The sequence below is a fragment of the Schistocerca nitens genome, chromosome 4 (genome assembly GCF_023898315.1).
Source record: "Schistocerca nitens isolate TAMUIC-IGC-003100 chromosome 4, iqSchNite1.1, whole genome shotgun sequence".
NCBI classification, from domain to species: domain Eukaryota; kingdom Metazoa; phylum Arthropoda; class Insecta; order Orthoptera; family Acrididae; genus Schistocerca; species Schistocerca nitens.
In genome coordinates, this window is record NC_064617.1 from 958,923,568 (window position 1) to 959,211,925 (window position 288,358).

At 41.8% G+C, this 288,358-nt stretch overlaps 1 protein-coding gene across 4 annotated transcripts; it reads right to left on the reverse strand.

Annotated features, from left to right (window-relative positions):
• Positions 1-25,475: 25,475 nt before the first annotated feature.
• On the reverse strand, positions 25,476-179,741 carry LOC126253638 (atrophin-1). 4 transcript variants are annotated; one of them, XM_049955125.1, is made up of 10 exons: positions 179,713-179,741; positions 178,595-178,680; positions 178,085-178,225; positions 175,216-175,411; positions 155,628-155,743; positions 141,076-141,135; positions 137,282-137,459; positions 99,183-99,349; positions 56,161-56,568; positions 25,476-29,715 (listed from the first exon to the last, which is right to left on the reverse strand). In XM_049955125.1, the coding sequence occupies exons 3-10, from the start codon at positions 178,127-178,129 to the stop codon at positions 28,663-28,665; spliced, it is 2,223 nt and encodes a 740-aa protein (XP_049811082.1). In that variant the 5' UTR covers positions 178,130-178,225; positions 178,595-178,680; positions 179,713-179,741; the 3' UTR covers positions 25,476-28,662. The 4 variants fall into 4 exon arrangements, with proteins under 4 accessions (XP_049811082.1, XP_049811083.1, XP_049811084.1 ...); XM_049955126.1 differs by lacking the exon at positions 178,595-178,680 and adding an exon at positions 179,296-179,434 and having other exon boundaries at positions 99,183-99,337; positions 179,613-179,719; XM_049955127.1 differs by lacking the exon at positions 178,085-178,225 and adding an exon at positions 179,296-179,434 and having other exon boundaries at positions 179,613-179,719.
• Between the last annotated feature and the right edge of the window lie 108,617 nt (positions 179,742-288,358).

A 288,358-nucleotide genomic window follows, 5' to 3' on the forward strand; every position in this document is an offset into this window, starting at 1 on the left:
CTAAGTTGAAACCAATTTTAGGTACGCTGCAATTATGGCCGACCCCACAAAATTCATCCTTGTCGTGAGCTAACTTGACCACTGCTATGCTGGAGAGGTACAAGATGTGATCGTGGCACCACTGCATGAAAATTCATATGAAAAGCTCAAATCTGAATTGATAGAGAGAGGAACTGTGTTGCATGAAGTGTGGATCAGACAGATACTGACAGGAAAACATCAGTGATTGTAAGCTGTCACAAGCAGTAAAGTAAGCACTGTCGTCGTGCAAGACAATGTATTGTGTACACTGTGGAGCAGTAGATTACCCCCGCAGATTAAGGCAGTAGTGGCATTAAAAACTGACGTGTCATTGGATGCAGTGGCAGAGTTGGCAGACCATATACAGGAAGCTCACACACCTGCCCAAAATTGCATGGTCGCAGCACAAAGCAGCAGTACAACAGCTTCAGGTACACCACACACACTGATTAGGACTCACCCGCATCAAAAATAGGCATGTTATACACACCGGTTGGCACACTGTCGTTGCAAGGCAGTGCCAGAAACAACAGAGGCAGAGGGCATTACTGCAGACATTTGAGGAGCTGGTCTTCGAGCAATGCTGCATCTTCAAAAGGTGAGCAGCCTGTGTGTTGGAACAACTGCAGATTTGGTGAGTATGTGTGAAAATGTGTCACTGTGCTTCCACCCAAATGCTGGCAGCAGTTGATCGTAGGCGCAACTGACTGCCTGTCACCATCTGGTCACCTGTTCATCAGCGACAGAGGTTCTGGCCTGAAATTTCTCATAAACACTGTTTCAGACATCGATATCCTGCCAGGGTATTTGTTGCACCACTGTAGGCCACCAACTGCCAATAATATAACCATTGTGACCTGTGGAACCCAGTGACTGGAGCTGAACTTAGATCTGTGTTGTTGGTTCACATAGAATGTCACTGTTGCAGACGTCACAGAAGCGATCTTCGGTCCAGTCTCCTGGCAAATTACAACCTCTTTCCGGATTTGGCAAACACCTGATTGGTGGACAGCATTACTGGTCTAACTGTTACTGGTTTTCATTACACAACCATCCACAATGCAAAACAACCATCCACAATGCAAAGCTTGTTGTAGGCACCTGAGAGTGAATTTGCCTTGCTGTTAAAGCAGTTCCGAGTTTGACCAGACCACTCGGTGCACATAAACAGATTCCACACAATACAGTGGATCACATTAAGACTATGGATGGAGCACCAGCATCGTAGTGACCTAGATGTTTAACGCCATGAATTTGACACCCTGCTGGAAGAGGGCATTATTATACCATCGAACAGTCAATGGTCCTCTGCCTTACATCTGGTGCCAAAAAAAAGTAGGCCTGGCACCCATATGGAGATTATCAAGCACTGAACACAAGAACAGTGCTGGACCAGTACCCTGTTCTGTTGACTAAGAGAATAAAACTATACATTACATGGTGCGAAGATATTCACCGTCTTAGACTGTACTATAGTCTATACTCAGATACCTGTGATTAAAAAGGACATTCCAAAGACCAAAATTATGACACCATTTGTCCTGTTTGAGAGTATGTATAAGACCTTCGGATTACAAAACGTAGTACAGGCATGTCAGAGATTCATTGACTCTGTTTTTTCAAGACCTCCCATTCTGTTTTGCATAGTTGTATGACCTGCTTGTGTTCTCGGAGACTGAGGAACAACACTGACACCAACTACAGGAGGTGTTCAAGTGTTTGGAGCATCATGGAGTCATGTTAAATGTCGCCAAGTGTGTTTTCGGACAATCTGAAATAACTCTTGGTACATAGAATCTCAGCTTCAAGCTCTCTATCTCTGAGAAAGAAGGTTGACGTGATTTTGCAGTTACCGAGGCCACTCACAGTCAAGGAAATGCATCGATTCCTGGTATGCTAAATTTTTATCATCCCTCCTGCCTCACTCAGCAGAATTGCGGGAACCATTGACTGTGGCACTTAGTCCTGAGACGAAAGGCAACTCCCCAGTGCAGTGGACTGAAGCTGTGTGTTCCACATTTGAGGCCACAAAACAGAGCATAGCTGATGTAGCACTTCTAGCTCATCCTAAGCTCAAAGCACCTCTTGCATTAGTGGTGGATGCAAGACAGACAGATATTGGTGCAGCGCTACAGCAATGGTCAGATGGTTCGTGGCAACCATTGGCATACTTTTCTCAAAAATTGTCATCTCAAAGAAAGTGGATAACTTGTGTGATCCAGGAGTACATCCCACTTTTTGATTCATCTCCCAACATTTTGTGTTTGGGAATGGAAAAGGTCTGTCGAGAATGGACAAGGACATGTTTACAATGCCAAAGGTGTAAAGCAACACCATGTACATGCCTCGATCAGCGACTTTCCATGTATAACTGTACGTTTCGACCTTGTACATCTGGATGCTATAGGACCACTTCCTCCATTTAACCCTAGGACTCACTCTGCTAAAATTTCCTTAGTACTCCATCTGGGGTCATACATGACCCCAATCAATATATAATTGACTGTGTGTACTAATCATTCAGAGAACAACGTACTGTCGTTTAATACTGTTTGTTTACATTTTATTTATTATTTAGACACATTTCACAGCTTTTTTAACAGGTATGTACGTAGTAGAATTAAATTACATATGACAGAGTAATTACATATCAGAAGTTACAATATTACTCTAAGTCATAATTTGTTTCACTCATAAATGTTTCACAATGGCTTGAAATTTACAGAAAATGTGATGAACAACTCAACAGGAAACATAATTCTAACCCGATCCCTGCTTACCGGTACTGCACTTTCATCTTCTCCACTGTCATCATTTTCAGCAAGAATATCATTTTCTTCTAATTCATGTAAACAAATTTCATCACTTTGGTCTACCTGTGTCTTCGGCGTCACTACCTCCTGAATCACTACTGCTACGAAATAAGTCTTCCGTAGCTTGTTCTACACTATAGCCAGGAGCAAAACGTATTCCATCCATGCTGAAATTACACTGCAACAACAAACGTACAAACGAACGTCCCGTTTGAGGTTAGTTCTGAGTAACACCTGAATAACACCTGAATTCAGTGTTACCAACTCAAAATACCTAAGAAAGAGATTGTTTGTTGATAATCTATACATTCTATGAATGTTACATATAATCTATCTGGGGTCATAATTGACCCCAACAGTAGTTTTTTGTTAATTATTGACTTAAATGTTGCGTCAAGCGCTCTAAAAATTTTTGTGAGAGAACTACAATACTGTGTGGTAAAAGTCATAAAATTCTGGATTTTTACAAGAAATAGAAATATTATTTTATCCATAGTAAAGATGATTGGGGTCACCTATGACCCCAGAGTGAGTCCTAGGGTTAATGGGCAATGCTACCTTTTCACCATGATCAATTGTTTTACCTGGAGATCAGAGGCAGTGCCAGTTGATAATATTATCACTGAAACAGCCTCTACCTTTGCGTCGGCTTGGCTAGTGAGGTTTGGGTGCCCACAGCTTGCCACCACCAATTGTGGACGGCAGCTTGAGTCAGACGTCTTCATACAGCTTGCCAAGTTTTGCGGTATGTCCACCACAAGACCACCAGTTACCATCGCTCTAGCATTGGCATGGTTGAACGAATACTGGCATCGTTCTTTGAAGGCGGCCCTCGTGTGCCATAAAAACACATGGACTTCGGCTCTTCCACTGGTTCTACTTGGCTCTTCCACTGGTTCTACTTGGCCTATGAACAACTTATAAACCTGACATCAATTCTTCAGTCACAGAGTTGGTCTACAGGGAGACATTGTGTCTGCCTGGAAAATTTGTCAACACCAATACACTGCAAACTTCCTCCCAAGACCAGTCATATTTCTTAAATCACCTGTGGAACCATGTTGCACAGCTCCATCTTCCAAAGGCTTGTAATCTCCCCCCTCCTTCCTAACTCCAGTTATTGTCCATAATAAGCGAAGTCTTTTACGAAAAATTTGAGAGGAGTGAAGATTACACCCAACTTTCTAGTTTACTTAGCTTTTCGTGTAGAGTCAGATCCAGTTCTTCTTGTCTAGGGGTCTGATTCTTGAAGATGAAGATCTCACATTTTAGTTCCTTATGATTGAATTGATCTAAATAAATTTGAAGATTGTTGTTGCAGAATTTTTGTTGTTACGTTAATATATTTTGTCACATTTTAGTATACTACAGTCTTTTGAATTTTCACATTGACAAAGCCAAAATTACATTGTTCGCCTAAAATACAAAAATACATCCAATCACACCAGAGGCATGCTTACTACTACTACTACTACTTTCCTTCTGCAGTAATAACCATATTCCAAAGAGTTTACAATTTTTCTTGACAAATTAATTTCGATTATTTCATCAATGAATCCAGAAATAAATGTTGTAAACAGTACTAGATTGTATAATTAATAATAGAAAGTTTAAGTGTGCCACATAGTTTGCAATTTCAAATGTTTTTAAAAAAAATCAGCTGTACATTCAGAGCTAGTACTTATCCTTTTCATAAATTTGAGCTTGAAATATGACATATTGTGTATAAAATTGTACAAAAGTTTTCAGAAAAACATCCGAGATAATACTGACCTGTCCAAAATTAACTACTGTTAAGGAAAAGTAACGCTAGAGGAGGATGCCTCATTACAGGCTTTACGTCATGGCATACCGTTTTGTTACATGCATCAGGACCTGGATCATTGCACACACATCATGCTCCATACTGGTGGCGTAAAACCACCCTTACAACCTCCATACACTGACACATACCTTGGGAAGTATGGCACACAATGGGCAGCTTGGTGAACGGCAAGTCGACAAGAATTTCTCGAAACAGAGTCAAACCCCTGTAGATTTTTCAAGAGGCATCACCGTCCAGTACCCAAAAGAAACATCAGCACTTTCCTGACCAAGACGCCCAGCCACAACCATTACTGCTGCAGCAGCCACCCGTTGCCATGACATCCAACACGGGTGACCCACTTTGGACTCTGTGTTTGTCCACAGTGCAATAGGAATTTATGTTTTAAATGTTTATATGAAGATTACCATCTAAATGCACATCTTGTAATGAAAAATACATTTTCGACTCCATTGCACAGTCAGTACCATCTGTTGTTTTTTAACTGATAAGTCAGCATTTTCAAATGTTTGAAGATTATTATAGATAAATAAATATAATAAACTTCACATTCATGAAAATTCTGAGGGGGAAAAGAATTATATAAAGAAAAATGAGAACAGTGAAAGAGTTCATAAGGTGAGCAAAATGTGATTAATAGAAATTTTTAAAAATTATATTTAAACCAATTAATTGAATAAGAATAACGATAAAAGTCATTTTGATACAGATTTTAAAAAATTTTAAGCAGCTGATGAGGTTTGAGCCTGCAAGCTTCTGCATGTGAGGCCCTAAACCCAGCTGTTACACTTTGCAACGTAATCTACACTACAATACTTTTTATAGCTGCTGAGTGTCAAATGAGATTCCAAATTTTTTTTTTTCATCGATTACTTGCAAATGAGAGCCCACCAGAATGAATGGCTGCAAATTGTGATACATGGGACGTTAAACTATATCACCATACAGCTGGTTTCAAAAAGTTGAGCACAAACTTCTCCTTGTCAGTATCCTACCAATGAAACAACGTCTACGACCCTCATTACCATTTACTTACTTCTGTTGATGATTCTCCATCTGAGATAACATTGTATCCTACCTACTAGTAAGTCCTCATTCCAGTAACAAATTTTATTTGATACCTCATATGGTCATACTTTTGATGATAACCTTTTTGGGTGCCGTTTGTTTCACACGACACACAAAATTCACTATATTTTACTGCATTTAAAAACCTATGTATTGTCAAGGATATGAGCTCCGAGTATTTCTCGCATGTACCACTAGGCGTCAGCAACTACTGTGGCTCTTTTCAGTGCGCTCTCACACCAGGGGTGGTAGGCAACCATTGTTTACTGAGACTCTGCGCTGAAAGTACAAAAAAAAATGATGCCGAGGTGTTGTAAGTATTTGTTTTTAGTGTTGTAAACATTTCTGATAGGTCTGATACTAATGTTATATTGTTGTTAATAGATTGTTGAAATAATGTATATGTTTTATACCATCCGTGCTATAGTTCAGACTGATTTACAGAGTAATTTTCGTATGTGTGTCGAATATGACACACCGGACTTTCATCTTGTAAAATGATCACAATGTTCAGAATTATTTTCTGGGTGTTTTCTATCAACTGTGATGTTACTATCAGTGTTGAATGTTAAAAGGTGAAGTAACAGCATAAAATAATAATAATAGTAAAAGTAATAATAGAGTTTTAGTAGATACTAACATAAATAAATATTCTTGATTTAGTGTCAAGAATTGGAGAAGCCATTCGAATTGTATGGAAATTTGTCAGAACTCGAAGAATTGTCAAGTAATGAAGAAGATGATATGATTTTTGTAGCACCAGCACGATACTGTGGAAGATTTGTCTTCGTCTGAAGTGTCAAGTGAGGCTGACACAGAAGACAGCCCAGCACAACAAAGAAGTGTGCCTCCATGGTGCCATACAGATGTATTTGAGCCATTGTCTCCTGCCCCAGCATTTGAAGTAGGCTTTTGGAAAGGCAAAGGCATTCAACCTCAAGAATATTTTCTGAAGTATGTTCCACCAGAGATGTTTGAGCTTATGGCCAAATGTACCAACCACATGTCATTTACTCGCTCTAGAAAATCTTTGAGCACTTCAGCAGAAGAAATAAAAATATTTTTTGGAATAAGTATGAAGATGTTTTATCTTGGTTATCCCAGGGTTATGTATTGCTCTGTGGGTACCAGAGTTCAGGGCATAGTAGAAAAAATGTCAAGAAAGCGTTTCTTCTCGTTAAGAAGCAACTTGAAAGTTGTAATTGACAGTGATGTTCCAGATAGTGTTCGCTCTAGTGACAAGTTCTGGAAGATACGTGCCTTATTGGATACTGTGTGAGCAGGTTGTTTGAACAATCCCGGGACACAAAAAGTGTCTGTTGATGAACAGATTGTGCCCTTCTGGGGTCAAAATGTATGAGGCAATACATCCGTGGCAAACCAAACCCATGTGGTCTAAAAAACTTCGTTTGCACGTCACCTGATGGTTTGTCTTTATTTTTTATTTATTTATTTATGATTTTTTTTAATGAAGGGAAAGGTGACACTATCCTGGAAGAATATGATGCATTAAATATTGGTGGCAAAGTGGTAATGAGGCTGACAGCAACATTACCTCCAGGTTCCATTATTTACATGGACTGTTTTTTTTTCGTCAATTCAGTTGCTAGACTGCCTCCATTCAGAGCGATATTGTCAGGCATCTGGCACAATACAAAGTAACAGAATTCCAAGTGAAAGCAAAATGGTATCAGATGCAGAAATTAGGAAGAGAGGTCATGGTTCCATTGTTCAGTCAGTGTGCGGAGATGGACAGATCAGTATTGTGAAATGGTTTGATAATAAACCAGTACTCCTTGTATCTTCTGTAGAAGGAAAACTACCTGTGACACAGTGCAAGTGTTGGTCAAAGCAGGACAGAAAGTACATTTACGTCGATAGACCTCTTGTTGTTGTTGTGGTCTTCAGTCCTGAGACTGGTTTGATGCAGCTCTCCATGCTACTCTATCCTGTGCAAGCTTCTTCATCTCCCAGTACCTACTGCAACCTACATCCTTCTGAATCTGCTTAGTGTATTGATCTCTTGGTCTCCCTCTACGATTTTTACCCTCCACGCTGCCCTCCAATGCTAAATTTGTGATCCCTTGATGCCTCAAAACATGTCCTACCAACCGATCCCTTCTTCTAGTCAAGTTGTGCCACAAACTTCTCTTCTCCCCAATCCTATTCAATACCTCCTCATTAGTTACGTGATCTACCCACCTTATCTTTAGCATTCTTCTGTAGCACCACATTTCGAAAGCTTCTATTCTCTTCTTGTCCAAACTAGTTATCGTCCATGTCTCACTTCCATACATGGCTACACTCCATACAAATACTTTCAGAAACGACTTCCTGACACCTAAATCTATACTCGATTTTAACAAATTTCTCTTCTTGAGAAACGCTTTCCTTGCCATTGCCAGTCTACATTTTATATCCTCTCTACTTCGACCATCATCGGTTATTTTACTCCCTAAATAGCAAAACTCCTTTACTACTTTAAGTGTCTCATTTCCTAATCTAATTCCCTCAGCATCACCCGATTTAATTTGACTACATTCCATTATCCTCGTTTTGCTTTTGTTGATGTTCATCTTATATCCTCCTGTCAAGACACTGTCCATTCCGTTCAACTGCTCTTCCAAGTCCTTTGCTGTCTCTGACAGAATTACAATGTCATCGGCGAACCTCAAAGTTTTTACTTCTTCTCCATGAATTTTAATACCTACTCCGAATTTTTCTTTTGTTTCCTTTACTGCTTGCTCAATATACAGATTGAATAACATCGGGGAGAGGCTACAACCCTGTCTCACTCCTTTCCCAACCACTGCTTCCCTTTCATGCCCCTCGACTCTTATAACTGCCCTCTGGTTTCTGTACAAATTGTAAATAGCCTTTCGCTCCCTGTATTTTACCCCTGCCACCTTCAGAATTTGAAAGAGAGTATTCCAGTCAACATTGTCAAAAGCTTTCTCTAAGTCTACAAATGCTAGAAACGTAGGTTTGCCTTTTCTTAATCTTTCTTCCAAGATAAGTCGTAAGGTCAGTATTGCCTCACGTGTTCCAACATTCCTACGGAATCCAAACTGATCTTCCCCGAGGTCAGCTTCTACCCGTTTTTCCATTCGTCTGTAAAGAATTCGCGTTAGTATTTTGCAGCTGTGACTTATTAAACTGATAGTTCGGTAATTTTCACATCTGTCAACACCTGCTTTCTTTGGGATTGGAATTATTATATTCTTCTTGAAGTCTGAGGGTATTTCGCCTGTCTCATACATCGTGCTCACCAGATAGTAGAGTTTTGTCATGACTGGCTCTCCCGAGGCCATCAGTAGTTCTAGTGGAATGTTGTCTACTCCCGGGGCCTTGTTTCGACTCAGGTCTTTCAGTGCTCTGTCAAACTCTGCACGCAGTATCTTATCTCCCATTTCTCTTCATCTACATCCTCTTCCATTTCCATAATATTGTCCTCAAGTACATCTCCCTTGTATAAACCCTCTATATACTCCTTCCACCTTTCTACCTTCCCTTCTTTGCTTAGAACTGGGTTTCCATCTGAGCTCTTGATATTCATACAAGTGGTTCTCTTCTCTCCAAAGGTCTCTTTAATTTTCCTGTAGGCAGTATCTATCTTACCCCTAGTGAGACAAGCCTCTACATCCTTACATTTGTCCTCTAGCCATCCCTGCTTAGCCATTTTGCACTTCCTGTCGATCTCATTTTTGAGACGTTTGTATTCCTTTTTGCCTGCTTCATTTACTGCATTTTTATATTTTCTCCTTTCATCAATTAAATTCAATATTTCTTCTGTTACCCAAGGATTTCTATTAGCCCTCGTCTTTTTACCTACTTGATCGTCTGCTGCCTTCACCACTTCATCCCTCAGAGCTACCCATTCTTCTTCTACTGTATTTCTTTCCCCCATTCCTGTCAATTGTTCCCTTATGCTCTCCCTGAAACTCTCTACAACCTCTGGTTCTTTCAGTTTATCCAGGTCCCATCTCCTTAAATTCCCACCTTTTTGCAGTTTCTTCAGTTTCAATCTGCAGTTCATAACCAATAGATTGTGGTCAGAATCCACATCTGCCCCAGGAAATGTCTTACAATTTAAAACCTGATTCCTAAATCTCTGTCTTACCATTATATAATCTATCTGAAACCTGTCAGTATCTCCTGGCTTCTTCCATGTATACAGCCTCCTTTCATGATTCTTGAACCAAGTGTTAGCTATGATTAAGTTATGCTCTGTGCAAAATTCTACAAGGCGGCTTCCTCTTTCATTCCTTCCCCCCAATCCATATTCACCTACTATGTTTCCTTCTCTCCCTTTTCCTACTGACGAATTCCAGTCACCCATGACTATTAAATTTTCGTCTCCCTTCACTACCTGAATAATTTCTTTTATCTCGTCATACATTTCATCTATTTCTTCATCATCTGCAGAGCTAGTTGGCATATAAACGTGTACTAGTGTAGTAGGCATGGGCTTTGTGTCTATCTTGGCCACAATAATGCGTTCACTATGCTGTTTGTAGTAGCTAACCCGCACTCCTATTTTTTTATTCATTATTAAACCTACTCCTGCATTACCCCTATTTGATTTTGTATTTATAACCCTGCAATCACCTGACCAAAAGTCTTGTTCCTCCTGCCACCGAACTTCACTAATTCCCACTATATCTAACTTTAACCTATCCATTTCCCTTTTTAAATTTTCTAACCTACCTGCCCGATTAAGTGATCTGACATTCCACGCTCCGATCCGTAGAACGCCAGTTTTCTTTCTCCTGATAACGACGTCCTCTTGAGTAGTCCCCGCCCGGAGATCCAAATGGGGGACTATTTTACCTCCGGAATATTTTACCCAAGAGGACGCCATCATCATTTAATCATACAGTAGAGCTGCATGTCCTCGGGAAAAATTACGGCTGTAGTTTCCCCTTGCTTTCAGCCGTTCGCAGTACCAGCACAGCAAGGCCGTTTTGGTTAATGTTACAAGGCCAGATCAGTCAATCATCCAGACTGTTGCCCCTGCAACTACTGAAAAGGCTGCTGCCCCTCTTCAGAAACCACGTGTTTGTCTGGCCTCTCAACAGATACCCCTCCGTTGTGATTGCACCTACGGTACGGCCATCTGTATCGCTGAGGCACGCAAGCCTCCCCACCAACGGCAAGGTCCATGGTTCATGGGGGGACCTCTTATCATTAGAAATTACAATGAGGAAATGGGCGGTGTGGATCTGTTAAGACCATATCATTGCTGCAAACAGCAAAGACATGAAAATGTACAATACTGCATTTTTTTTTACTTTGCCCGTGCTGTTTCATGGGTGGAATACAAGAGGGACTGCGCAGCTCTGAATTTGAAGAGCAAAAATATTATGGAATATCTCAAATTCAATACTGAGATATCAGAATGGTTGCTGCAGGAAAAGGGTCACATAATATGTAAGAATCAGCAGAAGAAGATGAAGAAACAGTGGACAACCCTCCAAGCAAAAGGAAGAAAATTCCAACACCACATCCAAGCACGCTGAAGAGGACAGCGGGAGCAATGCATATGTCAGAGATCCTACGTGATGATAAAACTCTCAGATGCAGAATGCCTGGATGTAAAAGTGTGAGGGCGAGGGTGTTCTGAACTCATTGTAATGTCCATTTGTGTCTTGTAAAGGACAAAAGTTGCTTAAAGCCTATCATATGATGTAAATAATTCCTTTTTACAATATAATTTTCATGAGAATCTATAAAAAAATTGTTTATTCTCTCTCTCTTCCCCCCCCCCCCCCCCAAAAATGTGTTTAAATCCAAAGACCAATATCGCTGTATCTACTTTCAAGTCATACCATAAAAATAATTGAATTAATTGTATATAGTGACATATTTAATTTTGGAACTTGTGTACCTTCGAGACCAGTGTACCATACATGACACATCAAATTTTGAAAAAAATTCTGAAAAAATAACATTCCCATTAATATGTGTATCAAGTGTTTAAGCATCACAAAAAAATTCAGAAAATACGTGTATTTCTGCAGAGGATAAACGTTGCCATGACAGTAAGTCACATACTTCCTGGAGATCAAGAAATACTGAACCACTTGATTACCTTGGTCCATGGGTTTCAGGATGCCATGTGAGAACAGTGCAAGTTTGGTTTTGCATGAGTGATGTTTTTTAAATCCATACTGGTTGGTACGAAGGAGGTCTTATGTTCAAGATACCTTATTGTGTTTTGAGCTCAAAATATGTTAAAAGATTCTACAACAGGTGAACACCAGTGACATTGGGCGGTAGTTTTATTTATTATTTCTGCTACCTTTCTAATAGATGGAAGTGACCTGTGCTTTCTTCCAACTAGTGGGCACAGTTTTTTGCCTGATGGATCTGCCTTACTTATTTATTCCCCCACCTTCAGTCTTCTGACTGGTTTGGTGCAACCCACTATAACTAAACCCACTATAACTATCTCCTGGGCCAACTACTTCATCTCAGAGTAGCAGTTGCATCCAATATCCTACATTATTTGTTAGATATATTCCAGTCTCTGTCTTCCCCTACATTTTTTGTCCACTACAACTACTACTAATAGCACGCAAGTTAATCCCCATTATCTTGTTCCTTCTTCTTGGTAGTGTTTCCTGGTTTCACATGTTGTAAAAAATTGGCCAAACCCAATAGTTGGAAGGGGGCATTTTTTTGGTTGAAGTTGACAAATCTCACCCATACAATAGTTAGTGTATTTGGGGGAGGGGGGGGGGGGCGAAGGGACCAAGACCTGGGAGTATGGAGTGTTTTTAATATTTTGGAAGATGAATGGCGACTTCTAAGTACTCATAGAAAAAGTTCTTGTCCGACCTTGTTAAAAACCTGTGTACAGAGATGTACAAAAGAGTTTCTTAAAAGTATTTAAATTCAAAATACAAGTACCTGAATATTTTTTACTATTTCAAATGTAAGTACAAAATGGTTTTAAATAAAAGTATTTAAATACAAAATACGTATTTTCAAGATAACTCTATTCAAATAAAATACCTCTAGTCAGTGAACATTTTACATTCCATTCATGTCACTGATTTTTACACAAATAGTTGTTCAAATATATCATCTTTCACGTTATGCTAATGTGGCCTCATTATTAAAAAAAAAAAAAAAAAAAACCATTAGTAGTTCAAGAGGAGCGAACTTGGTACGCAAGTACTATATGTAAGGAAAAAAATTTTGAAGTTGCATATCTGTTCAAAGGATCTAAACTATTGTCATTATCTTTTAAATATTCTAGTGTTTCCATATGTAATGTAGTGTTGCCACTGTCATTGGCTACAGGAGAAGTAGAGTCCTCAACAAACGTAAGATTCAACCTTTTTTTATCAGAATATTGCAAGCTCTTCTTATCTTCCGCACTTTTGAAACAAACAGTCATTGAAAATATTCCCTGCTAGCCTTGGGCACCCATTTCAATTTGAAAGAAGTGTAAGATACCGATGCCGACGTTCCATCCATTGCGTTTGGTTCCTCTAATTTATAGAATCTCCAAAATGCCAACTAAGACTCTCTTTAATAACTTCTAACAGCACACCATAGTACATAGGTTTGCCCATTTTTAGTCTACCTAGTGTTCTTTGCATTCTCATTAGTTGTGCAATAAGATGTCCATAACATACTGAAGCACCAAAGAAACTGGTACAGGCATGTGAATTCAAATACAGAAATATGTAAACAGGCATAATACGACACTGCAGTTGGCAACACCTACAACAAGTGCCTGGTAGAGTTTTTAGATCGGTTACTGCTGCAATGGCAGGTTATCAAGATTTAAGTGAGTTTGAACATGGTGTTATAGTCAGCGCACAAGCTATGGGACACACCATCTCCGAGGTAGCGATGCAGTGGGGATTTTCCCATATGACTATTTCATGAGTGTATCGTGAATATCATGAATCTGGTAAAACATTAAATCTGCGACACCGCTGCAGCCGGAAAAAGACTGGGTCCAAGGACGACTGAAGAGAATCATTCAAAGTGATAGAAGTGGAACTCTTCCACAAATTGTTGCGGATTTCAATACTGGGCCATCAACACGTGTCAGTGTGTGAACCATTCAACATGGGCTTTCGGAGCCGAAGGTCCACTTGTGTACCCTTTAATGACTGCATGAGACAAAGCTTTACGCCTCGCCTGGGTCCATCAATACCGACATTGGACTGTTGATGAATGTTGTTGCCTGGTCGGACGAGTCTCATTTGAAATTGTATTGAGTGGATGGATGTGTGCAGGTATGGAGACATCTTCATGAATCCATGGACCCTGCATGTCAGCAGGGGAATGTTCCAGTTGGTGGAGGCTCTGTAATGGTGTGGGCATGTGCAGTTGGTGTGATATGGGACACCAGATATGACTCTGACAGGAGAGACATATGTAAGCACCCTGTCTGATCATCTGCATCCATTCATGTCCATCATTCCGATGGACGTGGACAATTCCAGGAGGATAATGTGACACCCCACATGTCCAGAACTGCTACATAGTGGCTCCAGGTACACTCTTCTGAGTTCAAACACTTCTGCTGGCCACCAGACTCCCCAGACATGAACATTATTGAGCATATCTGGGATGCCTTGCAATGCGCTGTTCAGAAGAGGGCTCCAACTCGTACTTTTTTGGATTTATGGACAGCCCTGCAGGATTCATTTGTGTTGATTCCCTCTGGCACTACTTCAGACATTAGCCAAACTTCAGACATTATTCGAGTCCATGCCACATTGTGTTGTGCCACTTCTGCGTGCTCATGGTGGCCCTACATGATATTAGGCAGATGTAACAGTTTCTTTGGCTCGTCAGTGTAGGTATCTTTTTTCCTCTTCTAAACTTCTGATGCCATTAGCTATAGGTTTTGAGCAGCTTATGTACTCACTAACAAATTCTATTTTAATTTCTGTAAAAGTTGCTAATTTAAGTTTCCTTGGAGTTTAATTTAAAATATGTTTGACTGAGAGCAGATCTTGAAGTAGAATTATAGTATGACTTCCATTGTGTTGGACATTGAAAAATAGGAAATTTCCAGTTGATTCTAAAAAGACTTCACAAGCTCTAGGAGACCTTGAACAAAGTGCTTGACAATTTGAGATGGCTGCATCATAAACTGATTTGTAAGTATCTCCCTCCTGCAGTTAGTTTTTTTGGCATTATCAGATAATTTTGGTACATTTTACACTAAACAAATTATAATGGTAAACATATAATGTGTTCTCAAGTTCTGCTGCCTTTTCTAATGGTTCTTTTCATGGCAGTACTCATTTATAGGTATACCTTTGGTGCTTAATGCGAGTCTTTATTCATTGAGGAACTACAATTGTTTAAACAAATGGCTCATTTAATGAATGAAAACTACAAGTAGAAAATAAAAGAATTCAAGAGAAGGATTTTGCGGTTTCCAATATCTATATTTCAAGTATTTCAAATAATATAAAAATAGGTATTTTGTATTTGCATTCCAGATATACACACATATTTCATATAACTCATATCTCTGCATTTTATTTATTTTTGAGAAACACCTGACTACATATACTTTTTTCCTTTCCCTGAGTGCTAGGAGGGACCACAATTCCCCGTTGCCCCTGGGTATGGACACAATTGCTCAGAGTTCAGTGTTCTGTGTGTGGCCCTTTGGAATTTCATAAAGCAAATTTGTGATCAAATTTTTTTTTAGTCAAACTTTCTTCATATGTTGTTCTTAAATTAGAATTAAAATTTAATTATCATGCCAGCTTTATTTTTCAGTCTTTATAGAGTTTCATAAAAATTAGTCACCCTAGAGTCAAAACCAGTTCATAATTAACACATGATAAAGAAATCAGTCAAATTTGCACCCAGATGGGGTAAAACTAACTAACTGCAGACTCCCACCCAATCCATTATAGCAAAAGGTAATAAAACTCATCCAAGAAAAAGGTAATAAGAGACCAAATAATTTTTTTTTTACTACAGCATGACCTGAAAGAAATTTTGTGTGTGAGATCACAGAATCCAACATAAAACAGACATGCAGGCATGGGAAGAATTCCTCGGAAAGGTCACACAAAAAGCTGGAAAACTGACTGGAAAAATAACACTGCTCACCCATGGTGGGACTCAGAATGTGAAAATGCACTAGAAAGATGTAAACAAGATTTCCAGGAACACAACATTAAAAAAATCCCCTGATGACCTATATTGTTTTTAACTAGTCCAGAAAACAGGTGGCAAAGCTCATTAGGCAAACTAAGAGAAAGTTCATGAAGGAGCAACTGGACACTCTAGAGGAAAATTTCCGCAACAACAGCACAAAAGAGTTCTAAGGGACTATTGCAAGGGAGGTCTGTGGGTACACACCTCAAAACTTCTGCTTCAGAAAATGAGATGGAAAACTCACATTAAATAATCTGGAGATTTGTCAAGGACTGACAGAATGAGATTTTCACTCTGCAGCGGAGTGTGCGCTGATATGAAACTTCCTGGCAGATTAAAACTGTGTGCCGGACCAAGACTCGAACTCGGGACCTTCGCCTTTCACGGGCAAGTGCTCTTCCAATTGAGCTACCCAAGCACGACCCACGCCCCGTCCTCACAGCTTTACTTCTTTTGGGTAGCTCAGTTAGTAGAGCACTTGCCCACGAAAGGCAAAGGTCCTGAGTTCGAGTCTCGGTCCGGCACACAGTTTTAATCTGCCAGAAAGTTTCAAGGACTGCCACATTATTCTCTGATCTCCTTAACTGCCCTGAATCTCCACTCACCAAGAATCATTCCCACCAGCCAACACTTGTGTGTAAAATAAATATATGTGTGTGCTAAACAATTAGACCGTGTGCAAAAACAATGACAGTGTATGCTCCATACGTACCTGTCTATTCTTCAAGAACTGTGAACTGTGTGGTGGTTTTTTATTGGTTGTAGATGTTCAACAGTAAATTATTGTAGCAGTATGTGGAGGTTTGCCTGCTAACTATTAATGAGGCTTATCAAAAGTTAAACAATAGTGCACTGGCCATATAACTGTATAATTGTGTAATATTGGGGGGGGGGGGGTTGTGAAAAGTGAAAGTAAAAGATAGTGAAACACAACTGTGCATCTGTCGGCTACATTATTTACAGTAGTCAGTGTCCACATTACAAACTCCATTTTTCAGCCAATGTAGCAACACAATAGGTCGACACCAAGGACAACAAACAAAATAAAATTAAGCAGGTGGAACTGCTATACATTCAAACAAAGATCTGACACTACAACACAGTAATCAAGCCCAAAATACTGTATTCGAGTGAGACACTAACATTCCATATGAAAAGTGACATGGAAAATATACTGAAAAAAGAATGTAAAATCATGAGAAACATTCTCGGCCCAGAACTGACAGAAGAGGGATACAAATTACACTACAGGGAGAACCACAGAGAAGATGTCAAACCTAGCAGCAGATGACAGAAAAAGAAGGTTGATGTTTTATGGGCACATCAGGAGGCTACCACCAACAAGATTCAATGACAGAATTCTGACGTACATACAAGGGGTCAAGACAACAATACCGTTGATCACACAAGTCAAACTTGACATAGAAAAAGCACAAATTGATCCAATAGTTCAAGACATAAACGTATACAGAGACAATATATACAAATGGAATGTTAGGTCAGAGAATGCGGTCACAAAGAAACCAGGGACAAAGAGGACTGAGTACAGAAAGAGATGTTATGGAGTAAAAATGTGAGCATTGTGGAAGATCAGAAAGAATGCACAAATGAGGCAGAATGCTATGCATCGTCCCCACAGGGTGAAAATGCGAATAATAATAATAAAATAATAATACTCTTGCCTAATGCCATGTGATTGGCCTGGCCTGTACCCAAAATTTTCTTCTTTAATTGTTTTTGTAAAAACTTTAAAGGTGGCCATTGTACTTTTGCCAAGTTCAAACTGGAGGTAAGACATTTTGGGACCAACTGGAACGTCTAAGAAGAAAGTTTGTCCATTTCCTTTTAAACTTGTTTTTGCTTTATCTAATACCAACTCTTGCTCTTCTGATCAAATGAAACTATTAGCTTCCAGAGGCATTTTCAACTTTCAAACATCTGTGATGTATACTTGTGCAGACTGGAGTGACAATTTGTACCAAGACCAGGATTCAAACTTGTCTCTCCTGCCCACTAGGCAGATGCACTAACAACTACCCTACCGTGGTACAGTGGCTTTGAATGACTGGATCCTGATGCCGTTTTGTTCGATGCCTAGGTGCTATTCCAATACAGTTGGAGAGCCTAGCAGGATGCTGTTCAAGTTTAGTGGGAATACCAAACGGGCTGAGGTGGGAATGGGAATTTGGATTGAGGAGGGATGTGTGCTATGGCAGTTCAGTGCAGTCGCTGTGCCAGGGTTGTATAGAAGTTAGTGCATTTGCCTACTGAGCAGAAGACTAGTGTTCAAATCCCAGCTGTGGTACAAATTTTCACTCATCGCTGCAGTCTGCATATATACATCTTCCTCTTCTGTTATTTACTATTAAGTCAATAACCTGTGTGACACTAATACTGCAGTTAACTTTGAACATGTATTTTGTTTTATGCATCGTCCGGCTAAATACCTCATCTGTTAAAATTACCACCTACCTGTCACTGGGCCTTACACAGAAAACTGTCTGAGTTTTTTGTTCTACTCCACAGCCTTACTAGATTTGATACTTGATAAAACATAACTATAAAACACTCTTGCATTATTACCATAGTGACTTCCACAAGGCTGCCATCAGCTACAGCAAGGCCTGTTGCCTGATGCCATGTGCTCACCGGTGACTACAGCATAACCTCATCCCTAATGTCTGGCAGAGAAACATCCATTATTATTATTATTGTTTATCATCAAGCAACTGTGAAGATTTGCATGCAAATTGGAGTATAGGGTGTACTACACTACTGTTCTCACTTCTGCAAATGGCACCAGGCCCCAGGGTTTTATGGAGAAGCACACACAAAAAGTAGCTGTCTAATGGATGTCCTTTATTTACACCTAGCCATTCATTGATCAGCAGATACTCATCCTTGAATTGCTTTTGATGCAAATTTAGCATGCATGTTTGTCTGAGCATAGCTGTGTAGTTGGCATAGTTCAAAATGGGACAGACAGGTAGTTTTTGGTGAGTTGGGCACTTTATCCACAAGTTGTTGTTCTTAAAATATATACATTTGACACATACAAGTTGAAACTTTTGGGGGATGTACTAATGAACAAAAAACTAGGAGATATGCCATACTGCATCTGCAAAATATATTATTGCACAGATTAGATCAATTTCACAGTCTAGTTTCTTGAGGAAATGTACCATAGTGCTGATACTGTGGACAGTTTTGTGACCGTGCAGAATCTGAAGATACTGATGACATCGATGATGATCCCACAATTGCAGAATTTAATAAATGAGGTGGGACATGGCGTAACGTACCACATGACTTGCAGTATCATTCACTTACAAAACAAGAACATTTACTTGTTCATCCTACTAAGTACACAAATGGATTTCTTTAGGCTAATACTTACAGTTGCCATACTTCACAGTATAGCTGATGAGATGGATGACACCACTGAATATATTTCTGAATTAAAATACAGATGATAGGTATTTTGTTACATATCAGTCCACTTACAAAACTACTGGAAGAAAGATCCTCTGTTTCAAAATAGATGAAAAGTGATTATGAAGATGCAGATATATCATCATCTGACACATTACTTTTGCTAAAATAACCTGTACTAGATTATTTGAAACAGAATGTGACAAATGTGTCAACATGATGATGTCTACCTTTTGACAAATTCTTTGGAGATGGAGATGCGGACAGTTTTATAATGGAATGCACTGGGATGCTTCACAATAGGACGGAAAATCACATGCTGAAAGGACGTTGAGGAAAAGCTGAATGTTGGGTATCATATTTACATGGACAATTATTACAGCAGCTTTGCAGTAGCTAAAACCTTATTTAATCTCAAATGGATTGCTCTGACAGAGTAAGGTTAAATACACTCCTGGAAATGGAAAAAAGAACACATTGACACCGGTGTGTCAGACCCACCATACTTGCTCCGGACACTGCGAGAGGGCTGTACAAGCAATGATCACACGCACGGCACAGCGGACACACCAGGAACCGGGGTGTTGGCCGTCGAATGGCGCTAGCTGCGCAGCATTTGTGCACCGCCGCCGTCAGTGTCAGCCAGTTTGCCGTGGCATACGGAGCTCCATCGCAGTCTTTAACACTGGTAGCATGCCGCGACAGCGTGGACGTGAACCGTATGTGCAGTTGACGGACTTTGAGCGAGGGCGTATAGTGGGCATGCGGGAGGCCGGGTGGACGTACCGCCGAATTGCTCAACACGTGGGGCGTGAGGTCTCCACAGTACATCGATGTTGTCGCCAGTGGTCGGCGGAAGGTGCACATGCCCGTCGACCTGGGACCGGACCGCAGCGACGCCCGGATGCACGCCAAGACCGTAGGATCCTATGCAGTGCCGTAGGGGACCGCACCGCCACTTCCCAGCAAATTAGGGACACTGTTGCTCCTGGGGTATCGGCGAGGACCATTCGCAACCGTCTCCATGAAGCTGGGCTACGGTCCCGCACACCGTTAGGCCGTCTTCCGCTCAAGCCCCAACATCGTGCAGCCCGCCTCCAGTGGTGTCGCGACAGGCGTGAATGGAGGGACGAATGGAGACGTGTCGTCTTCAGCGATGAGAGTCGCTTCTGCCTTGGTGCCAATGATGGTCGTATGCGTGTTTGGCGTCGTGCAGGTGAGCGCCACAATCAGGACTGCATATGACCGAGGCACACAGGGCCAACACCCGGCATCATGGTGTGGGGAGCAATCTCCTACACTGGCCGTACACCACTGGTGATCGTCGAGGGGACACTGAATAGTGCACGGTACATCCAAACCGTCATCGAACCCATCGTTCTACCATTCCTAGACCGGCAAGGGAACTTGCTGTTCCAACAGGACAATGCACGTCCGCATGTATCCCGTGCCACCCAATGTGCTCTAGAAGGTGTAAGTCAACTACCCTGGCCAGCAAGATCTCCGGATCTGTCCCCCATTGAGCATGTTTGGGACTGGATGAAGCGTTGTCTCACGCGGTCTGCACATCCAGCACGAACGCTGGTCCAACTGAGGCGCCAGGTGGAAATGGCATGGCAAGCCGTTCCACAGGACTACATCCAGCATCTCTACGATCGTCTCCATGGGAGAATAGCAGCCTGCATTGCTGTGAAAGGTGGATATACACTATACTAGTGCCGACATTGTGCATGCTCTGTTGCCTGTGTCTATGTGCCTGTGGTTCTGTCAGTGTGATCATGTGATGTATCTGACCCCAGGAATGTGTCAATAAAAGACCCCTTAAGAACATAACTTGGAAAATGAAATACAAAAACTTGCTATATGCAAGACACAGTTGTTGGAAAATTGAAAGATAGATGAGAGGTTAGTTACATTTCCACAGAATTTCATGATCTTATGGCACAATTGCCAAATTCAAGTTTGCGAACAATCTCAAAACTGCTACCAATTGTCAAATACAACAAAGATGTCAGACTGAGGACCAGATACTATCATAATATTTATGTGAACAGAAAACAGATTGCTGGCTTAAAGAGCTGTTCTTCCTTGTAACTGACATGCTACTTTTCAAATGGCATTATCTGTACTACAAATACTCAGGTAAAGTTATGCTGTGTGAATATAGAATGAAAATAAAGGGACTACTTCCTTCAATGGTAATTTGAAAAAATATGAGAGATAATACAACATAAACTGACCAAAAGTGGGAACCAATTGAAGGGAAAAAAGCATGTCATGAAGAAGAGCAGAGTGGTATGCCAAACGGGGTGGGGGTGGGACAAAATGTACTGACAACATTTGAGCTTGACTCTCCAGACAATACATAGTTATTTAAACTGCTATACAATTATAAATTATTAATGAGCATTTAGTTTCATAATGGATACTTATACTAACACTAAATGTGTAAAACTGTCGTGTCTTGAACATGCTTCTCCAATACTGCTAGCCAAATTTTCATGGTGGTTTTAGCATGTGCATAACTTGGAGCACTGTATAGGCTTTAACTCATCAAAATCTAACCACAGAAAAGACATATATCATAATTGTAAGTTTTATCCATACTAATAATATAAATGCAAAAGTAACTGACTGTTACATTTTGACAACAAATCTGCTGAACCGATTTCATTTAAATTTGGTAGGGAGATAGCTTGAACCCTGAAGAACAACATAGGCTACTTTAGACAGTGTGTAATGCAAAGATACTTGTTGCTTTTAAGAATATTACATGAATTGGGGAAAATATTTACTCTTTGAAAAAGCTACTTATTCTTTGAGTTTTTATCTTTAACATATATGTGAAAATGCTTTTATTAATTGATATGTGCTATGCAATATGATTCAAGGTAATGAAGACAATGCTTATACTATTTTCAGTGTGTGTAATCTGTACTTCCACACTATTTGTTGCATAAGGTAAGATGCATGTTGTATAGTATTAGGACAGCTCAGGTTGGGGGAGGGGGCAGTTATGCTTACACAAACAGGCATGAGGACATAACAAAACTGCTGATATTTGAGTGCAGTTGTGACAGCTAGTTGTTAACATTTGCAGAGATCTGTCTCTTTCCCCTAAACACATAACATCTGAATTTCTTTTGCTTGATGGTTTGTGTCTTGAGTAAAATGTTTTCTCCAATACAAATCTCTTTTAAACCAGCAGCCCAATTGTGCACCAGTCTCTTCCAATAATTTACCTCAGACACGAGCAACAGTAATATTTCTCTCTCACACAAATCACTACTTATCCCCACCCATCCTAAAAACAGCTCACTACAGTGTGTTTAAAATTAGTTGCAACATTTGACAGTTCAGTGCAGAGCACTAGTGGAGGTAACTGCAGTTGCCAGCGTGCACTGGGCGCGTCGGCAGGTGGTGATAATACCAGGCCTACCTGGCAAGCTAGCTTGACTGCACGAAATGCAAGTCGCACAAGTCGGCTGATCTGCAGTCTTTATCAAACGATTTTAAAGACACTACTCACTAATAAAGTTTGATTGTCACACATTTTATAGCTTCGTTCATCAGCTTCATGACGAACTGCCTATCATTGCATTAATTGTCATGGTTATTGTGATATTTCAATATAAGGTCAACTACTACAAGACATTCTTAAAATTTGCAGTGGAAAGTAGGGGTCGCAATGAATTAGTGTTTGGTGTATGTTACGTCATATGTTGCTTTGCTGCGTATAAAATGTAGATAATGTATTAAATTGTCGTTCTAACATGGAGTGATCTCTCTCTCCCACTCCAGAAAATGAAATGTGTATGTGTAAAGCGCTCCGTGGCAAACTCGTGCATCAGTGAAAAAGCCAGAGTAAAATACTTGTAAATCTCTTTTATCTCATAAACGGTCTAAGAGATCAAAACAAGATTTTGGCAAATAACAGCACACAAAGAGAAGAGTATTTTCCATAGGATTAATATGCGAAACATCCACATCTACTGTGATATTCAAGCAGCTGCAATTTCCCATGAAGTAATGGGGTTTTTAAGGTCCAGCAATAGCTTGTGAAATGAGAATTGCTGTGGGTTTTGCAACAACATAGTTAATAAGTTACAATTTTATTTATATACTGACAATGAACTTTTTCATGAACTATTCACCAGTCTTGCTAGTTTAATAATACACAATTTCAGCATTCTTTCTCAATTTCAACTGCATTAGAATGTTAGCGAGACGAATATTTTTAAACTTTGTCGTGTTTTGGCGAAAGAAACATATTTTAACATGACAACAAGTGAAGTTACGTAGTCCTCAAAACTCACCACAGTCCTTCATGAATCCATGCCTCAACTACCTTCATGGTATGGCTGACAACTTGAGCATAGTCCTGTGGTGTAACATTTGCAATGGTTTCTCTTGTCAGCATTTCAACCTTAGTGAGTGTAAACAACTACTTGTTCTCTGTCACATTACTTTTCAACTAGGCTTACACTTTCTCAGTCAGATTTAAATGAACACGTTAAGTTTTCGTCGACTTTGTAGCGTGGAGTTTTTGGCTTGTACAGCACTACAAGTTCCAGTAACTTGGCCTTATAAATGCTACGTTCAACTTTTATCTCGTAGAACATATCTTTGTACCCAGAGGAAACTACCTGCGGTCTTCCATTGCACCGTTGGAGCTTTATCCATCACAACAGAATGGTATGACTTATTGACCATTACTATTGCCGAATTTACAGCAATATTTTGCAGCAGAACATTATCTTCACAGCCAGTGAACATATTCTTGGACAAAAATTTTATTGCGGGGGTATTCAGACGTACTGGACTGTCGTTATTGGTGCAATGTAAACACAAAACGCTTTTTCACAATAGCTGCAGAAAATTTCAATGTCATAAAACTCTATTTCACAACGAGAGCTGAAGAACGTAGTTGCATCCAATGTTTGACATATCGTAGTAGTTTATGCATGGTGTGGCAACTGCGGCACTTCACCAAGCGAAATGTGGTAGGGAAAGTTGTCTCGCCATTAGTGTTACCTGGACAATCGCGTCACGTCCCCTCTGGCGAGCCAAACGTCGAAAGTCACAACTAATTTTAAATGCACTGTAAGTAATTAAACTTCCAGCAATACAGTAGCATTGTTTCAGAACAAACGTTTTTACCTGTTAGCATAAGGCTCACTAATACAAACAACAGTCAGTTATAACAGTGAGATCATAGACACAAGATTTGATGAGCTTCATTTACTATATTCTGAAAAAGCTTTTTCACTTATCCCCATGTTTGGTGCTGGTTTGTTCATAGAGTTCTATAAAATCCCTTTCTTCATGTGAAACAAGGACTAAACTGATCAGCGACATTTCATGCCTGATCCTTTACAATCTCATTGATTAAATGGGAAAGCAGTGTTTCCTTCTTCATACTGAATTACCAAATATCATTTTTACACATCAAATACCTTCCAGACATACAATATTGACCCTCAAGCCTTCAAAGCAAGGGTCATGTATATTACCACTGTTTGGAGTACTTTTATTGGTTGTATATATATATATATATATATATATATATATATATATATATATATATATATATATATATATATATATATAACAGAGGGAAACATTCCACGTGGAAAAAATATATCTAAAAAGAAAGATGATGAGACTTACCAAACAAAAGCGCTGGCAGGTCGATAGACACACAAACAAACACAAATATACACACAAAATTCAAGCTTTCGCAACAAACTGTTGCCTCATCAGGAAAGAGGGAAGGAGAGGGAAAGACGAAAGGATGTGGGTTTTAAGGGAGAGGGTAAGGAGTCATTCCAATCCCGGGAGCGGAAAGACTTACCTTAGGGGGAAAAAAGGACAGGTATACACTCGCGCGCACACACACACATATCCATCCACACATACAGACACAAGCAGACATATAATTATTTGCAATTTTCTTCACTGATATTTGATCTTCCAAAAATATATTTAACCAGATTTTATAGTCACAGCTATAGTATCCTCCAATCTTTTCTACATTTCCAAGAGATTAATTACAAGAGTGTCATTTCCATTAACATCACCACTGAAATTAAGCAGGATATCATTCAGAAGTCAAACACACTACAGCTAAAAACAAAAACATAGTTTTTTCCCTGTGAGCTTTATTTTACCATCAGTTTACACATATAAATAACCATATATTTTACATATAGTACAATGAAAAAAATTAGTTTTATTTCTTACAGAAACAAGTATTACACATTCTGATCAATCAGCTGCTACATTACTTGCAACTGTAATTTAACATCTCAAATTTTGAGGTACAACTGGAGGTATGCTTAAAAAAATAAATAAACAATCACAGACAATTTAGTACCATGACAATGTCTGCATTATGAGCTCTTTTATTGTGCTCTATGTTTTTACTATGCAAAGAGCATGAATTTATTGCACACATTTGTACTATAAATGACACAGACATGGCATTTTATACTCAATACATTCAGCTGAACATTTTGCGACAATTATCGTAAGGTACTACTAAATTGCTCCAACATGCTTAGTGACTCACAGGCACTAGTTAGGTTTATCACTTTCATTAATATCCATTTGTTGTATACTTTCACAGATGAAATTTTCAACAATCTTCATAAATGATTTAAGCTCTTTTCTTAGCCAAATTCCACACACCTAACAACAGCACCATTACTGGAAGGCTGGGAAGCTGGCTCAAAATTTTTTCTGTCATGGGCTTCACAGATTTGACTTTTTACATCACAAAATTTTATTTATTCTACTATACATAGTAACATCAATGACAACATTTCAGGACACATACAATATACTTTACACAGGTACTCGTAATGACAATACTCACACATACACAATGACAAAAACATGTTGATTCACTCACACTTTGCAGTTCAGATTTTAAATAAGTTAACCTTAACATTAACTCTGTCTTAGCATTTAGGCTTTTCATAACATACAAAAGGCACTAGTTTTAATCCATCTAGTTATTTCTTCTTTTATAGGATACTCACAGCCTTACTTAAGGTAAGATAGGGCTGAGAAGATCATAGTAGTGATTTAACTTTAATAATGTACAGTTATTAAGAGGCAATAGCCTCATAAGCTTAATGTGGGTAGTGAAACACTATTTTGGTAGGGAATAAGATGAAAAACAAAGTTAAAATTTCAACAGTGCTGTCTCTATGATCACCTCAGCCCTGATCAAGTTCTTATGATGTGTATCAGAACACACATCATTATTGTCAGCACAACAATGGCAATATTGCATGACTAGGTATCATTAAAATAATCCTGAGAATTCCTGTCCCATCATAATAATTTAGGCCGAAAAGTAATGTGAGGAGCCAAATATTTCTAATACAAAAGCTTAATGTGTAAATTGGATGTCATATTGCAGAAGCACAATGCTGCACACTTTTCTCTGAAACTTTTGGCACCTATATACATTACTATTAAACTTTTGGCACCAGTCTACCACTGTCCATCACATAAAATATTTAGATGATCTAAGTATTCTTACATAACAGTAATAAAATCATTTTTATAAAACAATTTAATTTTTTACAGTTTGCTTTGCTTTTTTTCCATTTCAGTAAGTCTGTCACAGGTGCACTGTTAATAGCCAACTAACTTAATTGCCATTAGTGTTAGTGCCAATTAAAATCATGCTAAAACTGAGTCAGAACTGGGGAAACTGAATAATTGTAGTTAAAACTGAGGACAGCAGTACTGTGAAGGAAATAACGATTATTCATTTAAACTTCACCTTAGACTTAGTATTAGGCTGGAGGCACAAAATGTGCAGATGCCGTAAACGAATTTGTTAATTTCAACAGTATATCAATAGGAACTTCCAGAACCTGCTGAATATTATCTTGAAATATGCAAATATAATAAATATAAAGAATAATTTGGCAATGACATTTGAGCAATGCTGGATGTTTTCTCCTTAAAGAAAGGGAAAAATCTGCGAACACAGAACACATGCTTTCAGTCATGAGCAAATTATATGCACACCAGTCTCTATACGCAAGGGCAGCTCAACATAAACCAAAATTACACTAAAATATTTTTCACATTTCTCTCACTGTGTAACTCAAAACTGCTTTGTGTTCACATGCTGCCACCGAGACAAATACAAGACTATTAGCATTTGACACACAAGCTCTTACTAGTTTCAACAACGCAGCTCCTCAAGATTCTGAGTACGATCTCTACACTTCTCACATTATAAACAAATCTTTATGCTACACTAACACTGTCTTAGACCCAACGTCAGTCAATAAATCACATAATAATGTAACACTGATAATTGTTCTGTTACTCTGCTTTCATTTTTAAACAGATATTAGCGAAAATATTAGTTTAATGTTTTGGACTCTAATGTAATTGGTTATTGTTTTCCAGTCTTTGAATGTAGTTTCCCAGTGGAAGCACATATTTTCAAAAGAAAAACGACTTAGCAGAATACGTGGTGTCTTGCATGTCACTATTGTCTGTATGTGACATATGTCTTGTATATTACAGTGAGCTTGGGAAACTATAGGGACAACATCTCAAGGCCAGATAACATTACTCAACAAAAATTGTTTGGCATACAATATGTTTCACTTTCCAGAAGATTAACTTGCAAATTTCTATTGCAAGTTAAACACATTCAGGCAACATATTTTATTTTAAAAAAGCTATTTTAATTAAACTGTTTGTATATCCTCTTATAATTTAAATATAAATCTACTTCCACATGTACACACAATGCCTTTACATTCTACATATATACATACGTACAATTATGTATATACATATACATTTACATTAATATAATATATTATTATATCTTGAATATTAACTACATATATTCATTTTTGCTGGCACTATCCAGCTGAACACAGTTCTGGCCACCAACACACACCACACACAGGCACACAAATATAACAGAATGAACAATTTTGCTATCACTTGTTTGTTTCAAATAAAGTTCTCTTCTCTTTGAAATTTTCCAAACATACTACTAAACAACAATCACCCAGAGAAATACATACATAAGTAAACTTATCAAACAAACACACAATTATCAAAACTAATATGCTAATTCATGTGCCTTGCTGTACAGTATCACTTTTACTGGTTGCTCATAGTGCTGAAGAGCACAGTAGCTCAGTGATGTTAATTCACTGAGCTTCAGCAAATTCACCTTCTATGACTTTATAGCAATATCCCCAGTAATCTTATTCCTTAAGCTATATACTAATCTATATTATCCACGACAGGATCCTATATTAGAAATTGTTCACAGAAAAGGCAACTAATATTTATATCCTAGACTGTAAGAGCTTGTAGTTCACGGCAGACTTCATGAGTTGAGTCTGCTGCCACCGCTGCAGCAGCTGTAATTACAGTTGTCTCAGATTCACAAGGTGACGAAGCCCGGACAGCAGTGCACGAGGGTGGTAATGATACAACTGCTGGACCATCACCTCCAGCTCTATCATCAGGGCTCGATGAATTTGCTGGAGCAGGTAAACGAGCTGTGGCTGCTCCCGCCACCGTTGCTGCTGGTTTTGGACCACCTCCTCCCCCGGCATAACGTCCACCATTATTCGGACCAGACTTGCGAGGTCCGTAGCGGCGTGGACCATCAGTGCCAGATGCTGACGTAGTTGACTGGAAGTATGTTGTCGCTGGACGAGGAGGCGCACCCTGGAACTGGTTTGAAGGGGTAGGAACAGGCTGAGGGAAGGGAGCCCGGGAACGAATGAGAGGTGAATATGGCAAGGGTGGTGGAGTATGAGCAGAGGGTGGGGACTGAGCCCGGCGATGTGCAGATGAACTTGCACCTGGCCCACGCCTACCAGCTGGAAACCCATACCGGGGTCCAGGTGGCCCAGCTCCTGCTGCAACACTGTTTGGGCGTATTGGTGTAGATGGTAGTGACGGAGGTTCTCGACGATACTGGGGGCGGCGCATACGGGGTTGCCTATAGGGTACAGGTGGGGCTGGCTGTGTACGTTGTTGCTGATGGTGGTGAGGATGGTTAAAGAAGACAGGTGTTCCATACATCACATGTGCTGAAGGGGTTGGTAACTGTCGAAACTGTGGGCCTAAACTACTATCATCACATGTCTGAAGAGGCACTACTGGTTGTGGCTGCTGCTGCTGCTGTTGTTGTTGCTGTTGCTGCTGATGGTGATTGTGGTGGTGGTGGTGCTGTTGCTGCAGTTTGAGTAAAGATACCACAGGGGGGGCTGAAGCAGGAGCTGGAGGCATGGGTGGGCAAGAGCCATCCTGTGAATGGGTCCCACTACAGTCACTATCGCGCTGCACACATCTTGTTTGGCCCACTTCAGATCGGCTGGAGCTGGAAGAACTATCCTACGAAATCCGGGCAGCTCATTACACTACTCTGAATATCACAATTTTCAAATGAGTATAAAGAAATGGATGTATATGGGCATTTTAAAGTAATCAAATTATCACAAACAAAAAAATTGCAATGTCTGCAATACACAACACTACATTAAGAAATAATGCACATTAAATAACAATGAAAATAACAATGAAAATTACACATACACATTACATATATATATAAATCATTACATTAGTAAATATAATAGAGGGAAACATTCCACGTGGGAAAAATATATCTAAAAACAAAGATGATGTAACTTACCAAACGAAAGCGTTGGTATGTTGATAGACACACAAATAAACACACACACACACACACACACACACACACACACACACACACACACACACACACACACAAAATTCAAGCTTTCGCAACCCATGGTTGCTTAATCAGGAAAGAGGGAAGGAGAGGGAAAGACGAAAGGATGTGGGTTTTAAGGGAGAGGGTAAGGAGTCACTCCAATCCCGGGAGCGGAAAGACTTACCTTAGGGGGAAAAAAAGGACACACACACACACACACACACACACACACAATCTGCACATATACAGACACAAGCAGACATTTGTAAAGGCAAAGGGTTTGGACAGAGATGTCAGTCGAGGCAGAAGTACAGAGGCAAAGATGATGTTGAATGACAGGTGAGGTATGAACAGCAGCAACTTGAAACTAGCGGAGGTTGAGGCCTGGTGGGTAACGGGAAGAGAGGATACACTGAAGGGTAAGTTCCCATCTCCGGAGTTGTGGGAAGTATCCAGATAACCCGGACGGTGTAACACTGTGCCAAGATGTGCTGGCTGTGCACCAAGGCATGTTTAGCCACAGGGGGATCCTCATTACCAACAAACACCATCTGCCCTTGTCCAATCATGCGAATGGACAGCTTGTTGCTGGTCATTTCCACATAGAAAGCTTCACAGTGTAGGCAGGTCAGTTGATAAATCACGTGGGTGCTTTCACACGTGGCTCTGCCTTTGATCATGTACAACCTTCCGGGTTACAGGACCAGATTAGGTGGCGGTAGGAAGGTGCATGGGACAGGTTTTACACTGGGGGCGGTTACAAGGGTAGGAGCCAGAGGGTAGGGAAGGTGGTTTGGGGATTTCATAGGGATGAACCAAGAGGTTACGAAGGTTAGGTGGACAGCGGAAGGACACTCTTGGTGGAGTGGGGAGGATTTCATGAAGGATGGATCTCATTTCAGGGCAGGATTTGAGCAAGTCATATCCCTGCTGGAGAGCCACATTCAGAGTCTGATCCAGTCCGATACTTTCCGGGCCGTTCATACCTCACCTGTCATCAACAACATCTTTGCCTCTGTAGTTCTGCCTCGACTGACATCTCTGCCCAAACTCTTTGCCTTTACAAATGTCTGCTTGTGTCTGTATATGTGCAGGTGTGTGCGTGTGCACGCGCGCGCCCCCACAGGTATACACGAAGTGTATACCTGTCGTTTTTTCCCCCCTAAGGTAAGTCTTTCCGCTTCCGGGATTGGACTGACTCCTTACCCTCTCCCTTAAAACCCACATCCTTTCGTCTTTCCCTCTCCTTCCCTCTTTCCTGATTAAGCAACCGTGGGTTGCGAAAGCTTGAATTTTGTGTGTGTATCAACATACCAACGCTTTCATTTGGTAAGTTACATCATCTTTGTTTTTAGATATACATTACATTAGGAACTTGACAGGTAAACAAACCATGACTATAAAAACATACTAATTTCTGAAGGAATTTACACTGGAAGAAGAATAATATTTTACAAGCAGAAATGGGGGACAGGTGTTTCTAGAAAGCTTACTACATAATGCAAGCTTTTGAAAGGTTTAAATATTATGGAAACAAACTATTTTAGATTAATAAAATATCTAACCATTCAGTTTACACATTGTGAAAATAATGACTCCAAATTTATGTACAATTTATAATGATAAATGTTAATGAAGCAATAGACTGCAACCAAAACACGCCTACTACACTTAAAGAAAAAAAGAGGTGCCACTACAGGAAGATTTTGCCAGACTGAACACTGTATGTCTTGTGATTGATGAGCATATCGAAAGACTGAAAGACAAAGAAGCGTGTGCACGTTATTCAGGGGGGAGGGGGCAGGGGCAATATAAATAAGCACAAGAAAGTAACAAGTATAGCAAGGATAAAAGTAATTATGGAGGTAGGATAAGATGTGACCCATACTGATGTGAAGAGACTGGAAAAGGAGGGAGGCAGAAAATTAACAAATCTAACAATGAAAGAGGCAATTCATAAACACTCTCTCTCTCTCTCTCTCTCTCTCTCTCTCTCTCTCTCTCTCTCTCTCTGTGTGTGTGTGTGTGTGTGTGTGTGTGTGTGTGTGTGTGTGTGTGTGTGTGTGCGCGCGCGCGCGCGCGTGTGCTCATCAGCAATATGCTGGAAGCTGTACACAGAAACTTATCAAGCAAGAAGTAAGATGGAAGTTCACTTATTACATCCAATGAGTGTACAAGTACTTGGGTACAAATTTCTGCACCACACTTGTTTTCCAGCTTTGCCCCTGACAGCACTACCTTTATGCAGCAGATTCTTCAAATGAAAGAAAAGAAAATTTGCACAAAGCTTTGTGTAAGGGTATGGCACCTTCAGTGTTGTTTCTGGTTAACTGTGGACCAACAACAGGCAGCAATGTAAGTCTGTCGATTTTCATATTGTAGGAACCCAACAAATGGATAAAGCTCTATGGACTTTCCTCAGATGAGTTAAGCAAGCACTTGTTTGTGATATGCAATGGCAACTTTCCTATGCAGGAGGGACTTACACTGAAAGCATTTCAAAGTAATACAGACGTAATAGATTGAGTATAAGGGTTCTTTTATGACTTGCAATGATGAAGCAAGGTTTCATCACTAGTAATCACTATTCTAGCCTTCCGACAGTTCGTTACTAGTTTGTGTGTCTGCATAAAAACCTCTATAGTGAGTCATCAACACCTCTGCCAATGTATCCTTCACTATTCAGTGAACTTTCCTTATCAGGAGTTCATCAACAATGCTAGCCATTATACTGCTGACAAGTCAATTTGAAGAACAAAACTGCTATGCACCATATAAGAACGTCTTCACTGTGTCAGCTGCAACTTTTCTTCTGCATACAGAAATCTGCCACTAAAACTTCAAAATGAAAATAATTCACCTTCAAACTACACTAGTATTGAAAATAGCTTTTGCTTGATTTGTCTCTGTCAGGTAAAACTTTAACCATTGCCACAGTACTGTACAGTATAGAAGGTAAGTGGAAGAAATGACACTTTTATTCAGAGACAATAATTACACTGCAGCCACCGCAATTTATGATGGTTCCCTGAACATTACAAAAGACATATTTCTCAATAGGGTGCTCTGCAATGTGCGCTCATGCTGGCTATGAAGTTAGTAAGGAGCTATTGTGGTATGGCATTCCATTCTTCCACCAGCACAATTGACAACTGCTGGATGATCGTTGGTGCACGAGTATATTATGCAGATTGACTCCCAAATGCATCTTACACATGCCTAATGGGATTTAGCCCTTTATAGGTTTGTGGCGATTTTTCGACATCACGTAGGGCACATTTTCTCACAGATTTAAGTTGTGATTTAGTCCTTATGGTTCCAGCACATCAGTGAGAACGTTTTGTGGTTGGAAAAATAGCCACAATGCAGTTCACTAAGTTCTCAACAGATGGCAGGGGCACATTTGCTTGTGGTTGAAAAATCGACCACATAATGCTGCCAACCGCATCAGAGGCATTTATCACCTTTGTTACTTTAGAGGCAAGCATATTGTTGTTGTTACATGCATTTTACCCATTGTAGTCATCCTCTGAAGTGCTATCTTTGGAAAAACATCAATAGTGCCTTGAAATCTAAAGTTAGTAATCTTCAAATAAACGATCTGCAATTACACTGTTGAGCAAGCTATTCTGCTGAAATACAGGGCTGTCTGCTTTTGTAAACTGTGACCCAGGAAGGTGTAGTCATTTTCATACGTGCTTATTGATAAGTGAAATGTTGAAAGAACATCACAGAACTTGACATGCAGCCAGTAACTTTACTGCTGAGATGTTATTTTCAAGTTGTATGCACATTTGGCATGCTGCAGTACAGAGTTGGACATCCTACATTTTCTTCTGCTTGGCATCAAGACGATTTGCTTTAGAGTAATTCTTATTTACTAAATATCTATCGTAGCTGTTTGTACTATGTACTATAAGAGCATTCAATGTTTTTTATGGTTATTATTTTCTTTTGAGGTCAATAATGGGTACATCAGCGTAATTTCTTTTGTAGTGAAATGGCTAGACAAAGACTGAATGAAGCAGAGATACTGCACATTCTTGAAGATTCATGTTCTGATGTTTCTTCAGATGATTCTGAGTATGGGGGTGAGACAAATGCAGAAGATTCACAGATTCATCCTGAACCCAGGGCCAGTCAGTGCCTCCCTGATAGTTCATCCTGTGCAGGGTGGCAGTTTGACAGAGGAATTAGACTTCAATGACAGTACCTGTGATGAACATGAAGAACCTGCGGTTATTACTCAGCCTCCACATTCCTTGACAAGTTCTGCAACTCATTCAGATAGTGACTCAGAGACTGATGGCACAGCAGTAACACAGGGGCAATATCAGTTCACTAAATATGGAAGTGAACCAAGAAAATTGAGTGGCAGTGTTTATAGTGAATATTTTGGGCCAAATGTTCCAGTAAATTTAAGTTCCCCATCTGAGATATTTTCACTGTTCCCCCCCCGACACTTTTTCCAATTTCATAGTTGCTCAGTCCAACATGTATGCTATTCAGAGAACAGCAGCTCTTAGTCTGAACTTAGAGGAGCTGAAAACCTTTATTGGTATACTAATTATAATGGGATTCCATTCTCTTCTGAGCATCCGCCAGTATTGGTCAACTGACCAAAACTTTCATGTACCAAGAATTGCAAATGTAATGTCAATGAAACCATTTCTAAAAATTGTTCGTTATTTGCATCTGAATGACAATGAAAAGATGGCCAGTAAAGGCACTCCAAGCTGTGACAAACTTTATAAAGTAAGACCACTCTTGAGTCACGTGAATGAAGTTTTCAGAGCATCATTCAGTCCAAATTGATTCCTTTCAGTAGATGAAAGTATGGTAGCATTCAAAGGCAGGACCTCTCTCAACCAGTACATGCCACTCAAACTAATAAAGCATGGCTACAAAGTTTTTGCTTTATGCTGCTCTGTAACAGGATACGTGTTGAACATTCAGATTTATGAAGGAAAGACTTATGAACATGATACACCCTTGCGTGAAAAAGTTGTATTGTCACTTTCATCATCGTTCCAACATCATGGATAATGTTTGTTTTAGGATCGTTTTTTTTCCTCCAGCTTCCGTCTCCTATCTAAATTTTTGCAGAAAGTTATTTTTGAGTTTGGGACGATTTTATCTTCGAGGAGGTATTTCCCAAAGGGAAGTCTTTCAACCAATGTTAGGAGATGTGTAACAAAATGGAAAGACAGGGTACTAAATCAGTCATTGTTGCAAGCAGTATGCACAGTCCTACAGAATTTGTTACACGTCGTGACAAGAAGGGGAGGAAGCAAATGATCCCTTGCCCTCGAGCCATTGCTGATTTACAACTGCTATATGGGTGGTGTAGACAGATTTGACCAGCATCACGCATTCTACACTGTAGCAGAGAAGTCGAGACAGGGATGAATGAAAATTTTTTGTTAGTTTATAGATGCAGCAATAGTGAATGCCTATGTTCTGCACAAAGAAACCAGCAAACTAGCCATGCACAGCAAACAGCAGTTATATTTAACATTCCAGAGCATACTGATTAATGAAGTAATAGGTAGTTCTTGTTCCAAATCAAGGTTGGCAACTATACCACACCCAAGAGTCCTTATTAGTAAGAATAAATCACACATCACTTCCAAGGTCAGCTTGTCTCCCACTACTGCAGCACTCATGTCTATGAAAGGTACTTCAAGGAGGTGCACAATGTGCATTACCCAAGCCAAACCGAAAAGAAGTTCCTGCAAGGTAGCACTTTACAAGTAATGCTTTGCACCATTTCACAGTATGAAATGACTGAGTGTTATTGGATGCACTTTGCTTAGTCATCAAAATAATTTTGAAAGGTAGATTTTGTTCAAAGTTTTTGTTTTAATGTTAAACCCAGGAATAAAATTGTTTACCTCCTTCAAGAGATGACATTTTATTAATATGAGTTAAATATATGAGTCTAAAGACATTCAGGCAGTGATTGTGACCTTAAATGGTTTGTGGTTGATTTTTTTGCCGAGCAAAAAATTCGTAAAAATTCAATTTTTGTTTGTCAGTGTACAAAGCGATATTTTCCTGTTTCCATGTGTAAATAGAAACTTAGTAATATTAATACTGCTGCTGTGAAGGAAAAAATTGCTGTGCCCTATTATATATATGGGGGGGGGGGGGGGCAGTGCACACACAGGGAAGGAGTACAGTGTCACAACGACCAATGAGAGTGCCTTGTTCGAAGGTCTGGATGACACCATGCCTATGCAACTTTAAGCCTTCCCACACTATGACACCTTGACCCCCAAAACTATCATGTTTGACAATGTTCCTGGGTGCATTACATGTTCCCATCTCTTGCCATATGAGGGTACATTCAAAATCTAGGCAAACAATCTCCTCTCTCATCCAAGCAAATCACGTGACAACTCCTTGCTGGTTTGGCCCCTATGCTATGCACCATTGCATATCTGAACACTGTACACTCACTGTTCTCCTTCCCCATGTGCACCTTTTCTGGGATGCAACTGGACCCGACATCATTTTATTAATGACAATGCACAAATGCATCGCACGGTGCAGGTGGAGCAGCTCTGAGAGGATATTTGGCGAATGGACTGGCCTGCCCGATTCCCAACTTAAATCCCATCGAGCATGTGTGGGATGCATTGGGCGAAACTTATTTCAACACGTTCGCATGCATAAACGACCATCCAGCAGTTTGTCAACTGTGTTGGTGGAGCAGTTTGTCAACTGTGTTGGTGGAGGAATGGAATGCCCTACCAAATGATCTCTTTACCAACCTCGTGGCCAGTACGAGAGCATATTCCACAACATTCACTGGCATCTGTGATCAACATACACCCAATTAAGAGCCACTAAAGCACAATTACTGAACATGGTTTTCCAAAATGCCTTCACCAAAGAGGACGAAGTAAATATTCCAGAATCCATATCAAGAACAACTACCAAGATGAGCAAATATCCTCAGTGTAGCAAAGCATATTGGTCACTTAATAAAGGCAATGCCTCCAATCCAGATTTTACATCAGTTAAAAGTTCCCATCAGAGTCTGCTGATACAATAGCTCCATACTTAGTTATCATGTAGAACCAGTTGCTAGTCAAAAGATCTGTATTTAAAGGCTGGAAAGTTGCACAAGTCACACCAACACTCAAGAAAGGAAAACTGATATGGGTCTGTAATCCAGTGGATTACTCTAACATTGATTTGCAGTAGGATTTAGTAACATCTACTGTGTTCGAACATTATGAATTATCTACAAGAACAATATTTCTTGACAAATAGCCACCACAGTTCAGACAATATCATTCTTGTGGAACAAAATTAGCCCTTTTTCTCATGATGTAATGAGTGCTATTGACAGAAGCGCTGTGTCGGCGATAGCTACACAAACAAAAGCTACAGAGCTTTGCTAGCTTTCAGAATGAACTTCCTTTTTCAAGCGTGTAGGAGAATCGTGCGCGTGTGCGCAGACAGCTGGGCACATGATTTCACAGACTAAGGCGTGCGATAGACACACACAACTAGCTGACAAGAATTGGGTGAGGTACTGTGGCAGGCGACAGTGTGTATGCACACAATATTGGAAAGGAGGTGTGTGGGGGTGGGGTGGGGTGTGGTGGTGGGGGGGGGGGGGGGCAGTGAATTACGTTAGGTTTAAGCCAGGGAGGTTACAGGAGTCATACTGTAAGGATAGCTCCCCTCTGCACAGCTCAGAAAAGCTGCTGCTGGTGGGGAGGATCCAGAAGACTGGTTGTGAAGCAGTCACTGAAATCTCTTATCTTGTAGTCTGCTGCGTGTTGTGTGTCTGGGTGGTCCACCATGTTTTTGGTAACAGTTTGGCAGTGGCCCTAGTAGGTGGCTCTAGTTGATAGCTGGTTGGTTGTCATACCAAAGTAAAATGCTGTGCAGTGGTTGCAGCAGAGCTGGTATATAACATGTCTGTGCAGGTACTGTTTGGTGGGTCTGATGTGGACCGAGGTATGGATGGAGCCATCTGAGAGGAGTAAGGTGGCACAATGTGTGGGGAAGACCACATGCAGTGAATGGTAGAACAGGTGTTGAGGTCGTGGAGGAAAGAGGATAAGGTGTATTATAAAGATGTCATCAATAACCTGAACCAGACCAGGCTTTTGGGGTTTTGGGAAGCTAGGAATGTTCTAGAGGGAACATTCCAACCCTCTCCCTGCCTCCCACTTCTCTCCATCCCTCACCCGACTGCACCCTGGCCATAACCTCACCCCAGCACTTTCACTGTGGACCAGGAAACAGCTGGCAATCAACTGAGCACAATGTAAAGAGGCAGGGTGTGCGTGTGTGTGCGCGCATGTGCATGTGCATGTTTCTCCTACAAGGGTGAAAAAGGGAAGTTCCATCTGAAAGATAGCAAAGCTCTGTACCTTTTGTTTGTGTCTTATCAATGATGTAGAGCTTCTGCCTTTGGGTGATTGGTCTCCTTTATTCCTCAATTTCAAACATATTTCTTTTCCATTGAAGTTATTTGTGTTTTTAATTTCTATGACTACTCTGCACATGACTACTCTGCACATCCTAGTATAGTAATGATTGGATTTGAATAAAACCACATTGCCTCAAGACCAAATTTGACACTACTACTCCTGTCCCAGTGCAGAATCTTATAATGCCAATTTATCCATGTTTCCTGGATTGAAGTTACTCTTGTCCTCCTTAATCAGTGTCAACGCTATCTTTAGTACCTATTTACATTTAGCTGCATATGCAAGGGATTTTATGTGCTATTACTATGGCATCTAGTATATACACATCCTTCCCAATGTTCAAATATTCATGCACCTTCCTTGCTGGTTTATACACTGTTTCAATACTGCGTCATCTCAGCAGGCTGGTGATGACATCTGTGACTTATTACAAATGGGAGTAAAACTTTCTCTTTCATTCTTTTTCACTAGGATCTCCAGACCTTTTAACATGCATTTATCTCTCTATTAGAGTCGAGTTTCTTTTGAAACTTCGGGGATTAATAACAATACGGAAAGGATACGTTTACTCACCACAGTAGTTAGTAGAGTTCTGACGGGACCTTTATCAGAAGTAGGAAAAACACACACACACACACACACACACACACACACACACACACACACACACACTATCATTTCCTGACTGTAACTGCACCTTAGGTTAGCTGTGACCTAGCTGGAGTGCGTACTGGAGTTAGGTGATGAGGCACAGAGAAGGGGGAAAGGATTTTGTTCATGTGTTGAGAGGATAGTATATGTGCATAGTACTGGAGTGGGAGCAGGGGAGGAACTACACAGGTGGAGGGCAGGCACTAGTGAAACTTAGGCCGGGGGGGGAGGGGGGGGCAGGGGGGTACGGGAATGAAGTATATGTTGCAGAGGGTGTCCTCATCTGCACATTTCAGAAAACCTGGTGTGGGTGGGATGAAACTAGATGACACAGGTTGTGAAGCAGTCATCAAAGTGAAGCACACTGAGTTGGGCAGAATGCTCAGCAACTAGGTGGTCCTGGTGTCTGACAGTTTTGCAGTGGAGATTTAAATGGACAGACAGCTTGTTATTCATCATCCTCACACAGGATACAGAACAGTGGTTGCAGCTTATATGGGGTAGGAGATTCCTGTGGCAGGACTGAAGTAGGTAGTATGGGACACATCTTTCGTCTAGCTCTACTGCAGAAGGATAATGCACAGATTAGGTGGGTTGCTTAATACCACTGTGGAAGAGGTGTGGAGGATAGTGGGATGTTATTTCTCATTTCAGTGCACAATGAGAGGTAGTTGAAATCCTGTCAGAGAACGAGGTTCAGTTCCTCCAATCCTGGGTGGTACTGAGTCATGAGATGAGTGCTCCTTTGTGGTTGGACAATGGGTATGTGGTGTATGGTAAGTGATCTGTGTATGCAAGGTACAGGAGGTATGTTTCTAGACAAGATTGGGAGGTTAATTTCTGTCTGTTAAGGCTTCAATGAGACTCTTAGCATATTTGGAGGGGGACTGCTTCCCACTGCAGATTCGATGACCACAGGTGGTTGGCCTGTATGGAAAAGACTGCTCAGTATGGAATGGGTGACAGTTGTCAAAGTCGAGGTATTGTTGGTATAGTTAACGTCACAATAAATGGCAGTCAAGTTTAGCCTTGTTCTGTACATCTACATCACTCATTATCCGACAACCACGAGCTTTCAGTAGTGTTCTTACCACTTTGCTATGGATGTTTTATACAATGTGAGCATGAAACATGATCGTAATGAGTTGTTTAGTGAATTTTTATTCCATTTGTTGCGAGTTGCCACTGCTGATCATGGTGGTAAGCAATAAGTCCTGTATAAACAAGTGAGAGACATAATTTGCAGGACTCACACTTTCCTCGAGTGCAGGCACATGTATGCCATAACTTGAAACAGGCAACAAGCAATCGCCGTCCACGTATTGAATTGTGCTAACTGCAATCATTCCTGAATCTGAGTATAGTAGATTGGACTTTTTAATGTCCCCACAGCAAATACCCACCCTCTACCACGCACCAATTAATCATTTTCAATCAAACCATCCACATTCATTCACTTTGGAAAAGTTATCTGAGCTGATTTTCTCGTAATATATGCGGCAACAGCTCGTCGATGCTAAAGTATTTTCTAGTGCGTTTATTCTTTGAAATAACAGAGATGCATATTTGCATTCTCCATGGTTGTTAGAATGGTAACTATGACAGCTTCTGGAGTATCTGTTGAGGGATTAACGTGTTTCTGAGAGATACATATTCTGCTTTTCTTCTCGCTAAAGCAAGCCAATTAACATTTGTGCCACTAGCGGTTTGTTTGAAGAGAAAGAGACTGTAAATGGAAAATATAAGACATGGAAGCACCGGAGATCTGGACATGTAATGGAGATGGATTTAATACACAATTTCCTTCATAGATAAGGTTTGTGACTTTTTTGCTCTGGAGTGAATGAACGAATGAGTTTTTTCTGAATCATTTGATGATCACGTTGGCCCTGTAATTAGTGGGGAAGTTTCAGCTGTGTCGAAGAGAGCCTGCAATCACTGAGTCTGTGTTAAATCGTCCAAAAAGGCTTCGTACACATCTGGAATTTGCAATCTTTCGTAAAAGGAACAAATTGTCCAAACGATTGATTGTCCCGACTGAATGCAGTGTTTAACAGTAATAATAAATGTAAAGATCTCTTACAGCAAGCCAGCCGCTGATTACCAAGATGAAGGACTCCACGAAAGATTCTATTTGGCTGATTTCACGTAATGAAATTGTATTAAAAACTGTACATAGATAAAGGAGAGAAAGAGAGAGTGAATGAAAATAGAGATAATACTAATAATCCTCCATTAGTCTAACTTTTTGCCTGTCTTATCACGGATCAGCCAAGAAATGGGAGGCCCTTACTTTACTGTATAGATTTGTGTGTGAAGGTGAAGGGATCTTAAAGGCAACAGATACACGTCTATACAGACAAGACATTACACAAAGAGTTAGCAGCTAGCTGCATTCATCATCTATTCTTAGATGAAGAGATGGCAACTTATTATCCAAACATTTAAAAATGTTAAAATGGCCAATCCGTGACAGGACACGTTTTTGGACGTTGCTAAAATAATTTTGTTCTCTGTTTCATGTCAACTACGACGAGCTAACCTAACTGACGCTTGGAAAAGAGAGGAAAGACTCGCAGGTGATATAATTGGATCTACAAATAATGCCGAAAGACAGCACGCTGGGCACAGACAAAAGGCCAGATCTATATTTTTATTATTAAAGCTTGCTAGTACAGTTGAAGTATACGCTTTTCTGTTTAGTATTATTTGATATTTGAACATTGATTAATTGTGTTCATGTTAGATATAGGAAGTGTTTTGATTGACCTGTCCCAGTTGCATTTATCTGTATATGTACATTAAGAAAGTAGACACAGAAGTACTCTTGTGTGAAGGGAGTTACATATAGTGACAGTAGAAGGGAGTTATATATAGTGATAGTAGAACATTTATATGGTTTTAACTAGGGCAACGTTTAGGATGAGTCAAGCAGAGCAATGCAACATGCATCAGCCTTCAGCTGTTAGCACTGATAATAATGAAGCAGTAAGAAGTGTTGTAGGACCGATGGCTACAGATTGCGCAACAGAACGCCCTGTAGACACGGCTGCAGGTGTAACAGCAAGTTCGCAGCAGGGATTAGATCCATTGGTAATTATCATGAGACAGATGCAGATGATAACAGAGAGCATGAATACTTTGAAAACCGACATTAATGCGAAATTAGCTTCAGTTACTGAAGGGCAGGAAAATCTGAAAACCGATATTAAAGCACAATTAGTGACAGTCACTCAAACTCAAGAAGAGATGAAATTAGTCCAGACTGAGATTAAGCAGCAGTTACAAGACAGTTTTTCCGAATTAGAGCAGCGGATAGAGGCGAAGACCAAGGAACTCAAAGATCAGGCCGAAGAGACGGAACGAAAATTAACTGCACAAATAGAATTGGTGAAAGCACAATTTGAGGAATCTACTCACCGCATACGTGTCAAAATTAAGGAGTATGTGGCTATTAAGATAGATACTGTACGGGAACAAGTGGAAATGGTTCCGCAATTAGTACAAAAGCAAGACGCCATGTCATGTGCAATTGCGCAACTTCCTGAACTGGCACATACACAGACTAACCTAAAGGAAAGCGTTGACCATCTGACAGAGTGTCAAGACGTTTTAGGCCACCAAATTAACGTATTAATGGGTAAATTATCCGAAATCACATTAGAAAACAAAAGGCTAATGTGTGAAAACGTTGAGCAAAATGTTAAGGTAGCATTCCAGAGTTTATCTGGCAAACAGGAAGAGAATTTGTTTGTGAAAGGACTTCAGGAGGTGCGACAGCAGTTAGGTGCTGATTTGGAGCACTGGAAACAAACAATAGAAAAGTCGATGCGCGCTTCACAACAAACATCAGAACAAATGAATACAGGGCAACAGCAGAAGTTGGCAGCGACTATAGAGCCAGTTACTGCCCATTTGCACACAATACCGACTTGTGCAAGTAATTCAAACATTAAATTGCCACAAGCTGGTTGTTCGCGTGAATTCTTATCTAACGGAGATTACAAAAGCCTGTGCCATGCCGAAAAAAAAAAGAAATGATAAAGCATCGGCAATTCCAGATTTTTAACCCTGACAAAAGGGGGGGGGGGGTCCATCCAATCGTTTTTATTCGAAGTTTCGGAGGAATGCTACCCAGAAATTGGTCGGAGTGGCAGAAGATCAGTTTTGTTATAGGATATATACAAGGTTCGGGGGCTATCTGGGCCTCGGACATGACTTCTGCTTGGCCGACATATGACGATTTTGAGAGGGCGTTTTTAGCAAAGTTCTGGTCGGAAGGGGTACAGGAACGCCTAAGGCAGGAGGTGCTCTACTCAGAGCCTTTCTCCTTTTTGAAAGGAAGCCTTAGAAGGTATTTCGAAAAATATATAAATAAAACGAGATACTGGGACAGACCTATGCCCTTGCCAGACATAATAAACATACTTAAGGCAAGACTACCAACTAGCATCCGGAATCAATTGATTTACGGCAACGACAAAGACTTGGAGTCGTTCCTCACGACGTTAGACCATATAGATATTATCTAAGAGAACAACCAGAAAGCCCGTAATAACAGATTTCAATACAGGGAGATAGAACCTCCACCAAACGATAGGCAAGGTGGAAGTATGGGTTATACCAATGGCGATCAATCGACACTTAAAATGAATGAACAGAAATCGTTAAATAATGGAGGAACCCCTCAAAATCTCAATAGTAATCCCGGCAATGGTCTTGCGAGGGGCTATTCAAGGAACAACAGGAATGGGAAAAGATACGACCCCGTGTGGGGGAACGAAAGAAATTTCAGACCCCAAGCTTGGAATAATAACAATAATAGAAAGTGGAATCAACTGGGAGGAATGAATTCAAATAGCCAACATCAGTGGGGACGGACATCTACGAATCAACCGGTAATCACCGAAGTGACGGATGATGTCAACCAGCAGACAATTCAAAATCCAACAAACTTTTAAGGACCCACTCGTGCCCCGGAGGAGCGGTCAACAATTGGTTGAGGGCAACAGGATATGTGTACCCATGCTAACGTATAATGATGGACGATTACTGGCAGATGAACTGACCGAGGACTTAGAACCACAAGATGAGGATAAGGAACAGGTGGCAGTAGCCAAAGTGCAAGTGATTATGGAAACCGTACCTATAGTGGCCGTTTTAGACACAGCTGCAACCACAAATGTTATTTCGGAGGCACTATTCAACAGGATCAGAAATATAAGATGAGTACCAGTATTTCCAGTTCAAAATTGCAGAATAATAGGCGCCGTTGGGGCTCAATCGGCTAATGTAAAGGTGCAGTCACTACTTGGTGTGGAATTCAGAAATGTAGCAATATTAAGCACATTCCTTGTTGTGAAAAATTTGGTGGTAGATTGCATTATCGGAGTCGACAGCGTATGTCAATACGAATGCAGAATAGATTTTAAAACAGGAAAAATTTGGTTGAATGTTAATAAACAAGAAATTGAGTTGGAGTTGTTGGAGAAAAAAAAAAGCCTTACGAGAAAATATAATTGTGGGATCAGTGTGCAAGTAATCAGGACGGCCCAAAATTCTAAAGAGCACGTAATTAATGAGTTCCAAGTCAAAGAAGATTTCGGTCAATTAGTGTCTGAAAAGTTAAATGAATCAGACTGCATTATCGAAGATCAGAAGAAGCAGCTCAATGAATTATTATTAACGTATGAAAACGTTTTTGATGAAAGGCCAGGAGTTATTAAGGGATACATATGCCATCTCTACGTTAAGCCGCATGAAACGTATTGTAGAACTTTCTATCCTGTTCCCTGGAGGTTAAAGGCTCAAGTTCAAAAGGAAATAGATCGCATGTTGAAATGGGGTTTGATCGAACCCTCTACAAGCCCATACTGCTCCCCATTGTTAGTCGTGCCAAAAGCAAATGGGACTGTTAGACTGGTACTCGATGCCAGAGAAATAAATAAAACCATAATTCCAGTGAGAACACATACGGAAAACAGAGACGAACTTATACAATGGTTCCAGGATGTCAAATATTTGACGAGCATTGATTTGCGGAGCTCTTATTGGCAAGTCAAGCTGGATGAGTCATCAAGGAAGTGTACGGCTTTCATTCATTCCGGAAGAAGTTACCAATTCACCGCAGTTCCTTTCGGACTCAACATTAGTGCTGGAAATTTATAGCAGCTCTAGATTATGCACTAGGCCCAGAACTCAGGAGGAGGATAACAGTGTTTGTTGACGATTTGCTTATTGCATCGAAAACTTGGGAGGAGCATATTTCCTTACTGAACCGAGTGTTGGACGTGTTCAAAACCATGGGAATAACTGCTAACCTACAGAAATCCCATTTTGCAGTAAACAGAATCAAGTTCCTCGGGCATATAATTGACGCAAAGGGAATTTTACCAACCAAGGAGAAGCTAATTGCGATTAGTAAGTTTCCAACACCCAGGAACAGGAGGCAATTAAAAGGGTTTATGGGCCTTGCCTCATTTTTAAGGAGATTCATAACAAATCAGGCGATGAACGCAGCAGCTCTAAATAGTCTATTGAAGAAGGATGTGCCCTGGCTCTGGACATTAGAATGTCAAGAAGCATTCAAAGAGATGAAGAAGCAATTAGTAAATGCACCGCTTTTGTACCATCCGGACATGCAAGAAGAATTTTACTTGTCAAGAGATTCTTCGAATGTGGGTATTGGAGCGTGCCTTTTCCAAGTACGCAAGATAAATGGACAACTCACCTTCTGTCCTATTGCGTTTGCTAGTCGTGTTTTGTCCAACTGTGACCGAACTTACACGACGACAGAATTAGAGGCTCTTGCGGTCATCTGGGGGTTTAAAAAATTTCATTATTATCTGTATGGGTCAAAGACTATCGTATATTGCGATCATCAATCATTAACGTTTTTACAAACGTGTAAACTGTTACACCCCAGACTGGCTAGATGGACTCTCACTCTGCAACAATACCAATTTAAGATCGTGCATGTCTCAGGACAGAAAACATTATTGCTGATGCTCTATCAAGGTCACCACAGGATTTGACCAAAGAGATTGAAGTAATTAATAACTCAGAATTCCCTGTATTGCTGCTGCAGGAAAATCCATATAAGATGTACTACGTCAATTTGTGTGCGCATATGGCACAGTTACAGAAAAGAGATGCTCAATGGGGGAAGTGTCATTCAAAGGTTACAACAGCAACCTTCGGATCAGATGGCAAATTGTTACAAGCTGGTAAATGGCGTATTATTTTTCTGCTGTGGAAGGCCAAACAAAGTCCGTTTGTGTGTTTGTATACCTGAGGCGCAAATAGAGAAACTCTTATGGTTCACCCATTTAACCTGGGGACATTTTAGTGTGACAAAATGTGCAGACAAGGTAAGTGTGTACTGTTATTTTCCCAACATAAAGCGCAGAGTGCATGAGGTCTTGAAGAAATGCATAATCTTTCAAAAAGCAAAGCCGGATTCAAAAGGGAGTAAGCACCCATTATGCTCTATATTAGTCCGAGAACCAAAAGAATTAATTTCGTGCGATCTGTGTGGACCGTTACCTACTTCAAGAGGAGGTGTTAGATATGTGTTGGCATTTCTCGATGTGTGTACGAAATATGTAAAGCTATACCCGATAAAGGCAGCTACAGCCAAAGTAATTGTATTAAGATTGACAAGGGATTATCTTCCACGTGTTGGTATACCTAAGGCGATAATAACATACAATGCTAAGATATTCACGGGACTCCGATGGAAACAGGCTTTGTCTCAAGTCGGTGTGAAACACATACTAACATCATTTTACCACCCACAAGGCAATTTGGTTGAGAGAATTTTTAGAGAGTTCAATCGATTTATGAGGACCTATTGCCACAATAAGCAGACTGCGTGGGCAAATTATGTGGAAGAATTTGAGCAGATATACAACAACATGCCCCACTCCACTGGATACACACCTCATGAATTGATGTTCGAGGAAAAGAAGAAAACTTCTGGACTGAACATATGCCCAAAACTCAGGAAACTGAGATGCCTTGGGAAGAAAAAATAAGACAAGCCATCATAAATATGACGCAAAAGGCTGATCAGAGAAAACAACAATATGACAAATTAATCAAGAGGGTACAGGCGTACCACGTCGGAGAGAAGGTACTAGTCAAAAGACATACCAAATCATCCTTAATAAAGAAGAGTATAAAGAAATGGGAGTTGTTATATACTGGCCCATACATCATTCTACAAATTCCGAACCCTGGGGCTTATCTGTTAGCATACCCGGGATCTAACAAAATTAAAGGGTTATTTTCCCATAACGACTTGAAAAAATTTAATGAAGATTAGAAGATAGGGAGGAATGGTGTTGCGAGTGACAGAGATGAACGCTCGTAAAAACATAACAATAAACTGTGTGTGTTTAATGTTAGAAAACTTTAAACTGAAATAATTAATCAGTGACACAGATTGTAGAAATAGTGACTAACTATTACTATCGAGTGCTGCAAAGAAGATAGTGGAGATAGGCTTCAACTGCGTTTGGGTAAACATAGAACTTTAGCATTGCTAATGTCATCAAGAATTATAAAGGATCTGAATGACCTTCAAGAAGAAAGAAATGTTTCCCAAAAATGACGCTGCATAATCAAAAGAGGTTCCCAGTGAATGTTCATATATAATTTCAAGTGCACGCTTAGATGTGTAAACGTGTGAAGTGAAGTTTTGCGGTTAAGTAGTGAATCATGAGTGACTGTTAACGCCGCACAGATAATTTAGATAATTTCCCGCGCAAAACAATTGACGTCAGCGCGAGAGTTAGAATCGATATAGACGACACAGATATGCTTTGTAAGAGACTCGCATCAAACGCGAGGAGAAACTGATTGATCTTGAACTTCAAAAAGAAGTGTCATAATTAGAGGTCAAGAATTCTTGATTTATTGTTGAATGTCAAAAGAAATTAATATTCATAGAATTAGTAGTTATTTAATCGGTCTTGTTCAGTTTGGAATTTTGTTTGAAAATCCATTTCCATGTATGTGCATGTATGAATGCTGGATGAATCAGAGAATAAATGAAAGAAGTGAATCCACATTCCTCACTACTAATAACTTTTACATTACAGCAATCAAGCGGAGAAATATATGTATTTAGAATAAAATTTTTATGAGTATAGATAAATGATGACTATTCAAGGAAATGATGGTTATGTCTTTGTATAAAATGAACCACACTTTCCATTATTCGATGATTTGAATCCAAAATCTACTGCAAATTGCACGAATCCTTTAAATTATGAAGAATAAATCATTGACAGAAAATGTGTCAGAATTTTTGGACTTACAAGCACAAGTGGTGATGCGAAGTCCAAAAGAAAATTCAAACTAGAGTAAATATTATGTTGTTTTCAGCAACAGCATTAGTCAATGGATAAATGGAAACCTTAAGTCAATGGCTAAATTCCTTGCAGTACATCGTAAGAAAAAGGATGCATGAAGCCATAGGGATTTTGTTTTCAAAAAGGAGAATCTTGGACGGTGCAACCTAACCAGTTCTTTTACAGGAAGAGTTTCCCTTTCGGTCATTGCTAATTCTTTTGGAATGAATGTTGCATGTGAAATCTGGTATCCCTGTCCCTTCTACTCTTCCCATTGTGGGCCGCGTAGAAGACCAACTACAAATGTGGACGTCGGGGACATGCAAGATCCGGGGGAGTTTCAGCACCGCAAGATATTGTCCTGGGAACAAGACTGTAAAAAAAACTCGAGTTATTGATTGTAAAATTTTTTTTAGCTAGAGGCACAAATCACTCTTCTCCAAATCATTATATAAATCGATCCCTATCTTTCCTTTAGAGATCAATTTCAAAATTATTGTTTCCTCTTCTGTAGGCTTTCCTATCTTCTATGCACCGTAGGCTGGGGGTCTAGGCTTAAGAGGTTTTCCAAGGTTTCCCTGCTTAAGAAAGTTCCCGAATGGGTAGACCCTGATAATAGTTTCATGAAAGAGCATCTTCCTTGGTTGTGCACAGCAGACATAACACCTTGATGCATGTAAAAGCAATACAGCCGCAGTACCTCTCTCATCATTTCTTCTGTGTTCAATGTTTCTTTTCTTCGTCTGTCTTAAACATAATTATTTTTTTTCAGTCGTTAGGACTGACACTCATCACTTCCGGGTTACCCATACTAATAGATAGCTCGTGAAGTGTGTTCGGTAAATCAAAATTAGGCTCACGAACTTCGCTCGCTGCGAGGGGCATTGTAATGTCCCCACAGCAAATACCTTCTATCACGCACCAGTTAATAATTTTCAATCAAACCATCCACATTCATTCACTTTGGAAAAGTTATCTGAGCTGATTTTCTCGTAATATATGCGGCGAAAGCTCGTCGACGCCAAAGTATTTTCTAGTGCGTTTATTCCTTGAAATAACAGAGATGCATATTTGCATTCTCCATGGTTGTTAGAGTGGTAACTATGACAGCTTCTGGAGCATCTGTTGAGGGATTAACGTGTTTCTGAGAGATACATATTCTGCTTTTCTTCTCGCTAAAGCAAGCCAATTAACATTTGTGCCACTAGCGGTTTGTTTGAAGAGAAAGAGACTGTAAACAGAAAATAATTAAGATGTGGAATCACCGGAGATCTGGACATGTAATGGAGATGGATTTAATACACAATTTCCTTCATAAATAAGGTTTGCGACTTTTTTATTCTGGAGTGAATGAACGAATGAGTTTTTTCTGAATCATTTGATGATCACATTGGCCCTGTAATTAGTGGGGAAGTTTCAGCTGTGTCGAAGAGAGCCTGCAATCACTGAGTCTGTGTTAAATCGTCCAAAAAGGGGAACAAATTGTCCAAACAATTGATTCTCCCAACTGAATGCAGTGTTTAACTGTAATAATAAATGTAAAGAGCTCTTACAGCAAGCCAGCCGCTGATTACCAAGACGAAGGACTCCACCAAAGATTCTATTTGGCGGATTTCACGTAATGAAATATTATATTAAAAACTGTACATAGATAAAGGAGAGAAATAGAGAGAGAGCGAATGAAAATAGAGATAATACTAACTAGGGGGGTGGAGAGGGTGTGTGTGTGTGTGTGTGTGTGTGTGTGTGTGTGTGTGTGTGTGGAGAGAGAGAGAGAGAGAGAGAGAGAGAGAGAGAGAGGAGGGGGAGGGGGGAGCAGAGAGAGAGGAGGGGGAGGGGGGAGCAGAGAGAGAGGAGGGGGAGGGGGGAGCAGAGAGAGAGGAGGGGGAGGGGGGAGCAGAGAGAGAGGAGGGGGAGGGGGGAGCAGAGAGAGAGGAGGGGGAGGGGGGAGCAGAGAGAGAGGAGGGGGAGGGGGGAGCAGAGAGAGAGGAGGGGGAGGGGGGAGCAGAGAGAGAGGAGGGGGAGGGGGGAGCAGAGAGAGAGGAGGGGGAGGGGGGAGCAGAGAGAGAGGAGGGGGAGGGGGGAGCAGAGAGAGAGGAGGGGGAGGGGGGAGCAGAGAGAGAGGAGGGGGAGGGGGGAGCAGAGAGAGAGGAGGGGGAGGGGGGAGCAGAGAGAGAGGAGGGGGAGGGGGGAGCAGAGAGAGAGGAGGGGGAGGGGGGAGCAGAGAGAGAGGAGGGGGAGGGGGGAGCAGAGAGAGAGGAGGGGGAGGGGGGAGCAGAGAGAGAGGAGGGGGAGGGGGGAGCAGAGAGAGAGAGAGGAGGGGGAGGGGGAGCAGAGAGGGTGGAGGGGGAGCAGAGAGGGTGGAGGGGGAGCAGAGAGAGGAGGGGGAGGGGGAGCAGAGAGAGGAGGGGGAGGGGGAGCAGAAGAGAGGAGGGGGAGGGGGGAGAAGAGAGGAGGGCAGGGGGGAGCAGAGAGGAGGGGGAGGGGGGAGCAGAGAGGAGGGGGAGGAGGGGGGAGCGGGGGGAGCAGAGAGGGGGGAGGGGGGAGAGAGGGGGAGGGGAGAGAGGGGGGAGGGGGAGAGAGGGGGGAGGGGGAGAGAGGGGGGAGGGGGAGAGAGGGGGGAGGGGGAGAGAGGGGGGAGGGGGAGAGAGGGGGGAGGGGGAGAGAGGGGGGAGGGGGAGAGAGGGGGAGGGGGAGAGAGGGGGAGGGGGAGAGAGGGGGAGGGAGAGGGGGAGGGGGAGGGGGAGAGAGGGGGAGGGGGAGAGAGGGGGAGGGGGAGAGAGGGGGAGGGGGAGAGAGGGGGAGGGGGAGAGAGGGGGAGGGGGAGAGAGGGGGAGGGGGAGAGAGGGGGAGGGGGAGAGAGGGGGAGGGGGAGAGAGGGGGAGGGGGAGAGAGGGGGAGGGGGAGAGAGGGGGAGGGGGAGAGAGGGGGAGGGGGAGAGAGGGGGAGGGGGAGAGAGGGGGAGGGGGAGATAGGGAGGAGGGGGAGATAGGGAGGAGGGGGAGATAGGGAGGAGGGGGAGATAGGGAGGAGGGGGAGATAGGGAGGAGGGGGGAGAGAGGGGGGAGGGGGAGAGAGGGGGAGGGGGGAGAGAGGGGGGAGGGGGGAGAGAGACGGAGGGAGGGGGGCAGATAAGGTAAGATTTTGACTTCCACAATACATTGTCATTGATGTTGGTTGTATGTCTGCACACCAGTCTGGTACCTAAATATTTTTCCTTGCAGCTCATGGTGTATAGCAAGATGTCTTAAATACTTAAAAGTGGCAGAACATTATGCATACAAGGTTTTCATACCAAAATGAGATCCACAAGAATCCTACAGGTTTGTTATTCTTCTCGAAGGCTCCATGTGCCAATAGTGATGAACAAATGGAAACTATAGAAAGAGTCAACTGAAAAATCCTTCTCTATTCTCTTTTAAAATCCCAAAGTTCCAAAACAAGAGTCACTAGGGTACAGAAAGTGTTAGATTTGTCAAGTAAAAAGTGAAATACGTTTACACATGGCAGTTTTTGACACACTTTTACAGGAAAACTTGAATGATCAGCAATACATAAAAAAAAAATTAATCCGCTGAGTTACAGATCCATATCATTGACTTCAATTTGCACTAGGATTTTGGAACACGTGTTCCAACAATACAAAATACCTAAAGGAAACAATCTACTGACACACACCAGCACAGATTCAAAAAATTGTTAAACACAATTGGCTCTTTATTAACATGAAGTAATGAATGCTACCGATGGGGGATCTCAAGATGATTCCACACTTCTAGAATTCCAGAAGGCTTTTGACACAGTGCCTCTCAAGTGACTTCTACTAAAAGAGCGAGCCTATGAAGTTGTGTGTCCGCTGTGCAACTGGATTCTTGATACCCTGTCAGATGCCACAGTTAATTGTGGCCATCTCATGAAACAAGCAAAATTTTGGGTTCCCAAAGGAACTGTTTTAGACCTTCTGCTGTTCTTAACCTACATGAATTATTTAGGAGGCAATCTGAGCAGCCTGCTTAGACTGTTTGCAAATGATGCTATCATTTACTGTCTGGAATCATCAGAAAACCGAAACAAATTGCAAACTGATCTGTGGTGTAAAAAGTGGCAACCAACCATTAACCGTAAAATGCGAGAGAACCACAACATGAGTAATTAAGAAACTTTCCCAACAATTTGGTTACACAATTTCTCACACAAACTTAACGCCTAGGGATTGCATGTATGACAAATTAAATTGAAACTGTCATACACAAAATGTTTTTGGGAAGGCAAACCAAAAACTGTTTAATTGACACATCACTTAGAAGGTGGAACAAATTTACTAAGGAAACTGCCCACATTACAACTGTCCACCCCATTCTGGACTACTGCCTTATCAGACAGTATTCACAGAGGACACTGAAGGAAGGTCCTGTCACAGATAGTATAAGCCAGCTGGGGTGTCAATCATTAAAACATTTGCTTTTTGGATGCAGCAAGATCTTTTCACAAAGTATTAATCACCAGCTTTCTCCTATAAATCCAAAAATATTTTGCTGACTCCCAATAACAGAGAGAAATGACAATGGAAAAAAAAGCTTGAAAGGTTAAACAGGAGGTCAGGAAATGGTTATATTCGCAATGCCCAACAAGGAGGAGGGAAAAATCTTTTCTGGAAGATGATTAATTTAGCAACACCAAAATGCTGTACATGGACGACATTTTTAAGTTTCTTATACAAAATGCACTCGTTAAAATGATGGTTTGTGGATGTTAGGCAGCAGTATTTTCAAGCTCATTTTTTAAATTTTATCCAAAAGCTTTCCAAAACAAAACTGTCTGCAGTACAAAAAACTAACTCCTTCCTATTATATGAAACTTTAGGGGGAAAATGATTAAATCTAGCAAGATAGCATCACAGAGTGTACTAATCTGATGAAAAGATTCTGATGCACTCTTTATGTAACAATAACTTCTACAAACAAGGCCCCCGGAGTAGACAACATTCCATTGGAACTACTGACGGCCTTGGGAGAGCCAGTCCTGACAAAACTCTACCATCTGGTGAGCAAGATGTATGAAACAGGCGAAATACCCTCAGACCTCAAGAAGAATATAATAATTCCAATCCCAAAGAAAGCAGGTGTTGACAGATGTGAGAATTACTGAGCAATCAGTTTAATAAGCCACAGCTGCAAAATACTAACACGAATTCTTTACACACGAATGGAAAAACTAGTAGAAGCCGACCTCGGGGAAGATCAGTTTGGATTCCGTAGAAATGTTGGAACACGTGAGGCAATACTAACCTTACGACTTATCTTAGAAGAACGATTAAGGAAAGGCAAACCTACGTTTCTAGTGTTTGTAGACTTAGAGAAAGCTTTTGACAATGTTGACTGGAATACTCTCTTTCAAATTCTAAAGGTGGCAGGGGTAAAATACAGGGAGCGAAAGGCTATTTACAATTTGTACACAAACCAGATGGCAGTTATAAGAGTCGAGGGACATGAAAGGGAAGCAGTGGTTGGGAAGGGAGTAAGACAGGGTTGTAGCCTCTCCCCGATGTTATTCAATCTGTATATTGAGCAAGCAGTAAAGGAAACAAAAGAAAAATTCGGAGTAGGTATTAAAATTCATGGAGAAGAAGTAAAAACTTTGAGGTTCGCCGATGACATTGTAATTCTGTCAGAGACAGCAAAGGACTTGGAAGAGCAGTTGAACGGAATGGATGGTGTCTTGAAGGGAGGATATAAGATGAACATCAACAAAAGCAAAACTAGGACAATGGAATGTAGTCGAATTAAGTCGGGTGATGTTGAGGGTATTAGATTAGGAAATGAGACACTTAAAGTAGTAAAGGAGTTTTGCTATTTGGGGAGCAAAATAACTGATGATGGTCGAAGTAGAGAGGATATAAAATGTAGACTGGCAATGGCAAGGAAAGCGTTTCTGAAGAAGAGAAATTTGTTAACATCGAGTATAGATTTAAGTGTCAGGAAGTCTTTTCTGAAAGTATTTGTATGGAGTGTAGCCGTGTATGGAAGTGAAACATGGACGATAAATAGTTTGGACAAGAAGAGAATAGAAGCTTTCGAAATGTGGTGCTACAGAAGAATGCTGAAGATTAGATGGGTAGATCACATAACTAATGAGGAGGTACTGAATAGGATTGGGGAGAAGAGGAGTTTGTGGCACAACTTGACCAGAAGAAGTGATCGGTTGGTAGGACATGTTCTGAGGCATCAAGGGATCACCAATTTAGTATTGGAGGGCAGCGTGGAGGGTAAAAATCGTAGGGGGAGACCAAGAGATGCATACACTAAGCAGATTCAGAAGGATGTAGGTTGCAGTAGGTACTGAGAGATGAAGAAGCTTGCACAGGATAGAGTAGCATGGAGAGCTGCATCAAACCAGTCTCAGGACTGAAGACCACAACAACAACAACTTCTACAACATTCACAAATAAATGCTACAGCTCAGTAGAACTTATAACAAAGAACTTCTGTAAGTAAATACTGAACAGCACTTGATGCACTTTGTTTGTTCACAAATTATTGCAGTAACAAAATGGTTGGAAAATTGGCACAAGCGATTTATCCTTTAATTCTGACCTCATGCTCACCGAGTTCAAACATTTTGCAGCCCTCGAGAGAAAGTCTTCCACAACTTTTTTTAAAAAAGAAAACATATACCAACATGACAAAAAGTAATATTACGTTGCACTTCGTTGTTTGTAGCTCAATGGCTCTTGATCTGTCTTATGATAGATAGAAGGGGACTATTGGTCACTTGGTGTGGAATGACCCGAAACTATTACACAATTATTGCTGGTATACCATATCAGAACCCCCCCCCCCCTCGCTTCTTTAAGATTTATTTTTGCCCTGTCAGAATAATCCTTCAGAGTCCACTGAACTATTTTCTTCATAGTGGAAGGGAAAGTAGATAATTTCTTTTGTTTCAGGTACACTACACGAGAGCCATTTTCCTGTACACACCATTTTCTGCCCAATTTGCCACAAAAAGCAATAACATTTTGCATTTGTGAAGGTATTCCTCTTGGCAGTTGATTTTGACATTTACACATATATAATAATATCATGTGAAATACTGAGTCTGTCATCTGATTATATAAGATGTTACATATCTTCATGGCATCAGCTCACTGATTCTGTTCTCAAAATGTGTAATAGTTTTGCTTACTTATTTAATAAGGTGTTAATACTTCTGGTGTCTATCTTCTGTTGTGGCCTTTCAGCCTGTTTGATGCAGTTCTCCACAACAGTCTATTCTGTGCAAGCCTTTTCATCTGTGCATGGTTACTGCAACCTGTTTACTGCTGTCAAGTTTGTTTCCCTCTGCAATTTTTACCACTACACTTCTGATAAAGATAATGTATTTGTCCTACTGGAGTCACATCTCAATACTTGGCAAAAATTTCTTTTAGTCATAGAAGGAGGAAAAAAAGCATCTGCAACCTCTGTTTAACACTTTTGGTTGCTTTTTCATCCATTCCCTACAAAAGGATAATATATTTTATATTTTGTAAGCAAATAAGCCTTTCTTGTAGTATACTGGAGAGAAAAAAGAACTATTAGAACTAACTACCTAAAGACATATAAAGAATATCATACAACAAAATGAAATCAGGCCTCACCTCTGGAGAGTGATTGCTTGAAGACTCTGTGACAGGCTGAGTTTCAAAGAGAAAACCATCTGGAGTAGTTGCAAACAGTGCAGCTGTTGCATATGGGTGAGCAGCAGGATGCACTGGTGTCACACTGTAATAAAGCTCAGGAGCCGAAGGATCAGCTGCTGTTGGTGCTGTGTGTGCAGAAGGCATTGGTCCGTAATAGTGGGCGGCAGCCGGAGCTGCTGCAAGATGCACCGTTGTTGCAGGAGGAACAGCAGTATGGGCAGTTGCAGGTTGTGGCTGACATGGAGTGGTTGGAGGACCACCGCCACTGCCACCACTTCCAGCTGGGACAGAACCTGCCGCTGGCCCTGTGCCTGGTGATGCAGTAGATGCTGGCCCCGCATAAACAAACTGATGTGAACTTTGAGCCTGTCACAAAACAAAACGTCGTATTCATCAATGATGTACAGTAATTATAGTGATGTTAACGCAAACAGAAAAATTGTTGCACACATGCCCTTTTACATACCCATATCCGGTTCCAACCTCCTATACACAGTTTAAAGAATTGGCATCTCTCATACTGTACTTCAAATTTTCTATACTAAAATTAGGTTAATGAATTAAGTAAACAAATTATGTCACCTGAGATGTCTACTTATTTTCAACTCCCACCCTCTCCTGGCTACTTTCCCTAAATCTTCATCTTCCCAGTCTAATTTGTACCTCTTAACCTAAAATTCCAATGCCTAGAAGGTCAGGATTAGTTTCAGTTGTTATATTGTGCAAAAAAACAAATTAGCCTAACATGTCCTTTGTTTAACATCATCAATCTCCTTTAAAATACACCACTTTCTATCTTATGAGGTCCATTCAAATGAAACCTGGTCAGTGCATCTACTGTTGCCTTACACGTAGGGTGGCACCATGTAACTGCAGGTATTGTAGTGCCATGTATTGGTACAGAGACGGACGCGTTCACACCGTTTGATGTTGCATAGCACCAGTGTGGTTTCACGCCAAAGAGAAGGTGGTTACACAAGTTATCATCCACACGAACATGCAGGGGAGTAAGCAGGAACGAGGAGTGATTTGATTTTTGGCAACGGAGGGAGTTAGAAGTCCTGAAATGTATAGACAGATGAAGGCTGTGTACGGTGAGTAGAGTCTAGTCGTTCAAATGTTGTGGAATGGCACAAACAATTCCTTCAGGGGTGAGAGTCACTGAAAGAAGATGCTTGTCCTGAACAGGCTCATCATGTCATCACACTGGAAATGGTTGCGGAAGTGAATGCTTTAGTCTTGGACAACAGCAGAATCACCATGGATGAGATCCATTGTTTACTTGATATTGGTGTGGGCGACACTTGAACTTGCGAAAAATCTGTGTGCAGTGGGTTCCCCACCAACTGACTGCCAAACATATTGTCACAGGTGATGAAACATGGTGTTACTATTTTGAACCATTAAGCAAGTGTCAGAGCAAGCAGTGGAAACATGCGACTTCACCACTTCCAAAAAAATCAAAGGCCGTGCACACCAGTCCTGGTAAGGTCATGAAGTCATTTTTTGACTACAAGGGCCCATTGCTGGGGAACCACCATCAATGTCCAGCATTATCAAGCCATTTTACAGAATCTTAGACAAGCCATCAAGTCGAAACGCTAAGGTATGTTGACCAATGGTGTTATCCTCCTGCACGATAATACCCGCCCGCACACTGCCAATGCGGTGAAGACTACATTGCAGCAGTTTCAGTGGGAAACTGCTGTATCATCCACCATACTGTCACGACCTTTCACCATGTGACTCTTGTGTTTGGACCTGCAAAATGAGCTATTTGCGGACATCAAGTCACGACGGACGATGAAGTGTGTGACTGGGTCCAGGCCTGGATCCAACATCAGCCTAATAGCTTCTTCAAGGATGAAATCGACCGGCTAGTGTCGCACTGGGATAAATGTGCCAACAGTTTTGGCGACTAGTTTTGAGTATCTCTACTGTGTATAACAACATTTTTGAGTTAGTAAAATTGTTACTGTTAGTTTACACTAGTGAGCGCATTTCATTTATATGCTCCTTATATAATTACTTTAAAGAGATTAAACATTAAGATCATCAGTCTCTTATTCATCTCCAGGACATAAATTGTGTAACCCATCTGCCTACGTCTAGAGTAAATCTCATGTGCATGTGTGACAAGGTTTTAATGTTTGTGCAGCATGTATCTGAGGTGGGACAGGGGTACCAGCTCAGTAGTTGCATACTGGGATGTGGGAAACTAGCTAAAAACCTCATTCAGGCTGGCTGACTGGCTCAACAGACTTCATCATCAATCTACGAGGCAGATTAGATCCCGGTTGGGATTGCCTGCCATGTCTTGAAAAACGTGCATTTTACCTACTTTTAAGTTCTCAGCTCCTACCTATTTATGCCATCTTTTATACTATCAGCGTCTACTTAGCCTCATCTATTTCCATTGTGACTTATCTATCTTGATTACCTCTGTTCCCATGGGAGCACTGTCCACTCTTATCACTTCTTGCTGCCTTTCCATCCACCAATGTGACCAATCTCTCTGTGATTATTTAAATGTGTTCTGTATTTTCTAAACAACTAAGTTTTCTTCCCTCAAATCCTTCTCATAAAAAAAAAGTAAGTATTCAGCAACGAGCACTAAAGATATAAATTTTTGGCAAGTCAAAATAGTGTGCTGGATCAGATCGCAGAAGAAACCAATGCTTTGCCACTGAAGCCATCATAGCATGCCACATGAACTGAAGATTCACTTGCCAGTATTGCTCTTCTGTCTTTCGAAGTTCTATCATGTCTGTGGATACTAAAGCCATTATATTTAGGTTATTCCTATCAATTCTATCGATCAATATTTCATCATCATTGGCCACAATTCCTCAATGGGCACATTGAGTGCATTTTTCCATCCATAAAGCAATTTCAGTTTTCACAATAATTAATGCAATTTTTCTTTTAATATAGCAAGAATTAGTGCACATTATCTGAAACAATCTTAAGTTCTATATAGGAACGTTTCTTATTACAAAAAAATACAGAACAGTAATCTAGCTTTTGTAAATAATAGTTCCTTCCTCAGTGTAAAGGGGGAGTGATGGACTGGGGAAGGTTAAAATGATAGGGCATATCACTCACACTCCAGGATGAGAGGAACCGACCTACTTTTGAGAATAAGGAGAGAGAAGTCAGCAGTACTGATATTTCATCTCGTGTAGGTAAATAATGCCCAGCAATTATGAGTATCTCGAGTAAATTTTTCTTTCAGTACAACAAATTTTATAGTAGTTTCCAATTTACTGCAAAAAAATTCCTAGGAGGTTCTCTTCAAGGTTTTTGGAAGTCACATTTTGTGGTGGTTTGGCATTTTACAATATTTTCTATGACCATCTTTGAAACTACTTAACAACATGCCAAGAGACAGCAATCTTGTTCGCCAGACCTCTCTTCCCTGACCAATTAAGAAGCTAAAGCTTTAAGACCCTTTTTATATACTACGTTAAAGCGAGGGCTGAATTTTTTTCTTTCTTTGTTTCAACTTTAAGATGGTCAAATCTACCCACAGACATTCAATTTTAAGTACTCTGTTCAATGAGAATCTGCATGTCCACAATGCAATTGTCAATGCTGAAGCATTAGTTTTGCAGTTGTAATGAGACAGGGAATGTTGTACTGGATATCACCACCTATTTGGTAGCACAAATTTCTTCATCCTACCAACAGTGCTAAAGAGATTTTTGAACAGAGGAAAGAAAGGAATATGTGAGAAGTAGTCAGCACACTAAGTCAAGGCGTAGTTGCATCTACACACGACAATTTGAGCTTCACACACGTTTCTAACCACTAGACTAAATGGGACCGATCTGTGCACATGCCTAAATGTGAACAGAACCAAGGCACACTCAAATGTATGAAGAGAAGTTTAGGGACCCATACCCAAGTCAACATTCAGGAGTGCCACACACAAGTGTGCTTGTAAATAATAAAACCCATGTCCATGTATGTTGTGTGCACACGATGTGGTGTTTCATTAGTTCTAAAATATTCTTTGGCACATGTGCAGTCAGTATGTTAGTTGCACCAATGTTCTGTGCGAAAAGAAATCGAACACTATTATTGCTACTACACCTGTAGATATTGGAGCTATGAGCATTAACATAAATCAAACTTTTTACTTGGATTAAGGAGTACAGGTACAGTCACAATCACACTCCTTCAATCAAAGAACTGCAAGACAATTACCCAGACGGGTATTGACACTATTTAAGAACAGGCAGTGAAACATTTTATACATGATTGGACACTGTTGAGGATGAAACCAACTGGAATGACACAGTTATGATCAGAAGCATTTTCAAGAGGATCATCATACAGCTAATCTTGGATTTTTAAAAATGGGTCACTTCATCTAAAATTTAAAATTTTCCATGTCAATTTCTGCATCATTGCCGTCTAATATAATTCAAGACAAATGCAAAGCACTTTACAATGTTCTATATTCAGAGGCCATGAAAGACAAAAGTATTAGTTATTGCATTAATAATTTTTACTTATGAAGTTTCTGACAACTGCCACGAAGAAACTAACACAGACTTCCAAATGCATTTTTAATGGCATCACTGCTTAAAAATGAGAATAAATGCTTGCAACTATTTGGTCATATAATTACCGAACTGACTGTAGAGTGCATTAAATGAAGTAGAGCTTTGATCTGTAATAGAAGTGTGAGGCCTCACAAATGTAAAAAGAGATGAAGGGTTGTGTTTTTAGCAAATCTCACTCTAGCACTGAACTGCACATATTACTTCTACACCTAAAGAGCCAAAGAAACTGGTATACCAGCCTAATATTGTATAGGGCCCCAGCGAGCATACGGAAGTGCCGCAACACGCCGTGGCATGGACTCTACTAATGTCTGAAGTAGTGCTGCAGAGAACTGACACCACAAATCCTGCAAGGCTGTCCATAAATCTGTAAGTTTACGAGAGGGTGGAGATTCTTCTCAACAGCACGTTGTAAAGCATCCCAGACACGCTCAATAATGTTCATGTTTGGGGAGTTTGGCAGCCAGCGGAAGTGTTTAAAACTCATGAGTGTTCCTGGAGCCATTCTGTAGCAATTCTGGATGTGTGTGGTGTCACATTGTCCTGCTGGAATTGCCCGAGTCCGTTGGAATGCAAATGCACATGAATGGATGCAGGTGATCAGACAAGACGCTTATGTATGTTTGTCCTGTCAGAGCCATATCTAGACATACCCGGGGTTCCATATCACTCCAACTGCATTCACACCACACCACTGCAGAGCCTCCACCAGCTTGAGCAGTCACCTGCTGACAAGAAGAGTCCACGGATTCATGAGGCTGTCTCCATACCAATAAACGCCAAACTACTCGATACAATCTGAAATGAGACTCATCCAACAAGGCAACATGTTCCCAGTCATCAACAGTCCAATGTCAGTGTTGACAGCCCCAATAGTGATGTAACACTTTGTGTCATGCAGTCATCAAGAGTACATGAGTGGAACTTCAATTCCGAAAGCCAATATCGATGATCTTTCGTTGAATGGTTCACATACAGACACTTGTTGATGGCCCAGCATTGAAATCTGGAGCAATTTGCGGAAGGGTTGCAGTTCTGTCATGTTGAACAATTCTCTTCACTCGTGGTTGGTCCCATTCTTGCAGGATCTTTTTCCAGCTGCAGGGATGGCAGAGGTTTGATGTTTTACCAGATTCTTGACATTCGCAGTACACTCATGAAATGGTCATACACGAAAATTCCCGTTTCATCACTACTGGGAGCTGCTGTTTCCCATCGCTCGTGCATCGACTACAACACCATGTTCAAACTCACTTAAATTTTGACAACCTGTCATTGTAGCAGCAGTAACCGATCTAACAACTGCGCCAGACACTTGTCTTATATAGGTACTGCCGACCACAGCACTGTATTCTGGCTGTTTACGTACAGGGGATAGGCAAAATAATGTGTATAGTGGTAGTAACGGGGTGGTTGTGTTCGATGGTCAACAATGCAGGTAAGGCACGTGTCAGGTGGACTGTGCATGTTCAGTATGGACTAGGCATCGGTGCAGATTGTTTAAGAGTAGTGCACACTTCGTATTTGCATTCAGAGGCCAATGTCGACGTGCAATGAAAGACCTGACAGAGTTCAAATGAGGAGAGACTGTGGGGGCCCGATTAGCTGGAGCATCAGTAACTAAGTCAGCCAACTTATTGAATGTTTAAAAAGTAACCATTTCAACAGTCATGACAGCCTACACATAACATGGAAAGACATCAGCATGTAAACATAATAGTGGACGCAAATCAAAACTAAATGACAGATCATTGCACACTAACAAGAATTGTGTCAAAACAACAACAAAACTATGGTAGCTAAAGCGACTAGAGAGATCAATAGCCATCTTCGAGACCCCATATCTATCAACACTGTCCGCCAAGCCTCCATAAAACCAATATTCAGTGATGAGCTGCTATACCGAAACCATTTGTGACGACAACTAATGCAAAGAATGTAAAACATGGTGTCAGGAGCATAAATCCTGGACGGCTGATCAGTGGAAACACATCATATGACCCGACGAGTCAACATTTTCTTTATTTCCAACATTGGGCTGAGTCTATATTTGGAGAATGCCAAAAGAAGCCTACTATCCTGGTTGCTTGATTCCAATCCTGGTTGCTTGATTCCAACGGTTAAGCATTGAGGTGGAAGTTTATAGTGTGGGCAGCCATGTGATATTCTGCTGGTCTCATCATTACTCTCAAAGATTGTGTTACAGCCAACCATTACATAAACATTTTACGTGATCAGGTGAATTCCACGATTCAAATGTTGTTCCCCAACAATGATGCCATATTTCAAGATGATAATGCACCCATTCACACAGTCACGAAAGTACAATTGTGATATGAGGAGATTGCAACTGAACTGCAGTGTTTTTCCTGGCCAGCACAGTCCCCATGCTAAAACATTATTGAAACCTTGTGGGCAGTATTGGCGTGCAGACTCTGGAGCAGACATCCACCTCCCTCGTCAGTACAGGAGTTGGAAGAGGTTCTGATCAAAGAGTGGTATAACATTCCACTGGAGACTATACAATCATTATATGCCAGTATTCTAAGAAGAGTAGCAGCTGTATTATGGAGAAATGGGTGTCCAACCCCTTATTAATAAACCTTTACCAAGTTGGTACAGGTTTTCACATTATCTTGCCTATCCCCTGTATCTCTGCATTTGAATACACATTGTCATAGCAGTTTCTTTGGCACTTTAGTGCATATGGTACACCCATTGTAATTTCTCAGCCATGTTAATTCCAACAGCTCCATGTCCATTCGAATCATCTTTTCTGTTCTGCTGCAAGCGCTGGTGCACTTTCTCATATCAGGGGTAACTGATATATTACTTTTCTGTTTAGACCTTTTTTGGCGGTTCTGGCAATGTCATATGTACATGTTCTGTTTCTTTTTGATCTCCCTATAAAACGAGAAAAATTACACCAATTTCCTTTTGTTTGCTTGAATTCCTAAAACAAAATAAATGGATGGACATTTCCTAAAGATTTGAAGACAAGTGGCAATTCATAAACTGTGGAGAAGCATTAGTTCGGAAACACACACACATTGCACCATCACCTCATTCTAGTGCCCTTTATTTCAATTACTATCATTTCTACAGATTCTTTCCACTCACTTAAAAATGATCGTTACAAGTTCATATTTACTGATTAAGGGAAATGAGGAGGAAGGCCTACTGGAAGAATTTGTGAGTACATAATTCTTTCATACATTAAGGATGGGACAGTTAAATCTGCAGAATAATGAAGAAGCTGTAGAGTATTTTTTTGTCATGATAATCTATCACTGAAAGGAAACATTTTATAAACTAATTCTCAACGAAAAACGATTCTGAATTTTTCTTTCATCAATCAACTTTAACATCAAAAAGATAAATGATGACATTTTGGTTATCTGTAAATTGCACTTTTTTATGTAGAGAAAGTAAAGAATACACAAGGCGGCACAGCAGTTGACAGGGAAGAGTCAGACTATATTACATGAGGCTGACTACTGAATATGAGCACTGGAGTTTCCTAGCTTACAGTCTGTTGTATTAAGAAATACAACAGTTGGTGGAAAAGGTAAATTAGAAGCTTGTATCAGAAGGAAGGGTACCCTACCAGGAAGCCATGTTACATGCTGGGATAGCCTAATGTGCGTGTCATTATACAAGATACTGTATGGTACTAGTTATGTATAACGTTGTTCAAATACTATACTGGAGGTTCTACTGCTGCAGAGTACACTCTAATTACCTACTCTAAATGTATAAAAATACACGAGTTTACTTTTAAGGTTGTCATTCAGTGTGTTGACAACTGTACCTCACCAAACTCAATACTGTCTTCTTAGTGAACTCCATCATCATTCTCATAATCAACATCAAGTTTTATCCATTCCCACAGAAGCATCCATCAGGGTGTATATGTGGACAAAGAAAAAAAATTCCCAGATTTTTCCCGGATATCCCATTGAAAAAATATACTTTTCCCCGGGCGAAAATACACTTTTACCGTGCTAAGTGACAGCGGTTTTCTGTAGATTTTTCCTTTGGAACTGCAAAACTTATCACTCCTGTTAATGGTTTACATTTTATAAACTAGCGTAGAACTTCTTTGGGGGAGGGGGGGGGGGGGGGGGGGGGGGAACGGGATAGAATTTTGGAAAGACTTTTGATGAAAACAGAGGAGAGAAGTTTTGGAAAGACCTTAGATGTGCAGCAACATATACGCTGCATATTTTCGTGTAACAAAATTATAAATTGAATTGCACCAAACACAGCACGTTAGTGTCCGGAGCGTTGAAATAGAGATTGCGGTGTCCTTTTGTAAGCCAGTCATATCTCATGCCACGTGATCTTGCCAGCTGATGACAGCACATATTCAGAGCATATGACACATGTTATAGTCAGCCAATGGCAAATTCACTGTTACGTAGTGTGAACAAAGAGGAAAAGTTAATGGTTTACATTAATATACATGTTATAGCTACAAGAAAAGTAAGCTTTCACATATAATATTGCCCTCTAAGATTAATAAGCTACAAGAGAAACTAAGCTTTCACATGTCATATTGATCTATTTTGTGTGTGAGTTATACTTTAAAATACATCACACAAATGTGCCAGTAAATTTAAAATAATGACATAAATGTCTGGTCACCTGGGCTCGAAAATCTTAAGTGGCTAGTCCACAAAGTGTTTGGTTTTAAACGCTCTGTGATTCAAGAAATTCATCCCACCTTCTCACACGTAACATAAATCATCTTGCATAAAAAGCAATTTACTTTGAAAGTAATGCTTTCGAACCACCATTCGCAATACTATCCCGAGACTGCTAGAAATAGATTCGATTTAGCAGTTGCCAGAGAGTGCCAGGAAACGGGCATTAATGCGCATGTGCAGCTGCAGTGGTGTAGGAAGCTCGCATGTTCGAATGTACAAATAAAGCACTACGAGAGCTTACATTACGCCATAAAAGAAACAGGACATCAGAGGATACTCCAAAAGCATCAGAATTTCGTAAAGCATACTAAAATGCATAATTTGGCTTGAAGTGCACATTGATTTTTTCCAGATTCACAATGAAGTAGGTCCCACCTGATATCAAGTTTTTCAGTGTGGTTTTTGGGAAGTAAATTCTCTTCGAGTACCAGTACTGCACTATCTCATATTTGGTTCTTTATTATGGCATAGTGCCATACGTGGTAGAAGACTAAAAATGCACTTGAAATTCAGCGAACAGCTGGAACTAGCCAATACTGTGGAAAGAAACACTTCATTTCAAATAAATTGATTACCTCAGTGGAAAGTTTAATAAAGCCAAATTTCTTTAGCGAACTGACAAAAATAACTTCATTATTCTGCAAGGCGATTAATGCTCGACTGCTAATAATTTTGAAATAAAATAAAATCAGAATATTGAAAGTAATAATATATTTTTGCCCTTCGTAATTATGTGAATATATTATAATTCACTTGATAGCTCCCAGTCGCAGAAATCTGTTTTGTTTTCATTTGACGTGTTAGCTGCAAACAAAGAGGAAACAGCGAAATCACTTAACACAAACAGGGGTCAGGTGGAGACTAACACCCCCCCCCCCCCACAACAACTCTGCACATACATTTTTCTCGTTAGCATCTGGCTGCTTGCTGCCGATACAACTAACAGCCACATTTCAAGTAGGGGGAAGCAGGAGAAGGAACTGCTCGTACACGAGTCAACTGCACATGCGCAAGAGCTCGCTGGCAACTGGTCAAACGAACCTAATGTAAACAGTTGTGACATCACACTAATAGAAAACAGTTTATTGTTACGAAGTATAACATAGTGTGAAAACTAAGGCCTTCGACATATTTTTACTGTTTGCAGACGTTTGTGCGTGCACGGTGTATTGTTGTAAATGACGCATTTCCTTTGCCACTGAAACTTTATTTTTTCTCTCGTTTATATTTTACTGTTGCAGTATCATTCTCCAGTAGCAGGATATAGTAACATTCTTGGCTAGAGAATCAATTCTTACCAGTCAAACTTACAAAAATTTAATGAAAAAATTCCTAGAATTCCGAAAAATTCCCAGGTTTTTCCCAGTTTTCTCCCGGATGAAAAAAATCTCAGGTTTTTCCTGGGTTTTCCAGTTGTCCCGGGTCGTATACACCCTGATCCATATTTATCATAAGCTTCGGTATTTAAACTGTTATTTACAAAATCTTTCGAGCTTACTTTCCACATATTATTTGTTCTTTATAGATATTGCCACAAGCTGTGGTTTAAATAATGTAACACAGTGGTTAGTAGGACTGGCTGACATGCTACAGGTTGCCAGTTCAAACCCAACTACTAGCATTCATTTGTTATTTGGTGCTGCTTATTTGTGGTAGGTTCTTGAAATATCTTATGTTTGTATATTCTGGATTATTCAATGTTTGTATAAATAGCTGCAGTCTCCATCCAGAAGGTCAGTTTCATTCTAGCTATATTTTGGTGTTCATAATAAACATACTTTCTGTGCTAATTGTCGCACTTCACTGATGAGCACGCTTTAAGACTTGGACTGGTTACAATGCAACACTGTTTGTTGGAGATGGTGTGTACTTCAAAACTTCTACAGGCTGTGGCTCCAATTAGGTAACCTAAAAGCTACCCTCTAGACAGACAGAAATCAGAATACTACATTGTTTCAAACATTGATATAGTAAGGAGATAATCACTTTCAAACCAGCAGTAAGTCAGCTACACGAGGCATCCATCAGTATTTTCGAAAGACGCTGGTCAGGACCTGACAAAATGGCTGAAAGGATTCGACCAAATCACTAAATGCAACAGATGGGACGATGTGATGTTTGGAAAATGTATACTATTACATGGACAATATAGCCCAGCAATGATTTGAGAACAACAAAAAGATGCTCAACAGCTGGGAAAAATTCCAAGCCAAACTAAAGATGTCACAAGAACAGAATAAGCCAAGTGGTGACAGCACATTGAGGAAATGCAACAGGAAATCCCTGATGAAAGAGAGATGATCAGTTCCCGAATGTGGTCATTTTGGCAGTTGTGGATTACCACCATAATCTCATTTCTCTCACAAGCTCTGTTGTAAGAGAAGAGAGACAGAATTTTATGGCAGCCAAGACTGCTGCATCAAATACACGAGAGACAGTGGCCATTAACATTGACCCCATATGTCAGGAGGCAATAGAGAATTTGAATAAAATATTTACTGATCTCCACCCCCAGCCTAAAGAGTGTGTGTGTGTGTGTGGGGGGGGGGGGGGGGGGGGACTGGCTTATGCTATTACAACTAAATGGCAACCCAGTACCCAACTGATGCAGATACAGTCAACTCTTCCACCAAGTAAAACACCCAGCAGAAGAGCACACATTTGGAGACTGGAGGAAAACACAGTGGCCTGTTTTCACTGTTGATGCCCATGACACTTCGTGTACCAAGCAGAGAAACAAGACGAGCATTTGACAACTATTATGCCACAAGATTTCAACCATCACAACAGACCTGTTCATATCACTCTGAACTGCAGATGACTAGTCAACCTGTAGGCTGAAGCTCATAGCCGTTCCCTGGATGAGGTCACTCCCAAACACACCACAGCCATTCTCCATTGCCATATATCTGTCAAATTCATGAAAACTGGGGTGACTATCCATCTTGGTGAGGTCAACACAGATGAAAATCCTCAATGGATGACAGTTATGAAGATGGCAAGAAATCTCATCGATGTCCAACCAGTCTGGGCTACAGTCAACTCGGGGGCTTCTGTTACTGAAATGACAAATGCTTATCAATGCCAATTGCAGAAGACTATATTCTGCAATATCAAAATGATCAGAAAATAAGTTCAACCAACAGGAATGTGTACTGCAAGAATACCTAGCAATGAAAGAACACAGCCTTTCATGTTGTTGTTGTTGTTGTTGTTGTGGTCTTCAGTCCTGAGACTGGTTTGATGCAGCTCTCCATGCTACTCTATCCTGTGCAAGCTTCTTCATCTCCCAGTACCTACTGCAACCTACATCCTTCTGAATCTGCTTAGTGTATTCATCTCTTGGCCTCCCCCTACGATTTTTACCCTCCACGCTGCCCTCCAATACTAAATTGGTGATCCCTTGATGCCTCACAACATTTCCTACCAACCGATCCCTTCTTCTGGTCAAGTTGTGCCACAAACTCCTCTTCTCCCCAATCCTATTCAGTACCTCCTCATTAGTTATGTGATCTACCCATCTAATCTTCAGCATTCTTCTGTAGCACCACATTTCGAAAGCTTCTATTCTCTTTTTGTGTAAAATATTTATTGTCCCCGTTTGACTTCCATACATGGCTACACTCCATACAAATACTTTCAGAAATGACTTCCTGACACTTAAATCTATACTCGATGTTAACAAATTTCTCTTCTCCAGAAATGCTTTCCTTGCCATTGCCAGTCTACATTTTATATCCTCTCTACTTCGACCATCATCAGTTATTTTGCTCCCCAAATAGCAAAACTCCTTTACTACTTTAAGTGTCTCATTTCCTAATCTAATACCCTCAACACCACCCGACTTAATTCGACTACATTCCATTATCCTCGTTTTGCTTTTGTTGAAGTTCATCTTATATCCTCCCTTCAAGACACCATCCATTCCGTTCAACTGCTCTTCCAAGTCCTTTGCTGTCTCTGACAGAATTACAATGTCATCAGCAAACCTCAAAGTTTTTATTTCTTCTCCATGGATTTTAATACCTACTCCGAATTTTTCTTTTGTTTCCTTTACTGCTTGCTCAATATACAGATTGAATAACATCGGGGAGAGGCTACAACCCTGTCTTACTCCCTTCCCAACCACTGCTTCCCTTTCATGTCCCTCGACTCTTATAACTGCCATCTGGTTTCTGTATAAATTGTAAATAGCCTTTCGCTCCCTGTATTTTACCCCTGCCACCTTTAGAATTTGAAAGAGAGTATTCCAGTTAACATTGTCAAAAGCTTTCTCTAAGTCTACAAATGCTAGAAACGTAGGTTTGCCTTTCCTTAATCTTTTTTCTAAGATAAGTCGTAAGGTCAGTATTGCCTCACGTGTTCCAGTATTTCTACGGAATCCAAACTGATCTTCCCCGAGGTCGGCTTCTACCAGTTTTTCCATTCGTCTGTAAAGAATTCACGTCAGTATTTTGCAGCCGTGGCTTATTAAACTGATAGTTTGGTAATTTTCACATCTGTCAATACCTGCTTTCTTTGGGATTGGAATTAAAACATTCTTCTTGAAGTCTGAGGGTATTTCGCCTGTTTCATACATCTTGCTCCCAAGGCCGCCAGTAGTTCCAATGGAATGTTGTCTACTCCGGGGGCCTTGTTTCGATTCAGGTCTTTCAGTGCTCTGTCAAACTCTTCAGGCAGTATCGTATCTCCCATTTCATCTTCATCTACATCCTCTTCCATTTCCATAATATTGTCCTCAAGTACATCGCCCTTGTATAGTCCCTCTATATACTCCTTCCACCTATCTGCTTTCCCTTCTTTGCTTAGAACTGGGTTTCCATCTGAGCTCTTGATGTTCATACAAGTGGTTCTCTTCTCTCCAAAGGTCTCTTTAATTTTCCTGTAGGCAGTATCTATCTTACCCCTAGTAAGATAAGCCTCTACATCCTTACATTTGTCCTCTAGCCATCCCTGCTTAGCCATTTTGCACTTCCTGTCGATCTCATTTTTGAGACGTTTGTATTCCTTTTTGCCTGCTTCATTTACTGCATTTTTATATTTTCTCCTTTCATCAATTAAATTCAATATTTCTTCTGTTACCCAAGGATTTCTACTAGCCCTCGTCTTTTTACCTATTTGATCCTCTGCTGCCTTCACTACTTCATCCCTCAAAGCTACCCATTCTTCTTCTAATGTATTTCTTCCCCCCATTCCTGTCAATTGTTCCCTTATGCTCTCCCTGAAACTCTGTACAACCTCTGGTTCTTTCAGTTTATCCAGCTCCCATCTCCTTAAATTCCCACCTTTTTGCAGTTTCTTCAGTTTTAATCTACAGGTCATAACCAATAGATTGTGGTCAGAGTCCACATCTGTCCCTGGAAATGTGTTACAATTTAAAACCTGGTTCCTAAATCTCTGTCTTACCATTATATAATCTGATACCTTTTAGTATCTCCAGGGTTCTTCCATGTATACAACCTTCTTTCATGATCCTTAAACCAAGTGTTAGCTATGACTAAGTTGTGCAAAATTCTACCAGGCGGCTTCCTCTTTCATTTCTTAGCCCCAATCCATATTCACCTACTACGTTTCCTTCTCTCCCTTTTCCTACACTCGAATTCCAGTCCCCCATGACTATTAAATTTTCGTCTCCCTTCACTATCTGAATAATTTCTTTTATTTCATCATACATATCTTCAATTTCTTTGTCATCTGCAGAGCTAGTTGGCATATAAACTTGTACTACTGTAGTAGGTGTGGGCTTCGTATCTAACTTGGCCACAATAATGCGTTCTCTAAGCTGTTTGTAGTAGCTTACCCTCGTTTTCCTATTGATTATTAAACCTACTCCTGCATTACCCCTATTTGACTGTGTTTATAACCCTGTAGTCACCTGACCAGAAGTCTTGTTCCTCCTGCCACCGAACTTCACTAATTCCCACTATATCTAACTTTAACCTATCCATTTCCCTTTTCAAATTTTCTAACCTACCTGCCCGATTAAGGGACCTGACATTCCATGCTCCGATCCGTAGAACGCCAGTTCTCTTTCTCCTGATAACGACATCCTCTTGAGTAGTCCCCGCCCGGAGATCCGAATGGGGGACTATTTTACCTCCAGAATATTTTACCCAAGAGGACGCCATCATCATTTAATCATACAGTAAAGCTGCATGCCCTCGGGAAAAATTACAGCCGTAGTTTCCCCTTGCTTTCAGCCGTTCGCAGTACCAGCACAGCAAGGCCGTTTTGGTTGTTGTTACAAGGCCAGATCAGTCAATCATCCAAACTGTTGCCCTTGCAACTACTGAAAAGGCTGCTGCCCCTCTTCAGGAACCACACGTTTGTCTGGCCTCTCAACAGATACCCCTCTGTTGTGGTTGTACCTACGGTACGGCTATCTGTATCACTGAGGCACGCAAGCCTCCCCACCAACGGCAAGGTCCATGGTTAATGGGGGGAGCCTTTCATATCTGGTGTTTTAATAGAATGTAGACATGATGTTATTCTTAGATGGGACTTCTTGCAGGGATCACAAGCAATCTGACTGTGGAAGATCAGAACTCTTGACTGATGAAAAGCTACACACACACACACACACACACACACACACACACACACACACACACACACACACAGAGCTTTGGGCGACTGTCATTATAGGCATATCCTGCGGTCACCAACAAGAGAAGTTCCAGTAATTCAGCAAGATGCTCAATATTGTACCTTACACAACACTTATTCCAATCTTTTGGTACTTCGTCAACCTCTAGCCCTCTTCTAACTTTAATTTTCTTCTCTTGCATTCTGCCTAATTTCTCCATGTTTTCCTCTGTTTAATGTACTTCATGTCTTGTTCACAATTTTGCAAGTTATTTCTGTCGGCATACATGTTCATTTCAATAAAATTAGATAAATTAAAATTTATTTCAATCATTCAGCAGAAAAGATTTAAAATTGAATTTAAAAGCTTTCTTCTATAGTTTATATTAAATGGGACCAATATTAACCTTCATCATGACACTGAAACAGTTACCAACAAATAATATACTATGACCTATTTATACAAGTTTGTCTGTGAAGATGATGTAATCCTATAAAATATTTATATCTGCAAAAAGCAAATTGAGTCATCTCAAACACATTCAATTATTTAAATCTCCATATAACTAATCTTGGAAGCTTTTACGCTTAAGCTCAATGTTTCAACATAACCACAAAATAAAAACTGAAGTGGTTATCTCAGGAATAAAGTAAATAAACTGCCCCTACCCTATTAGCAGTTTTCTAAATTATTATAAAGATGACTACATTATACTATTTTTTCTTCACAGTGGATACCACAGCAATTAATTTATTAAACTAAACTGGCATTTTCTTCTACTGAAGTAATAATTTTATTAGTTCACAACTAATATCAGTCTTCTAGGGAGTTCTCAAACGATTTTATGCTTCTGTACAAAATGGACTGTTATAATACTCCATGAATAGGAAAGTAATGATATGAACAGAAATAATTTTATACTCCAGTAAAATTTATTTCCAATAAGTCCACATTCATATCATGACATTTCTATCTAGGAGATAATATATTCAATTTTATAAACAACCATAAAATCACTTAAGAATGACCTAGAAGGCTGAAACCACTTGTGAACTCAGAAAAATTATTTCAACAAAAGAAGAAAATGCCACCTTCTCTTAATGACTGCATCTATTTTAGCTACACAATGCAGTAAACTTAAGTTGATATACAGACCATTAAACAATATATGCAATGTGGATGCTGCAAAAGCTTCAGTGGATAATTAACAACAAAACAAACAAGAACTTTGAATGACACATATCTAATAAAAGTAAATAAATGACTAATCAGCAGACTCTTCACACCATGACTGAGTACACTTAATGACTGTCATTCAGTAATAATAAATTTATGAACTGCCATTTATATAAAGACTGAATAGGTTTCTAAGTAAATATAATGCACTCTGCAACAAAATTAAAGTTTTACAATCTTTAGAGTCAATATAATAGCAGCCAACAACAAAATAACACAAATGAGTGACCATGTCAGGCAATCAAAAGTCAGATCCATTTAAGGGAGAAAAAAAAAGGAACACAAATGCGCAGCACAGCAACAGAGATGCACATGCTGTCTGACAAGCAAGCAGGCAAATCTGCTGTCAGAGTGACGCAAGAGAGCAACACTGAGTGTAATGACCAACAAGTGAGCTAATTACAGATGAAAGAGGGATAACTCCCACCTGAGGTCGATCCGCAGACACTCAGTAGAGTCGCTCGAGAACTGGAGGTGGGGGCAGGGGAGGCATGTACGGCATGGAGGACAGCACCCCATCGGGCGCCAACCCCACACCACACTGTCAGGCATACGACAGCTGTCATTTTTCTCCTAGACAGAGATTTCTCATCTCTGTCATCTAAGCAACTGCTTAAATTTCAACACAGCAGTGTTCAATTTGCCAGTAGCAGCCATCTATGGACACTTGATATAATATTACCACATTACAGGGAAATTACCTTAATTTACAGTGACACACACACACATACACACGCACGCACGCACACGCACGCGCGCGCACACACACACACACACACACACACACACACACACACACACACACACACACAATGATCAATCAACCTACCTAGTTCTACATAGTGCATTCTGTCACTGCCTACAGCAGCAATCCAATTAGTCAGTGTTGCTATAGTTCTATAGTATAGCAAAACATTACAATAATGCTTCCACTGTGACTACAGGGGTGGTGACATGTCAAGTGGCAGGATGTGGCATTTCGTGAAGTTCTTCCCAGAGCTATGCTCCACACCATACAATCCACTAGATCACTAAACGTTTTGCTGTTAACCACATTTAAATCTAAGTTTAAAATTCAAGACACCCAGAATAGCAGCTGACTGTGAGATTAAGGCACCAGTTTTACAGGGTAAAATGAAGTATCCCATAAGAAAACATATCAAGTCTTCATACTTTTCATTAACACTGAGTCTGAGCTCTAGCAGGCAAAACTGGACATTTTAATCTTACACGGCGAGTCAAAAGGAACTTTACAACTTTGGAACAATATAGAAATTTATTGAGTAACTTTTAGACTGCTGATGTGTTATTTTATAACAACAACCTGAAGTTTCAAATAAAAGTGTCAAGAGTCATTTTGGTTTTATATGACTACCATTTGTGATGCAGCAAACATCTCACTGGTAATCAATTTCTCCCCACACTCATTGTGGCATATCAGGCTTAACTTGTGCAAAGGCAGCGTAGACTTGATTTTTTCAGGTCAGCTACACAGTACTCGTCAAAAAGTCTTTTGTGGAATGCCAGTCTTACGAGACATATGTTGTGTTGATTTCTGTGGAATGGAAGCAAATCTCTTCCTAACCTGTTGGACAATCATCAACATGAGGGTGACCTGTGATTTATCATGTCACAGTGAACAACCACTCAACAAAGTTCTTGTGCCAAGAGTATAAATTATAGGCTTACTTAGAGGTTCTTAAGCTATTTGGTGCGAAGTTTACACCGGAACGTAGTTGCAGAGATCATTTCATGAATCCAAAATTCACAACGAGCACACTCCACACCAGTAAAAGTGGCCATTTTAACTGTACACGACACTGGTGCTTATGGTGGAAGAACGGGGTACTGACGAACTACGTGTCTCAAACTTGAGGTTGTGTGCTATAAAATAATGCATCTACCGATTGTGTAAGTTCTCAATAAATTTCTGTACCATTCAAAAGCCGTAAAGCCCTTTTTGACTAATCCTGTTTTTAAGGTAGAAAGTTCACAGTACAGCAGTAACCTTTTGACCAACAATGAAATTAGACGTTCTAACTTAAAGTTATGTGCATTACTAGACTTTTGAATTAAAATTAACTTGTATAAAGAGCTTTTTATACCACTTTTTCTGAAAAAGAGGAAAATTTATCGAGGGTACATTTACACAGTTTTTCAAAGCTAACATGATTATTTTACACAAAAATATTTAATAACGAAGCAAACAGCTTTTCTTCTCTACAGTAATCATGTATGAAAATCTTTCTCTGCTTTGTATACTTCAAAGTATGTGAATTTACACAGTGCAACTTTACACCAACTACACTAGTAAATACACTGACAGATTGTACCTCACAGCCAGTTTTCCAGTCTGCTTCTTACCTCTTTAGAGATCACTACACATTTTTTTCCAAAAAAATTATTTCCAGTCAGTCATCCAGATGTACACTGTCGTGGTTTGGGATCTATTCTCTTAACAAGGTGAGCTTGCTTCGTTGCCATAAACTGTGAAGTAGTTTGACAATTTCCATTGCCTAAGCAGGTTCTGACACCTCTCTACCTATACGATCAATAAAGATGACCACCTGAGCAGTGTCTCTCATCCTTACCATATACATATTTTGTTTATCCTTCCCAAACAGCACTATGACATTCCATTTAAACCTAAAAGTTTGTTCACCTCCAAGTTTTGAATCTTCTACAGCACAACGTAACTGAAGTTGAGTTTTGAAGTTCAGGCAACAGCAATTTTGACCAACTCTCTCTTGAAAGTCAAATTGGTGTAAAATTTATCTGTAAAATAAAAGTAACCCTTTACAATGCCTTCAACACATTCACTGTGTCAGACCTTGATATGTAGAGAGATTCTCAGAGGGTGTGTATACATACTGGAAATTACTGTGCATGGTTTTCATATGAGGTCTCGATGTGCACTGGGTCAAAGCCAGTTTCCCCCGTTTCTTTCTTTGCTAATGAATTATTTGTATAAAATTTTCTTAGAACAAAGATTAAATGCCAACAGAATTCTGGGACCTGTGTCCTTACATACAAAGTACTACACTTTTACACACGTGACTCTTGATGACCAGAAACACTCATTTTCACAAGGGTACCACTATCCCACACTTTGATAAGAGTATGTAGCAGAAGCAGAATCAGTGCTTTGTATTTTCTTTATGTTCTGTTTGGCATGCAGATTAGTTTGCTCCTTCATTTTTTCATCACAGAATCTGTAAAAAATTTAAAAAGAAAGCTCTAGATGTACTACTCTACCTCCCTACCTCCCTACCTACCTCCTTACCTCCCTACCTACCTCCCTACCTACCTACCTACCTCTCTACCTCACCTCACCACACACTTAACTGTCCAGATTGTACTACTAATACAGCAGTAAGTGGCACATCATCTGTCATCTATCATTCCTCTGATTTAGTATGTCACAAAGTTTCCAGCCTTTTCTTTGCTCTTTTGGCTCTTCAGGCAAGAGAGCTAGAGGAATAACATCACTGCTTGTTCCTGAAGGGTTTTCACAACCACTTTCCTTTTCAGAGTCCTACCACAGAAATCCCATTTTTGTTCCAAATAATTCATAACTGGCCTCTCCAAAATTTCTTCAAGTAAACAATCCTTATCACTTAAGAGCCATCTACACCACAATCCTCTGAAAAATCAATTTCACTATTCTCAAAATCACAAGGCAACCCAGGAACAAACTCTGTCAAACAATCTTGAGACAACTAAGCATTTTGCTGAAATACGCTGTTTTGAAAATCCTCAAAAAGAAACTTTTCTCCAGCATGTCCACACCACATAGCAATCAATATCTTAAAGTGCCTGCAGAAAATCCCAACTGCACAGGAATCAAAAATATTAATAGGGACAAAGAGGGAGATAGCGAAAGCACCCTAAAAATTATAGGTGATGGATTTTCAGGCAGGCCAACTGCAACTGTACTTTTTAGAATGTGTGCCACAAACTGTTGATATCTCATGCTTATTAGCAAGCACTGCATTGTGGGATCTCACAGTTGTTCATAACACACTTCTGCCCTAAGCTGGCTGCTTTTGGAGATTGTATAGGCTGTAACCATTTCACTTCATATATTTATCAGCATTTTACATAATTACTAACAAATGTAACCAGCCTCGTATCTCCAGGGTACGGACCCTATGCTAGATGCCTAGGAATGACACTGATGGGGAAAGGAAATTTAAACATACAACACTAATAACTGATTGAATTTGTTCTCAGAATGACAATGTAAATACTGTGAAACCTTGCACAGAGAGCATAATTCACTCCGGAATCTTACTCTTAGTGCAACACACTCATTAAGCGAAAGAAGTTATCCCATATAAATTAATCTAAAATACGATAATGTGTTCCATGCAGAAAAAGTACTAAAAGTTTTATCTTATTCATGCCATTTATTCAAAGAAAATTACACACACAGGATTATGTACTTTGCTATTCACAATACATAACTAATTCTTTTTTGCTAGGAAGCTATCTATAGTCATTTGTTTCTGCCAACAGTTCAACACTTGGTGAAAATGTGATACAGCATTGTTGTCAAATAAATATGTAACGCACGTAGCCACTGCTTTATTGGGGGGGGGGGACGATGCAACAAATTCCCGTACTTTCAGCATTTCTCTTATTGTGCCAGAAGATTTTTGCTTTGCTGCCACCACCACCACCACCACCACCACCACCTCCCCCTCCTCCAAACTCCTCTCCACAACTTTCAGCTGTGAAACACCCTGCAACTCCATACGCTCTTCAGTGGTCATTTCTTGGCTGTGATCTTCCAAAAGCTCATCGGTATCTGGTTATCCACGTCTAGACCTATACTCTTGGCCAAAGACACAATCTCATTGACTGCATGATCCACAGGTACTAATTCAAATGCCTCCGAGACTCATTTGACAATGCACTCTGGCAAAAGCTTCTTCCAAGGAGGAGTGAGTTCTCTCGTTAACCTCTTCCCACACCTTTTCAATTATCTTGACCCAGGCAACAATGTTTAAGTGATATTTGAATAACACTCAGATAGAGAGAATGGTAGCTTCAGTCAATTCAAAGCACTGCTCGGAGAGTGCTTTAGTGTAGAGCTTCTTATAGTTAGAAATAATCTGCTCGTCCATATATGCTGGACTAACAGTAGTGTTGGGAGGCAGAAATTGGATCTTGATGAATTGAAATTCAAGGAGATGGTCTTGTAGGCCTGGAGAATGGGCAGGAGTATTGTCCATAACAAACGAGACATGAAGTGGCAGATTCATCTCAAATATTTTTTCACTGAAGGACAAAACACTTCAATCACAAAAAAGGCCACGTGTTACATGAGCCTTGTTGTTGGACCTCCACATCACATTTAACCTGCTCTTCTGGATTTTATGCTTCTTGAAGGCTCGTGGAGTTTCTGAATGGCAGACAAGCAGCAGTTTAATTTTCAAATGGCCACTTGCATTGACACACAATATCAGAGTGAGATGGTCTTTCATTGACTGTGACTAGGCAATGCATTCTCCTCCACTGTTACAAGATACGCATCAGCATCTAAAGGTACGCTTCGGCATCTTTTCTGGAATAGGCCAATCTCATCACAATGAAAAACCTATTGTGGCAGATACCCCCCAAAATCTACAATCATCTTTAAGGTGTTTATGAAGTTCTCCGCTGTCTTTGAGTCAGAGCTGGATTGTTTGCCATGCCTCACAATGCTGTGGATGTAGGTTCTTCTCAAACTTCTTGAACCACCCACGTCTTCCCTTAAACACTTCTTTGGCCGCTGATGATCCTGGCATCGTCTTAACGTGGTCGGCAAAAATCATTCTCGCCTTCTCACAAATTATTTTTGTGTTGATAGTATTGCCTTGCAATTGCTTTTCATTTATCCATATAAGGAGCAACCTTTTAACACTGTCCAGAATACAAAACTGCTGTTAAGATACTCTTGTCACTCGTTCTGAAGCATCTACCTCCTCAACCTTGTCCTTGTTATTGAGGATAGTGCAAAACGTCGATGCAGACCGACTGCATGTGTGTGCGAAATCAGCACCGCTCACACCATGTTCACAGTCTCCACATTGTTGACGTTTCACCCACTGCTTGCGAACTGCTGGTAAATCGTCGCCTTTCGCTTAACAAGCTATGTTTTGCATAATGAGTCATTTTTTTTAGTTTGTTTGGCTCCTTATGCGAATTGCACATTACAGGAGGTGCTTGTTAAGCAAGGTTACACCGTACACAACAAAAGAATCATCACAAACGTATAATTTTTTAAGACTCTACTGAAAGCCCAGTTTCCAAATACTTTTTCTGCTGACTAGTAAAATTTTTAGTTTAACAGATTTGCCATTCCATAATTCCCCGAAGAATTACAGAGAAAAAACAACTGGAACTTCAAACAAGCAACATTTTTTTTTTTTTCATTATTTAAATTCTCAATTTTTCCTATATACACCCACACACCTGAGATATAGAATATAATCTGTAACAAAAGTTTTGTTTTAACTTTATTCGTCTGCTATGGACTCCACAGAAGACAAGACAATGAGAGGACTTCAAACTGCTCCAGTTTTTTAGTGCTGAACTTTATCATAAGAGATGGCAAATGGGAAGTAATGAGAGAAAAGTAATGGAGAGAGAAAAAACTGAGAACAAGAACAGGTACAAGAAATAGCATACTTTGTTACATTTTGGTTTAATATACAAAATACTCGACAAATGGAAGAAAAGATGTCAGACAGTGAAAGTGAGTAGATTTCTTAATTGGTACAGAAACAATGTATTTCTTAAAGCCAAAGGCTTCCACAATATGGAACACTGTGGATAGACATTCAAATTAATAAAAAGTGTATGACACGTGAGAAAAACCAAGAATATTAAATAAGATATTGGTGAAAATCTATTAATCACTGTTCAAGTAATTTCATGTTAATACAACACAGAAAAGCAACGTTTTTAATTCTTATCATCTCAGATTTCTTTCAAATCTGGTGCATCCAATGATGCAGATAAGAGGTGGAAAACTACCAATTTGCAGAGGTTACAGGGCAGCTAAGTCTGTAAGCTGTGTGAAATATACATGCATCTATCTCAACATGAATGACTATAGCTCTCTCTCTCTAATCCAGGCAATAGTAATGAAACTTATATCAGTGAAAACCCAACAAGTAGAGATTTACATTGTTTTATACAAATGGCAGGTTTCTGAACATTTTCACATGCAATGTCAGTGACCTTGACCTTTCACCTTTAACATCTCTAAACACCGCACCATCAATTTTTAAAAATCTATGTTGTACTGTTCTAATATGTTACTATAAACATGGCAAATATCAAGGTGTCACACTAATTGCATCATTTCTAAAAATTTATTTTATCAGCATCAGCACACTATTAAAATAGAGGTATTATATTTACAATTACAAGTCTTAAGTGATGTACAAAAATATGGTTTATACCATTGTAGTGAGAATACGAATTATTTACAATGTAACTTCAATGAAAAGGCAATAAAAAGTGATAACAACTCATCTCTCAAGTCTCCAATTAAATTGTTCACATTCACCAGATCTAATGCAGGGGGATAGGGAGTCCTCCAAGTTGGTGTCAGTGGATCCAGTCCTGTGAGAATGTCACATCTTCCGATAACACAAGTGTGTGGTTTGGCAGGAAACACAAATGATGCAAGGCCATCCATGTAGATACAAAAAGCAGCCTGTACTACACCTGTCTCTTTGTAAGTTTGTGAAACGTACGCTACTCACCAATGGCTATCATACATTAAGGCAACCAATTCATTTAAGTCTGCTAACAACATTTTATTCACCACAGCAGTCACTGACTCTTCTCTGCTCACTAGGGTCTTCACTATACCTTTGTTAACAGCTATTGCACAATGAAGATTACGTACCTGAAACATTGCTTCAGCTTGGCAATGTACTGATCATGATAAGCCAATATATAATGGAGAACACATGAAGGAACATTATCTTTGCACCACTGATACAACTTTCATGATGTCAAAATATGGTTCTCATGAGGTCAACTGAGGCTGGCAAATGTGATTAATCTCTCTATAGTCCCCAAAACCCCTTCACAAGATCATTTACCATGTTCTTTAACAAAAGAAATGCCACTCTACTTTAACATCAATTTCTCCCTGACAGTAGGGCAGATTCATGAAATTCTTCCTGTTTTTGTATTGGGTAGCACATCCACCCAGAAAGTGGTAAATGTGCTTTGGAGCTGGAATGTGGCATTTTAAAAAATTCTCTCTCTCTCTCTCTCTCTCTCTCTCTCTCTCTCTCTCTCTCTCTCTCTCACACACACACACACACACACACACACACACACACACACCAGCACTGAGAACAACACAATGCTTTGGCTGCAACTCAAAGTTTTGGGAATCCAACAGTGCTGATTTACTCTAATTCCATTTTTTCACAGTCACAGTCTTTTCTTCCTGGTATCTCACAGGTCACATTAAGATCACAGTAAAAATAACGCACACATTGAACTCTTTCTCACACAAGGTCTTACCTGTTATAATCATTATAGCAGACAATCACTACTGTTAGGAACACAATCCTCAGCAAAGCATTCTGGGAGTCAAATTCACATACATCATCTGGCTGTGTGTTAACCCTACATAAACATGCACTTAAAAAGCACACAAATTCAAGAAACAGGAACAGAAATATTCAGACATGAAGTGTTCGTCTCATTTTGAAAACAGAAACACCGGATTCTCTGTTCCGCTTATCGATGTTACTGCCAACCCACCAAAGCAGGTCTTCCCTATAGCAGTTAATACCAGTCACATCAACTACAAGTCCCCTTAGATGCCTCTTGTGTGCCAGCTAGATCAGTAAACATGTTTTTAAAGTAAGACAAGGACTTCACAGTTCTCCTTATACTCTAGCACTTTGGAAGTAGTCAAAATTTGTATTTGGTCACACATACTACCCAAACTGCGACACTTACAGGGTGACAATTATTGAACTAAATGGGAAAAAAAAAAGATTTAAATTAGTTACAAACTATGGCATGCACACTTCTTATTCAACATGTAAACGACATTACAGATATTCAGATTTGGGTTATAACCTGTTCGATATGCCTGCCATTATTAGCAATGATGTGGCGGAGACAAATAATCAAATTCTGCATGGCTTGCTGAAGTGTCAGGATATTGATGCTGTCAATCTCCTGACAGGCAGTTTTCAGCCCAGCAATGGTTTTGGTGTTACTGCTGTACACCTCATCTTTAATAGTCACACAAAAGTCACACAGGTTCAGATCTGGAGAATATGGTGGCCAACTGAGGCTCATGCCAGTAGTCTCTGGGTACCTCAGAGGCAGTATGCGGTCCCCGAAGTACTCCTCCACGACATCACTCTCCTGCTCCGATGGGGTCAAGCATGAACCACACCTTGTCAAAATCAAGGTCACTTTGGATAATGGGGATGAAATCATCTTCCAAAACCCTCACATACCATTTGGTAGTCACTGTACCATCAAGAAACAACATTCTTCTTCTCCTTCTTATATTTATTATTATTATTATTATTATTATTATTTCTTTCCTTTCTCAGACCTTAGATCTGGTTCGAAATGAAAGTGACGCGGACCTTGATCAAGTGTGACTTCCTTTTAACTGTACGGTATATGTTACATTGCGTTTAGGAACTTTCGGGTAATTGAACATGTATCAATAATTACGGATTTCTGTAGTTTTATATATATGTTTGGATGTAGCTGTATTGCGTTGATGTACTGGTGGATATTGTGTGGTATGACTCCTGTAGTTGATAGTATAATTGGTATAATGTCAACTTTATCCTGATGCCACATGTCCTTGACTTCCTCAGCCAGTTGGATGTATTTTTCAATTTTTCTCCTGTTTTCTTTTGTATATTTGTTGTATTGGGTATGGATATTTCGATTAGTTGTGTTAATTTCTTCCTTTTATTGGTGAGTATGATGTCAGGTTTGTTATGTGGCGTTGTTTTATCTGTTATAATGGTTCTGTTCCAGTATAATTTGTATTCATCATTCTCCTGTACATTTTGTGGTGCATACTTGTATGTGGGAACGTGTTGTTTTATAAGTTTATGTTGTAAGGCAAGCTGTTTCCCATGGAGGCCCGGGAAAAGAATAGGCCTCCGGTATGTTCTGCCAGTCGTAAAAGGCGATGAAAAGAACAAACCACTAATAGGGCTAACCCCCCTTTTAGTGTGACGAGTTGGTTCAGGACAGAACTAAAGAAGCCTCGGACAAGCGCCGTCATGGTCGGGGACGACGCTTGAACCCTATGCCCGCCCACAATGGTAATGACACTGCTAGCCAACTGGAAAATGATTTAAATCCAAATAGAGGTGTTTTGCAGGATATGCTTCCTACAACCACCCTAGAAGGAAAACAAAGGCAGAGGATGAGATGGTCAGATGAAGTTAATCGACACCTCATGTTCTGTTATTACCAAGCAACAAACCTAGGAACCAACACAACTGGATACAGATCACAAGTATACACAACATTTATTATTATTATTATTATTATTATTATTATTTCTTTACTTTCTCAGACGTTAAGTCTGGTTAAGAATGGAAAGTGACGCGGACCTTGATCAAGCGTCACTTCCTATTAACTGTACGGTATGTGTTATATTGCATTTAGGAACTTTCGGGTAATTGAACATGTATCAATAATTACGGATTTCTGTAGTTGTATATATATATGTTTGGATGTAGCTGTATTGCATTGATGTACTGATGGATATTGTGTGGTATGACTCCTGTAGTTGATAGTATAATTGGTATGATGTTAACTTTATCCTGATGCCACATGTCTTTGACTTCCTCAGCCAGTTGGATGTATTTTTCAATTTTTTCTCCTGTTTTCTTTTGTATATTTGTTGTATTGGGTATGGATATTTCGATTAGTTGTGTTAATTTCTTCTTTTTATTGGTGAGTATGATGTCAGGTTTGTTATGTGGCGTTGTTTTATCTGTTATAATGGTTCTGTTCGAGTATAATTTGTATTCATCATTCTCCAGTACATTTTGGGGTGCATACTTGTATGTAGGAACTTGTTGTTTTAAAAGTTTATGTTGTAAGGCAAGCTGTTGATGTATTATTTTTGCGTCATTGTCATGTCTTCTGGGGTATTCTATATTTGCTAGTATTGTATTATTATTATTATTATTATTATTATTATTATTATTATTATTATTATTCTTTCCTTTCTCAGACGTTATGTCTGGTTAAAAATGGAAAGTGACGCGGACCTTGATCAAGCCTGACTTCCTTTTAACTGTACAGTATGTGTTACACTGCATTTAGGAACTTTTGGGTAATTGAACATGAATCAATAATTACAGATTTCTGTAGTTGTATATATACATTTGGATGTAGCTGTATTGCGTTGATGTACTGCTGGATATTGTGAGGTACGACTCCTGTAGGCGATAGTATAATTGGTATAATGTCAACTTTATCCTGATGCCACATGTCCTTGACTTACTCAGCCAGTTGGATGTATTTTTCAATTTTTTCTCCTGTTTTCTTCTGTATATCTGTTGTATTGGGTACAGGTATTTCGATTAGTTGTGTTAATTTCTTCTTTTTATTGGTGAGTATGATGTCAGGTTTGTTATGTGGTGTTGTTTTATCTGTTATAATGGTTCTGTTCCAGTATAATTTTTATTCATCATTCTCCAGTACATTTTGTGGTGCATATTTGTATGTGTGAATGTGTTGTTTTATTAGTTTATGTTGTATGGCAAGTTGTTGATGTATTATTTTTGCTACATTGTCATGTCTTCTGGTGTATTCTGTATTTGCTAGTATTGTATATCCACTTGTGATGTGATATACTGTTTCTGTTTGTTGTTTGCAACGTCTGCATTTATCTGTTGTGATATTGGGATCTTTAATAATATGCTTGCTGTAATATCTGGTGTTTATTGTTTGATCCTGTATTGCAATCATGAATCCTTCTGTCTCACTGTATATATTGCCTTTTCCTAGCCATGTGTTGGATGCGTCTTGATCGATGTGTGGCTGTGTTAGATGACATGGGTGCTTGCCATGTAGTGTTTTCTTTTTCTAATTTACTTTCTTTGTATCTGTTGATGTTATGTGCTCTAAAGGGTTTTAGAAAGGTTATGAAGTTGCAATGGTGTAACCAATGTACTTATATGAGTGATTGCTTTGTGTATTTTGCTAGTTTCTGCTCATTCTATAAAGAATTTTCTTAAATTGTCTACCTGTCTATAATGTATGTTTTTTATGTCGATAAATCTCCTTCCTCCTTCCTTTCTGCTTAATGTGAATCTTTCTGTTGCTGAATGTATGTGATGTATTCTATATTTGTGGCACTGTGATCGTGTAAGTGTATTGAGTGCTTCTAGGTCTGCGTTACTCCATTTCACTACTCCAAATGAGTAGGTCAATATTGGTATAGCATAAGTATTCATAGCTTTTGTATTTTTTCTTGCTGTCAATTCTGTTTTCAGTATTTTTGTTAGTCTTTGTCTATATTTTTCTTTTAGTTCTTCTTTAATATTTGTATTTTCTATTCCTATTTTTCGCCTATATCCCAGATATTTATAGGCATCTGTTTTTTCCAACACTTCCATGCAGTCGCTGTGGTTATCCAATAAGTAATCTTCTTGTTTAGTGTGTTTTCCCTTAATTATGCTATTTTTCTTACATTTGTCTGTTCCGAAAGCCATATTTATTGCTGCCAGTAGTTTTAGATCATCCATATATAGCAAATGTGTGATTTTTGTTGGTATGTTCCAGAAATATTATATCCATATTTTATTATTTAGCATGCTGGATAGTGGGTTCAGAGCAAGGCAGAACCAGAATGGACTTAATGAGTCTCCTTGATATATTCCACACTTAATCTGTATTGGCTGTGATGTGATGTTATTTGAATTTGTTTGGATATTAAGAATGGTTTTCCAATTTTTCATTACTATGTATAGGAACTGTATCAATTTAGGATCTACTTTGTATATTTCCAATATCTGTAGTAACCATGAATGGGGCACACTATCAAAAGCTTTTTGGTAATCAATGTATGCATAGTGTAGCGACCTATTATTATTATTATTATTATTATTATTATTATTATTATTACTGATGAACCCATCCATATCAACATGGCCTTCGTCACTAAACCAAACCATAATGTGCATATTAATTCCCATCATTCCCATTAGTCAACCATGCAGTTTGAATGTCCTAATGCAAACCGTTCAGAAGTTATCATGATTTTATTTCATACAGGGTCAAAAATTGTCACCCTTTATCTTTCGGCCAGGCTACGATTTCTCTAACTTTTTTCAAACCCTTCTTTTCCGGATGTGCCACACAAGTCTGCTCCAAAACTGAAGCAACAGTTTCCAGTTTTTGCTTTGGGCATACTTTCCCATACTGATATCTCTCCTAATACTAGAATTTAAAGAATCCAGTGACAAATCAGGCGCTATTTTATATTCACTTACATCTAAAGTAACTAACACAGATGAGGAAACGCATGCAGGAGTTGTTGAGTTTTGTGATAATTGCTTTCTACCTTTGCTGCAAACTTTTTCATCTCGCACTACATTAGGACGTTTTTCTACCATCCACTCCTAAAGATACCTTGAATTCTTCTGTGCTCTTGTATGTTTTCTTCTTTAAATGGATTGTAACAATACAATTTTAACTTTAAATACATTTCTTTATTGGCTGCTGTTCTGGAAAAACTGGACACACAACTGCTTAGTACATTGTTAGTGTAGTGATGTAAACAAAATAAATTTTTGGGTATGATGCCTTTGGTGTGCCAACTTGATATTTATCATTGAAAAAATACATAAACAAACTCTGAAGGTGGGAGGAGGCGGAGGAGAGTAACGTTTAACTTCTTGTCGACAACGAGGTCATTAGAGATGGAGCACAAACCCTGATTAGGGAAGGATGGGAAAGGAAAACAGCCATGCCCTTTCAAAGGAATCATCCCGGCATTTCCCTTAAGTGATTTAGGGAAATCACAGAAAACCTAAATATGGATGGAAGGACGCAGGTCTGAACAGTCGTCCTCCCGAATCTGAAGGTTAGATGTTATGAGATATTCAAGATCACAAGTCAACTCTTAGGAACTCTGTGTTATGTTACATATCGCTTAAAGCTCTACTCATTAGTTTTTCAACTATTTACGTCTAGCTTTTCAACTATTTAAGACTAACTGTTATACCTGGATTACAACCAGAATTTTTTATGTAGCAACAGGCATGTTTAAATTTCACACAATTCCCAAACTTTGCAAACCTGCACATCTCTGTGCAATTTTCATATGCCTCTACATATTCATAGTTTACCATCTCTTGTCTAGATCACTGACTGCAGCAAATCTGAAGAAATTGAGTGGGTTGAGTTGATTGGTGCATTGAATTGACACTGAATTACCCGTTCATAAACCACATACCTGCAAGATATACCAGACAAGGACTGGGTTCCCTACATCTAATGAAAAATGACATTTGAAGATGCTGTTAATGTTTCCACAATTATCTGCTGAACATTCGTCAGTAAAACCCAGTAGTTAAGATGTAGTGATGTCGATGTAGCACTATTTATCCAAACACAAAATATTTATCAAGTTTCAATCGTAGTTTTACCTATTTATACCAGTTGATTGATCAATAATGGAAAATGTTTGTTGCCCAAGATGAACATGGCATTAAGTTCATGGACCATACTACTTCATAGTATACAGGGTTCCCTCCTAGGAGTCATCAGGCACATTTTCTTTCACGTTTTGGTACGAAACAATACTGCTCACTGTGTCTTTCATGTCATACCCAGTGTCACTGGAAAGCAATGGTTTGTGTTATTTACAAGCAAAATGAGTTGTAACGTGAAATATTATTTTCCCATTCATTCAATAGTGTGTTCCCAAATTAGTCTAGTGCGATATTCACTTTATTGGCATGTATTAACAGGGACAGTAAAACAAAAAGAATAACCATCACACTGGCCCTTGCTGACTGCTACTTCATGTGTATGAGGTAACAGGCGAGTTGTGGCGCCCTGAAAATATTATAAGTTCGGAGTTGGTATGGTCGCACAGGCTGCTCGGCAAGCTGGGGCTCATCAGCAACAGCTTGGTGCCGAACATTAGCCGGAGCAAGAGGGGTAGCCCCAGCGCGTGGTCCAGGCCAACCGCGTGGCTGGGAATTCCATGTTGACACTGTGTCAAGGACTGTGCTGTGTGTCAAAGGAGATTTGTATGCTGGGAGTGCCAAAGGCGGTGGACTCTGTGAAACCATAATGGCAGACATTTCACAGTTCATGTAGAAATTAATAACAGCCAGAGGAATCATGATACCTTAAAAAGAAACATGTACATTACCATTATTTGCACGACAATTCTGACAGTGTAACCAGGTTTCCAATATCTTTCTTAGTTTAAAGTTTAGTATCTGACTGTAAATTAAGCAAGTAACACCCAGCAACAAATTTCCAAAATCTAAATGGTTCATCCGATTTTGTCAATTGACATGTCTTTAGAAAGCTATTAGTGTAAACCTAAATTGGTATACATTACAGACATGTAACTTGAATAGTACAAGAGTTATTGGAGGTCAAAGTGGTCGATTACTATTTATCGCTTCAGGCCGTCAGTACTCTACAGTTACACGAAAAAACGGTAACAGTATGCTTATAAATATATATTTATTCGTCTATGCCTTTGTTTATATCCAATATATACTATATATACTATTCATCACCCCCCCCCCCCCCCCATGAACCATGGGCCTTGCCGTTGGTGGGGAGGCTTGCGTGCCTCAGTGATACAGATAGCCGTACCGTAAGTGCAACCACACTGGAGCGGTATCTGCTGCGAGGCCAGACAAATGTGTGGTTCCTCAGGGTGTATACGGGTACAAGGAAAAAAAAATCCCCGATTATTCCCGAATTTCCCGTTTAAAAAATACGCTTTTTCCCGGGCGAAAATACACTTTTTCTGTGCTAAGTGACAGTAGGTTTTCTGCAGAGTTTCCCTCGGAACTGTAAAACTTATCAATTCTTTGAATGGTTAAGGTTTTATACAATCGCGTAGAACTTCTCGGAAAAAAAGAAAAGACGGGCAGAGAAGCTTTGGAGAGAATTTTTTTAAAAAAAAAAGAGACCTTTGATTTGCAGCAACATATACGTTCCATATTTTTGTATTACGAAAGTATAAATTCGAATTGCACCAAACACAGCGCGTTAGTTTGCGGAGCGTTGAAACTGAGGTTGCGATGTCCTTTTGTAAGCGAGTCATATCTCAAGCCACGAGATCTAGTCAGCTGATGGCAGCAGCTATTCAGAGCATAGGACACGTGTTATAGTCAGCCAACAGCAAGATTACTTGTTACATAGCGCGAACACGCAAGAGGAAAAGTTAACGGTTTACATTAATGTACACAGTACCGTACATCTACAAGAAAAGCTAAGCTTTCACATATAATATTAGTCTCCAAGATTAACACACTACAACAGAAGCTAAGCTTTCACATGTAATATTGATCTTTTTTGCGTGTGTTATACTTTAAGATACATCACACAAATGTGCCAGTAAATTTAAAATTATGACATAAATGTCTCGGCTCGAAATTCTTGTAAGTGGCTGGTCCTCAAACTGTTCAGTTTCGAACGCTCTGTGATTTAGATATCCATCCCACTTTCTCACACGTAACATAATTCATCTTGTGTAAGAAGAAATTTACTTTGAAAGTAATGCTTTTCTAACCACCGTTCGCAATACTATCCGAAGACTGTTAGAAATAGATTTGATTTACCAGTTTCCAGAGAGTGCCAGAAAACAGGCATTATTGTGCGTGTGCAACTGCAGTGGTGTAGGAACCCCATATGTTCGTTTGTATAAAGCACTAAAAGAGCTTACATTACACCATAAAAGAAACAGGTACTCCAAAGAGCATCGGAATTCCGTAAACCATACTAAAATGCATAATTCGGCTTGAAGTGCGAATTGGCTTTTTTCCAGATTCACAATGAAGTAGGTCCCATCTGATATTAAACTTTTCAGTGTGATTTTTGGGATGTAAATTTTCTTGGAGTACCAGTACTCTATGATCTCATTTTTGGTTCTTTATTATGGCATAATGCCATATATGGCAGAAGATGATAACGTGCACTTGAAATTCAGCGAAAAGTTGGAACTAGCCAATACTGTAGAATGAAACACTTCGTTTCAAATAAAATGATTGCCTCAGCAGAAAGATTAATAAAGCTAAATTTCTTTAGCAAACTTGCAAAAATAATTTCACTGTTCTGCAAGGCGATTAATGCTTGACTGCTACTAACTTGGAAATAAAATCAGAAAACTGAAATTAATAATATATTTTTGCCCTCCGTAATTATGTGAATGTATTTTAATTCATCTGATAGCTCCCGGTCACAGAAATCCTTTTTTTTTTTTTTTTTGAGCTGTACACGAAGAGAAGCAGCTAAATCACTTAACGTAAACACGTGTCACGTGGAGGTTAACCCCCTCCCCACTACAACTCTGTGCAAGCGTGAATCTGGCAGCTAGGGCGCGTGACAAAAATTTTTCTCATTTGCATCTGGCTGCTTGCTGCTGCTACCGATACAACTAACAGCCAAACTTCAAGTAGCAGGAGAAGGTACTGCTTATACGCGAGTCAAATGCGCATGCGCAACAGACCGCTGGCAATTGGTCAAACGAACCTAATGTGAACTTTTATTTAGTAAGTCTATGATGTGAACAGTTGTGACGTCATGCTCATAGCAAACAGTTTATTGTTACGAAGAATTACAGTCTGCGCCCTACGGCCTTTGACATATTTTTGCTATTTGCAAACATTTGTGCGTGCATGGTTTTTTGTTGTTGTAAACTGCACATTTCCTTTGTCACTAAAGTTTTATTTTTTCCCCCTCTCGTTTATATTTTATTGCTGCAGTATCATTCTCCAGCAGCAGGGTACAATAACATTCTTTGCTAGAGAATCAATTCTACAACCCAAAATTTTAAAAAAAAATTAACTGAAAGCTAAAACAATGAAAAATTCCCGCAATTTCGAAAAATTCCCGGGTTTTTCCCGGTTTCCTCCTGGATGAAAAAATTCCCGGGTCGTATACACCCTGTTCCTGAAGAGAGGCAGCAGCCTTTTCAGTAGTTTATTGACTGATCTGGCCTTTTAACACTAACAAAAACGGCCTTGCTGTGCTGGTACTGCAAACAGCTGAAAGCAAGGGTAAACTACAGCCGTAGTTTTTCCCAAGTGCACGCAGCTTTACTGTATGGTTAAATGACGATGGTGTCCTCTTGGGTAAAATATTCCGGAGGTAAAATAGTGCGCAATTTGGATCTCTGGACGGGGACTACTCAGGAGGACACTTATTAGGAGAAAGAAAACTGGCATTCTATGGATTGGAGCACGGAATGTCAGAGCCCTTAATTGGGCAGGTAGGTTAGAAAGTTTAAAAAGGGAAATGGATAAGTTGAAGTTAGAATTAGTGGGAATTAGTGAAGTTCGGTGGCAGGAGGAACAAGACTTCTGGTCAGGTGAATACAGGGTTATAAACACAAAATCAAATAGGGGTAATGCAGGAGTAGCTTTAATAATGAATAGGAAAATAGGAGTGCAGGTACGCTACTACTAACAGCGTAGTGAACGCATTATCATGGCCAAGATAGATACGAAACAACTCCTACCATAGTAGTACAAGTTTATATGCCAACTAGCTCCGCAGTTAATGAAGAAATTGATGAAATATATGATGAGGTAAAAGAAATTATTCAGACAGTGAAGGGAGACGAAAATTTAATAGTCATGGGTGACTGGAATTCGAGTGCAGGAAAAGGGAGAGAAGGAAACGTAGTAGGTGAATATGGATTGGGGGTAGGAAATGAAAGAGGAAGCCGTCTGTTAGAATTATGCACAGAGCGTAACTTAATCATAGCTAACACTTGGTCCAAGAATCATAAAAGAAGGTTGAATACATGGAAGTAATCTGGAGATACTGGAAGGTCTCAGATAAGAGTATATAATGGTAAGACAGAGATTCAGGAACCAGGTTTTAAATTGTAAGACATTTGCAGGGGCAGATGTGGACTCTGACCACAATCTATTGGTTATGAACTGTAGATTAAAACTGAAGAAACTGCGAATTTGAGGAGATGGGACCTGGATAAACTGAAAGACCCACAGGTTGTAGAGAACTTCAAAGAGAGAGCACTGGGGGAACGATTGACAAGACTGGGGGAAAGAAATACAGTAGAAGAGGAATGGGTAGCTTTGAGAGATGAAAGAGTGAAGGTAGCAGAGGATCAAGAAGGTAAAAAGATGAGGGCTAGTAGAAATCCTTGGGTAACAGAAGAGAAACTGAATTTAATTGATGAAAGGAGAAAATATAAAAATGCACTAAATGAAGCAGGCAAAAAGGAATACAAACGTCTCGAAAATGAGATCGGCAGGAAGTGCTAAATGGCTAAGCAGGGATGGCTAGAGGACAAATGTAAGGATGTAGAGGCTTATCTCAGTAGGGGTAAGATAGATACTGCCTACAGGAAAATTAAAGAGACCTTTGGAGAAGGGAGTATCACTTGCATGAATATCAAGAGCTCAGATGGAAACCAAGTTCAAAGCAAAGAAGGGAAAGCAGAAAGGTGGAAGGAGTATGTAGAGGGTCTATACAAGGGCAATGTTCTCGAGGACAATATTATGGAAATGGAAGATGATGTAGATGAAATAGGAGATACAATACCGCGTGAAGAGTTTGACAGAGTGCTGAAAGACGCAAGTCGAAACAAGGTGCCAGGAGTAGACAACATTCCATTCGGATTACTGACAGCCTTGGGAGAGCCAGGCCTAACGAAATTCTACCATCTAGTGAGCAAGATGTACGAGACCGACGAAATACCCTCGACTTCAAGAACAATATAATAATTCCAGATATGAAAATTACCGAACTAATAGTTTAATAAGCCACGGCTGCAAAATACTAAAACGAATTCTTTACAGACGAATGGAAAAAATGCTAGAAGCCGACCTCAGGGAAGATCAGTTTGGATTCCGTAGAAATGTTGGAACACCTGAGGTAATACTGACCCTACGACTTACCTTAGAAAATAGATTAATGAAAGGCAAACCTACGTTTCTAGCATTTGTAGACTTAGAGAAAGCTTTTGACAATGTTGACTGGAATACTCTCTTTCAAATTCTGAAGGTGGGAGGGGTCAAATACAGGGAGCGAAAGGCTATTTACAATTTGTACACAAACCAGATGGCAGTTATAGGAGTCGAGGGGCATGAAAGGGAAGCAGTGGTTGGGAAGGGAGTGAGACAGGGTTGTAGCCTCTCCCCGATGTTATTCAATCTGTATATTGAGCAAGCAGTGAAGGAAACAAAAGAAAAATTCGGAGTAAGAATTAAAATCCATGGAGAAGAAATAAATACTTTGAGGTTCGCCAATGACATTGTAATTCTGTCGGAGACAGCAAAGGACTTGGAAGAGCAGTTTAACAGAATGGTCGGTGTCTTGAAAGGAGGGTATAAGATGAACATCAACAAAAGCAAAATGAGGATAATGGAATGTAGTCGAATTAAGTAGGGTGATGCTGAGGGAATTAGATTAGGAAATGAGACAAAGTAGTAAAGGAGTTTTGCTATTTGGGGAGCGAAATAACTGATGATGGTTGAAGTAGAGAGGATACAAAATGTACAAGCAATGGCAAGGAAAGCGTTTCTGAAGAGGAGAAATTTGTTAAAATCGAGTATAGATTTAAGTGTCAGGAAGTCTTTTCTGAAAGTATTTGTATGGAGTGTAGCCATGTATGGAAGTCAAACGGGGACAATAAATATTTTACACAAAAAGAGAATAGAAGCTTTCGAAATGTGGTGCTACAGAAGAATGCTGAAGATTAGATGGGTAGATCACATAACTAATGAGGAGGTATTGAACAGAATTGGGGAGAAGAGGAGTCTGTGGCACAATTTGACGAGAAGAAGGGACCGGTTGGTAGGACATGTTCTCAGGCATCAAGGGATCACAAATTTAGTATTGGAGGGCAGTGTGGAGGGTAAAAATCGTAGAGGGAGACCAAGAGATGAATACACTAAGCAGATTCAGAAGGATGTAGGTTGCAGCAGGTACTGGGAGATGATGAAACTTGCACAGGATAGGGTAGCATGGAGAGCTGCATCAAACCAGTCTCTGGACTGAAGACCATAACAACAACAACAACAACAATATTCATGAAGAAATTGTTAAAATATGTACTGTGTTTTAGAAAGTACAGACATTAGGCTACTGGCCTACTTTTGCTTCTGTTCCTTTGATACGTGTTTATTTAATAATGTGTGTTAGAGCATTTTTATGGTCCAGCTGTAGGAATATTTATTTAATTTCAAGTTATTTAAATGGAAATCCAGTATTTGGTATGTGTTTCAATATGTCTGTGAGTGTGTGTTGGCTTGGAGACATGGCAGGAGCACTCTATCCAATCACAGCACTTGTTACTACAGTAGGTGACTACTGAAGTCAATGGAGGGACTGTAGGGGTGGGGGAGGAGCATCGGGTCGCACAAGATTTTGGGGGGGGGGGGGGGGGTGTCTAGATGGGAAGGCGCATCGGATGGTCGCAGGAAATACTTGGAGAGTGTTGGGCAGTTTGTGCGTGGTCGTGGGAGATTGATATATTTCGTAGTGCCGACTTGTGCACTTGTGAGATTTCCGTGGCTTCTGCAAAGATGATGTAGTATGCGTTTAGAAGTGAATATCTTGCGAGCTATGTTGTTGCTCATAACTAATTACGTGAAGTAGGAATCTATTGTTTCTTTGTTATTCAACTTATGTTTTATTTAATTGCTGGATCATCGACACCAAGAAGTGTTTTGCAATAATAAAAGGCATTCTTAAAAGGTACTTCTGCTATTGTACTCATCATTTAAAGTCGTCAAAAATAGTACCTGCAGATTTTATTTAATTTGCAATCTTTCATTTATAAACTTCTATGTTACATTCAAAATTCGCAATTGCTGAGTGCTGGGAACCTTCAACCATTGAATTCATGTGTATATTTATATTGTATACTGTAGGCTAAGCAGTATTTGGCTTGTAATGCGCAACTACGTATTCCAGCCCCTGGACAATGAAACCAGCCAAACCTTTTAATATTTCAACTCTGAGGGTATGTAGTCGAGGGCAACCACTTTTTAAGCCCGCATGTGGCAGCATTGAAGAGCCAATGCTGGAGTAAAGATTATTCTGTGTGTTTTACTGTCCCCGGTAATGCATACTGTTCAAAAAGTATCACACTAGACTAATTTGAGACCACTGTACAAACTGATCATGTAAACTCCCATTTAAAAATAATTTTTCTTGTAAATGGAAAAAAACAATGCTTTCCATCGACATTGAGCATCTCATGAAAGACATGATGAGCTACACATTACAAAAATTAATTGCAAATTCCTGCTGAAACACCAGAGAACATGCAGCTGATCACTTAAGAGGGACACCCAGAATACGTGTTCTGAATGATTCATTAATAAAAATTAAAAACCGTGTACCTTTTAAATGTTTTTGTTCTCACTGTTATACAGAACGTCAAGAGTGCAATAAAAATGTGGAGACAGAAATAAACACAGCACTTTTACAACTCTCCCTACTTTCTGACTTTCATATCTTAATGTACTGTTCCTCCTCAACAACTATGTCAGTGCCCTCTGACATGAGAAGCAGCTTATCTAGACCAATTTGAAGTGACAGTTAACAGTACACTACTGCAACTTTGGATGTGTGATATGATATTCAGTTATGAAGACAGCATGATGGTCACATACTTATAGAGTTTGGACTAACATTTATTCCGTACTAATTACCTAAAGGTGAGGTAACATGTTTCTTCTATCCCTACATCATATACTCTTCACATCGCAGAATACAACAAAGACACAATTTCAACAAAGGAAAAACCCAGAGCTATTCTCTTAAAACCACTGGCACTGAAATTGGAGATATGTTACACTTTGCAGTTCTGAGAAATATTTAATACTTTGGCAACCAAACCTGAGTATTACTCACGTTACGACACTGTTTCAAAGGAATGTGCCCAATTATATCTCAGGCCGCAATTTTCACAACATGCTGGGCACCTATCACTCAAAAACTAGACAAAATTTTATACAAGACCAATGCCCAGATGTCTCACTACCCGTCCCTTGAAAGGTACTGCCTTCTGCTGTCAATTACTAGAATTACTTTGAAAGATGCAGTAGCAAACACAACAGCTGCAGTTTTGAGACTGACCGAACCATTGCATGCTTGCATCGTTTCATGAAGCGATTACTTGTTAGTTTTCCAGTTTGCTGTAATTATGCTATAAATGTGTCGCATTTGTTGAGTGGGCAAGAAATTTTAGAAGCACTAGAGGCAGAATTCAATGATCCTAGACTGAACACAAAAATGTCAGCGTGTAAACAGTCTGAAGATTATTCCTATTAAGTTAAGCTGCAGTCTGCTACAGTTTTCTGTTCCAAGTATTGCTGCAACAGATTCTGCTGCTGCAATTACAATTCAGTTCTGTTCTATTTATCAAATTCTCTTCTTTTTTACAAATGAATCTCCTGATGGAGCAGCATCCAACACAGGTTTCTATAATTTGTTCAGAGATGAGACAATTTATTGGCAAAACAATCACAACTGATACAAGTTGATATTGCTTTTGTTGTAACATCTCTCTCTGCATGCCAGAATGTTCCAAACCTTTCCAAAGAAAAGCCAGCTACAGGTGAAACTGGCCGGCCGGTGTGGCCGTGCGGTTAAAGGCGCTTCAGTCTGGAACCGCGTAACCGCTACGGTCGCAGGTTCAAATCCTGCCTCGGGCATGGATGTGTGTGATGTCCTTAGGTTAGTTAGGTTTAATTAGTTCTAAGTTCTAGGCGACTGATGACCTCAGAAGTTAAGTCGCATAGTGCTCAGAGCCATTTTACAGGTGAAACTGTGCCAGTAACATTTTAAAAAAACTGACAAAAATGGCAATTTTCTGGACCTGAAGTGTTAACCAAATGTACACTATATATATAATGATTATGAAACATCTATGTCTGCTCATCTTCACATGTGTAATAGTGTAAGTCATTATGAATACATCAGTAGGAGAAGTTATTTAAAATCTCTTAATTTCTGCTTCGCAGTACACAGTTTTTTTTTTTTTTACACTAAGTCCAAATATGCAGTTTTTTTATAGTCATATAAATTACAAGGTCTCATGACAAAAAGATGAGAAAGAAATCCAATACTGTTTAGAACTTTACTTGTTACCAGCTTTACTGGTGTATCTGACAAACAGCAGAACAAACGATAATTCTGAAAAAGACTGTAAAAATAGAAAATCATTTTTACCTAATTTTATTTTCAGTATCTTAAATTATGAGGAAGGCATTAAATACTTTGAAATGGAAAAGTGACTAATTTTTAAAAATAAATGCTGTAAGTTGAAACATGAATATGTACCCATTCTTCCAGATGGATCTGAACGTTTTTCATCACCACCTGCAACACTGTCAGAGGATTTAAACCACTTCCTGTCAAATTCATTCTATTAGGGCTTCAATTGTTCAGATGATCCTGCTAACTTAACTCTTCTGAGAACACTGTAAGACTGACATTCAGTTCTGGTTAATAGGTCCCCATGCAACATCCTCGTTTTCAGATCTCAAGTCTTTGTAATGAACAGTTAACAACATTCTGCTCACTCCTACTGTGTGGGAGGATATTTCCTCCTGCTGATCAAAGACTCCCCATGAAGTGTGCAGATTGCTATGCAATTGTACTGAACTGGTCAGGTGTACAACTAAGCCAAAGATGTTTGGTAGCCACATACACACTATACTGCAAACCAACTTATTTCGATTCATTCCACACCATAAATACTCCTAGGAAACGTCAGTTATGATTAAGCACTGATTCATCATGCAATTATTTGCTGACATGGAAAAGTAAATATGTGAAAAAAGACTTCTGCTTTAAAAAGAAAGGGAGACGGGAGGACGAAGGTCTGGGTTTAATGCTGCCATAATTTTTAGATCATTGGAGACTAAGCACTAAGTCAGATTGGAGAAGAAAGCACACCATGTTCGTTTTAAAAGATATCACCTCAGCAATTGCTTTAAATGATTTAGGATAACCATGAAAGACCAGAATCTGGCTGGATGGTTTCACAAGGATTTCAACTGCTGTCATCCTGAACAGGAGTCCAGTGCCTTGCCACCTCCCTCACAGAAAACAGGGTGGGGTGGGAGTTTGAAAACTATCAATCTGTCTGGCTTAAATATTATTCCTTTCCTGAAATGCTAATTTTACTGTCAATGATCTTTTGTCCAATCGCTTTCTAACATGTAATGTCAAAATCTCACATCATTCAAACAAAATGGATGATTTATGAATGGTTCATATCATCTGTTTCTTTTCTTTTTGCCTCTTCCTCAAACTTCTAATCTTTTAACTGAATCTTATGTACACTGTATTCTCATCATCACGATTCAAAGCAGCTGGTATTTTCAAAGTTGATACTATCATACTAAATAATTCTGTAAAGAAGCACAACTTAAGAGCTTTTGTTGCCAGATATTTATTCTCTACGACATATGTACTGCTTCTTTGTCTCACCTTTATTGTTTTTTTTCCATATTTGATACCACCTTAAACAGACAACTAACTGCCACAAAACCACATTAAAAGAGGCACATGACAATCTGTGACTACATAATACTGCTTTCTTCATCAGTATTGTGTTCATTAAAAAAACAGAAGAACATTGTCGTAATGGAAGCTACACATAACACTCACCGCAAGAGTTGGATACTGGAACTGCTGCGACATGTAGATGGGCTGAGCCGTGCATGGGTAAAAAATAGGATACGTGGCTGGGGGCGAGTGTGCTGCTGCCGCCGCTGCAGCAGCAGCTGCTGCTGCCTGGGGCACATATGCTGCGGCGGCTGTTGCTGGAACACAGACTGCTTTACTTCACTAATGTGTTCTAACACTATGCTATGATTACTTTTTTCTTTAAGTCACAACAAAAGCACTTCTGAGAAACCAACTAGTCATTACATAATATGATCAAAAATAAACCACAGGCCCTGTATATCAGAAATATATTACATTAAAAGTTATGGTGTTAAAATATTTGTATGGTACTGTTAAGTACTGGGTGGGATAAAATAATGGAGGTAGCAAAAGGTAACCACTTCCTGCACATTAGAGCTACTGAGTGATTGACAGGCACGTAAACAAAACTAAAATTACTGCTGGTTTCCAAACTATTTTCTTCTTCTAGAATATCTGACTGTAAAATACACATACAAAATAGTTAACAGGCAAGTAAACTAGATTGAAAACGTTAGTGACGTTGCAGGTAATATTCTCCTTCAGAGTAAACCGACTAACAACAACACACATGCTCAAAGCAATTTTGTCCAAATTGAGATCATCATAGCTAGTAGCTAAAATGGGGTGAGGGTTTGTGTCAGGTGGAATGGGTGAGAGGAACGAGGTGGTTTTGGGAGTGGGCAGTGAATGGAGGCTGACACCAAGTGAGCTTTTCAGCCCATTCTTTCACTTCAGGATTTGCCACACCGTTCTTCCCCAACCTGTGCCCAGACTGCACACCACTGCTAGATCCATATCCTGTTCCCTTGCTGCCTACGCATACCTTTTCTCAACCTTCCTTCCCACCATCCTTGCCTTCCTCACCAACCTCCTTATGTGTCTCACCCACTCAAATTGTCAATTTGACAGAACCCCAGTAATCTGCAGTGTGGAACAACATAGTTGGCCAGCACAACACAGCTGAGAATGGGTATATATTTTTGTTAGCCAACTATGAAGGACGATACTTTCTAAAGGTCAGCAATGGTTGCAGTGTTGTTTATGTGCTGATTGACCCCTAGATACCTGAACTATATGGCGAGTGGTTGAGTTCATTGTTATTTGAAGTTGAAGTATCTTAATCAAGGTAATTGCTGCACAACCATTACAAAATCTAAATCATTTTCTTTGTTGGAAAATAGGAATGCTAATATTTCCCGAAAGTGACTCACAACTAATATCAGTATTAGTTCAAGGTAAAAACTAGTGTATACAGTAATCCACAAATACAACTTTGGTAAAAATCATTAATATATTGAAAAAAATGGCTCTGAGCACTATGGGACTCAACTGCTGAGGTCATTAGTCCCCTACAACTTAGAACTAGTTAAACCTAACTAACCTAAGGACATCACAAACATCCATGCCCGAGGCAGGATTCGAACCTGCGACCGTAGCGGTCTTGCGGTTCCAGACTGCAGCGCCTTTAACCGCACGGCCACTTCGGCCGGCCAATATATTGAAGTGAATTTTATTATTTACTAGCTATATCCGCCGAACTTTGTTCCGCCTCTGAAAATCTTTATAGTACGATTAAATTCTTTTAGAGGAACAAAGGAGAGCATAAGAACTTCTTTGTTCCACTAAATGAATTTGATCGTACGATATATTTCCGTACGATAAAAATCGATGCGTGTGCGCTAGGCCTAAATGTCAGTTTAGCGAATGACGCGTGCTACCTAGTTAAACTTCTCTGTCTAGTTATGTCGATTCAAACAGGGATATTTGAGTCGTTGCTTTTGGTATGTTTTCTTCAATTACCTATCTATCGAATAGTGAAAGACTATCACCGGTAGACACCTGGCGGGGATAACTGATCACGTGATCAGTTATCGAAAGGAGTTGAACATTATTAAATTACTAAAATCGCTATTAAAAAATAGGGGTTGGTGGCAGAAGGGTCAAAACTTAGAGTTGCGTGTACCTTGTAATACCACATCATAAAAAAATAAAAATTTCTGTCCAAAAAATTAGAATTTTTTTTTTGGAGTGGACCACCCTTATCACTTAGGGGTACGAAAAATATATTACAACCAATTCTCAGACGTATCGAATATACATGTAAAATTTCATCAGAATCGATCGAGCCATTTCGGATGAGTATGGCAACTAACACTGTTACACAAGAATTTTATATATAAGGATATACAATTACAAAAAATATCTAATATGAATTTAACTACTAAAAAACATTCAGAAGAAAACCAAAACAAATGAACTATGTATTCCTCAAGTATATGTGAGCACTAACACTAAGCGTCAAGCACATCATAATATTAAGAAAGGTTGCACAATGTTACCAGCAGCTAACACTGATCTTGCTGTATAATTTTACGAACAAAGTACGGTCTACATCACATACTGTCCAGCATCTTGGGAAAATGGTTTGAGTACCCAATTTGGTATGTCAAGGATACATATATCATGAATTGTAGTTTATCTCTCTTGTTTGAGTTGTGCCCAAAAAGCATTTAGGTATGAACGCAACGACAGGGCCAAAATTTCAGACATTTCTTTCAGATACGGAAAGAGACTTAGTTCATACTGACTCAAGTTATGAGTGTGAATGTTCAGTTTAACAATGAATTAAAATTTTATACATTTATCCTGAATGAAATTCATTGCGTGTCTGCAGCTTTAAGGTGACCTCATTTACTTTTTCAAATATACAATGTGCGTTCCATAAGTAATGCGACCAAATTCATAAAAAATCATTTATTGAATTTATTCGTACAAATAATCAAAAATTTTCAAAATAGCACCCTCTTACGTCGATACACTTTTGGAGGCGGTGTTTCCATGCCTGGAAGGTATCCTGGAATGCCTTTTTCCAGAATGTCCTTTAGAGTTGATGTAACATGTGCCTGGATGCTTTCAATCATGTCCCAATGTTTTCTTTTCATGACTCCATTTAACCGAGGAAACAAAAAAAAAAGTCAGGAGGAGCCAGGTCAGGACTTTAGGGAGGCTGGGGAACCAATGGGGTCCTTGTCCTGGCAAGGAAGTCATTGACAATGAAGGCGCTGTGACTTGGCACGTTGTCATGGTGAACTTACCACGTGTCCTTGATGTCGCTTTGGCAGCGCGAGACCCTCCTTTTCAGTCTTTTGAGCACTTCCAAGTAGAAAGCTGAGTTCACTGTAGTCCCGGTAGGTACGAATTCGCGGTGGACAATGCCTCTGACGTCAAAGAAGACAATGAGCATGGTTTTGATCCTGGACTTACTCATGCGTGCCTTCTTGGGACGGGGCAACGATGGGGTGTGCCACTCTGAACTCTGCCTTTTTGTCTCAGGGTCGTACTCAAAAAGCCACGACTCATCACTAGTGGTAACAGAGTTTAAAAAATGAGGATCATTTTCACACATTTCCAACATTTCTTGGCACCGAAGCACTCGCATGTGCTTGTCTCCGTTGGTCAACACTTTTGGGACGAGTTTGGCACACACCTTCCTCATGTTCAAATCTTCAGTCACAATGCGGAAAACGGTTGTTTTTGACATGTTTAGAGTTTGTGCTGTCAATTGAAGGCTCAGCCGTCTGTTAGAGTTCAAACAATCGCACACACGCGTTACATTTTCGTCGAATCGTGCAGTTGATGGCCGTCCACTGCGAGGTTCGTCTGATCTCCTCTCGGCCCTCCATGAACGAATTGTGCCATCGGAAAACTTGTGATTTGGACAAGCAATCAGTCCCAAAGGCATGCTGAAGTAATGGAAACTTTTTGGTGGCGGACTTCCCAGGTTTAATGCAAAATTTGATAGTGTACCATTGCTATACAGAATGATCCATTGTACCATGTTACATAAACTCAAAATGGGGTTGACAAAAATGCATGTCCTGACTCTCCAGCAGCTCGCAGCCGAATGAGACGTAAAGCATTTTGAAGCTAACACCCCCGTCCACTTATCCCAGCCAGTTACAACACGCTGTGGTGTACCGTTGCGTCAGAAAAAAATTGGTCGCATTACTTATGGAACACACTCTGTATCTGCAAGACGGGCAACTTCAAGACAACATGCTCCAATTCAGTTACAAAAGCTTTAGCATATCGGCCATATAAACTACTGACTTATCAAAAAGTTCACAAATCCTTTCCTTCTGATAGCCATCTCACCTCAATGTGTACGAAAAAACATACAAATTCATTGCAATTTACTAGACAGAGCTTGCAGTAAAATGACCTTTCAAAGAATGTGTTTTATCGTATCACCATAATCACACAGAGCAAATATTCATGTAACCCAAATTTTATAGCAACAAGGTGCTGCTTATGGATACTGTAGTTGGTACCACAAGGTACAGTACTGTGGATTTTATACAGGCTTTAAATCTGCAATACTGACCAAATCAATCATGTATGTAGTTTAATCTGTTGCTCATGTAAGTAAATTTGCTTACAGATTATACATTTTCTATATTTTAAAGATCTCTCATTTCCCTTCATAAATAAGTCTCTTCTGTGTCAGCGGTGAAATCTCTGGCAAACAGATTCATTGCCTAACCTCTCCATTTGGGGGGGGGAGGGGGACGGGGAGGGAGAGAGGGGGCGAGAGGGGGGGGGAGGGAGAGAGAGGGGGGGAGGTTTTAATGCTATTCATCATGATTCCTCTCCTGTACAGGCATCTATCTCCGGACAGCAATTGTGCCTAATAATTAATTATTTGTTGCAAATATTCCACTGTGTCTTTTCCTACACTTTTAATCCTCTCCTAAGTACTGTGAAGTTACTCCTTGAGTCAAGGACATATCCTACACACCATGAGCTGCAATTGAAATGTTTTATCCAAACCATCATTCAGGTGTATAACCTACGGCCAGTGGCATCTGATACAGAGAAACAAACAACTGCACATATGTTTCTCCGACAGAGCAACTGTATATATAATAGCAAAAAAAAGTCTACTAACATTATGTATATCTCTGTCAATGACATGTATTTTAGTTATAAATTCTTTTGATGACCATCATGATGTGTGTGTTCTTTAACAAATATAAAAGCTGCGCAACACTAAGCACTCAAAATTTTTACTCCTTTATGTCTTAACGTATGTCTTATCTTCCTTTTCTGGTTTTCACACAGTCCACAGTTCACTTTTGTACAATGCTGTGCCCCAAACAAACATTCTTAGAATGTGTTTCCTCAAATTAAGGCTGATGACTGATACTAGACAGCAATGGAAGCAATAAAATGCTACACTGCTTTGGTAGAAAGTAAAAGGTCAGATAGTGCAAGCAGGAAAGTGATAGAAAGAGAAACAGAGTAAAGTCCAAGTTGCAGAACGGATCAGAGATTTTTTAAGAACACCACAATGCTTTACTGTCTGGCAAGGGGATAATGAAAGAGAAACAGGACAAAGGAGTTATCAGAACTTGAAATGGAATAACCACCTATTACCTGTGAAGAGACAGAAAATGACTTTCAGTAACTGAGAGGAGGCAAACCAGCCAGACTAGATGAACTGACTGTAGACAGGAACAAGCCAGCAGGCATCCAAAGAATACAATGAATACATCGAATGCTGGGAGTCAATTGGAAGGAAAAAGTACCAGATGACAAAGAAGGGGATTATAATACCAAAGTTCACGAAAGGAAAAAAGAGGAACTGTTCTAACTATAGAGGAATCTTAAGACATTAAGATCATCATAAAAAAAATCAGTTTGAAGAGGAACAATATGGATTCAGTAGAACAACAGGCCTCATATTTGCACTGAGGTAATGGGAAAGCAAGTGAAGTTCTCATAAGTGTATTCCTGGATATGGAAAATGCATATGACAGTGTGCCAAAGTGGAAGTATCTGGGAGTGCTCAGAAAAACTAATGAGAAACGTGCAAATGCTATGTGAAGGCTGCAGAAGTTGTGTACAAGTGGGTAACGGCAGATTATATTGGTTCAGGACAGAGGAACCCAGCAGTGTACTACAGCTTCCCCAATAATTTTTTAATTGCACTTATGGACATGATTATAAAAGAAATCAAGGTGACAGGAAATGGTGATCTCAATGCTTTAGCCTTTGCTAATGATGTAGCCATCCGGAGAGACACACAGACCTACAGGTACAGGGAACATTAGATGAATGGAATATGAAGTTTTAAAAGTACCCACTGACAGTAAGCAAATGTAAAACTGTAGCAACGATTACGATCAGGACATGTGTAACTGAACAGAATGATTAGTGTCCTGAAAGGAGGATATAAGATGAACATCAACTAAAGCCAAAAACGCTAACGGAATGTCGTCAAATTAAATCGGGTGATGCTGAGGGAATTAGGTTAGAAAACGAGACGAGTTTTGCTATTTTGGCAGCAATGTAACATGATGGTTGGAGTAGAGAAGATATAAAATGTAGACTGGTGATGTTAAGAAAAGTGTTTCTGAAGAAGACAAACTAGTTAACACTGACTATAGATTTAAGAGACAAAAAGTTTTTTCTGAAATTATTTGTGCAGAGTGTAGTGATGTATGGAAGCAAGACATGGTCAATAAACAGTTTAGACAAGAACAGAATGCAGTGCTACAGAAGAAAGATGAATATTAAATGGGTATCTCATAACTAATGAGGTGGTACTGAATAGAATGAGAGAGGAACATTTGTGGCATAACCTGACTAAAAGAAGGTATCAGTTGACAGGACACATTCCAAGGCATCAATAGATCACACATTTAGTAGAAGGTATCAGTTGACAGGACACATTCCAAGGCATCAATAGATCACCCATCACCCATTTAGTATTTGTGGGGGGGAGGGGGGGGGGGAGAGAGAGAGAGAGAGAGAGAGAGAGAGAGAGAGAGAGAGAGAGAGAGATATGAATACAGCAAGGAAATTGAGAAGTACTCAGGTTGCATTCGTTATTTGGAGATGATGAGGCTTGCACAGGATACCGTAGCATCGGGAACCTGCATCGCACTGAAGACCACAATCCCATCAACAGTAGATTGTGCAAGAGCTTATCTGTTATGGTTTTAGGGCACAAAACTGCCACGGTCATTAGCACCTGGTCTGTGACTTAGGAAAAGGTAAAAAAAACCAGAAACTAGCAGCAATGGGGGGCGAAACTCAAAAAAAGGGGGGAACAAAAAACTGAAGGAAAGCTTAAAAAACCACTATAGAAGGGAGGGTTGTTTGTCCCCAAAAAGAGCTTCAAATGACTGACATCATCTCACTGACACTAATAAACTCGAGAAAGCGATCGGCTGAGTGCGTGTCATCTGCTAAAATGGAAGATATATCAGGCGACAGCTGTAGACAGGTGCGTAACGGAGTAAAATAGGGGCACTCAAGTAAAAGGTGTCTCACCATCCACAGTTGAGAGCAGTGGGGACAAAGCGGGGGAGCGGGGGAGGATCGCCACTTGAAAGATGTCGATGGCTAAAAAAAGACAGTGCCCTATCCGGAGTCTAGTTAAAATTACCTCCTCCAGACGACGAGTTCGGGAGGAAGAGGTCCAAGCACAGGTAAGAACTTTCACATCCCGAAATTTATTATTGGGAAGTGTCGACAATGTGCGTGCCATAAAAAGAGTAACATGACGACATAAAATACTCCGTAAATCGGCGAAGGGAACCATGCGAACAGCAGGATGAAGAAGAGAGACTGCAGCCTTGGCCGCTATATCGGCTGCCTCATTTCCACAGATACCAACATGTCCTGGGATCCAGAGGAATGTCACAGAGACGCCCCCCAAGTGGAGCAAGTGGAGGCACTAAACGTAATCCACAGTGGTGGATGTGGTGTCACCGCCAGACACCACACTTGCTAGGTGGTAGCCTTTAAATCGGCCGCGGTCCGTTAGTATACGTCGGACCCGCGTGTCGCCACTGTCAGTGATTGCAGACCGAGCGCCGCCACACGGCAGGTCTAGAGAGACTTCCTAGCACTCGCCCCAGTTGTACAGCCGACTTTGCTAGCGACTGTTCACTGACAAATTACGCTCTCATTTGCCGAGACGATATTTAGCATAGCCTTCATCTACGTCATTTGCTACGACCTAGCAAGGCGCCATTATCATTTGCTATTTATCTTGTGATGCATGTACCGTCAGACCGATGTTCACCAATTATGGATTAAAGTTAAGTATTCCAGAAGCTATGTACCTATTTTGCTAGTCTTTATTCCTTTAACTGTTACAGACCTCACGCCAGCCTGCGTGAGCTGAAACGCATGCCTTTCGGCTTCCTCTCATAGTGGCTTGGCTGTCTTGCCAAGTCACAACAGTGGACAGAGTCGAGACGCCGAAGAATAGACAGCTGAGCAGAGGAGTAAACTATGCTTCCATAGTCCAATTTCTAGTGCACTAAGGTGTGATAGAGGCGGAGAAGGACCACTTGGTCCTCTCCCCAGGAGGTACCATTCAGGACACAGAGGGTGTTGAGGGATCGCAGACAGCAAGCAGAAAGATAGGAGACGTGGGAGGACCAGCACAGTTTTCTGTCAAACATAAGACCCAAGAATTTAGCGACGTCCGCGAACGGAAGGTTGACAGGGCTTAGATGTAAGGAAAGCGGAAGAAACTCCATACGATACCAAAAATTGACACAAACTGTCTTACTGGGAGAAAAGTGAAAGCCGGTTTTGATGCTGCAAGAGTGGAGGCGATTGAGACATCCTTGAAGACACCATTCAAGAATGCTGGTCCGTTGAGAGCTGTAGTAGATCACAAAATCGTCCACAAAGAGGGAGCCCGAGACATCGGGAAGGAGACAATCTATAATTGGATTTATGGCAATGGCAAACAGTACAACACTTAGCACAGAGCCCTGGGGTACCCCGTTTTCTTGAGAGAAAGTACGGGAGAAAGTAGTGTTCACCCGCACTTTAAAAGTGTGCTCTACCATAGATTCACGAAGAAAAAGGGGCAGCCGACCTCGAAAGTCCCAAGAGAACAGTGTGCGGAGGATGCCTGTCCTCCAGCAGGTATCGTATGCTCTCTCCAGATCAAAAAATATTGCTACTGTTTGGCGTTTCCTGAGAAAATTATTCATGATATAAGTGGAGAGAGCAACAAGATGGTCAACAGCAGAACGATGCTTTCGGAAACCGCATTGGGCAGGTGTTTAAAGGCTTCAGGACTCCAGCCACTAGGCTAAACGGCAATTCACCATACGCTCCAAACCCTTACATACGCTACTCGTGAGAGAAATGGGGCGATAGCTAGAGGGTAGATATTTGTCCTTTCCAGGTTTCAGAACACGAACGACGATAGCTTCCCGCCATCATCTGGGAAAAGTACTGTCGGTCCGAATTCAATTATAAAGGTGAAGGAGGTAGCACAGACTATTGTATGATAAATGCAGCAACATTTGGATGTGGATACCATCTGGTCCTGGGGTGGAAGAGCGAGAAGAAGAGAATGCGTGTTGGAGTTCCCGCATGGAGAAAACAGTATTATAGCTTTCGTGATTTTGAGAGGAGAAAGCAAGAGGTCGCACTTCTGCTGCACGTTTCTTCGGGAGAAAATCTGGTGGGTAAATTGAAGAGCTCAAAATCTCAGCAAAGTGTACACCCAATGAGTTAGAAATTGTGACAGGTATCATGCGCGACAGTGAGACCAGAGACCGTGTAGAAACTAGGCGCACCAGATAACCGTCGAATCTGACTCCAAACTTCCGAGGAGGGAGTGAAGGTGTTAAATGAGCCAGTAAAGAAGTCCCAGCTAGCCTTCTTGCTATCGCGGATAATGCGACAGCATCGCACACTGGACACAGTTGGCCGAAGTAGGATGGTGGCGGAAAATGCGAAGAGCACGCCACCGTTCATGTATTGTGTCACAGCACGCCTTGTCCACCAAGGAACTGGGGGGTGCCGGGGCATATCAGAGGGGCGAGGTATTGAACATTTCACAGCTGTAAGAATAACTTCTGTAATATGAGTGACCTCATCGTCGACACTAGGAAAGTGACAGTCATCGAATGTCGCTAGAGATGATAAAAGTGTCCAATCGGCTTGGGCAAAATTCCAGCGTCTCGGGCGCATATATGGCAGTTTTGGCTGCATCTAAGGACACACGCAAAGTGGTCACTCAAGTTTGTATCAGCAAGAACAAACCATTCAAAACGCCGAGCTAGCGGAACAGTACCAACCGAAACGTCCAAATGAGAGAAATTTGTCATGGAGGAAGACAAAAATGTAGGGTCCCCAGTGTTGAGGCAAACAAGATCCACTTGGTGGAAGACATCTATCAATAGTGAGCCGCGTGGACAAGGACGCAGAGATCCCCAAAGTGGGTGGTGGGCATTGAAGTCCCCAACCAGCAAATAGGGGAGCGGAAGCTGACCAAGAAGATGAAGGAGATCAGCTCTAGTCATTGGTGTGGACGATGGAATGTATACAGTACAAGAGAGAAGGTGTATCCAGAAAGGAAAAGACGGACAGCAACAGCTTGGAAGGAACTGTTTAAGGGGTTTGGGTGATAAGGGACAGTATCATGGAGAAGAATCATGAGTCCTCCATGTGCTGGAGTGCCATCAACAGAGGGGAGATCAAATCAGACTGACTGAGAATGAGGGAAAACAAAGTGATCGTGGGGACGCAGCTTTGTTTCCTGAAGACAGAAAATGACCGGCGAGTAGGATCTTAAGAGGATCGACAATTCATCCTGATTGGCTCAAATACCGCGGATATTCCAATGGATAATGGACATAGGGTGGACAGAAAAGGGAAGAATGCGGTCAAGGTTGCCCTCAACGACTGCTCAGAGCCGGCGGCTGACAGTGTGGAACGGCATTCAGCCAAAGGCAGAAGATCCTGATCCACAGGTTGTTCGGGAGCAGCTCCTGCCACCAGTGATCGACTGGTTGATCGGCTGCCAGCAGTGCGCCTTGGCGACACAGAAGACGGCCGAGGGCAGTTACCGCCAGGTGGTGTTGTAGATGAGACACACTGTGGCGGAGAAGGAGAGGAACTGGGTTTCTTATTAGCCTTCTTGGAAACAGGGCATTGAGATGAGGGTGGAATCTATGGTTGTGAAGTCGGGGTACGTAAAAAATCTTCACAAGTAAGCTCTTTTTTTGGAAGTCTGGGTGTCTGATTTTGGGGCTTGTGATTTAGCAGAACCCGATGAAGGGTGAGCCATAGAGTGAGCAGGTGATAGTGGGGAGGTTGAACAGATGATATTTGCACTGGCCAATCTGACGACCGTGGCACTAAAGGTGAGATCACATGTATGTGTGGCTGCCTCCTTTGTAGGCTAAGGAGAGGCAAGGACAGTGCTGTATTTACCTGCGTGAGGCACAGTGGGCTTTCGACTGGTGAATAACTTTCGAGCTGCATAGTTCGACACCTTTTCCTTCACTCTGATTTCCTGAATGAGCCGTTCGTCTATGAAAATGGGGCAATCTCTGAAGGAAGCTGCGTGGTCACCCATACAGTTGATGCAACAAGGGGATGGAGGTGGACATGCATCCTCATGGGCATCCTTGCCACACTTAACGCATTTGGCCGGATTGGAACATGACTGGCTGGTATGATCTGAACCACTGACACCGATAGTAACACGTAGGGTTTGGGATGTAAGGGCGAATGGAAATTATCTCATAGCCTGCTTTTATGTTCGATGGAAGTTGAACTGCCAAATGTCAAGAAGACAGTACGGGTTGGAACCAAGTCCTTGTCAACCCTTTTCATGACTTGATGAAGAGCCGTTACGCCCTGGTTAGACAGGTAGTTGTGAATTTCCTCATCGGACCATCCATCGAGGGAGTGTGTATAAACCACGCCACATGATGAATTTGAAGTGCGGTGCACTTCCACCCAGACAAGGAAGGTGCGTAGCAGTGAAGTATGCAGCAATTTTTGTGCCTGGAGGGCACTGACAGATTAACAACAAGGTGCCATTTCATAATCGGGAACAAGACTTTACAGGACCTGCAACTGCGTCAGCAGCTTTCTGAATAATGAAAGGGTTGACTGTGGAGAAGTCTTGACCTTCATCCGACCGAGAAACAACAAGGAACTGCGGCACTGATGGAAGAATTGTCCGTAGCTGAGACTCATTTAACTTTCGCTTGTGAGCAGACATAGTAGATAATGAGGAAACCATTGCGGAAGTATCCCCCACGATCACCAGCATCTCCAATAGCGCGCTCCTTCCTTGTGGGGGGCCTCTCTGAGGGCACTCCCGCCTTAGGTGATGGTTCACATCTCAGGTCACACCTCCCGAGAAACAGACGGAGGGACGAATCGGCACTTTCGGAAGTTACCAGCTCGGGTAATCACCCCTTCATGGGCCTGGCCGTTACCAGGGAGTACGTACGTGTCCTACCTGTCTACCCAGGGTGGGGAATTACACGTTACCCCGTCACCGGCTACACGTGGGTCGCCTTTAGACACGCACAGGGAGGAAAAAAAAAAGAAAGGGAGGAACAAAGAAAAGAAAAGGAAAGGAAAAGAAAGAAGAGAGGTTTCAAGTGCCACAGCGGAGAAGAGGTTAAAGAGAAGAGGTACGGAAAAGAGAAGGAACAAACGAAGGACAAAGGAAGGACAGAGACTTGCCACCAGAGAAAGTGAAGACGAGAGACTGTTTTACAGTTTCAAACATCCGTCTCCGGACGTAGGCACTAAACATACTCCCACAGGGGGAGAAAGAGAAGGGAAGAGACGGAGGTGGGGGGGGGGGGCGGAAGATTGGGGTGGGGGCGGATGATGAGGGGGGGGAAGACGAGGGGGGGGGGCAGAAGATGTGAAAAAGGAAGGTATGCAGCCCGGAAAGGAAAGAGAGCCACACTAGCTCGGGGTCCCGTGCTCACTACGCACGTATCTTACAAAAGAGTTGTGGACCCCCTGGAGGGAGAGCTTATTCCACAAGCAGCAGATGACATACCCAAGATTATCATAATTCACCTTCTGGTCTTTAATATTATTATATGTCTTTTGGATTTAAAAACTTAGCCCAGATGTGGCAACCATTTCTTGACCAAGTTTTGTGTGGGCTACATTTCTGTTTTGCTTACACTGATGATAAATTGAGTTTTCCTGAAACAGCAAGCGAATGTGCAGAGCATTTGAGACAGGTGTCCTGTGGATGCAATGACTGGTGTAACCATAAATACCAGGAAGTGTGTGCTAGGACAAAACTAAGTAGTCTTTTTGGGATATTTGGTTGCATCAGGAACTTCTCCATTTATGATAGCATTTACACAGAACGTGCCACTTCCTAAATTGTTACCACCGACACCTGCCACAGAAGGGAAACTGTAAGGACCTCTTATGGCAGCACTGTCAGGCACCAAAGCTTAAGGTGAAGTGAGTGTTGCTTTATCACTGGAAATGCAACAGGCTCCCAAAACAGGTAAAGAAAATATAAGTCAATGCAACACTTTTAGTGCATATGACAGAGCGGGCAGTTTACAAAGCCATCAGGCACCTCTTGGCATCATTGGAGACAGGATTTCACTATATTCACCAACCATAAACTGCAACCATTTTTTTGCAGCAGTGCTTCAAGTGCAATTCTCAGGGACTGTACAAACAGAATTTATTAAGCAACTAGAAGAGAACCTGGCATTGCTCAGGTATTTATTTACAGTTGTGAGTCCACGCCCATACCACGCAGTACCTGGTCTTGTCTTCAATGCTCATGACACCTAATCACCTGAAATGTGAGTCACTTGCCTTCAGTGGTATATGCTCACACTGTGTGCAAAATGTATCACCAATACAGTAAGTAGTAAAGGATTAATAAATTACGTCATACCTCGTGCATTACTTTTACTGCATCAATTGTGGTAAAGTAGTAAGCACTAAACATTTTTCCTATCATCTGCTGCAGGAATTTTATTAAGATTTGAAATTATGTGTAAAGTTTATTGCAAGTTGCTATGCACTCTCATTCTCAAATACTGGATGAATAAAGTCTGGGAATTCGGGCACTGCAGGCTATGCTTTTTCACCCAAACCCCACTCCTTTGATAGGTAGGTGGTTCTTACTCCCACAGCAATTTTTGCCTGGCAGTACGGTGTATGTGTACCAAGTTTAGTTGAAATCGGTCCAGTGGCTTAGGAGTAGATGTGGAGGCCTGACAGTTCACAAAATTTCACCAATCTTTTAACACTGGTATCTATCTGCGAGAATGGTGGGATCTCCTGCGAGACCGAAGGCTGCCCTAATATCAGTATACAGGACACAGGTAGCCACAATGTGCTGAACTGAAAGTGGCACACCACAAACTTCACAGAATGGTGGATCCTCTCATCAGAGGAGGAAAGGGCTACGCCCGATGCACAGGCTGGTAAACAAAACCTCCTTCCAGCGGTAAGGCTGACATGAAGTCCATCAAGCCTTTGTGGTCGATTTGAGCGACCGCAGTTTGTTGTCTGTGACCTGCAACCATTCAGTCTCCCACTGACGCATGATGCATCTGTCAGAAAATGAGATAATGGCGTGCAACGGGATGGGGCACTGATGGACAGCACTACCCCAACATGCTTTCTTGGCAACTTTGCCAGCCATGTTGTTACCCTGTATCCCAATGTGGCCAGGTACCCAGCAAAAGATCACCACCTAGCCACTGTGCTGGAGCTGCTGTAAGGAGTCATGGATGAACTGAATCAGCAGGTCAACAGAATACATTTGGTGAAGTGCTTGCAGTGCACTAAGAGTTGGAACAGACAAGAAAAACCGTATGGTAATGTCTTGTGAACCCTCTCCAGTGCCATCAAAATGCCACATAACTCGGCATCATAATTTGTAAGTTGTTCTGGAAGACGCATTTTAAAAACCCTATCAAGTAAAACAGCAGAACAACCAAGAGCCTTTTCCTGCTGGGATCCATCTGTATAAATAATGATAAAAACTATGGTGTGTGTACTTAAAATAGACGAAAACAAAGTTGTAGAAACCAAATCTGGAGTACAACTTTTCTTGTGCTGTGTCAAGCTTAAAATCACTTCGGGCCTCTGAAGACACCAAGGCGGCAGTGTGTTCCATCCCTGGGTATGTATTTTCATGACCGAGAAATCCAGATCCTTGAGACAGTCTGTAGCACGTATACCAAATGGCTTGGTTGCTTGGGGCCGATTCCTGAACAGTCGTTCGAATGTGGGTTGGATCACTAAACTAAATGCCAAAGACTGAGGTGAGGCTGAGATTTTCAGTGCCTTTCGAGCCAAAAGGATACGTCACTGAATCCAAAGTGTTGGTTCACGAGCCTCTGCACCAGACTCTGAACTGGGCTGGTCCAAAAGGCTCTAGTCGATATTTGAATGCCCTCATGGTAGACAGCATCTAACATCCGGAGGTAAGAAGGACGGGGTGATCCATAGACAACACTTCCACAGTCTAAGTATGATTGAACAAATGCCCTATAAAACTGCAGGAGGCGGGACCTGTCTGCTCCCCATGTTTTTCCACCAAGGCATTTCAAAATGTTCAATGACTGGAAGCCCTTTCCTCGTAGGTCTTTCAGGTGTGGGAGCTATGTTAATTTCAAGTCAAATAATAAACCCAAAAATCGCACAATGTCTTGAAAATGTAAAATACAGTCCCCCATTGTAAGCACTGGTTGGTTAAAATGCCAACGAGCACAGTTAAAATTGACACAGAGCCTTCTCAGGTGAGAACCGAAAACCAGTTGTCTCGGCAAAGGTTTCCAGCCTCCTAATGGCCATCTGTAGCCGCCTTGTCATCGTCTTAAAATCAGAGGAAGAGTAGAAGATTGCAAAGTCATCCACAAACAAAGAGCATTTGACATGGTACCTGACTTTCAAGAAAATGCCATTGATAGCGATGGCAAACAAAGTGATACTGAGGACACTGCCTTGGGGCACACCATTCTCCTCAACATAGCAATTAGACATGGCATCGCAAATGTGATAACGAAAACATCGGTCCTTGAGAAAGGATTGGACCAGAAGCGACAGGCATCCATGTAGTTCCCGTTCGTGAAGTTGGTGAAGGATATCGTACCTCCAAGTAGTGCCATATGCTTTTTCGAAGTCAAAAAAACACACAAACGAAATGGTTTCGGCATAAGGAAGACTCCTATATCGCCGTCTCCAGTACAATTAAGTTGTCAAGAGTGGAACGGTAGTGCCTGAAACCGCACTGGAAGCAGCTCAGGTGACTTTGTGACTCGAGCAGCCAGATGAGGTGGAAGGGTGACACTCCGGTAACTGTTAGGGGAGCTACAGTCCTTGCCGGGTTTCCAGAATGGAATTAATATTGCCTCCTTCTAAGCCATGGGGTACTGATCAAACCAGATCTGATTGAAACGAGAGAGGAACTGACCTTTCACTTCAGGGCACAGATGACGAAGCATGGCATAATGGATCTCATCAGGCCCTGGAGCAGTGTCTCAGTCTGCAGACAAAGCTGATTCCAGTTCCCACATGGAGAATGGAAGGTTGTATACTTCCTCACTACGCGAGAAGAAATTTAGCGTCCTCATCTCTGCAGTCCGACGGAATACCTGAACAGCAGGAGCTTGTTTGGATGACGTCTTAACAGTAAAGAAGTGTTCAGCTAAAACGAGCCCTGTCTTCTAGCATGTCGATTAAGACCCCATTATTTGACAAAGCTGTAAGGGGATGTGTACTACCCTTGCCTGAAATCAGTCTTACTGATTCCCAAACTCGCACAGCAGAAGTGGACCGATTAATGGAAGTCATGAGTTCCCTCCAGTAAGCCCTCTTCCGTCCTTTGATCACTCGTGTTGCATGTGCTCTCGCAGACCTGAAGGCATGAAGATTGTCTGTGGTTGGACAGTGTTTAAAGTTCTGCAGAGCTGTCCGTCTGGCCCTGATCGCCTTTCGACAGTCGTCATTCCACCAAGGTACAGGCAGTTGTCTGAGGTGGTTGTTCTACCTGGGGATGGACTCTGCGGCAGCCCTTTGGATCTCATGAGTGATATGGGCCACCGCCACTGTGCACAATCCGTTTGTTCAAAAATAGCCTGTGGACTGTACTGTAACCAACTTGCCCTTTGTATTATCCACCTGCGTGGTCTCCTGTTGGCTACCATGCTAGTCGGCAGATGGATCCACACTGGGAAGTGGTCACTAGAATGTAAATCTGGAGCCACTTATCACTGAACGGAGACTGCAATAGCTGGGGAACAAAAACAAAAGTCAACAGCTGAAAAAGACCCTGTAGCTGTGGAAAAGCGAGTCATCTGACTGGCAGTCAGAAGGCAGATGTTCTCAGAATGGATGAGTCACTATCATCTGACCCCTGGAGCAAGTAGTAGCTGAGCCACCGAGCCACACAGTGGACTGTGGACATTTAAGTCCCCCACAAGGACAAATGGGTGTGGGAGTGCCTGGAAGAGGCCTGCCAGTGCATCTGCATCCAAAGCATCATTGAGGGGGGAGGGGAATCAGCACGTACAAAGAACACTGTGATAGTAAAGGGTGCGAGAATTTTCACAGCAATTGCTTGCATGGTCATGGTAAGAGTGGCAGGAGAGGAGTGGCATCTATCATCAAGCTAAATAGCGTGGAAGCTCCGTAATGCAGGTGTGTGTGATTTTAAGATGCGTTTGTTGTAAGCAGATGCAGAGAGGTTTAGCCTGGACTAGCAGCTGCATTTCTTCCAAATGCGAGCAATATCCATTCAACACAGAAGTCCCTGTGGAAGCCATTGGTTGGCGATGGTTGTTCTTTTCTTTCTCCCATGGAGGCGGTGATTTACCGGGGAGGTCAGGGGGTACGTTAGCCGGTGTCGTGCTCTATGGTTCCTCTGATTGGAAGTCCATATCCTCAAGAGCATAGTCTCCATCAGAAAGTCAGAGAGCTCGTCGATTGGAAGGTTTAACTACCACTTTCTTAGACTTCCTTGAACTACTTTTTGTAGTATGTTTTTCTTTACTAACTGCAGGCGGTGGCTGCCTGGGTTGTGGGGATGGCTTAATTGGCTTCTGATGTTGGGGAGTGGTGTGTGACTTAGGTGTTAAGCCTACTGCTGATGGCTTCCGAAGGACATCAGTTGCAAGTGGAGCGTTTCCACCACATGTACATCAACAAGTGCATGTGCTCGTACTTTAATCTGTGGTCAGAGTTTGTGTGGAGGCATCACACTTAGTGATTGGTGTCTTAAGGGCTGATGCAAAAGAAGTAGCAAAAACTGGTGGTTGCATGGCTTTGAAAGCCTTTTTTGCTTCACCATAGGGTATGCGTCTCTTTACTTTCAACTCTTGAATTTTCCTTTACTCGCTGTAAACCCCACACTTTCTGCTCCACACTGGGTGATCCCCAGAGCAGTTTACAGATTTCGGAGGAAGTGTACGAGAAGTCCATGACTCTTGAGCTGAGCCTCCACAATTGCCACACGTACCCTTCCCATTACATACCATAGTGGTATGGCGAAATCTTTGACATTTATAGCATCGCTTGGGGTTAGGAACAAACTGTGTACCTTAATGCAGATATAGCCTGCAAGGATATGTTCCGGTAATTCTGGAGTAGTAAACGTTAGAATAAATGTTGTCGATTTTTCCAATTTGCCATTGATTCTCCTCATACAATTCTGCATCTTCATGATGCCCACATTCTTCCATTCTTCGCATAATTCTGCGGGGTCCACCTCCATTATATCGGAACACGTAAGTTAAGGGTGTTACGCAACTCTGCCTCGACTGGGTAGTCACCTAAGGCCTTACATCCCAGAAACTCAGAGATTTGGTTGGAAGTAGCAATTTCAACTAAAAGTGTCCCATTACGAAGTCATTTGACACTTTTGATTCTGAGGCTTCTTTTCGGGAGGACTGACCAACCAAGCTCTCTTTGAGGAGTGGGTGTAGGTGCTGCCTGACGGTACACCTGTCCCGTCAGGAGATGTAGTTTAATGAAACAGTTCCATACGGATCCCACAAGACGCTAGGGAAACAACCGTCGACCCAGGCAGAGCCTTGCATGCCTGAGCAAGCCTTATACAACTGGGGGACAGCAGGTGCCCCAGAGGTTGCATGCTAAAGACTGTTTTACCTTAACAGCCATTCACCTCTTCAGCACGTAGCACACTTTGAGGATGAGAGTTTTTGTTATAGAGGGGTGTACCTTCCTCGCAGTCCAGGCAGTGAAGCTAAGACCCCATTCTCCGAAACACACAACATTCCACTACTGCACCACACGGTGGTCGCTGAAGTATGACCGGAGCTTATGGTGACAGGACTAGTGATGCTTACCAGTCTCCAGCTCAGGAAACCCGGGGTCGCCACGCCTGTACTCAGCAAAGGAATGCTGAGCCCCTGAGGGGTTTCTCAACTGAGTTACTGAAGTCATTATTAGAGCAACTTAGTATTCTGCAAGGGTTTTTTCGTGTGCATTACATAAATAGCTATCACACATCAAAGGTTTCCTTCCACATTAAAGACCATTTCTTCAATTTAGCCAGAACTATGCCATTACTCAAAGGAACTAACTTTATCATAGCACACCAGGAAGGCCCCAACATTCTACTGACCATAACTTACCTGCAGACAGTACAAGTACTTTGGTGACAGTGTGAGTTCCAATATTTCAGTATTAATGGTGATACTTTAAAGGAGTAATGAGTTTGGTCTAAAATTTAAATTCTCATTTTGAAGCTTGGAAAAATGAAATTGGAATACCTCGCTTTGTCAGGATACAACTTTCCAACACGATCTAATGGTAATCAACAGACCTGACCTCTGAGTATTCCACACTAAAATTAATATCAGTGACTGAGGCAACTGATTACTGAAGTACAAATTCCAACTAAAACAAGAAGATAAATTGAGATGCTCACTAAACAGATGAAGACACAGTATTGTCATATCTCAAGGAAGAATTCAAAATGTTTATCTTTAGGCATGAGCATTTGGAGCAACTCACCAAGTACTACATAATTTTACATAGTGGATGAGTGAGTAATACACACTGCCTTTAGAAAATGATTACTCTATATTAAACTAAAAATACAGCAAAGGACTGTATATGAAGAGACACTGGATGAAACACATTTGGCTGTCAGAAGGGCAATGCATGAAGCTTTCAATGACTACCTTAGAAGAATCTTTCTTGAGATCTCTCACAAATCCACACAAACTCTGGTCATATGTAACAGTTTTCAGTAGTTACAAAGTTAGTGTCCACATACTAATGGACGACACAGGAAATGAAATTGAGGATAGCAAAACAAAAGCACAAATGGTGAACTCAATTTTCAAGTTTTTCTTTACAAAAGAAGATAAAAGTGAACTGCTCAGTTTCTCACACAACTGCAAAGATAAGTGATTCGGATATTAGTATTGATGGCACTGAGAAACAGCTGAAATCTCTAGAATTAAACAATATTACACTGGTCACAGGGATTAATGCCAGATTTTATACAGAATTCACAGCTGATTTAGATCCCCTTTTAACCATAATATACCACAGATCCCTCACACTAAAAACTGTGCCCAGTGGTCAAAATCGAGCCCAGATCACATTCACTTCAAAAAAGTGTAGCAGGCAAAAATGGCAATAACTATGAATCAGTAGCATCGTCACTAATTTTCAATGCCAGAATGAAACAGCAGTGCTGCTATGGATGTTTCAGAAGTGCCATGGAAGCCAGTGAATGCAGAGCTGACCAAAACATAGTTATGTAAGATTCAGCAATACCAGCTGCCTGTTTCCCCACTGCAGACCGGGAACCATTGCCCACAATGTTGACAACACAACAGAAAGGCAGAGTTACATTCGCGATAGCAGGCCAGCTGTTACACCTTCTGGCTGCCACCTTGCTTTGGTGGACAGGTTTGGAAACAAGTATGTACCTAACCCTCATAAATATCCATAATTTTTAGCCAAACACATCTCACTCTGGCAACACCATCTAGGGGAGGACTATGCCAGGAGATGAAGTGATAGTTCTCCAAGAAGCTACAACAGGATTAACTTCACCACCAATGAACCTGCTACCTGTTCTAAGCCCACTCCTGTGGATTTGGCAACTTCCAGCTGATAAGCCACCTTAAGGCTCACTTTGGTTGCAGCCAGCCTTCTGCCCCAGAGGGCAGACATTTGTGACTGTGGAAGTGCAACCAGCCATTCCACCACCTGCACTTGTGCAGGCAAACTGATGCTGTAAGACTCAGCTCGCAAGAGCAGATGCCACCATGAGGACTGTCTTCCTCTACAAAAATCATGATGGGCTTCTATGTCTGCCAATGGGCCCTGCCCTGAGCTGCAGAGTCATGTCAAGATTGTACACCCGTGGACATCATACAACTGCATTCCAGCCCAGCTGTCAAACAATTGGTGGCTCTTAATGAGATTTTCTTGAGCCAGTATCTGTCAACATCCTGACAACAATCCATAGTCTCAGCTCCACTCTGCCCTGAGCCTCTACATTTTAGTATCAAAGGCATCGCCTCAATGGAGATCAGAAGCTGGACCCAGCATCATATCGCACCTGCAGCAATTTACATGGGGAGTCTCTGTGGTATGAGTTGACAAAACATTTTCTTTTTTCTTTTTTATTTCTGACAGTCTTTTGTTGTGCCTACCTGCAACAGAGCATCTCCACTATATGTCGAGCAGCAACTTTCCTTTTCATAATATTGTTTTTTCTTCTCCAATTTTTGAGTGCACAGGAGACAAGTTCATGGTGAGACTCGTCGCACCTCAAGATTAACATTTATGAAACCTGACGAACCGACTGACTTGTCAGAAATCCAAGGCAATGTTAAGGAGTACTATTTGCAACCAGTAAGGTGCTCGCAGTGCAACTTATTAGGACACAACGAACATTGTACTGGGTAGGTATCAGTTGGGTGTTTCACGTGCCACTGTTATGGCCACATTGCTAGGCAGTTTAACAAGTCAAAGTTGCTCATGATTAGATATAAGGTGTAAGTAGTTTTCTACGATTATGAGTGGTTATTGTCCTGGTGTTATTGTTTTGGTGTACTTTGTTGTGTTTTCGAGATATATGTTCCAACAGACAAAATATGGGATGCAGAGTGTCTCCGCACAGCAGATGATTCTGTCATCATCAAATCAGGTAGCGCAATTATCAGTGGAAAAAGAGATGTGAAAGGCGAACTGTCGCTATGAAGGAAGGTAGGGCATTACTCAATTTGTCTACTCCATTGGTGGATCCAGCCACCATGAGTCTCATTATTTGTTTTTCTGGCAAACAAACTGAAGATTTACTGTCCTTTCCGGATGGTCTGGAGGCAGCAACAAAGAATGGGTTTTGATCTGATGATAAGCTATCACACAATGCTAAGTTATGATTGGTAGATGAAGAAAAAACATTTGTGACATTATAATGAACAGATGACCAGTGCACTAACATTTTAGAAATTAGAACAAGGCCTCCAGCAACACTACACCCCCGAAAGTTTTTCCCAGAGCAGTTGTGTGATATGTCACAGAAGCCCAATGAGTCTGTTGGGGGTTTCAGTGATACAATAAAGAAAGTCAATGGGCCTAAGGAGAAGTGATAACAAGATATCCTAAGATAGAAGAGCATAGGGAACTAGACACTTTCCTGGGAGGTCGCCATACAATATGTCAGCTACCCTGAAGGGCCTATACACAGCTATTAGAATAGCTATTGAGCAGGAGGAAATAGGTTTAACAACAAAGGTGCACAATATGTGATGTATTTTATCTAATGATGTAAGCTGTTACAGGAGTGGGTGTGCAGGAGACATCCAGAGGCAGTGCCATCATCCACAATGTGAGAAATGCAATATGGTTGGGCACCAGCAATGGGATTGTAGAAGCATGGGATGGAATGGACAGCAACAGAATATTCAGGCATCAAATGCAAATGGGAACCACAGGTCTTCTGGATGGTGGTGTTATGTTTCAATGCTGCAGAAACATATGCATAGGCACAGCATGGTGCAGTAAGAATTTGAAAGGGTTGGAGGCATAAATCTTTACTGACATTGGTGCACACGTCAGAGGCAAGCCTGAACCTCATAGGTCAGAAACAATTAAACCCACTGCACTACAGTTTGAGTGGGGTGGGAGATGTGAAGTCACTTAGTTAAGCAGCATGAAGTTTTCACGTTGGTACGGAATGATTTCAAGAGTGCATGGAAGAGGTGACTTTGGTAAGTGACAGTTACAGTGCAATCCTGGGACTACACTTTCTATTCAAGCATCTTGCCAAAATTGATCATCAGCAACATACGGTGCAACAAGGGTCAATGCTCCAACTGGTGGAAGCTGTCATCAGTGAAATGCAGTTGCAAGATTCATCTCTCTTAAGAGACAAACCAGTAAAAACATGGACAGAAATCATTACAACTTCATTTGGTTGATATAGTGATAGGAGGCACAGGGTGGCTACTTTGGGTAAGTGTGGTGCCAGAACTCCCTGTTAACGTGTCTGATGGAGCCACTAGAAGAGAATGATGCATTGATATAGAAGTACTATACACACATAGGAGACTGACAGGGAGAGAGTGACCCAATCAGTTTAGACATTTTGACAAAGATAATTTGCGCACATCACATGTGGGACATAATCATGTACAAGTAACTGCTACAACTGCATTATGTACAAAGGTAGAGGATCTGAAGGAAGGGGAGGGAGGGAGGGAGGGAGGGAGGGAGGGAGAGGGGGGGCAGGGGGTGGAAGACTTGGAAGACCTGTTACTGAAATTCGAGGATCTATTTCATTCTCACAGTTCATTACCAACGACACCCATAATGCAACATATAATTCTAAAGGGGAATGAAGCATCTATATGTTGGAACCCTTACAGCATACCTCATCATTCGTAGCCTGTTATAGAGGACTTCATTAACCAAAAACTGAGTGGTGGTGGTGGTGGTCATATTTGATTTACGGACTTAAGACCATAGTCCAAGGCTGTCAAATTTTTCGTCTTCCCCTGCTAAAAACTTCAGAGCCTTTAATGACTCAGAAAGCTGTTACAGACTCAAACAAGCTCAGCGAGCCAAGCTGTTTATATGTACCCACGCAACAGTTAGTTCGTGATGTCATTAGACCACTGTCTAAGATTGGAGAGCCACATCGACATATGCTATGCAGCTTGTAATGGGGAAGAGCTGGTGGTGTTTATTTTATTTAGCACTAGTGCCCACAACTTACCTAATTTCAATCCTCCACCTTTTCTGGTGAAATCATTTTTGTGCTTTTGAATTTCTTTGGCTCTGTCCATCCTAGCATTGTAATTATTAGATCTTGCTCAGTGTTAGAGAAATGCATTTGATGGCTTCTTGGTCCTAGTTCACAATCAGCTACTGCTACTTATTCATCTTGCCCACATGACAACTGCTCTTGTTCCTTGAGGTGGCTGTTAATGCTTCTTTCTGTAGTTCCTGTGTACACTTTTGTGCAAATACATAGGATTTTATATACTTGGGCTATGATAAGCAGCACGCATGGGTCCTATGCAGTGTTCCAATACTCGCACAATTCCTTGTTGCTTTGAACACTGTACCAATGCAATGTTTTCTGAATACTTTGCTGATGCGATCTGTGATAGTTTTTACAAATGAAAACAAGACCTTCCCTTTACCTGGTTCGTTTTCTTTAGCAACTCTAAACCTTTCAGGATGTAGCAGCCAATTTATTTGTGTCAGGGTAGCAATTTCTTCTGAAGGCCATTCTCACAGGAGGATGAGCTCTTATCATTTCAGAATGGCCTTCACAAGAAATTGGTACAGTGTTTAAGCCAACAAGAAAGGTGTGTGAACATTTGAACACTGTAAAGGACCCATGCTCATCACATGCCACAGCTGGAATATATAAAATCCGATGCATTTGTAGCGACGTGTACATAGGAACTACAAAAAGAAGCATTAACACTTGCCCCATGAAACACAAGCAACTGGCACAAATACACCAATGGGAACCTGGCACTGTTGGCCCCCAACATGTTGCCAGCTACACTGCACTGTGCCACCCGAAGCATTGTGCCAGCCAAGCCTCAGTGAGCCAGTGTAGTGAAAGATTTGGGTGACATTCAGCTTTGCATGCCATATGACGCGTGAAGAAAATAGTCAAAAGAGGGACAGGCAGAGGTTGCACACTACAAGGAAACTTTCAAAACACATCACACACGGCACGATTATACGCTATCGGTCGTGTGTTTCACATGTTTCACCAATGATCAGTGATAAGAATCTGCAAGGGGAAATTCACAAAAGAATAATCAGGTGAGTCATCTAAATTGCAGACACCTGGAAAGAAGAGGTGCCTCCAGAATAGGGTCACAAATCTCTCCTTTTCAGGAAAATGCAATTCAACATCAGGTATATGCACATTATTCAAGGAAGGAGTATCTAACACTCATAAAAATCACTTGTTACTGTTGTAGCAGCAGACCTATTTCAGGGTAGTAAATCATCCTTGTTATGAGTCAAGAATAAGTCAGGATTCCATCAAAAATCCATTTTTGGTTTCAAGTTATTAATGGAATGCCATGATATTGCAGCTTGGTGATGCCTCTTACTTACCGAATCAATAGGAACAAACTTTGACAATATCATCTGGCTTGATGATACTCATGCGGGACAGTTTAAAAAGAGAGCTGGACAGACGATACAATCAGTGGTAGTATGGCAGCTCCAATTGGCAGAGGAAAAAGAATGATGAATATTCAAAAGGTTTCATTTCTAATTGTCTGCTGTTATTCACATCAAACAAGGCCTCTGACTACCACGAGGAGACGAACCACAATATTTTTGTGAAATGGTTCAAAGACTGTACTTCAAAACTTAAAAAAAATTTATAATTTTCATACATAATGTTCTGTATTATTCAGCTATACAAGACAAGGCACAAAGGCAACGAAGAAAAACGACATTGTTTGCTGCCTACAGAATCTTAAGATACAGTTAGACAATAAATCAACAAGAGCAGAATTATTAGAACTTTTATCCCACCACAAGCCAAAGAACTGTTTACATTCTGGATGGAACATCAAAGACTTTATAAAAATCTGTCACTACGTGCAGTGACACCAATAGTTCACTGACTCTGAAGTGAGTGATGTCTTCCCATTGTGTAATTAGAAAGTAGGCTGTAGTGTTCTTTAATGAATGTTTTACTTCCATTAAATCTTATATTTGTGACTACTTCAGTCAGTTTCTCTTTCCTATTGTGAAACTAAGGAAAACTGTGCAGCCACCTCCCATGGTGCTACGATGGACTGCATTTAAAATATATTTCATTTTTTATAGACACCAACGCGTTACTTCATGTAACAGCTTTTGAGATACGCAATGATAAGAAGGAAACTTTTCCAGATGCGAAAATTTCTCCTGTTTCAATAATCAACATAATACCAGCCCTAATTATAATTAAGACAAGATTTCGTATGTGCTTAGAGACAGCATTGAGAGAGTACTACAAGCAAATTACAGAATTTTTACATTATTTTTGCAGGAGACAGAAACTTTAAATTGTTATGGGTTAACTAATGACAATTCCATAAACACAACATTTTCAAAAGCATGTATATAAGAAACTCAATGTAACAAGAAAACTTTAAAAGATTTGAAGTTTTTTTTTACAAATGGGAAAGTTTAATCTGTTTCAAAAAATTAATTTAACACTTTCCCTAATTTAAGTTAAGAGGAAGATTTATGACATGCTAAGACACACAAAAGATGGCTATTCACCTTACGTAAATTTGAGATATTTTACTTGGTTCTTGTAGAAGATAGAGGCTTTTTTTAAAAAAAAAAGTGATTTTGTATTGCTGCAGAAGGCAATATGCTGTGGCTGCAGCCTGCACTTGACATGACAATGCCACAGCTTCGGAGTTTAAATGTAGAGTGACAACTAATTTAAATCAGACTATAGGACAGAGAAACCGCCAAACTAATTTCTCTGACACTGTGGTTTTAGCAAGATCACTACTACACTAGGATGTACACAGAGGCTACAGGAATCCAAAAACACAGAGACAACTTCAACAGAAAACCTGGAGTATCGAAATTAGATGAGTTGTGGGCCCTAGTGCTAAATAAAACGAATAGTGTCAACTCTTCCCCTCTACGAGCTCCGTAGCATACAACTGTGTGATTCTCCAATCTTAGGCAGTGGTATAATGACACAATGGAAATTCCAGGATGGAATGTAACAATACCAGAGAAGGAAAGTTGTGGAGATGCTGAGTCGCGATAGACACAACAAAAAGATTCACACAATTACAGCTTTCAACCATTAAGGCCTTTGTCAGCAGTAGATACACGCACACACAAACGCAACTTGCACACATGTCTGCAGTCTGTGAGACCTGAAACCACACTGCGAGCAGCAGCACCAGTGCATGATGGGAGTGGCGACTGGGTGGAGGTAAGGAGGAGGCAGGGGTGGGGAGGGGGAAGGATAGTATGACGGGAGTTGCGGACAGTGAAGTGCTGCAGTTTAGACGGAGGGCAGGAGAGAAGGTGTGGAAGGGGGAGGGGGTAAGTAGCGGAAAGGAGATATTATTATTGTTGTTGTTGTTGTTGTTGTTGTTGTCTTCAGTCCAGAGACTGGTTTGATGCAGCTCTCCATGCTACTCTATCCTGTGCAATATTCTTCATCTCCCAGTACCCACATCCTTCTGAATCTGTTTAGTGTATTCATCTCTTGGTCTCCCTCTACGATTTTTACCCTCCATGCTGCCCTCCAATACTAAATTGGTGATCCCTTGATGCCTCAGAACATGCCCTACCAACAGATCCCTTCTTCTAGTCAAGTTGTGCCACAAATTTCTCTTGTTCCTAATTCTATTCCTCATTAGTATGTGATCTACCCATCTAATCTTCAGCATTCTTCTGTAGCACCACATTCCGAAAGCTTCTATTCTCTTCTTGTCCACACTATTTATCGTCCATGTTTCACTTCCATACATGGCTACACTCCATACAAACACTTTCAGAAACGACTTCCTGACACTTAAATGTATACTCGATGTTAACAAATTTCTCTTCTTCAGAAATGCTTTCCTTGCCATTGCCAGTCTACATTTTATATCCTCTCTACTTCGACCATCATCAGTTATTTTGCTCCCCAAATAGCAAAACTCATTTACTACTTTTAAGTGTCTGATTTCCTAATCTAATTCCCACAGCATCACCCGATTTAATTCAATTACATTCCATTATCCTCATTTTGCTTTTGTTGATGTTCATATTAGATCCTCCTTTCAAGACCCTGTCCATTCCGTTCAGCTGCTCTTCCCAGTCCTTTGCTCTCTGACAGAATTACAATGTCATCGGCGAACCTCAAAGTTTTTATTTCTTCTCCAAGGATTTTAATTCCTACTCCAAATTTTTCTTTTGTTTCCTTTACTGCTTGCTCAATATACAGATTGAATAACATCGGGGAGAGGCTACAACCCTGTCTCATTCCCTACAATATAAAAACAATAAAAAGAAATTAAAAGACTGAGTGTGGTGGTGAAATGACGGCTGTGTAGTGCTGGAATGGGAACAGGGAGGGGGCTGGATGGGTGAGGACAGTAGTGAGTAACGAAGGTTGAGGCCAGGAGGGTTATGGGAACGTAGGATGTATTGCAGGGAAAGTTCCCACCTGCCAAATTCAGAAAAGCTTGCGTTGGTGCGAAGGATCCATATGGCACAGGCTGTGAAGCAGTCATTGAGATGAGGAATGTAATGTTTGGCAGTGTGTTCAGCGACAGGGTGGTCTACTTGTTTTTTGGCCACAGTTTGTCGGTGGGCATTCAAGCAGACAGACCGCTTGTTGGTTGTCATGCCTACATAAAATGCAGCACAGTGGTTGCAGCTTAGCTTGTAAATCACATGACTGGTTTCACAGGTAGCCCTGCTTTTGATGAGATAGGCGATGTTAGTGACTGGATTGGAGTAGGTGGTGGTAGGAGGATGTACAGGACAGGTCTTGCATCTAGGTCTATTACAGGGGTATGAGCCATGAGGTAAGGGATTGGGGGCAGGGGGTGTTTCAGGATGGACAAGTATATTGTGTAGGTTAGGTGGACGGTGGAATACCACTGTGGAGGTGATGGAAAGGATACAGGCAAGGACGTTTCATTTCAGGGCATGACAAGAGGTAATCTAAACCCTGGCGGAGAATGTAATTCAGTTGCTCCAGTCCCGGATGGTACTGAGTTACGAGGGGAATGCTCCTCTGTGGCCGGACTGTGGGACTTTGGGAGGTGGTGGGAGACTGGAAAGATAAGGCACAGGAGATTTGTTTTTGTGCAAGGATGGGAGGATAATTACGGTCAGTGAAGGCTTCAGTGAGACCCTCTGTATATTTTGAGAGGGACTGCTCGTCACATAGTAGGTTTGATATGGATGGAGGTACTGATGTAGCCATCTCTGAGGTGAAGGTCAACATCTAGGAAGGTGGATTGTTGGGTTGAATAGGACCAGGTGAAGCAAATGGGGGAGAAGTTGTTGAGGTTCTGGAGGAATGTGAATAAGGTGTCCTCACCTTCAATCCAGATAGCAAAGATGTCATCAATGAATCTGAACCAGGTGAGGGGTTTAGGATTCTGGGTTTTTAGGAAGGATTACTCTAGATGGCCCATGAACAGGTTAGCATAGGATGGTGACATGCAGGTGCCCATAGCCATACCACGGATTTGTTTGTAGGTAATGCCTTCAAAAGAGAAGTAATTGTGGGTGAGGATGTAGTTGGTCATGGAGACTAGGAAGGAGGTGGTTGGTTTGGAATCCATAGGACATCTGGAAAGGTAGTGTTCAATAGCAGTAAGGCCATGGGCATTAGGAATATTAGTGTACAAAGAGGTGGCATCAATAGTGACGAGCACGGCACCGTGTGGTAAAGGGACAGGAACTGTGGGGAGTCTGTCAAGGAAATGGTTGGTATCTTGTATATACGAGGATAGGTTCCGGGTAATAGGTTGAAAGTGTTGGTCTGCGAGAGCAGAGATTCTCTCAGTGGGGGCACAGCAACCGGCCACAATGGGGCGTCCTGGGTGGTTGGGGGTTATGGACTTTAGGAAGTATGTAGAAGGTGGGAGTGCGGAGAGTGGTAGGGGTAAATAGAAAGACAGACTCAGGGGAGAGGTACTGGGATGTGCCTAAGGATTTGAGTAGTGACTGGAGATCCTGCTGGATTACTGGAATGGGATCACTGTGGCATGGTTTGTAGGTGGAAGTATCTGACAGCTGACGGAGTCCTTCTGCCATGTAATCCTTGCGGTTCGAAACAACGGTGGTGGAGCTTTTGTCAGCAGGTGGGATTATAAAGTCGGGATCAGTTTTTAGATGGTGGACTGTGGTTCTTTCTGTGGATGTTAAGGTTAGTTTGCATGTTGAGGGATTTGGGGAGTGGTATAATGACATTACGAAACAACTGTTGCATGGATACATATAAACAATTCGGCTGGCTGAGATTGAACCTGTAATAGTTTTCTAAGGCAAAGCCTCCGGTGGAGTTTCTAGTAGTGGAAGACTAATATTAGGTAGAGAATTATGCCGTGGACCATGGCCTTATGCCCATAAATCAAATATCAGCAGTATCATAACTACTGGCTCTGATAGACTGCTTTGTATGAGCTGCGAGATGGCATAAGTGATGACAGCACTAATCCTTTGGGAGCATCCGATGATGTAGACTAAGAAACATTGGTAGATGGAACAACAAAAAGATCTGAAAAGCAGCTATTTATTGGAGATGGTTGTAGAGAACTAGTCAAAAATTGCATTTTCAGTCCCTTGGGGTCATTACCTGTATCGGTGGATGCCATTCGGGTTGAGAAATGCACCAGCCACGTTTCAGTAGTTGTAAGACTGAGTAAAGCTGCAATGATATAATTGTGTTCTCAAGAGATACGAAGAAACATTATGGCGGTTGAGTAAAGCATTTACGAGATTACATGCCATACATCATACATTAAGTATGAGAAAATATTATTTTGCTCTGGAAGAAGTGGGTTATTTGGGACAAAAACAGGCCCAAAAGTAATACAATCAGTGCGGCATTTATTTGGCACCTCGGCCAAGTAAGGAGTTCAATCATTCTCAGCGTTAACCACTTCCTACAAAAAAATCCGTGAGGGAGCTTACAGACATTGCACACACATTTAAGCAATTAGTGAAAATGGATGTGACATCTCTGTCAGCAACAGAGTGTCCACTCACATTTGAATGGCTGAAAGAGGCTTTGATGTCTAATACTGTGTTGAATTTCCCAGAACGTAAGGAGTAGTTTGTACTAACATGTGACACTTCCAATCAGGCACTGGAGTGTGTGTTGCGTCAGGTGAGGAACATTCTCTGGCTTACACCTTAAGGCAACTGAACTAACCCTAGAGGAGATGTTGATCCTGATATATGGGGTCACGTATTATGGATGTAGTAAGTATGGTAAAAGATTCAAGGTGGTGACCAGTAAGGCACTAAAACTGTTGTGAAGCTTGAAGGATCCTTCAAGCAGACACTCAGGTTGGGCATAGAGACTAACTGATTGACTTTGAGGTAGTCTATAAACCAGGCAGGAAGCATGGAAACAAATGGATTGAGCTCGAAGGTTACTGCAGTACAGACACTGGGTCACAGCCTTGTGGCGTGGAAGACAGTACAGACTGTTGACAAGACTGCAAATTCCAGAATGAGATTTTCACTCTGCAGCGGAGTGTGCGCTGATATGAAACTTCCTGGCAGATTAAAACTGTGTGCCCGACCGAGACTCGAACTCGGGCACATAGTTTTAATCTGCCAGGACGTTTCAAGACTGCAAACTGTTTATAATGCAGCTGCAGTACCATAACAAGTTGCTACTTAGGTCTACAAGACTGGGGCCATACCTACATCCACTTGATTACTCTACAATTCACACTTGAGTGCATGGCAGAGGGTCCTTCGAACCACCTTCAAACTATTTCTCTACCATTCCACACTCAAACAATTTGTGGAATAAATGAACATATGTATATTTCAAGCTCTCTTATTTTATTATGATGTTTTCTCCCTATGTTGATTGGCAACAATAAAACATTTTCACATTCAGAGAAGACGACTCTTGACTGAAATTTCATGAAAGGATTTCAATGCAATGAAAACCACATTTGTTTTAATGATTGCCACCACAATCTGCTTATCATATCCATGACACACTCTCCCCTATTTCATAACAACACAAAATGAGTTGCTATGCTTTGAACTTTTTTGATGTCCTCCATCATATCCCATAAGGATCCCAAAAGCACAGCAAAACTTTAGCAAAGGACGAAGGGAATTGTTCCAATTTAAATTGTTTACAATTATAATTCTTTAGTATTTTAGTCGAACTGACAGCTTTTAAATTTTTTTGGTTTATCACTTAACTGAAATTTACCAGATTTCTTTTTGTACTCATGTGGATGACTTCACACTTTTCCTTATTGAGGGATAACTGCAACTTTTTGTACCATACAGTTATTGCGCGTACGTCATTTTGTAATCAGTTTGGATGTTCTGATGACGTAACTAGACAGTAATTGACAGCATCATCTGCAAAAAATCTAAGAGGGCTGCTCTGATTGTCTCCTAAACCTCTTATGTCAATTATGAACAGCAGTGGGCCTACAACTTTTCCTTCAGGAATGCTGGGTATTGCTTTTGTTTCATTCAATTTTCTGCCAGTTATTACATACTGTGACCTTACTGACAGGAAATCACAGATCTAGTCTCAACTCCATAGGCACGCAATTTGATGAGAAGTCCATTTCAAGGAATAGTGTCAAAAGGCTTCTGGAATCCAGAAACATGAACTCAAGATCCCCTGCCAATACCACTCATTACTTCAGGCGAATGAAGAGCTCTAGTTTTTTCACAAGAACAAAATTTTCTCAATCTGTATCAAGACATTTTCTTTGAGGTAATTCATAATGTTCAGACACTGTATATGTACAAAAATTCTGAGGCAAATTAATGTCAGCGATACGGGTCTGCAATTCAGTGGATTACTCAAATTTCCTTTCTTGAGTATGTGTGTGACCTATGCAACTTTCCAGTCTGCTGATAAAGATCTTTTGTTGAGTGAGTGGTTGTATATGATTGCTTAGTATGGGGTTATTGTCAGCATATTCTGAAAGGAACACGATTGGTATGCTATATGAAGCGGATTACTTGCATTTATTAAGTACTTCAAGGTGCTTCGCAGCACCGAGGAAATCTATTTCTAAGTTACTAAACTTGCTCTCAATTTGAATTCTGTGTACTTCGTCGTCTTAGGTGAAGGGATTTTGGAAAACTGCTTAGTAGCTCTGCTTTAGTGGTGTTGTCATCAGTAATATTTACCATTGGTATCATGCAGTCAAGGCATTGATTGTGTCTTGGCACTGGTGTGTACTTATATACATCCAGAATCTCTGGATTTTCTGTCAGATTTCGAGAGGGAGCTTCATTGGGGGAGCTATTAAAAATCATCTTGCACTGAAGTCTGTGCTAAGTTTCAAACCTCAGTAATACATCGCCAATCTTGGAGAATGTGCTTTCAAGTTTGGCATGCTTTTTTCGTTGGTTCTGCAACAGTGTTGTGTGTACCATGGGAGATCAGTACCATCTTTTATTAATTTATTCAGTACAAATCTCTCAATAGCCTGAGATACTACTCCCTGAATTTAATTCACGTCTGGTCATAGTTAGCTGAGAGTGAGTGGAGACTGTCCCTTAGAAAAGTGCCACGCAAATTTTTATCAGCTTCTTTAAACAGAAATATTGTGTGTTTACTTTTGGTGGATTTGGATGTTGTGGTAGTCAGTGTCACTTCAATGGCCTTGTGTTCACTAGTTGCTAAAGTTTAGTGTCCCTGAAACTATAATCTGAGATCAAGTTACAAGCTGCTTATCAGGCATTAGGTATTTATGTCACTTATCACGGGTGCAAAAACTAAGAACTAGCCTTTTGCACCCTTAAGCTAATAGTAGAATGGAGTGTGTACGTGATACTATTGATAGGATGCCGAGTTACTATGTCAACAGCATCGTAGTAATTGGGATGCTTATTTACAATTTTTCACTGTAGTGTACAATTCTGTAACGCACACCAGCACTGGGCTTTCTCCATATAAGGTAGTGCATGGCAGGAAGAGGCCATCATCTTTCGATATAGTGAAACCAAACATCAGGAGGAACAGAGAGCCGGTGTGGAATTTTTGCAAAGACTTTAAGGAAAGTATGAAAACATGTACAAAAAGTGCACATCAAAGACCTGGAGCACTAGGAAGATGTAGGGAAATATGGGGAAGACAGACTGGCGGGGTACAGAATGGGGCAGTGGATGTTGCTATTATGCCCATACACCCTAAAGTGTAACACCAAGAAGTTTATTACATGTTACCAGGCGCAGTACCAGGAGATTGAGATCACATCACCAGTAAATCTCAAGCTAGAATTTCCAACTCTAATGACTACAGTTAATTTCAGATGCCTACAACCTTTTCAAGATGCTCCAGATTCATTGCCCCAAGTGTCACCACCGACTGAAGAAATGAGCAAGGGAAGATAGAGCATGAGAACCAAAAGAAGAATCTCGCGCCATCTACATGCGAAATATCATACGAGTTGAGATCTCAGAAACAAGGAGGATGATGAGTACCATTAAATTTTGTTTAGCTTAAGTAGTGTGTAAAATTATTTTGAGCTATTAACATTGATTAAAATCTTCTAATGGAAAAGTTGGGAAGACAATACGTAATTGCTACAAAGTGTAACTTCACTGCTAGAAAGACTATTGCAGGGGGAGGGAGGGCCTATACATATGGTTGTTTCACATTGGAGGCATAGTAAACTTCAAAGAGGGTTTTCGTTTGTTATCTGTTCATGCAAGGAATCCTGTGTGTGTGTGGGGGGGGGGGGGGGGGGGACGACATCAAGTAATGACAGCTTCCTTTCCCCAAGCTGCTGCATGCCAGGGGTGGAGATCAGGGCAACAATTGCAACTGCACAGCAGTGGCTTGCTGATCGACAGGACAACTTACAACTTGTGAAATAGTGGAGCAGACATTCCACCTCCAGCCACTGTTACAGAACCCACCATGATGAACCGAATTCTGCCACTGTTGGACTGACCAGATAAACCATTAGGGGTATTCTCAGAATGAGACCTGACCTATCTCAATATTTTATAACCTGACATCACCTCTCTAAACCAACTTATAGCTCACCATGATGGGTGTATTCATGCGGAACAGATGCTGAAGCACACACAGCAATACTGGGAGAACCAAAGCCATAATACATTGACCTAGGGCATGAGAATATCTGACATTTTAATAGTTTTGAATCCGTTCTGCACAGTCTTCATTTACCTGAAGCGAAGAGCAACCCACCTCTGTGACCCCTGTACAGCGGCAGAACGGACCACCTTTCAAGAGCAGGATAGTGAAGTGATAAATTAGACAATTTGTTCAGAGGGTAAGACTTTTCCTGTGTTAGGGCCATGTGTATCTAAGACTTAAGGAGATTCTACAGATGACCTTCCCAATTTTTCGTATGTTCTGAGTGATGGACCTTTAGCTGTAGTACGCTGCTTTCAGCATTTTTTTGTGTGGTGATTAATAAGGGAATTTGGTTTACAGCACTTTTAGGAGCTGTCAATAGTATGTGGATTAGCAGGGAACTGTAACAGTTTTACTATGTTTTACGTAATTTTGCAAAGGACCTATGAAGAAAATTTACTGTTAAATAGATATTGACAGATATCAAATAAGAGCAAAAAGAATGGTCTTATTTTCCTGTTAGTTGATAAATAGTCACTTAAGGAAATTGCACATCACATGTAAATGCTAAGCCTGTGGGCTAATGTTGTGAGCTTAACATGCAGCCAAAGAACTTTGTGATTTAAACTGACCAGACGTAGCAAAAAATGTTTTTCAGCTAATAAAGTATTAGCTGCATATTGTGGCACGCAGATATTAATAGCCTGACATTAAGAGTCAATATTGTTTCTTTGCACACGATTCGTTAGGTTGCCTCAAAAAATCCATGGAAAGAGTTGTCGGGATTCCTCAATATAGAGAAATGGAGAAGTAAGGCTCACTCATCGGAACTCAAGACGAAACATGTTAAAATCTTTAAGCTTTAAAATCACAATTAACCCTCCACCAAACACTTTAGTATGATTTGCTGAGTATCTATGTAGATGTCAATCTGGTGGTGTATGCGAGTATCTTCTGTGTGCTAGCACAAATGACATTTCTGTGCACAATTTAAGACAATCAGGCATGATGTAACATATTCATATACATCTGCTGTGCCCCATTGGTTGGGCCACATGTTGAAACAATGAAGTGTTCCTTAAGAATTTAGCTGTAAAAAGTATCATTCTGTGTACTATATGCTGACTGTGAAAATATTCTAATATTAAGAAACAAAGGTAGTGATTATAGCAATTGAAAAACTAAGATGTTCGCAAAAACATGTTTAATAGAGTTCTATAGTATGGCAGTGAAAGTGATTCAGATTCACGCATGAGAACAGTGTAAACAGCACAACCCCGTTAAAGAATGATTTTTTTAAAGTTGTTGATATTGCAAAAATTAAGGTAATTTAGCTGATATAGTACCACCTATTCCCTTCATGTCGACTTTTATACCATGTTCAAACATTTCAGCATCCTATGAATGACAATGCCATGGAAGAAGGAACAGTATACGCTTAAACTTTGGCAGCAGTCATTTAACTTTCCTATTTTCTACCTATTCTTATATTCTTCCAAACAGACTGCTTACTTATCCCACAACTATGAATTAAATGGATTTCTGTAAATCTGTTTATAAATATAGTAATAAAAAAACTTCAGCTATAGTGCTGCACAATACAACACTTACAACTAAACAAAAAATTACCTAGAACTGGTAAAATCATTATACTGTATGTACTATAAGCACTTCACTGTCTCCAAACTTGAAAGTCAACAGGCATAAAGATAATATTAAATGTTTCCTGGCAGATTAAAACTGTGTGCTGGACCAGGACACGAAGCTGGAACCTCTGTAAGGTCAACCACTCCTAAGGCGTCTAGTACTGATGGAAAACACAGATGCAGAGAAAAGTGTCCATACTTGAGACACCACGATGCAGACAGGGCTGTTTAAACAAGAGCCAATAGCTACCTAACTTACTACAATGATGTGATATCTGGCTTTAAATACTCTTTTTCTGGACAGCACATCAGCAGAGTGTGTGTGTGTGTGTGTGTGTGTGTGTGTGTGTGTGTGTGTGTGTTCCATCTGTATCACGGATCCTGACAGGATGAGTTTTGTTACTTACAGGTTAGCTTTGCTGGCGAAATATGATGTGCTGCTTGCCCGAGGAACCCCCCCCCTCCCCCCCACTGTCGCTCTTGATAGGTTGCAGCCATGACTGATAGAATATGTAGACATATGGGACCTTCCTCTGGTAAACTGCCTAGCCAACTGGCTGCAAACTGTCATCTTTTACTTGCTGGGTAGGCATCTGAGTGTGGCTTCCCAGGCTACATGTCTACTGCCTTCCTGTCTATATACTGTGTGTGCTAAGCAAGCCCTGGGCTTCCATCTTCATGACAACAGTCATCCAGAAGAGGCTGTGAGTACAGGTTTAAGTGTGCATCCTCAGAGTGCGCCGAAGCCTTCGAGTTCACTGTGGCATGTCAGCAGGCTGCCACATGGGGTCCCACTGCCCCCCCCCCTCCCTTCTGCGCTGTCAGGAGGGGTAACTGGCTTGACCCACACTACACAAGCTGTTTCAGTGCCCTGTCTAGCATTTCTCTCTGACACCTGGACAAGCAGACTAACACATTGTAACTTCACTGCCTCACCTGTCCGACTTTGACTCCCACTGTCTACCTGACCCAAGGGATGATTGTTCCATATCTAAACACGACTCACAAGGAATGCTAGTCCCAGAAGATATGCAGGAGAACTTTTGTGAAGTTTGGAAGAGACGAGAAAAGCCCTGGTGGAAGTAGTTCTGTGAAGGCAGGTCTTTAATCATGCTAGGACAACTCAGTTGGCAGTGCACTTATCCAAGAAAGGCAAAGGTCTCAGGTTCAGATCCAGGTCTGGCATATGGTTTTAATCTGCTAGAAAGTTTCACATCAGCACACATTCCTCTACAATGTGAAAATTCATTATGGATAATATTATACACCATATCTACTTTGCAACAACTTACCTGGATAAATTGTAGGATCCCCACCAGTTGCTAAGGGTGTTGACGCAGCTGCATGAGTTGGTGCAGATGCAAAATATGCCACACCATTATGGAAAGTATACGGCATACCATTCTGGCAAAGGATTGCATTGCCATGTACAGCTGGAGGGGATGCAACCTCATATGAACGACCAAAGGGCTAAAAAAGGGTATTGAAATGATTAATTTTTCCCTTTAATAACAAATTCCAATGCAAAGCATACAAATCCATTAACATTAAATGAGAAACAAAATACAGAGGATAAAAGTAAACAAACAGAAGATGAGAGAAACTTATCTTGAATTCTAAATGTAACAGGTGTTTTTAAAAAATTAGGGTGAATTTTAAAGTTTTATTTGGTTCTGCATTGTGAGGAGTAAACGAGTTCTTGTTGTTATATAGTGTCACATTATAAAATACGCACGGCTCTTAATCTGTAATTGAAACTGAAACAGTAATTTGTAAGTCCGACTGGGAAATCTACATACTACTTATTGTCATCTTCAGTCTGAAACTAGTTTGGAGCAGCTCTCCATGCCAGTCTATGCCGTGCAAGCCTTTTCATCTCCATGTAACTACTGCAGCCTTACATCCACATGAACCAACTCAACTCTACTCAAGCCTTTGTCTTCCTCTACAATTTTAACCCACAACATTGACAAGTCCTTGGTAATTCAGGCTGTTTCCTATCAACCAATCCTTTCTAAGTAAAGTTGTGCCATAAATTTATTTTTTCCCCCCACTTTGATTCAGTATTTCCTCACTTGTTATTCGATCTATCATCTAATCTTCAGAGTTCTTTTATAACACCACACTTCAGAAGCTACTGTTATCTTCTCGTCCGAATTGCCAATCGTCCACATATCACTTCCATACAAGACATTCCAGACATACCTTCCGGAAAGGACTTCCTACTACTTAAATTTGTATTATTAAATGCTAACAAATTCATCTTTTTCCAGAAATGATTCATTTTACACCCCTTTTACATCAGCCATCAGTTATTTTGGTGTCTAAATAGCAGAACTTTTCCACTATTTTTGTAGTCCGATTTCCAAATCTAATTCCCCAGCATAGACTGATTTATTTTGACTACATTCCATTACTCTCATTTAACTCTTGCTGATGTTCATCTTACAACCTCTAAGATCCTGTCCATTCTGTTCAACTGCTCTTCCAAGAGCTAAGCCATCTAAAAATCACAATGTCGTCAGAAAACCTCCAAGTTTTCATTACTTCTCCAAATTTGTCCTTTGTTTCCGTCACAGCTTCCCCAAGGCACGGATTAAACATCAGGGATAGGCTGTAACATTGTCTTACTCCTCCCTTAGTTATTGCTTCCCTTTTATGTCATTCCACTCTTTTAACTGCAGTCTGCTTTCTGTACAAGTTGTAAATAACCTTACAGTACCTGTATGTTACTCTGCTATCTTCACAATTTCGAGGAATACAGTCCAGTCCACACTCTCCAACCCTTTCACTAAATCTACAAATGTTATGAACACTGGTTTGCCTTTCTTCAACCTACATTCTAGGATAAATCGTATGATCAGTATTGCCTCACATATACCTATATTTCTCCAGAACTAAATTTCCCTTCCCTGAGATCAGCTTCTACCACGTTTTCCACTCTTCAATAAATAATTCATGCCAATATTTTGTGATCATGGCTTATTAAGCAAATGGTTCAGTAGTATTCACATATCAGCACCTGCAGCCTTCTTTAAGTCTGAAGGTAATTCCACCTGCCTCATACCATGCACACGGTAGAATAACTTTGTTGTGGCTAGCTTTCTCAAGGATCTACAAAATTCTGAGGGAATGTTGTCTACTCCAGGGCCTTGTTCACACTTAGGTCTTTTCAGTGTTCTGTTAAACTCTTCTCACAATACCGTATCTCCTCTCACGTCCTCATGTACTACTTCTTTACTGTAACACTGCAATTAAGTTTTTTCCTCATATATATATTCCTAGGGCCCATTTAAGCCACAAATGACACAAGCCTCAGTATCTATACAGACACAAAGACATAACATATATCTATATGGGACACATCACAATAGTGGCCTCTAGGGGCTCCCCGGGGTGGGGGGTGGGGGGGAAGGGCAAGAGTTGTATACAATGCATATCCCAATTATTATCAAAAACAGAGACAGGTCAAAGCATATCAGGGAAAGTATGGAAGAGGGGCGGGAGTGGAGTGGGGGCAAATATTAAGTTGATCATGTGGAAAAATGCTCTTTTTAACAGCCCTGTGTATTCCTCCACCTTTCAGCTTTCCCTTCTTGGCTTAGTATTTGTTTGCCTTCTAAGCTCTTGATATTCACACAGTTGCTTATCTTTTCTCGAAAGGTCTCTTCTCCTATAGGCAGAACCTGCCTTTACCCTACAGTCAAGCTTTTGTAACATGATTCCAGACAGTTGTAGTAGGTTGGGAGTGCCAATTTTGTGTGTCCATCTCAACCGAACATGTAATGCAATGCAATTTTTTAAATGTCTGAATGGCAATGACTAAGTGCTGTCACAGCTCTGTAGTTAGCTACTGTTTTTGCCTACAGTCATTTGGGCTTAGCAGTTGAAAGCTGGCAACAGTGCTGTGAACTGTCAGGGATCTTCTTATGCCGATTCAACTATAGCTATATGTGCTGCCACAGCCTTGCATTTGTCCTATAGCCATTCCTGCTTAGCCATTTTGTACTTTCTGCCAATCTCATTTTTTAGATACTTCATTCCTTTTTGCCTGTTTCACTCACTGAATTTTTATATTTCTTCCTTTCATCAACTAAATTCAGTATCATCTGTGATATGAAAGGATTTGTACTACGCCCTGTCTTTTTACCTACTTGATCCTCTATTGCCTTCACTGTTTCATCTCTCAAAGCTGCCTAGTCATTCCCTACTGTAATCCTTTCTTGCATCTCAGACCAACACCTAAAGCTCTCTCTGAAACATTCGGTAACTTCTGTTTCCTTCTATTTTTCCAGGTACCATCATCTTCATTTCCCACCTTTTTGAAATTTCTTCACCTTAATCTACAGTTCAAAACCAACAGATTATAGCCCGAGTCCATATCTCCTACCAGAAATGTCTTGCGATTTATATAATTGTACCAGATTTTAATCAATCTGGAATCTTCCAGTGTCCCCAGGTATCTTCCACGTATGCAACATCTTTCACAATTCTTAGACTATGTGTTACCCATGATTATACTACGCCAAGTGGAAAATTCTACTAGGTGGCTTCCTCTTTCATTCCTTTACCCCAGTCCATTCTCTCCTCCTTTTCCAAATACCAATTTACAATCACTCATCACAACTTTTCTCTCTTAACTATTTGAATAATTTCCTTTATCTCATCATACATTCTTTTAATCTCTTCGTCAACTGCAGAGCTAGTGGGAATATAAACGTTTACTACTAAGGAGAGTAACAAAAGGAAAATTCACTATTAGCAGTTCTGGATTTTCACCTCCTGCAGGTAATTTCTGGCCACACAGCTTATTTTCAAGGAAATGATGATTGGGATATTGTAGAATATAATGAATTAAGGAATGCTAACAACCATCCAACAACAACAAAAACGACAGCAATGACTTGGGCTTGGAAAAGACAGCTGGTAGTACAGAGACTAACAGTTTGAAACATTTAGTGCAGTATCAATTTTCTGGAAAAATTAGTTTGTTAATCAGAGGAGGAACCAAAACATAGTCTCAATACATAAGTGAGCAATACATTCATTACAAATCCTGACAATTTCATCTTGTAATTGAACATACCTGTTTCTTTATAGCAGGTGCGATGTTTAGTTTTCTTTCTTTCAGCACGATGCCATCGGCCTGAGGAAAGAATAATTGATACATTCAACCAAACACACATTAAGTAAAAATATCAGCAGTATCAATGTAAAGATATGTTTTTCAGCACAAGTAAAGTCATTCTTGCATAGTACAAGTTCGCTAACATTAACGTGGAGCTGTACAAGTCTTGTGACATCACTTGCTGTTATTTCATAATGACGAGCCATTGCCTCACATGAAACACACAGTTCTGCAATAGTCCAGAAACATGCTATTAACAGCTGAACCAATAAGCTGTAAGAACACTCTACATCACAAGCAGATCTTGGAAGACATTGTATTTGTCATTTTCAGTTGAAACCCATATTTGTGGGTTTTATATTGTAACATACACCCTACGAATCTGTTGTTTCTAATCACCGACACATTGAAAATCTCTCGAAAATTCATCAGTACTGGTACGTTTTGTTGTTATAAAGTTATGCAAAAGTTACACTGGTGTTTAAAGAATTTTAATAGTTAATTGTTTTCATGTTATAACTCACATATTAAAAAGGATGCCTTTTAAGGCAACACTACACAGAAAATTCATAAAAAATACAGTTCTTGATAGGAATTGTTATAATTGTCATTTAACAACATATCGGTGATTAAAAGTGGCGAAGCGTGGCACTTTTTGTAGGGAAGGCTGAGAATTACAAATTTCGAAAAAAGAAAAATCTTACAACAAAAATTTGTAAAATAGAAAAACTGCAAAAGTAACTTGGATACCTATTTCTACTAAGATTGAAACTACTACAGAAACTGTTATAAATAAATGCATAAAAATAATAAACAGCCACACAATAATAAAAAGATAACCCATAACTAATTGCTAGTTTCTTTTCATAAATTAATTCTATCCTCCTGTCCTTTTTCTAGTGTAAACATATAACAAGATACGAACTCCAGGAGTTTGGTTGAAGATTTCGCAGTTCCCTTCTCTACAGCCAAAATCGCCAGTTTGTCAGTCTGTCATTTGTCATTGTGTTGTGAAGGTATGTTTTAATGGGTTTGAATGTACTCATGTTACATTTGCAAGATGCAGTGGTTCCTGGAATTTTAAGAACCAACAAAAGTAAATTCACACCTTCAGAGAACGTTTTTTAATCTATTGTTAATTATGGCTTTCAGGAGGTCCTGAGGCTTTGGACGTTTATCTTGACTGCTGTAAATAAATAAGTTCCCCTTTCAGTTTATCAGTGTCAAAGAATGGATGTATTTTAAGTTGCTTTTCAACTTCATGTATCGGAAATTGTTTGGCCTACTATAACCTGAGAACTTTTTCTGATTTACAAGTTCTGTAAACTCTAGAATGAGATTTTCACTCTGCAGCGGAGTGTGCACTGATATGAAACTTCCTGGCAGATTAAAACTGTGTGCCGGACTGAGACTCTAACTTGGGACCTTTGCCTTTCGCGGGCAAGTGGTAGAGCATTTGCCCGCAAAAGGCAAAGGTCCCGAGTTCCAGTCTCGGTCCGGCACACAGTTTTAATATGCCAGGAAGTTTCTGTAAACTCTGTTTCTTGAAAGACCTAGTATCTAGTTCCCATGTTTACTACTACTGTTTCAATTATTCTGAATGATGGCCTCCTCAATTTCTGAATACTTGCCTCTGGTTTGTTAAAATTAATTTTAGACGCTCTTGCTGAATTTATAAGGCGCTCAGCTTCCACTATGCATTTCAGAATAATTTCCTCACATCTTATTCTATCAAAAGCCATAATGCAGGTTTCAATATCAAGCTTACAGCGTCCTATGTCCACAGTTTTACTTTGAAAGATGTCAAAAAAGAAAATGTTGGAAAATTGAATTCCACAGCTGCAGTACAACAGAAAAGTTTGATCATCCAGTATACTATTTAGCCCAATTGCCTGTTGTAAAGAATTATCATCCCACCCTTCACTGTTTATCACATCATTAAATGCTGTTCTCAGGTCTATATGGTGAAGAATAACAGTTTGTACAGCTCGTGAATGAAAATTCAACGTTGTTTCACACGAAATTTTTAGTTTAAATCCCCTTTCCCTCAGAAGTTCACTTCTTTTACTGGAACTGCTAAAAAATGTGTGAAATCCTGCTAGACTTTACACTTATTTTTACTTGTGTAATTTTTTTTTTTTTTTTTTTGTTACAAGCACAGAGGAGGACTAGATTCAACTGATGTGCGTAGCAGTGGATAAAGACAGCATGAGGATATGCTTGTTCAACAACAGAATGGACATCATAATTTTCCCTGTCGCAACACTGCAACCATCGTATGTTTGCGATACTAATTTGTTTTTACCAATAGTCCAATTGCATAGCACTTGCAACAAAAACAGTTGCCTTATGCATTCCCATCTTTGAATACTTCATAAAATCCTACAAACCTCTGTTATTTCTCCCGATTCATTATCTGGGAAACAAAAAATTACACTCATTTGACTTCTAGTTGAGACTTCCATTGTTTTGTCGCCTTATGCTGACCATAAAAGGACTATTTTTAACTTCACATGAAATTTTAACTCACTCTGTGTGTCAGAGAAAGTGTTTTAAATACTCCAAAGGATGCTGTATGGTTCTTCTTCTGCCAAGAAATTCAAAGGCTGTAAATAGTTTCCTTTATTTACTGATACCTACGTCATGACCTCCAAGAGCTAACTCTTGACGTAGTAAAAAGCAGATAGTCCACGTAGGTCTCTTCATTGTACTTCTGTTTTGATCAACCTTCTCATTATGTTTCAAAGCTCAAATGTGTGTTGGTGGTGAAAGACAATGGTCAATTCTTACTGTACCTAGCTGATTGTATTTTACAGCTTCTGCGATGTGTGAAATGGAACTCTCATGTTCTTTAGTTTTCGAAAGGATATTTTGAAGACACTATTTGCCTACTCCTCACTTTCGCCATTCCAAATCATCATTACCCATTCCAAATAGTACACAGTAAAAACAAAACATTTGTTCCTTACAATGCAGCCACTTAATCAACGTTTTGAATTTTACCATTGTGTTTGGTAACGCCTTACATATTTTTCATAAGATTTCTTAATACACAGACTTGGTGTCTGCTTTCGTTCTTTCACCAGGGGTTTATCTTCCAAAGAAAAACCCAAGAACAATGCAGGGTTTTCAATTAAAAAATTCAGTGGATCTCATGATAAAGGCATTCATGGCAGTTTCAGGTAGTCAGCAACATCTCTCGTTACAAGACAATGATTTAAATAATGACAACTTACATTTTCCTTTCAACAACACAATTACAAGACAAATTGACAATGACACCCCACTTATCACAAGACACACCAAAATATACTTCACCAATCAGTTAATCAAGTCTACTACTACTACTACTACTACTACTACTACTACTACTACATTTTAACTACAAAATTCGTGTTTCAAGTTTCACTATCAGCACGTCTAGTACTGCTGATATGAAAACCTACAGACACGCTATGGAACTATCAACGTTTGAAATAAATAAGGCTACTAAATTTTAATCTGAGGAACAATGAAAACACATAGGGAATAGCTATCACCCTGCAACAGCATCCAATGATGCATTTATATTAATTTTCTATGAATTATGAATGTCTTCTTGTTCTTTGCTTTTAACCAAACACTTAAATGAAGAGTTAATGCTTCTCTTTCTGTCCAGCTTGCTGCTAGCGCTATCTGTTAGGGAACTGCAGAATGACTTGTCATTCCACTTAGGTGTGTATCCACCTGCTGGCCAGAAATGGGTTGGTTGCTTTGTTTGTTTGTTTAGAGGCAGGAGAAACGACCAAACAACAAGGTCATTGGTCCCTTGGTAATAATAAAACAATGCCACGAGTGTGAGAATAAAATGGGCAAAACAGAAAGCACAATACAGTAAGAAAGGAAAAGCCAAAAGAACGAAGGGAAGGCAACGAACACTAAAAGGAACAAGAGAGGATAAGAAAACAGACGCCAGAAACAGAAGAGAGTAAAACATGAAGCTGATTACAGTGGCTGGCCAACTACGCGAATAAAAACGGAAAGCCAGTCTGTAATACATTAAAAACCTCCACCCTAAAAGCACCAGAGGGTAGGACACAGAGGGACAAAGGACATGCGCTAAAACCTACATAGAAGTATAAAACCCACTCTCACAGACAACACTTAACACTAAAGCTGCTGTGGAGGCATTGTCACCCAACACCACAGGCAGGGTGCTGGGGAAGTTAAAAGTCTGCCGCAGAGCAGCTAAAAGTGGGCAGTCCAGCAAGAGGTGGATGACTCTTTTGGGAGCCACAGCGACACTGAGGTGGGTCCACGCGACGGAGTAGGTAACCATGCGTTAGCCACCTATGGCCAATGCAGAGCTGGCAGAGGACAACTGATACCCTATGAGAAGCCTGCATGGAAGACTTCCACACATTCATAGTCTCCTTAATGACATGCATGCTGTTATGCCATTCCATCTCCCAAAGCTGGAAAACCCTGCAGTGTAAGACAGAACACAGATCAGCTTCAGAGATGCCTATCTCCAGAAGCAGATTCCGCATCAACTGTTTGGCCAGCCTGTCAGCAAGTTGCCAGGGATTCCGACATGTCCTGGGGTCAATACAAATACCACAGAACGGCGGGACTGTTCCTGGGCATAGAAGGACTCCTGGATGGACGCTACCGGAGGGTGGCGAGGGTAGCACTACTCAATAGCTAGTAGGCTGCTCAATAAGTCAGTACACAGGAGAAATGACTCGCCAGGGCATGAGCGGATATACTCAAGAGCACGAGATATGGCTGCCAGATCCACAGTGAAAACAATGGAGCCAACTGGCATGGACTGCTCAATATGTCCTCCATGAGCATATGCGAAGCCTAAGTGACTATCAGCCATCGGAGTAAACCACTTCACAGCCCTGGAACACGTCAAGAATCAAGAGGAAGTGACAGTGGAGAGCAGCAGGGTAAACTGAGTCCTTAGGGCCATGCAAAAGGTCCAGACAAAGCTGCAGCCGAGGTGTACACCATGGAGGCATACATGAACGGACCGCAAGTAGAGGGGGTAAAGGTAAGGACTCCAGTTCAGAGAGAACAGACCGCACGCGAACCGCAATCATTAGCCCCAACCTGGGCCAGTGATGCCGGAGATGGAATGCAGTGGGCGGGAAAAGGAGACGGTAATTCGGATGCTCAGGGGAACTATGCATGTGTGCTGCGTAACTGGCGAGCAGTTGCACACGTCTGATCTGCAGTGAAGGGACACCAGCCTCCACCAGTACGCTGGTCAACAAACTCATCCTAAAAGCTCCTGTCGCTAATCAAACCCCACAGTGGTGCACAGGGTCGAAAAAATGCAATGCTGAAGGTGCTGCCGAACTGTATACCACACTCCCATAGTCAATTCGGGATTGGACAAGCACTCTGTACAGCTGCAGCAGCATACAGCGATCTTCACACCAATTGGTGTCACTCACGCAACGGAGGGCATTGAGGTGCTGCCAGCACTTCTGCTTAAGCTAACGAAGATGAGGGAGCCAACTCAATCGAGTGATGAAAACCAGTCCTAGGAAATAATATGTCTCCACTACAGTCAGTGGATCATCATTAAGGTGAAGTGCGTGTTCCAGATGAATGGTACGACGCCAACAGAAATACATGACACACGACTCTGCGGCTGAAAACAAGGCCGTGGGCTAGAGCCCATAACTGCACCTTGTGGATGGCTCCCTGGAGGCACTGCTCAGCAACAACAGTACTGGAGCAGCAGTATGAAATGCAGAATTCGTCTGCATAGAGAGAAGGTGAGACGGAGGGCCCGACAGCTGCTGCTAGACCGTTCATGGTCAATAAAAATAGACCTCAATGCAGAGCCCTGCGGGACTCCATTCTCCTGGATATGGATGGGACTATGGGAGTCACCAACTTGGACATGGAAAGTACGGAGCAACAGGAAGTTTTGGATAAAAATCGGGAGTTGTTCCCAGAGACCCCACTCATGCAATGTGGCAATGCTATGATGTCACCAAGTCATGTCGTATGCTTTACGTAAGTCAAAACACATGGCAATCAGGTGTTGCCATCTGGAAAATGCTGTTCAGATGGCATACTCCATGGACACAAGATTATCAATGGTAGAGCGACCCTGGGCAAGCCACATGACTCCAGGACCCAACCCAACTGCCGGCATACCATATGTTCCAGCAGCTTACAAAGAATGTTGGTGAGGCTGATGGGCCAATAGCAATCCACATCAAGCAGATTTTTACCGGGTTTGAGCACTGGAATGATGATGCTCTCCCACCATTGCGGTGGAAAAATGCCATCGCACCAGATACGGTTGAAGATGATGAGACGATGTCGCTTGTAGTCAGATGAGAGATGTTTGATCATCTGGCTGTGGATGCCATCAGGCCCAGGAGCTGTGTCAGGGCAATGTGCAAGGGCACTGAGGAGCTCCCACTCTGTAAATGGAGCATTATAGGATTCACTGCAGTGTGTAGTGAATGAGAGGATGTTCCCTTCCAGCCTCCATTTGAGTGTGCAAAAAAGCTGGAGGAGGGGGGAGGGGGGGTAACTCTCCGACGCAGAGGCTCAGGCAAAGTGCTCGGCAATCATGTTTGAGTCGATACGTAACTCGCCATTTATGGTAACACGGGGGCCAACTGTTGGGGCCTGGTACCCGGAAAGAGGTCTGATCTTTGCCCAGACATGGGAAGGTGCCTTGTGGCACCCAATGGTGGAGACATATCTCTCCCAACACTCTTTCTTCCGTTGTTTGATAAGGTAGAGAACACGGGCACAGAGCCGTTCAAAGGCTATGAGCAGTTCCAGGGAAGGGTGCCGCTTATGCCACTGTAGAGCTCGCCGACACTCTTCAATTGCTTCAGTGACTACCGGTGATCACCAAGGGACTGTCTTACATCTTGGGCACCCTAAAGAGCGAGGGATCGTGTTTTCTGCCCCAGAAACAATTGTGCTAGTCACCTGCTCAACCTCACATCGATACCCTGTGAGGGAGATTTAGTGGTGACAGCAGAGGTGAAAGTTCCACAGTACCCCTTGTTCAAAGCCCATAAGGGCAGCCATCCATGCGCCTGACATTGGGCAGTGACAGGAAGATGGGGAAATGGTCACTACCACACAAGTTGTCATGTGCTCTCCAGTGGATAGATGGGAGATGTCCTGGGCTACAAATTGACAAATCAATGGCCGAGTAACTACCATGAGCCACACTGAAATGTGTGGCGGCCCGAGGCAAAGGTCGAATTGCGAAAGTAAAGTTTCGACATCCCTGCTTTGGCCAGTAAGCATGGTACTACCCCACATGGGGTTATGTTATGGTCATTAAAATCTCACAGAAGTAGGAAAGGTTTAGGGAGTTGATCAATCAGTGCAGCTAATACATTCAGGGGTACTGCACCATCTGGAGGAAAATATACATTGCAGACAGTTATTTCCTGTGTCGTCCTTATTCTGACAGCCACAGCATCAAGTGGGGATTGAAGGGCCACATGTTCACTACAGACCGAGTTTAGGACATTAACACAAACTCCACCTGACACTCAATTATAGTCACTACGGTTCCTGTAATACCCCTCATAGCCTCTGAGGGCACGGGTCGGCATTGCTGGGAACCAGGTTTCCTGGAGTGCAACGCAGATAGCAGATATGAAGCTTAACACTTCCCGTAGCTCAGCCAGGCGGTGGAAAAAACAACTGCAATTCCACTGGAGGTTGATATCGTGAGACTGGGAAGGCATGGAACATTCAATGAGGCATTTTACGCATCGCAGTCACCTGCTGCCACCAATTTATTGCCTGAGCAATCTGTATCCATGGTGTCTGAGGGTTTGGCGAGATCTAGGTCCTCAGCAGTCACCAAAATCTCCACCCTATCCTCAGCCGCAGAGCTTGTAGGTAGCGGTGGTGTGGGTGCCACCACTATTTCCTTGCTCTTAGTGGTTTTCTTTTTGGACTTCTCTCGCTGCTCCTTGGGTTTCCTTGGCTGGGAGGACTTCACTGGCTCAGTCTCCGGGACTGGAGAAGAGCATGAAGCCCTACGACCAGCTGCTTTTGGGCTCTTCAGCCACTGGCGGGTGTCGTCTTTACCACTAGAAGAAACCTGGGAAAGGAGTGAACCAAGGGACTCCTTCCTAGCGAGAGAAGCCAAAGAAGGCTTACACTTCTTCGGCTTGGAAGTGGGGATGGATGTCCCCGATGGTTGGGGTGGTGTTGCTCCTGAAGTAGGTGGTGCAGGAGTAACAGGGAGGGAAATGCCCCCCCCCCCCCCCCACCATCAAGGGGACAGCTGGAGTCTTCCGGCTTTGAGAGGTGACCTGGGTTGGCGGAGCTGATGGTGCCAGAAATGTAGTAGCAGCAGTGTAAGACGATGTCATACGCACAGGACACAGGCATTCAAAATTTCTCTTAGCCTCAGTGTAGGTCAGTCCGTCCAGGGTCTTGTACTCCATGATTTTCCTTCCTTTCTGGAGAATTCTGCCGTAAGGTGAGCAGGGTGAATAGTGCTCTCTGCAGTTGACACAGATGGGAAGTGGGCACATGGAGTATTGGGACATGATGGGCATCAGCAATATTGGCATGTGATGCTGGACGTACAGTGGGAAGACATATTGCCGAACTTCCAGCACTTGAAGTACCGCATTGGGAGAGGGATATAGGGCTTTACATCACTCCAGTAGACCATCACCTTGACCTTCTTGGGCAATGTATCGCCCTCAGAGGCCAGGATGAAGGCACCGGTGGCAACCTGATTATCCTTCAGAACCCGGTGGACACGCCCAACAAAATGTACACCTCACCACTCTAAATTGGTGCACAGCCTGTTGTTGGACTGCAAAAGAAGGTGTCTGTGAAATATGATACCATGGACCATATTTAAGCTCTTATGGGGCGTGATGGTTACAGAAACATCCCCCAGCTTGTCACAAGCGAGTAACTCCTGTGACTGGGCAGAGGATGCTGTTTTTATCAGGACAGACCCAGATCATTTTGGACAAGCCCTCCACCACCCCGAACTTGTCCTCTAAACTTGCAACAAAAAAACTGAGGCTTCATCATCATGAAAGATTCCCCAACAGCTCTCGAACATACAAGGTACTGGGGCGAATAAGATCCGCTGCCATCCTTAGCCTGACGTTCCTCCCATGGTGTGGCCAGGGAGGGGAACGTTTTGGGGACTTACTTCTGTGCATTGAATTGAGCTCGTGATCACTTAAGAGACTGCTGGTGTTTCACCACCAGCAAGAGATGATGGACTACGCTTCATCGCATGTCATTGCCCTGATGGCACCCACTCCGACCAGGGGGCCTCCCCACGGGCGCCACCCAGCCGCAGCAAAGGCCACCAGGCAGGATGGCCATTGCCAGGAGGCCCGATGCCCCACGAGGATGGGCATCTACCCCTTGGCATACGTGGGTGTTAACGGCGCAAGCATCAGCAAAGCGATCCCTGTGTGGTCAGGGGGGCTACAACCAACAGGGTACATGGCGGCCCCACCATATCAGACTGGCTACCATGCTGGATATCAGGTGCAAAGAAGTCCATGGTCATCGTCAACACAGAAATCAACACTGCATAGTGCATGGTGGAAAACACTCCCAGGAAGGTGTCCTTGCCCAAGAGATGGAAAATGGGCAGGACTGCAATGCAACGACAAGAAAGTGGGCTAAAGATCTCAATGCATGATGGACACGATGCACTTTATAAGGCTCCCTTCCCCAATTGGCCCACTCTTCAGGAAAATTTGGAAGTATGGAGGTCAAACCTCACAGGGTACCATCACATGATGGCCGTAATGTGTGAAACTCCTTTTAATCGCCTCGTACAACAGGCATGAATACCTCGGACCACATCCACGCTGTAGAAACCGCCATCCACATGAAAGAAAGGGGCTTGCTATGAATGCTCGTGAAGTATGGAATTCAGAGCTTCTGTCAGTTGCAGGATCAAAGCAGCTCAAAATCTCTTCATCCCAAGGAAAATTTTTTCAGGTTCAATCAATACCAACACATTACTTAAAATCAACAAGCTAAAAAAAGTTTGGACAAATTCCAAATTCAAAACTTAGCTTTACAGGGAAACATTCTGTTTGTGACAACTGCAGTCATAAGGATGAAAGAAATATTACACTACATGCGGATAGTCTTCGCATAAAGTATGCCCTATTCCGAATGGTTTCGGAGACAGATTTAATGTACATCGTTATTAATTTTTGTATCACGCAATGCAGAAAAATAATTTTTGGAGCATAACTTTACATGATCATTCAACAGAGCGGTCTGAAATTAGTCTAGTCTGATATTTGCTTTTTCAGTATGTATTAGTAGGAACAGTGAAACACTAAGTATACTCAGTGCTTCTGCAGTGACAGCACGAGCAGTTGGTTATTTTTCATATTTTAGTGACACTTCTAACACAGGATGTATATGTGGAGGAGAAAAAATTCCTCTATTTTTCCCCAGTTAAAAATACACTTTTTCTAGAAGTGAAAATAGACTTTTTCCCTGTTAAGTGACAATACACTTTCCAAATGGTAAACAGCAGCCATCAGTTGTCATTTCCATTCTACTAAACCGTGACAAGAGCCAGAAGAACAGGTGTAGAAATACCAGTATATTTTTAACTCCAAAATAATGCATTGATAATGGCCAATTACTAGCCAAAATCTGGATCTGCTCTAATAAAGTTATAATGAAAGTGATTACCAACTCATGCTCTTTACCATTTTGAAAGTTATATCACAATTGTCTAGCACATTCCACTTTTCTGATGGAAGGTAATTTTATGAACATACTTTTCCTCAGAGCTGCAAAACTTATCAATCTTTTGAATGGTAGAGGTTATATACCAGTGTAAAACTTCTTGACACTGGAAGGAAGGGAGGGAGGGAGGGAGGGAGGGAGGGAGGGAGGGAGGGAGGGAGGGGGAAGAATCATGTTTTAGAAAGATATTTGATGCATGGCAACATGTATACTGCATATTTTCATCACAATAGTACAAATACAAATTCTACCAAATACAGCACAGTACAGTAGCTTATGAAACACTGAACTAGAGATTGTGATATATTTTTGTCAGCCAATCAAGGCTCACTTCACCTGATCTCACCAGCCAATAACAGCAGATATTCAGAGCATAGGCCACATGATGTAGTCAGTCAATATCAACATCACTGCTAAGTGGCATAAATAAACAAATAATCATGAAGAAGACGTTAATGATTTAAATTCACACACACACACACACACACACACACACACACACACACACACACTATAGCTACAAGAAAACCTATGATTTCATATTAAAATACTGGTCTTTTCTAGTTTGTGTTACTCTTAAGATTTACCAAACACAAATGTGCCAGTAAAATTTTAAATAATGGCATATATGGCTGGTCTTCTGGGCCTGAAATTTTTCTAAGTGGGTAGTCCTCATGCTTTGAATGAGAGTAAAATGCTCTGTGATTAAAGAAATTAATCACACATTTTTCACATGTAACATAGTTCATCTTGCGTAAAAGAATATTTATGTTGAAAGTAACGCTTTTCAAATCACCAGTCACAATATTTTTCTGCAACCTGTTAGAAATGAAAACAGTTGTGACCTCATGCTCATCAAAAGCAACTTGTTGTAATGAGTATTGCAAAGTCTTCACACTAAAGCCTTTGACATATGTTGCTGCCGGTAGACGCTTGTGTGTGTACTGTGTGTTTTGCTGCAAATGGCTCATTTTCTTTGCAACTCAAGCTTTATTTTGGTGCAAGCTTTATTTTGATGTTATCCACTCATTTATGTTTTATTGTTTTAGTACTATTCTGCAACAGCAGGATAAAGTAAAATCAGATCTTAACAGTCAAAATTACAAAAAATTAACTGAAAACAGAATGAAAAATTCCTGGAATTTTCCCTGATGAAAAATTCCCACCTTTTCCCAGTTGTTCTGGGGTGTATACACCCTGTAATACGTATCAACAAACAAATATTGCACTTCATTAATTTGGGATCGTTCTATTGAATGAGCAGATGAAATTCTGCTTCAAAAATACTTTTCCTATATCGAATTATATAAATAATTATAAAACAATTAAAATAATCGATTTCTGACAATATAATGCAATTGGATGGATAAAAAATATAACCACCAAGCAGTGAAAGGAGAACACACATGTATGAAAAGGTTTTACTTATACAAGCTTTTGGAGCCAGTGGCTCATCCTTATAGCAGTAGGGTTGAACGGGAAGGAAGAGGGCTAATGGGGAAACGAACTGGAGAGGTTTATGAAAAGGGGTAGAGCTCGGAAAAGTCACCCAGAACCCTGGGTCAGAGGAGTCTTACTGGACGGGATGAGAAGGAAGACTGATTGTTGGGGACTGCACTTGACAAGATTTGAAAACCTGAGAGCTTACAGGTAGAGGTCAGAGTAATATGCAAGAGAGATTACTATCAAAACATTGTGCATGAGTTACTAAGTTTGAAAATCTAAGTACATTGTATGTAACATAGGTGGGAGGTGGACAGTGAAAAATAGACAGGTCAAAAAATGAAAGATGTAGAAAATTAAAATGAGTGAAGAAAGGAGTAGTTACCATATTTATTCGAATCTAAGCCACACCTGAAAAATGAGACTCGAAATCAAGGAAAAAAAATTTTCCCGATCTAAGCCACATCTGAAATTTGAGACTCTAAATTCAAGGGGAGAGAAAAGTTTTAGGCTGCACCTCCAAATCGAAACAAAGTTGGTCCATTGTAATATGAGACACAATTTAGCTCTAATGAATGACGATACAGCTACAGTAGTTTGGTTCAAGTCGTAAGCTTAGCAGTTAAGCTTTACCACGTAGCCATTGCAAAGCATCAGGCACTCCGTCCGTATTTATACGGGTACCCTTCCTTTTTCACGTGCTTCGTCTGATTTGAATTGATTGCTTATTTTTCTTTGATCTGATAAGTGCCTTTCTCTTTGTTATAGGTGTTTACGTCACTCTAAGCTGAAAATGCATTACTGTACTGTGTCATGCACTGTTTGTCGCATTCTGATAATGAGTGTTTACGGCCTGTCGCCGCACGCGGCATGGCTTGCTTTTTTGCGCACTACCGCCGCTTACAATTTAAAAAAAAGACAGGAATCACCTCATTAGAAAAACAATGGCAAGAGACTGCTGTTTGGTGTTACTTACACTGCTGCTTTCTTTGATAATGATCAACAAGAACCAAATAATACACTGCGTATGATAGAAGAGGTTCTGAACGAGATTTTAGCGAAAATTTTTCTCCGTTTGAAAATCTTTGCAGGCGCCTCTTTAGTACATTACATTCTGCACAGAAATTAGAGTCATCTTAGATTTAAAAATCTAGTCAATTGCTGTGCTTCATTTCTGACTATCACTATTAGGCATAAGAATAATACAAACATAAACATGACATATGTATATTCTTCCGCGTTTGGTGTTGTCTCACTCTAGTTTCGTAATTTATTAGGCAGACACGATTTAAATGAGATAGCAGCAAACACGAAACAATACATGGCAATGTTTATATTCGTATTGTTCTTATGGTGAAGAGAATACTGCATGTGATTCACAATTCATAGAAGTTCCTATAGCAACCATCTCTTCTCACAGGTAGGAAAAAATTCAGAATGAGTTGGCCATATTGACAAACATCCCAAACAGTCTTGCCAGTCGGATTTTCGTAGTACATTGAAATGCTGCTACATTCGAAGATGAACAATACGGAATTTGTATTTACTTCGTTGGATAATGTATGAAAATGCAGTGGTCGAAACTCGGGGCGGAGAAAAAAGCTAGTCTTCCACCTTTTTTTTAATGTATTTACTGACGCAGAGGATTTGGTGCCACTATTTATCTTTGTGCCTACAAAGCATGCCTGTGTAGCGCTACATATATTCGACGGCAGAAGTTAGTTGTGGCGGCACCCATCAAGATTTTTCAGAACTTCTGCTTGCTTTGCATTCTATTCTAAGCCGCAGGCGGTTTTTTGGATTACAAAAACCGGAAAAAAAGTGCGGCTTAGATTCGAGTAAATACGGTACAAATCCACAGCAGTTATGGGCAAGGTCGTAGAGGAATGTTTACCGTTGCCTTCCTCTGATAACATGAGTACTTGCCGAGTGCAGTGGCATGTGTGTTAAAGATTAGTATGCAATGTTGGCACGTGCACCTCTACTCCAGAACATGGCTGAGGGGTCCACTGAACTAACATCCTATCAGTCCTCTAATTGGCATCAACACACACACACACACACACACACACACACACACACACACACACACAATCTTGTAGAATTCAAATCAGCTATGTTGGGTCACACATTTAAGTGACCTCAGCTAAAAATGCCCTAGCACCTTTTAAAATGTGCAAAACCTCAGTGTGCATATAGGAAGAAGTGGCACCAATATTAAGAAAAATTTGAGAGGCAGCTGGGAAGCTGAGACTTTAAAGAATAACTGTGTTTGCCACAAGAAACAGCAATGACACAAACAATAACGTGTTTACCTCCTGTGTCATCAAACGAGTAGCTTCTTCTGCAGTTTCAAATGTTACAAAGCCATATCCTTTGGACACTCCAGCTCTGTCACTGATCACCTTAGTAGCTTTTACGTTCCCATAGGCTGTGAAAGTAACATGGTTTATTATAAGCATACAATTTTGCAATGCACTAAATATTATTTGGTACAATAACAACATTTTACAGTAACGATTCATCGGAATGAAAATCAGAAAACAAGAAATAGTATTATTTACATGGTATCATTCATTTGAGTTTTCAACTATAACAATCAACACTACATTACTAACTAATAAAAGCTAACTTTTTTAAAATTACTAGTTTAATGTTCCTAGATTAATTAAGAAGCATGTTAATTCCTCCCACATATCATTTGTATTTACCATAATGCTAAAAACTAGAGAAACGGATTATTAGCAGAGTCCTTTTTGCAATCCCTTACCTGCAAATGAAATAAGTACAAGAAAGAAGGATTGTCATTCATCATACTCCCTCTGACATATGTTGTCGAGTGAACACTATATTGTTGCAACCTGAAATTCAGACAGGCCTTCGTATCCAGGCACGGGATATGTGGGCCATCCTCTGAATTAATTATGAAGCTGAGTGCTGCAACAGTTATGGTGCAGCACCTGTGCTGCAGCATTCTGCAATAGTGGTGACTATTGTTACACAGTGCAACACAGCCAAGTACATGACAGGAGACTACCACATGTCCTAACATAGCAGATCAGAGAAATTATAAATGCTCCCATTCAGGCAGTAGCAACATTCCTTTAGCCAGCAGCAACATTCCTTCGCTGTTGTGGATCTTCAGTCTCCACAACAGTTATCAGTTACATGTATGGCTAAGCTCCTCCAGGCTCATCATCAAGCACTGTCAACAGCGAACTGAAGCCCTCGGAGTGAAGATAACGTTCTTTTCGCAGAACACTGCAGAGAAAATTTGGAGAACCGGCAACTAAAGCTAACTGCAGAATTATTCTACTACTGCCGAAGTACATTTGGTTTGAGGACCATGACAGTAAGATAAAAGAAATTAGATTGTGTATGTTTCTCCCTCACTATTTGCGAATAGAGCGGAAAGGTAGTGACTAGTAGTGGTACAAAGAACTCTCTGCCACACCTTACAGTAGCTTGTGGAGTACGGATGTAGATGTAGATGGCTCTGATCTGTTAGCTGTCAACTAGCACTGATGGTTCCGAGCTTTCAGCGGAATCTGTTGGGGCGAGGACACACTGGCTGTCCTGGCAGTGGCATCCCCTAATCTCTGAGGGTCCCAATTCAACTCTTATCACCTCAGGGTGTCTGACTGCACTGCAGAGCCACTACACTATTGCTTCAGCAATGCTGCTATCTCCTCCAGCTGCTGTTGTGCTGACTCAGCATTCCATTAGGGATTCACACACAGTCTACCAGCCGGGACTGATTCCTGGGCCTCTATTGTCCACGTACCATGTGGAAAGTGTCAAATAATAAACAATGTTCCTGTTGAGAAGCTTTCTGGACTCCATGTCCCTACAGTACTGGAGAACCTATACTATAGCTTCCCACAACCACAACTCTGCATCCAAAACTGGCCAGCTCTACTCGAGTGACATTTCAGAATGGCAGGTATCAGGAGGGAGACATCCCTCATTTGCAAAGAGGGCAGGGAACACGGGATAGTTGGGGAAATGGCGAATGGCAATTGTATAAGAAACCAGGAACTGGCTCCACCATATTTGTACAAGGGGAATCCCCACTACTGCGAGTAGATTGCCAATGGGACTAGTGCGAAAGGCACCAATGGCCAAATACATACCACAATGGTGAACAGGGTCAAGCATTATCAGAGTAGAAGGAGCAACTGACCCATAAACCTGACTACCATAAGCTAGTCCGGACAAAACCAGAGCACGATAGGTAAATATGGGGAGAAGTAGCACGGTCTGCAGCTTAAGATATGTGCGTCAGGAGGCGGAGAGCATTAAGCTTCCGCAAGCACAGTCAGGTGGTGAACATGGGGCGGCCATGTCAGCTTTTTATCAAACATGAGGCCCAAGAGATGGGACTGTGCTACAACATCTACGCACTGGTCACCTAAATCAAGTTCTGGATCGGGTGTACTGTGGGTCAATGGCAAAAATGCATAACCCTCACTTTGGAGGGAGAAAACAAAAGCTGTAGGAGAGGGTCCATGCAGAGGCCCGTCGGACGGCACCTTTGAGCCAACATTCAGCAGATGCCACTGAGTGAGAGCTTTGCCATATGCAAAAATCATCAATATATGAGTACAATGCCGGGGTAATCAAAGGCCCAACAAATGCTACAAGCTCATTGATGGCTATGAGGAAGAGAGTGACAATTAACTCTGAACCCTGTGGGTCACACTGTCCTGAATCAGAGTGCTGAGTGAAGTGAGAACTCGAGACCCGGAGAGCCTCTGGGATAAAAGCTTGCTGGTAAAAATCAGAAAAGCCCCAGTCATGGAGGGTAACTAAAATGAGATGGCGCCAAGTCGTATCTTATGTCTTATGCAGGTCAAAGAAGACCACGACAAGGTGCCAACAGTAAGTTAAAGTTTGTCAGATTGCTGTTTCCAACCAGAGTAAACAGTCTGTAATAGAGCATCCTTCCTGGAAGCTCCACTGATATGGGGACAAAAGGCCCTGATAATCTGAAGCTAACTATCCTCTCAAGCAGTTTACAAAGTACATTAATCATGCTAATTGGGCAGTAGCTGTTGAGAGACATTGGGATCTTCCCACACTTACGGATATGGTAACTATACTGTCCTGATTGCGAAGGAAAGGCACCTGGCCAAAAGAGGTTAAAAACACTGAGTAGTTGTTGCCTCTGGGAAACATCCAGATTGTGGATGGTTGGTTGGTTTAGAGGCAGGAGAAGGGACCACACTACAAGGTCATCAGTCCTTTGGTCCTAATAAAACAATGCCACAACTGTGAGAATAAAACAGACAAAACAGAAAACACAATAAGAAACAAGAGAGGACAAGAAAACAACAGAGAGATGCTAGAAACAGAAGACAGTAAAACATGAAAGCAGATGACAGTGGCTGGCCAACCACGAGAATAAAAAGGGAAAGCCAGCCATTCCGCAATATATTAAAAACCTCCACCCTAAAAGCACCAGGGTGGAGGACACAAGACGGACAAAGGACATGCACTAAAACCTACATAGAAGTATAAAACCCACTCTCACGGATAAAACGTAAAAATAAAGCGGCTGTGGAGGCATTGTCACCCAATACCAAAGGCAGGGTGCTGGGAAAGTTAAAAGTCTGCTGCAGAGCGGCTAAAAGTGGGCAGTTCAGCAAGAGGTGAACGACAGTCATTTGGGAGCCACAGCGACACTGAGGTGGGTCCACACGATGGAGTAGGTAACCATGTGTTAGCCACCTATGGCCAATACGGAGCTGGCAGAGGACAACTGATTCCCTGTGAGAGGCCTGCATGGAAGACTTCCACACAGTCATAGTCTCCTTAATGGCATGCAGTTTGTCGTGCATGCTGTTATGCCATTCCATCTCCCAAAGCTGGAAAACCCTGCAGTGTAAGACAGAACACAGATCAGCTTCGGAGATGCCTATCTCCGGAAGCAGTTTCCAAGTCGCCTGTTTGGCCAGCCTGTCGGCAAGTTCGTTGCTGGGGATTTCGACGTGTCCTGGGGTCCACACAAACACCACAGAACGGCGGGACTGTTCCTGGGCATAGATGGACTCCTGAATGGACGCTACCGGAGGGTGGTGAGGGTAGCACTTGTTGATAGCTTGCAGGCTGTTCAATGAGTCAGCAAACAGGAGAAATGACTCACCAGGGCATGAGCGGACATACTCAAGAGCACGAGATATGGCCACCAGATCCACAGTGAATACACTGGAGCCAACTGGCATGGAGTGCTGCTCAATATGTCCTCCATGAACATATGCGAAGCCTAAGTGACTATCAGCCATCGGAGTAAACCACTTCACAGCCCTGGAACACGTCAAGAATCAAGAGGAAGTGACAGTGGAGAGTAGCAGGGTAAACTGAGTCCTTAGGGCCATGCAAAAGGTCCAGACAAAGCTGCAGCCGAGGTGTACACCATGGAGGCATACGTGAACGGACCGCAACTAGAGGGAGTAAAGGTAAGGACTCCAGTTCGGAAAGAACGGACCGCATGCGAACCGCAATCATTAGCCCCAATCCGGGCCACTGATGCTGTAGATGGAATGCAGTGAGCGGGAAAAAGGAGACGGTAATTCGGATGCTAAGGGGAACTATGAATGTGTGCTGCGTAACTGGCGAGCAGTTGCACACGTCTGATCTGCAGTGAAGGGACACCAGCCTCCACCAGTACGCTGGTCAACAAACTCATCCTAAAAGCTCCTGTCGCTAATCAAACCCCACAGTGGTGCACAGGGTCGAAAAAATGCAATGCTGAAGGTGCTGCCGAACTGTATACCACACTCCCATAGTCAATTCGGGATTGGACAAGCACTCTGTACAGCTGCAGCAGCATACAGCGATCTTCACACCAATTGGTGTCGCTCACGCAACGGAGGGCATTGAAGTGCTGCCAGCAATTCTGCTTAAGCTGACGAAGATGAGGGAGCCAAGTCAATCGAGTGATGAAAACCAGTCCTAGGAAATAATATGTCTCCACTACAGTCAGTGGATCATCATTAAGGTGAAGTGCGTGTTCCAGATGAATGGTACGACGCCAACAGAAATGCATGACACGACGACTCTGCGGCTGAAAACAAGGCCGTGGGCTAGAGCCCATAACTGCACCTCGTGGATGGCTCCCTGGAGGCGCTGCTCAGCAACAACAGTACTGGAGCAGCAGTATGAAATGCAGAAGTTGTCTGCATACAGAGAAGGTGAGACGGAGGGCCCGACAGCTGCTGCTAGACCGTTCATGGTCACTAAAAATAGACACTCAATGCAGAGCCCTGCGGGACTCCATTCTCCTGGATATGGATGGGACTATGGGAGTCACCAACTTGGACATGGAAAGTACGGAGCAACAGGAAGTTTTGGATAAAAATCGGGAGTTGTTCCCAGAGACCCCACTCATGCAATGTGGCAATGCTATGATGTCACCAAGTCATGTCGTATGCTTTACGTAAGTCAAAACACATGGCAATCAGGTGTTGCCATCTGGAAAATGCTGTTCAGATGGCATACTCCATGGACACAAGATTATCAATGGTAGAGCGACCCTGGGCAAGCCACATGACTCCAGGACCCAACCCAACTGCCGGCATACCATATGTTCCAGCAGCTTACAAAGAATGTTGGTGAGGCTGATGGGCCAATAGCAATCCACATCAAGCAGATTTTTACCGGGTTTGAGTACTGGAATGATGATGCTCTCCCACCATTGCGGTGGAAAAATGCCATCGCACCAGATCCGGTTGAAGATGATGAGACGATGTCGCTTGTAGTCAGATGAGAGATGTTTGATCAACTGGCTGTGGATGCGATCAGGCCCAGGAGCTGTGTCAGGGCAATGTGCAAGGGCACTGAGGAGCTCCCACTCTGTAAATGGAGCATTATAGGATTCACTGCAGTGTGTAGTGAATGAGAGGATGTTCCCTTCCAGCCTCCATTTGAGTGTGCAAAAAAGCTGGAGGAGGGGGGAGGGGGGGTAACTCTCCGACGCAGAGGCTCAGGCAAAGTGCTCGGCAATCATGTTTGAGTCGATACGTAACTCGCCATTTATGGTAACACGGGGGCCAACTGTTGGGGCCTGGTACCCGGAAAGAGGTCTGATCTTTGCCCAGACATGGGAAGGTGCCTTGTGGCACCCAATGGTGGAGACATATCTCTCCCAACACTCTTTCTTCCGTTGTTTGATAAGGTAGAGAACACGGGCACAGAGCCGTTCAAAGGCTATGAGCAGTTCCAGGGAAGGGTGCCGCTTATGCCACTGTAGAGCTCGCCGACACTCTTCAATTGCTTCAGCGACTACCGCTGATCACCAAGGGACTGTCTTACATCTTGGGCACCCTAAAGAGCGAGGGATCGTGTTTTCTGCCCCAGAAACAATTGTGCTAGTCACCTGCTCAACCTCACATCGATACCCTGTGAGGGAGATTTAGTGGTGACAGCAGAGGTGAAAGTTCCACAGTACCCCTTGTTCAAAGCCCATAAGGGCAGCCGTCCATGCGCCTGACATTGGGCAGTGACAGGAAGATGGGGAAATGGTCACTACCACACAAGTTGTCATGTGCTCTCCAGTGGATAGATGGGAGATGTCCTGGGCTACAAATTGACAAATCAATGGCCGAGTAACTACCATGAGCCACACTGAAATGTGTGGCGGCCCGAGGCAAAGGTCGAATTGCGAAAGTAAAGTTTCGACATCCCTGCTTTGGCCAGTAAGCATGGTACTACCCCACATGGGGTTATGTTATGGTCATTAAAATCTCACAGAAGTAGGAAAGGTTTAGGGAGTTGATCAATCAGTGCAGCTAATACATTCAGGGGTACTGCACCATCTGGAGGAAAATATACATTGCAGACAGTTATTTCCTGTGCCGTCCTTATTCTGACAGCCACAGCATCAAGTGGGGATTGAAGGGCCACATGTTCACTACAGACTGAGTTTAGGACATTAACACAAACTCCACCTGACACTCAATTATAGTCACTACGGTTCCTGTAATACCCCTCATAGCCTCTGAGGGCACGGGTCGGCATTGCTGGGAACCAGGTTTCCTGGAGTGCAACGCAGATAGCAGATATGAAGCTTAACACTTCCCGTAGCTCAGCCAGGCGGTGGAAAAAACAACTGCAATTCCACTGGAGGTTGATATCATGAGACTGGGAAGGCATGGAACATTCAATGAGGCATTTTACGCATCGCAGTCACCTGCTGCCACCGATTTATTGCCTGAGCAATCTGTATCCATGGTGTCTGATGGTTTGGCGAGATCTAGGTCCTCAGCAGTCACCAAAATCTCCACCCTATCCTCAGCCGCAGAGCTTGTAGGTAGCAGTGGTGTGGGTGCCACCACTATTTCCTTGCTCTTAGTGGTTTTCTTTTTGGACTTCTCTCACTGCTCCTTGGGTTTCCTTGGCTGGGAGGACTTCACTGGCTCAGTCTCCGGGACTGAAGAAGAGCATGAAGCCCTACGACCAGCTGCTTTTGGGCTCTTCAGCCACTGGCGGGTGTCGTCTTTACCACTAGAAGAAACCTGGGAAAGGAGTGAACCAAGGGACTCCGTCCTAGCGAGAGAAGCCAAAGAAGGCTTACACTTCTTCGGCTTGGAAGTGGGGATGGATGTCCCCGATGGTTGGGGTGGTGTTGCTCCTGAAGTAGGTGGTGCAGGAGTAACAGGGAGGGAAATGCCCCCCCCCCCCCCACCATCAAGGGGACAGCTGGAGTCTTCCGGCTTTGAGAGGTGACCTGGGTTGGCGGAGCTGATGGTGCCAGAAATGTAGTAGCAGCAGTGTAAGACGATGTCATACGCACAGGACACAGGCATTCAAAATTTCTCTTAGCCTCAGTGTAGGTCAGTCTGTCCAGGGTCTTGTACTCCATGATTTTCCTTCCTTTCTGGAGAATTCTGCCGTCAGGTGAGCAGGGTGAATGGTGCTCTCTGCAGTTGACACAGATGGGAAGTGGGCACATGGAGTATTGGGACATGATGGGCATCAGCAATATTGGCATGTGATGCTGGACGTACAGTGGGAAGACATATTGCCGAACTTCCAGCACTTAAAGTACCGCATTGGGAGAGGGATATAGGGCTTTACATCACTCCAGTAGACCATCACCTTGACCTTCTTGGGCAATGTATCACCCTCAGAGGCCAGGATGAAGGCACCGGTGGCAACCTGATTGTCCTTCAGAACCCGGTGGACACACCCAACAAAATGTACACCTCACCACTCTAAATTGGTGCACAGCCTGTTGTTGGACTGCAAAAGAAGGTGTCTGTGAAATATGATACCATGGACCATATTTAAGCTCTTATGGGGCGTGATGGTTACAGAAACATCCCCCAGCTTGTCACAAGCCAGTAACTCCTGTGACTGGGCAGAGGATGCTGTTTTTATCAGGACAGACCCAGATCATTTTGGACAAGCCCTCCACCGCCCCGAACTTGTCCTCTAAACTTGCAACAAAAAAACTGAGGCTTCATCATCATGAAAGATTCCCCAACAGCTCTCGAACATACAAAGTACTGGGGCGAATAAGATCCGCTGCCATCCTTAGCCTGACGTTCCTCCCATGGTGTGGCCAGGGAGGGGAACGTTTTGGGGACTTACTTCTGTGCATTGAATTGAGCTCGTTATCACTTAAGAGACTGCTGGTGTTTCACCACCAGCAAGAGATGATGGACTACGCTTCATCGCATGTCATTGCCCTGATGGCACCCACTCCGACCAGGGGGCCTCCCCACGGGCGCCACCCAGCCGCAGCAAAGGCCACCAGGCAGGATGGCCATTGCCAGGAGGCCCGATGCCCCACGAGGATGCGCATCTACCCCTTGGCATACGTGGGTGTTAACGGCGCAAGCATCAGCAAAGTGATCCCTGTGTGGTCAGGGGGGCTACAACCAACAGGGTACATGGCGGCCCCACCATATCAGACTGGCTACCATGCTGGATATCAGGTGCAAAGAAGTCCATGGTCATCGTCGATGCAGAAATCTAACTGCATAGTGAATGGTGGGTGGTGGAAAATGCACCCAGGAAGGTGTCCTCGCCTAAGAGATGGAGAATGGGAAGGACAGCATTGCGACAACAAGAAAGTGGGCTAAAGATCTCAATGCACAATTGACATGATGCACCTCTTAAGGCGCCCTTCCCCAACTGGCTCGCTCTTTAGGAAAATTTTGAAGAACGGAGGTCAAACACAACAGGGGACCATCACATAAAGGCTGGAACGTGTTAAACTCCTTTTAGTCGCCTCGTACGACAGGCATGAATAGCTCGGGCCTATTCTAACACCCGGACCCACAGGGGGAGATTGTGGATGGAATCCGGGCCTGGGCCCATGTCAATGAAGGGGTAAGAACCTGCAAGAATTCCCATTCAGTGGAGGTTTTCTGTATTAAAATAGACAGTTCAATGTAAGGAAGCACCCTAGATGGAGGGAGGTAGACATTGCAGACAGTGATCGCTAGCGTCTTCACTCTAACCACTACTGCTTCCAGGTCTGTATGAAGGGGGATCCAGTCACTTACGACATCAGTGCGAACCAAAGTGCAGACCCCTCCGTATGTTATGCCAGGGCTGGCATGGTTACAACATAACGTCTGATAACCATGAAACATTGTAGAGTTGTCATCATAGAATTGTGTTTCTCGAAGAGCAAGACAGAAGACAGAATAACGGGCAAGAAGGTGGTGTATTTCCAGTAGGTGACAATATCCATTGCAATTCCACTGGATTATCATGTAGCGAGTGGGGGAGAGGGGGCAGGGTGGAGGGGAGGAGCCCCATCACCAGCAGCTGCCAAAGAAAGGGGGCAGTTCTTCAGCTGAGGACGGGGAGTGGCATCCAGAAGGGAGGTCTTGGGAACCTAAGGGAAGGATAGGGGAAGGGGGGACGGGGCTAGGATGAGGTAGGAAGGGGAAAGGTTATAACGGAGGCAAAAGTTGAAGAAAGTGACACTGGGTTGAATCTATCATATTTTTGGCGAGCCTCAGCACAATATAGGCAATCCAGGGACGTGTACTCTTGGATCTTCTTTTCTCTCTTGTAAGCTGGGCAATCTGGTGAGTGAGGATAGAGGCTGTCAGGACAATAGACACACAGGAGGTGGAACACAGGGGTGTCCCTCATGGAGTTTGTGTCCACAGTCATCAAACAGAGGATCCGTCATACAGATGGAAAACATATACCCAAAACGCAAGCAACGCAAGCACTGAAAGCACCTCGTGGGTGAAGGGACATACAGCGTCATATCACATGTGTAGCATGTACCTTCTCTGGGAGAATATCTCCTTCGAACGCCAGAATGAAGGTGCCAATATCTGTGCTGTTATGACCTGTCTAACAAAATGAACGCCACTCCACTACAGATTAGCCTGAAGTCCATCATGAGGTCCCTATGAAAAATCACTCCCTGGACCATGTTCAAAGACTGGTGAGGGGTAATAGACTGTTGAACATTGCCAAGATGATCACAAGCACAAAGTGCTGCAGACTGGGCAGCAGAAGCAGCTCTGATCAAGAGGGAGCCTGACATCTCACAGAGAGATGCCACGTCACCAAACTTGTCCTTGATATCCTCCACCAAAAACAATGGCTTTGCGGCAGTGAATGTGTCCCCATCTGTCCTAGTACAGACTGGGCAGTGGGGAAAGGGTTCCAGCCCCAGATGGCAAGTCTGGCCCTCCTTCCATAGGGTAGCCAGGGAAGGGAAGGCTGTAGTGTCAGACGAAGCAGCATTCAATCAGTATTTACCACTCAGAGACACAGCCGTTTGAAAATGGTCAGACTTTTGCATGCGCCAAGCATAAGCACTGATACCACCCACTATGATCACAGGCTCTCCCATGGACGCCTGCAGCAAGGGCCGCCTGGCACGGCGGCCATTGCCGAGAGTTTCGATGTTCCAGGAAGAAAAGTACCCATTCCTTGGCATACATGAGGAGCGAACAGCTCAGGTATCAGTAATGTGATCCCTGTGTTGTCAGGGGCCTCAGCCAGATGGGTACATAACAGCCCTACCACATGGACTGGCTACATGTGTTGGTGACCTAGCAGGGTGGAGGGGGGGGGGGCTATAGTGGGGAAGGAAGAGGGGAAGGTAGATACTAGGGAGGGAATCTTTCCCCAAATGGTTCACACTAAAGACAGAAAATTTAGAAGTGGTGATTCAAACCCCACACGGGGACCAAAATGCCAAAAAGGATACAAGAAAACAGACAGGAGGAACAAAACTGCAAGCAATACAGGGAACCAGGTGGATAACCAGGTCAACATAAATTAGAACACCAATGTAGAGGAGGGAGAGGGCAGTGGGGAAGGAGCGAGGATGGGAGGCAGGGGCACAGAGAGAGAAATGCAGCCACGGAAACAAGAATGGGCTGCAATAGCCCATGGACTGTGTGCACCACACACAAATTCATGAAAGAACCACGTGACCGTTGGAGGGTCGTAACTGCTTAAGAGACTAAGGTTCCAGCAAGCCCTTCTAAGTCTTTATGAATATAAAACGTGGACACTTTCCTCTCACCCACTACAAATGCATTATGATTTATGACTCCTTGTGCGCCGTTACTAAATACAATTTGATTCAAGTTATGTGCTGACAATATTATTGAAACAGTGTGGTTAGTAAGTCAAAGCATTTGCAATTTGGAAGATCACAAGTAAAATACAGGAAAGAAGAGAGAGGAAAGGGCAGATACTGAGTAAAGTAATGTGTTAGAGAATATCACCAAATGAAAACAGCACTGGATTGTGGGGTGGAAGAAAAGCCATTAGGGAAAATCAAATAATGGAAAGTGAAGGATGGAACAACAACAACATTATGGAAAGGATAGCCTGCTACTCACCATATAGAGAAGACACTGAATTGCGGACGGGCCTAACTGCACGTGGTAACACTATCCTGTCTCATAAATGTCTTCACAGGTTTGCTGACAGATCACATTGTGCAAATTCCACAAGCCAACGCATACAGATTTATATCTGCAGGCCACAAGCTGCCATCATCCTGCACAATGCGGTAGTGCATTATGTATTGTTAGTTCATAGAACACATGTGGTATCTGATCCTGAAAGCCTGTCGAGTGAAACATTTGATGACAGTATTCTGACAAAATGGTTATTCTGAAAGACAGATACGTAATGCATTCAGGCCCAGGTGAGTTCAATCTATGGAGCAGAACGAAGATACGAAGACACCCACCACTTTGGCCTTTTGGTGCCATGTCGTCAAGAATCTGAAGAGTCTTCGGAAGATGTGGAATTAAATGTGTTTTTCAACCATCTTCAAAACCGAGAAACCGGTTGGGTTAAATTAAGGGTGACCTCGGCCTGAGGAAATACGGTGTGTACAAGATTCCTTGTCAATGTGGGGCAGCGTATATAGGCCAGACATGCCACACAGTACAAGAACATCGCGATGAACATCAGCTTCATACACACCTTCGTCAACCAAGAAAGTCGGCAATTCTGGAACACCATCTGAATACAGGACATTGTATGATTTATGAAAAGATGGAAGTTTTATCCCCAGCATCATCTTTCCGGGACTGCATCATTAAGGAAGCAATACATACCTGTACAGCCGATAATGTCATCAACAAGGATGTGGGATTTCAATTGAGTACAGCTTGGAACCCTGCATTGGTTGCTATTAAGTCACAATGCAAAAATCAAGATTCTTCAATAACAGGCTCGTCATAACATTGGTCGCGTACAGCCGTTGGCGAGTAATGTCTGACGGCACTGTTGGCAAACCTAGCATACAGCGCATGTGCAGGAGAGCCACTCTTCGATTTTCGGCTGAGGTAGTTCAAATACAACACCATCTATCTGAAAATCACTGCGCATGCGCGATTTCTGTGCCTGTGCATTCTTCGCGCTCGTGCTCGTGCTCTAGAAACGGGGTGGCGATGTGCGGATACCGTCACTCATACCTAGCCACCAGCAAGGTTGAACCACCTGAAGATGTCTGACAGTTGCTCCAAGGAAATATTGTGGAATTTGCACAACGTTATCTGGCAGCAAACCCGTGAAGACTATTTACTACACATCTGCTGGGAAAGCTTGAAGAGTCACACTACCCTGTCTCCTCGAAGTCCCTGCACACTGCTGGCTGCAGCACTAGGCCTTCCCCCACCCTCACCCTATTATCCCTCCCTCTCCTTGCCCAATGCTTCCTCCTTACCCCCAACACCAACTCCAGATTGCTTCTCCCTTCAGGCGAAGATGCAGTCCATAGTTTGGGCACAGTGACAAGAGTCATTGGTCACTCTGTGTGTGTGTGTGTGTGTGTGTGTGTGTGTGTGTGTGTGTGTGTGTTTTACAGCAGAAGACCCTTTGGCTGAAAGCTTGAATGTATAGCAGTCTTCTCACTGTGCCTGCTGGCAACTCAAGTCTCCTCTATGCGGTAAGCAGCAATCAATCCTCCTCGTAACAGTGTTGTTATTCCGACATGAACTTTCCAGTGTTAATTATTGTGCACACACAGATGGGAAGATTCATTAATGTTGAATTACAGGAATGGTGATCAATCACTAGAAACTGTAACAGATCAAGACATGTAGACATCCACACAGAATTTGTTGCACAAAAATCATATAAAAGATTCATTGACAGAATCCTAAGGAAACCCATTTCACCCGCTGAAGTTTAGGGCCATGAATAATCTGTCCACTATATCTCTAGTATTGCTAATCAGCCTGGGATCCTACCAAGGACAGAGTATGGTAAATGGTTCAATTTAGTAAATTTGAGAGCGTCACAGAGATTCTCATAAGACTGCAGCGACAGAAACTGGATCATGGAGAAGTTAACTGTTCATTAATAAACAGACGACACATTACTTCCACCTACGAACATCTCATACACAAACATGGCATGAAAAGTCAGATAAATTTGAACTCAAGCTGAGAATCACTGACAGTTGTTTCTCCCAACAATGTCTGCAAATGGAATAGGAGAGGGGGAAATTATAGTGGTGCACTAAGTACCTCTGCTGCACACTTTAGAATGGCCTGCAAAACAAAGAAGTAGATATTTCTTCCATTGTATCGTAAGTGTTTTGGAGAAACATGGCAAAAGCTAATTTTTGGTATTTCCATTTCTTCTAGCCAAGTACTGTCGTTCAAAATCATAATTCATTCTCATTATTACATCATGTCCAGTGTTAATTCTAGAATGCTATAAAAATTCAAGTTTCAGTTTGTACTATGATACTTTGGGGATAAAATAATTGTGATCACACAACTTTGTGAGATAATTGTAATAAAATATGCAATGAAATCAAACTGCAATACAATTAAGAAATTCTATAGCACTAATGGTTAGAAAAACAATGACATGTAAATAAAATAATACTGAACTGTAACCAAGATAGGAAACGAAAATAGAAAAACTTTTACAAAATGGAGTTAACATGAAAACAAAGTGTGGGTAGCTTTTTAAACTCAAACAATACGAAAAATTCTAAATGATCTTTTAACTAACTGTAATTTCACAAATTTTATTTTAATCATGCCACTTGTTACGAGAAAACCAATATGTCTACCCGAAGGCAACATAAATATGTGGATTGAACACAATCTTGAGTAGCTTGGGAGGATTAAGAGCAGTTTAAAGCAGAAAGCAGCTCTATGAGGTCTGTTAGTTAAAAGTATATTCCCTCCCAGGGGACACCGCCTTATCGTAGGCACCTTCAGTGTCGGACAGGAGGGTTTGCATGCTTTGATGAGGCCAAGAGTTGTGCCAGTGGTAGCGTAGTTACTCGCAGGGTCATCCAAGCTGGAGTGGTCTCGTCTGAGGAGCCACATGAAGTGTCCCACACCATAGGGTAGGGGGACTCTACGGGCTAGATCGTCAACCCCTCTAGGGGAGCTAACCCCAAAATGAAAGCCTGGTCCTCTAGATTGGGAGTTGAGCACAGGATTGATACCCCACCCATGTAAAAAATCTATTATTGTGAATAATTCTACGACGAATGCCGGACTGCCCCTACCAAGACAAACTGCGCTAGTAAATAGGAATATGGATTTATCAGTACTTAAATTTGGAACATGTGTATGATGCTGCAAGCAGGAGCAATGAATAGTGTTGCAGAAGAGATGCTAAGGATCATTACCTAATAAGAGCCAAAATGAGAAACTTACCATGGCTGCCAAACAAAGTAGTACCAGGGTAAAGAAATAGAATACAGAACAACTGAAAGATAGGTCTATTGTTCACGAGTGTCACATCAGATTGAGGCATGAGTTACAAACTAAAGATGGTGGAGATGATACTGACAAAGGTTGGAAATCTATTAAAGATGCCATTAGGATGACAGCACATGAAATACTGGGGGAAACAAGGAGACTGAGGAATGAAGACTGATATGATGATGAATGTAGACAGGCAGTGGAATAGAAAAAGGAAGCAAGGCTGAAATGCTTGCAGTGGAATATTAGATCAAATCAGTCATTATATAATGGAAAGAGAATAGAGGCAGCAAGAGTGTGTAGAAGAAAAAAAAGGGGAGGGCATGAAGGAAAAGATAGAGTTGGAACAGCACTACCAGAAAAACTGAAGAACGAACTCAAGAATGTAGAACGAAAATAAAAGCTTGTAAGGACAAAGAGAGAAATGTTCTGACAAATAAACAAAATGTTCTGGATAAATGGAGAGGATACTTCATGGGAATTTTGGAGGGCAATGCTATCAGGAATGAGCAGCCACTTTATTATGTCTCAGATCCAGAAATAGAGGAACCAACATTAGAGGAAGTATGGAAGATAGTGTAGTGTCTAAAAAATGCGAAGCACCAGGAACTGATAAAATAACTGCAGAACTGCTAAAAAATGGGAACTTATCTTCACAAGTGGATCCACAAACTTATTAAGTTGATATGGAATCAGGAAAGAATCACAGAAGAAAGGACCTTAGGTGTAATTCAACCAATAGACAAAAAAGGAGGCAAGACCTGCTGTTCAAATTACCAAGAAATTACCCGGCTAAATGTAACCTTCAAGAGCTTCTCTAGTATTATCTAGAACAGATTAGCACCATAGAGCATCAGTGTGGATTTTTGCTTAATAGGTCACAACAGACCAGATATTTGTGTTGAAGCAAATACCTGAAAAGGCATATGAGTGTACCATGGAGCTTCATAACCTCTACATAGACTTCAAGCAGGCCTTTGATAGTCTCGATAGAGTGCAAATGCTAAATGATTTGCTGCTGCTTCATTTACCATCAAAGTATGTCTCATTTATTCAAGCAACATTGGCTGCTTCCAAGGTTGCAGTGTGAGTGGATGGAGAACTGAGCAATTGGTTTAGCATTAGTAAAGGAGTCAGAATGGGACGCACTCTCAACAATACTTTTCAATCTGACTCTTGAAGCAGCCATGTGGAAGCTTCAGATATCTGGTTATATAGGCACAAAGTCGACTCAGATATGCGCATATTAGTAGAAGGGTATCACTAGAGAGGAGAATATCCAAGCTGAAAGCAGTCACAGAACCTAGAGGCCTTTCTATAAAAGAAACAAAGACCAAGTACATTAACTTCACAAGGAAGTGAAATAATACAGCAGACTTTCAATTTTGAACATGTGTAGAACTTTGACTATTTGGGCTCTAATATTAACAGCATATATTCCATATCTACTGAAATAAAACTGCACATCCTAAGTGGTAATACATGCTTCCACACGTATAAGAAATTGTTGGCCACTAGGTTATTAAATAGGCAGCTGAAGCTGCAACTGTATAAGGTCATGATCAGACCAGTTGTAAGCTATGGATGCAAATCTTTGATGCTAATGGGTGTTGATGAGCAGCAGCAGCAGCTCACGATATTTGAACGTAGAGTGCTGAGCATGATATATGGGGAAGTTCAGGATAATAACGGCTTCTGGAGATCTAGGACAAATACTGAGCTGGACCACCTCATACAAGGAGCTGACATCATAAGAATTATAAAAAGTAGAACAGCAGCCTGGCTTGGGCATGTCCTCAGGGTGGATACTGGAAGAACAACTAAAAATATTTTTTAATGGAGGCCAACCAGAAGAAGACAGTGAGGAAGGCCACAAAAACGGTGGAGAGATGATGTGGAAGAAGATATAAAATATCTCTGAGTCCAAGGATGGCAGAGAACCATTCTGGAGAGGGCAGAATGGAGGAAACTACTTGATGAGGCTAAAACCCACACAGGATTGTAATGCCAGGAGGAGCATGAGGAGGTACATTAATTTCAAAGGCTCTCGAGATATTGTAACAGAGATTCGATTTGCCTAATGGAAATCTTCACAATGTATTTGATAATTCTGAATGTCACTCAACATATGATAAGCAATCTGTAGTGTCTTTTGCCATATCCAGCTTTATCTATGTGCCCATTTAACTGCTACAGCTTCACCCAACTGTCCACTGAAACTCAACATTCTAAAAAGTATTTCTGTATTCCCTACTGCTGTTCGACAGTTGGGTCTGGTCATTTTAGTGCCAAACAGGAAGGAGTTTTATGAAGTCTGCGACTGCACACCATCTACTAATCACAATGGAAGCTGTGTCACATTGTGCATAAAAAGTGATGAGAAGGGGGGGGGGGGGGGCGGAGGACCTTTCATTTCTGAAATGATCTTCAATTTCTGCTTCTTTTGTAAAATATCATCTATCGAAAGTAGAACTACAAAGAAAAAAGAAGGAAGGTAGGAGGCAAACTTTTGGGTTTAACATCCTATCACAAGGGAAAGTCACAATTTTTTCTACATATAAACAACAAATAAGATGCTTTGTAACCATTTAAAACCCATCTGCGTACGATATAACTGATTGGTAGGGTTGGTGGCCTGACGGCTTTTCTTCGATCCTAACCCAGCGCTGTTTTCCTTTGTTGTTATTTTCTTTTGCATCACTATACTCAATGTCCATCCTCCTTTCTCTTCTTTCCTGTGATACTCCTGTCGCCTACAAACCGCACTGCACACTACTTACGAGCACACTGTATCCAACATCCCGACCGCACACAAAAGATGGATACAAGACTATGCTGATTGTTTGTGCAGCATCTTATGTCCCACATTACTCCCACCAATAACTTAATCCTACACTTTCCAATTAATCACACTCCCTGCGTCAATCTCCCGTACCTTACCGGTGCCACACAATCCTACAAACCCCTCACCACTCTTTCTCCATTCTATCCCAGTTTTCACGCACTAATTCCACCTCATCCAGTCACATATATAATTTTTCTCCTCCACTTCAATCCTTGTCACAGTATATAGTAATCGACAGAAAATCATCAAGCAAAACTCAAAGTGATATCCGGCATTCCCCAAGGAGGTGTTTTTATAGGTCCTCTGCTGTTCCTAATCCAAACAAACAATTTATGAGATAATGTGAGCAGTCCTCTAACAATTTTTGCATATGATGCTGTCATTTACCATCTTAAGTCATCATAGGATCAAAACCTACTACAAAATGACTTAGGAACAATGTCTGTATGGTGCAAAAAGTGGCAATTGGCCCTAAATAATGAAAAGTTTGAGGTCTTCCATATTATTGCTAAAAGTAATCCATTAAATTTTGGTTACATGATCAATAACACAAATTTAAATCCTGTCAATTCGACTAAATACCTAGGAATTACAATTACAAAAAGACAAATTGGAACAGTCTCACAGATAATGTTGTGGGAAATACGAACCATAAACTGTATTTCACTGGGAGAATACTTAGAAGATGTAAACAGGTTTACTAAAGAGACTGCATATGCTACATTTGTTCATCTTCTGCTAGATTACTGGTGTGAGATATGGGATCCTTACCAGATAGGATTGACAGACGACATTGAATAAAGTAAAGAGGAGAGCAGCTTTTTTGTATTATCATGAAATAGGGGAGACGTGTCACTGATATGATAAGCAAATTGGGACGGCAATCATTAAATAAACGTGGTTTGCATTGCAGTGAGATCTTTTCATGAAATTTCAATCACCTACTTTCTCCTTTGAAATGTAGAATTATTTTATTGTTGCCAACCTACACAGTGGGAAATGACTGTAATAAAATAATAAAATCTGAGCTCGAAAGATTTAAGTTTTTAATTTTTTCCGTGCACTGGTAATAATGGAATGGTAGAAATATAGTCTGAAGGTAGTTTGAAGAACCCTCCGCCAGGCACATAAGTGTGAACTGCAGAGTAGTGATGTAGGTGTAGTCACACTATTATCAGCATCCATGAAACTATCAATGTCATTAACCTTTTCCTGTGAGGTACAAATTTTTCATGGAGTCAACTCTTCCTTAATTTCTTCTCTATAAAATTCGGTTGTTCAATTTTTGTTTTTAACCAGTACTGGGATCAGTTTAGCTGCCTATACCAAAGCTTTACTTATATTCCTACTAACTTGGTATTGTATTAATGGACAGCATAAGTATTTCTTCAACTGATCAGACATTAAATAATTATTTAAGCTTCCATTCTACTGAAATGAGGAAAGTAGAAAAACACACTACTGATGTAGAGTATTCATATTTATTCATATGATTCAGCAACCCTGATCACGATCTCTCTCATTATTCCAAGTGAATGGTAGGATGAACACTACTGTTAGACCATGGAAGATACCTTCAGTATTTCTGACCCCGTATTTTCACTTTGGCATTCTACAGCTCAGCATCTGGATGTAACTGTTGCACGCTACGAATCAGTAATGGCACATTCTACAATCATTGTGAAGTCTGCATCTGGCATCCAATTGTCTTAAATGTTTGGTTGTCAAATCTTATACATTCCTTCCAAAAATACAGGTAACAGTAGAAGGCACTTCAAAGAAAAGCTTGCAGAAAACATGCAGTGGTACCTTAGTATGAAACAGAGCTATGAAGTATGTCAATTTGTAAACACAGACAGGAATTTTTTTACGTACCAGAAAACAGTTGAGCAAGTTCACTCTCAGTTGTATTGCCAGAGATGCCCCCAACAAATATACGATTTGGAACAAGGGTACCATACTTGGGAGCATTGTTTGCAGCAGCAGTAGTTTGCTGAGAGCCATGACTAGCATTGACAGGGGAGGACGGCGAAGACGAGCCTGGAGAGCCTTCAGGAGGACTTGCAGATGACTGTAATGAGGAAAAAGGCTAAGATACTACACATAAAAACCACAGAAATACAGTTTGTTTATTTTCATAATCTAAGTCCACTAAAGCAGTCTTACACGTTCTGTAAAATTAGAAGATGAAATAACACCAGTACTTACCTTCAGGAGGCAAAATTCCAAGTACTACTGACAGACATTTAACAACAGGGGAAAATAATTACCTACATTTTGGAACCATTAGCTATTGGCTCAGTGAGGATAAAGGAGAAGGTCATGGATAGTTGGGAAGGAGGAGCAAGCCACTCAAACCTCCTGTTGAGTGGGACCCCACCTATTGCGACCTCTTAAGACACCTGTGTCTCTACTACATACTTTTTTTTCCTACAGTGAACATGTTTCAGACCAAAGATTTTCAATAATTGAGGGAATAAAATGAAAGTATTAGAACCTACACTAGTTAGTTGATCTTGTCTCACAAAGAGGTGCATTTATGCTTCAATTAAATAACTTTTTGGCCGATATTTCAGGTGGTCAAGTGGAAGCGGCCAGGCTCATTGAGTGCCACGGGTCAACAGAAAGGTCCGATCTTACTCGTCGGCTTTGACCCGTGACGTAAGCGTGTTGTGGTGTGTGACGTCATTACGGCGCGGAAAACCTAATACATGGTTTGATGTACTCTTGTTTAAAGAACATGTATACGTAATATGAAGCAATTTGATGAACATATTGATCTGTAGCGTAGCCCACTTGAGGTTAGGTTGGGAGTTTTTTTTTTTGGAATGCGGCCGCGGCAGCGGCCGCCTATGATTCGAAAATATTGATTTGACACAAATGAAGCCTGTGGGGGGATGGGGGGGCACTGCAGACTCCCCCCACCGCATAACGACATATTTAGTTTCTCCCCACCCAAAAACCCCCAATTTCCCACGCTTGTCCCGTTACAGTCATTAGGCTTTTTGTGAAACTTGTGTATTTCAGTGTTTACAATACGTATTCGATGTTTTAAATCCGCCATATTGGAATTGTTGTTTATGGTCGTTTCCGCGGTATTTGTGACGTCATGGGTCAAAGCCGACGGGTAAGATCGGACGCTTCTGTATTTCCAGTGCCACATGTTCCCTGTGTTGGCCATTATGTAGATACATACATACAGAGTCTTGCCAAGTGAGGCTGACTGAAGGCAGTAATACTGCACCCCACCACTAATCTGTCAAAGATTTTTTAAGATAACAGATTTCATGCTAAGGCAAGGCACTGTATTCGTTAATGTACTGAAGGTGTGGGAAAGAGCAGCAGTCAAGATGAGAGATGCAAAGCAGACAAAGGAAAAGAATGAACAAAAACAAAACAGGGGACCTATCCTTACTAGGAGACAAATACTCATAGCTTTTAGGTGATGATAATGCACTAATATAGGTTCTCATACCATCATTTTAACATGGCAACTGTTTAAAATGAATTTTGGACCACAAAACATATCACACAAAAAGTAAGTTTCTAGTGAAGCCACAGGTGCATGTAAATGGCATATTTCAGTAATTTCTTCATATACATTAGGAAGAATGAAATTCCACCATGTAATATCACATGCAACAACTTTAAAAATTACACATTATAAATTTAGTTATCACTACATTTTAAAACTATTTATTAGTTATACCTATCTAGATATAAAATTATTCTTCTAAATTCTACCACAGAAAAGGAAGACTTTAGGAAAGAAACCAGAAATAAAAACTCTAGACGAGGTTTGCCAAAGGATAGGGAAAAACTGGATACAGATAAGGAGGAAGAAGTAAAATGGCAGGGGAAAAAAAAATCCCTGTAGACATCCTCTGCAAAGCACTGTAACTCAGAATTATATGTGCTTTACAATATAACCAATAAATAGCATACTTTGGGAGATACAATGTGACACAATGTGAAAAAAATTCACTGGTGGGGGAAAAAATGACTTAGTAGCAGCTAAGAACAAGCAGAGTGTGAAATTCCAACAGAAGCATAAGAACTGCAGGAGTAGAAGTCACAAATGATTATAAACCAACAATGATGGTATTGCAGAAAGTTGCTTTGCCTTGATAACTACATGAAGTAAAATTATGTGGAATGTATACAAATTCTGAAAAATGAGATTAGTAAGTACATACAATATGGGTGTGGGCATCAGGAAAAGAGATACGGTGGGGCGTGAGAAATTTATCACACCATTTCTTTCATTCTAGGTCATTGCAAAGACCTCATACAAATGAATTCATAATAAAGCAAGTATAAATTAGTTATTGTAAGATAGAGTTCTTAAATGATTTGTAAACTTCCAATCAGAGAAACAACAATACCATTGAAATGTGGCTTGAATGTGATTAGCATCCAATTTCAAAACAAATCTGTAGTATGTTAAGGAGACTTTGCCTTTATTGATAAGGCAATTGTTCTGCAACTGCATTACAAATTCCAGTATACATACATTTGTAGAAATAAAGACAGATGTGTAGCATAACATGCAGAAATCAATCAATTTCTAAATAAGCAGACTGCTACAGAAAATTGACTGCCAATGGCCTCCAGGCAGCACCGTTTCCAAAATACTGAACATGAAAGATACTGTGATTTTTCTGCAACAACTGTATAATTTAGCATACTTTAACATCAAATTGCTTCTTCAAAAACAAAATGTAGGTTTACTGTGTATGCATACCTCAATTTTTAAACGGTAGCATGCAAATCTCTCCCCTTTCAACATTTTCTGCCAATAGAACACTCAGGCAGTATTCAGTAATGACACTTTCTGCAAAACTGGCTAAAATGTTTCACCATTTATCTTGCAATAAGGCTATATCTGGAACCACACCATACATATTACTACAGCCAGATTCATTAAGAAATACAAACAAAAACGATGAGTTAATTATACTGGGCAGTGCAGCTAGTTATTTTTCATATTACAAAATTTAAAAAGTAAGAGGGGAGTTATGTAATACGTGCCCCTACACTTGTTACTATTACTACCATACACAAGGAACTCATGTAAACGTACCTTTAAATTACAGGAAATTACATTTCATGATTACTACCACGAAAATATGAACGATTCCAGAAAACATAATTACTACATGAAGAACGTGAAAAATGATTAGCCACGAGTGTTTCTATACAACAAGTGTTTTGCTTATGAAAACACGCCCTCTTCTTATAAACTTATACTGACCTTATTCTTCTTAAAATGTAATGTCGCCATGACTAAATGCGACAAGGTGCGTTATTCTACTCGGCTGATACAACTAGCCAGGAAAGCTGTGAAATGTAATATACAGAAATCCAGTCAGATCTGTCAGACACTGACCTACTTAGCGTTATGTTAACATAAGCAGATACATTCAAATTATAAAAGGTAATTGACAGTCAAGCTGTTAATCTGCAGCAGGTTTAAACTGGTTTTACGAAATTTCATGCTTTACTTTTTAGTTAAAACTCTTCAGTAGAAAGCAGAATTATGTGAGCGCAGAATGATAGCTTTTATTTCATTGTCTGTTAATGAAAAATTATTTACCAAAATGAATGAATGAGAGAAACTATCATCGTACTGTAAACAATACTCCATGCCAAATGCAATTCTATGGTTGAATAATACAAACCATGCTGGGTTTTGTAGAGCATGCATTTTACACATGACAGTATTTATACAGGTTTCCTCACCTCTCTGAAGAGTATTTTCCTTTCTGACTGGTACTAAACACATGCGCTTAATACACAAGGCGTGCGTCTTGTAAACATTACACGTTAATCTCCCTTCAGCAGACGACCGAGACATAATAATTCGTATTATCATCCCCTTCTATTCTGTTTATAGTTTAATCTTCGTTTAGCTATTGTACATTTCCGCCTTGTATCTTAGACTTTTCAACTTACCATGGGCGGTATTCGGGCCACAGCAAACAGCACCTCAAATTCCCCAACCTAATTCCTGTTTGGACGAACCCCTTCTGCTGTCACCAAACAGCGACGTTCTCACGTAAGATGGCAGACCGCGTAGAGTCTAAAAACGGATCTAACAAAAAAAATGTAGCTAACGCCCGACAGCAAAACAGACTGATATAAATCCTTAAATATGCTGTCACGTGCAACTTTTAAATTAATAATTGTATTATTTTTTAAAAAAACAAACTCAACTAAAACAAAACCAAACTACTATAACTTTTACAGAACTAATCAAACAACATACTAACGCACAACAATGACGAACTTCAATTTTCATCCGCACATTTACCACAAGAAAATATGTCTCAGAAGTTTAATCGCAAAAGGCCTCCATACTTGTTTCCGTACCTGCTGCTGGGAGCTCTAGATTTCGTGCAACATTCAAAATCTGAAAATCTATTTGCATCATCTGTGAAATGTAGTATGCACCATCTTCTTTTTTTAACGGCGCTGGTTTTAAAAACAGGCAGTTGACTGGAAGTGTCAGTGAAATATTATTCTCACAGTCAGCAACTTCATTTTTATAGATTTATGACATGGCGAAAAGGACGTCAAATGTGAAGTTTAAAGCGGTTAAGATAATAAATATTAATAACATCATGTTATCGAAATATATATATGTTTTTTTTTTTTTTTTTCATGAATCTACTGACTGGTTTGATGCGGCCCGCCACGAATTCCTTTCCTGTGCTAACCTCTTCATCTCAGAGTAGCACTTGCAACCTACGTCCTCAATTATTTGCTTGACGTATTCCAATCTCTGTCTATACAAATTGTTTATCCTAAGGGAAATTAGTCACATTGGAATAAGGATAGCGCACAGCAACTTTTCCCTAAATTCATCTGATGACATTAATTGCCAGACATTACTAAATTTTATGGGGGGGGGGGGGGGGGGGAGCACAGAAGGAAAACTGGAGACGAAATCTGAAGCTCCATGCAATAGCTTCAACAATGAAAATGTTCTATAGGCATTGATAGAGTAACGATGAAGTGAAGTGGTTGAAGCAATTGCCTCGTCGCTCTGGAGGAGAAGATTCAAATCTCCGTTACAGACAGAAGGAGCGGGGCTCAAATTTCCGACCTGTCGTCCTCACTTGCATTTTCTGTGGTTTTGCCTAAATCGATTAAGGTAAATGCCAGCATGATTACTTGGAAAATGACACTGCCGACATTCCCCCATCCTTGTCCAAACCGAGCTTTTTCTCTAACACAGATCGTTAAACCCTAATCTTCCTTTCTTCCTTACTCTCAAAACATAAGCATCGATCTCAGGCATAACTCACACCCTTGACGAAGAAAGAAAACGTTAGCTGGCTGAACCTACGTTAGAAGAGCTACCACATTTCGGAACGCAAAAAAGCGGACTCTTTCTGTATTTTAGAATTCGGAATTAAAAGTGAGGACATTGTATTCAGTATTCACACAAGGACTATTAATTACTCATTAGCAATGGAAAAATGAGCGCAATTTACCACCACAAATACTTTTTGCTTAATAATTTGTGGGAATCCTTTCTGTACTAGCATCCGTTGAATGTAGTGATCTAGAAACCACAGACAAAAATTGACAATTCTCGTAAAAACAGCGTCTAATATAGTTACTTCCAAACAGATCCAGAGTACTACAGTAGCAATATTTACATTGAGGACTACTGACTGTTCGCTTATTGTTGACCCCCGACCTTTACGGAAGTAACAAGGTTTCCTAAAGGCTTATTAAAGTATATTCGTAGTCAAATGCAGTGCGTACTTCTGGTAATGAACTTGAATATAAAGTAAGCTTGTTGTAACATTGTTAAATGACATAATGTTCGCAGTTTCTGGGTACAGTACGAAATTTACCGATAAGAATCGATCATAAAGATGCAGGCAAGCGCCGTAACTGCGGCGCAGACTTTTCACAATCTCTTATTCTATCATTCAGTTTTGCCACATTTGTCACAAAATTTATAGTTGAACTAATAAGTGTCAAAATTTCGGACATTTTAACAAATTTTTAAATTTCTTTCGGTCGCAAATTTCAGGACCCAAGAAGAGTATATGCCCGGAAAAATCCGGATGTATGGTAGCCCTAAACCTACCCATGGGGGTATCCTAACCATCAATGCCACAGAACTTCATTTTTCGCCAGTTTGTGGGAAGCATGGCACAATATAAAACGTTTTCATAACTTTTTGTGTTCATTTTATCGTCGATTAAAACTAGTGTCTTAGCCCAAACCAACAAAAACAGTCCCAGATAATCACTCTCTGCAGAAGTACATTATAGTGATAACACATGCAGGGTGTTTCAAAAAGGACTTTACAACGTTGAAAATTCATATAAATTAATTCATAGTACCTATAGAGGTGACTGTAGTGTCTATTTGTAGGGAAATACATCAAGTTTTCTCTCGCGTAGTTCGTTAGTGCCGAATCGTACCGAAAGGAGCGCTAGCGGCAGTTGAGTTAAAGATGGGTGCCTTCTCTGGACCAGAGCGTGCTAGCTGTGTGTTTTGTTTTGCAGAATCGAAATCGGTGACAACAGTTCAGCGTAATTAATTCATCAAGGATATAGTGTTTGTACCTCCTGTGCCGGCTTCTCTACCTAAACGTAGAGCAAGTATTTACACCGCTGAGCAAGTTACACCTGCAATGGTACAGCGAGTTTCGGAAGAAATTGACTTCTGATGGGATGTGTGCAGGATAACCAACGGAAGCCACATACATCTTTAGTTTAAGGTAAAAAAGCTTGATCTGTTTGCCTATAAAATAACACTAAACCCAACTCTATATCTTCTTTCAATTAACTTTACAACTTTTGAAAGCAGTAGGCTATGTGCTGACAAAATTGTAAAGTTCTGTTTGAAACACCCTGTATAAGTAAATACCGTTATTGTAGCCAGGCATCTGTGACATCTATACATCCCCATCTGGTTCCACATCATGTGCTCACTACTATACAAAAACTTCTTCCACTGCTTAAGATAGAAGTGATAGCTTTATTTGTACCACCACTGTAAGTGCCATTGCGAAGGAAACCAACAATGTTGGCTTCAAAGGAACTGTCTCGACATTTGCCCGAAGTGATGTAGGGAAACAATGGAAAATCTAAATTTAGGAATGCAGGTACATATATGTGATTAGCGCATACTGATTTTTGGTGTTGTGCTTACATTGTTGTCGAGGATGAAAGAAAGTTGATACAAGATATGTGTGTATAGTATAGTCTCATATTTTTGTTATATGACAATGAGAGATGGTAGATGTTTAAATTCAGTGTCAGCACATAGCCCACTGCTTTCAAAAGTACCATGCAAGTTTCAAGTCCCCATACTACAGATGTATCACCACAAACAGTGTTAAATGCTCTTACTACACAAGGCAATGCAGAGAGTTTTCGAATTTAACCCATGACATTGGTTCAACATCAGGAGATCAGGGAATGTACACTCCTGGAAATTGAAATAAGAACACCGTAAATTCATTGTCCCAGGAAGGGGAAACTTTATTGACACATTCCTGGGGTCAGATACATCACATGATCACACTGACAGAACCACAGACAAATAGACACAGGCAACAGAGCATGCACAATGTCGGCACTAGTACAGTGTATATCCACCTTTCGCAGCAATGCAGGCTGCTATTCTCCCATGGAGACGATCGTAGAGATGCTGGATGTAGTCCTGTGGAACGGCTTGCCATGCCATTTCCACCTGGCGCCTCAGGTGGACCAGCGTTCGTGCTGGACGTGCAGACCGCGTGAGACAACGCTTCATCCAGTCCCAAACATGCTCAATGGGGGACAGATCCGGAGATCTTGCTGGCCAGGGTAGTTGACTTACACCTTCTAGAGCACGTTGGGTGGCACGGGATACATGCGGACGTGCATTGTCCTGTTGGAACAGCAAGTTCCCTTGCCGGTCTAGGAATAGTAGAACGATGGGTTCGATGACGGTTTGGATGTACCGTGCACTATTCAGTGTCCCCTCGACGATCACCAGTTGTGTACGGCCAGTGTAGGAGATCGCTCCCCACACCATGATGCCGGGTGTTGGCCCTGTGTGCCTCGGTCGTATGCAGTCCTGATTGTGGCGCTCACCTGCACGGCGCCAAACACGCATACGACCATCATTGGCACCAAGGCAGAAGCGACTCTCATCGCTGAAGACGACACGTCTCCATTCGTCCCTCCATTCACGCCTGTCGCGACACCACTGGAGGCGGGCTGCACGATGTTGGGGCGTGAGCGGATGACGGCCTAACGGTGTGCGGGACCGTAGCCCAGCTTCATGGAGACGGTTGCGAATGGTCCTCGCCGATACCCCAGGAGCAACAGTGTCCCTAATTTGCTGGGAAGTGGCGGTGCGGTCCCCTACGGCACTGCGTAGGATCCTACGGTCTTGGCGTGCATCCGTGCGTCGCTGCGGTCCGGTCCCAGGTCGACGGGCACGTGCACCTTCCGCCGACCACTGGCGACAACATCAATGTACTGTGGAGACCTCACGCCCCACGTGTTGAGCAATTCGGCGGTACGTCCACCCGGCCTCCCGCATGCCCACTATACGCCCTCGCTCAAAGTCCGTCAACGGCACATACGGTTCACGTCCACGCTGTCGCGGCATGCTACCAGTGTTAAAGACTGCGATGGAGCTCCGTATGCCACGGCAAACTGGCTGACACTGACGGCGGCGATGCACAAATACTGCGCAGCTAGCGCCATTCTACGGCCAACACCGCGGTTCCTGGTGTGTCCGCTGTGCCGTGCGTGTGATCATTGCTTGTACAGCCCTCTCGCAGTGTCCGGAGCAAGTATGGTGGGTCTGACACACCGGTGTCAATGTGTTCTTTTTTCCATTTCCAGGAGTGTATATGCCAATATCCCTCCACCAACATGTCATCCAAATACGATGGTGAAACCACCAGAATTCGAACAGGTAGATATCTGACTCAAGTGCTACAACATACATATGCGTTAAGTCTCGTTTACACTGGAGCAACATCTTGCAACATTGTGGCATGCAACAGTGCTGCATATTACATGACACACTTTGTCGCATGATTCATGTGGCACAGCCAACACTGTGCATCATGTCGCAAGCTGCCGCAGTGTGCTGCAGCTAACTCCCAAACTGAGTGGTTTCATGTGAGACAGACATTTTCTGTGTGGCAGTGATAAATTCGAAAATATGGAATGATTAAACAAGAAGTATTTAGCATTCATAGAGGACTACAGAAAAGCTGAGATTCCCCAGAATGTGCGTGAAAATAATTATAAAAGTAATGTAGTGAAAAGAGACGTTATATGAAATCTCACTTCAAAATATGAAATTGATGAGGATGCTGTGAGAAAGAAGATAAAAAATCTGAGACGTGTATTTCATTGCGAAAACATGTGTGTGACAAAAAAAAAAAAAGAAAGACCGCTCAGTGGGTAATACAGAAAGAAAATCGTTTGCATATGAACCCTTAAAATTCATCTTAGATGTGACAGAACCACACACAGGAATGGAAAGCTCAATTGAAAGTGTCTTGATTTCTATAATTATTCATGTTTCTTAACTGAGTACTATAGTATACCAATCCATGGCAACAAACTTATCAATAAGTGTATTTGTAAAATAGGAAATTTTATTCTGTTTTTAGGATGTCCCATTTTTTAAAAAAAATGTTGTAATGAATAGGCTATATATGGTACTTTCTGTCAAATGCCTTTGAATATGTATGTAATCAATAGATATAAACAGTAACTTCTAAATAAGTTTTACTACAGCGGATCACACAAATAAGTTTGTAGGAACAAAGTAACAAAAAATATCGAGTTCATCCAGATAATTCTATTTATTTACATAAATGAATACACATTGTAGTATGAATATAATTAATATATATTGATGCAGGATGATGCCACCGAGCAAGGTGGCGCAGTGGTTAGCACACTGGACTCGCATTTGGGAGGACGACGGTTCAATCCCGTCTCCGGCCATCCTGATTTAGGTTCTCCGTGATTTCCCTAAACCACTTCAGGCAAATGCCGGGATGGTTCCTTTGAAAGGGCACGGCCGATTTCCTTCCCCATCCTTCCCTAACCCGAGCTTGCGCTCCGTCTCTAATGACCTCGTTGTCGATGGGACGTTAAACACTAATCTCCTCCTCCTCCAGGATGATGCTTTTGGTATCCCTCTTGTCATTCAACCTTTCCGTGGGGTGTTAAAATATTCATTGAATTCCTCTCATACTGGCTGTGCAGCACAGGAAGGTCTTTGAGGTATTTTTGATAAATCCGTTAAGCCTGTATATTTGTGAGTAGCTTCTCTCCACTCTCCAATAGTGATGTCACCTTAAACTATTTGGAAGTGAATAAATAGTTCTGGACGTTGCACTTTGCCTTAAGAAATTATGGAGATATGTACACGCTTTTGCAACTGTTGTAGCGTTCTCAACTTTAAGTAGCAACAGCTTCCTAAACATTGAAAACAGAGGACATTATTCCGAAAGAATTTTCGACAATACGTCGTGCACCAGAAAGTCGGTAATTAAATATTCTTTCCTCTGACCTTGGTAACTGCCCAGGTCAATGGAAATGCCTTGTCTGCCACTAAAGGATATGGTGTCAAATTTTCTCTTCCTGGAAGAGATTCTGGGGAGCAATGTTTAATTTATTTCCTGTTGACGCTTTATGAAACGAATTATTCTTAAAAACTCCTCCAACTGATGTGTGGCCATGACAACGAACATGTACATGTTATAAGCAATAATTTGTGTCTGCAATCGCCATAAGGACGATGCTAAACGTTTCTTTTTAGTTAATATATTCACTTCTAGCATTGGCAGGACATAATTTGCACATGTTTGCCATCTATGGCTACTATACGGTGATAAAGTTCCACTTCACTTCGAATTTTCTGGCAACATTCTTCAGTGTCGTTTGGAATCTGAAAAATAAAACATTACCATTTCATTAATTTCCCTAAAAGATGAAGATGCAGGTCAGCCTTCTGAATGAGAAAACACAGAGAAAGAGAATTACTAAACCCAAAAAAGAACAGCTCAGGAAATGGAGGGAGATGCTCGAGTTGAGGAAGCTTACCAGATTTTAAAAACTGCTAACAGCAGAGATGAATGGAGTGTGTATGGAGAGTTCATTGCCAATGAGATGAGAAAATTTCCCCTGACAACAGAAACGTTTGTGAAGCACGTCATTGGAAATGTGCTATTCAAAGCAGCATTGTGGGAATATGAGAAGCCAAGTCCCAACATTACATCATCAGCAGTTGTATCAGAAAACAGTGAAGAAATAAGCTGTCCAGAAGTTAACTGCGAAATTACAGGGTGTTTCAAAAATGACCGGTATATTTGAAACAGCAATACAAACTAAACGAGCAGCGATAGAAATACACCGTTTGTTGCAATATGCTTGGGACAACAGTACATTTTCAGGCAGACAAACTTTCGAAATTACAGTAGTTACAATTGTCAACAACAGATGGCGCTGCGGTCTGGGAAACTCTATAGTACGATATTTTCCACATATCCACCATGCGTAGCAATAATATGGCGTAGTCTCTGAATGAAATTACCCGAAACCTTTGACAACGTGTCTGGCGGAATGGCTTCACATGCAGATGAGGTGTACTGCTTCAGCTGTTCAATTGTTTCTGGATTCTGGCGGTACACCTGGTCTTTCAAGTGTCCCCACAGAAAGAAGTCACAGGGGTTCATGTCTGGCGAATAGGGAGGCCAATCCACGCCGCCTCCTGTATGTTTCGGATAGCCCAAAGCAATCACACGATCATCGAAATATTCATTCAGGAAATTAAAGACGTTGGCCGTGCGATGTGGCCGGGCACCATCTTGCATAAACCACAAGGTGTTCGCAGTGTCGTCTAAGGCAGTTTGTGCCGCCACAAATTGACGAAGAATGTCCAGATAGCGTGATGCAGTAATCGTTTCGGATCTGAACAATGGGCCAATGATTCCTTTGGAAGAAATGGCGGCCCAGACCAGTATTTTTTGAGGATGCAGGGACGATGGGACTGCAACATGGGGCTTTTCGGTTCCCCATATGAGCCAGTTCTGTTTATTGACGAAGCCATCCAGGTAAAAATAAGCTTCATCAGTAAACCAAATGCTGCCCACATGCATATCGCCGTCATCAATCCTGTGCACTATATCGTTAGCGAATGTCTCTCGTGCAGCAATGGTAGCGGCGCTGAGGGGTTGCCGCATTTGAATTTTGTATGGATAGAGGTGTAAACTCTGGTGCATGAGACGATACGTGGACGTTGGCGTCATTTGGACCGCAGCTGCAACACAGCGAACGGAAACCCGAGGCCGCTGTTGGATCACCTGCTGCACTAGCTTCGCGTTGCCCTCTGTGGTTGCCGTACGCGGTCGCCCTACCTTTCCAGCACGTTCATCCGTCACGTTCCCAGTCCGTTGAAATTTTGCAAACAGATCCTTTATTGTATCGCTTTTCGGTCCTTTGTTTACATTAAACCTCCGTTGAAAACTTCGTCTTGTTGCAACAACACTGTGTTCTAGGCGGTGGAATTCCAACACCAGAAAAATCCTCTGTTCTAAGGAATAAACCATGTTGTCCACAGCACACTTGCACGTTGTGAACAGCACACGCTTACAGCAGAAAGACGACGTACAGAATGGCGCACCCACAGACTGCGTTGTCGTCTATATCTTTCACATCACTTGCAGCGCCATCTGTTGTTGAAAATTGTAACTACTGTAATTTCGAAAGTTTGTCCGCCTGAAAATGTACTGTTGTCCCAAGCATATTGCAACAAACGGTGTATTTCTATCGCTGCTCGATTAGTTTTTATTGCCGTTTCAAATATACCAGTCATTTTTGAAACACCCTGTATATACATTGACAATGGTAGTGGTGAGAATGAAGAATTCATTGAAGTACCAGGTACATCAGAAGAGCTCCATCAATTTTTACAGTTTAAAAAATAAGTGAAATACTTTGTACCAGTTATTTAATTTTTATTATAACTTACTTAAAATGTAAATAAAAAATATTTAAATAGAGTATGAATGTTGTGTACTTACCTTTATGTAATTCTTCAACACTGATGAAATAGCTTCACATACTTATGGCACTGTGAGGGAAATGACAGGATATGATACTTTGAATAAGCACATTAGCGACTTGTACGAGTCTCCAGTGGCTAAAAAGCGTAGTGCGATGGCCAGTCGAATTCTTGGTGAAACACTGTCTTGGCAGTAAGTATCTTTCTTTAGAATAACAGGTATAGTTAACTGTAGCAAATAATTGAAGTCTTCACTGGACATTCTCATAAAATTACTAAATAATGCACAATCATCTGCTGCTAGATCTCCCAGTATATTCTTTCATAGGCCTTCTTTAAATATTCTTCTCTTCCATCATTGTTTTATTTTAAGTTTATTTTTATTTCCATTGTTAGCGGCATGTGTGATGTCCAAGTAAGCAGCTGCCACAATCACTTTTTCACCCATTCTCCTGCAAGACTGTCTCAGTGTGCCACAAATTCTGTTGTTTTGATATAAATTAACCTGCTGCATGCAACATAGACCACTACATGTAGCCTTTTGTGGCATACTACAAGACGACACACTCCACAGTTCTGTACCATGCCACAATGTTGCAAGTTGTTGCACCAGTGTAAATGAGCCTTTAGTGACCTTATTTCTGAATTCTTTTATCTTCCAAAAAAACGTTTACATTATATAACATTAAGTGTCTCTTTTTACACATGGTTACTATACAAATTAATTATCTGTTGTGGACAAAAAAAAACAGAAAATTAAATTAAGAAGAAACATTACATGATGAGTACAAGAAGAAAAAATATACTGCAGGCATTAGTGTAAACACTTTTATGCAGTTAAACAAACTGTTTCAGCCTGTGACCGTTAGAATACACTACAACTGTCCTTTAAATCGCACAAAAGCAACAACAGACACAGTACAATGTTATCAAGAGTTTTTTTTCAAACTCTTTTATGTAAAAAGCATTTCAAATAAACAGTCACTGTTTTAATTATAAAGTGAAAATCGGTAGAGATCATTGATTATGATATTGTTGGACTACATTTACAAATGAGTTTCAGTTATGTGCAGTTAGTCGCTTCAATAACGGAGATTAATTTAAAGAAAAGGCTTAGAAGGACATTACTTAATTACAGGTACACAGCTATTACACAGTACTGAGATAATGTTAATCGTGTCCAGCCACATTATTCACTATTACTGAAAAGCCCTGTGAGAGTAGGTATAGTGCACGCAAAGTGCCGTGGCCGCTAGATGCACAGTTGGCTGGGAAAGTGTGGGAGAGCGGCAGTGGTGGGGGGTTTCTCAGACCGCTGTAGGGGAAATGCCGAGTGTTGGAGGGGAAGTGCCATTCTAAACTGAAGCTTATGCTCCTATTATGTTTTAAGTGGAGCCCCTCCATGACCACACGTGCATGCTGACCGTTCAAAAAGATGTACCTTCATCTAGTGTCATTAGTATTTAAAAATAATTCCGCCGAAAACGCGGCGATCTATTTTCTTCGTTCTTGTTAAGCATTTGTAACTTTCAAAGAAGCGTCATGAGTGGCGAATTTCGAGTAAAATCTACACATTTCTCAAGTCAGAAGTTGCTTCTTTTGCGCACTGACTCACCTCACTAACATGTGGTGCAGACACAATTGCGAGATAATTCTGAAACAATGGTTTATTAAGTGACGAACTGAGGGAAAATGAAGACAGTAACTTATGAGAAAGCACCATCTCAGTACAGAAAAACATGCAATGTCTTCACATACACTCCTGGAAATTGAAATAAGAACACCGTGAATTCATTGTCCCAGGAAGGGGAAACTTTATTGACACATTCCTGGGGTCAGATACATCACATGATCACACTGACAGAACCACAGGCACATAGACACAGGCAACAGAGCATGCACAATGTCGGCACTAGTACAGTGTATATCCACCTTTCGCAGCAATGCAGGCTGCTATTCTCCCATGGAGACGATCGTAGAGATGCTGGATGTAGTCCTGTGGAACGGCTTGCCATGCCATTTCCACCTGGCGCCTCAGTTGGACCAGCGTTCGTGCTGGACGTGCAGACCGCGTGAGACGACGCTTCATCCAGTCCCAAACATGCTCAATGGGGGACAGATCCGGAGATCTTGCTGGCCAGGGTAGTTGACTTACACCTTCTAGAGCACGTTGGGTGGCACGGGATACATGCGGACGTGCATTGTCCTGTTGGAACAGCAAGTTCCCTTGCCGGTCTAGGAATGGTAGAACAATGGGTTCGATGACGGTTTGGATGTACCGTGCACTATTCAGTGTCCCCTCGACGATCACCAGTGGTGTACGGCCAGTGTACGAGATCGCTCCCCACACCATGATGCCGGGTGTTGGCCCTGTGTGCCTCGGTCGTATGCAGTCCTGATTGTGGCGCTCACCTGCACGGCGCCAAACACGCATACGACCATCATTGGCACCAAGGCAGAAGCGACTCTCATCGCTGAAGACGACACGTCTCCATTCGTCCCTCCGTTCACGCCTGTCGCGACACCACTGGAGGCGGGCTGCACGATGTTGGGGCGTGAGCGGAAGACGGCCTAACGGTGTGCGGGACCGTAGCCCAGCTTCATGGAGACGGTTGCGAATGGTCCTCGCCGATACCCCAGGAGCAACAGTGTCCCTAATTTGCTGGGAAGTGGCGGTGCGGTCCCCTACGGCACTGCGTAGGATCCTACGGTCTTGGCGTGCATCCGTGCGTCGCTGCGGTCCGGTCCCAGGTCGACGGGCACGTGCACCTTCCGCCGACCACTGGCGACAACATCGATGTACTGTGGAGACCTCACGCCCCACGTGTTGAGCAATTCGGCGGTACGTCCACCCGGCCTCCCGCATGCCCACTATACGCCCTCGCTCAAAGTCCGTCAACTGCACATACGGTTCACGTCCACGCTGTCGCGGCATGCTACCAGTGTTAAAGACTGCGATGGAGCTCCGTATGCCACGGCAAACTGGCTGACACTGACGGCGGCGGTGCACAAATGCTGCGCAGCTAGCGCCATTCGACGGCCAACACCGCGGTTCCTGGTGTGTCCGCTGTTCCGTGCGTGTGATCATTGCTTGTACAGCCCTCTCGCAGTGTCCGGAGCAAGTATGGTGGGTCTGACACACCGGTGTCAATGTGTTCTTTTTTCCATTTCCAGGAGTGTATGTTGTTCCAAAACCCATACCATTTCTCTTTTCATCAGTCACCGATGGCAATTAAAAATTACATTCTTCCACCAAAAACATCTGTAGTTATTGGAATAACACAGTAGATAATGAAGATTTACATAACAACGATATCTTAAAATACTCTCCTATTATTTGCCAAAATCTCGTGTCTATATCTGGAACCGTTTATGAAGTAAGAGGAGTGTTATGGATATTTCACTCTGGCTTTATTGCTATCATGACGCGGTCGCAAATGAGTGTGCTATATCAGATCAATTTTCTCGAGACTGGTGACAGACAGATATCTCTAACCAAATCTTAAGAAAAATTCAATATATTAGCTAAATTTCATAAGCAGCAACATATTATGTCATATGCACCAAAAGCAAAATTATAGCGACCTCTATTTTTCATTGCACATTGTTCCAAATTTTGCGCAGTGTCTTACCTTCATGTAAATATCAGAATAACTATGACCATTAACGAAATAATGGGCATCCTATCATGAAACTCACGCATAAAGCTATAAGTAAAGCAGAAATGAAATTTTTTACCGAATAGTTTCTGTAAAACCGTTCGAGGATGACTGCAGGATATGCTCCTCGATTCTGTCATCGCTGACCAGCTGGAAAGTGTAAAACACTTACTGACCTCCCCTTCCGAAGAAACGAATGAACTCGCCCAGGGCTTTGGACAAAAACTGGTCACTGTGCATCGGCCACTGTATACTGCAAGGTATATCTTCCCAGGTGAAGTGCAGTAGATACTACACTCCTGGAAATTGAAATAAGAACACCGTGAATTCATTGTCCCAGGAAGGGGAAACTTTATTGACACATTCCTGGGGTCAGATACATCACATGATCACACTGACAGAACCGCAGGCACATAGACACAGGCAACAGAGCATGCACAATGTCGGCACTAGTACAGTGTATATCCACCTTTCGCAGCAATGCACGCTGCTATTCTCCCATGGAGACGATCGTAGAGATGCTGGATGTAGTCCTGTGGAACGGCTTGCCATGCCATTTCCACCTGGCGCCTCAGTTGGACCAGCGTTCGTGCTGGACGTGCAGACCGCGTGAGACGACGCTTCATCCAGTCCCAAACATGCTCAATGGGGGACAGATCCGGAGATCTTGCTGGCCAGGGTAGTTGACTTACACCTTCTAGAGCACGTTGGGTGGCACGGGATACATGCGGACGTGCATTGTCCTGTTGGAACAGCAAGTTCCCTTGCCGGTCTAGGAATGGTAGAACGATGGGTTCGATGACGGTTTGGATGTACCGTGCACTATTCAGTGTCCCCTCGACGATCACCAGTCGTGTACGGCCAGTGTAGGAGATCGCTCCCCACACCATGATGCCGGGTGTTGGCCCTGTGTGCCTCGGTCGTATGCAGTCCTGATTGTGGCGCTCACCTGCACGGCGCCAAACACGCATACGACCATCATTGGCACCAAGGCAGAAGCGACTCTCATCGCTGAAGACGACACGTCTCCATTCGTCCCTCCATTCACGCCTGTCGCGACACCACTGGAGGCGGGCTGCACGATGTTGGGGCGTGAGCGGAAGACGGCCTAACGGTGTGCGGCACCGTAGCCCAGCTTCATGGAGACGGTTGCGAATGGTCCTCGCCGATACCCCAGGAGCAACAGTGTCCCTAATTTGCTGGGAAGTGGCGGTGCGGTCCCCTACGGCACTGCGTAGGATCCTACGGTCTTGGCGTGCATCCGTGCGTCGCTGCGGTCCGGTCCCAGGTCGACGGGCACGTGCACCTTCCGCCGACCACTGGCGACAACATCGATGTACTGTGGAGACCTCACGCCCCACGTGTTGAGCAATTCGGCGGTACGTCCACCCGGCCTCCCGCATGCCCACTATACGCCCTCGCTCAAAGTCCGTCAACTGCACATACGGTTCACGTCCACGCTGTCGCGGCATGCTACCAGTGTTAAAGACTGCGATGGAGCTCCGTATGCCACGGCAAACTGGCTGACACTGACGGCGGCGGTGCACAAATGCTGCGCAGCTAGCGCCATTCGACGGCCAACACCGCGGGTCCTGGTGTGTCCGCTGTGCCGTGCGTGTGATCATTGCTTGTACAGCCCTCTCGCAGTGTCCGGAGCAAGTATGGTGGGTCTGACACACCGGTGTCAATGTGTTCTTTTTTCCATTTCCAGGAGTGTATTTGGAATCTGCGAATGGTGAAATATGATTGTTCTTTGATTGTGCTGGTGTTCTAAAGTTGCTTTCTGTTGATAACAAAAACGAGATCTCTTGTATGTGGGTATTGTAATTTGCCTGCGTCATTTGTGACCACAAGACCAAAGCAGTCCATGAACAGAAAGTATGGCCGCGTTTTGCGATATTTTTTCGTAGTCATGGAAGATGTGGCAAAATTGTTGCTTACAGTCGACAAGGAGATCCAGCAGCTGCAGCGGGAGACTGAAGTTCTGGAATTCTCTACACAGAGGAGTGATGACAGCTAAATTACAGTGAACGTACCAGTTGCAGTGATATCTTCAACGTCCATCTTACTAGTGTCATCTGCACTGCGGTTACTGTTACGGGTCCCTCCGTTTTCGTCTGTGCAACCTGAGATCGGTTTGCAATTTTAGAAGGTTTTTTTGCTCAACTGGAGCTCACAGAGGACCAGAAGTAATTTATGTTAGCGGTCAGTAAATTAGATCAGAGAGCAACCGCTGTAGTTACGGATATTATCCTGCAACATTCACACCGACGGACCTACCACGGTCTCAAGATGGCGTAGATCGCTCATTGCATGAAGTCACTCAAGCAAATACTTAAGCAGGGGCAGTATCACGAGCGAAGAAGTGACAGAACCCCATTCGAATTCAGAGGCATTTACTGGCTGTGGTTGAAGTTAGTGTGATCTCTGAAGAGTTGCTGCTACACATCTGGCAACAGCAGCTGCCTGCACAGGTGCAATTAACCCTGAAGCACATGAGGGGCAACCATTGAAAAAAAATGTTGTAGGTAAATGATTGCACACATAGAATGTTAGACTCGACAGTTGTAGCGGCTGTAGCACCAGCAGGTACTGATGCCACACATAAAAGTCAGGCATCAGGGACGTCAACAAAACATACGCATCGTTGTGTAACGGTGTCATTTCGGCGAGCAATGAGGAGGACCAGATCTTGTCAGCAGTAGTGCAAAGACAGCATCAGCACATTTTGTTAGTGCAGGTTGCTTACATCAGGGGCAAGTATGCACTCAGGGGCAAACCTACTGTTCTCTTTTGATTGACAGTTTATGACCTCCTGGTGATAATCCGTCCTTTTCATTGACAGATACTTAGCCTATAGTTCCCCCATATGCTCCTCTCCTGCTCCTCCTCCAAACCGTGCAGGAAACCTCTAACCCCCCCCCCCTCTCCCTCATTGACATAGGCACACTTTCAAGCCTGAGTTATTCGTTTAGCCCCCTCCCACTCTATCAAATTGATTGACTACTTATTTAAATTTATCAATTAATTAAACCCTCCACCTCTAGTAAACTCCTGCACTATCCTCCCCTCTTCCCCTCCCCTACCTAGAAACTGGCGGCTCTGTGCTGGGATGAAGGATCTCACAATAAGAAAATCAGCTACATAGCAGAAAATATATTGTTTATTTATAAAAAAAAAAATCAGTTTGCAGGGGTTGGATTTATCTTGGTCATCATTCTCTGCTGTTTGGGAAGATGCAGGTCTTGTAAAGAAGTAATTAAATAGATCGTTTTTTTATTCTGCTCATGCAAGGAATATTGTCATGAAACAGCCATCACACATAATTACACTGTCAAAAATCGTTCAATCATGAAGCACGCACTGTCCATAATCCCATCTCGCCACCCATGCTGACTGCCCCAGATGCGCATCCCAGAGCCAGAGTCGGCTGCTGGGCCACGCCACACCAGCGAGAGCCTGAGAAGCAACGGTGTGCTCAGGGTCCACGACTGACAGACCAGATGTCACACTAATCCCTGAATAAAAGCACCCTTGAAAATCCTGTCGAAACACATGCTCTTTCTCTATTTCTCCTCACGTTCTGTTGGGCCTGCTTGTGCCGTCGGTCACAGTCAGACCAAATCGCAAACAAAACTGTGGTTGCCTGGTAAACACCTGCAGAATACTGACGCATGTGACGAACTCCTTCCTTCCAAGGCAAATGGCTGATTGGGAACCATTCCAGAAATACTGCTGAAGTCAATAAATAATTAATTTCCAGTCGTGATCGTGATGTAGGGGATATAAGGCGAGCACGACAGCTCACCGCTCCGAGTCGCAATTAGTCTCTGGAAGCAGAAGACCCACGAAGCATTGCCAGCAGTCGAGATCTTCATCTGCCTCTTGTAAGGGGTCCGCAGGCCCTTACTACTAAGTTTGCGCTCACACAGGTCGACAGAGCAACTATCGAGTAGTGTGTGTGCAGGTCGCGAGAGCTAGAGGGGGTTCACCGGAGTGCCGAGTGCTGCTTGGGTAGATTCCCGCGAGGCGGGAAGAACTGGGCGGAGAGCAGTGTGGAAAGTGCCGAGTCAGGGTGTGGTAGGTTCCCGCGTGGCGGGCAGAGCTGTGCAGAAGCCAGCAGTTGAATTATTGCAAATTACCGCCAAAGGGAGTGGCCATCGCCGTGGTTTAACCCCTTTGTGTTAGTATTATACGAGAAAGTGAGAAAGTTTAATTATAGAGTGATTTCAGTGATATTAAGTGCCGTTATTGAATTCCCGCGTCTACCGCGCCGGCATTACTTGGATTACAGTGATTGGATGTTGCGTGTGACGATTAAGAATAACTAAAGAAACCTGTGCTGAGATTAGCCGTCATTAACAGTGTATTGACGAAGGCAGTGGCTGTCTCCTTATTTTGTGCTTTTGCTGAGAATACAGATCTTGTTTGTGAAACTGTGTTGTGTCCTTCTTGTCACCAAACAGTACGTATTACAGTATTTGCGAAGGACAATACGGAATGTAACATCCCCTGAGCAGTCCAATCCGATTGCCAGCCCATTAGGTACGCGGTCACATTAATTAATTATCTAAATTTGGGCTGCTATTCAGATCCCGAACGAGCGGATAAAATAAAAGGGTATGTTACACCCTCCATCGCAAAGAAGCATAGATGTAAGTACTATTTACCTGTTGTTGCTACTATTACTGCATGTAGCAGTTCCCTTTCTTTGTTCAATTCTACATCATTCTCTGTGGATTCTTATTGTTTCTTCTTTTCCTTTTCTTTGTCTAGCGACCCCTGGGGTGTCTCAACCAGCAGCAGCCACCATCACCTCATCAGGACTTGCAGTGAACTCTGGCCTGTCAGGATCGGCAGCAGTAGTAGCACCATGGGATGCTGTAGTGCACATAGCTCACTTGGACCAGGACAACAAGCTGCTACTGTCTATTCCACTCACTGATTTAGACACCCAGCAAGTCCCTGACTCTCAGAAGAACTGTGCTGGGGGCCCTACACCACACAGTGCGCGTCAGTACTGGTCTCTATGAACCATCCCAGAACATTCCAGTGTTACTGCAAGGACAGAGTGTTGATATGGTAGATGAGATAATTTAACAGCTAGTGGTTCAAAGCGCTTAAAAATGTGTGTGAATTCCTAAGGGACCCAACTGCTGAGGTCGTCGGTCCCTAGACTTACACACTACTTAAATTAACTTATGCTAAGAACAACACACACACCCATGCCTGAGGGAGGACTCTAACCTCCAACAGGAGGGGCCACACAATCCGTGACATGGTGCCTCAAACCACATGGTCACTCTGTGCAGCTCAAAGCGCTTAAATATTGGTGTAGAAGCATCAGTGTACACTGACTGGCGAGTTGTGTTACAAATTGAAAATACATTGAGAAATGTTAAAGTACAATTTACATAGCTGGAATGGGATGAACTGTGTCATGCAGAACATTGCATCAACGAACAGATGACCTCTGAGTATTCTCCATCTCTGGAAGTTTACTGTTGTGTTGGTCTGACACTTTCTATAACACCATTGTACGATAGCGTGACACTCATGGTAAGATCTGGAGATCGATCCATTTATCTGCAACACTCCACTGTTACAAACTTGTTTGGTCTGCCCTTGTACTGGAAAGACTGAACCGTTGGCTGCCTTGTGTTCAAACTGTGTATAAAGACATTGTGAACTATCTCCGTACGTATAGTGTGCATGCAGATCATATAGAACAGTACATCAATATGGTGTCAAAAGAAGAAGCTAAAGAAACTCCCATCAGTTTGAGAGAAATACATGATGAATTTGTTGCATACAGTTAACAGTTATTCAGTAAATACCATAAAAAATGAATCAGTTGTTTTTGTTGTTGTTGCTGATGTAAAGCAGCCTATGTATCATTGTTGAAATGTAAGTAAAATAAATATAACCGCAAATCTCTATTGCTTTCCTTATTTAACTACCCTGTCATTATGTTATGTAAGATGATTGCTCTATGCTGGTTGCATATATTATTTTTATTATTACAAGTGTTCATTTTTTCTGTAAAAGTCCGTTGCACACCAAAACCTGTCATAGTCAGTATCTTGGCCGGGTCAATGAAGCACCAGGACTTTTCTGTGGGTGACTGGTCCTGTGAAGAAGCAAAAGAAGACCTGAAGAAGAATTATAAGAAGAAGAATGGAATATTCCTTCCTGATAATATACGAGAAATTATTGTAGGTCCATCCAATTATGGCAAGACCAATGTCCTCATGACGCCGCTAACAAATGTAGATGGAGTCCGATTTGAACATCTTTCTGTGTTTTCAAAATCACTTTCAGCCCAAATATCAGCTATTACAGGAGATATTGCACAGTGTAACAGGCATTACATACATGAAATTCAGTGAGAGCCGTAATATCCCTCACCTGAAAAAGTAAAGTCAAATACTGTATTCGTATTTGATGATGTTCCTGTGCAAGCTTCTTCATCTCCCAGTACCTACTGCAACCTACATCCTTCTGAATCTGCTTAGTGTATTCATCTCTTGGTCTCCCTGTACGATTTTTACCCTCCACGCTGCCCTCCAATACTAAATTGGTGATCCCTTGATGCCTCAGAACATATCTTACCAACCGATCCCTTCTTCTAGTCAAGTTGTGCCACAAATTTCTCTTCTCCCCAATTTTATTCAGTACCTCCTCATTAGTTATGTGATCTACCCATCTAATCTTCAGCATTCTTCTGTAGCACCACATTTCGAAAGCTTCTATTCTCTTCTTGTCCAAACTATTTAACGTCCATGTTTGACTTGCATACATGGCTACACTCCATACAAATACTTTCAGAAACGACTTCCTGATACTTAAATCTATACTTGATGTTAACAAATTTCTCTTATTCAGAAACTCTTTTCTTGGCATTGCCAGTCTACATTTTATATCCACTCTACATCGACCATCATAAGTTATTTTGCTCCCCAAATAGCAAAACTCATCTACTACTTTAAGTGTGTCATTTCCTAATCTAATTACCTCACCATCACCTGATTTAATTCGACTACATTCCATTATCCTCGTCTTACTTTTGTTGATGTTCATCTTATATCCTCCGTTCAAGACACTATCCATTCCGTTCAACTGCTCTTCCTGGTCCTCTGCTGTCTATGACAATTACAATGTCATCGACAAACCTCAAAGTTTTTAATTCTTCTCCATGTATTTTAATTCCTACTCCGAATTTGTCTTTTGTTTCCTATACTGCTTGCTCAATATACAGATTGAATAACACCGGGGAGAGGCTACCACCCTGTCTCACTCACTTCCCAGCCACTGCTTCCCTTTCATGCCCCTCGACTCTTATAACTGCCATCTGGTTTCTGTACAAATTGTAAATAGCCTTTTGTTCCCTGTATTTGACCCCTGCCACCTACAGAATTTCAAAGAGAGTATTCAAGTCAACATTGTCGAAAGCTTTCTCTAAGTCTACAAATGCTAAAAAACGTAGGTTTGCCTTTCCTTAATCTATCTTCTAAGATATGTCGTAGGGTAAGTATTGCCTCACGTGTTCCAACATTTCTACGGAATCCAAACTGATCTTCCCTGAGGTCGGCTTCTACCAGTTTTTCCATTTGTCTGTACAGAATTCGTATTAGTATTTTGCAGCTGTGACTTATTAAACTGATAGTTCGGTAATTTTCACATCTGTCAACACCTGCTTTTTTGAGATTGGAATTATTATATTCTTCTTGAAGTCTGAGGGTATTTCGCCTGTCTCATACATCTTGCTCACCAGATGGTAGAGTTTTGTCAGGGCTGGCTCTCCCAAGGCTATCAGTAACTCTAATGGAATGTTGTCTACTCCGGGGCCCTTGTTTCAACGTAGGTCTTTCAGTGCTCTGTAAACTCTTCACACGGTATCATATCTCCCATTTCATCTTCATCTACGTCCTCTTACTTTTCCATAATATTATCCTCAAGTATATCGCCCTTGTATAGACCCTCTATATACTCCTTCCTTTTTCTGCTTTCCCATAGGGACTGATGACCTTAGCAGTTAAGTCCCATAATACACTCCTGGAAATTGAAATAAGAACACCGTGAATTCATTGTTCCAGGAAGGGGAAACTTTATTGACACATTCCTGGGGTCAGATACATCACATGATCACACTGACAGAACCACAGGCACATAGACACAGGCAACAGAGCATGCAAAATGTCGGCACTAGTACAGTGTATATCCACCTTTCGCAGCAATGCAGCCTGCTATTCTCCCATGGAGACGATCGTAGAGATGCTGGATGTAGTCCTGTGGAACGGCTTGCCATGCCATTTCCACCTGGCGCCTCAGTTGGACCAGCGTTCGTGCTGGACGTGCAGACCGCGTGAGACGACGCTTCATCCAGTCCCAAACATGCTCAATGGGGGACAGAACCGGAGATCCTGCTGGCCAGGGTAGTTGACTTACACCTTCTAGAGCACGTTGGGTGGCACGGGATACATGCGGACGTGCATTGTCCTGTTGGAACAGCAAGTTCCCTTGCCGGTCTAGGAATGGTAGAACGATGGGTTCGATGACGGTTTGGATGTACCGTGCACTATTCAGTGTCCCCTCGACGATCACCAGTGGTGTACGGCCAGTGTAGGAGATCGCTCCCCACACCATGATGCCGGGTGTTGGCCCTGTGTGCCTCGGTCGTATGCAGTCCTGATTGTGGCGCTCACCTGCACGGCGCCAAACACGCATACGACCATCATTGGCACCAAGGCAGAAGCGACTCTCATCGCTGAAGACGACACGTCTCCATTCGTCCCTCCATTCACGCCTGTCGCGACACCACTGGAGGCGGGCTGCACGATGTTGGGGCGTGAGCGGAAGACGGCCTAACGGTGTGCAGGACCGTAGCCCAGCTTCATGGAGACGGTTGCGAATGGTCCTCGCCGATACCCCAGGAGCAACAGTGTCCCTAATTTGCTGGGAAGTGGCGGTGCGGTCCCCTACGGCACTGCGTAGGATCCTACGGTCTTGGCGTGCATCCGTGCGTCGCTGCGGTCCGGTCCCAGGTCGACGGGCACGTGCACCTTCCGCCGACCACTGGCGACAACATCGATGTACTGTGGAGACCTCACGCCCCACGTGTTGAGCAATTCGGCGGTACGTCCACCCGGCCTCCCGCATGCCCACTATACGCCCTCGCTCAAAGTCCGTCAACTGCACATACGGTTCACGTCCACGCTGTCGCGGCATGCTACCAGTGTTAAAGACTGCGATGGAGCTCCGTATGCCACGGCAAACTGGCTGACACTGACGGCGGCGGTGCACAAATGCTGCGCAGCTAGCGCCATTCGACGGCCAACACCGCGGTTCCTGGTGTGTCCGCTGTGCCGTGCGTGTGATCATTGCTTGTACAGCCCTCTCGCAGTGTCCAGAGCAAGTATGGTGGGTCTGACACACCGGTGTCAATGTGTTCCTTTTTCCATTTCCAGGAGTGTATTTCACACACATTTGATCTTTTTTTTTGCTTTCCCATCTTTGCTTAGAACTGGGTTTCCATCTGAGCTCTTATTACTCATACAAGTGGTTCTCTTTTCTCCAAAGGTTTCTTCTATTTTCCTGTAGGCAGTATCTATCTTACCCCTAGTGATATACGCCTCTACATTCTTACATTTGTCCCCAAGCCATCCCTGCTTAGCCATTTTGCACTTCCTGTCGATCTAATTTTTGAGACGTTTGTATTCCTTTTTGCCTGTTTCATTTAGCGCATTTTTATATTTTCTCGTTTCATCAATTACATTCAATATCTCTTCTGTTAGCCAAGGACTTCTACCAGCCCTCGTATTTTTACCTACTTGATCCTCTGCTGCCTTCGCTACTTCATCCCTCAGAGCTATCCATTCTTCTTCTACTGTATTGCTTTCCCCCATTCCTGTCAATTGTTCCCTTATGCTCTCCCTGAAACTCTGTACAACCTCTGGTTTAGTCAGTTTATCCAGGTCCCATCTCTTTAAATTCCCACCTTTTTTCAGTTTCTTTAGTTTTAATCTACAGTTCATAACCAATAGATTGTGGGCAGAGTCCACTTCTGCCGCTGGAAATGTCTTACAGTTTAAAACGTGGTTCCTAAACCTCTGTCTTACCATATAAAATCTATCTGAAATCCAGTGTCTCCAGGTCTCTTCCATGTATAGAACCTTCTTTCATGATTCTTGAACCAAGTGTTAGCTATGATTAAGTTATGCTCTGTGCAAAATTCTACTAGGCAGCTTCCTCGTTCATTCATTACCCACCCCCCCACCCCCCCATTCCATATTACCTACTCTGTTTCCTTCTCTCCCTTTTCCTACTATCGAATTCCAGTCACCCATGACTATTAAATTTTCGTCTCCTTTTACTATCTGAATAATTACTTTTATCTCATCATACATTTCATCAATCTCTTTGTCATCTGCGGACCTAGTTGGCATATAAACTTGTACTACTGTAGTAGGTGTGGGCTTCATGTCCATCTTGGATACAATAATGCTTTCACTATGCTGTTTGTAGTAGCTTACCCGTGCTGTTTTTTTTTTAATTCTTTATTAAACATACTCCTGCAGTACCCCTATTGGATTTTTTATTCATAACTCTGTATTCACTTGACCAGAAGTCGTGTTCCTTCCGCCACCAAACTTCACTAATTCCCACTGTATCTGACTTTAATCTATCCAATTCCAGTTTTAAATTTTTTAACCTGCCTGCCTGATTAAGGGTCTGATATTCCACACTCCGATATGTAGAACGCTGGTTTTGTTTCTCCTAATAATGACGTCCTTCTGAGTAGTCCCCTCCTGGAGATCTGAATGGGGGACTATTTTACCTCTGGAATATTTTACCCAAAAGGACGCCATCAACATTTAACCATACAGTAAAGCTGCATGCCCTTGGGACAAATTACAGCTCTAGTTTCCCCTTGCTTTCAGCCATTTGTAGTACCAGCACAGCAAGGCCGTTTTGGTTAATGTTACATGGCCAGATCAGTCAATCGTCCAGACTGTTGCCCCTGCAACTACCGACAACGCTGCTGCCCCTCTTCAGGAACTACACGTTTGTCTGGCCTCTCAACAGATACCCTTCCGTTGTGGTTGCACCTACAGTACAGCTATCTGTATCGCTGAGGCACGCAAGCCTCCCCACCAACGCCAAGGTCCATGGTTCATGGGGGGGGGGGGGGGACGTTCATCCATATTACTCGTACACGCAAATTACTTACCACCAGTTGATTTGGGGACTGGTGAATGGAGTATTTCATTGATTGAACTGGAGACGTACAACAGCATCCCAAATATCACCGAGACTAACAACAAACTGTGTCTGGATATTAATGGCGAAAAGACATTGTGGAAATATAGCCTGATGTATACGATATCCACGATTGAAACGAAGTCTTAAAACAATCTGCAAACATCAATACACTTAAATCTGAAACAAGGACTGTGAATGCAACGACTGTTTTCAACCAGTAAGGTTCAATAGGCCGCCTACTGGCCTTCACAAAAGGACAGGTTTTCAAGAAGGGTCCTAGTAAATTTTACAAGTCAGATTAGACTATGAACATTGTGGTGTCACCGCTAGACACCACACTTGCTAGGTGGTAGCTTAAATCGGCCGCGGTCCATTAGTACATGTCGGACCCGCGTGTCGCCACTGTCAGGATCGCAGACCGAGCGCCACCACAAGGCAGGTCTCGAGAGACGGACTAGCACTCGCCCCAGTTGTACGACGACGTTGCTAGCGACTACACTAATGAAGCCTTTCTCTCATTTGCCGAGAGACAGTTAGAATAGCCTTCAGCTAAGTCCATGGCTACGACCTAGCAAGGCGCCATTAGTTACTTCATGAATCTAAAGAGTCTCACTTGTATCATCAAGAATGCTGTATACCAAAGGACGATATAAAAGTTAAGTGTTCTAGTAGCTACGTCCTTTTCTTTATCACATTCATCACGTATCCTGTTCCAGACTTCGCGCCAGTCGGCGTGTGTGTACGCGTGCCCTTTCGGCTACTTCACTGTGGACTGGCTGCCTTAACAGTCCACTACAAACATACTGCCTGTCACCACAATCCAAGTGGAGTGTAACAGTGCAATGAACTCCTACCTCAACGACAGTCTGATTCATAATATTTACGGTTTTTCCCTTCAGTTGCAACAGGGTATGAAATCGTTGAGACTCCCACCAATCCAATATACCCTCCAGTAACAGTTCAAACCTTGAACTATTTGGAGTTGCGTGTTGTGGGCCAGAATAATCAACTTGTCGTTTTCGTGGTGAGGAAATAGATTACATCTAAGGCAGGATAGGCATACGGTATAAACCAGTGCACGCAATCCAAAACACGTCACTTTGCTGCTGAACTGCAAAGGGATAACACATGCGAACTATGAGTTTCTTAAGTCAGTTAGCTTCAAACCTTGCAATGACGTACTCAGTCAATAGAAGCAGTCCATTAGAGTATGATGAGCGAATTATATGTCAGGAATACTTCTAGCACAAACCTTACATTTCAGCCACATTTAACAAGAATGATGAAATTAGGATTGTCATCCAGCACCACGATGCATTGACGCTTCCATGCAAGAGTTTCATATATTTGGAGGGATTATTCAAGAAAACCGACGGCAGCGCTACACTGGGATTCAGGATTACACGTAATGCTTTACCATTCCTGTTTCAAGAGATATGCTATGGACTCAATAGGTCTGAGAACAACCATACCCACAATGTTGGCATAAATCAATCCTTAAAACAAACGTCTCTGCATTAACCACGGATTTGAATGGTTTAGAAAATGGAGGATGGTTTATAGACGATCCAACAGATAGAACGGTTGCAGAGTATAAACTATTTACTGCATGGATACCTCTAAAAATGTTTATGAGCTACTTTGAGGGCACGAGACAGATTATTATGAATGCTAAACAAGAATTCATTCTGGTACGGAGTGCGACGGATAATAACTCATACATTCAAGGAGCTCAAGAGGAGAGTATGATCACAATCAGTAAGATAGTAGGGAAAATGCCTCACATAAGTGTATCAGACGAGGAGCATTTCAAGGTTTTAAAAGTTCTGAATTCCAGTACATATCTATCAATAATATTTCGCTCATGGGAGGTTTTCAAGTACCTAGAGCTACCGACTGCAAGCAGACAAACATGGGCTATGAAAACCTCTTTGTATCGGGGGACGCGTAGATTCATCATACATACATTTCAGACTGAGAGAAGAGAGAATATAGTAGATGATTCCACTGTATTCGACAACTGCAGGTTAACTAATGTCACAGTCTACCTGAATTCAGAATTCTACCCATATGATAACTTACACCTGCAGTGGGATGAAAATGTATACAATCTAGCATATGACATGTATGTGAGGTTTTGTTCTTCTTACTATGGAATTACTGAAGAAGAAGGAAGGTGTCTATTCTGTCCACGTAAATTCAAGGAGCTATCGCCGATCATTGTAATAGACAGCTCGTAACAGAACGAGGTAATTGAGTCTGGACCTATAGATGTACGAACTTAATTTGAATCTTCTACAAATTGCCCAGAACTCACTGCAGCGTATGCTCTAGTTATACATGACTGTGTGATCAACTACTGCCTGCTCACCAGTGTTGTGCAACGAGCTGTATAAAAGAACTGGTACTCCACCTTACCTAGAGCATTCCACAGTGGCATCTCAAGGTGTGAACATCACTGCAGATACTCAGGGTTTCTATGGTGATAAGCGTAGACTCTTCATATTTACAGATGTTGCATTCGTAGTGTACACAGAAGATGCAGGAATAACAGAGACATTCTCAACAAGCATTGCAGCACTGAGGTCTTCCAAGAATGTGAAGTGCACTAAAACATGGAAGAGAGCAAAGTGGTTAACGCCTTTCTACCATGGAATTTACTGGAATAATCCTGGCATACCCTACAAAGATATGGTGACGTCGCTTCAATTATTCGACCACACGGATACCATCATCTACGTGAAGGGGAAGGAGAAGAACTCATGGATGCATCGAATCTTCAAGTTTTCTAGTATTCAAGACCTGGAATTCTAAGGGTGTCCTGCTCTCCATCGACTCAGGAGGAAGAAGATGTGCGAAATTTTTTTAAATATATCTATATTACAATACAGTGCTCTTGAGGTGCAATTTGACTCTGCTATTCTAATGCAGAGATACTTTTAACTTACACCCTACAACAGCAGCACTGCTCAAGAACATTTTTTACAATTTTTTTCGAGCAGCACTGGAATTTTTTACAAATGTACACAAAAAACTAATGCAGAGATACTTTTGCCAAAACTAAGTTCCACGGTCCCAGTAGCATATCTTTTACAATAATGCTGCTGGACTGTGTATACTTAGAATCTAATTTCAACAGTCCCAATAGCACAGGTTTGTACAGTAATAATAATTCTGATGGACTGTATACACTTAAAAACTAATCTGACTTGGATGGCTAGCTGCAGGTGAAAAACTTAAAAACTACTCTATTTACAAGACACGGGTGGTGTGTAGATGTATATATTTACAAGCTGCACATACGTTATGTATGAATAAATAAATATACAAATTTTTTTTCTGTCTGACCTCCGTTTTTAAATATTTTTTGTTCATGCTTTTTTACCTTTTTTCTTTCACACACATGGTGTGCATATACATACATTTTTTCTTTTCTTTTAGCTTTTTTTGACACATAATCTGTGTGTGTATGTATACTTGTGCACATAGAACATATAAATATTTACATCACACACACAGACACAGACACACACACACACAAACAATTACTTACACTATGATAAAAGTGTCATATTACTACTCTGCAGACACACTTTCTCACTCTCTCTCTATGCCTCTCTCATTCTCTCACGCAATCAGAATCCCCCACCCCTTCTCTCATTACAAGTGAGTAGTATGAGTACAGGAGAGTTTCAATCTCGTCGTCACAAATGACGCCTTTTATCGTCATGAGGTGACAGGCTGATTTTAGACTGCAGCAGAGTGTACATCTCGTGTCCTCTCGATCGAATACTAATTCGCCATACCACATGAGGTGGCTGCTATGCAGCACTGTACAGGCACTGCAAATAGTCTTCAATAGAGTGGGCTCTCGATTCTGTATGACGCACACCCTTAACCCGCCTCTGGGTGGCATCTTCCAATGAGCAATACACATATATCTTTGATCACAGACTTACAAACTCCACAACTGACAATTCACTTGCCTCGTCTTTCATAAGGCCAATAACCTTCTAGTTCTGTGGAACAATACTGTAAAAATTGTTGGCCATCTATGATGATATGTCGAATTCATTACTGTGGTACCTCATTACTTCATGTGGATTGCAGTTCTTTACCCAATAGATGAAGCTGTCTATTCCGTATAAATTAATTTAGGATCTGCGAAATGAGTTTTCAGAAACTGAAAATGAAAGCGGTACATGTGGAGGTTGGATAGGTGTAGTTTGCACATTCTCACATAAATAGGTTTCGTAAACTCCATTGCAGTCTTCGCCATCTCCACAGCAACAAAGCTCGTATTGAATCTGGTGACCTGCCTAAAATTCGGTCTGGAATGCATTTTCTTACGCCATAACGCCCATCCCATTCCGTTCTAATCAAAATTTCACATCGTCCCCTCAAATTCTCCATTGTTTTACCGAAAATTGAATTATTCATTAATTTGTAAGAATCTTTCTCAAGTCATATGACACAGAAGATCTCTATCTCGTATTCAGATTAATATACTCCTTCAACCAGGGAGGCTGCTTGAAGGAGATAGCATGGGTGATCGTAACCAGCTCCATCCCCAAACTGAGACACTGCTGGAGATTACGATAATGAATAACATATCTCTGCTTATTCCCCAGCATTGTCATCAGTTTTGAGGTGTAGCCTCCTCGTGGAACTATTTGCTCTGGACTCAGCGTAAATCGGCGCCAGCATCATGCAAACTAATAGGGTACATGAGTTCTGACTCCACTACACACCCTACATCAGGATCAGCTGTTATACACCCCATAATTTTTCCACCTAATCCCTTGCATTCGTCTTGAAGCACCCATTAAAACTCACCAATTGGCAGTGATTGCTGCATGGTGTGCCCGCATAGGTTATTTACATCCAGGTACATTATGGAACTCGAATCAAGGGATGCATTGAACCTATCACCCATCCATCATGCCTATGGACACACTGGCAAAGTCCCCTACTGATCCCTTGCTCATAGAAAAGAAGCATATCAGCATTGGTTAATAATTCGATACAGTGGTTCGTTTTCTTGAGAAATATGTCCCAAGGCAACCCAGGTGCTGTGTAATAAAAGGCGGGACCCAGAGAATATGTGGTCATGCGTAGACTTCAGAATTTCCCAAAAACGCCCGCAAGCAAGTGCGCGTCTGTGTCCATGTAAAGCCATGCATACTCTCCTAAAGTGGAAACGTTGAATTCCTGCCAGACATTCATGGCATGCTCATACTCTGCATCTGTTATGGCATCGCCTGTAAGTTTGCTGGAGAAAGCAGTTATGTTGGGTAGTCTTGTTTCGTTGAGTTTTGCAATACTATGTAGGTACTCATACGGAAAAACCCTCTTCCTTGTCAAAAGTTGGAACTTTTCGTCATTGGGGGATGCATCTCAAGTCACGTGCATATCCTCCTGAGGTAGAGTTTCAACGAGTTTCTGGAGTGGTGCCTACATAAAACGTAGCGAGTCAAGGAAGTGGAACATAGTTCTTGTCGTCATTAGTTTGGAGAATGAAGTATATTTCTCGGTGCTCTCAGGCAGGACACTGACCTGATCTTTCTTCATGCTGAAACCAGCCAAGTGCTCAACAAGAGAGTGAGTGTCATACGTGCTTAAATTATGGAAGAAAACAGGTATGTGCCCTGGTGACTGGCACTTCAAATTGCATGTATTCTGAGCTGCACCACGTAACTTCTCTGCAAGATTACAGTGGCCCCTATGAAGAGTTTCCGCTTTTCTATCTAACGGCAGCCCACATATATGACAGTCAGTCGTGTTATGGTAGAAATCTTCATTCTCCTTCGATCTGGTCATGGGAATGTTGTCACTGTAAACCTTATCAACCTCCCATGAAAGTTTCTCGAGTTCAGTGAGTAGCCAAACCGCAGGATTATCCCCAACATAAGATTTGCAGCAGTTAAGACTTGAATCACAGGACGATTCAATTTGGTATGCTGCCGCATATGGTAGATGTTTTTCTGTAAAGGTAGTATGTGAGGCTGTAGGGTCACCTTCACAGTGGGTCACAGGAGCGAGGAGGCATTCAAAGTCGGTGTACACCACAAACAGGCACCCTTGATGGTGAGCATTTTTAAACTTTATGAATTTACGTTCTTCAGGAGGCATAATAACATGTACTGGGTTCTTGGAAACGCAATCTATTAATGTCTGAGGAAAAATAATTGAGGCACCTCAAACAAATATGCTTTTTACCATCATGCTTAGTCAATTGGATGGAAAGGAGTCGAGACGTGTCATTGATACAAACATAATGATAATTATCACCTTCAGAGAAGAGTAGCACATATACATGCGTCATACACTCACCAGAAAATTTTGAGAAATGGAACGACAGTATGCTTGTCCTTTTCATCTGACTTGCTTCCCTTCTTTAGGCCATAAACATGAACTGATATTCTGGTAGTCTGCGACTCAAATTTAGGTATGTCCTGGATCTTGACTCGATACTATCAAAGTTATAACACTTATGATAGTCAAGGTATCTACCATATCGATGTGTGTGCTGTGGATCATTTGTGCAATTTCTCTCGCAAACCAGGATTGACCATGCCAAACAAGCCTGATCAATTTTATTTTCGACATTAATGCATGTCCTCTAATTAGGTCAATCTTTAGCTAGACCGATATAGCTAGACACTCTGTTTACTGGATCATAGACATGTGTATGGATGTCCAGATGTAGTATTTCGCTGAGTGCCCTAGCTGACCCCCTAACTTCCTTCTCAGAAAACTTGGCTAGTATAGCACTCAGCATTTGACATACTCCATGTTATCACGGCGTTTCCCCCCACCCCCCACCCCCCACCCCCACCCCCAAAGATAATTAAGACTTGTCTCTACAATGGCAGAATCAACTTTGGGGGTGTGCAACAGTTCGACGCAGAGCACCGCACTGCATTTAATGGCGGGATACCATGGATGATTGACTATCTTGAGGAGTACCTTTTCCACGACAGGAAGGCAACCCCTTGGAAACCAAGAGGGTCATGGTACTCTGCTGCTGGATTCTTGATCCTTGTGAACGATATTCGCTCCTCAAAGGCGTCTGGAATCACTGAGTATTCTAACTGCGTGTATGACCTGATCTCCTTCACTAAAAGGACAGGAGAAGAAACTACCACTAGTCACATGATCGTTGCTATCACTAATAATATAACTACAACTAGTCGATGGAGTTGCTTGCAGTGATATTTTGAGGTGTATGTGCTGTACCTCATGAGATCAGCGAGGACCTGACAGTGGAGGTGCAGGAGGAGGAGATGCTGCGGAATTGGGCTGCTGCGAGCAGCTGGTTGCTGCAGCCGTGACATGCTAGCCTGAGGGAGGACGCCCATGGACGCCAGAACGGTGCTGTTGCGGAGGAGGGGGCAGCGGGGGTGGAGTCGACGGCGGCGGCGGCTTCCTGACCGGCGACTAGCGGCGCACTTTCCAGCGAAGCGTGCCGCCCAGGGCCTCGTTTTGATGTTATAGGTTTCGCCCCCCCCCCCCCCCCCCCTGTAGATTAACGAGAAAAAATTAAGTACAACGTCCTAAACATCGCTTGCTGCCGCTCAAGCTGCAAGGAAAGAAAGAGTACTGATTATTTCTGAACAGAGTAAGCATGTATTACCTTTTCACTCTGGCCCCTTGGCATCTCCCTCATCTCCTCACGACGACAAATGTCTTCCTTCATCTCCTCCACCCACTGTAGCATTTCGCCCTTGCCTGAACTGTGGAGGGGCAATCTCCCCTATATGGCCTGCAATATAATGATCTAATAATAAATAAACATACACAGCCAGCCGGGATGGCCGAGCGGTTCTAGGCGCTTCAGTATGGAACCGCGTGACCGCTACAGTCGCAAGTTCGAATCCAACCTCGGGCATGGATGTGTGTGATGTCCTTAGTTAGGTTTAAGTAATTCTAAGTTCTAGAGGACTGATGACCTCAGAAGTTATGTCCCATAGTGCTTAGAGCCATTTGAACCATTTTTTGAAACATACACGCACACACAGACACAGACACTACAGGAAAGAAAAATATATTTCTTTAGACTATACACTCGCATGAGATCTGTGATGGCTCCAGCGTATCTCCAGCACATACCCCTTCCTGTCCCCCTCCTTCGTCTGCCAGGAAGTCATCTGCAACAACAGAGAATATACATCATATTACATATACAGTGAACTTTAATTAGGTGTACACAGTACTATAGAGATGAAAATAATTAATGGACATATATAGCCCATGGTGGAATCGATTCTGAGACAGGCATTTGCCTTGGAAGGAAGGAGTCCTCACATGCATCAGTATTCTGCAGACGTTTACTGGGTAAATGTTGTTTTGTTTTGTGGTTCAGTCTGACCACGACTGATGGCCTGTGGTAGCCCAGCAGGACAGGAGGAGAATGGCCCAGCAGCCGACGCCAGCTCTGAGATGCACGGGTGGGATAGCCTGCGTGGGTGGCGAGTTCACGATCGAACGATTTTTAACAGCGTAATTGTGTGTGATGGGTGTTTCATGACGGTATTCCTTGTTCGAGCGGAATAAAAAACGACAATCGATTTAATTACTTCTTTACAAGACCTGTATCTTCCAAAACAGCATAAAATGAAGAGCAAGAGGGATCCAACCTTACAAACCGAATTTTTTACAGATAAACAATATATGTTCTGCTATGTAATTGAATTTCTTGTTGTGAAGTCCTTCCTCTCCAGCACAGAGCCGCCAATTTCCAGATAGGGGAGGGGTAGAGGGGAAAGGAGGGATGGCAGTTTACCAGAGGAGGAGGAGTTAATTAATTGATCAATTTTCTTGAGTAGTTAATCAAACTGATTGAGTGGGAGGGGGCTATTCGAATACTCAAGCCTGAAAGTGTATGAAAGGAAGGATTATTCTCAGAGGGTCATAACCTGTCAATCAAAAGAGTACAATAGGTTTGGCTCAGAGTACATACTTGCCCCTAATGTAGGCAACCTGCACTAAGAAACGCGCTGGTTCTGACTTTGCCCTACTACGCTCATCAAGATTTATAAACTGCGCTGGAAAAGATAGCTGAATGACTGCGAGCGTTGGAACATTGGATGGGTTCAGATAGAAAGCCACTAATTTTCCATCTCAGGACCATACCCAAACTTAAGATACCGCTTTGACCATCTGTTGGTATCATAGTTGGTTTGAGCCACAGGCTACCAAGTGCACGAGGCAGTGTTACCCACAGTTAGTAAGCTAGTTAGTTAGTTGGTTGCGCATTCCATTGATCAATCGCACGGTACGGTAGCTGTTATGATGTGGAATGTGTGAAGTGCACAAGAAATGCACATATGAAACAAATTTTTTAATATATATATATATATATATATATATATATATATATATATATATATATATATATATATATATATATTACAATACAAAGTTCTTCACTGTAGATTGCGGAACGTAGTAACTGTCATGGTTTGTCAGTAGTTGTGCTGTGAATTTTTTCGCTGTCATCAAAAGTTTGAAAGGTTAGCCTTTACTTGAATAAAACTCAAATTCCTAACATGTTATTAGTAAAACTAAGGTAAGGTACGTATTTGGCTTGTTGGTGGAATGCCGCTTTACATTAATGAACGTCGGTTGCGAACCAAACTAACCGTAGGCAAAATCGTTTTTCCCAAGATGGCGAGGGTGGATATATGAGCCCCTTTTACTGCTGGTATTATGCGCCCCGTAAAATCAATCTGATTTTATGGGACCATTTACAAATATTGCTACTCTTTATGTTTCAGATGCCTCGAAGACGTCTTGTACCCCCAAAAAAATCGAAACGGCAATCATGGGACAAAGCAAATATGGCAAATGCTATTGTAGCTATTAAAGAGAAAAAAATGGGGTTGAAAAAAGTGGTTGAAGTGTACTCTGTCCCTCGTTCTACACTCCAAAGGCTTTCACGAATCGATAAACCGGCCGCAGAAATAGTTAATATTAAATTGGGCCGTCCACCGGTTTTACCACAGAGACTTGAGGACGAACTGGTTAAATATTTTCTCATTATGCAACCCAAATTCTACGGCCTTACCAGAAATGACGTCAGGCGCCTGGCCTACCAGCTTTGCACAAGAAATAAAATCCTTCATCCATTTGTAAAGGGCGAAGTTGTGGGTCGAACTTGGTTTGACCATTTTATGTCACGGTACAAAAATATTCTGTCTATTTTGAAGCCAGCTGCAACTTCGATTTCACATGCTAATAGGTTTAATAAACAAGCTGTCGACAATTTCTTCAGTTTACTTGAAGCTGCGTTCAGTAACTACAAATATCCTGCCGACAGAATTTTCAATGTAGACGAGTCAGGCCTTAGTGTTGTTCGAGGATCACTTGTAACGTGTGTGTTCTGCATGAGCGCGTCTGGTACTTTCGTCCCACCAATGCTAATTTTCCCCAGGAAAAATATGACGGATACACTGATGAAAGGGGCTCCGCATGGCTCTATTGGAAGGCGTCATCCCTCTGGTTGGATTCAGAGCAACCTTTTCACTGACTGGTTAATCCATTTTATCTCTAAAACACAGACATCAAAAGATGAACCTATTTTGCTTATTTTAGATGGCCACCATACCCACACAAAGAATATTGACGTATTTGACATAGCTCGTGCACACCATGTTACAATAATTAGCTTGCCTCCGCACACGACACACAAGCTGCAACCACTAGATAGGAGCTTCATGGGACCCCTTAATAATCATTATAGTGACTACATAAGGTAATGGATGCTGCACAACAATAGGCCTCTTGGACCATACGATATTGCTGAGCTACTTGGGAATGCATTCCTGAAATGTCAAACAGCTGAAATAGCCATTTCAGGGTTCAGAGTCACAGGAGTTTTTCCTGTAAATCGCAAAGTGTTTAATGATATTGACTTTGCTCCCTCTGAAGAGATTAATGTTCAAAGTCTGACTGCAGATGCTCTGAAAGCCAGTAAAGGGCGAACTCCTAAGGACAAGTATTCAAGCCAATCAGCTCAATGCATTCATCCTGCCGCATCATCGACATTAACTACACCATCTGCAACAGACTTGGCAGAAGCTGGGCCCTCAGGATGCTCTTCCCAACAACGTTTTGGTCATGTTTCTCCCCAAGACGTATTGCCGATACCAAGACCAAAAAGAAAATTGACAAACAAAGGCCCTAAACCCATTACTTGTGGTGTTGTAACTTCTTCTCCTTATAAACATGCACTAGAAGAGGCAGAAGAAAAGAAAAATAAGAAAACTAAGAAGAAACAAGACGGAAAAGAAAATAGCAGTACAACGAAGAACAGCGGCAATGAAAAACAACCAAATTCTAGAGCAAGTAGGAGAAATACGTTAGTGTATGAACATGAATCAGATGAAGAAGGTGAAGAGGCAAGTGTAGGTTCAGATTCAGGAGAATCCCTGCCAGACATTGAAGTTGGTGTTTCTGTCCCTGATGTTGACGATGCTGTATGTCTATTTCGTGAAGGGGTGTTTTCAAAGGACACAAAAGGTGAACTTTGGATCCAATGCAAAGCCTGTGAGATGTGGGCTCACAACGAATGCACTGGATGCGAAAAAGATGCTTATGTGTGTGACTATTGTAAATAGACTAGGTGTAGCTTGTAAAAATCATCCCACAAGTAGACTAATTAAAAATGTTCAGATTGAATCTTCCTTTCATTATACACAAAATTAAATAAAATAATTTTTTTTCAATTTTTCTTTTCTTTTTATTTCAAGCTACCTTGGGGCCCATATTACCAGCACAAATTCTTGATGCAACAAGATGCAGACTACCAGGAAAAAAATAAAATTTTGTTTTAAATATTAAAAAGTTGAACCAAAACATGTCGTAGCTATTGCAGGACATACTAGAGAAATGTTTTATGTTAATTTCAGGTGATTATACTAAAAATAAAATGTTTTATATTAAAAAAACAGTGGGGGCCCATTTATCCACCTTTACCTGTAATATGTGTATTATTTACCCCATTCCCTTAAATGGCACAAAATGCATATACTATATGTAGAGATTTATTTATTCCTCTTCAAGAATTCATCTGGTAATTTGTCGAAAATTTTTATAGCAGCATATTTTACTCCTTTCGGTGCCAAAGATAGGTTGAGCTAAGGATAGTGTAAGTCTTTCTTTTTTCTGGTATTATAATCATGAATGTCACTGTTGTTTTTAAACTGGTCCATGTTGTTGAGAACAAATTTCATTAGTGAGTAGATGTGTTGAGAGGCTGTTGTAAGAGTTCCCAATCTTTTAAAAAGATGCCTACAAGATGTGCAACTATGAACCCCACACATTTCTAACTGCTTTCTTTTGAGCAGTGAATACTATTTGTCTAAATGTTGCATTACTCCAAAATATTATTCCATATGACATCAGAGAGTGAAAGTATGCAAAGTATGTTAGCTTACTAATTTCTGTATCCTCAAAATTGTCAATTATTCTAATTGCAAAAGTTACTGAACCTAGTCGCTTTAGTAGATCCAAAACATGAATTTTCCAGTTAAGATTCTCATCTATATGTATGCCCAAAAACTTAGTATGCTCTACCCTGTTTACTGACTTCTGTTGATGTTATATTTATTGAAGAAACTGTACTTTTTGCAGCAGAAAACTGGATGTACTGTGTTTTTTCAAAGTTTAGAGCAAGCCCATTTGCAGAAAACCAATTAATGACTTTTCCAAAGACCTTATTTATATCATTTTCAATTTGACTTTCATTTACTTAATTAATAATGATGCTTGTATCATCAGCAAACAGTGTCAGTTCAGCTTCCTGTTTCAGATAGGAAGGGAGGTCGTTCACATATATCAAGAACAGAAGGGGACCCATGACTGAACCCTGTGGAACACCTAATGTAATTTCACCCCAATAAGATGAAGTGTCAAACCTATTTAAATCATTTGAGCCATATAAGGAAACGTTTTGCTTCCTGTTCTATAGGTATGACTTAAACCACTTATATGCTATTCCATTTATACCATAGAATTGTAATTTCTGTAACATAATGTCATGGTTCACACAATCAAATGCTTTGGACACGTCAGAAAATTCCTATTGGTGATATTTTACTATTTAAAGACTCTATTATGTGGACGGTGAAATTGTATATTGCTGTTTCAGTGGAACAGCATTTTTGAAATCCAAACTGTGATTTACTAAGTATCCCATTACTGTTGAGATGGCTAACCACTCTCGAGTACATTACAGTCCCAAAGATTTTTGAGATTGCTGTAAGCAAGGATACTGGCCGATAATTATTGACATCTGTGGTGTCCCCCTTCTTGTAGAGAGGCCTGACAATGGCATGTTTTAGCCTGTCTGGGAAAATACCTTGAGTTAGTGGTTCATTACATATGTGACTCAGAACATCAGCTGTAATTGCTCCACATTGTTTTAATATCTTATTAGAGATGTCATCTACTCCAACAAAACGTTTAGTTTTCAGAGATTTAATAATTTTACTTATTTCACAAGAGGTTGTTAGGTGAAACTTAATCTGACTAAATTTTTTCAAAACAGACTTTTCCATGTATTGTCTACCTTTTCTTTTTAACTGTTGTCATCAATTTTTTCTCCTACACTTAAGAAATGGTTGTTAAATACATTAGCTACTTGTGTACTGTTGGTTATGATGGTCTCATTCTCTTTAACAGTAATACTACCTAAGCCAGTGGTTACTTTTCCTGTCTCCCTTCTAACAACATTCCATATTGATTTGATTTTATTGCCAGAGTTGTTAATTTCTTTTCTAACATACATATTTCTTGATTTCCTTACAACTTTTCTCAGTATGTTACAATAATTTTTGTAGTGTAAAACTATTTCTGAACGTTTACTAGTTCTTGCTGTCTCATACAGTTTTCTTTTTCTTTCTGAAGACACTTTAATACCTGTAGTAATCCAAGGTTTCTTTGAAAAGTGTGTGCTGTAACACTTAGTAATTTTCTTTGGGAGACAGTGTTCAAAGAGGGATATAAATTTATCAATATGTTGCACTTATCATTAACATTTGGCTCATTATATACACCTCCATAATTAACATTTCTTAAGCTTTCTCTGAAGTGCTGTATAGATACCGGGTTGATCGACCTCACACTTTTACTTAATGCTTTCTGAACTTTACACCTTGTTAGGTTTTGTAAGTTAATCAGCTGTGCATCATAGTCTGACAATCCATTTACCACAGGGAAAGCACGTCTTTGTTTTACATACTCTTTCTGTACAAATACATTATCTGTTAGCATGCTACTGTCCTGAAATATACATGTAGGAAAATTGATCACTGATTCTAAGTTATATGTTGTTAATAACACTTCTAGTTCACTTTTCCTATCAGAATTACTTAGAAAGTTTACATTGAAATCACCGCAGATTAATAACTTCTTTTTGTCTGACAGACAGCATAATAGGAAATCAAACTTTTTATGAACAGCTCCCAGTCTCCTAATGGGGACCTGTACACTGTTGCTAATGTGAATACTACATTACCTAGCTGAAGTTCACATGCACAAACCGCAAAGTGCTGATCAACACAAAATTTTTTTACTTCTACAGTTTTGCATTTATACCCTTGTTTTATGAAAATGGCAACTCCTCTTTTATCCATACTAGATCTGCAAGTGTAAGATACTAAATTATACCCACTTATATTGACATTATCCATGCCCACAGTTATATGGTTATGGCGACGTCATTTATCCACTGCGCCAAAAACAGCGGGTGAAATCTGCAGCTGATAGATATTTATCTTTGCCGTAGCGGCTTGGTTACGAGTTGTTTATTCTTGTGAGTTTTCGATCGGTGCTTGGAAAATAAAATGTTTTCTCATCTCATGAAAAAGCTTTTACTTCATAAAATATAAAGGCTCCCATAGTGGTGACCCCGACGTGATCGTAGCAGAAGCATAAAGAAAATATATATACCGACGAGAATAATGAATTCAGAGACAAAAGCATGGGGCAGTGGAATCAAGATTGAAGACTACAGTCTGTTCGACCAAGGATCGCGGTCCACGCCCTTTGATTCGCCACAAAACGGAACGACAGATCTTAACGCAAAAGATGGGAGTACCTACGCGCGACACGGAAATGTTAAGCTTTCCGCGTTCTGGCCGACGCGCCCCCAGCTTTGGTTTACGCAGGCTGAGTGCATATTTCGGCAGCGTGGGGTGTCTAACAACATTGACAAATTTAATATAGTGGTTTCACATCTAAATTTAGAAGTGATAGAGCAAGTAGAAGAAACCTTGTCGCAACAAAATTACTTTGTGCTAAAGGAAGCTCTCATACAGCATTATACGTTGTCGCCAGATTTGCGACTACAAAAAATTTTCGCATACGAAGATTTGGGCGACAAGACTCCGTCACAAGTACTCAAAGCCTTACGTACATTAGCCGGCCCGGAACTCCTACCTGAAGAGTCTTTACGTCTAATATGGCTTCGTAAACTTCCTGCCAACATCCGTGCCGTCATTGCAGCAGAAACAGACTTACCATTGCAAGTCTTAGCAAAAAAAGGCAGACACCATCGCAAACACCTTAACCGAAGTTTCTGCGTGTTCCGAATTCAACTATAGCCAGGATAGAGGCCCAAGAACGTGTATTGTGATGGAATCTGACGTCAGTGAGCCAGGAACATGCAATAATACTTCCCAACAGCAGTGCTCATCGACCGAACCCACCATACAGCAACTGGCAGCACAAGCGGCAAAACTCAACGTGCAAGTAACTTCACACCACCAGCAGCTACGAAGTCGCAGTTGGAAAAGACGAAGAAATGCTATCCAACAGGATTTGACAGATCAATGGTGCTGATACCACAGACGCTTCGGTAACACTGCCCGTCAATGTATTCAACCCTGCAGCTACCCAAACTTAAAAGGCGGGCCTTAAAGGGCGCTAACGTTCGTCAACAACAACATAGGCGCCCGAGTCATAGCGTGATTCAAAGACGTGAAAACGCCACGGTATCTGCAGTCAACCAATCACACCGATTGTTCGTGTTGGACCTCTCTTCAGGTGAGAAGTTTCTGATTGACACAGGTTCAGAAGTCAGTGTTTATCCAAGAAAGAGAGGTGATATACTCACGACAACAACGCAACATGTGCTGACTGCGGCAAACAATTCCAGAATACCTACCTATGGTGAGAAACAGTTGGCATTACATCTGAATTCCGACTTCCATCCAAAATGGACTTTTGTGGTTGCTGATGTGCCGAGTCCTATAATTGGAGCGGACTTTTTACGGAACTACCGACTTATGCCCGACCTGGCTAACCGTCGTTTGGTGACAGTTCCCACAGAAGGGATATTGCCTACTGCGTCTTCCGCGTCGGTTCAAGTGCAGTGCGATGTGCCCGTGTCTTTCCGCACGAAGATTTCCGGTTCCTCTACCGCGTCATCCGCGTTGGGATATTGTGATACGATTTCGTACCAGCAACTAAGCGGGGCGCACACGTGTGCGTCACGCAAGAAGACACCCGACAGTCGTAACGATTCGTATACTGTAGGCAATATCAGAGCACTGTCGGAGTAATCACTTTTTCGTAAACTGCTTCAAACTTTCCAGCACTTACCGAACCCGTCAACGCAACCAGGAAATGCAGACACAATACTCAACACCACATCAGCACGACACAAGGTCAACCCGTTGCCTTCCGCCCGCGGCGTCTGCCTCCAGAGAAGCTGCTCGCGGCGCGAGCTGAGTTCGACAGACTTCTAAAAACAGGTATTGTAAGTAGGTCTGATAGTTCATGGGCATCTCCAATTCACATGGTCCGTAAAAAAGACAATTCATGGAGAGTATGTGGAGTCTACAGGGCGCTCAATGCCCGCACAATTCCCGACCGCTACCCAGCACCCAATGTCACTGATTTTAACAGTACGATTAGCAATGCCAAAATATTTAGTGTGATGGATTACGCCAAAGCATTTTCTCAGATTCCCATGGCTCCATCTGACATTAAAAAAACAGCAGTTATCACACCATTCGGTTTGTTTGAGTACAATTTTATGCCATTTGGCCTCAGAAACGCTGCCCAAACATGGCAAAGATTCATGCATGAGGTGCTTCGAGAATTATCATTCGTATTTTGTTATATGGACGACATTTTAGTATTCTCTGGTTCTGTATATCAGCATGTCGAACATCTGCGGCAGCTTTTCCGCCGTCTGACAGAGTATGGCATAATTATTAACGAAAGAAAGTGTACGTTTGGAAAACGCGAGGTTAAGTTCCTGGGATATTTGATTTCAGCAGCAGGCCTGTCACCTTTGCCCGAGCGGGTTGAAGCAGTACAACAGATGCCCCTTCCCACAACTTACAAAGGACTTCGCAGATCTTTAGGCATGCTCAACTATTACAGACGTCACTTACCTAAATTAGCTGCCGCCCAAGAGCCACTCACAACGTTACTTGCAGGTAAAAATACAACAGGAAATCGTAAAATTCCATGGAGTCCAGATGCTGAAGCAGCTTTCCATGACTTAAAGAAATGTCTTTCTCGGACAACACTACTGGGACATCCAAGATTGAGCGCTCCTTTAGCGCTCATGGTTGATGCGAGCCAAACAGCAGTGGGTGCAGCGCTACAGCAAGAAGTTGATGGCAGATGGCAGCCGCTCGCATTTTTCTCTAAAAACCTGACTCGACAGCAGCAAAAATGGAGTGCTATTGACCGTGAGTTGCTTGCTATTTACTTAGCCATAAAGCATTTTCACACGTCTGTCGAAGGGAGGCACTTTGCAATTTTTACCGATCACAAGCCGTTAGTAGCTATATTTCAACGAGACACAGAGCTCAATTCACCACGTCAGTGCAGGCAAGTCGAGTACATTGCACAGTTCACAACTGACGTGCGTCACATTTCAGGAAAAGACAACCTGGTCGCAGATTGCCTGTCTAGGAATTGTGCCAGTTTAAATTCAATTCGTTGGACCGAGTTAGCGTCTAAGCAACGAGAAGATCCTTTCTTGCGCCGTCTAATAGAGGAACAGAGAACTGCGCTGTAGCTCAGGCGTGTGTCTGTCCCAAATGTTCCAGGCGGAATTTGGTGTGATGTAGCAAAAGGAAAGGAGCGACCTTACATACCAGAACAATATCGTCGCGAGATTTATAGTGCACTACATAACCTATCACATCCAGGAGTACGAGCTACAGCCAAGTTAGTTTCCTCCAAAGTAGTGTGGCCTGGAATACAAAAAGATTGTCGTGCATGGGCGCGTGCATGCCTAACATGCCAGCGAAATAAAATCAGCAGACATGTCTTTGCACCTATTGCTGACTTCCCGACGCCATCTGCAAGATTTTCACATATACATGTGGACATTGTGGGCCCGCTATCATGCTCTCCAGAACAACGCTATTTGCTCACAATCATTGATTGTTTTACCAGGTGGCCAGAAGTAGTTGTAATACAAGACATTTCTGCGGAGTCGGTTGCAAAAGCACTGTTGCATTCATGGTTCTCCAGGTTTGGCGTTCCGCAAAACATAACAACAGATCGCGGAAGGCAGTTTGAAAGCCAACGTTTCAATGAACTTTTACTACTGTGCGGGTGCAACCATCTACGCACCACAACCTATCATCCATCTGGTAATGGAATGGTGGAACGACTACACCGCACGCTCAAAGCTGCATTAATGTGTAGTTCCACTTCATGGCCTGAAGCACTACCGCTGGTCCTACTCGGATTGAGAACGGCCGTGAAGGAGGACTTACAATGCTCTTCCGCAGAATTGGTTTATGGCGTGCAATTGAGGGTTCCTGGAGAATTTATCGTTCCAGCATCTACACAGCCGTTCGCCCCTGAGCTATGCACGCAATTCGCGAGACAACTCAGCGTTAGAATGAGAAACATCAAACCCACTAAGCCTGTCAGGCATGGAGACCGGAGAGTGTTTGTACATAAAGACCTGCAAGCAACGTCCCACGTGTGGCTTAGGGATGATACGGTGCGCCCACCGCTTGTTTCGCCTTACTCTGGATCATAAAGGGTAATCACAAGAGGAAGCAACAGCTTCAAAATCGATAAGGATGGTAAAGAAGAGACAGTCTCAATCGTGCAGCTTAAACCTGCTTACACCGAAGAGGGTACACTCCTTCCTCGGTCTGCAAAATCACCCTCAAACGTGGAGGCCAAAAAAACAGCAGATAGTCTCACCGAGCCCTCGGTTTCAGAAGAGGACAACGAAGCAGCAAGTGCAGAACAGGAGCAGCCATTGCCTGCACCAGATGTTTTCACGAGAGGTGGTAGAAAAATCAAGTGCAAGTTTCCCAACATACCTGGTGCACCCGGTTTCAAAAGGAGGGGGGCTGATGTGGCGACGTCATTTATCCACTGCGCCAAAAACAGCGGGTGAAAGCTGCAGCTGATAGATATTTATCTTTGCCGTAGTCGGCTTGGTTACGAGTTGTTTATTCTTGTGAGTTTTTGATCGGTGCTTGGAAAATAAAATGTTTTATCATCTCATGAAAAAGCTGTTACTTCATAAAATACACTCCTGGAAATGGAAAAAAGAACACATTGACACCGGTGTGTCAGACCCACCATACTTGCTCCGGACACTGCGAGAGGGCTGTACAAGCAATGATCACACGCACGGCACAGCGGACACACCAGGAACCGCGGTGTTGGCCGTCGAATGGCGCTAGCTGCGCAGCATTTGTGCACCGCCGCCGTCAGTGTCAGCCAGTTTGCCGTGGCATACGGAGCTCCATCGCAGTCTTTAACACTGGTAGCATGCCGCGACAGCGTGGACGTGAACCGTATGTGCAGCTGACGGGCTTTGAGCGAGGGCGTATAGTGGGCATGCGGGAGGCCGGGTGGACGTACCGCCGAATTGCTCAACACGTGGGGCGTGAGGTCTCCACGGTACATCGATGTTGTCGCCAGTGGTCGGCGGAAGGTGCACGTGCCCGTCGACCTGGGACCGGACCGCAGCGACGCACGGATGCACGCCAAGACCGTAGGATCCTACGCAGTGCCGTAGGGGACCGCACCGCCACTTCCCAGCAAATTAGGGACACTGTTGCTCCTGGGGTATCGGCGAGGACCATTCGCAACCGTCTCCATGAAGCTGGGCTACGGTCCCGCACACCGTTAGGCCGTCTTCCGCTCACGCCCCAACATCGTGCAGCCCGCCTCCAGTGGTGTCGCGACAGGCGTGAATGGAGGGACGAATGGAGACGTGTCGTCTTCAGCGATGAGAGTCGCTTCTGCCTTGGTGCCAATGATGGTCGTATGCGTGTTTGGCGCCGTGCAGGTGAGCGCCACAATCAGGACTGCATACGACCGAGGCACACAGGGCCAACACCCGGCATCATGGTGTGGGGAGCGATCTCCTACACTGGCCGTTCACCACTGGTGATCGTCGAGGGGACACTGAATAGTGCACGGTACATCCAAACCGTCATCGAACCCATCGTTCTACCATTCCTAGACCGGCAAGGGAACTTGCTGTTCCAACAGGACAATGCACGTCCGCATGTATCCCGTGCCACCCAACGTGCTCTAGAAGGTGTAAGTCAACTACCCTGGCCAGCAAGATCTCCGGATCTGTCCCCCATTGAGCATGTTTGGGACTGGATGAAGCGTCGTCTCACGCGGTCTGCACGTCCAGCACGAACGCTGGTCCAACTGAGGCGCCAGGTGGAAATGGCATGGCAAGCCGTTCCACAGGACTACATCCAGCATCTCTACGATCGTCTCCATGGGAGAATAGCAGCCTGCATTGCTGCGAAAGGTGGATATACACTGTACTAGTGCCGACATTGTGCATGCTCTGTTGCCTGTGTCTATGTGCCTGTGGTTCTGTCAGTGTGATCATGTGATGTATCTGACCCCAGGAATGTGTCAATAAAGTTTCCCCTTCCTGGGACAATGAATTCACGGTGTTCTTATTTCAATTTCCAGGAGTGTATAAAGGCTCCCATATGGTGTTCAGAAAGACACAGTATATGAACCTCATTCTTATTTTTGAGATCATCTAAACACACTAATAGCTCCTCTACTTTATTTTTTGTTACCCTGATATTTTGATGAAGTATGTTGATACTGCCCTTAGCTTTACGCCTATTAATTGTACATGAGGTTTCTTTCATTCTATTTATCTTGATTGTCATCTGTCTGGACTTTGGCTCTAACCTAAAAAACCTGTCTGCCTGGACCCATTAACCACAGGGATCACCCCTTGTGTGTCTGTGGAACCCCTTACAGTTTCTGCTAACAGAGAAGCTAGCTTACTTTTCCCCATCCTATTTGGGTGCAGGCCATGTGTAGTGTATCCCAACCTACCAATAGCATTTACTGGAACAACACTTATGTGAGATTTTGCCTCTGTGTGGAGCATTCTGCTCAGCTCAGTGTTAACATGCCTTACAGCAGTGTTTACAAAACCCACATTTGTGCGCTCAGTTTCTGCTCCTATTTTATCCAGGTCACTCCTAATACAATACCTTTTCAGAAAAGGTGTTCAAGCGTATTTTGCACTACTGTCTGTCTGTAACCCCCACAATGAATCAATAGACATTCCAGTCTACATTCGGTAGGTTAAAGTTGCCTCCAACTACTATTGCATAATCTGGGTATTTATGTGGTATTGACCATAGACTTTCTTTGAATACTCTAGAAGTGTCACAGCAGAATTGGGTGGCCGGTAGAAACATCCAACAAAAAACTTGGTTTCACCTACATCTCTTATATGTGACTAGATAATTTTACTGTCACACTCAACTTTATTCTTAATAGAGACAATATTATTTTCAACTGCAATGAACACTTGTTCTCCTATGGGCTCTAATCTATCTTTCTGTTATACATTACATGACTTGCTAACTTTCTCCACTTCGGGTTTCAGCCAGCTCTCGGCCCCAAAAATTACTTGAGCGTGAGAACTTTTCTGGAGGGCAGTAAATTTTGGAATGTTATTAGGAATACTTTGATAGTTTACTGATAAAATCATGATAGTTGAAGTGTCTTTATTCTGAACGCTGTTTGAGTTCCCTTGCTGCATATCAACTAGTGAGTTTTCATCAGAGCACCACATACTATCGTGTAAACTAAAAGAAACCTCTCGTGCACTCCACAACTACCCCCCAACCTGAGTAGCTGCTTTCTTTGTGTAGTGCACCACTGACCTAACAAGGGGAGTCCTACAAATACCCACATGATTGCGTGGGTTTATAAATCCACAGTCAAGACCGCTACAGAGTCAATGAAGCCTTTGGTTGAGACCCTTCACTTTGCTCCAAACCAAAGGATCCCAATCAACGCTGGGAATGGTGCCGGAAATTGCAATCTCTGCTTGCACCCCACGCATGAGGCCAGCAGTCTTCACCACCTCTGCCAGCCACCTGTGTGAACTGAGGATGGCCTCAGAACCCATGTGACAGGAGTCATTGGTGCCGATGTGGGCTTTCTTTTCAGCCCTGAGTGCCGTCTGCCTAAGGGGTTCCATGACGTGCCTAACATTGGAGCTGCCAATAACTAGTAAACACCATCTCCTGTGTGCTTGCTTAGACCCTGCTGATAGAGGGGCCATCTCTCCACTCACAGTATATTCACTCTGGTCAGGCAGCCAGTCTCCACATTGGCCCTCCATCTTGAGTGATGTAAAAGCATTACCACCCACCACTCATCCCGCTGTGAAAGTGGAAGTGCCATGTTGGGTGAACTAGAAGGTGGCTTGGGAGCAGAGCCTATGGGCAAAACAAGCAACACCTGAGGTGTCCCATGCAGTGATTCTACACCACCATTACACCCTGAGGCAGCAGCCTGACGGTGACTGACCATAGCCAAAAGCATTTTCGGTTGTTCACATACTGTAGCCTGCTCCTTCTGCATCCCCATACAGCATGCACACGTCCTAACCATCCTAGCAAGACTAACTGAAGAACTAAACTATAAAAGCAGACAGAATTTGGATACGCAACATGCTACCCTCCTGATGTGTCACCAATGAACGATGATGCGTTAATGAGCTATGTAGCTGGCTGTCCAGCGAGCAAGTCACTGTGCTACAGACTGTTTAAAATCACACATACAAAAACCCGAGATTAAACTACTTAAACAGAAAAACATACACGAAATTTAGTAATTATACCACAAGGAAAACACAGAAAATGGTAAACTCTTAACTTGCCGCTTTGTAGTTGTATATCAGTTGGGAGCTGGAGCCTGATACTGTTTATTTATAAAACCCAATTCATAGGGGTTGGATCCCTCTTTTATGTGGCAGGAAAAGCCCATCATTCTCTGCTGTTTTGTAAGATGTAGGTCTTGTAAAATACATCGAAAAGAAGTAATTAAATAGAGCTAATTTTTTCCGATGGCGCAAGGAATACCGTCACGAAATCGACGTCTGAGTAACTCGTTCCAGGTAATTACTCTGTTAAGAATCTTCCAATTGCGTCTTAGCACCAGTGCAGTGCAGATCTGCCAGGAGCCATGCCGGCCAGGGCACTATATTTTGTCCGCCTGCACCACACGCTGGTGTCCGAGAGGCCACCCCATAAAGGACTGTCAGCCGTCTAGCGGTATTAACGCGCCTAAAGTGCCCACTATGTTCCACTGCTTGGGGGGATTCCGACCAAATGTCCAAACCAGCAGACCATGGTGTCTTAGAATACTGTGCTCTTTTTTTTTGTGACCGTCTGGTAGTCAGATCACCCTGCACCCATGGTCCCCTTTGTTCGCAGAAGTGTCCTTTGCTATCTCAAGTGGCTACTTCTTGTTTGCACTTCCATGAACTAATCCGTCCAAACCTGTCGACCAAGGTGTCCCCGAATACTGCAATCTGATTGGTTCCTGCCAAATTACTGGGCAGAGCTTCAGTCAATAGGAAGTGTGATTGGAAAGTTTTAAGAATGGGCTTGTAATTGTACAATGGCGGTACTTACATGCTACTGTGGTGCATCTCCTTCAAAATAGTCCCCTTCTGACTGAACACGCCGTTTCGAAAGGTATTTCTACTTTTGGAAATATTCCTGAAAATTTTTTTCCTGAAGTGTGTTAAGAACGCTCTACGTATTTGCCTGGATGTCTTCAATCGAGTCAAATGGCTTCCCTTTCAGTGAAAATTTCAGCTTAGGAAACATGTAGAAGTCCGCAGGGGCCAAATTAGGGGAATATGGCGGTTGTGGACGCACAGGAGTTTTGAATTTGGTCAAAAATTCAACGATGGAGAAGGCACGAAGAGCCAGAGCATTGTCATGGTGTAGCACCCAACCCCTGTCTTTTCACAATGCAGGCCTTTTCTCAAAATGCTCAAGGACACGTTTGTAGTATTCCTGGTTAAATGTCTGTCCTCCATGGGTAAATTCATGATGTACAATACCGGTAGAATCGAAAAAAATCTCCAACATTTTATACACCTTCGACCGACTTTGCCGTGCTTTTTTCGATTGTGTAGAACCTGGAGTCTTCCACTGCGAAGACTGCACTTTAGTTTCAGGATCACATCCATATACCCACGATTCGTCACCCGTAATTACCCTATTTAACAAATCTGGGTCATTTTTAGTCCGATTAATCAGTTCTTGGCACACTTCAATACGGTATTTTCTCTGGTCATTTGACAACACTTTTTGAATGAATTTTGCGGACACTCGACGCATGTTCAGATCTTCAGTTAAAACTGACTGAACTGCATAGAAACTTCAATTACGTTCATCAGCCATCTCCCTAATTGTAAGTCTACGATCAGAGCGCACTAAGTCGCAAACTTTCACAATATTTTTATTCGTTTTTGAGATGGAAGGAAGGCCGGTCCGTGGTTCATCTTCAAATGATTCGCGGCCATTTTTAAATCTGTTGAAGCTGACAAAAACATTTGACTGGCTCATACAACTCTCTCCAAAAGCTGTTTTTAATAGTTCGTAAGTATCAGAAGCTGATTTCCCGGTTTTAAAACAAAATTTCACACAAACTCGTTGCTCCGTTTTTACGTCCATTTTCACGCAGACAGAACCCGGCAACAAGCGCTAACAAACCTGCGCTCAATCAGCTGCCACAACGAACTGAATAAAGGAAACGCAGTTTCCTGTCAGAGGGCGTTCAAGGACAAGGCAATGACTCACTCCCCACCTTCCGTATACCTGCCCGCCAAACCAGTAAGCAATAGCGGATCCATTCTTAAAACGTGCTAACCACACCTTGTATAAACCATATGTTGGCAATACGTGTAACGACATTTCTCTCAACAGCGAGTAGTTCGCCTTCCGTAATATTTGCATATGCATTGTCAATGCGCTGACACATGTTGTCAGGTGTTGTCAGTGGATCACAACAGCAAATATCCTTCAACTTTCACCACTGAAAGAAATCCGGGGACGTCAGATCCGGTGAAGGTGCAGGCCATAGTATGGTGCTTTGACGACCAATCCACCTGTCATGAAATATGTTATTCAATACCGCTTCAACTGCCCATGAGCTATGTGCCGGACATCCAGCTATGTGCCGGACATCCATCATGTTGGAAGTACATCGCCATTCTGTTATGCAGTGAAACATCTTGTAGTAACATTGGTAGAACATTACGTAGGTAATCAGCATACATTGCACCATTTAGATTGCCATCGATAAAATGGGGGCCAATTATCCTTCCTCCCATAATGGCGCACCATACATTAACCCACCAAGGTCACTGATGTTCCAATTGTCACAGCCGTCATGGATTTTCCGTTGCCCAATAGTGCATATTATGCTGGTTTACGTTAGCGCTGTTGGTGAATGACGCTTTGTCGCTAAATAGAACGCATGCAAAAAATCTGTCATCGTCCCGTAATTTCTCTTGTGCCCATTGGCAGAACTGTACACGACGTTCAAAATCGTCGCCATTCAATTCCTGGCGCACAGAAATATGGTACGGGTGCAATCGATGTCGATGTAGCATTCTCAACACCGACGTTTTTGAGATTCCCGATTCTCGCACAATTTGTCTGCTACTGATGTGTGGATTAGCCGCGACAACATTTAAAACACCTACTTAGGCATCATTATTTGTTGCAGGTCATGGTTGACGTTTCACATGTGGCTGAACACTTCCTGTTTCCTTAATAACGTAACTATCCAGCGAATGGCACTTGGATGATGTCTTCCAGGATAACGAGCAGCATACACAGCAACGCCTGTTTGGCATTTTGATCACAATAGCCATACATCAACACTACATCGACCTTTTCCACAATTGGTTCAAAATGGTTCAAATGGCTCTGAGCACTGTGGGACTCAGCTTCTGAGGTCAATAGTCCCCTAGAACTTAGAACTAATTAAACCTAACTAACCTAAGGACATCACACACATCCATGCCCGAGGCAGGATTCGAACCTGCGACCATAGCGGTCTCGCGGCTCCAGACTGCAGCGCCTAGAACTGCATGGCCACTTCAGCCGGCCACAATTGGCAAACGGTCCATTTTAACATGGGTAATGTATCACGAAGCAAATACCATTCGCACTGGTGGAATGTTACGTGATACCAGGTACTTACACCTTTGTGACTATTACAGTGCCATATATCACAAAGTGAAAAAAGTGGTCCAACTAAAACATTCATATTTCTTTACGTACCACACGAATATGTAATAAAAATGGGGGTTCCTATTTAAAAAAACGCAGCGCCATCTATCGGGTCAACCATAGCACTATCTGGTTTCCCCCTCAAGCTAGATGAGTTTCGTTCTTTGTAGTTTTTTTGTTTGATGCTTATTTCGTGAAATATTTGGCCCGGTCACTATGTATGGACCAACCTGTATATCTAAATTTTCTTCATATATGTAATGTGCAGCTGTTATTTAGGTGCTCAGTCAGTGAGTTCTCGCTGTTGTACATGATTTTTAAAATCAAAATCGATAACTGTAACTTTTTCACAGAGAATTTCGTAGTACTGAATACAAGTCATCTTATTGTTTCAGCATATGTCCAACACATAATTGGTGAACCAGCAACTGTAGCTGCATCAGCTGGTATATGTGGTTTTCTTCTCCATAGTTCTCTGTATACGTAATATACGTTCATCGTATATGTACTATGATGCATAGTTTTTGTTGTTGTTGTAGACGATTTCCTGCCAAAGAAGAGGAACAGGGAGGAATATGTGTCGAGGATAAGCAGGAGCCATTGAAGAGCTCCTCTAAGTGGACATACTAAAAATATTTTTTTCTCTTAGTTTTTTTGCGTGTGTGGATGTTTTTATTACTAAAAAGAATAATATGAGGTTTTAGGTGATATCAGTGAGATGGCTCTTCCCCAGTTGAGGCGAGGATGGCATGCAACAGTGAGTGGAGGAGATGGAGAGAGACCTTCATTGGCGTGAGGAGATGCTGGATGAGCTGAGGGAGATGCCAAGCAGCCAGAGAGAAATAGGTAATTTATGTACATGTACTCATACTACTCACAAATAACAATAATAATTTATGTTCTTTCTCTCCTTTTCATTATTCTACACTCCTGGAAATGGAAAAAAGAACACATTGACACCGGTGTGTCAGACCCACCATACTTGCTCCGGACACTGCGAGAGGGCTGTACAAGCAATGATCACACGCACGGCACAGCGGACACACCAGGAACCACGGTGTTGGCCGTCGAATGGCGCTAGCTGCGCAGCATTTGTGCACCGCCGCCGTCAGTGTCAGCCAGTTTGCCGTGGCATACGGAGCTCCATCGCAGTCTTTAACACTGGTAGCATGCCGCGACAGCGTGGACGTGAACCGTATGTGCAGTTGACGGACTTTGAGCGAGGGCGTATAGTGGCCATGCGGGAGGCCGGGTGGACGTACCGCCGAATTGCTCAACACGTGGGGCGTGAGGTCTCCACAGTACATCGATGTTGTCGCCAGTGGTCGGCGGAAGGTGCACGTGCCCGTCGACCTGGGACCGGACCGCAGCGACGCACGGATGCACGCCAAGACCGTAGGATCCTACGCAGTGCCGTAGGGGACCGCACCGCCACTTCCCAGCAAATTAGGGACACTGTTGCTCCTGGGGTATCGGCGAGGACCATTCGCAACCGTCTCCATGAAGCTGGGCTACGGTCCTGCACACCGTTAGGCCGTCTTCCGCTCACGCCCCAACATCGTGCAGCCCGCCTCCAGTGGTGTCGCGACAGGCGTGAATGGAGGGACGAATGGAGACGTGTCGTCTTCAGCGATGAGAGTCGCTTCTGCCTTGGTGCCAATGATGGTCGTATGCGTGTTTGGCGCCGTGCAGGTGAGCGCCACAATCAGGACTGCATACGACCGAGGCACACAGGGCCAACACCCGGCATCATGGTGTGGGGAGCGATCTCCTACACTGGCCGTACACCACTGGTGATCGTCGAGGGGACACTGAATAGTGCACGGTACATCCAAACCGTCATCGAACCCATCGTTCTACCATTCCTAGACCGGCAAGGGAACTTGCTGTTCCAACAGGACAATGCACGTCCGCATGTATCCAGTGCCACCCAATGTGCTCTAGAAGGTGTAAGTCAACTACCCTGGCCAGCAAGATCTCCGGATCTGTCCCCCATTGAGCATGTTTGGGACTGGATGAAGCGTCGTCTCACGCGGTCTGCACGTCCGGCACGAACGCTGGTCCAACTGAGGCGCCAGGTGGAAATGGCATGGCAAGCCGTTCCACAGGACTACATCCAGCATCTCTACGATCGTCTCCATGGGAGAATAGCAGCCTGCATTGCTGGCAAAGGTGGATATACACTGTACTAGTGCCGACATTGTGCATGCTCTGTTGCCTGTGTCTATGTGCCTGTGGTTCTGTCAGTGTGATCATGTGATGTATCTGACCCCAGGAATGTGTCAATAAAGTTTCCCCTTCCTGGGACAATGAATTCACGGTGTTCTTATTTCAATTTCCAGGAGTGTATTTCTCTTCAACAGTGGGTCAGGGGAACAATTCCCACAATACACAGTGGCATGGGCACAGGGGGTGGCAAAGCTAGCTTCGCCAAAGCGGGATATGGTGAGGCATGCCTTAATGGCAAGGGAGCCGCCCATCACCGCGTGGAAAGCCACTGCAGCCGCTGCCAACCCCGTTGCCGCTCCCGCTGCTATTGCCCTAGCACTGGTCTGGCGTCCATGGGCACCCATCCTCTGACATGCCGTTCAGGGCTTCACAAACAGCAGCCGCACCCAGAATGCTCACACTGGTCTGATACTGTATCATCTCCTCCTCCTTCCCCACCTTCTCTTCCTCACTAATCTTGCAAGGTACGCCACATACTCCTCAACACCTCACTGCAAGCAGCTTTCTCAAGGTCATCAACTGGTAGCAGCTACAGTATTGGTAACAGCGATGATCCTGTGGCTAGTGGCAGTTCCATCTCCCATCCCTTTAGTGAAGAACATCAGGTCAGTAACACCAAACTGCAGTTAGAATACTCGGAGATTGTGACGCCTTTGGGGAGCGAATCTCGTTCACTAGAATTGAGAATCAGGCAGGAGGGTACCGCGACACTGTTGGGTTTCTAAGACCGTGCCTTCCTGTAGTGGAAACGGAGCTCCTGAAGGTTGCTAATCATCTGTGGTATCCTGCCATTAAAGCCATTAAATGTAGCACAGTGCACCCCCCCCCCCCCCAAAGTTGCCACTGGCGTTGAAGAGACAAGTCTTCACTAATTTTGGAGGGTAAAATGGTGTGATAACATGGAGTACATCAATCACCAGGTGGTTTCATGAGTCCACCTTGAGAAGTATGGTGGCCCAGTTTCCCAAGATGGAAGTTAGAGGGTCAGCTAAAGCATTCAGCCGAATACTACACCTGAACATCCATATACATGTCTATCATCCAGTCAATGGAGGGTCTAGCTATATCGAGTTACCTAAAGATATAGCAAATAAGAAGTCATGCACTAACATAAAAAATGAGAAGGATCAGTCTTGTTTTACATGGTCAATCCTGGCTTGCAAGAGAAATCACAATTTACATCCAAAGCATGCAAGTAGATACCACATATGTACAAATATTATCCCCAGAAGGTATAACATTGATAGTATCGAGTTTCCCACTAAACTCCAGGACATGTCTAAGTTTCAGACTCAGAATACCAGAGTATCAGCTCATGTCAATGGTCTGGAGAAATGCAACACAGATGAGCAGAACAAGTATATAGTTGTCGGCCCCCTCCATTTCTTAAAATCTGCCAATGAGCGTAACATGCACATAAACACACTCTTATTTTCCAGTGAGAAAAACAAGGAGTAAGGCAAGTATCGTTATGTCTGGATCAAAGATATCCCCGCCTTCTCACCTCCCAGATGAGCAAACTAAGGGTAAAGAAATTATTTGCTTAAGGTGCCTCAATGGCTTTCCGATAAACGAGTATTTAGCTAAACATCTAGTTGACTGCGTTTCCAATTATCTGGTAAGTGTTATTATGCCTACTGATGAAAACAAATTCACGAATTTAAAAAATACTCACCATCAAGAGTGATGCCCAATTTGTGGTGTACAATGACTTTGAATGCCTCCTCGCTCCTGTGACCCACTGTTAAGGTGACCCTACAGACTCACATACTACCTCTACAGAAAAAACAGGTACCATATGCGGCAGCATACCAAATTGAATCGTTCTGTGATTCAAGTCTTAACCGCTGCAAGTCTTATGTTGGGGAAATCCTGTGGTTTGGCTGCTCACTGAACTCGAGAAACTTTTATGGGAGGTTGATAAGGCTTACAGCGACAACGTTCCCATGACCAGATTGAAGGAGAATGAAGATTTGTACCATAACACAACTGCCTGTCATATTTGTGGGTTGCCATTGGATAGAAAAGTGGAAACTCTTCATAGGGACCACTGTCATCTTGCAGTGACGTTTCATAGTGCAGCTCACAATACGAGTACCAGTTACCAAGGTACATACCTGTTTCTTCCATAATTTAAGCGCATATGACATTTACTTTCTTGTTAAGCACTTGTATGGTTTCAGCATGTAGAAAGATCAGGTCAGTGTCCTGCCTGAGGGCATCAAGAAATATATTTCATTCTCCAAACAAATGACAAGACCTATGTTCCACTTCCTTGACTCACTACGTTTTTTGCAGGCACCACTCCAGAAACTCGTTGAAGCTCTACCTTGGGAGGATATGCACGTGACTTAAACTGCATTCCCCGATGCCGAAAAGTTCCAACTTGTGACAAGAAAGGGGGTTTAGCCGTATAAGTACCTAGATAGTGTGGCAAAACTCAATGAAACAAGACTACCCAACATAACTGCCTTCTCCAACACTCTTACAGGCGATGCCATAACGTGTGCAGAGTATAAGCATTCTGTGAATGTCTGGCAGGAATTCAGTATCACCAATTTAGGAGAGTATGCACAGCTTTACTTGGACACATACAAGCGCTGGCTTATGGACGTTTCCTAGAAATTCCAGAGTCTATTCATGACCATATATTCTCTGGATCCCACGTTCTATTACACGGCACCTGGATTGTCTTGGGACGCTATGCTCCAGAAAACGAAGTGCAGCATCGAATTATTCACTGATAGTGACATGCTTCTTTTGCTTGAGTGAGGAATGCGTGCGGGACTTTGTCAATGTGTCTGTCGGCACGCCAAGGCAAATAACCTACGAATAGGTTCAATGCATCCCTTGATTCGAGTTACATCATGTACCTGGACGCAAATAACTTATACAGGCACACCACGCATTGATGAGTTTTGACAGATGCCTAAAGACGAATGCAAGGGATTAGCTGAATAAATCAAGGGTATGGCGGCTGATTGCAATGTGAAGTATGTGATGGAGGTACAACTCACATATGCTATTAGTGTGCATGATGCACACTCTGATTTGCTGCTGTGTCCAGAACAACTAGTTCTGCGAGGAAGCTCCACCACGAAACTGATGACAATGTTGGGGAATAAGCGGAGATATATTATTCATTATTGTAATCTCCAGCAATGTCTCAACTTAGGGATGGAGCTGGTTAGAATCACCTTGGCTATCTTCTTCAAGCAGTTCCCCTGGTTGAAGACATATATTGATTTGAATATGAGAGAGAGAGCTTTTGTGATGTGTGACTTCAAAACAAATTTCTACAAATTAACAAATAATTCCATTTTCTTCAAAACAACAGCGAATTTGAGGGATCGGTGTGAAATTTTGATTCGATCCAAATGTGGAATTGTATCTCAAAAACTGAACTGTATCTCAAAAATCAAATTGTATATGCGTGAACTGAATAAATGAAAAAATTCGTTACCATATATCTTTGTTATTGTTATTTACAAATAAGCTATCCTCGGCTTATGGTAGCAGCAGGCATGTGACCATGTCCAATTCCAAGGGGAATTAGCAAACGTGTCTAAAATTATACCTCCTGTGCTTGAAGAAAACCACAGATGTAGTACACGGGCAAAACTGTGTACTGTCAAAGTGAGAACAAGGTGAAATCAGTGAAAAAAGTACACACATATTATGAAGTAAAAATTCATTTATTTCTCTCCAACTTAATAGTAATTTTGCATTTTCATAAGCATATACTGCAACACTATTTTCACACATCTTCCTGAGTAGATGGGGATCAGGACACCAGTATAATTACAGGTCTTGAATAGCACAAAACTTGAAGATTCGATGCATGCATGCTATCTTCTCCTTCCCCTTCATAAAGAAGATGGCATCTGTGTGGTCGAATAATCGAAACTAAGTCACCATGTCTTTATAGGGTACAACAGGATCATCCCAGTGAATTCCATGGTAGAAACGTGTTAACCATTTTGCACTATTCCATGTCTTAGCGCACTTCACATCCTTGAAAGACCTCAGTGATACATTGTTTGCTGACAATGTCATCTTCTCTGTAAGCTACAAATGCAACATCCTTAAATATGAACTGTCTACGCTCATCATCATAGAAATCCTGAGCGTCTGCAGTGATGTTCACACGTTGAGATACCACTGTGGAATACTCTGGGTATGGTGCAGCATCTGTTCATTTATACAGCTTGTTTCACAACACCAGTGAGCGGTGGTACTTAATAATGCAGTCAGGTAGAACTAGAGCATACTCTGCAGTGTGTTTCGGGAAATTAGCACTTCTATAGGTCTAGATTTAATTATCTCATTGTGTTTTGAGCAGTTTATTACGATGATTGGCGCCAGCACCTTGAATCTTCATGGGCTGAGTAGACATCCTTCCCCTTCATAGTATGATGCACAGACCTCGCATACATATGTTACACTGCATACAATTTCATCCCATTGCAGGCCTAAATTATCACACAGGTAGAATTCGGAGTTCAGGTAGACTCTGGCATCAGTTAACCTGCAATTATCAAATCTGGTGGTATCATTTGCTATATCGCCTCTTCTGTTGGACTGAAATGCAAGTATGATGAACGAGGTGTCTCCAGTAGATTGGAGGTTTTAATACGAGGGAATTTTGAAAAGTAAAGATACAGTGGCTCGAAGTCCTTAAATAGAACATTTATTTAGAAAAAGTCAGTTACATCTTATTCACTGGATTATTTGTTATTTTTCGACATAATCACCCCCGTTATCCGAACATTTGTTAAGTCGGTGTACAAGCTTTTGTATCCCACAGTCAGAAGGTTGCCACCTGTTGTCGGAACCACATTTCAACTTCATCTTTGATCTCTTCATCGTCGTGGAATGATTTCCCACCAAGATATGACTTCAGGTAACGGAAGACATGGAAGTCGGTGGGCGCAAGGTCCTGGCTGTATGGCGGATGGTCCAATACATCCCATTTGAATTGTTTGAGTAGCGCTTTGGATACGAACACTGTGTGGGGCCGAGCGTTGTCATGAAGCAAGTGGACTCCACATGTCAGCATTCCCCTGTGTTTGTTTTGAATTGCCCTTCGAAGACATTTCAAAGTCTGGCAATATGCAGCAGCGTTAATTGTCGTTCCAGGAGGCGTAAATTCCAACAGAAGAATGCCTTGTCTGTCCCAAAAAAACAGAAACCATGATTTTCTTCGCTGAAATCGACGTTTTACATTTCTTGGCTTTTGGTGAATTCGAATGGCGCCATTGCATTGATTGTTGCTTGGATTCAGGTGTATGGTGATAAACCCACGTCTTGCCACCTGTCACAATGTGATCAAGGAACTCATCACCTGCTTCAGCATAACATGTGAGGAAGTCGAGTGCATAGCCCATCCATTTCTTCTTGTGTTCTTCCGTTAACAGTTTTGGAACCCAGCGCGCACACAATTTCCTGTAGCCTAACTTGACAGTCACAACTTCATAAAGAGTTGTCATTGCCACGTCCGGTATGATCTGATGCAATTCTTTCAATGTGAGACATCTATTCACACGAATTGCTTCCTCCGTTCTCTGAAGAAGGGCATCAAAGATCACAGATGGGCGACCTGTTCTTTGTTCGTCATTAACATCGGTCCTACCTTCAGAGAAATGACGACACCATTTCGTTACACTTTGTCGATTCATAATGTTCCCATAAACAGAAACAATTTCTTTGTGAATATCTGCTGGTCGCTGACCTTTTGCATGAAGAAAACATATGACGGAGCGCACTTCGCATTTGGCGGGATTCTGAATCGGCGCAGCCATTTTAAACACGACCTACTCCAACGAGAAGCAACGTTCAACTGCCGAACGACCGCGAGGAGAAAGCTAACGGTTCAAGGTTAACACCAGTGTTGCCAACTTGCTCGCCCAAACCCTTCTGTTCCTCTGGCATACAGTGTATCTTCACTTTCCGAAATACCCTCGTAGATCACGTTTGTCTCCTTGCAGTTGGTAACACTGGGTACTCAAAGACCTTCCATGAATGGAAAGATAACGGCTGAAATACACCAGCATTCAAAACTTTTAAGCGCTTCAAACACTGCCCATCCAATACTGTGATGTGTGGAATTTTCCATATTATATTATTGATGGTGGTCTCGTTCTCCTCTTGAGCTCCCTAAATGTATGAGTTGCTATCCGTTGCACTCTGCACTAGAATAAGTTACTGTTTAGCATTCAGAACAATTCGGTATATGTCCTCAAAGTATCTCATAAGCAACTTTAAAGGTATGCACGCAGTAAATCTCTTGTACTCATTCACTATTCTATCCACTGGCTCGTCTATGAACAATCCAGCATTTTATAAATCGCTCAGTTCCGAGGAAGAAGGAGAGACATATATTTTAAGAGTTGATGTTATGGCAACACTGCCCATATGGTCAATCTTGACCTCGTTAAGTTCATATCGTATCTCATAAAACAGGAACACTAAAGCATTATGTATAAGGTTTGACGCCATGCAGCAGTACCATCCCTTTTCGTAAATGATCCATCAAGATATATGAAACTCTTGCATGGGAGGGTTAAAGCGTCTTAATGTTGGGTGATAATCCTAATTTCGTCGTTCTCGATAAATGAGGTTGATGCATAAGTTTTATACAACCAGTATTCTTGGCGTATAACACACTTGTCGTATTCCACCAGGCTAGTTATTATCGAATGACGTCATTGCGTGGCTTCAGACCTACTGATTTAAAAACCCGTAGTTTGCATGTGTTATCACCTTGCTGTTCTGTTGTGAAGTGCCACGCTGCGTGTTGTGCACTTTTGTTTTATATCTTAGGCCCATCCGGTCTTCATTGACAATATGGGGCTGCTGCAGTCCCTGAAAAGTTGAATCCCACCACTGACGCTTCCGGTCCTGCGAGTTAAAGGTCGTCTCTTCTGCCCCCAATAGGTCCCAGCTGGTTGAAGGCCGCCGCTTCCGGGTCTCTGCATGATCAAGGTCACTGCTGCATCTGCTTTAGATGTAGCTGTGTTATGAAAATCGACAAGTTGATTATCCTGATCCACAATAAACAGCTCCAGATAGTCCAAAGCTTGAACTGTTACTGCGAGGTAAATAGCATTGGTAGGGGTCTCAACGATCTTACACCGTGTTCCCAGTGATGGGAAGAATCTGTAAATTGCGTGAATGAATCTGTTGCTGAGATAAGAGTTTGTTGTAATGTTACACTCGACATGGATTGTACACTACTGGCAGGGAGTATATCCACTGACTGGTCGATTCTGTAGAATTTATTAGAATCCTTATTAAAAACCTATCCTTTTGTGAAACCCAGTAGCCGTCCTGTTGAGCCTTTGTGGTTTAAGTCAATCGTTGCACTTGTTGTCTTTATTTCAGACCGTTTTAAAACTTCGTTTAAATTGTCAGTATCGTGCACACTAGATTCTGTTTCCACAATTTCTTTCCCACCATTAATTTCAGGATAAAGTTTTTGTTAACCTCTGTGATATTCGTAATGCTGTTGTAAGCCTCCAGTCTAATCAGTGCAGTACTCCACTCCCCTTTACTTAAATCAACTGGTGTGAAGTAATTTGCACGAAATACTGACTATCGTTCTTTTTAAGTCAGAGTCTACGACATTGCATCTGAACCACGACTGACAGATGGCTGCTTAATGCATCTTTTTATATACGAGGGCAGTTCAATAAGTAATGCAACACATTTTTTTTCTCGGCCAATTTTGGTTGAAAAAACCGGAAATTTCTTGTGGAATATTTTCAAACATTCCCGCTTCGTCTCGTATAGTTTCATTGACTTCCGACAGGTGGCAGCGCTGTACGGAGCTGTTAAAATGGCGTCTGTAACGGATGTGCGTTGCAAACAACGGGCAGTGATCGAGTTTCTTTTGGCGGAAAACCAGGGCATCTCAGATATTCATAGGCGCTTGCAGAATATCTACGGTGATCTGGCAGTGGACAAAAGCACGGTGAGTCGTTGGGCAAAGCGTGTGTCATCATCGCCGCAAGGTCAAGCAAGACTGTCTGATCTCCCGCGTGCGGGCCGGCCGTGCACAGCTGTGACTCCTGCAATGGCGGAGCGTGCGAACACACTCGTTCGAGATGATCGACGGATCACCATCAAACAACTCAGTGCTCAACTTGACATCTCTGTTGGTAGTGCTGTCACAATTGTTCACCAGTTGGGATATTCAAAGGTTTGTTCCTGCTGGGTCCCTCGTTGTCTAACCGAACACCATAAAGAGCAAAGGAGAACCATCTGTGCGGAATTGCTTGCTCGTCATGCGGCTGAGGGTGACAATTTCTTGTCAAAGATTGTTACAGGCGATGAAACATGGGTTCATCACTTCGAACCTGAAACAAAACGGCAATCAATGGAGTGGCGCCACACCCACTCCCCTACCAAGAAAAAGTTTAAAGCCATACCCTCAGCCGGTAAAGTCATGGTTACAGTCTTCTGGGACGCTGAAGGGGTTATTCTGTTCGATGTCCTTCTCCATGGTCAAACGATCAACTCTGAAGTGTATTGTGCTACTCTTCAGAAATTGAAGAAACGACTTCAGCGTGTTCGTAGGCACAAAAATCAGAACGAACTTCTCCTTCTTCATGACAACGCAAGACCTCACACAAGTCTTCACACCCGAGAGGAGCTCACAAAACTTCAGTGGACTGTTCTTCCTCATGCACCCTACAGCCCCGATCTCGCACCGTCGGATTTCCATATGTTTGGCCCAATGAAGGACGCAATCCGTGGGAGGCACTACGCGGATGATGAAGAAGTTATTGATGCAGTACGACGTTGGCTCCGACATCGACCAGTGGAATGGTACCGTGCAGGCATACAGGCCCTCATTTCAAGGTGGCGTAAGGCCGTAGCATTGAATGGAGATTACGTTGAAAAATAGTGTTGTGTAGCTAAAAGATTGGGGAATAACCTGGTGTATTTCAATGCTGAATAAAACAACCCCTGTTTCAGAAAAAAAATGTGTTGCATTACTTATTGAACTGCCCTTGTATATGCTTCTTCGTAAATTTCAGGAGGAGCGTGATGCGCAGATGCCCACATAAGTAGGTATCAAAGTCTTGGTAGTGATTAAAATAGTAGAACACACGTCTTCTGTCGGTGAAGTACCGTTGTTAACTCTTCTAGCAGCTGCCAGGTCTCCAAATGAGTCGAAATTCTAGACGTTGTTTGTATTTTTCTTAACATACGCCACCCAGTGGGTTCATGGTCCCTCAGCAACATCTAATAGATTCACGATTTCACATTCTCCGGATTTCCACATAGTCTTCAATAATGTATCCCTCGTAAAAACACCACAGAATCTTGGAATGCCCAATTTTTTCCTGGCAAATTTGAGCAGATCTGTATTTGTAGGCGATCTACCCGGTTGGACAGCTACCGTTTTTTTTTTCGTATTTATGAAGAGACCTAGTCCTTCAGGTATGGTCCTATTCCGATGGCTGCTGCTTCCATCATGCGGTTATCTCTTCTTGCTTTCTCTAGCTGCTCCTGGGATTTTTGTGCGTTCTTCACTGTTCTGCCAATAGTTGCAGCACAACTAGCCAATGAACCCATCGCTGAGAGACCTGCGAGGGCAAGAATGAGGAAGGAGGTAATTCCACCTGATGTCTTGAGTATCGGCAGAACCCTGGGTGCTTTAACCAGTCAGTCCTTTACGCTTCAGGGCACTTTTAGCTGCATACATCGCTATATGGATACAGTTTTTTAAACATCCCTGCAGAAGCTTCTTCTTCTTCATCGTTATCTTCGTCTTCTTCATGGTTTTATGAACTACAAAAGCTGCAGTGCGCTGTCTCATATCAGTATCGTTTCTCGCACATGTTGCCTTGGCTTTATCATCTAAAATTCGATGTGCAGCCTGACGTCCTGGCAGATATTTATGTTTAGCGTATGCAATGCCATGTTCCAAAACGTCTCGTCAAGCAGCTTAAGTCCCTTATTACCACGAGCCAAATGTTTTTGAAGCTTTATAACAACATCTCGAGTGGAGCTTTGTCGAGAATACCACCACCTCCTATAATGTGTCTCCTATTAGTTATTACGCATGTTATGCTACTGTGCTTGATGTGCTCTGTGCATCCCATTACATAGCAAATCTGCAGCCTCAATCCAGCTGTTTTGTGATGCAGGAAAGCCATCATAAGAATAAACATGATGTAAACAAACACAAGCGCGATGATTGGTCAGAAGCCTTAGTATACGTACACCGGTGTTGTTACGCTCTTGAAAGTACTTATGTATTAGATATCGTATTACTGAGTTACGATAAATGAAACTTTAAGATATTCTAATGTATTCATAACCCTCGACATTTTCCTTAATCGCGCTTTAGCTATGCAGTTTTTATTTCAAAAATCGTGTAATATACACTCACAGTCTCTGTACTGTTGTGTTCTGATTGTCGCGCTTTTAATGCGCAGTATGAAAATGGCCGAGGCTGCTTTCTGGTCTGTAGTTAAACACGGGTGTGGAACACGGTTAAAAAGTGCCGAGAAATAAGTTGTTCTCAATGTTTTTCATAAATTTACAGAAAAAAATGGCTCTGAAGTTTTCCGAGGCACTCGATTTAACACGTTGATCTACAAATATACTCTGGTTGTGTAGGGGAATTGGTAGCATAGTTAACTGGTAGTCTCGTGTAGTTCATGGTTGGTTCAAATGGCTCTGAGCACTATGGGACTTAACTTCTGAGGCCATCAGTCCCCTAGAACTTAGAACTACTTAAACCTAACTAACCTAAGGACATCACACACATCCATGCCCGAGGCACGATTCGAACCTACGACCGTAGCGATCGCGTGGTTCCAGACTGTAGGGCCTAGAACCGCTCGGCCACTCCGGCCGGCGTAGTTCATGTGGCGCTGGTTCAAGTCTCGGCTTGGTCATCCTTTCGTTCGTGCAATTTGAAATACCTACATCTCGTTGCTGTAAAAGTCATCATCATTTCGTATGAATAACGCACGCCTTCTTCTTTCAAATTACACATTGCACGCGAGATTCCTGTTTTCATTTCAAATATAAATTCATAATTATCGATATTGTAATATCTCTTTATATTCGATGAATTATTCCGATACATTTCTACCCGTGAATGACGTTTACTAATTTTCTATCTTCATACTCGCAGAATCCATGCGAAAAGTAGTTCATACAATAGCTATGCCATGAGCGCATAAGTATTCTTTGTAGTACTCTCTCTGGTGGTTGTTAAAAAAAAAAAAAAAAAAAAAAAGGGAAAGGGAGCTTCCGAGATTGTCTTCGTGCCGTTTAGCCTGAGCTTTGTTTGAAGAACTGTAATCTGATTATTGAGATTTGTGACAGAAGATAACGGATACGAAATTGTACGATTAAAAGTGAAATACATATATATGGCTCCTTCACACAAAAGGTGTGTATTCGACTTTTGAGAATTAATGACATTCATCGATATATTGCGTAGTTGTTAATCAGAAAGGAACTTCCGAAAGACTGGATACGAACCTGCATTTAATAATCCAAGAGCTCCATTATTTCTTCGGAAGTTTAAACTTCATCAAAGCCAAATATCCGCTTGAACTGAGGTTTCCCGACTGATTATACAACGCTCCCAAAAATACGAGGCATTTTATTTGTACAGATTAGCAGACTGCCGCAAAGCACGAGCCTGCAGAGAAGAAGAATCATCGCCTGCTTTCATTCTAACAAGTAAAATTTCAGAATCATTTTGAGTGACTGAGCTATGACTGTGTTTCCTATCATGAATGATTGATTGATCGAACGAATTGAGAGCTACATAATTACGTAGATAAGAAGGAGAGAAAATTACAATGGCGCCAGTGTGACAGGACTCTCTTGGATTGTTATATAATATATGTATTTTTTGTTTCATGAAAACCAACGAGAACGAGAAGTAATGAACCTGAAGTGAGATACGGTGCCCATAGTAAAAGATTGCTGATACCAAGAAACGATTTCAACTATTGGACAACACCGAGACTACAGAAAAAGGCCAGAGAAATCTAATTTTTTTTATCCTGTAGTTAAAATAGTTTGAAATCAATTTAGAAAGAACTTTTTTCCAGATAGTAGTTAAGATTGTAGAACTGTATATTGTGTGATTTTCGTATCTGGACATTGAACTTTATACCATCTGTGAAGTAATTTGAAAGTTAAGTGTGTCTACGACAGTAAATTTGAAACTGTATTTTGTGATTAGAACCTGATATTGATAGTTATTTATTGTTATTGACTAGAGCGGCATTTAAAATGTCATTGAACCAGCAACGAGACGTGCAACAGCCTTCAGCTGTTTGCGCAGAAGCAGAGGCCACGGATAGCAATTCTGAGACTGTTGTGGCTAGCGGTAGCAATATAAATAATCCCGCTGGTTCAGAAAACATTCATACAACAGCTGATCAGACTGTTGTTGACACGTTAGTTGTTATTATGCAACAGTTGTCTCTATTAGCCGAAGGCCAAGCGGAGGTAAAACGAGACTTATCCGTTATACAAAATGAACTCCAAAATCAATTAGCCGAAAATCAAACAGAATTACAAAATCAGTTAAGAGCAACCTTTACCGAATTAGATCAGAGATTAAATACCCAGACACAGGAAATAAAAGAACAGGCAGAAAGGACCGAACAGAATCTTATTGCTCAGATTGAGCAGGTCCGCCAACAATGCCAAGAAAACAATAGTAAATTAAAAGCGGAACTAACCGAATATGTATCCGTCAAAATTGACACGATACAAAAACAGGTAGAACTGTTTCCTCAAGTAATACAAGCTCAAGAGGACATACAGTGTTCCGTAGCTATGATACCAGAAATTATAGAATCCCAAGATAATGTAAAGAAGCAATTTGACGAAGTGAAGGAAAAACAGGAGACAGTGGAACATAGAATGAATGTACTTGCGGGAAAGTTTTCAGAAATGACATTACAGCGGCAAAATTTTCCTTCGGAAACCATAGAAGAAACTATGAAAGTAGCTTTACAGTCAGTTTCAGAGAGTTCGGAGGAGAATTTTTTCAACAAAGGGTTAAAGAAAGTTCGAGAACAACTTGGCGAAGAATTCTCGCGTTGGAAAGAAAATATTGAAAGATCACTAAATCTCTCGCAGGAGGATTTAGAAACAGCGAGAAGTAGGAAACAAAAGTCTCAATCTGCGCGTGACATTCCGTCCACGTCAAGATCCGATGTAAACAGAACTGGAACGTCACAAGTTAGATTCGATATAACGGATAGCCACAGGGAAGAGTACGAACAGGAGGATTTTTGGAATCGTAGTACCGTTGAGGAGAAGATGATTAAACAAAGACAATTTCAAATCTTTAACCCTGACAAAAAGAATGTCCATCCTGTAGTCTTCATTCGAAGTTTCAGAGGTCTGTTTCCACGATCTTGGACAGAATGGCAAAAGATTAGTTTTGTATCAGGATATATACAAGGATCAGGAGCATTGTGGGCATCCGAACAAACATCTTCTTGTAAATGTTACAAAGAGTTTGAGCAGGCTTTTCTAGCAAAATATTGGTCTGCTGGAGTACAAGAAAGACTTAGGCAGGAAGTATTATATCCTGAGCCTTTCTCATTTTCTAGAGGATCTCTAAAGAGATATTTTGAGAAATACAGCAATAAATCTTTGTATTGGGATGTACCGATTCCTTTGTCAGATATACTTAGAATTCTCAAGTCCAGACTACCCACCAGTATAAGGAATCAGCTGTTATATATAAATGATAAGGATATAGACTCATTTATGACTACGCTTGATCATATTGATATAATTGAGGAGGACAATAAAAGGGCAAGAGAAATGTCATATCAAAGAAGTGTAATAGAAGCGAATCCGAGCTGCAACTCGAATGGGAATGGCAGTAATGGTAGTGGTAACAATAATCATAACCAACTACACTCTCCGAGGAGACTTAGAAATGGACAAAATGCAAACAATAATTATTACCATAATGGAAACTTTGGTAATGGTGCAGCGAGGGGCTATTTTAGGAACAATAGGAATTTTAATCGATATAATCCAATGTATGACAACACAAGACAGTTCTACCAACACCAGCAGAACAACAACAATAATTACACAAATCAAGCAAGACAATATAGACCGAATTCACCACAACAACCGATAATCACTGAAGTAGCTGAAGAGACAAATACCAATCGGACCAACAGTCAGTCAAACTAAACGTGACCGCATCGTGCCCCGGAGGAGCGGTCAGGGGATCTGTTAGGGGCGAAACAGTAAAATTACAATTGTTAAGATATAATGATGGTGAGCTGTTGACGGAAGAGTTAACAAAGGATTTAATAACGTGTCATAATGACAGATCGAGTGTTCCGGTATCGGAAGTATTTGTTGAAATAGAGGAAGTTCCAACGAATGTGATATTGGACACCGCCGCTTCCGCCAATGTCATCTCAGGCGCTCTTTTTCGGAGAATTATTAGGAAGAAGAAGGTACCAATGTTGCCAGTACAGAACTGCAAAATCATCGGAGCTGTTGGAGCACGCTCTCCCAATGTCAAAATACAAACACAATTAGAGATGAAAATGGGAAATGTAGCAATAAAATGCACGTTCCTTGTAGTGGAGAAGTTATTAGTGGACTGTATTCTGGGTATTGGGAGTATGCAGGAGTACGATTGTCAGATTGATTTTTTGGAAGGAATAGTTAAATTTAGATTAAATGGAGAAGAGATAGCACTGGATTTAAATAGAAAGGAAACGGTGCATGAGAAATATTGTCGCGGTGCCTTAATTCAATTAATTGACACTACAAACGGTCGTTGGAAGGAGCTTTCAAAGGATTTGATACAACAGGAGGACTTTAACCAAACAACAATGATAAAAGCTAGTGAATCAAATAAGCTTACCGGAGAACAAAGGCAGCAGCTTCATTATTTGTTAGAGGCATATGAAGAGATTTTTGATGAGAAACCAGGAATTATTAAAGGGTATATTTGTCACCTACAAGTGAAGCCACATCAGACTTACTGTTACACGCACTATCCGATCCCCTGGCGTTTAAAACAATCCGTTCAAAGGGAGATAAATAGAATGTTAGAATGGAACTTGATTGAGCCATCAAATAGTCCATATTGTTCTCCGCTCTTAGTCGTCCCAAAACCTGGAGGTAACGTTAGATTAGTTCTGGATGCGAGAGAGATTAATAAAATAATAGTACCTGTAAGAACTCATCCGAAAAATATAGATGAATTAATTCAAAATTTCCAGGATGTTTCGTACTTAACTAGTGTTGATTTGAGAAGTTCGTACTGGCAGGTCCAAATGGATGAAGAATCTAGGAAATATACCGCATTTATCTATGCTGGGAGAAGTTACCAATTTAGAGTTGTCCCGTTCGGACTTAATATTAGTGCCGGAATATTTATTTCAGCGTTGGATTATGTTCTTGGACCAGAATTGCGTAGTCGTATAACTGTGTTTGTTGACGACTTATTAATAGCCACGAAAACATGGGAAGAGCATTTGCATATTTTGGAAAGGATTTTTGCTGTTTTCAAGAAAACCGGAATTACAGTAAACTTACAAAAGTCTCATTTTCCTTTACCACAAATTAAGTTCTTAGGACATATGATAGATGCGAAAGGTATCCCGCCTACCGAGAAGAAGATAAGTGCAATTCTAAATTTTCCATCACCACGGAATAAAAGACAGCTGAAGGGATTTATAGGTATGGCATCGTTCTTCCGTCGTTTCATAAAGACTCAAGCCATGAATTCTGAGGCATTAAACCGGCTTCTACGGAAGGATGTGCCATGGCAATGGACTGAAGAATGCGAACTAGCTTTTCGAGACATTAAAGACCAACTCGTTAACGCATCCTTATTATATCACCCTGATATGAATTGTGAGTTCTTTCTGTCCACGGATTCATCGGATGTTGGATTAGGTGCTTGTCTCTTCCAAATTAGGAAAAAAAAAGGGGTACCAACATTCTGTCCGATAGCATTTGCTAGTCGAGTGTTATCGCCCTGTGAAAGGGCCTATACGACCACAGAACTTGAAGCACTTGCGGTTATCTGGGCATTCAAGAAGTTTAACTATTATTTATATGGTTCGAAAACGATTGTGTATTGTGACCATCAATCACTAACCTTTTTGCAAACATGTAAATTATTACATCCTAGACTGTCACGTTGGACAGTGACACTACAACAGTAACAATTTAAAATTATTCATGTGTCTGGCAAAGAAAATATTATTGCGGATGCACTGTCAAGATCCCCAGAAGGTTTAACGCCGGAAATAGAATCAGTAAATACTTCGGATTTTCCAGTATTACTATTGCAGGACAATATCTACAAGACTTATTATGTACATCTTTGTAGAGATATGGGAAATTTACAACGAAAAGACCTTCGATGGAAGAAGATAATTCAGCTAAAGGAACAACAAAATTCAAGGGCTAGTTTAGATCATTATAAATTAGTAACTAGAGTATTATTCTTCAGATGTGGGAAGGACAACAATCCACGGTGGTGTGTATGTATCCCGAAGGAATATGAGTAAAAATTAATTTGGTTTACCCACTTATCATGGGGACATTTTGGTGTAATTAAATGTGCTAATAAAATAGGAGCATACTGTTATTTTCCGAATATTAGGAGAAAAGTGCACCAAACAATACAAAAGTGTTTACTCTGTCAAAAGGCAAAACCGGATAATAGAGGTAGTAAGCATGTTCTGCATTCAATTATTCCACGAGAGCCAAGGGCGTTAATTTCGTGTGATATCTACGGCCCTCTCCCACGATCAAGAGGAGGAGTCAAATTCATTGTTGGATTCTTGGACGTGTTTACCAAATATGTAAAACTATATCCATTAAAGTGTGCTACTGCAAGAGCTGTTGTAGTGAGATTGGTGCGTGACTATCTTCCGCATGTAGGTTTACCGAAATCCATAATTACAGATAATGCCAGAATTTTTACTGGATTTAAATGGAAGCAAACATTAACACAACTTGGTATTCGACAAATTTTGACATCGTGTTACCATCCACAAGGTAGTCCAATAGAACGAGTTTTCCGAGAATTAAACCGGTTTATGCGTACATACTGTCACAGTAAACAAACATCATGGGCTGATTATTTGTCAGAATTTGAACAAATATTCAATAATCTGACACATACCTCAACTAACTTTACTCCAACAGAGCTTATGTTTAGTCAGATTGGAAAGAACTTCTGGATAAACCATCTGCCAAAGTATGAAGACCAGAATTTAAAATGGGAGGAAAAGATTCGACTCGCACTTGTCAATTTAACTAAAAAGGCAATACAACGGAAATTGACATATGACAAACGGATTCACCGGATTCAGACGTTTCATCTTGGAGAAAAGGTTTTATTGAGACGACACATCCATTCCTCGAAACTGATGAAGAACATAAAGAAATGGAATCTTATTTATACTGGACCATATGTTATTGTAAATATACCAAATCCGGGATCATACTTGTTGGCATATCCCGAATCGAAAAGAGTAAAGGGATTATTCCCGCATAATGATATTCAGAAATTTTTTTTGAAGGATCGTAGATCTGTGATACCAAATATGGAGAAGAATTTAGAGTGGAATTTGACTATGAGTCGAATGTGTATATAAATATCAAGAAGTTTATGTTGTCTAGAGGTTAAGAGACAGTGAGATTACTCCTGTGGTAGGTGAAGAGACAGTGAGATTACTCCTGTGATAGTTTAGCAGGAAAATTTTTAGATAGGTAGAAGAATTTGTTAATTACTAGTGTTTCTAAGTGTGGACTATGAGCAGAAGCCACAGTGATATACAATGAAAGTGCATCTACATTTCCTCAAGACACGGCACTTATGTGAGAATTGCGTGTGAAACTTGAACAGTGTGGGATATGTAGGTAAATACGCTGTGAGTATGATGTGCGCTGTTCGCGCAAGAAAACAAATGAACTGTGAAATGAAGCAACAGTCGATAATGTCACTGTTGCAAACAATTGAAGAAACTCTCTGGTTGCGCGAGAGAAAATTATTATAATTTTTAGATTTTTCATTATGCCTTCTCGACCAGGAGAATTAATTTAAGAATTTTAATTGACTTTTTACGAATAGCAATTTGTGTGTTTCATCTTATGGACATAATTGTTGAAATATATTTCCACAAATGTTCATGAGAGGATGAAGAAGATTCTACGAGTGGATGATTTGATAAATGAACATACGTCATCATTAATGATATTTATTTGCAAGTGGATCTATAAATCAATTAATTATAAGAATAATGAAAATTTTTCAAATTATTCCTTTTGTGGAGTCAGTGTCGTATACCTATGTTTAAAATTTTTCATCAGGTGTAAACTTAAATTTTATTCATAATTTCGTAATTGAAAGCAAACCTCGGACAGATTCAATGCTCTACTTCCACCTGCACTGTAACAAAACGAAGATAAGATTAAAAATTTTTTTTGAGAGGAATACATTCGATATGAGCTACAACAAAATTTAATTGCCGACAGTCTATTTGGCAATGTTTTGGACAATCAGCAGTTGTAATGCAAAACAACTTTGGTATTGAGGACTACAAAAAAAATTCGTGATTGTCAGAACTGATGGATATTCCAGTCTAGTACAGATGGAAGAATATAAGAATCCACTCCGATTTTGAGTTCAACGATGAAATAGGGACTTCGTTGCCTTAATCCACTCTCTTCCAGGGATTTATTCAGTCAGAACCTTTTCTTATTCCATTTTAAACCTGTTTCATGTTCACGTCCCTGACCATCTGTTCCGGAGATCATCTTCCTGTTTCTACGGCACGTTACCAGCTTCTATCCTGTACCATAAGCCATCGCCTGTCCTTCGTGCCGCCTCCACCAAACGCTGTACGTCGCCTACCCGGTGTCCGTACCCAGTGTTCCTGTTCCATCGACTTCACAACGAGATCGCCGGCTACATCGTCGAAAGAAGAATTTTGAAAATTTTTTTTGAGCAATATTGTAAAAATTTTTTTTGGCTATGAGGCACTTTTCCTGCGATCTAATCTATAGAGCTTCTATATATTTCAAAATTACTGGATTTAGGCTTTCCTATCTTCTTTAATACCTGAGCTGGGGTCTATTCTTCCGGGTTTTCCAGGGTTTCCCTGTGAAGGCCAGTTCCCAAATGGGTAGACCTTTTCCGTAATTACACCAATCTACATCTTCCCTGGTTATGTACTCGGGATGCGGATATACCCCGGTACATGTAAAAGCTACAGCTTAGGTATTCTCGTAACTTATTGTCTTAATATGTTACCCATACTCTCTATAGCAAAATTCTGCTAATTCAAAATATTCCTCTTTTGAATAAACAACCCAACAAATTTTTTCTGTTAGCTCGCAAAGTGTATTATCATTAACTTTGCTCGCTGCGAGGGGCAATTGTAATATCTCTTTATATTCGATGAATTATTCCGATACATTTCTACCCGTGAATGACGTTTACTAATTTTCTATCTTCATACTCGCAGAATCCATGCGAAAAGTAGTTCATACAATAGCTATGCCATGAGCGCATAAGTATTCTTTGTAGTACTCTCTCTGGTGGTTGTTAAAAAAAAAAAAAAAAAAAAAAGGAAAGGGAGCTTCCGAGATTGTCTTCGTGCCGTTTAGCCTGAGCTTTGTTTGAAGAACTGTAATCTGATTATTGAGATTTGTGACAGAAGATAACGGATACGAAATTGTACGATTAAAAGTGAAATACATATATATGGCTCCTTCACACAAAAGGTGTGTATTCGACTTTTGAGAATTAATGACATTCATCGATATATTGCGTAGTTGTTAATCAGAAAGGAACTTCCGAAAGACTGGATACGAACCTGCATTTAATAATCCAAGAGCTCCATTATTTCTTCGGAAGTTTAAACTTCATCAAAGCCAAATATCCGCTTGAACTGAGGTTTCCCGACTGATTATACAACGCTCCCAAAAATACGAGGCATTTTATTTGTACAGATTAGCAGACTGCCGCAAAGCACGAGCCTGCAGAGAAGAAGAATCATCGCCTGCTTTCATTCTAACAAGTAAAATTTCAGAATCATTTTGAGTGACTGAGCTATGACTGTGTTTCCTATCATGAATGATTGATTGATCGAACGAATTGAGAGCTACATAATTACGTAGTAGATAGGAGGAAAAATTACAATATTTTATGAAAGATTGTTAATAAAGGTTACTTAAATTACGAAAACATCATTAATTTTTAGGACAAAAATCAAAAACCAAATACTCTTTATTTGAACTATGTCCGTTGTGTCATACCACAGATGTAGTCTCACACGAACCAAAGTTATAAGTGTCTTAGAAACGTGAAGTACAATCATTTTCACAGCATCGAGCATACTACAGGTATACAAATGCTGCTTTTTTTTACAATTGTCGCGAGAAATAACAAGACTGTTAAGTTGCCAGACTTGCTGGAACTAACGGAAGCAGCTTATTCCCCTGTCACTGCCGAACGCTGGTATAGAACTGCACGTCATAAGAGAAGAGGAGAAAATGCGGCGCCTGGGTGGCTTCGTGGATTCTGTTGTCGATCGATTCGTTATCAGCGTAGTAGATGACAGTTCCAGAAATGAAATGTAATTCTCCCATTCAGATAAGGTGGGAGCTAAGATATTACCGGACGACTGACTGTAGTTAAACCTTCAGTGCCTTCAGCATTCAACAACACGGTGATATCCCAGCAGTATGATTGTGCTCGCTCAGGAAAATTACCATGTGTTTAAGTTAGGAATTTTCATCACTCTTGCCGGCCGGTGTGGCCGTGCGGTTCTAGGCGCTTCAGTCTGGCTGGGTGGACAGTGCCGTCCAAGTTAAATGCACCGGAAAAGCTGTTGTTCTGCAATATCACTCGATCTATGTGCGTTTAAACACAGAGTAAAATGTATCCTTTTGATCGTACTTGACTGTGCTTGACACGGCTTCTGCTCCACGTGAAACGAAATCCAATGAGGTTCAAGCAAACATGGAAGAATACGGGTGTACTATTTACTTCAGGTTTATTCGTATGATGAACACAGTATAACGCTCTATTCCCTCGACATCTTACGAAACGCTCTAAGAGAAACACGGTTGCAGGTTCGAATCCTGCCTCGGGCATGGATGTGTGTGATGTCCTTAGGTTAGTTAGGTTTAAGTAGTTCTAAGTTCTAGAGGACTGATGACCATAGATGTTAAGTCCCATAGTGCTCAGAGCCATTTGAACCATTTTTTTTTCATCACTCTTGTTTGTAATCGGAATACTATATCAGGTGAGAAGGAGGGCATTTTATGCTCTCCGTCTGAAGCAGCGCTGGAGTTTTGCCGAATACTGTTTCATTCTCTTTAAAAATTAAATGACATTCGAAGCTGTATCGTTTCTCTGCTCGTCGCTTTTTTACATCTGAACTGCTGCAGGTTAATTGGACCGGCTGGGTGGCCAGTGCCGTCCAAGTTAAATGCACCGGAAAAGCTGTTGTTCCGCATTATCGCTCAATCTATGTTCTTGTAAACACAGCCTAAAATGTATCCTTATGATCGTACTTGACTGTACCTGATACGGCTTCCGCTCCACGTGAAACGAAATCCAATGAGGTTCGAGCAAACACGGAAGAATACGGGTGTAATATTTACATCAGGTTTATTCTTATGATGAACACAGTATAACGCTCTATTCCCTCGACATCTTACGAAAGGCTCTATGAGAAACACTTATGGTTCTGAGCTATTCTGCATTTCCTCAGAGTAAAAGTTTCCTGAAATTTCAGTGCCACTGCTGTCTTTAAAATGTAAGATCTGGGATTGGTTCTCTGCACTTTGAAAACTGTGAATATCTCACTCAACCAGTTTGGGAGGTATGACTTCTCAAGCGCTGTCTTCTGTTTTGAGAAACGCAGCAAGCCACTCGCATCAAATTTCAGTTTAATACGACAGTACACCGTATCCCCGAGTCCATTAACATGAACATCGATTGGTCTCATTTTTATTGTGCTATGTTTGGCTTGATTATACTGAGCAATTATTTCTGGGAGGGTATATGTCCATTTGTATGAGTCGGAAGATAAAAACACATCCGCATTTGACCTTTTATTGTTCTGTTCAGACATTCCATGATACTCGCCTTCAGGTGCGTGAATGTTGAGCAGCATAGCGCTACATCATAATCTTGAAACACTTATTGAAAAAGTCTCCACCGTGATCGTTTTGGAGACTGTCCGGGCATCTATTCGTCCCTGTCTGCAGCAAACACTCAAACAAATCCGCAGCATTTCTCCCCATTTTTGTTTTTACAAATAATGCCCACGCAAATTTGGAGTATGTATCAATAACCATTGAAATATATTTGAATCCATTATTCTGATGTGAATATTCCCTCATATCTTCAAGGTCAACCTGCCATAAGTCATACAAACCTTTAATCATAACATGCCTACGAGGGTATGTTTTGTGTGCTGGTTTGTGCTGTTGTCAAACTACTATCTCTGTACTCATTCGATTATACCTCTCTTTCCAAGCTCTGAAATTACTGGGACAACTTCATTCGATTGAGCTGTATTGCCCACAGCAGCTGACGTCATGAGCAGTCATAGTCAATCTATTATCTCATTGGGGTCTTCGTAGTATGTGTACTGAGGAGACTGATTGCTGACTCTTTTATACTGAACGTCAATAACATCACCACTGCTATAATGACAGTCTCCTAATAATGGTTTTATAATGTCTCCGTATTTTGTACTGCATTGGCTTCCTCCTTCCCTGTGTACACCAGTCATTTGTAGTATTTCACCATACATCTCCAGATCTTTGGGTGAAAATTTTACTGTTTTTGAGGGTTTTAGGTAAATGAGGTTGAGTAGACCTGGTGTTCCAGGAAATTCCCTATCCCCTATCTGTATTGTTCTTTCATTGAAAGTTACAGGCTGTGTGCCCACCATGTATGATTTTTCACTACAGACACTGAGTGTTGTGTCTATCCTAGTGCCGCTGTGATGGTTAATGAAACCGGCAATAGCATTGTCGCTATTGTTATGTAATTTTGCTGTCGAGAGATTCAGTAAGTGATTTAAACGTTTCTAACAGTGTCTGCTCTCGATCCAAATGTCCTAACATTAGAAAGTGTAACTTCTCTTGAACAGCCTTCCGCACAGCGATGACCTTAGGCTTGGTCGACATCTTGCTATATACTAAGCGGGTTGCTTCGCAGGCTGAATCTTATATACATTTCACTCAACCTTTACAGTTAAGTCGTCTACTTTCTATCTCAGAATGATGTGAGTGTACATCCCTAGTTCCTTAAACCTAGCATCTAATTCGTTGATCAATCTCAGAAGGGTCTCAGCATACACCTCTAGTTCCTTAACTTTACATTTGACAGACTGAAATTTTCCATCTATGTGCAGGTGCATTCTCTGTATGCGCACACCTATCCTCTCGGGCTGACTGCCTGACATATGTGTGCCCTTGTCAATGGTGTAATGTATACTGACATATTCATCACTTTTTCATATACAAAAAGGTACGGCCAAACTTTCAGGAAACATTCTTCACACACAAAGAAAGAAAATATGTTATGTGGACATGTGTCCGGAAACGCTTACTTTCCATGTTACAGTTCATTTTATTACTTCTCTTCAGATCACATTAATCATGGAATGGAAACACTCAGCAACAGAACGTACCAGCATGACTTCAAACACTTTGTTACAGGAAATGTTCAAAATGTCCTCCGTTAGCGAGGATACATGCATCCACCCTCCGTCGCATGGAATCCCTGATGCGCTGATGCAGTCCTGGAGAATGTATCACAGCCGTCCACAATACGAGCAAGAAGGGTCTCTACATTTGGTACCGGGGTTGCGTAGACAAGAGCTTTCAAATGCCCCTTAAATGAAAGCCAAGCGGTTTGAGGTCAGGAGGCCATGGAATTTGTCCGCCTCTACCAATCCATCGGTCACCGAATCTGTTGTTGAGAAGCGTACGAACACTTCGACTGAAATGTGCAGGAGCTCCATCGTGCATGAACCACATGTTGTGTCGTACTTGTAAAGGCACATGTTCCAGCAGCACAGGTAGAGTATCCCGTATGACATCATGATAACGTGCTCCATTGAGCGTAAGTGGAAGAACATGGGGCCCAATCAAGACATCACCAACAATGCCTGCCCAAACGTTCACAGAAAATCTGTGTCGATGACGTGATTGCACAATTGCGTGCGGATTCTCGTCAGCCCACAAATGTTGATTGTGAAAATTTACAATTTAATCACGTTGGAATGAAGCCTCATCCGTAAAGAGAAGATTTGCACTGAAATGAGGATTGACACATTGTTGGATGAACCATTCGCAGAAGTGTACCCGTGGAGGCCAATCAGCTGCTGATAGTGCCTGCACACGCTGTACGTGGTACGGAAACAACTGGTTCTCCCGTAGCACTCTCCATACAGTGACGTGGTCAACGTTACCTTGTACAGCAGCAACTTCTCTGACGCTGACATTAGGGTTATCGTCAACTGCACGAAGAATTGCCTCGTCCGTTGCAGGTTTCCTCCTCGGTCTAGGTCTTCCCCAGTCGCGAGTCATAGGCTGGAATGTTCCGTGCTCCCTAAGACGCCGATCAATTGCTTCGAACGTCTTCCTGTCGGGACACCTTCGTTCTGGAAATCTGTCTCGATGCAAACGTACCGCGCCACGGCTATTGCCCCGTGCTAATCCGTACATCAAATGGGCATCTGCCAACTCCGCATTTGTAAACATTGCACTGACTGCAAAACCACGTTCGTGATGAACACTAACCTGTTGATGCTACGTACTGATGTGCTTGAAGCTAGTGCTGTAGAGCAATGAGTCGCATGTCAACACAAGCACCGAAGTCAACATTACCTTCCTTCAATTGGGCCAACTGGCGGTGAATCGAGGAAGTACAGTACATACTGACGAAACTAAAATGAGCTCTAACATGGAAATTAAGCGTTTCCGGACACATGTCCACATAACATCTTTTCTTTATTTGTGTGTGAGGAACGTTTCCTGAACGTTTGGCCGTACCTTTTTGTAACACCCTGTATATATATGAAATTCGAGTACTCGGGCTTCTGTCTCAAGATTTCATCCGGCGAGTACATCTGTCAGAAAAAGGACGTTAAAGAGTGGCAATCTGGCAACACTGTAACCACATGTCTGGTAACTAACTTGTTACTAATCTGTGAACAAGATAAAAATGAATAGACAGTCATCTAACGAGGAAAAAAGCAGGCGCCCACAACCGCACGAGTGGTCGACTGTGAAGAGCGGACAAATTGAATAGCTGGGCGGCGGCCATTAGAGTGGTAAACTGACGCTCGGAGTTCGAATGTTTATACATCGCTTTTTGTTATAAAATGCCTTCCCTTGAGTTAGGTCACAAACATAATGCCTCATTTAAATACTTTACTACAATATACTTTTTAATTTATGAACAAACAGCAACTAGTCACTGTTTATGAATTTATCTTACGTACTACATGGAATCTGCTGTAGCTAAAAGTTATGTACTGTAACCCTAGCATTTTTCGTAGTTCATTGACGATAGATGTACGCAAAATGCATCAAAATACTCTAAGATTTACCCACTATATTAATAGATATTTTCTGACTCTACCTTGCTTTAGATTTTATGACGAGAAGTGCGTTACATATGGCATAGTGCTTTGGCAACTCACGACCAAATTATCAAGTTTCAACCTAATCTAGACCATGAAAACACTACCGATCAGCCAACTTTCTTCAAAATGATCAGAACGTATAAAATGGTATTCTGTCGGTCGGAAATCTTGCCTTCTGACAGCGTGTAACCATTTTTGTAACAGCTGTGGTTTTGAGAAAGGAAACCTGCAAATAGATACACAGACATTATGCTAATACCGTGTTACAAAGTCATTTATTAAGCAAGTGCACTGACATACAAAACACCTTAAAATATTCACACATCTGTGAAATGTAATATTCGTTCCTTTCTTGAATTTATTTGTATAATTAATCGCTGCACAACTCTTCACCATTGTACTTCTTTTGTTTGGAACGTACAGACAGTAGAATTACGAGTAACAAATACTGTATGTACGCCCCAACAAATATACAACGTTGAATCAGGGTCTTCATGAATAACAATACTACACAACACATCAGACTATAACCACTATAATGGCGTCCAGCCGAAGGTTCAAATTATCCCGCGACTGCAGCGCCATCAGTGAGTCTAGTTATTTTTTACAAGGTCTTTGGAAAAAAGAGAAAAAACTAACTATTCTTCCTTTTGTTCTTGATTGTAGAAGGACGCCGTTGACGATTCGTGATGAGAATGGTATGTGTTTGTTACTAATACTGTAAGAAAAAGCATTCTTATGATAATAATTAATTCTGTAAATGTGTAAACTTGTGTTTTCCTCTCAATAGTGTAGGGAAAGGCATCCCATAATTATTACTGAATAATTTGCCGTTTCAAAGATGCCATTACGGGCGAGAACATAATTTTAAGTTTTTCATTACGGTACGCCACATGGCTTAAAAATATGAACTCACTCGCTGATAATTATCTGCTTAAGGGTTTCACTTGAAAGTGAATTAATATTTCATTGCAGAAACAGTTTTTGTGTTAGCCTGGTCCAGGCAGCATGGATCAGGCCTCACACGATTCACTACATAAAAAATAATTGTAATTCATATGTAAATAGAAAATACCTTTCAAAGAATTTCAATCAGTTATATAACAAGATTTCAATGCGAAGCTCACAGAAGGCCCAGAGCCTCTTCTCATTAACAGAATAATGAAGGTGGTCGGATTTTATTATGTGTGACATTTAGCTTTGCTACATTTCACGTCTAATACGTTAAACACATACATGCTAGACTGCTTAAAGTGGCAATTAAAAAGAAATTAACATTACTCGCACAACAATCAAAGCCTTTCACGTAACCGTCAAGATTTTGGTGCACTTTAACACAGAATTTCAGCTTCGTGTTGCGTACGAAAGGTACGTGAATCATAATATTCTAATAACAACAGGCCATCAGAAAACTAAAGTGTCTGGGGCCAAGGCGCCCAAGAAAAGTACCTTTCTTTTTATTGAAAATTGCAAAGCTCGATTAAGGTGGCTTAATGGTGTTGCACTTTCTAATTTGCAACCTTCCATATGAGAGAGCATCATTACGTGTTAGTAGAATTGAGTATTCTGCATTTACAACTGCATTTACTACTGATACTGAGAATTCATTATTTCTTGTGCTACACGAACATTGACAATAACATCATACAATTCGAATATACTGATTTGTATATTGAAGACACCCATCAAATCCCCTACTCCAGAATAACTGTGCAGGGGGCTGTGCCATCCCCGCCGGCCACGGTGGACGAGTGGTTCTAGGCGCTTCAGTCTGAAACCGCGCGACCGCTACGGTCGCAGGTTCGAATCGTGGCTCGGGCGTGGATGTATGTGATGTCCTTAGGTTAGTTAGGTTTAAGTAGTTCTAAGTTCTAGAGGACTGATGACCTCAGATGTTAAGTCCCATAGTGCTCAGAGCCATTTGAAGCATTTTTTTTTTTTTTGTGCCATCCCCATGACGTTATTGTGAAAATTTACGGAACTAATGCGACGATATAAAAACAATCGTAGTAACGAAAATATTGATAAAAGCCATAAAGACGATGTCTTGTGATTATTGCAGTGAAATATTGTAAAATGACATAGAAAAAGAACAATGAAAATTACTATTAATGCGAAAACTGTGTATTTGAAGGATAATCTGTGAACAAAAGATAAAAATGAATAGACAGTCCTCTAACGAGGAAGAAAGAGAAAAAACTAACTCTCTTCGTTTTTTTCTTGATCGTAGAATAACGTCATTGGCGATTCGTGATGAGAATGGTAAGTGATTGTTACTAATACTGTAAGAAAAAGCCTTCTTATGATATTAATAATTAATTGTATAAATGTGTAAACCTGCTCCAACATCCTGGTCAGGTGCGCTAGGTGATCCCATGGTGCTGCTACAGCTGCTGCTCCTGACAGGCCACAGTTTGCTGCAGGTTCCAAGTTGGATGTTGCTGCCATTTCAGACACACCAGAGGCGACTGAAAAACTAGAAGAAGAAACAATAAGCATCCACAGACGATGACATGGAGTTGAAGAAAGAAAGGGAACCTGACAAAGAAGAGGAGCGATCTCGGCTCTGTTGACGCTCCACATTTCTTGTTCTTCTTCCACAGACAGACAGTGACTGGGACCGATTAGCTATCGCTTCCACATTATATACCCTAAATCACAGTCACGTGACTGGAAATTAATCATTCAATCAATTTATTGACTTCAGCATCTTTCTGTATCGATTCCCAGTTAGTTAGTTAGTTACGTGTTCCATTGGTCAATAGCACGGAAAACCGTTATGATGTGGAACGTGTCAAATGCACAAGAAATGCGCACAGGAAACAAGTTTCTTTTTTTTACATTACAGTGTTATACCTAAATATTTCTATTATCTATCCCATTCCCTTAAATGGCACAAAATGGATATATTATATCTCCAGATTTATTTACTCATATTCAAGAATGCATCTACGGTATACAAGGAGTTGTCAAGGAGGTATGATTTCAATTTGTTTTTGAAACACTGCTGTCTGTCAGACATTTTATTTCATCAGGTAATTTATGAAAAGGTTTTATAGCAGCATATTTTACCCCTTTCTGTGCCAATGATAGGTTAAGTAAAGGATAGTGTAGGTCTTTCTTTTTTCTGGCATTGTAGTCATGAATGTTGCTGTTGATTTTAAACTGGTCCATGTTGTTGAGAAAAAATTTCATTACTGAGTAAATGTACTGTGAAGCAGTTGTAAGAATTCCTAACCTTTTAAACAGATGTCTACAAGATGTGCAACTATGAACCCCACACATTATTCTAACTACTTTCTTTTGAGCAGTGAATACCTTTTGCCTAAGTGTATGACATCAGAGAGAGGAAGTATGCAAAGTATGTTAGCTCACTAATTTCTACAGCCTGAAAATTGGCAGTTACTCTGATTGCAAAAGTTGCTGAATCTAGTCGCTTTAGGAGATCCAAAATATGACTTTTCCAATTAAGATTCTCATTTATATGTACATACACCCAAAAACTTAGTATGCTCTACCCTGGCTACCGACTTCTTTTGATGTGTTATGTTTATTGAAGGAATTATACTTTTTGCAGCAGACAATTGGATGTACTGTGATTTTTCAAAGTTCAGAGCAAGCTCATTCGCAGAAAACCAATTAATAGCTTTTCCAAAGACCTTATTTGTATCATTTTCTATCGGACTTTCTTTTACAGGATTAGTAATTATGCTTGTATCATCAGCAAACAGTGTCAGTTCAGCATCTTGTTTCACATAAGAAGGGAGGTCATACACATATCTCAAGACCAGGAGGGGACCCATGATCGAACCTTGTGGAACACCTAATGCAATTTCACCCCAGTTAGATGAAGTGCAAACTCCTTTGAATCACTTGAAGCATATGAAGAGACTTTTTGCTTCCTGTTATGTAGATATGACTTAAACCACTCATATGCTGTTCCATTTATACCATAGAATTGTAATTTCTCTAACGTAATGTCATGGCTTACACAATCAGATGCTTTGGACAAGTCACAGAATTTCCTACTGGTGACATTTTACTATTTAAAGACTCTATTATGCGGACAGTGAAATTGTATATTGCTGTTTCAGTGGAACAGCATTTCTGAAATCTGAACTGTGATTTACTAAGTATACCATTACAGTCATCTGCGGTGGAAGGAGTTCTTATGTGCACCAGTATCCAGGAGGGGAGGGCTTGGGGGTTTCCCAGGTAAATGCTGCTTTGTTTGCAGTTTGGTCCAGCTGTGACCGATGGAGCGTGCAGGCCCAGCAGTAAGAGAGAGGGGAGAGAGAGAGAGAGAGAGAGAGAGAGAGAGAGAGAGAGAATGTGTTTCAACAGGAATTTCTTAGGTATCGGTATGCAAGAGTTGCCGCCTCCTGATGCTTTGTTCAGGGGTTTGCACGACATTGAGTCTGGACACCACATGAGCCAGCACTGTGCATAGGCCTTTCCTGAACCATGTGCTGGGTAACATGCAAGGCGGCTGGCGTATGGCTGTGCAATGTCCTGTCCAGCGTGGGTCCCGGCACATCTGCCCTGCAGTTGTAGCGAAGACGCAAGTGGAAGATTTTTAACAGTGTAATTAAATGTGGTGAGCTATGATGGCATCGATTTCGTGACGGTTTTCCTAGCGCTATCGGAAAAACAGCACTCAGTTTAATTACTTCTTTTCCTTGTATTTTACAAGACCTGCATCTTCCAAAACAGCAGAGAATGATGAGCTTTTCCCGCCAAATGAAAGAGGGATCCTGCAAATTGAATTTTATAAATAAACAGTATATCCTTTGCTATCTAATTGACATTGATTTGAATTTCGTGTCTTGAGATCCTTCTTCTCCAGCAGAGACTGAGTCTTTTTCCCGCCAATTTCCATGTGGAGGAGGATAAGAGGGCTGGCGGATTTCCCAGAGGGTGAGGGGTTAATTAATTTATCGATTTAATTAATTAGTCAATCAAACTGATAGAGTGGGAGCAGGCTACTCGAATAACTCAGGCCTGAAAGTGTGCTTGTATGGGTGAGATGGAGGGGGGTTAGGAATTGGACTTTTCCAGGGGTTGGGGGAGGTGCAGGTCGAGGGGTAGGCAGTTTCTCAGAAGGATGGATTAACCCCCGGGGGGCCATAAATCAATTAACAGAACAATAGGTTAAGGGGAGGGGGAAGGGTTGGGGTTACATAAAAAACTAATTGGCAAAACAATAGGTTATGGCCGTGAATCAATCAGCTGTCAACATGTCCCAGAACATAGTTTCCTCCATTACTAACATATTGTAAGCTAGTTTATTTTCCTTGACAATAGCCAGCAGTTCTTGCTTAATATATGATTCTCAAATGCAATAGCCAGGCGATAATATTTTTTTTTACTGGAGCATGTGTTCGAAATTATTTCCAGTTTGCAGGAGTAGTATAGTGCGTTATCACATACAATAACACAATGATCCTTGAAGTGAGGAACTACGTTGGAAAACCAAGATTCGAAAGATTTGGCGTTGATTTCTTGGTGATAGTCACCGATCTTTTTCGACTCGAAAGTCCGCAAACACTCGCCCACAAAACCTGTCTCATTCCCAATATGTGTGTTTACTAGTGGTTTTCCTTTCCCAGATGGCACTTTTTTTCCTGTAGACAACCCTGATAGAAGGGCTTCCTAATCTGATGATACTGAATCATCTACCCAGATTTTATTCCTCGTACAGTCAGTATTTAGCCAGGTCTCGTCCAAGTAACAAATGTTCCTCCCTTCATGGCGAACTGACTTTTTGGTCCTTCAATAACGCCTTCTTCATAGAATCATCTCTTCTTTGTCGATCAGCTTGCTTCTGTGTCCACGATTAACGGTCATGAAATTTACCTCCTTCACTAAAGAGTGAAATGCTGTTCTTCTGTAGCCAGGAAAATCTTCATTGGCGGAAGCAAGGATTTTATCAATTGCAGCTCACAGTGGGAGAAAAACTGGTGCACTTTCCTCCTTATGGCGATTCTGTTGAAGTCGTCAACATTTTGAATATTTTTTTTGCTAGGCCTGTCTTTGTTTACCGATTTCTAGTTGAGACTAGATTTATGTCCGCGAGGCACTCGGTATACGGACAAGAATGTGGCCCAGTGGAATGTTCAATTTTAGAAGCAATTTCTGATGTTTTTGTTGTTGGATGTACTAGGGTCATTCAATAATTAAAGAGTCAAATTGGTCTGGGGAAAAAACTGTTAGTAGGGCAAGTTTCGTACTTCCATGACTTTAAGTTGGTATCACTGGTATGACCCTTGATCAGCTGATTATCAACATCAGCCTCAAAAATACATTTCAAGACGGCGAGTCCGCTGAGAACGTCCACATTAATTGAAGAATGTTCTGTTATTTGTTTTTTACTTGTTGACGACGAGAAACCAGTGAATATATATTGTAGAATGTCTAATGTTTATGGTGAAGGTTGTATGAATCGTGCAAATTTTTACAAGTGGATAGAGCAGTACAAAAAAGTCGCGTCTCAGTGACTGACGAACACCGTTCTGGCCGACCAGTTGCAGTTTCAAGTCCCTCTCTTGAAAGTCGAATTGATGACATTATTCGTGTCGACCGCCGTGTGACTGTGGAAATGATAGTTGATAAGGTTCAAGTTAGCACTGGTACAGTTCATAACATTATCTGTAACAATCTGAAGTACAGGAAGACATGTGCAAGATGGGTCCCAAACGAGATGATGCGGCTACACAAGGTTGAGTGTGTGCACAGAGCTAAAGGAACGTTATGAAAGAGAAGGTGAGCACTTCCTCAATAAAATTTTAACTTCTGATGAAACTTGGGTTCACTATTATGAGCTATAATCAAAAAGACAAAGCATGGAGTGGAAGCACACCCAACTCACCTGTCAAGAAAAAAATTCAAAACCCAAGCATCAGTGGGAAAAGTCATGTTGACGGTGCTATGGGATGCTGAAGGTCCAGTTTTTTCGTGATTATCCCGAAGAGCAGCGTACAATGAATAGCCAATACTTTTCGGATTTGGGAGACGTCGTGGACCTCAGAGGAGAGGTGTGATCGTCCAGTAAGACAACGCACATCCTCATATTGCTCAATTAACCCATGAAACCATCGACAAAATGGGCTGGGAAGTACTGCCTCATCCCCCTAACAGTCCTGACTTAGCAGCTAGTAATTTCCATTTGTTTGGTGCACTGAAGGAGGCATTACATGGGAAGAGGTTCCAGGACAACGAGGACGTGAAAAAGTTTATGGGAAATTGGTTCAAACGTCAAGATAAAGAGTTATTTGCAGTGGAAATAAACAAGCTTGTATCCCGTTAGAAAAAGTGCATAAATGTTCAAGGGGATTATGCTGAAAAGTAGAAAAAGTATTGTTTTGTAAAAATTCTAAACCTCAAAAATCTTATGGCCTACCAAAAATCGAGAGCAAAAGCGTATGTCATCACATTCATTGACTTTCAAAAGGCGTACGACTCCATAGACAGGGAATCTCTAATCTCCATATTACAAGAAATGAACCTTGACAATAAAACTACAAACCTAATTAGAGAAACCATCACCAACACATACTCCAAAATTAAATTTATGGGAGAACTCTCAGACCTATTTGACATAAAAACTGGAGTACGACAAGGTGATGGACTCTCTCCATTGTTATTTAACTGTGCCCTAGAAAAAATAGTAAGAGAATGGAACAAGAAAATCAATAGTGGAATCCGACTAGGAACAAAAAACCATCAAGGTTAATTGCCTAGCATTTGCAGATGATATGGCCCTACTAGCTGAAACTGGGAAGAAGCCAAAGAACAGATCCTCGAATTACAGAAACAAGCAGAGAAAATAGGCCTTAAAATTTCTTTTGAAAAAACCAAAATAATCACAAATATAAAAAAGCCAATGAAATATCTTAAAGTAAGAGACCAAAAGATCGAAATTGTTAAAGAATTCAAATATCTTGGTGAATGGATTAGCTGGAACGCCCTTGAGAAAAAAGCAATAGAATTAAGAAGAAACAAAGTTGAACTAGCCTTTCAGCTTACTAAAAATACTTATAATAAAAAGTCCCTCTCATGGAATTCAAAAATAAAACATTACAACACTGTCATTAAACCAGAAGCACTATATGCAGCTGAGACATTATCTATCACTAACCATGGCCCAATTGAAAGGCTAGAGATCAAAGAAAGAAAAATATTGAGAAAAATTTTAGGCCCCAAATTTCATAACGACAAACTAATTCATACCAAAAATGAAACACTCTACAAAACCACAGAAAAACTTTCGGATACAATGAGGAAAAGAAGAATTGAGTTTTATGGGCACATTCTCAGAATGAACCCAAATAGACTTACAAAAAGAATGTTTGACTACTTCAGGAATAAAAAATCCAAACCAAATTGGTTTATCCAAACAGAGAAAGACTGAAGAGAACTACACATCACAGAAAAAATGCTCACAGACAGGACCGCAAAAATGATAAGCAAAGACAGAAAAGAGGGATTCCAGCTCCAAAATAGGAAGAAAAGAACGATTGTCATCTCTGATGAGGAAAGAAAAGCAAGATCAGAAAGAATGAAGCAGTACTGGGCGAAAAGAAAGGCACAGAACACACAGAAGTGATTGATTCAACGTACCCCAAAGTTGGGTGAAACGAAGAAGAAGAAGAAGAAAAGCTTTTTCCTGTAGACCAATTTGACCTCTAATTATTGAATGACCCTTGTAAAATCACATTCTGTCTTGTACACATTCAGGATAATTTTCTTCTCCAAACTGCTTAATGCTGATCTTTTCACTCGTTTCTCAGGTGGACTGAGAATGCCGTCATGTTCTGCAATTTAGGCACAATTTGATTTTTGATGTTTAAACACTGGAAAACATAGTATCAGCAAAGAAGTAGAAGACAAAGCATAAACAAAAAAAACCTGTGTTAAACGAAGATGATAATACTTATACAATGTACAAATTCCACTTACACAATTTCGCCGACACCTTTAACATTAGATCGCAAGGCGACAGTGGCCTGTGCAGAAAGATCCGCGCTCTTGTGTCTAACCCTAGCAACAACTGCTAATGTGACGTCACTAACACGTGATTCAGACTGTTTATCTCTGCTGTCTCGTCTCCGCAAATGTACTACAGTCTCGGACGTTTCACACTGGTCTCGCAGGTGAGCACACCCCTCTCCAGGTCTTGGCATTCGAAGATGGAACGCACAAGAGCCGGCAGATTTTTCAAGTTCGGGTACCCTTATACTTCTGGCGCTCCGCACTTTAGGCGGAAGGCTGTGTGGGAATAGCCATCCCCTCAAAAGATGCACAATAGAAACTCCTTGTAATGTGCGAACAGTGAAATACGAGGTTTGTCCGTAAAATATGTATAAAAGTTGAATAATAACTTTATTTTACAATTATTCAGGTATTACAATATGGTCTCCTTCAAAGTACTCGCCCTGAGACGCGATACACTTCTGCCAACGCCGTTTCCACTGTTGATAACATGACAGTCGTCAGTTGCCGTGTCGTTTCCGCCTTGATGGCTTCCACATCTCCCAAGTGCCGCCCCCGAAGCACCATTTTGCATTTCGGGAACATGGAGAAGTCACACGGGGCTAAATCGGGTGAATAAGGCGGGTGGTCTGTCACGGTGATTGAGCTTCGGGCCAAAAACTCGCGCACAACGAGCGACGTGTGAGCGGGCACATTGTCGTGATGAAGGATCCACCTGCCCCCTTTTGCCAACTCCGGTCGAACTCGGGCCACACGAGCTCTGAGACGTGTGAGAACTTCAACGTAAAACTTTCCGTTCACTCTCTGGCCGGGAGAGACAAATTCCTTGTGAACAATGCCCATAGAATCAAAGAAAACAATCAACATTGTCTTCACATTGGACCTTGATTTTCGCGACTTTTTTGTTCTCGGTTCTCCTCCTAGTTTCAATTCCTTGCTTTGAGATTTGAGCTCCACATCGAATTCGTAAAACCAGGACTCGTCTCCAGTGATGACTCGGTTGAGAAAGTCCCCTCGTTCCTCTGCTTCCAACCAATCCTCACAGCACTCAACCCTGTTTGCTTTCTGTTCCGGCGTCAAGAGCTTCGGTACGATTTTCGCACACAATTTCTTCATTTCAAGTTTTTGTGTCAGGATTTCGTGAACGATTGTTTTGGCGATTGACAGTTCGTCAGCAATCATTCTGACTGTCAATCTACGGACTTTAAGAACACAAGCCCGAATTCGTTTAACATTTGCATCGGAACTCGATGTCGACGGGCGTCCTGGGCGAGTGTCATCGTTCACTTCTTCTCGGCCATCCCGGAACCTTTTTAACCACTTGTTCACGGTCGGTTCCTTCAGAGAATTGTCTCCGTAAACCTGTTTCAAATACTCAAAAACCTCACGGCCAATCTTGCCCAGCTTTGCAAGAAACTTGATGTTGACACGCTGTTCCTCAGTCAGAGACAGCTCCATGCCGACGGCAGGTGAAAAAGGGTAACTGTCAACAAGCTGCCGCACACTCCCACCTTCACGCAGAGTGCTCTGACTCGAACTGAGCGTTGATGGTATTGATTACAGCAGAAGTCCCACCTGGCGGTGACTGCAACCTGTAACATAAAGACATTATTCAATTTTTATACGCATTTTCCGGACAAACCTCGTATACTCTAATGAGGCAAAACATTATGACCTCTTGCTTAACAGATTGTTTGTGCGGCTCTGGAACGAAATATATCACTGATTTTGCGTATCACGGATCCGACAGTTTGTTGGTAGGTTTGTGGAGATATGTGGCATTAGATGTCTACGGACAGGTCATTGTTGTTGTTGTTGTTGTTGTGGTCTTCAGTCCTGAGACTGGTTTGATGCAGCTCCCCATGCTACTCTATCCTGTGCAAGCTTCTTCATCTCCCAGTACCTACTGCAACCTACATCCTTCTGAATCTGCTTAGTGTATTCATCTCTTGGTCTCCCTCTACGATTTTTACCCTCCACGATGCCCTCCAATGCTAAATTTGTGATCCCTTGATGCCTCAAAACATGTCCTACCAACCGATCCCTTCTTCTAGTCAAGTTGTGCCACAAACTTCTCTTCTCCCCAATCCTATTCAGTACCTCCTCATTAGTTACGTGATCTACCCACCTTATCTTCAGCATTCTTCTGTAGCACCACATTTCGAAAGCTTCTATTCTCTTCTTGTCCAGACTAGTTATCGTCCATGTTTCACTTCCATACATGGCTACACTCCATACAAATACTTTCAGAAACGACTTCCTGACACTTAAATCTATACTCGATGTTAACAAATTTCTCTTCTTCAGAAACGATTTCCTTGCCATTGCCAGTCTGCATTTTATATCCTCTCTACTTCGACCATCATCAGTTATTTTACTCCCTAAATAGCAAAACTCCTTTACTACTTTAAGTGTCTCATTTCCTAATCCCCTCAGCATCACCCGATTTAATTTGACTACATTCCATTATCCTCGTTTTGCTTTTGTTGATGTTCATCTTATATCCTCCCTTCAAGACACTGTCCATTCCGTTCAACTGCTCTTCCAAGCATTTTGCTGTCTCTGACAGAATTACAATGTCATCGGCGAACCTCAAAGTTTTTACTTCTTCTCCATGAATTTTAATGCCTACTCCGAATTTTTCTTTTGTTTCCTTTACTGCTTGCTCAATATACAGATTGAATAACATCGGGGAGAGGCTACAACCCTGTCTCACTCCCTTCCCGACCACTGCTTCCCTTTCACGCCCCTCGAATCTTACAACTGCCATCTGGTTTCTGTACAAATTGTAAATAGCCTTTCGCTCCAGAAGCGGACCTCGGGGAAGATCAGTTTGGATTCCGTAGAAATGTTGGAACACGTGAGGCAATGCTAACCTTACGACTTATCTTAGAAGAAAGATTAAGAAAAGGCAAACCTACGTTTCTAGCATTTGTAGACTTAGAGAAAGCTTTTGACAATGTTAACTGGACAGGTCATATAATTTACATAAATAACAAGCTGCTGATGAGCGTACACTGTGGTGGAGCCCGGTAGGCGATAGCGACCCGGGTGTGTACCATAGCATTTACATCAGGCGAATTTGGTCGCTGAAACATCAATGTTAGTTCACTATAACACTCCTCGAACCACTGTAGTACGGTCCTGGCTCCAGCACTCGGACAATTATACGGCTGGAAAATATCGCCGTCGGAGAAGGCATCAGGCTGCCTCGCAGCTGTCAACGTGTCTTCGGTTACTACCACAGGTCCCATGCAGGCGCAGGAGGATGTCTCCCGTAGAATATAACTGCTCCCACGAGCCTGCGTCCATGGCGCACTGCACGTTTCAAAAATGTTCAACTGTGTGTGAATTTCTATGGGACCAAACTGCTGAGGTCATCGGCCCGTAGACTTACAAACTACTTGTGACGTAACGGGCGAGTCGTCGCGCCCTGGAAATATTCTCTAAGTTCGGAGGAAGCAGTGGCAGCAGGGGCCGTTTGGCAGGCGCGGGCCGCTCGGCAGGCCGACCACGTGGTGCCACACGCTGGCCGAAGCAAGAGGGGTCCGGCGGCCGCGTGGCTGGGAATTCCATGTTGACGCTGTGACGGGGACGGTGCTTTGTGTCGATGAATGAGATGCTGTTGAGAGGACATACTGAGTTGTACTTGGAGCAATTGTTTTATCATATCCCACACAGATAAAGGATCCAAATAAGGAAGCTGTTCTTGGCAAAATATCATTTCAAAATTAGACTCCACAGCTCGAAGTATCATAAAATTTTGCTAAGGCGTGACTTTGACATTTTTTTTTTTTAATTCGTCCTCTGCAATATTGTTATGTAGCATTTCCAACAGGTTTGCATCTACACAGCCCTGCAAAAAGCTAGTAGGATGGAATACAGATTCCTTGCAAAAAAAAAATAAAAAAGGAGAGAGAGAGTTTCTTGTGTAGCTTACACTGGAATCCGGAATAAAGGACAATAAATTTCATGACTACTTCAAAATGTGAAAAAATTAATATGGTTGTCTGTGAGGCAAAGAATCTGTACAACTGACAGTTTATATTCTACTCTAGGAAGAAATATGAAGCCATGTGTCGAGTTAAAACGATAAAACACGGTATGCGCCCAGTCTAAAATTTGGCATAGAATGGCATTCTATAAATTTAAGACGTAAACACAAATTAAGTAATACCTTCAGGTAGTATATTTGAAACAAAGTGTTTCATTCCGCGCTATTGGCTACTTTCAACCTCGTTCAATTTAAAGTGCAAATTTTCGTTTTCTGGGACGAATGACATTATACCATAATAAAGAACCAAACATCTACTATCGATCGCGTCAGGCCATAACTACTCCACAGTTACACGAAAAAACGGTAGCAGCATGCTTATAAATAGACAAGTGCCTTGTGATCGAAAAACACTGTTCCACAGAAGGCAAATTTGTAAAGTTCTGCTACAGCTGTCATTATATTTGAAACAAAATATTTAGTTCGAAACTACTGACCTACAAGGTCAGCTTCAAGTCAATGTTTACGTATGTTCGTACGTATATTGCATTAAGAGATCTTACAGTGTCATAAAAGGAACAGGATATCAGAGACTACTCCAGCAGCATCAGAATTTCATAAACCGTACTAAAATGCTTCATTCCGCTCTAATTGCACATTTGTATCTCCAGGTGCTCTCTGAAGTTCCTGATATTCAGCTTTTCATGTGGTTTTCGTGATATCAATTTTCTTGGAGGTCCAGTGCTGTATTCTCATGTTTGGTTCTTTATTATGGTATAATGTCATTCGTCCCAGAAAACGAAAATTTGCACTTTAAATTGAACGAGGTTGAAAGTAGCCAATAACGCGGAATGAAACACTTCGTTTCAAATAAACTAACTGCCTCAGCGGAAAAAAATTAATAGAAGCAAATTTCTCTGTAAAACAGACAGAAATAGCTTCATTAAGACATTAATGGTTGATTGCTAATAACGTGGAAATAATATAAAATCAGAAATTTGAAACTACAAACTTAATTTGGTCTTTCGTGGTTATGAGAATGTATATTAATTCACTTGATGGCTCCCGGCCACAGAAATCTGTTTTGATTTCATTTGACGCGAGAGCTATAACGAAGACACGAAACATACACGGCCCACGGGTCACGTGGGGAAGCCGCCCCCCACAACTATAACTCAGCTTGCTCTGCGCATGCGCGAATCTGGCAGCTTGGGCGCGCCCGAAAAATTTTTCCAGGTAGCTTCTGGCCACTTGCTGCTACTGGTCATACAGCAAACAGCCACGTTTCAAGTAGCCAGAAGCGGGAGGAAGGCACTGCTCATAAGCGAATTCAACTGTGCGCATGCGCACGAGCCCACTGGCAACTGCTCATACGATCTTTATGCCGGGAGTGCCAAAGATGGCGGGCTTTGTGAAACCTTAATGGCAGACATTTCACAGTTCGTATAGAAATTAATAGTTGGCAGAGGAATCATGATACCTCAAAGAGAAACATGTACATTACCATTATTTGCACGACGAATCTGATGGTGTAATCAGATTTTCAACATCTTTATTAGTTTAAAGATTAGTATCTGATTGTAAATTAGAGAAGTAACACCCAGAAACGAATTTCCAAAATGTAAGCGCATCATCCGATTTCATCGATCGACGTGTCTTTAGAAAACTATTAGTGTAAACCTAAATTGGTATAAATTACAGGCATGTAACTTGAATAGTACATGAGTTATAGGATATCAAAGTAGCCGATTACTATCGATCGCGTCAGGCAATAAGTACTCCACAGTTACACGAAAAAACGGTAGCAGATATGCTTATAAATATACTTATTCATCTACGTCTTTGTTTATATCCTATATATGCTATTCATGAAGAAATTGGTTAAATATTTACTGTGTTTTAGAAAGCACAGACATTAGGCTACTGGCCTACCTTTTGTTCTATTCCTTTGATATACCGGGTGATCAAAAAGTCAGTATAAATTTCAAAACTTAATACACCACAGAATAATGTTGATAGAGAAATAAAAATTGACATACATGCCTGGAATGACATGGGGTTTTATTAGGACAAAAAAAAAGTTCACAAAATGTCCGACAGATGGCGCTGGACAGCAAAATGTCAGTGACTGCGCATGACAATCGTTTATAAAAGGAGCTGTAATGCGAGAGAGAATCAGCTGCGCCAGCAGTCGCAGCATGTTGACGTTACCTGAAAAGACGATTTTAGTCAAGCTGTATTATCAGAATGGGGAATGTGCTAGTTCAGCGTTACTTCCTATCGCCATAGGAAGAGGATTCGAACGGGTAAAGGTCCGTTGGCAAATGCAGCTGTGGCGAGAATGATTTCGAAGTTCGAAGCCACGCGTTGTTTACACGGTAGACCCCGTAGTGGCCGACCGAGCACAAGGCGTAATGCTGCTGAGACAGTTCGGGAAGAAATGGAGACTGTAGCGGGTTCATCTATGCACGGCGAAGTCAGCGCTCGTGCAGTCGCACGTCGCACCGGCATTCCATACGCTACTGTTTGGTTGGCACTTAGGCGTACCCTCCGATGTTACCTGTACAAAATCCATCGGCATGACGAACTGTTACCTGGAGATTTAGTGAAGCGGAGGGCATTTGCGGTGTGGGCGTTTCAAAAGATGGCGGAAGATGACGATTGGTTGAGTAACGTGTTGTGGACCGACGAAGATCATTCTCACGCTCCGAGGGTCTGTCAACGCCCACAACTGTAGAATTTGGGCTACCGAAAATCCTAGAACTGTCGTGGAAACTACATTGCACGACGAGAAAGTCACGGTATGGGTTGGATTTTCCGCATCTACCGTTATCGGGCCTTTTTTCTTCGAGGAAATGCGTGATTCTGGTTTTGTAACTGCTACCGTGACGGGTGAGAGATACGCCGATATGTTACAGAATCGCATCATCCCCAGCCTGGCTGATAAACATCTGCTGGAACGTACGATGTTTATGCAGGATGGCGCTCCACCCCATTTTGCTAGACGCGTGAAAGATCTCTTGCGCGTGTCGTTTGGTATGTTTATTTAATTTGTTGATCTATCTAATAATGTGTGTTAGAGCGTGTTTATGGTCCAGCCGTAGGAATATTTATTTAATTTCAAGTTATTTAAACGTAAATCCAGTATTTAGAAAGTGTTTCATTATGTTTGTGAATGTACGTTCGCTTGAAGATATGGCGGGAGCGCTCTGGCCAATGACAGCGCTCGCGAATGGGAAGACTGGATGGAAGTGGGAGAAGAGCATCGTTTCCGGAGAGGACACGAGGTAGTTCTACGTGCCCTTAGCGCTAGGATTGCACCCGGAACAAGTCCCGCCCATTCACCCGCATCCACGCCTATCCATAGTGTAAGGCCCTGCCCTAAACAGCCGCCAGTTCCGCAAACTGGAAGCTACATTAAAGTTGTTATCGTCACAGTCCAACACATGTTACAATGTGATGAAATTCAGTAATGATAAGAAATTTCAGTTTTTCTCGATAGTGATTTAATATGAATTTGCATTATTAAAGAAATAAAAATATTTATAGAGAATTGAAAGCATTGCCAGCAATAGAAAACAAAAAATAACGTGATGATGTTTAAGGGCAATAAGAACAAATTTTCATTAACTAATTCACTTATTATAATACGTTTATTTGAGGGAAACAGCAGAGCAAGCATACAACGCGTAAACAATGGTGTTGAATATGTCATGTCGGTACTAAAGCCACGGATGCAGTCGACTAACTATGTTGTCTAAAATCAACGTTATATAGAAATAAGTGAAAGTCGTTTGGTTTATGTAGGCCCTCATAGTAGCTCACTAAAATTAAAGAATATAAGAATGCCATAAAGTAGAAATGCCTAATGAAAGCAGTAAGATATTTGCTTATATGACATATTTCGTTAGTATTTGCGTGGGTAATTAGCTTGTAAATTCGTTCAATGCCATACCTGCGCATTATAAACGAGGTTATAAAGAATTGTGGCTGTTTCTGTGTGATTACTGACCTATATGCTGTTGCAAACGTCTCAGGAAAATAATCTGTCGTTATTATTTGTCCCATCTATTTTTAACCAAAAGATTTATTAACTTCTTAAATGTCATTCAAACCATTTTTAAAAATAATAATTATGATGTGTGTGTTTGTCACAGAGCAGTTAAGGAGGAAATAAATGCTGCAGTGTTTCACGGCTGTAAAAATGGTTCAAATGGCTCTGAGCACTATGGGACTTAACTTCTGAGGTCATCAGTCCTCTAGAACTTAGAACTTCTTAAACCTAACTAACCTAAGGACATCACACATCCATGCCCGAGGCAGGATTCGAACCTGCGACCGTAGCGGTCGCGCGGTTCCAGACTGAAGCGCCTAGAACCGCTCGGCCACTCCCGTCGGCTTCACGACTGTAAAACGTCCTTCATGCTGTGCTAGCTCTTCCTCCACCCCTAAAACTTTTCAGCAAAACTATTCACCGAATAACACGCAAAAACAGCCTGGATCAATATAGCAAGAACAAAGTACTTTTGATGCCCTCTGGAATTATAGTGAACACTGGTCCTTGTTTCGCATATACTGAGTTCTGAAACTCAAGTGTCAAGTATACCGTCGGTCCTCTTTCTCCAAGCAAATTATTCTTTGAGGGTAGGTTCAAATGATTCAAATGGTTCTGAGCACTATGGGACTTAACTTCTGAGGTCATCAGTCCCCTAGAACTTAGATCTACGCAAACCTAACTAACCTAGGGACATCACAAACATCCATGCCCAAGGCAGGATACGAACCTGCGACCTTAGCGGTCGCGCGGTTCCAGACTGAAGCGCCTAGAACCGCTCGGCCACTACCGCGGGCTTTGAGGGTAGGTTTTTCCTATTGTAGCTTTAGGTGCTTTTTCTCACATAGAAGTATGTTTCTTCATAGGCTATTCATCTGAATACTGAGTTCTCGCATGTAAAGAATTCAGTGCTAAATTGTTTTCTCTTATGTTTGCTGTGGAAGTACCTGGCACAGCTGACGCCAATTGTGCAGGTTTTTTGTAACGTGTCTTTTAACTATCTGGCAAAATTTAAGACCTAGCAAGATATTAATTTAACATTCACTCCAAGTGCAGCCGAACGCGGTAAGCCACGTGGGTCAACTGAAACGACGCCCAGGCGCCGAACAAAGACCGGGAAAACTGGGAGTGAGTGGGCGGGACTTGTTCCGGGTGAAATCCTGGCGCTAACGATCCCTGGTAGTTCTGGGCAGGACGGGGTTCGGGAGAGTGCGGTGCGACGGGCAGTCACACAGGACACGAGAAGTACTTCAGAGTGCCGACTTGTGCACTTGTGAGATTTCCGTGGCTTCTACAGTGAAGACGTAGTGTGCGTTTAGAAGTGAATATCTCGCGAGCTGTGTTGTTGTTCATAGCTAATTACGCGCAGTAGCAATCTATTGTTTCCCTGTTATTCAACTTGTATTTTATTTTATTGCTGGACCATCGACAGTGTTAAGTGTTTTGCAGAAATACACCGCATTCTCAAAAGTACTTCTACTATCGTACTCATCATTCAATGTCGTTAAGATAGTACCTACGGAGTGGCCGTGCGGTTCTAGGCGCTACAGTCTGGACCCACGAGACCGCTACGGCCGCAGGTTCGAATCCTGCCTCGGGCATGGATGTGTGTGGTGTCCTCAGGTTAGTTAGGTTTAAGTAGTTCTAAGTTCTAGGGGACTGATGACCTCAGAAGTTAAGTCCCATAGTGCTCAGAGGCATTTGAACCTTTTTTTTTTTTTTTTTTTTTTTTGCAGTACCTGCAGATTTTATTTAATTGCAATCTTTCATTTATAAACGTCTATGCTACATTCAAAATTCGCAATTGCCGAGTGATAGGAACTTCGACCAATCGATTCATGTGTGTATTCTTATCGTATACTGTAGACTCAGCAGCATTTGGCCTGTAATGCGGCAACTACGTATCCCAGCCCATAGTCAACGAAACCAGCCAAAACTTATAATATTGCAGCTCAGAGTCGGAGGGTGCGTAGTTATATGAAAGCCCGCATACTTAAACTAATTATGCTAAGAAAAGCACACACAACCCATGTCCGAGGAGGAGTCGAGCCCTCTGGCGCGAGGGGCCGCGCAGTCCGTGACATAGCGCCTCAAACCGCGCGGCCACTCCGCGAGGCTCTGCACGTGTCGAGCCGCCGTTCATGTAGGTGAAAGCGATTGTGGAGACGACCATCGACCTAGTATAGCAAAAATGTGATTCACCCGAAGAGCTGCCACGTTTTCATTGATCGACGGTGTCTACTCAATCGTAATTGAGAATTTCGATGGGTCAAAGTGTGAACAACCAGGGGTGGTCTGCTGCGGAGCTCCATGTTCAGCAATGGACGTTGAACGGCGTGCTCCGAAGTAACTTGTGCGTGCACCAGCACTGTGCTCTTTCGGCAGAGATGGTACAGATCAGCATCTATCCTACTTTACAGAGCATACAAGCCTCCGAATCCCACATTTTGTGAAGAGACGTGGATGTCCAACCACTTGTTGCATTGCGGTAGTTTCACTGTCCTTCTACCCATTTCCGTAGGTGCCCACGACAGTAGCGCTTGAACATTCGGCCATCTTCGCCGTTTCCGAGGTTCTCGTTCACAGGCTTTGCGTGATAATGAAGTGTCCTTTGACGAAGTCGCTCATCTCAGTGGATTTCCCCATTTGTAACTGGTGTCTTCGCTAGGTTGATTCCCCAACCGTCCTGCTGCACTTGCATAATTTTCAGATCGCATCACGTGGCCACAACGTCACCAGGCGGCATCAAACCTCGCGGGGGACAGTGGTCATAATGTTTCGGTTTATCAGAGTAATTGTTCTCTGATCGTGTTGTTGTTCCAAGATATTTTCTGCTGATAAAAAAGTCGAGATCTCTTATTTGTGGGTATTGTAATTTGCCTCCAGCACTTACTACAGGGTGTTTCAAAAATGACCGGTATATTTGAAACGGCAATAAAAACTAAACGAGCAGCGATAGAAATACACCGTTTGTTGCAATATGCTTGGGACAACAGTACATTTTCAGGCAGACAAACTTTCGAAATTACAGTAGTTACAATTTTCAACAACAGATGGCACTGCGGTCTGGGAAACTCTATAGTACGATATTTTCCACATATCCACCATGCGTAGCAATAATATGGCGTAGTCTCTGAATGAAATTACCCGAAACCTTTGACAACGTGTCTGGCGGAATGGCTTCACATGCAGATGAGATGTACTGCTTCAGCTGTTCAATTGTTTCTGGATTCTGGCGGTACACCTGGTCTTTCAAGTGTCCCCACAGAAAGAAGTCACAGGGGTTCATGTCTGGCGAATAGGGAGGCCAATCCACGCCGCCTCCTGTATGTTTCGGATAGCCCAAAGCAATCACACGATCATCGAAATATTCATTCAGGAAATTAAAGACGTCGGCCGTGCGATGTGGCCGGGCACAGTGTCGTCTAAGGCAGTTTGTACCGCCACAAATTCACGAAGAATGTCCAGATAGCGTGATGCAGTAATCGTTTCGGATCTGAAAAATGGGCCAATGATTCCTTTGGAAGAAATGGCGGCCCAGACCAGTACTTTTTGAGGATGCAGGGACGATGGGACTGCAACATGGGGCTTTTCGGTTCCCCATATGCGCCAGTTCTGTTTATTGACGAAGCCGTCCAGGTAAAAATAAGCTTCGTCAGTAAACCAAATGCTGCCCACATGCATATCGCCGTCATCAATCCTGTGCACTATATCGTTAGCGAATGTCTCTCGTGCAGCAATGGTAGCGGCGCTGAGGGGTTGCCGCGTTTGAATTTTGTATGGATAGAGGTGTAAACTCTGGCGCATGAGACGATACGTGGACGTTGGCGTCATTTGGACTGCAGCTGCAACACGGCGAACGGAAACCCGAGGCCGCTGTCGGATCACCTGCTGCACTAGCTGCGCGTTGCCCTCTGTGGTTGCCGTACGCGGTCGCCCTACCTTTCCAGCACGTTCATCCGTCACGTTCCCAGTCCGTTGAAATTTTTCAAACAGATCCTTTATTGTATCGCTTTTCGGTCCTTTGGTTACATTAAACCTCCGTTGAAAACTTCGTCTTGTTGCAACAACACTGTGTTCTAGGCGGTGGAATTCCAACACCAGAAAAATCCTCTGTTCTAAGGAATAAACCATGTTGTCTACAGCACACGTGCACGTTGTGAACAGCACACGCTTACAGCAGAAAGACGACATACAGAATGGCGCACCCACAGACTGCGTTGTCTTCTATATCTTTCACATCACTTGCAGCGCCATCTGTTGTTGCAAATTGTAACTACTGTAATTTCGAAAGTTTGTCCGCCTGAAAATGTACTGTTGTCCCAAGCATATTGCAACAAACGGTGTATTTCTATCGCTGCTCGTTTAGTTTTTATTGCCGTTTCAAATATACCGGTCATTTTTGAAACACCCTGTATCAACATTAAATTACTTAAGAGTTAAATAATGGCAGAACGTAAGAAATACAACCCATTACAAAAATACCAATAGCAGTATAAGCAAATCTGCTCTTATACCTACTTGGTTTATAACATACTACCTTTTTACAGCATGAAACCTTCTTCGTTTAGAGACAAATGTCGTAGAAGACTCTCTTTATGACATCTATATCGAACTGCTGCAGTATCCATTCTGTTAGTAATAGCTGCGAACCAGTAACCATGACAGCAAAATGTTCTCACTCGTCGGTCGTTGCTCGGCGGTGTGTAGTTCCAGTACGTTCCAATAAGCTCGCGCGAAAATGCGATTTTTCGGGGAGTTATATGTCGGGCTCCATCGATCACAGAGATAAGGAGTCGAGTGATTTGGATAGTTCTTGACCTAGTGACATTTTGAATATCAATCGGAAAAACGAGCATACTGTAACTACATTACAAAACAGGATCAAAATTCAAACATTACACATTTCCTCCAACCCCGGCAACAAGCAAAGTGCTCATTTTTAATTTGGGTGTGGTGCAGAGTAGATTTAAGGCGGCTTATAAAAGCTCCATTTGTTCGTAGGTGGTTCCTGAGAAAATCCCGAAAAGCCATGATTTTTGGGGACGAAAAATACTAGTTGTCGATATAGCCATTTCTATCATTTCTTTTCATGGTACATCGTCGAAATTTTTTCTCGGGGAACTTCAAAACTTTTTTCGATGTCATTATCCATTAGCAACATTCACAGGTTCAGAGTCATCGTAGTCACGCAGAAAGCTGCAAAAATCCTTTTTTAGCCGGTTCTGCACCCTCGGCTGCAGTTATCTAGATAACTAACCTTAGCAAATGGCTCAAATTTTAACTGGACATTCTTTAGACTTTCATCAAGGAGTGCGATTTTCCCGTTTCTGTAACCGTTATCAAAATACACCCGACAAACCACGGATTTTGAGCGTCAAAATTACCAGTCGTGGGAATGGCCACATCTGTAACTTTTGCTCATAAAACAAATCGTCGAAATTTTTTACCAGATGTTCTAGAGGCATTGTTCTCGGGGAACATTTAAATTTTTTCCGATATGTTTATCTGTTATCAAGACCCATAGGCTCCAAGTTACCGTCCTAAAGGCAGGTAAAATATGCACATAATATCCGTTCTGAGGCGTAAATGTAGTTTTAAGTGACATAGTGAATACATGGCAAGTGTTCTAGTGACATCGCAAGGGTTCTGAGGTCAGCAAACTATGTTTTTAGTCAGCATTTTTTCACCAATAAAACTTCATGACGGGCTGTCTATGTATAATAGGCACTTCACACGCCTGTACAAATATGCACAAAGTGGGGCTTCAGTGACAAAAAATGGTCTAAAATGGTCTTAACTTGCCCGAAAATAACTTAAAATAACAACTAAAAATTATGTAAAACTGGAAAGACAGCAAATTCAGTAAAATACTTCTAATAATATTTTCACTGTTTTAAGATACAAATCACGAGTCTGGCGATTTCAATCAATTGCGATCGAGGAGCAAAGTATCGAGAAAAAATGTGAAGCAAACGAGTTTGTGTTAACCTTATATCATGTGTACTTATTTGTTGTTTATATGTGCCACAAGTGTATAAATGTGTCAAAATATATACAGGGTGAAAAGTATTTAAACCGACAAACTCTGGGAGGTTGTAGGAGACATCAAAACAAATATTTTTCCCTAATGTCATTTTTTCCTATGAGGATTATTTAAACTGGTGGCCATATTACGCTCTTCAGTTGTTACAGGCCGTATTACGATCTTCAGTTGTAGGCAACTGCTGTCCATCAGTGTAGTAGTGCATTGTCTCTGATTACTAATGGAGCGATACACCTGGAGTGAGTACACTGATATGGTTGGTGCGTACTACGTAGCGCACCACAACGGACGAGCTGCACAGCCGGTTTATCAACAACAATATCCTAATCGCCGTATCCCGCATCAAAGGACCTTTGGCGCTGTGTACCAACGTCTGCGTGAGACCGGGTCATTTAGCAGATTACCTGGACGGGGACACCGTCGCACGGCAAGAACGCTGCAATTTGAGGAAGCTGTCTTGCACCATGTCGAGCGGGATCCTTCAATCAGCACTCGAGCAAGTGCTCTTAACATGGGGACGAATCAGACGAATGTAAAAACAGTCCTTCGAGTGCAGTTGTTTCGTCCATTTCACATACAGCGTGTCCACAATATGGAACCAGTTGATTATCCACCCAGAGCACAGTTTTCGCAGTGGTACCTGGAACAGTGTGTAATGCATCCTACATTTCCATCCTCTGTGTTGTTTACCTATGAAGCAAGGTTCGGGCGTGATGGAGTCTTCATCATGCACAATTCGCGTGTTTGGAGTGAGAATAACCAACATGCCACAGTTACTAGCGCTCATCAAGTGCGGTTCTTCGTTAATGTGTAGGTCGGTGTTGTTGGGGACTGCTGAATTGGGCCGTATCTGCTACCTAGGCCATTAAATGGCAGGCACTATTACAATTTTCTCGCCAGAGCATTGCCAGAATTGCTGGAAGACGTCCTGCTCTCTACAAGACAACGTATGTGGTTCCAACATATCGGGGCGCCGGCACGTTTCAGTCGTCGTGTGCGTCGATTCCTGGACCGACGGTTCCCAGAAACGTGGATTGGCAGAGGTGGTCCTGTACCATGGTCTGCTCGACCCCCAGATATGTTCCCTCTGGATTTTTTGTGTGGGGAGAGATGCGCAACCTTGTTTACGCAACTCCTGTTGCATCAGAAGTGATTTGGTTGCCCGGATAGTAGCAGCAACAGGAACAATTCATGATACTCCTGGGGTTTTTGCCCGTGTCAGATAGAACATGATCCAGCGGTGTAACCTTTGTTTACGTGTCAATCTACTGTAATAGAAATTGGGTTGTGTTAATGTGTTGTCCCTTGGTCATAAAAAAAAATGGAAAAGTGTTTGTTGGTTCAATTAATTAGCCGCTAGAGAAATCTTCCTCTAACGGTTTAAATACTCCTCATAGTAAAAAATGACATTAGGAAAAAATATTTGTTTTGATGTCCCCTACAACCTCCCAGAGTTTGTCGTTTTAAATACTTTTCACCCTGTAGATAAACTGTCTTAACTTCACTGACCTACAGAATTCGTTTTGTATAAGCAGCACACCCTGCTGTAGGGGGGAAAATTGGAGAACCAGCGAAAAACAGGTGCTGTTGGAACACAAAAAGGTGAATATGTTCCTCTTTGAAAGACGCTGGCAGAAAACTGAGCAATAAGCTGCGTCAATCCACGCTCCAACATTCTCACTAAAAATTTTGGCATGCGAACGTTTTTCGCGCTTTTTGTGCTGAAGGAAGACAGCGGAAGAGAGAGGACACAGAGCGACTGGGAGAGAAAGAGAAACCAGACAGTGATGATGAATGAGAGAAAATGGCAGTGCAAGAGAAACATAGATTGATGGAGGCAAAATCAGTAGGAGCAAAAGAGAGATGAGATGGCAGAAATGAAAAATACAGATGAGTGGAGCGCGCAATTTGGCCGGAAATTCTAAATACGTGAGTATAGGGGAAAATAAGTTGTAGCTGCAGCATTTTTGAGCTGCCGAAGTACGATGAAGACAGAGGCATTGTGAAAGAAAGACAAAAGGAGACAGTGTAAGTGAGAGAAGAGACAGTGCAACTTGGATATACTCTAATCAATGTAGAAAATGGACAGTGGGAGGGAGACATTTACAGGGTGCTCAGTTTAACTGAGACATTGAAATATCTCAAAAAACACACATCGGATCAAAACAAAAATTATGATTCCTAGTTTGTTTGTCTCCGAGGGGGGCATCCAATTATAACACACTCGCCACATCAACCAACCCCGTGCGTGTGTGGCGGGGGACAATTTTGAAATATTCTATGGGAACCCCCGTTTTTCATTGCTAATTACGATTCTACTGCAAAATCTATATACGTTTTGTCTGGAGCATTTTCTTCGTTTCGCCACAGATGGCACTGTAATTGGAGAAATAGAAACGGGCACACAATCGTAATTTGCAACACGCTACTCAATGGCCCTTGAATATCCAATGGCACGTCGGACGCCACCTCCATGCTGCGGGGTAGGACAGGCCAGTATTTCACAAATTCTAATTGGAAACCCCATTTGCAACGTTGCATTCCTCCGACATGTCGAACGGAGGGACTGGTCGACGCGCCGCTGTGGGCTTGGCTTGAGGCGAATGCTACTCTACTTTTCTAATTAGAGTAAGCGTTCAAACATAGTACGGTCAGCTTCAACACACTTAGTGGTCCGTTTTTCAAATGACCGTACACAGGACAGAAGCATATCTACTTCAATTACAGCATACGCGTTTCTGATACGGTCGACCATGTGTTCATGGCCTGTTGGCACTTGCTGGTACACCTTGTCTTTTAAATATTCCCACAGAAAGAAATCTGGCGACGTCAAATCCGGCGACGTAGCGGGTCTAACCCGTAACTACTATCGACCGTCTCTCAGACCGCTACTAATTTTTGTGTCGAGATAATTCTCACACCCCTGCAAAGCCAAATGGACTCTTCCATGTACCTTCCTATTGGCTGTCAAGTTACACGTGCCAGCATTCTTGCATTGTTGCTGCTCTTTGTTTCGTAATTATTAGCCTTGAGAGGTCTCACAGACGTACCATAGAGTTTGCGTGCCGCGTTTTTATTGCATGCTATTGTTTCTCCATGGCGGGGAAAGCTGGGCCTTCTGTGCAACGTGTGTTACGTGAGACAGATGTCTCCACTTGCAAGATGAGCCTCAGACACCGAAAGAAGAATTCGAAAATCGAGAAACGTGCACGTTTTGCCCTCCTTGTCTGAAGAGGAAAACAAGGTATCCATGTCAACAACGTGGTGTTCCGATTTGTTTGGAGTGTTCCAGGAAGGTCTGCGTGAAGTGTTTGCAGGTGGAAATTGACTAAAGTATGATTCAGTGGCACATGAGAACAAGTACTTAGTTTTTACTTGTAATTTTAGAAGTAAAATGGTGGCAAAGCTTCTCCATTCATAGACTTATGGACTGAAATATTCGCTCTTCATTGCAAAGTGAGTCGTAAACTGAAAGCTGACTTCGCACACAATTTATCGTAAGTCATGTCGGATTTGTCCACCTAGTTATATTGCCAATTTGTAATACAATCCCTCTGATGAAAATCTATGTGTGAGTAGAGAGCTAACTATTTGCTGTTATTTTCGTAACTCATAAAATAAAAATATACTCCAGATTTCGCTTTGTTTTAATTGTCGAAGTGTTTAAAATACCGCAGTGTTTAAAAAAAATCAAATTTCTACAAAAGCCACCTCTAAGAAGTGTAATGAATGACTGGAAGTCAAGAAACTATACATATTCAGCAAAATTCTGGTTTGATATATAAAACAGAAAAATACGGTCTGTGAGACCCCTCCATAGTAATTGTGTTCCTGTGAATGACCATAGTAGTTAAGGGTGTGCCACCTCTCTCGATCCACCGACCAGTGTAAGCACGGCCTAATACCTCCCGTGCTCCATTTGCATAATGCGCTAAGCAATCGTCATGCTGAAACCACGTACTTTGTCGAACGCCCGAGACAATCTGCAGTACTGCCCGCAGTTCCCCTTCCAAAAACGTTCGATATCTGCGTCCATTCAACGTGTCGCCGATAAAATAGGGACCAATGAGTTTGGTCTCCATGATGCCACACCATACGTTAACCGACCAAGGACGCTGATAGCCAACTTTCCATAACCAGTAATGCATGTTATGCCACTTAACGCTATCACGGTTTGTGAATGTAGACTCGTCGGAAAATAGTACCTCGGCAAAGAATGTGCGGATCGTTTGCATTTGTTGACGTGCCCATTCACAAAACCCCACCCGGTTAGGGGAATCGGTGCCAGGAAGTTCTTGATGCAGTGACACGTGGTGTGGACATAGAGTAATATCTCTGGAGTGAGCATTCACATGCGCAGAAAAGATTTTGTGTTGTCAACATACATTGCCGGCCTGGTCACGTGATCTCGGGACGTCGTGCGTGTGTCCGTATAGCGCCCTATATACGAGGGGCGTTCAGAAAGTAAGCTCCGATCGGTCGCGAAATGGAAACGACTATGAAAATCCGATAAAGCTTTGCACAGATGTGTTGGGTAGTGTCTCTAGTATAACCCCAGTTAGCATCACGTCGCTCTTCTCATTTCTGAGCTCGCAGTGAGTGCGTAAATATGTATAGAAAATAGTGTCTGCCGCCAAGTACGAGGGCCTGGTGAGAAATTTCGCCTGAAGCTATGCAGCTAACATTACATAAATGTCGTGCTGTTTCTTCTTCAAGACAATTCTCAGCCGCATTCTGCAGGGGCAATGAAGATGCTCCTGCATCGTTTTCAAATGGAAATGTGAGATTACCCACAATACAGTCCGCAATTGTCTCCCCCTGAGTTTCATCTCTGGTCACATGAACCGCTGTCTTTGAAGACAACATTTTGACACAGACAACGAGGTGTAGGCCAGCGTGGAGAATTGGCGGAAAGCACTGGCGGCTGCCTTCTATGATGAGGCTATTGAAAAGTTGGTACAACGCTATGACAAAAGTCTAAGTCAGAACGGCGACTACGTAGTGAAGTAGCTGAAAGGTGTAGCTAATTGTTACAAGTAAAACATTTCTGATGTTCACTGTGGTTTCAATTTGGCAATCAATCGGAGCTTACTTTCTGAACAGGCCTCGTATTTAGAATGTCACTACATCTCTTTACAGACGGATTCTTTTCGTGCGTGTCGTGGATATATGTTGCGCAGACATTTTAACAATATCCATTTGATACCGGGAATAAACCAGCTACGTAACTTTTAGGGGCAAGTGATATTACATTCTGCTTCTTTGCGATAGGTGTCACAGTTCAGATGCACTCGATTTTTGGTAGTTTTCGGTATGATACGGCACTTTATAGTATTACAGAGCCTGACCTACATTTTTGCAGTGATGGTCTTGCAAAACGACTTGACAGTACGCTAGTACTTTTGCAAGTGTCCGAAAAACACCGAATTTGCCACAAATTAGCGACCATATCCCTGCTAATTCGTCCTTTTTTCTTGTATTTTTGCATATTTGTTTTCTCGTTTTTGCGACCTAAAGCACAATTTTTCTTACTGGTGGCACTTTGAGGCATTTATTTAACGCATTTTAAGTACTTGCTCCCAGCTTATTAAATAAATAGTAGACTGAGTAATCTATATACATAATCGACAAATCACTGATAAATGCATGGAGGATAGTATTTACTGAAACAACTAAACATTCCCTTTCCTGTTCCACTAGCAAATTTACGAGAGGAAGCGATTGTTTTTAAGCTTTTGTACGAGCCGTAATATCTGTTATATAGTCATAAAATCGTAGAAAAATAGGTCTACAGAATCAAGCCTTAATTATACGGCGTCTCGAAATTTTTAAACATATATAGTGTCTCTTACTAATATGATAACTATAATTAGAGCTACATGGCATGTACCCATAAAAGTTACTATCCCTCCTTTCACATATTTTTCTTTGCATCCGTAGCAACAACAGTAATTCACCCTCGCTATTACACTATCAACAAACGGTGAAACACAACAAAAACTCTTGATGTTATAAACTTCAAACGCTGCAGAAAGCACACACGCACAGCGAAGTCCCGAAAACACGTGACAATCCTGGTTTAATGTTGACAACATGCGCAGAACGCAATGCTCACTCCAGAGATATTTACTCTATGGGTATGGATGACGCTTATGACGACGCAGTATTGTGACAGCACTACCTACGGGCATACCGGAATCGCGATGTGATTGCCGGGCACTTATCTGTGGGTTGTGGTGCACTGCCAATAGCACAGCTATTTCATTAGCTTCTCCTGTAACACGTTTGCTTCGTCAGAGGAATACAACGTTGCAAATGGAGTTTCCAGTTAGAAATTATGAAATACTGGCCTCCCCTACCCTCGCAGCATGAAGACGGGTTCCCATGTGCCATTGAACATTCAAGGGCCATTGAGTAGCATGTCGTAAGTTTCGATTGTGTACCCATTTCCGCTCCTCCGATTACAGTGCTATCTGTGGCGAAACGAAAAACATGCTTCCCATAAAATTGGTGTAGATTTTGCCGTAGAATCGCTATCAGCAATAAAAAAGGAGCTTCCCATTGAAGATTTCAAAGTGTGATATCGTCGGATGTCCCTCTCCGAGATAAACAAATTGGGATCGTAACTTGTTTTGATCCGATATTGTAGTTCTCGGGGTATTTTAATGTTATCAGTTAAAATGCACGCCCTGCATAGACAGTGGCAGGGAGAGGGGAATGCTGAGTATTAAGGCTTAACTATAAAGAGCAAATGGGTAAAAGGAGTTTGCCTGTTTTCTGTTAATAATAGAGCGCGAATACTTTCGATATGGAGGCAGCTGGTTCCCGACTTTTCCGTCAGAAGTTTTTAAAGAGAAACATATTCGCGTTTCTTGTGTTCCGAAAGGAGCATTTTTTCGCTGGACATATGCCAATTAATTGTTTTTTTGAATATGTGCCCTTGATTGTGCAGTTGATAATCCTTTGGACCTGATCAAGGTCGGGACACACACGTCCGGGCCGTGTCAGGGCCGAGCGTCGTGCTCCGGTCCGTTCCCGCAGGGGCCACACATGACCGGGGCACGCCCGTGTCTTTCTTGTTCCTTGTAGTGATCTGTGTTTCTGTTTGTGAAAGCTGTAAAACATGTTCACTAATTTTCGTAATAGTGAATTAGGACTTATAGCACTTGCTTTAGACGAAGAGGAAAAAGAACGAAGGCAAACAAGAAGAAGAAAATTATGGATCCACAATGCCTGGAAAACAAGACCAGTGCAGGGAGAGTTTCGAACATTATTTTCTCATCTCATAGATGATGAGACTAAGTTTTATGAATATTTTAGGGTGACGCAGTACAGCTTCTGTGAACTTTTAAAGAAACTAGAACCAAGACTGAGAGAAAACGACACTTTCTGGAGAGTATCAGTTTCACCCAAAGAACGACTGGCTGTTTTTTTAAGGTAGGTTACAGAAAAGTACACAGAACACATATAAATAAGAAGTTTCAAGGACAGCATTTTT

Coding starts and splice junctions, on each gene's coding strand:
- LOC126253638 (XM_049955125.1), bottom strand. CDS start 178,129: ATGTTGAAAGGGGAGAGATTTGCATGCTACCGTTTAAAAATTGAG. Junction 155,744..175,215: donor ACTTGCTCAACTGTTTTCTG/GTACGTAAAAAA, acceptor TTACTTTCACAG/CCTATGGGAACGTAAAAGCT. Junction 137,460..141,075: donor CACCTGCTATAAAGAAACAG/GTATGTTCAATT, acceptor ACCCTTTTTTAG/CCCTTTGGTCGTTCATATGA.